General features: G+C 48.0%; 4 protein-coding genes and 1 pseudogene across 6 annotated transcripts; 2 read left to right on the top strand and 3 right to left on the bottom strand.

Annotated features, from left to right (window-relative positions):
* Positions 1–2342: 2342 nt before the first annotated feature.
* Positions 2343–3695, bottom strand: GRIFIN (galectin-related inter-fiber protein). The gene is made up of 3 exons (XM_055261572.2): positions 3222–3695; positions 2970–3129; positions 2343–2594 (listed from the first exon to the last, which is right to left on the bottom strand). Exons 1-3 carry the CDS (start codon positions 3332–3334, stop codon positions 2343–2345), a joined length of 525 nt encoding a protein of 174 aa, XP_055117547.2. The 5' UTR covers positions 3335–3695.
* Positions 3696–46840: 43145 nt separating this feature from the next.
* LFNG (LFNG O-fucosylpeptide 3-beta-N-acetylglucosaminyltransferase) lies at positions 46841–56744 on the top strand. Of its 2 annotated transcripts, none has more exons than XM_055262029.2 (8): positions 46841–46891; positions 53011–53059; positions 53542–53641; positions 53737–53890; positions 54009–54094; positions 54572–54737; positions 55164–55249; positions 55474–56744. In XM_055262029.2, the coding sequence occupies exons 1-8, from the start codon at positions 46847–46849 to the stop codon at positions 55538–55540; spliced, it is 753 nt and encodes a 250-aa protein (XP_055118004.1). In that variant the 5' UTR covers positions 46841–46846; the 3' UTR covers positions 55541–56744. The 2 variants fall into 2 exon arrangements, with proteins under 2 accessions (XP_055118004.1, XP_055118003.1); XM_055262028.2 differs by lacking the exon at positions 46841–46891 and adding an exon at positions 48062–48588.
* Positions 56745–63958: 7214 nt separating this feature from the next.
* TTYH3 (tweety family member 3) lies at positions 63959–95601 on the bottom strand. Of its 2 annotated transcripts, XM_055261492.2 has the most exons (15): positions 95252–95601; positions 80602–80771; positions 80363–80474; positions 79978–80198; positions 79501–79596; positions 77960–78032; positions 77610–77685; positions 75369–75424; positions 74607–74699; positions 72407–72499; positions 72057–72193; positions 70215–70388; positions 69673–69748; positions 68649–68749; positions 66977–67094 (listed from the first exon to the last, which is right to left on the bottom strand). In XM_055261492.2, exons 1-14 carry the CDS (start codon positions 95372–95374, stop codon positions 68669–68671), a joined length of 1581 nt encoding a protein of 526 aa, XP_055117467.1. In that variant the 5' UTR covers positions 95375–95601; the 3' UTR covers positions 66977–67094; positions 68649–68668. The 2 variants fall into 2 exon arrangements, with proteins under 2 accessions (XP_055117468.1, XP_055117467.1); XM_055261493.2 differs by lacking the exon at positions 68649–68749 and having other exon boundaries at positions 63959–67094; positions 95252–95600.
* Positions 95602–144448: 48847 nt separating this feature from the next.
* On the bottom strand, positions 144449–287338 carry LYPD6 (LY6/PLAUR domain containing 6). Its single transcript, XM_055262096.2, has 5 exons — positions 287173–287338; positions 180487–180675; positions 169180–169278; positions 149612–149742; positions 144449–147384 (listed from the first exon to the last, which is right to left on the bottom strand). Exons 2-5 carry the CDS (start codon positions 180602–180604, stop codon positions 147217–147219), a joined length of 516 nt encoding a protein of 171 aa, XP_055118071.1. The 5' UTR covers positions 180605–180675; positions 287173–287338; the 3' UTR covers positions 144449–147216.
* LOC129472776 (uncharacterized) lies at positions 252062–252188 on the top strand (annotated as a pseudogene).
* Positions 287339–288358: the final 1020 nt, after the last annotated feature.

Below are 288358 nucleotides of genomic sequence, written 5' to 3'. Positions count from 1 at the left end.
TGGGAGTTGGAGGTTGCAGTGAGCTGAGATTGTGCCACTGCACTCCAGCCTGGGAGACAGAGTGAGACTTCGAGTCAAAAAAAAAAACAAAAAAAACAAGTGCCAGCCATTGTCTAGGCATGCTGTCATCTGAATTAACTCATTGAGGCAGAAAGATATGCTGAAGGCACTCATTTTCCCATTTCACAGAGGTCCCCAGAGCTCAGGGCCTTGCCCAGGGTCACGCACAGAGAGTGGCAGAGCTGAGGCTCAAACCCAGTCAGCCGTTCCCAAGTCCAGCTTCCCGTCTCTGCTCTCTTGTCTGCCACTGCAGACCTAATACTTTATTCATCAATTCAGTCGCTCATTCATTCATTCGAGACAGGGGTCTCTCTGTTCAGGCTGGAGAGCAGTGGCACGATAATTGCTCCACCTCCTGGGCTCAAGCAGTCCTGCTGCCTCAGCCTCCTGAGTAGCTAGGACCACAGGTGTGAGCCACCATATCTGGCTAATTAAAAAAAAAAATTTTTTTTTTTTTTTGAGTTGGAGTTTCGCTTTTGTTGCCCAGGCTGGAGTGCAGTGGCGTGTCTCGGCTCACGGCAACCTCCGCCTCCCGGGTTTAAGCGATTCTCCTCTCTCGGCCTCCCGAGTAGCTGGGATTACAGGCGTGCACCACCACGCCCGGCTAATTTTGTATTTTTAGTAGAGATGGGATTTCTCCATGTTGGTCCGGCTGGTCTCGAATTCCCGACTTCAGGTGATCCACCCGCCTCGGGCCTCCCAAAATGCTGGGATTATAGGCATGAGCCACTACACCTGGCCAATTTTTGTAGAGATGGGGACTTGCTGTGTTCCCCAACCTGGTCTCCAACTCCTGGGATCTCAAGGGATCCCCTTGCCGTGGCCTCCCAAAGTGCTGGGATTACAGGCATGCACCTGGCCTAATACTTTCCTTTAAATAACTCATTTGTTAAGGTTAAATACCTGTTGAGTTTCATCCTAAGCTGTGACGTCACTAGTTTCCTGTAGATAAATAATAGATAGATTGGTAGGTGGATAGATAGATGAAGAGATATATAGGTGATAGATAGATGATAGATACATAGGTAGATAGATGATTGATGTTGATTACAATGATGATGGATATAGATGATATATACACGATAGATGATAGATATCGATGACAGGTAGAGATAGAGATGAGATGCCCGGTGTTGGTAATTGTAGTAGAATTAACATGAAATTATGAAAACTCACAGGAAATCTCATTGTGTGAGCCCCTGAAGTCACCCTCCCACCCCGGGGCTCTTGGGCTGGGTCATCGGAAGGCTGAGTCCTTCGCAGACACGAGGCAGAAGGTACAACTCCCATTGTATAGATGTGGAACCTGAGGCTGGTTGGGGAGATTTGTGGACGGTCACGCAGCCAGGAAGGGCCGGCCTGGGGGACTCTTCCCACAGTGCTCATGTCCCCGTATGAGGCCTCCGGGGGCTTCCTGCCCCCACCACACACCAGCCTGGCTCTCACCACCACACACACAGGAGGCTGCTGGGACAGGCGCACGTCTCCCTCCAGGTGGGATAGGAGAAACGGGAAAGGCCCCTGAAGGAAGTAGGGGGAGAAGGAAGCCTTGGGGCCTCTGAGGAGATAGCTTGGACCAGGCATGACATGAGTCTCCCAAGGCTGACCCTCCCCACCAGGGCTGAGCTGTGACAAGAGCCTGAGCCTGGTGGTCCTGGGTGGGGACCAGCCCACGCCATGCCTGCCCCTGCCTTTCAGTCCCCTGGGCCCTGCTGGGAACTTCTGGCCCATGGCAGGTGCCCTCCCCACATCGGATGCCATCCAACACCCCTCCCCAGTCCATCCCGGCCCTATGCCCCTATGCGAGAGCTTCAGCGTCCTGGGGACAAAGTGAGGGGGTTGGGTCGTCTCTGAGGTGTCGGTCTCAGGGTCCCCCAGCCCCCAGCTTCCAGGGCTGCATAGCGCCGGCCCCACCTGAGCCTCCCCCAGCCACCCCCTAGCAGCCGAACGCCTGCAGCCTTCTCAGAGTTTATTGAAGGTGGAGCTGCGGGGAGCACACAGGACCACAGATCCCCTCGCCCAGCTGCCCCAGGGTGGGGCTCCAGGTACCCTGGACATGGGACAAGCCGAGGCTGGCTCGTGGGGCTGCAGGTGCTGCTCAGTAGCCCTGGTCCCTGCAAACATCCAAGGCAGGCCCTTAGCTGCCCTGCCCATGCACAGACCAGGGTGGGAGGTAGACCATGGCCCTGCTCCCATGGCCGGATGTGCAGGGCTGGCAGTAAGAGGAGCAGGGTGGGACACCAGGCAGACAGCCCCTCCCCAGGCAGAGGAGGGTCCCCAGATCAGGGTGAGGAGCAAAGTCTCTGCTGGGATGGGCAGTGTGGGGCGGGAATGGGCAGGGGCCTGGGGTGGAGGCAGGGACCGTACCCCCAGCTCAGGCCCCTCTTGGCCAGCTCCACCTGGGCCAGGCGGTGGTCACTCAGCACGTGCACCCTGGTGATGGCGCCCAGCGGCCTCTGGCAGCCTGGGAACTGCAGCACCTTGGGCTCCGGGGCGTAGGCGTGGAAGTGCTCCGCGTCTGAGCTGACCTCTATCTGGGCAGGTCGGGGCCAGTGACCTCAGTGCCCGCCCCCAGGGCCTGGGGTCTGGTCCTGCTTCTAACAGGGATGTGCCTGCTGGCCGTCTCCAGGAAGCACAGCCTGGCAGGCACTGGGGGTCCCTTGGCTTGGAGCCCCAGCCCGAAGTCCCCTCCTTTCTCCCAAGATGGGGTGGCTGGTAGCCGGGGTGGCTGGTAGCCAGGGTGGTGGGTACCCACTGCACACATAGGGAAACAGGCCAGGGAGGCCCACCCAGACCCTGCCCTGGCCCACTGACCTGTAAGCGTCCACCGTGAACCCCCTGCCCACTGGCTCCCTCTTCCCCCACAGGCCTCCCCTGCTTAGCCCAGGCCCGACCCAGGCCCCTGTCACCTCAAAGGGCTCCCCCGGGGCCAGCGGAAAGATGCTAGACACCTCCTCCGGGCCCCAGCGGCCATCCTGGAAGGCATTGCCCACCATGGTGGCGCTGGAGAACTGGGGCTTGACGTGGAAGGCAATGTCCCCCGTCACCAACAAGAAGTTAGTCTCGAACCTGGGGTGGACGTGGTGCAGGTCACAAGCTGCAAACAGCAGGGGCCGGCCACCCAGCCCAAGGCCCAGGGAGGGGAGGGCGGTGCCGCTGACCTGTCCTCTCCAGAGTCAGCATGTCCCTGGACCAGCAGGTTCCAGCCAGGGGCCAGGCCCCCCCGCACAGAAGGCTTCAAACTGAGTGGAAGAGACAGGGGGACCAGCCTCATGGGGCTGCAGCCTCCTCCCTCCCACCCCCCACCCCCACTCCACGTGTTCCATCTGTCCAGGAAGGTCCCTGCCCACCCAGCCTGCCCCCAACCCAGTGCCAGACATAGGCTAAGGCTCTGTTCCTCTGGTGTCTTTGTGACAGGGCGACCAGAGCTGGGGTGGGAGGGACAGGCCTGCCCAGCAGGCCAGCTCTGGGGGGACCTTCACCCTGACGCCCTCTCAGCCCTGAGATCTGATGAGAGGCCAGAGCCCACACCCCATCTCTGTGGACAGAGAGCACGGGTGGCTCAGGGAGCCCCCAGCCCTGCCCCGTTCTCCTTCTCCAGGTCCAGGGTCTCACCCACCTGTACTGCCATCTGCTCCCAGCCACTGTGGGAGGGCGCGGGGAGCCTGGGGATATAGAAGGGGGACCAGGAGCAGGGAGCGCCAGGGGGGCTGGGGGTGGGGAGTGCTGGGCCCCACCCCTGGGTGGCTTGACAAGGTCTCTGGGCCCTTCCCAGCCCATATCTCCCTAACCCTCGGGCCTCTCCCTTCCAGCTGGTTCTCTGTGCAGGCACAAGAGAGACGGGGTCACCTGCCCCTGCTTCCCCAAGCCCTTTCCTACCTGACTGTCACCCACTTCACTCCTTCAGGATCCAGGAAAGCAGCCACTCCTTTCTCACAGGGACGGCAAGGTCCAGGCAGGGACCCCGGCCCAGCTCTTCCTCCGGGATCACGGGTCCCTCTAGGGACTCGAACCCTCCCATCCGGCCAAGGGCAGGCTTAGGAAGGGAGGCTTGGCTGCCGACCCCTGCCCTGGCTTCCGGGGTCCCGTCTGACTACCTGGTGCTGCAGGCCCTGTCCTCCAGCCCACCCTGGCCCCAGCTGCCTGCCGCCACTGGCTCAGCCACCCCATGGGGCATACAGCAAGGATTAGGCCGGCGCTGGTCAGCGCATTCCAGGCTCTGGCAGGCGAGGGGAGGGCTTTTCCCACACCCAGGATGCCTCCCCACCTCAGGCTGAGCATGGGAGGGACCAGCTGGGCCCTTAAGGAGGAAGGGAGGTGAGCAGAGAGAGTCTCAGGCTGTCGGGCAGCTTTGGGGCCTCCGAGGACGGGAGGACGGGAGCCGGCCCGAAGTGGACCTGGAGGGAGCACGGAGCCCTAGGGCTGCTGCAAGTGGGTATGTGTGCAGCTGTGTGCAGTGCGTGTGCAGCCGTGTGCAGTGCGTGTGCAGCCATGTGCAGCTGCATGCAGTGTGTATACAGTGTGTGTGCAGTGAGTGTGCAGCAAGTGTGCAGTGCATGTGCAGCCATGTGCAGTGCGTGTGCAGTGATCTCATGGGTGTGTATCCTGGCTGCAGGCTGGACAATTTTGTGAGCCCGTGAGTGTTCGAGGCATGGGGTGTGAGTTCCAGAGACTCTGGGTGACAGGGAGGTTTGCTGTGTCCCTGCCTGTGTGTCTGAAGAGGCCTGGCCCCCAGGATGCCCCCGCCAGGATTCTCCATTCTCATGTCTCCTCCCACCCTGTCCCTGTGTTCGAGTGGGCCCTCCACTCCCGCATCCGCCGGGGTCCCTTCCAGCCATTCTCTCCAAGCCCTGGCAGGGCTGACCTGGGTCCTGCCTGACCTCTCCATGGGTGCTGCCTCTGGGGCCTGTGCCCGGACGTCCTGGTAGGAGGGTGGGACTGCTGAGGCCGGGAGGGGCCTCAAGGTGGTCATGACTGTCCGCCAGCCCCCTGGGTGGTGCAGAGCAGTCTGGAGCCTGCGGCTGTGGAGCCCGTCTCTCCTGCCCGGCTCCTAGCAGGGCTGGCTGTGGCCCTGCAGGGGGCAGCCCTCAGCAGCAGAGGATGAGCCTGCCTGCCCGCCCCGGCCACATCCACGTCCCCATCCTGACTGGCTGTCCTGGGGCCCAGCAAGCTGCAGGTCCCTCCTACCTGCCTCCCCCAGAGGAGCACAGAGAGGGAAGCCCTCACCACAGCAGGAAGGGCAGCCAGTTCTGCCTCCCCCTCCCTGTCTTGCCCCCAGCCCCAGGGACAGCCCTGGTTTCAGCTGCGGAGTGAGGACACAGAGCAGGACTCTGGGTACAGGACCCAGGGCCAGGGCTGTGCAGAGCATGGAGTCAGGGTGCTGGAACAGGCTTCCCACCAGCTGACAACCTGGCGCTCGTGGCCTCTGAGCCTCAGTCTCCCCCACCATCCGCTGGGCACAGCAGTGCAGCTATGCCATCTGCTGTCCATGCCTGGGTCCTGGCAGGGGAGGGTGGCCCAGGCAGCCACAACCCTGGACACAGGAGCCCAGCCGTCGTCCCCTCGCTTTGGGGTCTGTAGGGGCACCGGTAGGGGGCCTGGGTCTCAGGAGCTGCCTAGAGTCCCAGACATCAGGGGCCCTGTGGGTGGGACTTGAGCCCCAGACTTGCCGGACAGAAGGCCTGTGTGCCGCTGCCTGGGATGAGGGGGGCCTGAGATCCCTGCTTCTGCCAGGCCCACCCCTCTCTGAGCCTCAACCTCGCCATCCGGGCAGTGGGCTTGTGTTACAGGAAGCTCAGCAGGCTTTGAGGCCAAAAGGGCTGTGTGAGCCCAGTCCAGGCACCCACAGTTCTCAGAAAGCTGCGTGCCTCCTAACACCCAGGGAGAAGCAGGCTGGCCCTCGTCCCCATGGTGACACGTGTACTTGGCCTGTGTGTCGACTTGTGACCTCACCCCGTTTACTGTGGCTTCAGAGCCTCTCCCACCTGGGGTGGGAGCCAGGAGCCGCCAAAGATCTCGGCAACCTGGACAACCAGGGGCCCAGAAGTCAGAACCGGGTGGGGGACAGAGAGAGACCCCAAGCTCTGCAGGCACAGCCCGTGCTCAACCCTGACTCCAGGGAGTGCGGGTCCAACCCCGGCCCACTCCCCGCTGGCCGGCCTCAGGGGTCGGGGTGGCACAGCGGGCAGTCCCTGCGCTGAGTTGCTGGCTGGGTACCAGCCACTGGGTGCTGTGGCTTGGGGCCCAGGAGCAAACAGACCTGTCCTCCTCCTGTCCCACACGCCCACCCGGATGCGCGGTTTGCCCCGGGCTATTGACCTTCACAGGCTCCCGTCTCCATCCGGCTGAGCGAGGAACTTCACCAGGAGGGGGCCTGGACTCCGAAGCCCGTTCTCAGTCCTGAGCCTCTATCGCGAGGCGGTGCCCAGCATGGAGCTGGCACTAAGGGATGTGGGGGAGAAATCCTGCCCATCCCATAACAACCAACTTCGTCTACTGAGAGTTCATGCCGTACCAGGTGGCAGGCTGAGTTGTTCACACGTGTTACGGGTGATTCTGTTTTTCCCCTTGAGAGAGGCTACAAGAGCACCGAGAAGTTAAGGGGCTTGCCCAAGGTCACAACGGCAAGGGAGTCACAAAGCCAGGATGTGAACCCAGCAGCCTGTCCCAGAGTCTGTGCACCTAAAAACCATGCTAGACTGTCCCCTGGAAACAGAGCCCCTCACCAGGCTGGGATATGGGGCTATCAGGGTTGGCTTCCTGGAGGAGGAGGCACCTGAAATGGATCTTGAAGAATGAGTGAGAGTTAGAAGGTGGTAAGGAAGGGTGCCCCAGGGAGCAGGAACAGCAGGAGCAAGAGCAGTATAGTGGGACCAGGAGTGAGAGGCCGGACTGTGCTGGAGGGGGACCAGCCACGCTGGGCACCAGGCAGGGTCTGACACGCCTCAGTGTCCCCAGAGCCTCCTGGCACAAGCTTCCCAGGGACCATTTAACAAGGATGGCCTCATCTTTCCGGGAGCCTGGCAGAGCTTCCGTGGAATTCCTGGAGTCAGGTGTCAATGTACCCATTTGAGTGATGAGGAAACTGAGGTTTGGATGAAGAAGTCACCCCGTGGCCCCACAGCGAGGAAGCAGCAGAGCCAGATGCAAATGCAGCCTCTGGACTCCCCGTTGGGTGCTGCCCTCGGCCTCTGCCCTCCTCCTCTCCTGTCCCACACTCCAGCCAGCACCGAGCACCCAGTCTGGGCCGAACGTGGGTGATTCCAGGGGCCCTGGCTCGAGGGAAGTCTCAGGCTAGGCTGGCTGTCTTCTCAGCCTCAGTACCCTCTGAAGCTTCCAGGACCTTCCCAGGAACCCCCTCCCCGCCCCCGGCCACATCTGGAACCGCTCGTCCAGATGGTGAGGTCAGCACGGAAATTCTCAGCCCCCGCTGGAGGAGGCGCGGGCAGCTCCTGCCAGACTGGAACAAGAGCCGACCCCAGGACGGATGGCCGCAGCCAGCTCTGCCTCAAGGAGGGCCAGCTCCTCGCCCTGTCAGGCCGCGGTGCAAGTACAACCTTGGGTCAGGAGGGAGGCAAGCCGCACATGGAGAGGGCCAGGGCAGCCGAAAAGCACCAAGTCCTCATTACGCGAATGGGGAAACTGAGGCCCGCCCAGGAGGTGAGGGGCTTGCTGGGAGCCAGCAATAGCAGGGTGGGCACCAGAGCTCTGGCCCCAGCACTTGCTCCGAGAACCCTGTGGAACTTGGCCATGGGTCCCGTTAAAGGCTGGGGTTGGCTGTGACTGGGGAGCGCTGATCCCAGGCTGACGAGGACCCCGGAGCTCTGCAGAGGGGTGGTGGGGTCCGTCACTCCCCGATACTCCCTCACCTGTCCCTTCTAAATTCTCTCACAGCTGTCCCCAGCCACCGCCTGTCCCATCAACTTGCCTGTCTCAAGTGCTTTCTCTCCACGGTCCATCTCGTAGAACCTTCCTGGGTCCCTCTCTGCCTCCCTCAGAACGGAGGGCACTTTCCATCCAAACCATTAATTGAGGCCCTGCAGTGCGCCCAGGGCTGCCTAGGACCCTGAGAGGCTGTAGGAGAGGAACAGGTCTGCACCTAACCCATGTGGGACCCCCGATCCTCCACCTCCCGCCCTCCTGCGTGGCACACAGTAGGTGCCTGGGCAGTGTCGTGATGCTGCCATCCCTGATTCAGGGCAGGTGAAGGCCCCCCAGGTGCCAGAAGGAAGCCAGGGAGCCCCAGCTCATCCCACCCATAGCTGAACCCCCGAGATGTGCTTCACTGGGTGCTTGGCTCTGGGAGGTGGGCCAGCTGCCTCACAGCCTTGATGGGGGAGAAAACCAGCTGGCCATTCTGTTATTCTGCAAATATTTGTTGAGCACTTGCTAGGTGGCAAGTCCTGTGTGGTAGTAAACAAGACGGAGAGATGGATACAGTCCTTGTCCTCACAGAGCTTCTGGTGTCTGGGGGAGGGGGCAGACACTAAATGGCAAAATCCAGCATGCCGTTATTTAATTACTATTAATACTATGATAAATGCTCTGAAAGGGAAAAGATGGGAAGTGAGAGTCTTGTATGCTGGGGGGACCTGGCCTTGATATGGGCAGTCAGGGAAGACTTCCTGGAGGAGGTGACATTGGCACTGAATCTGGAAGAGAGAAGGGAAGGGTCTTTCTGGCAAAGGGAATGTCCCGTGCAAAGGCCCTGGAGTGAGAAGAGTTGGGAAGAGTGAAGAACCAGGATGGGGATGGAGAAGACACGTCCCCACCCCAATCTCTGCTGCCTGGCTGGGGGCTGGCCCTTCCTGGCTCCCTGATTAACCCTCAGTGGTCCAGCATTGTTCCTGGACCAGTTGCCCACCTAGCGCCCGGCCATTGTCTGCGGCCGGTGTGTGCCAAACTTGAGTCTCTTATTACACAGATAATCTGCCCACTCGGGGGCATTTTGAGGGCTGATAAGATTTGGCTGGAGCCAGCACCAACCAGAGGCTGCCCGTTCTGATGCCACTCCCTTTCCCTGGCATGGGCAGGCGAGCATACGGCCCCAAGGACCTTGGATGTCACCTGGCTCCCTCTTGGCTTGGCCTCCCTCCTGCAGGGTCTTAGCCAGGCACACCTCCCTGGGACTTCCCTGCTTCCTCCGCACCTTTACCCCCACATCCCCCGAAAATCAAAGCAGGCCCAGCTGCCAACAGGCGAAGGGTTATTTTATTTTATATTTTATTTTATTTTATTTTATATTTTATTTTATTTTATTTTATTTTATTTTATTTGAGATGGAGTCTTGCTCTGTCGCCCAGGCTGGAGTGCAGTGGCACGATCTTGGCTCACCGCAACCTCCACCTCCTGAGTTCAAGTGATTCTCCTGCCTCATCCTCTCATGTAGCTGGGGCTACAGGCACATGGTACCATGCCTGGCTAATTTTTGTATTTTTGGTAGAGATAGGGTTTCACCATATTGTTCAGGCTGGTCTCCAACTCCTGACCTCAGGTGATCCGCCCGCCTTGGCCTCCCAAAGTGCTGGGATTACAGGTGTGAGCCACTGCGCCTGGCCAGGTGAGGGGTCTTGAGAGAGTCCTTGCCCCTCCCTGGGCCTCAGTTTCTCCAAGTGGGATAATGAACGTTGCTCTGTACTCAGTGCTCTAATGAAGGTTGTCTCCTGGGCTGGGGACAGAAGCAAGGCTGGCCTTGTCCCAAAGGAGGGACATGAAGGGTGAGAGCTACAGAACTCAGGGCTGCTGAGATGCCCACTGTGTGGGTGAGGGGCTGGGGCATTGTCCCTCCCTGTCTGGCCTGGAGCCTGGGACAGCACATGGAGGCTAATGCCCAGACAGGGGCTCCCTCAGGAAAGGACAAAGCCCACATTTACCAGACACCTGCACCAGGCTGGGACCTTCACCCAGAGTGCTCATGACCACCCTGGGAGGGGGCCATGGCACCCCCATTTTATTTTACTACCTATTTTATAGATGTGGCAACTGAGGCTCAAAGGGGCGCTCTGCCTGGCCCAGGTTCACGCAGCCAGTCACTGGCTGTGCTGGTGATCTTCACTGCTACCCTGCAGAGGAAGGGCCGGGATTTGCGAGGGCAGGAGGAGCCTCCTCTAGCTTGCCTCCCTCATTTTCTCAGCCTCCACAGCTGTGCTCAGCAGTCGTTAGCAATGGCCCCTCACTGTACAGTCCTCAAAGCAAGTTCACATCTATTCCCATCCCTGATAGATGAGGGCTTTTGTTCCCATTTTATTGATGGAGAAACTGAGGCCACTCTGCATGTTTCTAGGGTGAGTCATTGCTGTGAACAACCTCCAGGGGTCAGTAGGGAGCCAGATCAAAAGGATGTGCCTGAGAGACTCCAAAAACTCTTGTAAATTGTGGTGCTGCTTGGGGCGGGGGACTGGGCTGAGGGGAGGGCTCCCTAATGATTCTGAATGAGGGGAACAGGGAGTGGAGTAGTGAGGGTGAGATCTAGAACACATGGGGGCTGGGACCTTGCTGTGCTGCGAAAACTCCTTGGGCCTTGAGCCAGTACCAACAATGAGTGAATTCAACATGGCAGCCATCTTTGAGGAAGCTCAACTACCCCAGACAGGCCAATCAGAAAGGGCTGGCTGGACACTGGGACTATTGGCCAGGTGCCAATGGGGGCCAGGCAAGGTGGCTCACGCCTGTAATCCCAGAACTTTGGGAGGCCAAGGCAGGTGAATCACTTGAGGTCAGGAGTTTGAGACCAGCCTGGCCAACTTGGCGAAACCTGGTCTCTACTAAAGATACAAAAATTAGCCAGAAGTGATGGTGCATGCCTGTAATCCCAGCTACTCGGGATGCTGAGGCAGGAGAATTGCTTGAACCTGCGAGGCGGAGGTTGCAGTGAGCCGAGATCACACCACTGCACTCCAGCCTGGGCAACAGAGTGAAGCTCCATCTCTAAATAAATAAATAAATAAATAAATAAATAAATAAATAAAAGCCAATGGGAGCCAGCTGAGCAGGACGGGGTGGAGTGGGGTGGAGCAGCCCAGCTGACATCTGGCCTGGAGGGAGATCGTGATGATTTCTACAGATGGGTACTAGGCTCCAGGGATGCAGTCTGCACCAGGTTTATAAACAAACACAGCAGTGACCTGGAATTGAGGAAGGAAGAGCTGGGAATCCAATTAGATGAGAAATGGCTGGGGGATCCTGGAGATGGCCTGAGAGGGGGATGCTGGAGTCTGCAGGGCCGCAGGATCCCTCTCCCCCAGCACCAGCTTCAGACCTGGGGAGGCCAGAGGGGACACAGGTCAAGCAGGCATGGGTTCAAGCCTCCCTGTCTACAGACCTCCCCAGCTTGAACTGCGGCAGGCTGCTCTGTAACCTGTGGCCACAGAGTACTAGGTTTTTTTTGTACCAACTTTTGAAAACTTTTAGTACAAAAAAAAAAAAAATGAAATATCTCATTGATTTTTATATTGATTACATGTTAAAAGGATAAGGATTTTAACATATTGGGTTAAATAAAATATATCGTTAAAAGTAGTTACACCTGCTTAATTTTTTTTTTTCTTTCAGAGACAGGTTTTCCTTCTGTTGCCCAGGCTGGAATACGGTGGCATGATCACAGCTCAGTGCAGCTGCAGACTCCTGGGCTCATGCGAGCCTCCCACCTCAGCCTCCCAAGTACTTGGGACTGCAGGTGCACACTACTGTGCCTAGGTAATTCTCTATTTTATTTTATTTTTTTGTGTGGAGTCTATGTTGCTCCGGCTGGGGTCAAATTCCTGGCCTCAAGAGATCCTTCTGCCTCAGCCTCCTGAGTAGCTGAAAGGGTGGAACTGGGGTGAGGGGAGGAGAGCCGGACCCATGCAGCCCTTACTCCTCATCCATAGACATTTCCAGAGAGAGAGAGAGAGAGAGAGAGAGAGCCTACTGGGTGGCGTGTGGGTACCGGGATGCAGTGGTGAACCAGACAGCTCTCTGCATTCACAGAACTGATATTGCTGTGGGAGAGACAGATGATAAATACCTCAACCAATAAACAGGATATTCTGGATGGTGATAGGTGCCAGGAAAAAAGTACAACAGGACAACGGCATAGAGCTGTGCCGTCCTATCCAACAGCCACTGCCCGCACGTAGACATGAAGCACCTGGAACGTCTGAATTCAGACGTGAGCATCAAAACACCCTGAGGCCCAGCACCCGGGCGCAATGGCTCACGCCTGAAATCCTAGCACTTTGGGAGGCCGAGGCGGGATGACTGCTTGAGCCCAGGAGTTCGAGACCACCCTGGGCAACATAAGGAGACCTCGTCTCTATAAAAAAAAAATTAAAAACTTAGCCAGGCATGGGGATACGCACCTGCAGTCCCAGCTACTTGGGGGTGCTGAGGCAGGATTGCTTGAGCCCAGGAGTTTGAGACTGCAGTGAGCCATGATTGCACCACTGCACTCCAGCCCGGGCGACAGAGTGAGACCTTGCCTCAAACACACACACTCACACACACACACTCACACACATTCACACTCACACACACACACACTCACACACATTCACACTCTCACACACATGCTCTCACACACACACACACACACCACACTCACACACACATACACACACACACACACTCACACACTGGAATTTGAAAACAGTTCAAAAAATGTAAAATTTCTGGGTAATAAGTCTTATACTGGGGCCAGCGAGGTGGCTCATGCCTGTAATCCCAACACTTTTGGAGGCCAAGGTGGGCAGGCAGATCGCTTGAGCCCAGGAGTTTGAAACCAGCTTGGGCAACGTGACAAAACCTCATCTCTACAAACGATACAGAAAATTAGCCAGATTTGGTGGTGCATGCCTGTAGTCCCAGCTACTCAGGAGGCTGAGGCGGGAGGATCGCTTTAGCCCGGGAAGTTGAGGCTGCAGTGAGCTGTGATGGGGCCACTGCACTTCAGCCTGGGTGACAGGAGTGAGTTCCGATCTCAAAAAAAAAAATGATAATAGTAATTTTCGTATTGATTACGTGTTAAAAGAATAATAGTTTTGACATAATTGGGTTAAATATCTTTTTTCTTTCTTTTTTTTTTTTTTTTTGAGATGGAGTTTTCCTCTGTTGCCCAGGCTGGAGTGCAGTGGCATGATCTTGGCTCACTGCACCTCTGCCTCCTGGGTTCAAGCAATTCTCACCTCAGCCTCCCCGTAACTGGGATTACAGGCGCCCGCCACCATGCCCGGCTAATTTTTTTTTGTATTTTTAGTAGAGACGGGTTTCACTACCTTGGCCAGGCTGGTCTCAAACTCCTGACCTCGTGATCCACCCGCCTCGGCCTCCCAAAGTGCTGGGATTACAGGTGTGAGCCACCCCGCTCAGCCAAAATATCTTATTAAAAGTAATTACAGGGCCAGGCGTGGTGGTTCATGCCACACAGCACTTTGGGAGGCCAAGGTGGGTGGATTACCTGAGGTCAGGAGTTCGAGACCAGCCTGGCCAACATGGTGAAACCCCGTCTCTACTAAAAATACAAAAATTAGCCAGGTATGCCGGCGGGCACCTGTAATCCCAGCTACTTGGGAGGCTGAGGCAGGAGAATCACTTAAACCCAGGAGGCAGAGGTTGCAGTGAGCCGAGATCATGCCTCTGCATTCCAGCCTGGGCAACAAGAGCGAAATTCCGTCTCAAAAAAAAAATAATTATAACTGCTTTAATTTTAATTTTTCTTTTAGAGACAAGGTCTCACTGTGTCACCCAGGCTGGAGTGCAGTGGCATGATCATGGCTCACTGAAACCTCTACCTCCTGGACTCAGGTGATCCTCCTGCCTCAGCCTCCTGAGTAGCTGGGGCTACAGGCACATGCCACCATGCCTGGCTGAGTGACTGACTGATTGATTGTAGAGACGGAGATCTCACTATGTTGCCCAGGCTGGTCTCAAACTCCTGGCCTTAAGTAATCCTCACCCATGACCTCCTAAAGTGCTGGGATTATAGGCACGAGCCACCATGTCTGGCAAAAAAATAATGTCTTTTATGTGGCCACTTGAAAATCTAAAATGGCAACTGTGGCTTGTGTCATACTTTTTTTTTTTTTTTTGAGACAGAATCTTGCTCTGTCGTCCAGGCTGGATTGCAGTGGCACGATCTTGGCTCACTGCAACCTCCGCCTCCTGGGTTCCAGCAATTCTCCTGCCTCAGCTTCCCGAGTAGCTGGGATTACAGGCCCGTGCCACCATGTATTTTTAGTAGAGACAGGGTTTTGCCATGTTGGCCAGGCTGATCTCAAATTCCTGACCTCAAGTGATCCACCCGCCTCGGCCTCCCAAAGTGCTGGGATTACAGGCATGAGCCACCATGCCAGGCTGAGTCATATTTCTTTCTTTCTTTTCTTTCTTTTTCTTTCTTTCTCCTTCTTTCTTTCTTTCTTTCTTTCTTTCTTTCTTTCTTTCTTTCTTTCTTTCTTTCTTCTTTCTTCTCTTTCTTTCTTTCTTTCTTTCTTTCTTTCTTTCTTCTTCTTTCTTTCTTTCTTTCTTCTTTTTTTTTTTTGAGACAGAGTCGTGGTCTGTCATCCAGGCTGGAGTGCAATGACGAGATCTCGGCTCACTGCAACCTCCACCTCCCAGGTTCAAGCGATTTTTCTGCCTCAGCCTCTCGAGTAGCTGGGATTACAGGTGCCCGCCACCACAACTGGCTAATTTTTGTATTTTTAGTAGAGACAGCGTTTCATCATGTTGGCCAGGCTGGTCTCGAACTCCTGACCTCAGGTGATCCACCCGCCTCAGCCTCCCAAAGTGCTGGGGTTACAGGCGTAAGCCACCGTGCCTGACCTTGTGTCATGTTTCTATCAGACGGTGCAGGATGAAGATGATGGCGGGGGAGGGACGGAGGGAGAGCTGGGGCAGGATGTGGGGTGAGAGTGGGAGGCTCTTGGGCTCTTGAGGATGACCCAGGACAGGACCCTGGAGGAGGAATGCCGGCCCAGGGACAAAGCACGGTGGGGTGGGGGTGCTTAAGGAGCAGGAAGGAGATCCATATGGCTGGAGCAGGGGGTGCAGAGAGGATGGGGTGAGGGACATCGTGGGGTGGGTCCGAGGCCATGAGAGAGACAGGCTGCGGCTGGACTCTGTGGGGCCCTGCAGCATCCCCCGAAAGGCAGGACCCAGATGCCCAGGCCGGGGGAGTGTCGTGGGGAGGAGCCAGTTGGGGTCTGCTCCCACCCCTAATCCTCATGGGGCAGACCGTGGCCCACACAGCCGGAAACCCCTGCCCCACCTGGGACTGGGAAGTCAGGGCCCAGCTTCTCCACACCAGCTCCTGCAGAGACATATGCAGCTGGGCTGGCCTCGAACTCATGCTCCTGCCAAGCCTGTGGGGAAAAGACCCAGGGGAGCCGTCAGCTCCCAAAATAACTTCACACCAGCTCCAGGACAGCTGTGGAGGGTGGAGGAGCCCAGCCCAGAGCTGGGAGCACTGCCAAGCCCTGGGGAGGGTGGGCCTGGAAATGGACGGACAGAGGGGGGCACACAGAGAGGGCCAGAAGAAAACAAGGGATGTGGAGACAGGTCTCCTCACCTGGAGAAACAGAGTCTGGGGGAAGGAGGGGAGAGGGACACCCCAGTGAGTACAGGTTGCCAGTACTCCCTTCAGAGAGTGCCTCTGCCGGATGCTCTCCTTCCCCCCACCGCCAGCCAGGAGGCCCTGCAGAGAGAAAGCAGACAGTGTCCCCAAGCCGGGGTCAGAGGGATGAGCCGCGGCAGGGATGGGGCCCCCACAGTGTCCAGAATCCCAGGAGCCCTGTCTGACCAGGTTGGGCCCCACAGAGGGCCCATCTCCCAGTGCCCCTGTTTTCCCAGAGGAGACGCTGAGGCTCAGAGAGACGGGGGAGTTTGTCTGAGGAACCACAGCATGGCTGTCAGGCGAGGGCGCAGCCTGGCTAGGCACTCTTCCCCCGTGCCCTGCACACTTGGTCACCACTAATTCAGCTGGCCAGCAGGCTCTGATAGAATGTTCCACCCCCTCCTTGGGTCCCCAGGGCATTGGGAAATGTCCTCAGCATAGCATGGCTGGCCCTGGGCGGAGCTTGCGGAGTTTCCCCAGCCCGAGGTGGTCAGGGGGCAAGGGAGAGCCGGGAAGGCCGGCAATGCCAAAGCTGGGGAAGGTGAGGAAACTGAGGCGGAGAAGCAGCTCCCAGGGAGCCTGGCCAGGCCCAGGGGGAGCCTGGAAACTTGGGAGCTGGGGGTGTTCTTCTGAGATGAAAGCGTTTTTGATGCAAGACGCTTTATCCAGTTCTACACGAGGCAGTCATCTCCTCCGTGTATTCAAACAACATTTACGAATCGGTCACCGTGCCCTGGGAGTTGGGAGGCCACAGAGAACCATGACAATCTGGACCAAAAAAAACTAACAAGGACCAAAGCTCAGAGGGGATTGGGGCCAGCCTGAGCCCACTGGCTGTGAAGGGGGCTGTCTGGCAGGCAGGGAGGTGGGCAGCCGGATCAGGGGGCTGGAGCTGGGGGTCAGGGGCCAGAGGCTGGCCTGGAGTCTGCATGGGTCAGTGTCAGGGCGGGGTCTGCAGGGCCTCCTGTGCCCCCAGCTCACCCCTCCCAGGAAAGAGAGGCACTTCCTTCTGAAAACCTTCGGCATCTGCTAAATGACCCACGTTGATTGCTCCCCGGTGATAACTTTTTGCAACGTGTTTTTCAGGATAGAAAATGTAAGCAATGAAAAACCGTGTGTGTATAACTCAGGTAGTGGATGGAGGGCCTTCTATAAGATGGGATATGGACACTTGAGCGAGGGCCAAGTTCAAGAAGAAGAGAGAGTCTCAAAGGAGAGCCTCATGATCAAAGAAAAAAGAGAGAAGACAGTGTGAGCTTGAAGTATCCAAGGGCGCAGCTGACCAGGGAAGGGGCAGGCTGGGCCCAGGCAGGTGCCTGTGGTGCTAGAAGACACCTGCCCCATGAGCCAGAGGACACTGGGCCCAGGACAGAGCCCAGGGCCACCTTCAGGGGACAGGAGAGGGCCTGGAGGAGGGGTGGGAGAAAGGTGGGCTTGTGGCTGGGTGCAGTGGCTCACGCCTGCAATCCCAGCACTTTGGGAGGCTGAGGTGGGTGGATCACCTGAGGTCAGGAGTTCGAGACCAGCCTGGCCAACATGGTGAAACCCCGTCTCTACTAAAAACACAAAAATTAGCCGGGCGTGTTGGCGGGCACCTGTAATCCCAGCTACTTGGGAGGCTGAGGCAGGAGAATTGCTTGAACCCTGGAGGGGGAGGCTGCAGTGAGCCAAGATTGTGCCACTGCACTCCAAGCTGGGTGACAGACTGAGACTATCTCAAAAAGAAAAAAGAAAGAAAGAAAGGTGGGCTTCTGCGCCAGGCTGGGAGCCAGGCAGAGGGTTCTGGGTGCTGACTGCCCAAGGAAAATGGTGTGAGAGGTCCTGGCACAAGGCCTGGGAGGGGATTTAGCAACGAGAGGTCCTCAGAGGGCATGGAGCTAGTGGGCAGTGAGGAAACGGGGACCCTTCCTCCCCCTTTCACCCCCGTTTCCTGTTTCCCTCCGTCTCCACCCTCTCCACCCACCATCCCAGGACCCTGCGCTCTGGGGGCAGAGCAGACACAAAGAGGGGCTCAGGGGCTGGAGTCTGGCTGCCCACTCACCCTGGCCCCCAGGGCCACCAGGGGCCACCCCCACCCACCCGCTATCCCCGCTCCAACTGCTGCTCCCACTTCCCTGGGCCGGGACGGGACACAAGAGTCTTTCAGAAACACTTCCTTTGCAAAATAATCCTTCCAAAAATGTTTTTGGAAACGGACTCCTGATCTGAACAGGAAGACGTTAATTACGGTCCCTCCCCTGAGGGGCAGGGGGAGGAAGCCTGGTGGTCGAAACAGGAGCAGGGGCCAGGATGGCCCCAGCCCACACCCAGCCTCAGCCTCCTGCCCCCCACACCCCTGGGCCCAGCCCCTCCACCCACAATGGGGAGACAGAGACTTAGGGAGGGCCAGCGACATGGCCAAGGTCACAGGTCAGAAGCTGAGCAGGGTGGAGTCTCCTCTTTCTGCTGCCACGTGGCATCCGTGTGAGAGCGTGGCGAGGCGTGTGCATTCGTGTGTCTCTGTGCCTTTGTGTGCAGGAGTGAAGGTGGGGCGGGGGTAGGCAAGGAAGCTCCCAGGGTCCACAGCCTCCCCAGGCTTGACTTCCTCCCCCAGCAGGCCACTTTCCCCTGGTGCCCAGGTGTTGGCTGGACTCCGACTACAGCAAGGAGGAAGGAGACAGGGCTGAGGACCTCCCTTTCTGCTGCTGCTCTTAAGCGCCAACCACCCTCCAAACAAGTGCCATCTGGGATCCCCCTGGGCCTGGATGAGGTCCCACCATAGACGTTTTCTGAATGTACCTATGTCCATCTCAGTCAGCCCTGATGCTTATGTTCTGTGTCATGTAGTCTAACTGGTAGTAGGGATTGTAGTTAGCTTGGAAGTTTGGGGTATCTAAACCCGCACCTTTGCTTAGCCATCTAGCCAGAGGTCCCACCATCCAGCATATGGCACCAGGGTTCATCTGAGTATAAATTCAAGGAATGAGCTAGGAGCCATCCTTCCTCTCATCCATCCTTCTGACTATCCACCCACCCATCCCCCATCCATCCATCCATTCATCCATCCATCCATCCAACCATCCATTCACCTATCCACCCATCTATCCACTCATTCATCCATCCATCTACACACCCACCTACACATCCATCCATCCATCCATTCATCCATCCATCCATCCATCCATTCACCCATCCACCCATCTATCCACTTACTCATCTATCCATCTACCCACCCACCTACCCATCCATCCATCCATCCACCAACTCATCCATTCACACATCCATCCATCCATCCATCCATCCATCCATCCATCCATCCATCCGTCCATCCATTCTTCTACCCATCCCTATCCACCCATTCATCTGTCTATTCATTTATCCATCCATCCATCCATCCATCCATCCATCCATCCATCCATCCGTCTATCCACCCACCCCATCCACAAATCCACCCATCCATCTGTCCATTCATCCATCCATCCATCCTTCAATCCACCTACCCTTCTGACATCCATCCCCTCATCCACCCACCCATCTACCCTCTGATCATCCATCCATCCATCTTTCTGACCATCCATCCATCTATCCATCCACCTACCCATCCATCTATCCATTTATCCATGTTTTATCCATCTGCATTAGTTTCTGATCGCTGTTGTAATAAATTACCACAAACTTGATGACTTAAAACAACACAAATGTATTACCTTACAGTTCCGTGGGTCAGAAATGAATCTTACCTTAGAATCAAGGTGTCAGCAAGGCTGGTTCCTCCTGGAGATTTCCTTGCCTTTTCCACTTTCTCAAGGCCTCTTGCATTCCTTGGCTTGTGGCCTTTTTCTCCATCTTCAAAGCCAGCAATGGTATCGCCTCAACTTCTGCTTCCATCCTCACCTCTCTTTCTCTGCCTCTCTGCCTCCCTTTTTCACTTATAAAGACCTTTCTGATTATATTGGGTCCACCCTGATAATACAGGATAATCTCCTCATCCTAAGATTCTTAACTTAATCACATTTGCAGAGTTTTGTTTTGCTTTTTGAGCTGGAGTTTCACTCTTGTCACTCAGGCTGGAGTGCAATGTGATGATCTCAGCTCATTGCAACCTCTGCCTTCTGGGTTCAAGCGATTCTCCTGCCTCAGCCTCCTGAGTAGCTGGGATTACAGGCATGTGCCACCACGCCTGGCTAGTTTTGTATTTTTAGTAGATAGAGGGTTTCACCATGTTGGCCAAGCTGGTCTCGAACTCCTGACCTCAGGTGATCCACCTGCCTTGGCCTCCCAAAGTGCTAGGATAACAGGCGTGAACCACTGCACCCAGCCTGCAGTGTCCTTTTTGCTGTGTAAGGTAGCGTATTCACAGGACTAGGACGTGGGCATCTTGGGAAGGGCATTACTCTGCCTGCCATACCATCTTTCCATCTTTCCACATGTCTGTCCATCTGCTCATCCATCCACTCATTTCACCGACCATTCATTCATTCACCTACCATCCATTCATTTCACCATTTCATTTAATCCGTTCATTTCACCAACCATCCATTCAGTCACCTATACATTATTTATCCATCCATCCAGCCAGCCAGCCAGGCATTTATCCATCTTTCCATCTTTCCATCCACCTATGTATCCTTTTGTCTGTCTACCCACCCACCATCCACCTCTCCATCCAGCTGTCCCAACCTGCACTTTCCTCTTCATCCATCCACCCGTCCACTCACCCACCCATCAATCCTCTGTCCATCCATCCATCCATCCATCCATCCATTCATCCATCCATCTATCCATCCACCCACTCACCCATCAGTCCTCCATCCATCCATCCATCCATCTATCCATTCATCCATCCACCCACCCACTCACCCACCCATCAGTCCTCTGTCTGTCCATCCATCCATCCATCCATCCATCCATCCATCCATCCATCTATCCATCCATCTATCCATCCATCCATCCATCATCCACCCACACATCAGTCCTTCTGTCCATCCATCTATCCATCATCCATTCATCCATCCATCCACCCACCCACCATCCACCTCTCCATCCAGCTGTCCCAACCTGCACTTTCCTCTTCATCCATCCACTCAACCACCCACTCACCCACCCATCAATCCTCTGTCCATCCATTCATCCATCCATCCATCCACCCACTCACCCACTCACCCACCCACACATCAGTCCTTCTGTCCATCCATCCACCCACACATCAGTCCTTCTGTCCATCCATCTATCCATCATCCATTCATCCATCCATCCACCCACCGATCCACACATCAGTCCTTCTGTCCATCCATCCATCCATCCATCCATCCATCCATCCATCCATCCACCCACACATCAGTCCTTCTGTCCAGCCAGGCAGCCAGCCTGCCATCCATCCATCCATCCATCCATCCATCCACCCACTTACCCACCCACCCACCAGTCCTTCTGTCCATTCATCCTTCCATTTACCCCTCTGTCCATCTACCCATCCACTCACATGCCTAGCTGTCTGTCTGTCTGTCCATGTGGGACAGGATACTAAGGGGAGGAGGATCAGAGAGTTATGGGGACTGTGGAGGGGAGATATTGCAGGTTGGAGTCAGCGCCTCTGGTCAGTCTTCGTCTCCCCCATACTTCTTCCTGGAGGCCTCAGTTACTGCCCACCTCCCAATGGATAAACAGCTTCATCGGCTGCACCCACCATGCCCTAAGAGGGGCTCTTGGAGGACAGAGGCCATCACTGGCCCTTCCCTGTCTCTGGAGCTGGTAGATGTTTGCCGAGTGAACTCAGACCTGGTGTTGTCCAAGGCACAGCCCCAGCACAGAGAGGTGCAGCCCACAGGCGGCCATGGAAGGGACTCACTGCCTGAATGGACAGTGGGGGCATGAACCCACAGACTCGCTGATGCCCTTGAGCTCCCTGTTGCCCCGCTTGAGCTCGGCACAGCACGAGCTCTGGGTTCCAGGAGAGGCTATGGGAAAGGCCCCTTTCAGGCCCCTCAAAGGCCACAGGGCATCTTGTCGGGGAGAGTTTGTCACCCCAGGGCTTGGGGAGAGAGCCTTGGACCAAGCCCAGGATGATTTGATGGGGAAAAAATGCCCCCAAGAGGAGCATCATGTCCTGACTGCCAAGTCAGCCCGAGCTTATCGCAGTCTCGTCCTCAGCGTCCCCGCTGGGAGAGCAGGGGGGCTGCAGGCCTGGGGCAGAGCGGGGGGGGACTGTGGCCCCGAATCAGAGGGTGGGGCCTGGGTCACCCTTGTACTCCCTCTTCTCTATGCTTCCCTGTCTCTAGCTCTCCCTGTCTCTCTCCCAGTGTCTCTGTCCCTCCCTGTCTCTGTCCCCTGCTCTCTCTGTTTCTGTTCTATCTCAGCATTCTCTGTCTCTTCATCTCTGTGTCTCCCTCCCTCTCTCCTTCCTTGCTTTCCTCCAGGACATCCAGCCCCTCTCTGGGCCTCATCCTGCAGATGAGCCCTGCCCCCACCCCCACCCTGTCTTGGGCCCAGAACCTCCTCCCCTTCTTGGGGCCACTAGAGGTGACTGCAGTCCACACAGCCACCCCACGCTGGCCCGCACGACCTGCTTCCCCCGTCTACCCACCTAGAGTGCTGAGGTGGGGCCATTCTGGGATCCTGGAGCAGGACACAGGTGTGGTCAGGGCACAGGTGTGGTCAGGACACAGGTGTGGTCCGGGCTGTGCTCCAGCATTGCCCAGGGTCTGCAGCAGGCACTCAGGCTGGGACGAGACTGATGGGTGGTGAACAGAAGTCCCACCCCCGGTCTCAGTGGGGAAGGGGCAGTCACAGGTGCCCGAGCCCACCCTGCCCCACCCTGGGCCTCATCAGCGGCCCCCTCGAGGTCCTCCTATAACCTCCAGCGGTGCAGGCCACAAAGGCACAGGGACTCCTGGCACGTGCCCTCCAGGAACAGGCGTGCCTGTCTTGTGGGCCAGGACCCAAGGAAGCAGTGGGGGCAGGAAGGGAGCAGGCAGTGCCCCGGGTATCCCAGGGGTCAGCTGGGAGGTGGGTGGGTGGGGCAGGGGCAGCTAGGGAACCCCCCGTGGGCCCAGCTGGGTCTCTGCTGGCCCCGGCTCCCCGGCGTCCTGCTCCGGGAGACCCCTACTCTACGGCCGGCTCTGCGCACATCCAGAGGGGGAAGGAGTCAGGCCGAGGGATGTGCAAGAGGGGTGGGACCCGAATCGGACTTGGAGTCCTCCCGTCTGCGGGACCCTGGGCCCAAGGAGGACCCTCCGCGGTCTCTGTGGTGGGAGTAGAGCGCTGCCTCCCTTCCAGATGACCCCTGCCGCACATCTGCCCTCCCTGCCCTATGCTGGGTGGGGCCCTGGGCCTTTCACACGCTCCGGTGGCTGGAGCCTGGACTTGAGGAAGCCTGACTCCGGCACTGCCGGCCATCAGGGTCCCGGCTGTCCTTGCATTGTCACTTCCCTCTGGCTTTAGCTCAGATGCGAAGGTGCTGTCATCTGCAACCCCTCTAAGGGAGGCTCCCCAGGGGCCCCTGGGAGGCCCGAGGGGCAGTTTAATCAGGAAACGACGTGGCCAACACGTGTCTCCCAGGGGAGCAGTCAGGGCCTCCTGCTCTTGTCCCTGCCCCCGAGTCCCTCGTTTTCTCCATCCCCTCCACTGCACCTCTGAGGGGCCTCCAGGCTGGGTCACATCTGAGCATTTGCGGTCCAAGTGGCGTGGGGACTGGGGTGGAGAAAAGGAGAGGGGGGCCGGGCCCAGTGGTTCATGCCTATAATCCCAGCAATTTGGGAGGCTGAGGTGGGCGGATCACTTGAGGTCGAGAGTTCGAGACAGGCCAACATGGTAAAACTCTGTCTCTACTAAAAATACAAAAATTAGCCGGGCATGGTGGCGCATGCCTGTAGTCCCAGCAGCTACTCAGGAGGCTGAGGCAGGAGAATCACTTGAACCTGGGAGGCTGAGGTTGCAGTGAGCCGAGATCTTGCTACTGCACCTCAAGCCTGGGTGACAAAAGCGAAACTCTATCTCAAAAAAAAAAAAAAAAGAAAAGGAGAGAGGCTGGTGGCTGGAGGCAGGGGTGTAGCCAGGCGGTCGCCTGACCACTGCCTGCTCCTCCATCGGCCTCCCGTCATGCACACCCTGCACACGTGTGCACCACCGCTCGAACTGTAAATACGGGCAGGGCCGGGAGCAGCACGTGGGGGTGAACGCTGGGCATTGTGGCTCCTCATCCCCCGCCACCATGCACAGCCTCGCTGAGCCCCCAGGCCCAGCCCTGTGCCTGCCCGGCCCTCAGTCTTGCCATCTGGGCAGTGGGTGGGGCTCCCACATCTCCAGGGGTGGCCCCCCGAGCACCTACAGTCAGATGAGTCTGTTTTATGACCCGGGGCTCCCACCCCAATCCCAATTCTCCCAATTCTCTTTGGGTCAGGAGGGGAAACTGAGGCCCAGAGGGTCACTCTAGCCTCCTCTGGAGCATGGCCCCTCAGGCGCTGGCGGGGTGTGGGCTGGTCCTGTCTGTCTGTCCATTGTTCCACGGCCACCAGGGCCCCTGACCACCCCACCCCCACTGCAGAGAGGAGGCCCTGTGGGGAGGGAGTGGGGCAGGGTGCCGTGGAGGGGGCCTGGGGGGTGTGGGGAGGGCCAGACCTGTTAACAAGCTTCTTCCCAGCCTCACCCGCCCTCAACTCCCCAGCCCTTCCCAGGCGGAAAATTCAATTAGTCTCGAGCAACTGCTTTGCTGAAGAGCCAGAGAAAGGGGACCCGGGAGAAAGGGGACCCGCCTGGCGGCTGTTGTGTGTGTTGGGGGAGGGGGGATGAGGAGGATGCAGAGGCAGCCGGAGGGAGGGTTGGGAGGTAAACAGGCCGCTGGTGCATGCGTCCACCGGGTCCCTGTCTCTGCATCTCTAGAGGTGGGTCTTTGTATGTGACTGTGTGTCCTGGGCCCCTGTGTGCCCACGTCTGCTCCTGCACAAACACAGCCCTGGGAATCCTCCGTGTGTGCCACTCTGTCACCTTAGCCAAAGCCTCAAACTGGCTCATCTTAAGTCAAGCTCGGCTCTAGGTTCTCATGGCTGGGTGCCTGGGGCGGGGAGCACCCCCCTGCAAACTGCATCGTGCCATGCTATACTCACAGGGGTGTGGTGTGGCCCCAGGTCTCCCAGACGAGGTGCCCCTGCCCCCACCTTGGCTCCACGCTGGCCTCTTGTCCCGTCCTCCATCAGCGTCCTGGCCACAGGGCCTTTGCACATCCTGCCTCCCCCACCCCTGGTAAGCTTCCACTTACGAACCTTGCCTCCAGCAGGCCCAGGCCTCTCCTGTCTCCCATCACCACTGGGCCACACAGCCAGCTGCCAGAAGGTTCCTCTGTGGAGGGGTGGAGGGCAGTCTTGTGTGGATCACCCACCGTCCCTGTGCCCAGCACCGGGCCCAGCACACAGCAGGTGCTCAATACATTTTTTGTCTGTTTGTTTGTTTGTTTTGAGACAGAGTCGCTCTGTTGCCTGGGCTGGAGTGCAGTGGTGTGATCTCGGCTCACTGCAACCTCCACCTCCCAGGTTCAAGCGATTCTCCTGCCTCAGCCTCCCAAGTAGCTGGGATTACAGGTGCCCACCACCACGCCTGGCTAATTTTTTGTATTTTTAGTAGAGACAGGGTTTTGCCATGTTGACCAGGTTGGTCTCAAATTCCTGAGCTCAAGCAATCCACCCCTGCCTCAGCATCCCAAAGTGCCAGGATTACAGGCATGGGCCTCTGCACCCAGCCAAGTGCTCAATAAATGTTAAGTACATTGCCAAAGTGCCCAAGGGAGACTGGGCACAACTCTCAGGCCCACATAGGAGTTTAGAAAATGACAGTGAGTTCTGCACGCCCCTCTCTACCTGGCGGACTCCTATGCATCCTGCTATGGCCTGATTTTCAGTACCCCCTCCTCCAGGAGAGGCTCTGAGGATCAGTGAGAACAAGCATTGCAGCTTGGCCTCAGCCTGAGGTGTCTGTGCTTTCCTCTGGGACCCTCTCCCCTGGTCTCTGGCCCATGGTCTCCCAGGTCCCACCCAGGTACCCCTGATGGGATGAGGGGCAGACCTCCTTACTCTGCTGTGATTGCATCCCGGACCTGCAGGGAGAAGAGCCAGCCAGCCTGGCCTCTACCCAGAAGCTCTCTGTGCCGCCCGGAGTGCAGGACAGGGACAGAGCTGCCCATCTGACCAGGCCTGCCGCACTGCCCTCTTCCTCCCTCCACCTTCCCTGGCCCTAAAGCCCCCAATCCCTGCGTGAGGAGCGGAGGGTACCCAGTTGACTCAGACACTCGTGGGTGTCCAGGAGCTGGGGGCAGCCATGGACAGGGCATTCCTTCCCAGGTTGGGGAGGCCCTGCTCCCAGTATGCAGGTGGGGTCTGGGGCGACCAGGCACACAGGAAGCCTCGGGAAAGTTTGTCAAAGGGCTGAGGGGGTCACCCACAGGAGGAACAAGGGGTGACAGGCATGGACAGGGTCCCCAGACCCTGCCAGGGGAGGGCCCGGTGCCCATGTGACCCCTCAAAGCGCGTTTGGGGTGGGGAGGGGGCCCCAGGGTCTGCTGGGGAAGGCAGGAGGCTCGGGAAGGGCCAGATGTAGGGAGGGGCAGTGTGTGCAGGAATGCGGGCGGCCCCTCCTCTTCCCCAAGAGACAGGGGCAGATGGCAGGCCTGGGGGAGCTGAGGACGAGCGGGGAGGCCAGCCAGCCCTGGCTCTGATGGGTGCCTATGGCTCCTCCCCGGGAGTTGAGGGGGACACAACCTTCTCAAGTTCCCAGCCCCATAACCTCTGCCAGCTGCGTGCAGCTGGGGCCATGCCCGGAGGAAACTCAACACCATGGGGGGGTGGACCCCGGGCCTGGCTGCTTCCTCATCAGGACTGTTTGTGAGCTGCTGGGATGCTCATCCCAGGGGCTGCAGGCTGGTGCTACAAGAAGTGACAAGGGCGGCCCCCAAGCCCGGGTGTCACCACCCCAGTAAAGGCTGGAGGGTGCTGCGTAGATGCGGCTCCCTGCTTGGAGGACTGCCTAGCGCACCCTGTGATCACAGTAGCCCCTCACGAGCTCCAAGCTGCATACCACCTCCAGGAAGAACAGGATCCTGAGGCTGGGGAGGTCGAGGCCAGGTGAGGGTATGGGGTACCCAGGGTAGGGGAGGCAGGAGCAACAAGCTGCTCAGCCTCCACCCTTGAGCCTCAGTTTCCTCAGAAGGTCCCTGGCCCCCAGCAAAGGGCTGTGATCTCAGCTCCTAGCTGGCCAACCTCCCAAAGCTCCTTTCCACGTGCGGGCCTCATCTCGTCCCTTAGGGCACAGGGCAGAGCCCACCCGGAGGTCCCATGGAGAGCCTGCCTTTGCCCCCCTCCCTACCCTGGAGCTCTGCACTCCCTCAAGTGTACCCTACTCTTCAGGCAGGGAGACTGAGGCCCTGCACAGAGCTGCCCCGTCTCAGCTCCCTGGTTCCTGCTCAGAGCCCGGAGTGGGGGCTGTGCAGGGAGGGGCTGCCAGATGGCTGTAATCCCATGTCAACAGGGGCTTAGACACCTGCTCAGCTCCTCGCCACCCCCTCAGGCCTGCCCCGCATTCCGGCACATCTCGGCCTGCAAGGGGCTTTCCCCACTTGGCTGGAGTCTGGGCCTCCCACACTGGGGTGGGGGTGCTGTCTCCCCACCCCTGCCCCATCCGAAGCACAGACTTCACAGCCTGGTCTCAAAGGCCAGACTTGCCGCTGCCCCTACTCACTGGGTCCAGGCCTGGGAATGGGCTGGGCACTGTGGCGAATCACACGAGTGAATTTTCTGGACAATTGGGGCTGGAGATGTGGTGGTGTCTGAAGCAGCATCGTGGGGCTGGGTGGGGGAGGCTGAGGCCCCCGCTTGGTGCTGAGCCACAGATGAGGGATGGCAAGAGGTCTTGGGAAGGGGTCTACTGCTGGGGCAGAGGGTCCCAGGGCTGAACTCCGAGGTGGCCAAGTCAGGTGGGCAGGACCTGGTGGGTGGAGGCTGGGGGAATGGTGAATGGGGCAGACAGAGCTGGAGGCCAGGGTCCTGTGGAAGGAGCCAGGACCGGGGTCTGTGAGACAGGAGGGCCCAGTGCCCACGTGGCTGAGGCTAGCTCTGGGACAATCTCCTGATGTGGACATGGGTCACGTCTGGAGCCAAGCCCTTGGAGGAACTGGAGCTTCGAGTTGTAGCTGGAGCTGGGATCAGCTGGGAATGAGGGCAGGGGTCAGGCGAGCCTCGGGGTGCTAGCTTCTCCCCATGCTGGGATCCCTGCTCTGTCTGTCCAGGTGACCCTCCCCTGCCCTACACTGTGGCCCACAAGCCTGACTTGAGCCAGCTCATCCACTTAGGAAATGCAGCCCATGGCCAGAGCACGTCCACAACCAGCACTGCCCCCAGTGACGCCCCACCCTGGACCCCTGTTTAGTGGTAGCCAAGCCAGGTAACACTCAGCCCCTCTCAAGCCTGGGAGTCAGACCAGGTAACACCCAGGCCCTCCCACGCAGGGTCTGAGCCCACGCGGGTCCTGGACATTCCGTTCCAACCTGCAGGGGTGCCGAGAGGGTTGGGGAGGAAGGTGGAACCTGGTTCTTGTTCCGGCCCAGCACCTGGCCCCCTGCCCACCCCACCCACCCTGGAAGCCCCCCTCCTGGCTCCCTTCTTTCAGAGTGGGACAGGCCTTTCAGGGCTAGGAATGGAGGACCTGGATTTCCATGTCAATGGCCAGGCAGGCCCGCCTGGTAAGCTGGTTAACAAGCCCCCAGCCCCACTGGGGTGTTAACACAGGCCCCATTCTCCGGGCCCAGCCTCGCGGTTGCCATGGTGCCCTGCGTGGCCCTTTGGGCCGCAGCTAATCCCTTCTCTGGGCCTTTCATCCCGGCCGTCCCACCCCCAGGCTGGTCGCTGGTGACTTGGCCATGCCCAACAAGGCTGGTTGCTCTGCCGGGGTCAGGGGAGGTCATAAATCCAGCCCCCGTGGCCCCCAGCCCCTCGGCCCCGGCGCTTTGTCCCTGCCACTGTCCCCACATCCCCGGCCCTCCCGCTCTGGGAACTCCAGTGGTGGGAAGGGCATTTGCCAGGTGGTCAGCCCCTCTCCCTGAGGAGTGAAGAGTCCCCGGCCCTGCCCTGGCTCTGTCCTGCACCCTGGTCACTATCACCCCTTATTCTCCCTCCTTTCCACTCCAGCCCTTCCAGGAATGAGGCAGGCTCATCCCTCAAGAGCCTTCACTCCAGTCTCCTCATCCTTGGGGCGGGAGCGGTGAGCTCTTCCCCAGCCCGCCTCCCCGAAAGTCTCCCCTGGAATGACCCTTCCTTCCTCCGAAAGGCTGCAGGCCTGGCCCCCCAACTCCTGTGGCACTGTCCCTTTTAGCATTCCATGAGGATCATGTGCTGTCCACCCTAATCCAGAGGGCAGGCCTGCAGCACCCAGGACGTGGCTGGCCCGTGGCAGGCTCTGCCACTCTGCATGAAAGATAGCAGCTCTCGGCTGGGCGCAGTGGCTCACGCCTGTAATCCCAGCACTTTGGGAAGCCGAGGCAGGTGGATCACCTGAAGTCAGGAGTTTGAGACTAGCCTGGCCAACATGGTGAAACTCCATCTATACTAAAAATACAAAAAATTAACCGGGCGTAGTGGTGCTCACCTGCAGTCCCAGCTACTCGAGAGGGTGAGGCAGGAGAATCACTTGAACCTGGGAGAAGGAGGTTGCAGTGAGCCGAGATCGTGCCATCGAGCTCCAGCCTGGGCAACAAGAGTGAAACTCTGTCTCAAAAAAAAAAAAAAAAAAAAAAAAAAAGAGGGCCGGGCGCGGTGGCTCACGCCTGTAATCCCAGCACTTTGGGAGGCCGAGGCAGGCAGATCATGAGGTCAGGAGATCGAGACCACCCTGGCTAACACAGTGAAACCCCGTCTCTACTAAAAATACAAAAAATTAGCTGGGCGTGGTGGCAGGCGCCTGTGGCAGGAGCCTGTAGTCCCAGCTATTTGGGAGGCTGAGGCAGGAGAATGGCGTGAACCCGGAAGGCAGAGCTCGCAGTGAGCCGAGATCACGCCACTGCACTCCAGCCTGGGCAACAGAGCGAGACTCCATCTCAAAAAAAGAAAAGAAAAAAAAAGAAAGATAGCGGCTCTCAGCTGCAGAGGGGGTATGGCCTGAGGTCAACAGCAGTCAAAGTGTTGGTCGCCCCCGGGGTCCGGGCTGACCTGACTCCACCTTCGGGGTCTCACCTGAGCCAGCTCCTCCCTGGCCCCAGAATCTCACCTTGGAGACCACCTTCCCTCCTTCCAGCAGCATCTGTTCCCAGAAGACAGGATCCCGGGATCCTGGAATTCCAGGCCGAGGTGTGATCTAAGGTCCATCAATTAGCATGGACTCCAGCTTCATGCTTGCTCCCCGGCGCTCCTCCCCTGCTGGCTTCTGCTTACCTGCCTCCCAATAGGGAGCTCACCATCTGGGCGGTTCGGACAAGGAGAAAGTGTCTCCTTGGGTGTTTGCTTCCAGATCTGGGCTTGGGCTTGGATGGCCGGGAAGCATAGCTCAGTGGGCTTTGCCCCTGCTGGTGGCTCCCAGCCTTGGGGTGCAGTAGGTGACTGCTCGCTCTCAGCTCTCAGCTCCCTGGCTGGGCCGTGGGTGAGTGGCTGTTAGCCAGGGCCTAGGCCCTATATACCCAAGCATCCCCTGAAGGTGCAGTGCAGAGGGGCCCAGCCTGTCCCCTAGAAGTGAGGTGCAGAGGGAACCAGCCTGTCCCCTGAAGGTGGGGTGCAGAGGGAACCAGCCTGTCCCCTAGAAGTGAGGTGCAGAGGGAACCAGCCTGTCCCCTAGAAGTGAGGTGCAGAGGGAACCAGCCTGTCCCCTAGAAGTGAGGTGCAGAGGGAACCAGCCTGTCCCCTAGAAGTGAGGTGCAGAGGGAACCAGCCTGTCCCCTGAAGGTGGGGTGCAGAGGGACCCAGCCTGTCCCCTGAAGGTGGGGTGCAGAAGGGCCCAGCCTGTCCCCTAGAAGTGAGGTACAGAAGGGCCCAGCCTGTCCCCTGAAGGTGCGGTGCAGAGGGACCCAGCTTGTCCCCTGGAGGTGGGGTGTGGGGGACCCAGCCTGTCCCCTGGTGGTGGGGCATTGGGGTCCCAGCCTGTCCCCTGGAGGTGGCTGTGGGGGATCTAGCCTGTCCCTTGGCTGTGGGGAGTGGGAGTCCCAGCCTGTCCTTCTCCCCACAGTTGGGCACGTACAGAGGGTTGCCCACAGCCTTTATTGCCCTTCGGTGTCTCATGGAAATTTCGTGGGGTTGGAAGGACAAGAAATGGTCCCATTTGGCAGCTGAGTAAACTGAGTCTTAGGAGGAAGGGCTGAGGCCTCCTGGGGGAGGCAGAGGCTGACACTGACCCTGTGGGTCCTGCAGCTAGAGGGAAACAGCCCCAGCCCACTTCTCACTGACGCCCTCTCCCCTCGGGATGGCTCTCGGACTCCTGTGGCCCAGACATCCACACCCAGGCCCCCTCCCATGAGCCACCGCCAGGGCTCTTGGCTCCCTGAAGCCACCCCTGCCAGGGGCAGTCCCGAAGGTGGGGGCCATCGGGGGGGGTGTCGCTGAGCCATGCTGGGGTGAGGGGACAGGAGGTGCAAGATGTTGTGAGGGTGCTAGGACCCCGGGAGGTGGGCGGAACATGGAGGTCATCTGGGGTGGGGTGTGTGTGGTGGGGGGTGTGCTGGCTGGGCGGGACCCCGGGAGATAGGGGGAGCGAGGAGGCCATTTGGGGGTAGGGGAGGCATGAGGTGAGAGAGGCCAGCTGGGGGGAGGGTCATGGAGGCCTCTGGGCAGAGTCGGAGGAGGAAGCTCCTGTCAGCCTCAGTTTCCCCATCTGCCACAGGGGCTGAGGAGGGGTCCGGCACCTCTAGGGCTTCTCAGGAGGTCTGGCAGCAAGGCCCCCCATATACCCACATGAGGGAGGGATGATCAGGAGCTGGGACAGCAGGAAGAAGGGAGTGGGGGGAGGACAGGCGGGGGAGCTTCTCCCTGCAGTCCGTGCGTGGGCGAGAGCGAGATTCCAGAACTCTCCAGGGAGACTGTGGAAGATCCGCAGCCGCTGTGCTGTCTCAGCCTGTCGTTGCCCCGACCCTGCGCTTCCTGTCCGGCCCCCCTCCCAGAGACCCTCAGCTGACACATCGTGGGGGTCGGGCTCCTCTGCCGAATGGGAGACTTCACAGCCCAGAGAGGACAAGAGACTTGCCCAAGGCCACACAGCAAGAACCCAAGACTGCCTGCAGAATCAATGCACGAATGAATGAATGAATGAATGAGGGAATGAATGAACGTCCTGGTGGGCTGCTGTGTGAGCTGTCTGTGCCATGGGCTGACTTTTTGGAGGAGAGCCTTTCTGCTGCCCTCACGGCTGTACCTGGGGGTGGTCTCCTGTCCCCAGGTCCTGTCCTGGGGTGGAGGTGGGCCGAGACAGCAGACTTGCTCACAGCCACCCCTCTGGCTGTGGTGGCTGGCACAGGCTGCGCTAGGGGTGCACGGGTCTGCCGTTGTGTGGGCACCTGCAGCCATGCCAGGCAGCGAGTTGGAGCAGGCCCACCCACATGGGAATGGGCCCAGTTTCCTGCCTGCAGGGGCCCGAGGCCCAGCCCCCAGCCCTGCCTTCCTCCGTTCACCCCCGCCTTCCTCCATCCACCCCCAGCCGATCTTCCCACTCCTTGGCACCCACTAACCTCACATGGTCTTTCCTCAGGCCTGCCCTCTCTGAGGCTCAGTTTCCTGGCTGCGGCAAGGCAGATAAAAGCAACCCCGTAGGGCACAGCTATGAGACTCAGAGACCCCGTGAAGGGCACAGGCTTGGTGGAGGGGGTCTCACTGGGGAGTCCGGGGGGACAGGGCTCGGTCTCCAGAGAGGCAGACGTGCATTCAAGCTCCTGCTCCTAATTTAAAACCAGTCCCTGGTCTAAACCGTGAGCCCATGGCCAGGGCTCGGCAGTGAACAAGACAGGTGAGGCCCTGGCGCTTTGAAGTTCCCAGCACAGCTGGGCTGGTCAGACAATTATAATGGTCATGCTAAGAATAATAGCGGCCTGCACTGCACCCTCCCTGTGTACCATACCCGATGCCTTCTGTCATCTGCACAACACCCTTCAAAGTGGGCCTTCTAGTTATTCTCATTTTACAGCTGAAGAAACTGAGGCACAGAGAGGTTGTGCCACTTACCTAAGGCCACCCAGCTAATAACTAGCAGAGGCAAGATGGAAGTCCTGGGAGTGTGGATCCAAGAGGCAGATGAACTGGGCTGGCTGACGGCCTTGAGCAAAGCACTCAGCCCTTCTCAGCCTCAGTTTCCCCCTGAGGTTCCACTGCCAAACCCAGGGCAGGTCTGGGAAAGGGCAGACAGAGAGTCGGCTTGCAGAGCTGTCGGGTTGTGGGCCCCCAGCACCAGGAGTCTCCCTTTCAGGACCTGTGAAATGGGGTCATGGTCCTGACCCCTAAGGAGGACTGCATGGCTAAGGAGCCGCTTGGAAGCCCCTGGCCTGCAGCTCACCAGCCTCACCTGGGCTGACGCCCTCCACCAGCACGGGCCAGGGGCTGCAGAGAAAGCCTCAGGCATGAACATCATGGGGGGCGGGCACAGGGGTCGTGGGAAGGGGCTTCGGGGGAGGTCCCGGTGGACACACCTGAGCAGCCCGGCCTCCTGGGGGCTGCAGGAGAGGCAGCAGAGCCAGCCTGTTCAACAGCAGGGCCACAGCTGCCTGTGGCCCCTGGGGAGTGACCCCCCTCTGGTTCCACAGAGGCGAGGATGGGAAGAGGCGGAGGAACCGGCTGTGCGGGACACCTGAGCCCCGGACCAGGCCTCCCAGGGGGCGGCCGCCTTGGGGCTGAGAGGCAGAGAGGAGGTCAGTTCCCACCGCCTCCCCGCAGAGGCCCCGGGAGGAAGCGGGTCAGCAGGTGGTGGGCCAGCTGGGGCCTGAGCCTGCCCCAACCCGCATCTGCTGGGCAGGGGTGACCAGGCCAGTGCCTCCTGGCCTCAGTTTCTGGATCTGTCACTAGGGACACTGTCCCTCCCCTCTCTGGCCCCTGGGAGCAAGGCTGGTGTGCAGGGCCCTTATCCCATTTCGCGGACGGGGACACTGAGACCCTCGGCATCACGGGTGATGCAGGAGTGTTCCCAGCTCTGCCGCCACCCGGCCGCATGTTGAGGCCGAGGAAGGCGTCAGCAGGTGGACGCCCGGAGACCCGGCTTCAAATCTTGACCCTACCACCTCCGGGCTGGGGGAGCGCCGAGCCTGGTTTACCACGTGGTGTAAACGGCGCTTTGGAAGATCAACTGAGCCTGCGCTTGGCATGGATGATTATGGGGTGGAAAGAGCCTTCCGGCTGGTGGAGCAAGCACTGGAAGCCGGGACTCGCTGGCCCAGGGCCTGGTGGCCGCTGGCCCGGAGCTCATGCCCGGACCTGAGGGCTGGGGGAGAAACATCCTGCCCGTGAGTGGGCCTGGCATGAGGTCTATGGCAGGCCTGGGGCTAAGGGCCCATCTCTGTGTCTATGTGCGCCCCCTATCTCTTGTGCCAGGCAGGTGCCTGCAGTCCCTAGAGCTGGGCAGGGGGCACAGGGGCCAGGCGTTTTCTGTCCATTCTTTTCACACACGGGCGGGGACCACAGGCCGTGTTCCTGGTGGGCAGGCACGGTGCTGGCCTCTCCTTGAGTCTCCACTCTGCCTGCACCATCAGGCCTAAGCTCCCCAACTTATACTTCCCAGCCCTCCTCTCTGTCCCCCAACTTACACATGCCAAGGGGGGCCGCCATGGCTCCCAAGCCCACCTGGATGAAGTGCAGGGGACCTGGCTTAGCAGTGAAAGAAGGCCCAACTTCCCAGATTCCTGGTATTTTGGGGTGTTGTGGGTTGAATAGAGGCCCCCCCAAAAAGATGTGTCCAAGTTCTAACCCCCGGAACCCATGAAGGGGACGTTGTTTGGAGAAGGGCTCTTTGTTTTTGTTTTTTTGTTTTATTTTGAGATGGAGTCTCATTCTTGTCACCGAGGCTGGGGTGCAGTGGCTCAATCTCAGCTCACTGCAACCTCCGCCTCCTGGGTTCAAACAATTCTCCTGCCTCAGCCTCCCAAGTAGCTGGGACTACAGGCATGCGGCACCATGCTCAGCTAATTTTTGTAGTTTTAGTAGAGCCGGGGTTTCACCATGTTGGCCAGGCTGGTCTCGAACTCCTGACCTCAAGTGATCCACCCGCCTCAGCCTCCCAAAGTGCTGAGATTACAGGCATGAGCCACTACACCTGGCCTGGAGAAGGGCTCTTTGTAGAAGTAATTAGGTTAAAGGTCTTCAGTTGAGAGGGCACACAGGCTCAGAGGCAAGGCCATGTGAAGAAGGAGGCAGAGTTGGGGTGAGGCCTCCCTAAGCCGTCCAAGTCTTGCGGGCAGCCGCCAGACACTGCTGGGGACAGAGCGGACAGAGGAGACCCTTCCTGGCTTCGGGAGGAACCAGCCCTGCGGGCACCTTGATCTCAACTTCTGGCCTCCCAAACTGTAAGATAATGAATATATTTTGTTTCCAGCCAAGTCTGTGGCCGTTTGTTAAAGCAGTCCTGGACACTAACTCGGGGCGATGGCAGGAGGTTTCCAGAACCTGGGAGGGAGGGGCAAGGGCTTGGGAGAGAGGCCCAGTGGGGTGCCACGTGGGAAGCCCTCCCTCAGGGGCAACACCACGGATGGATCCCTGAACCCCGGCTCAGACTTCTGCTCATTGGTCGGGTGGGTTGTCGAGGCGGGCTCACAGCAAAGGCCTCCCAGACCCCTGTTCCCCAGGGGACCAGGTCTGGCTGGGAACTCCTGCAGCCTAGCAAGGGGATGCCTCCCAGCCCCCACAATCCCGTGCACTGGGCAGGGATGCCAGGGGGCCTTTTTCTCTCCCCTCAAATTCTATCTCTGTGAGGAAGGACATCCCCTCACTCTCTGCACTGCCCAGCCCTGGCCCCCATCCCCCTCAGACCTGGGAGCCTCCCGAGTTCTCTCTGAAGCTTGGCCCATGCACACGAGCACAGCCCTGGCTTCTGGGAGGTGCTGCTCAGATGCTCCCTGAGCGAGGGAGTGAGGGAGCCAGCAGCTCAGCCGGCCCCAGGGCCTTTGCACCTGCTGTTTCCTGCCCCAGGATGATGTCCCCAGGCACCCTCCGTGTCTCGGCCCATGCACATGCTTGTCCGTCCCTTCTCGGCTACGCAGGCTTGCCAGGTGTTCTGCACCCACTTCTCGCATGTTATCACGGGACCCCCTCGTGGAGTTGTTTGCTGGCCCTCTCTCTCTCTCTGCCGGCCGCCGGGATGCTGTGAGTTCCGGAGGGCAAAGCTGGGTCTGTGTGGTTCCTGTCCCATCTCTAGCATCCCACATCACAGCATCTCACATCACAATGATATTTCCAGCTGCAGGAAGGGGAGGGTTTGGTGGCTGCTCGGGGCTGGCCAGGGTGACCCTGAAGATTCTCCTGCCTGAATGGCCCATCCGTCTGCCCGATGCCTGCCTCCCTCTACCGAAGGCCTCAGCAGCAGCTGCCTCTCAGCCCCCAGCCTCTGCCCCATGCCTGGAGGAGTCACCAGGCCTGGCCCTTGGAGGACACACCCAGCCCAAAGGCCCTCTGCTCCTAAAGCAAAGCTCAGTGGGGACCAGAGTGGCCCCCCGGCAAGAAGCCCCAAAAGGATTTCAGGGCAGCCATAGTCACAAGTGCCCTGACCTGGAAGGGGCACTCCTTGGGGTCTAGCCCCATCCTTCCAGAGCTGGCTGCGTGCCCCTAAGCAGACCCTACCTGTCTCTGGGAATACGTCCGCTGGGTCCAGGGAGCAAGCAGATAGCCTCCTTGCTCCACCTGCTCTGGAGACAGAGGCCACTTCCAGAAGTCATGGAAGGCTGCCTGGAAGAAGAGGCAGTCACATGTTAGGATGAATGCAAACACTGGGGGAGCTGACCCAGCCTCGGAAGCCCCACTTCTTGAAGCAAAACCTTCCTGATGGGGCCCAACCTCCTGTCCAAGGTTGCCGCAACTACGCCGGGCAGGAAACATGTGTTAGGGCCATGCCCCAGCCCGAGTGAGGCCTGGCCTTGGCCTCCCCCCTTGGCCTGTTCGTCTTACCCCCATCAAGCAGGAGGCCAGCCTGACCCGCCTCCTCCTTCCGGAGTCTCCAGCTGTACAAGGGGAAGGAGCCGTCTCGGGGTGGCCGGGACGGGCTCTGGGTATGTGCACACAGGGACCCACGTGTCCCTGCACACGGCCAGCCCACATGTGCAGAGTGGCAGTGCGCCATGCTCCCCACGGGCTCACTCGTGCTTCTGCACACACGCGTGAAGCACGTAAGCACCGCGCGATCACAGGCCCCTCTCGCGCTCTGAGGCGTGTGCCGGCCAGCATGCATCCTGCCAGGGAATCTGCATCTCCGTCGGTGACATACTCTGTTTCCTGCCACAGCCCCGGTATGCCCCAGGAGTAATTACTAACAGAGCTCCCTCCCACCCTTGAAAGATGATACACCATGTGGTCACCTCTGTCTGGGCCACCAAGAGGATCCCAGCTGGGCTTTTGCTGAGCGGGGCACAAAAGCCATCAGGAGTCAGTCTTAGGGACTACAGCTGGGGGCCAGTGACCTTGATCAGGTCCAGGGAGGCTGAGAGGAGTCTTGCCCACGTTGCACCCACAGCCCCGCTCATTCCACACCTGAGTCTTCAGAGAAGGAAATGCAAGACCCTGCAGTTAGGACCTGGAATTGTCAGCCTGTCCCCATCCTGCCAGTGGGGATTGGCCTGTGGTTTTGTCAGCTGCCAGCCAGCGGCCGAGGACCAGCCCTGCAATCTGAGTGGGGGTCTGTGGGAGGATGCAGCCGAGGGGAGCGGTGAAGCTAAAGAAATGCTGGAGAAAGGTGGGAGGGGCCGGGGCAGTGCCAGGGCCACTGTGCACATCCATGCAGGTCGTGCACTGACCAGCAGCACACATCTGAGATCCAGCCCGTGCTCTGCTTATCGGTTCATGAAGAAGCAGTACCTCTTTCCAAGCAGTGGCCCAGGCAGTAGGCGGAGCATCTGGCAGGCGGGGTCCACGCTTCCCCAAGACCCTGTGCTGGCTGTGGCTGTATATGCACACTTCTACATGCCTTGCAGGGTGCCCAAAGGGCCTGGAGGAGGCCGGGACCCTGGCCCTCAGGTCAGGGCTCCCGTGGGCAGGGAGGCACATCACTCTCTGGCCCGGGAGGCTGTGGTTCCCAGGCCATCACAATGGCCACACAACAGGGGCCCCCAGGGACGGAACCTAATCTTGAGCTATTGAAGACCTGAAAGCCGTGGCCCCTGGCCCGAGCCAGCAGACGCGCCTGCCGGCCCCACCAGGGACACCTGATCCACCGGTTGCCCCACCACAAAGGGGGACACTGTCCCCCCAGGGCCGCCCGCCCCACCAACAGAGACAAGGAGGAAAACTGGGTCGCTGAGATAGAGTGACAGTCATGGCAGGTGGGGATGAGACAGGAGGGAGGGTCGGCCACCACTGGGCACAGCCCAGCCTCTGAGGATGCCCCAGGCCTGAAGATCTACCCGAGGGGGGCTCACAGCCCCGAGAAGGGCTCAAGTGACTGCTGGTTTGCAGGGGAAGGGGTGGAGGCTGGGATGGGGGGTGCAGCTGAGACCAGAAAGAAACAGCTAGGACCCCACCTGAGGCTGGAGACGCAGCCAGGACAGGGGACTCTCCACCCAGAGAGACGCCATAGGCCAGGTTGTTGGGGACAGGCCTGGACTGGTCCCCAGGCCCCACCCCGCTGAGGCAGGCCAGCCAGCTGCCCACTCCTTGGCTTGGGCATGTCCAGCTTTTGCTCAGTCTCCCAGCCAGGCAGGGCTTTCCGAGGGGTCGCAGGGAGAAGCAGGCCTGGCCAGAAGACCGCCATGCCTGAAGGTTCACCTTCACCCCCTGGCACCACCAAAGAACCCGGCCAGGGGAAGTCTTGGAGCCTCAGCCCCTCAGAACTTTGGGACTTCCCGGCATATGGGAGGCACCCGGAGGTGTGAGCCTGAGGGGTTCACTGTCAAGGGTGGCTGCAGACGCCTGCTGCTGGCCATGTGGGCCCGGGAGGCCTTCTGGGGCCTCCATCTTCCCATCTGTGAAATGGGACTTGGACCCAGATGCTCTTCAAGGTCCCTTCTTGCAAGGCTTCTAGCAAGGGCCAAGTCCAGGAAGCTCAGCTCCATTCCGTCGGCATCTGGACTGAGTACTCTGTGGGTGCCGGGCTGTGCTGAGGGCTGGAGGGGACCCAGGAACGGGCAACATGTGGAGTGGAGGAGGGAGCAGCGAGGAGACTTCCCACAGGGGTGGAGACGCTGAGCACTCCAGGCAGACACAGAGGGGCGGCTGGAGTGTGGGGAGCCTGGGCCTGGTAGGGCCTAGGGGGTTCGGCAGGCAGAGTGGGCCAGGGGGTGGCCTGAGGACGCCAGGGGCGGAGCCAGCCCTCCCGAGTGGGCAGCGGGGAGCCAAGGGGGGGTGGCAAAGCCGAGCCCCATCTCTAGGATTTGGAGGCAGCCCTCAGAGCCAGCTCCCACCCAGCTCCAGCTCAGGGTAAGCAGTGGGCATGGAACTGAGATCCAGGAAAGCCGAGGTCTGGAGACGCACGTGGGCTGCCCGAGGTGACCTGGGGGTGGGCAGCGCTCAGCCCTGCCCCGAGATCCCTGGTCCCACTGAGTCAGCCACCGGGGAGAACATAAGGGACCGCCAGACTCTTAAGGGGCCTGACGTTGCTGTTGGCTGAAGTGGCCGCCCAGAATGACCTCAGAGGCTGCCGGGGCCGCCTGGCATATCACCCTGCCCGTCTCTGCAGCTTCCTCTGGCAGTGGGTGGATGTATAATGTCTGCCCACGGCCAGAGGGTTCACGGCACCACAGCCCTGCTGAGCCCTGCTGAGCCGCAGCTGGGTCCGACCTCCTGGGTACCCCAGGGATGGGGAGGCCAGGCACGGGGGGTGCTGTGTGGGTTGGACAGTGGTGATGGTGGACAGAGCCACTCCCAAGAGTGTTAGAGACCTGGGGTGGGGGCACCCGGGCAGACCACCCTCACCCCACCCTGTGGGACCCAGACCAGCTCACTTCCCTCACTGGGCTCAGCTTCCTCATTTGCAAAATGAGGCCAAGAGTCACACCCGGCCTGGCCTGTGACCCTGGAGCCCCCTCCAGCCTCCTGCCTCACTCTGGCACCAGGCCTCCCTGCAGCTTGCAGAGCAAGCGGGGTACCGTCTCCCCAAGGTGCAGCCTGGGGGGCTGTGGGAGGTGATGGGAGCAGCTGTATTTGAGGACAGGGTCTGTGGGGGAGCCCCCCAGTGTGGGGACAGGAGGAGGGACCAGGGAGTGTAACCTGGCAGCCCGCAGCAGTTCCGGCTGCTGCTTCTGTCAATACGGCCTTCCTGTTTTGGAGATTAAACCCCGGCTGAGCAAACAGCTTTCCAGGCGGCCCCTCCCTCCACCCTAGCCCCGGCCTTGTCTTCAGGTCCTGAGGCTGGGACCACCTGGAGGCTGTGGGGGTGGCGGGGGATGGAGGGGACCAAGCTTTGCCACCCCTGCCCTCACCAAGGCCTGGACCACAGCCCAAGCAGCCTAGCCCCTGCCCCAGCCGCAGCCTCCTCCCAGCCCCCGCCATGGGCTCCCCCGGAACTCCCCCTGTGCAACTGTGCGATCCTTCCGACCCAGGGCAGCCTCACTGTCCTGGACGCCCGGCCGCTGCATCCTCTGCCCTTGTGTGACCTCTTCCAAGAAGGCGGGAGCACGCCGTTCCCGGGCCTCATGGCCAGGCACAAGCCCACCTTGTGAGGACCCCAGGCGAGGCAGGAGAGCCACTGCGAGAGCCCCACCAAGGCACGGCCAGGGGAGGGCCCGCCATCTCTTGGATGGCTTCTGCGCCGTGGCCACTGACATTGAGGGTGGCTCATTCTTGGTTATGGGGCTGTCCTGTGCATGGGGGGCTGTGGGGCAGCCTCCCTGGGCCCTATAGGCCATGCCCTACTGGCTGTTCAGCCCCAGCCCAGTGGCGACAAATGAAATTGTCTCCAAACATTCATTGTCAAGTGTCCCCAGAAACCAAGACCAGCCCTGGATAACACCCTCTGGGCAAGTCCCTAGCAGACAGCGTGCACAGAAACGGGCTGTAGAGAGAGGACGGTGCCTCCAATGCTTGGACTTTCCTCTGATGCCAGCCTCAGCCCAGCCTCTGCCGCCCTCAGAGAGACTCTGCGCCACCTCCCCACACCCGCCTCCACCATCCCCTCCTGCCAGGGTCCCACCCCTGAGCAACATGGCCCTGCCTTCCCTCTGCAAATCCTTCCCAGACTAAACTGCAACATTGGCAGAGCCTCCCAAGGAAGGGAGGAGGGAGGACAGAGGCCAAGGTGGCTCCCAGCCACCCTCCCAGCTTCCTCCCTCCCTGGCCACAAGCTCAGAGGGATGGATGGACAGACAGGAAGGCTCAGGCTGGACACGCATTGTATGAGGTAGGCCTCAGGGTTGCTTTTCCCCCTAGAATGCCACTCACAGCCGTCCCTCTTGCTTGCGAACCTGGAGCCCCCTATGTCTCCCCCAATACCCCTGCATTCTACACCTAGATCCTCAGGCTTCTCTTTATCTCCAGCCTCACCTCCATGAATGCTCCACACACCTGTGCCTGACCACACACCCTCCACCTCCACCTGCTCCCCACACCCCTGCCCAACCTCCACCTCTACCTGCTGCACACACCCCTGCCTGACTGCACAACGTCCACCTCCACCTGCCTAAGCCTTCAAGCCCCAGGGCAAATGTCACCATCTTTTCCTGGAAGCCTTTCCAGAAGTCCCCTGCCTCCCAGCCCCAGCCCACAGTGGGTTCTCCCTTGTCTGGGCCCTGGGCACCTTTAGGCTGGACCCATTTTTCTAACCCCTGTTGAATCCTTATCTCCTACATTCCCCCAGTGCCAAGCAGAGCTGGGCATGGAGCAAATGCTCAGGAAGGCTGTGGGATGAGCACGTGAAATAAGTGGAAGGATGGACGGACAGATGGATGGATGGACGGACAGATGGATGGATGGAGCCCAACACCAGCTCTCAGGTCCTACGGAGGTGGCCTCTCTCAGCACGTGTGATCGCCATTCCTGGGGACATAACCTCCCCTCCTTCTGCTTCCAGAGCAGCCTGGAATATCCTTTGATGCTGTATCATCTTCCCTGATCCTTTCAAGGGGGAAAGATGGCTCATGGTAGAGAGGGGGAGCCTGGGATCAGGGAGGTACACAAGCCCAGGATCCCATAGCATGCGGGGGTCCCCCGGGGCCAGGACTGACCCCTGCTCCCTCCACCCAGCCTGGAGCCCCTCCTCCCACTGCTCTGGCTCCCATCCCACTGACATGGGCACGGGGTCATGACTAGGGTGGGGGGTCATGCCTGGGGCCTGACAGGCACCAGCGTGGCCGCAGCCCACCCCCTGCCCGCTGTGGCTGCCACACAAGCCAGCCATTCTTGGCAAGACAAAGGCCGGCTGGGGCAGGGTGGCTCTGGTGCCTCCCTGGTGGGTGTCTGGACTCTGCAGGACGTCAGTAAGTGGATCCTGGTGGCTGTGCTCTGATACTGGGGGCCGCAAATCAGATTAGCCCCATCCAGCCCCATGGCCCAGCTGGCCTGGGACAGAAGCATCAGAAAGAGGCGCAGCTGCCAGGCCCAGGCCTGCCGTCCTCCTGGTGTGGACAAGCCCTGGCCCCCAGTCTGAGGCCCCTTGCTGTTCCTGCCGTGGGCTTCAGGGCGTGCCACCTCCCCTTTCTGGACCCCTGGACCAGTCTGTAAGACCAATAGTTAGAGTGTGACTCACTGAGGCCTTCTGGAGGTGGTGTTTGGAAATGCCCCCAGGGTGGGGCAGGCACATAGTGCCTAGGCACTGGGAATTCACCTTCAGCACAGCCCTCCCCCAGGCCCCAGGCCCTGTGCCAGCTCAGAGGCCAGCGGCAGCCCTGCCAGGTCTTCTCACCCTGAGACCTATGCTCCCCAGGGCTGGTCATTTGGGAGACAGAGTCAGAGAGGTGCCTTTGAGCCCTCTGTGTTTCTGCACATCCACCCATCCATCCTTCCATCCAACCTCTACCAACCAATGTTGATCAAGCACCTGATACACACAGGCACTGCTCTAGGCCCTGGGGCACAGCCAAGAATCACCTCACGGTCCTGCTGTCAAGTAGCTGACATCCAGCACCTTCCCAGCCACCTGCATGCCTCTGTGTGTATGTATCCGTCCATCCATCCATTAGACCATCTGTCAGTCCATCTGTCCATTCACCTGTCCATCCATCCATCCATCCATCCATCCATCCATCCATCCATCCATCCGTCCATCTGTCTGTCTGTCCGTCCATCCATCCATCCGTCCATCCATTCATCTGTCCATCCATCCATCCATCCATCCATCCATCCATCCATCCATCTATCCATCCATTCATCCATCCATCTGTCCATCCATCCATCCATCTATCCATCCATCCATCCATCTGTCCATCCATCCATCCATCTATCCATCCATCCATCCATCCATCCATCCATCCATCCATCCAACCATCCATTCATCCATCCATCTGTCCATCCATTCATCTGTCTATCCATCCATCCATTCATCCATACATCCATCCATCCATTCGTCTGCCTGTCTGTCCATTCACCTATCCATCCATCCATCCATCCGTCCGTCCATTCATCTGTCTATCCGTCCGTCCGTCCGTCCATCCATCCCTCTGTCTGTCTGTCCATCCATCCATCTATCCATTCATCCTTCCATCCATCCATCCACCCATCCATCTGTCTGTCTGCCCATCCATCTGCCCATCCATCTAACTGTTCATCCATCCACCTTTCCATCCATCCATTCGTCCATCCCTCCATCTGTCCGTCTATCTATCCATTCATTCATCTATCCAACTATCCATCCATCTGTCCATCAATCTATCTGTCCATCTGTCCATCCATCTGTATGTCCATTCCCCCCACCATCAGTTCAACCAGTGTTTACTGAGCACCTACTTTGTGCCAGGCCCTGACAAGCAGCAAGAGGCAGTCTCTTCCCCCAGGAACACAGATGTAAAGGAGCAGCTACAACCTCATGTGATCAGCACCAGCATGGGGGTAGCAGAGGGGATGGGGAGGATGTTCTAGGAGGGGTAGCCCTTGGTGGGCCCTGCAGGGTGCCACAGGCCAGGATGCCCCCCGAAGGCTTGCTCAGCCACTGAGGCCAAGTCGGCTGAACCCTAATGGGCCTGGCCTCTCTGTCCACGCCTGACCCCAGGGTGCAGGCGAAAGGGCAAGGCCACTGTTGGAAAGGCCGTGGCTTCACGGCTGCAGAGCACCAACCCCAAAGCAGCCTGGTGGGCAGGGCGGGCGAGGCACCAGCCATATCCCTATTACAGAGTCAAGTAACGTCCCAAGACCCACAGAAGGGCACTGGCCCAAGACCACACAGCGCGCGAGGGGGTCTGGGCATAGCAGGCAGGCAGGGTTGGGAATGGTGGGGGCGCTACTCACAGCTGGAGTCGGCTTGTCTCGGGGCAGTGCCCACCCCAGCTGCAGTAATGGGAATCAGCTGTGCCACCCTGTGGTACCCCTCCCCCGGCCTTGGGAGCTGGCTGTGCTGAGCCCAGCCAACCTTCCCATCACCCGCCTTCCTGCCAGCAAGGGCTGCTCACACAAGCTCCTGGGTCGGGACACTCACTAGGCCACGCCTGCCTTTAGGAAATCCATGGGCCACCTGGCATCTGGGGGCTTCATACACTGCCAGTTCTGATGCCTGGCCCCAGCCTGGGGGTTGGCATCCCTGCGTCTGTGTCAGGAGAGGACAGGGAGGCCCAGGGAGGTGCCAGGCTTGCCCGAGCCACAGCCACCACCATGCTGAGTCCTGTCCAGGAGTTTCCATCTCTGGGCACTGCTACTGGCCCAGAGGAAGCTGGTTCCCAAGACACTGAGTGGGGCCCCTCTCCATCAGCCGATGAGTGGACAGGAGCCTCCGATGGCTTCCTGCCGAGTTAATGGGTCACCCATTATGTCTCCACAGATCTTCCCAGGATCCTGCAGGAGGGCAGGCCGCAGCAGCCCCAAGGAAGAGCCCGGGGGAGGGAAGGCAGATGGCCGCCTCAAAGCCAGCCCCGGCACTTCCCCTCTAGGCCTGAGTGTCAAGAGCAGACTCAGCCCATGGCTTTGGGGTCCTGGTGGCACTGACTCCAGCAGGAGACCCCCCGAGCTGAGCCCTGGCAGCTAGAGGAGGCCTGGACTCAGATGGGGACAGAACACTGTCTCAGCCTGATGGTGGCTAGAGGAGGAGGGTAGGGCCCCTGGTCGTGTGGGTCCTGGCTCCGTGGGCCTGCTTTCCACCTGACCTCGGTAGGCAGGTCTCTCAGGCCATTCGCACACCCAGCTGCCTGGGAGCCCCAAACTGGGACCGGTGGAGGGGCCCTGCGGAGGGGAAGGCCAGGGCCCAAGAAGCCCATGAGGCCATGTGCCAGGGCCAGAGCTGGCCTGCCTGGTCTGGATGGTATGTCATCCTTGTGTTACAAGTGGGGAAACTGAGGCTCAGAGAGTAACATCACAGGTTCAAGGTCTTAAAGCTGAGAAGTGGCCCCTCTGGGTCCGGAAGGCAGGCTGGGCCCTGGGGCAGCCTCTACCCCCAGCCCGTCTTCCCCAGGACCATACGGCCCCAAGGGGCTTCACTGGCAACTCGGTCAGCCCTCTCTAGCCCCCTCCCCAGCTCCCCTTGTCCTGTCCAGGGCTGAGCATCCTCCCACAGCCCACTTCCCTACCAGGGCTGTGTGGCCCAGCGTGCCCCTAGGGGGAGACCTGGGGTCTGGATGGGGAGGGGAGTGTTTCAGGCTGAAGCTGAGCCTGGGGAAGCGGGTGGGGGTGGCTAGACAGGCCACCCCCTCAACAGTTTTCAGACCTCAAGAAGTCACCACGAAATTCCATTCTCCTGACAGCAAAGAAATTGATTCACTCTTGCCAAAGCCTGCGGCCCCCACAAGAATGCTGTAAAGCTTCCTCCCGCTGCTTCCAGACAGGCAGCAGCATCAGGTCCCCCACTCCTCCCATTCCTGGCTGCAGAGAGACACGGGAACCCCCCCTCTACCCAGTTAGTTCTATGCATGTGCCCCTGCCAGGCTGGGCCATCCACCTCTGTATAGTCACTCCCTTGGCACAATATCCCCCTTGCTTTCTCTACAATGGGCACATTGCTCCCACGACCTGCTGGGTCAAAGGCACCGCAGTCAAGGGTAGCTGGGGAGCAGGGGTGGTGGGGGGCTCAGGGCAGGAAGCCCCACCCCCTGGCCTGGGAACTGTGGAGAGACGGACTCACAGCATCTTGTCAGGTGGGGTGCAGGGTGGCATGGCACCCACCATCGGTGCCACTGATGTAAAGTCCAGGTACAGAGCACAACCCATGCAAATATTTGGGGGCTTGGCCATGCTTGGCTGCAGGGGAATGAGGAGGGATTGGGCCTCAAGAAAGGGGGCTGGGACTAAGTCACGAGGTGCGTGGACATCAGGCGGGACTTTAACTCAGCCAGTGGAGAGCTATGGAGGGTTTTGCTCTTCGTGTGGGTGTGTGAGCGGCTATGATCCTAGTTGTCCAGCTGCTGTGTGGAGAATGAGCAAAGCAGGTAGGATAGGAGTGGGTGGGATGGGGGTGGAGGCTGCCCAAGCGATCCAGGGAAGAGATGATGGGGGTGAATGAGGCTCCGTCTCTGAAACAATTCAGATACAGGAGAGGCTGAAGTCAGCGGTGTGACTGAAGCACGTGGGGGCATGGACACCCCTCAGTCCGGAGGCTGGGGCTGGGCTGGGGCTCAGCTGACTTTGCAGCCAACCCAGTCGCTGGGTCCTTTTCTCCCTCGCACACCCTCAAGCCTCTCCAGCTGCCTGGAGGCTCCAGGGCTAGGCTCTGGCTGATCGGGAGGGGTTTATGGCAGGAGGTGACGCCATGGGAGACTTGTCACTTGGGCCCAGCCAGCACCATCTGCTGGGGCATCTGCCTTTGGAGGTGGTGACTGCTAATTACCTGGGGCCAGGAAGAGGCCTGGGAACCCCCATCCCCCACACCGCCCAGCCGGTACAGGGGCTAAGTGTGGGGCCTCTGGGGCCCTAAGAGCAAATGGGCTACAGCATCCTTAAGGGGGGTCTGACAGTGGGGCCAGATATTTATCCAGTGAATTTTTTCAGAGCACCTCCTATGTCCCCAAACCTGTTCCAGGTCGGGATGACACGAGGTCGCTGCTGTCTTGCGGCTGACATTCAAGTAGAGGTAAGGAGAGGGGCGCCAAGGGGCACTTAAAGAATTTAAAATGCCATCTCAGGCGTGAACATAACTGTCAGCGTCCGAGGGGAGCAGTTTAGCCACGGTAGTGGCGGTGGTGGTCGTGGTGGTCGCAGAGACCCTGCTTAGGAGGGCATGGGAAGACAGCGCAGCCACGGGCAAAGCCGCCTCCGTCCACCCTTCCGGAGGACGTGACGGGCAGGGGGCTCACACCCTGCTCAGGGGACCCTTGGCCACTTCCGGACCCCTCGCCCCTCACCCTCGGCTGCCGGCGCGCATTCCTGCCGCCCCCGCTCGTGCGAGGGGCAGGCCCGGGCCCGTGGGAAGGGCCGGGGGTGGGGGCCGTGTGCCGGGGAGGCGGGGTGGGGAGGGCGCACAGCTGGGCCGCATCTGGCCCGAGCGCAAGGAGACCAAATGGGACAGAAGGCGGCCTTTCATCCGGCGAGGGAAGTGGCGGCCTCCGTTTCTCCTCGCCATGGGGCGCCTGAGGATTTCGGGGAGCCAACCTGCCCGACGGAGGGCCAGGATCGAGGAAATTAGCCCGGGGGGGAAGGAGTGGAATTTGGTTCTGGTGCTTTCTCGCTAGAACCTCGTGTCCCCACCTGCGGCACAGGTGGCCAAGCTCTTGCTCTGTACAAATAACGGCTCCCCTGAACCGAGCGCTCGGGAAGACCCACGCGCCACCCCAGTTTGCAGGGCCTGCTGCGTCCCAGGGGGAGGAAGCCGGGCTCAGGAGGGGAAGCGCACAGCGAGGAAGCAGGATGTCCCCCGCGGTGCGTCGGAGCCCAGAGCCCGGGTCCCAGCACCCTGTCCGCTGCGCCGAGGGCGCGCCCCTCCCGTGCCGGGACGCCCGGTGCATCCCCAGACGGCTGGCCAGGCTGGGTTTCCTCTTCAGGGACACCGGCGCGGGCCGGGCCCAGTCCCCAAGCCCCACGGCGGCCCGCAGGGGCTACCCGGGGGGGGCGGGGCGTGCACGTGCGCGCCGGGGGCGGGGCCGCTGCGCCTTCTGGGCAGTTCCCAGCCCCCAGCCGCGGCCCCACGTGGGTCTGAGGGCCTGGAGCGGCGACCGGCGCGAGGCCCCGCCCCCGAGCCCGGGAGCCAATGAGCGCGCGGGGGCGGGACCGGGGCGGGGAGGTTTAAGAGCGCTGGGCGCCGGTGCTGCGCTGCTGAACTGCGCCGCCGGAGCGAGGGGCCTCAGGGCGGTGCACTGCAGGCGCACGGGGAAGGGCGCGCCGGGCGGCCGCCACCCCACCATGCTCAAGCGCTGCGGCCGGCGCCTGCTGCTGGCGCTGGCGGGCGCGCTGCTCGCCTGCCTGCTGGTGCTCACCGCCGACCCGCCGCCGCCCCCGCTGCCCGCTGAGCGCGGCCGGCGCGCGCTGCGCAGCCTGGCGGGCCCCGCGGGGGCTGCCCCGGCGCCCGGGCTGGGGGCGGCGGCGGCGGCGCCCGGGGCGCTGGCCCGCGAGGTGCACAGTCTGTCCGAGTACTTCAGCCTGCTCACCCGCGTGCGCAGAGACGCGGGCCCGCCGCCCGGGGCTGCCCCCCGCCCCGCCGACGGCCACCCGCGCCCCCTGGCCGAGCCGCTCGCGCCCCGAGACGTCTTCATCGCTGTCAAGACCACCAAAAAGTTCCACCGCGCGCGCCTGGACCTGCTGCTGGAGACCTGGATCTCGCGCCACAAGGAGATGGTGAGCCCCCCGCGGCCTGGACTGGCGGGCGAGCGGGGCGGGGACCCACCGTCTGGTCCAGCTGGTGGCAGCGTCCCATGGGGGGGCAGGCTGCATCCCCATCCAGCCACTAGGGCCATCTGTGGGCGACGCCAGTGCACTCCGGTGCAGCCAGTTTGCCTGCTGGGGCCACTCTCCCGTTACAGTTGTTACTGTCCCCGGGGCCCCTACCCCTGTCCAGCTCGAGTCCTGGATGGTTGCAGGACCCTACACCAGTCTCCAGTGCTTGGGGTTGGTGCCGTGTGATACTTCTCACCCCCCAAACATTGGAGCGCATTCATAGGGCATTTTGTCCTCAAACTTCCCCAGGCAAATTCTGTTCGGACCCACCCTCAGCTCAGACCCTTTCCTGGGGAGAAAGGCTCTTCCTTTAGAGAAGTGAGGGCTTCTGACCTCTGGGCCCTTCCTCATCACAGTGTTAAGGTACCGGGAGGGAGGGAAGTCATTGCTGGTTGGTGGGTCCTGGGGAGTAGATCTCAAAGAACTCCGGGTTTTGAGGTCTGTGTGGGGACCCTCCCCGCACAGTGCAGGAGTCTCTGAGGGCTGCAACCTTGGGCACAGCCCACTTCAATTGGGCATCAGCTTCTTACACACACATAATTAAGACACACCCCACTTTGAACATTTCCCTCGAGGCCACAGCAGGACGGTTGGGCTGGGGCGGGATGGGGACAGTGTGTAGGCTTGCAGTCGGGGACTGGGGGGACAACATCTCTGGGCTGGGAGATGCAGAGGCATTTGCTGTGAGGGTGGGGGCTCAGGGAAGACCCTGCACGCCTTCCTCCCTGCTCAAACCCCGGAGACCCAGGGCCTTCTGGCCTGGCGCTGCCCTGTTTTGGGGCACTGTGGGTGGGTGGGAGCAGGGCTTGGTGAGGTCATGAGGGCGACGGGGAGGGGCAGGGTCCTCTCTGGTCCTGGCGTGGGGAAGGGGCCCTGAGAACCCCATGGCAGCCTCCTGGGAACACAGCGTCCCATTCCCAGGGGCTCAGCGGGCTGGCGGGAGGGGGCGGCGGGGGCCGTGGGTTTTGTTTGGCGGCCGGGCCGTTAGGATTCCCAGCGCCGGGCGGCTCTCACGCCGGCCCCTTGGGCAAGGTAACAAAGCCCCTTTCTCCAGCGAGAAAGGCGTCGGGCCCCTTGTGTGCAGCTACGCGCTCCGTGGGAACCGCTGCTGGCGTGCTGGCCACTCAGGTTGCCTGGCGATGAGGGGGCCGGCGGGCCCCCCCAGCATCTCTTACTGACAGTCCTTTTGGGGCACCATCCCTGAGCCTGCCCCCCGCCCCCCAGCACTCAAGCCTTCCTGCTATGTGACCTTGGGCATCCTTCAGCCCCACTCTGGGCTGCCACCAGCTCTGAGCACCTCTCATCTTGGAATTTGGGGCCTTTCTCCAGCAGAGGGGATGTGGTCAGAGGGTCTCAGTTAGGTCCCAGCTGGGCTGTGTGATCCTGCACAAGACCTGGGGACTCTCAGACCCTCACTCTCATCTCTGAAATGGGGGAACATGGTCCTTCCAGGAGCATGTTGTAAGAGACTGGCAAAGCCCGCAGGCATGGGGTGAACCGGGCGGACACTCAGGGTTGAGGTGGGGGGGGCCATCACTCCCTTCGGCCCTGAAGTCCCTATTGGAGGGTCACCCCACCAGGGGACAGGTTGAATCTGCCCTCAGCATCAGTTCACCAGCACACAGCAAGCAAAGCCCCCCTTGTGGTGGGTGATGGGCAGGGGTCCTGGAAACCCACAGAAGAGGGCCCCCCTCTCCCAGCCCTGCAGAGAATGACTCAGACGTGGTCTGATGGGGGAGACAGAAAGATGTCAGGGCTGTGCGGGGGGAAAACCCGGAGAGGCTGTGTGAGGCAACAGTGGGCATCTGACCCACATGCTGAGGGAAGGGAGGGAGGAGGGAAGACTTCCTGGAGGAGGCGCCATTTGAGCTAGACTAAGAGTAAAAAAGTGCCCAGAAAGGGCACTCCATCCGGGCATGGTGATGACCACAGCATGGGGGTTGTGCAGGAAACTTCTAGCAACTGGAGTGGTGGCTGGGGGGAGGGTCGGTTGGTCAGCAGGGGCCACGCTGAGATGGGCCTGGAGTCCAGGATGAAGAGCCTGGCCTTTGGCCCAGAGGTTCCCCGCCCCTCCCAGGAGCAGCCAGGCTACCGCGCTGCCACCGCAGCGGCCACAATTGCTGGGGAGAACTTGGCATCCTGTGTTTCTTTGAATCGCGGCTCCAGGAACAATGCTGCTTCCTGTGGGTGTCCCCCGGCCCCCGCCCCCGTCCACCCTCATCCACCCGGCTCTTCCTCCTGCAGCCCCGTCTTCATCTGGGAGGTTAGGTGGCACTGGGGGGTCTGCGTCCCTAGAGGGCAGGGACTGCGCTGGTCTAGCACCACCTCGGCCCCAGGGTATGACCTCAGGCTGGTGCCTGCACCTCTCTGGGCCTCAGTTTCCCCACTTGGGTCTCAGCTGGTAATGGCGCCCACCTCCCAGGGCTGTCAGGGAGTAGAAGGGAGAGAATCTGTCTCTGCACTTTGCTCTCTGCCCAAGGGAGCTCTGTTATGCCCATTTTACAGAAGAGGAGACTAAGGCTCTGAGCGGCGGGTGAGGCCTATAGCCCAGCAGCGCCTTTTTCCTCCCCTCCTGGTGGCTCAGGTGTGGGGAGACAGTTGGCCTGGCACCCCCACACCCCACAGCCCCGCCTTCTCAGATGCTGTTCTAGAGGCCTCCCTGCTCCCTGAGCTGAACAAAGGTGACTTTAATCTCTGTAGCCTTGGGCTGGGTTTTTAGGGCACCACCAAATCGCGGGAGAACAGGCCTCCCTTGATCTCATTAAGAAAGCATTTTCCTTTTAACCCAGCGGCTCAGCGGAGCGTCTGCAGGGGCTGGCCCTCCGCCTCCCACGGCATTCCTGGGCTAAGATTCTGGGGAGGCCAAGGGGCTGGGTGCGAGTCTGTGCGTGCGGCTGCCCTGGGGTGTCTATGGGTGCTGCAGGAGGGGTGCATGCATGGAGAGGCGGAGACCCAGCCTGCCACCCCCTTAGCTCTGGGCCTCACCCGAGTGAGCATGTGCCCAAGGCTGGGTCAGGCTGGATAAGGATCTGAGACCACCAAGGTGTTCAGGGCCTCTGCGGGACCTGTGTGTACAGGGAAGGAAACTGAGGCTGGGTGGGCATTGGGGGGTTGTCCCTTGGTCAGAGCATTGCCCGTACACCCGGGGTTTTGCACTCAGCCATGCCAGGGTGCGCCGGGCGGCACGCGCTGGGCGGGCCAGGCAGAGGAAGGAACATTCCTCCCCGTGTGCTGGCAGGCCCAGGCGGGCGCCGGCGACTCCTGGCCCCGCCCTGGCGGCCCTCTCCTCTTCCGCAGAGCGCTCCTGGCAGGGGGCGGCCGCGTGCTGGCACAGGTGGGCTGTGGCCTTGGGCAAGCCTGGGTTTCCTTGCCTGAGCAGTGGGAGGGGTGCTGGGCTGCGTGGGTACTGGGTGCCCCTAACCTGGGGGCTGGGGACACCTGAGGTTTCCTGCCACAACCCTGCTGACCGTTGGCAACTTCGCAGAACTTCGGGGCTGCTTTGGCTCAGAGTGGGTAACTTGTCCTGCAGGTCACCCAGGACAGGGGTGCTGGCCCAAAGGGCAGCTGTTGGGGGGGGGGGCTGCAGTGCTGGTGGCTGCACCCTACGCGCGGGACCTCGTGCCCAGCCTGGCCCGGTTAACCAGGCCAGCTGTATGGTAATGGGCGGCGCGGCCACTCTGCTTAACTCGGCCGAGTTAAGGCCGGCCCGGCGCCCCTCGCTCGCCAGCCCAGGACAAAGCTGGCGGACAATGCCTGGTGATTCATCCTCCCTCCGGGCCCTTTGTCCGCCAGGGCTTGGCAGCCGCCCAGCAAAGGCCTTTGTCCCCAACCCCGAGTGATTGAGACTTGGCTTCCCAAAGCCGACCTCCTCCTCCTGTCCCTCCCGCCACTCCGCCTGTCCCGCGCCTTTCCAGCAGCCTCCAAGTGGCAGGCCGGGTGCTGTGTCAATAAGGGTGTGTGCCCCGCCAGGTGCACGGGGCGGGACGGGAACCGGTTACCTGGCGGACGGGCGAGGCGCACCACCTGGCTCGTGCCTCACCGCGCCTGGACGACCTTGGGCGCAGCTGTCGAGGTTGGGGAGTGAGGCCCCCATCCCCCACCCCCAGGGCGAGTGAATGCGTGAGCCCTGGCCCAGATGGTACTAAGATGGGGCACTTGAGCCCTACTCTGCACGAGTGGGGAAACCAAGGCCCGGAGAAGGGTGGGTGTCAGTGTGACGGAGCTGCAACTGCAGCAACTCCAGGGTGCCCCGTCTGGCCCCCACAGATGGCCCTGGGATGGAGATGAAGGGCTGCCTGCTGAAGGCCGATTTTCTCCTTCCAGACGTTCATCTTCACTGACGGGGAAGATGAGGCCCTGGCCAGGCACACGGGTGAGCCCTGGACTTGGGGCGGGAGGGGGCCCAGACCTCCATCCAGAGCTGGAACGCTCCCCCTCCAATCTCCCCGCTTCTCTGGGCCGAGAGGTCACCAAGGGCAGGACAAGGAGAGCAGTTTACTCATGGGGTTTGCTCCATGCCCCGCCCCACCACTCGGGGCCCCCCAATTCTCATGCAAATGAAGCCCATTCAGCCCCCCGGGTCCCTTTGAGCCCAGGCAGCGGCAACAGGTGGCGGGTGCTGGGAAAAAGCTGCCTGAATGGGCGGGGGCGGGGCCGGGGCCGCCCTGGAGGGGGCTGGGCTGGGGGAGGGTCCACAGGCCCGAGCCCCGAGCTAGGGTGGGGGAGGCTACAGCCGGGCCCAGCTTGAACTAGGGGGCTTTTCTCGAGCCCCTGGGCCCTGCGGCGTCCCCCAGGCCAGGCCCCTCTCTGGGAGCCGGCTCAGACCTACTCACAGGCGCGCTCCCCTGTCCACAGGCAACGTGGTCATCACAAACTGCTCGGCAGCCCACAGCCGCCAGGCGCTGTCCTGCAAGATGGCCGTGGAGTATGACCGCTTCATCGAGTCCGGCAGGAAGTGAGTGTGGCCCCGGGGGACCCCCATCTCCCTGCCTGAGCCTGGCAGCGCCCGCCCCGGCATGCCCTCCCCCGATGGCCCTGCCTTGTCCTCAGGTGGTTCTGCCACGTGGACGATGACAACTACGTCAACCTGCGGGCCCTGCTGCGGCTGCTGGCCAGCTACCCGCACACGCGGGACGTCTACATCGGCAAGCCCAGCCTGGACAGGCCCATCCAGGCCACGGAGCGGGTCAGCGAGAACAAGGTGGTAAGTGCCTGCCCTCTCCCAGTCCCACACGCCCACGCGGAGCGCACACCCGGAATGGGGGTGGGACAGCGAGGGGCAGCGGCGCCTGGGTCTCAGGACACCTTCTCCCTTCTCCCAGCGTCCTGTCCACTTCTGGTTTGCCACGGGCGGTGCTGGCTTCTGCATCAGCCGTGGGCTGGCTCTGAAGATGAGCCCGTGGGCCAGGTGAGTGCCCTGCACAGGTTAGGCCAGCCCGGTCCCAGGCTCCTTGCCACTGTGGGGGCCTGGCTTGGTTCATCTTCCCAGCCGTGGGGTGTCCCCAGGCTCCTGTGTGGCACTGCCCACTTCCTTCCTATATTCCATTTCCCTCTGTGTTTCAGAGGGCAGCTGTGTTTACAGCGGCTGCCCCCAGGCGCGACCTGCTCAGAGCAGCCAGGGGGGCGATGAGCACCCCAGGCACCATCCGGCAGGACACCTTCCTGCACGCAGATTCCCTCCACAGAGAGCCACGGAGCAGAGGAGGAGCCATGCAGGGAGTGTGCCCTGGCTGTGACCAGGGGAGGTGGAGGGAGCTGCAGCCCAGAGCTCTCCTCAGGGCTCCTCTCCCCGAGGAGCACAGCGCCTTTGCCTGGTGGGGCCTCCCCAGCTCCCAGCAGATGGCTCCCGCCTCTGCTCACTGGTCTGGGCCCTTCCCTCCCGCAGCGGGGGTCACTTCATGAACACGGCCGAGCGGATCCGGCTGCCTGACGACTGCACCATCGGCTACATCGTGGAGGCCCTGCTGGGCGTGCCCCTCATCCGCAGCGGCCTCTTCCACTCCCACCTGGAGAACCTGCAGCAGGTGCCCACCTCGGAGCTCCATGAGCAGGTACACCATCCTCTGGGCCCCGCCAGGACTCGGAGAGCACAGGAAGGGACGTGTGGCTGCCAAGAGGGGCGCAGTGAGGTGGGGCACTGTTCTAAACAGGGAGGCCAGGCAGCACATCACTGTCAGCCAGGGGGGTCACTCCTGCCGTGAGCTCAAAGCTGTTTATGGCGGGTTGTTTTCCTGCCGTCTCTTCTCTTTGCTGTGATGCGCCTATTGTGCGTATTTTATCCACGGCTGGCGATGCAGCCAGCCCCAGCTAGTCCCCAGTTTGGGACCTTATTCCTGGGGTGTGCAGGGCAGGTGTCCTTCCAGGTCCAAGGGAGGCCAGGGCAGGGCCATTGCCTCACTCAGGGCTGTGTGGCCAGCCTGGGGCAGGGCCCAGGGATGTCAGGCTCCTCCCAGCATCACTCCGCCCCCTCCCCACAGGTGACGCTGAGCTACGGTATGTTTGAAAACAAGCGGAATGCCGTCCACGTGAAGGGGCCCTTCTCGGTGGAGGCCGACCCATCCAGGTAAGGAAACCCCCGCCCGGATGGGCTTGCGTAGGGTGGCCTAGGGGCGTCAGGGGGCCTCGAAGAGCTGCAGCAGGGTCTCTCTAGGCAGCGTGACTCTACATAGAGGTGCCCCCTGCAGTCCTGCTTGCTCGGGATGGGGCCGCCAGTGCTGTGGGACTGCAAATAGGAGTTCAGGCCCTGCCTGCCACCCACACAGACCAGCCCCTGCTCTGTTCCCACAGGTTCCGCTCCATCCACTGCCACCTGTACCCGGACACACCCTGGTGTCCCCGCACTGCCATCTTCTAGCGGCCATGGCTGAGACCCAATCCCTGGGCACCCCTGGTATCCAAAGGGCCCAGGGACCCTGTTGCGCTGCCCTGGCCTTGGCATTCGAGGCTCCCCCAGGGCTGTGCCTGTGCGTGTGCGTGTACATGTGCGAGTGTGTGTGTGTACTGCAGGCCCACCCGGGTAGCAGGCTGCTGGGCAGTTCTGCTCTGTGGAGTGGCAGGCACAAGCGCCACTTACATGCCTCTGCTGCCGAGAGGGGTGCAGGGCCTGCTTGGAGGAAGGATTTGTGTGTTGGAGGCCACTCTGAGGGCAATTCTGTTAGGATTTTTGGATCTTTCTACAGCTGCGGGGCTCCGGGCTACTTTGCAGGGATGCGTGCGTGCCTTTCTCTTCCTGCTGAGTACAAGCTCTGTGCTGGGGGTGCCTGTGCCCTGAAGTCCTGGCTCCTGTGTCATAGTCCCAAGTACAACTCACTGAGCCATGCTCATTGCAGGGGAGGCTGGGTCTGGGGGTGCATGACCCAATCCCCTTCCTCCTGGCCTGGATGCTGTGGCTTAGAGTAACAGCAGCCACCACCCAGTTCCAGTGGCCCCACACAGCCCCCAGTGGCTGGCTGTCCAGTGGGCAAACAGTGGCACACCTCCCAGCTCTTCTGAGTGGGGAGTCTTCCGGGGCCCCCCTCAGAGGTCTTCTCTTTGCGTCCCCAGGACAGGGTGAGTCAGAGCTCAGCATTTAATCTCCTCTCCAAAGTAGAGAGCAAGTCGCCCACAGTGGGCGTGTCTGTAAATATTGTGACAGTATTTTTTTACTGTGCTGTTTTTTTGAAAGGGGGTGGGTAAAAGTAGGGTGTTCTTGTTTTTTGCTTGGGAGGGTGGGGGTGGGGGAGGGTCTTATTTTATCTTTTCTGTGGATCAGAAAAAACAGAAGCCAAACTTGGGGTCATCTTTGTTTTTAAAGCTGAAGTGGGACTGTCTGGCACTCTGTGTATTTATGCGTTCCAGCATCTGGAACCTCCCATCCCTGCCCTCCTCCTGCGTAGCTGCCACCTCCCTGCTGGGCCCAGCATGGCTCGCCTGTCCCGTGGGCTGTGTTTCTTGTTGTTTTTCTCTTTGCAAAGACATAGCTAGGAAAGCGAATGATAAGGGAAAAGTTCTCAGGGAATTGAAGCGTTGTTGCTATGGTGACGTCCTTTTGCTGTGAATAAAGGTGCTCTTTGCAGCAATCCTGGGGGTCCTGGTCTCGGCTGGAGGTGGGGCCTAAGCCCCAGGGCAGCCAGGGTCAGGGGAGGCACACAGGTGAAGGGGAGGCTTGGCCTCAGGTGCACCGCGTGGAGCAGGTAGATAGGAAACCCTTAGAGACAACTGTTTTGGAATGAAACCTTGCATCACGATAGCTGCCTGCTAGTGATTACAGGTGCGGCCCGCCCGGGGTCAGGGCGGTGGCTGGAGCGTGGGCCTGTGCTTCTAGCAGGAGCGGGTCTAGGATGCTGCGGGCTCTAGGTCCCAGCCAAGAGCACAACACCAAGGCTCTGGCCTTGTCTGGCCACTGGGGAGCCCAGCCCCTGCAGGAGGGACAGTGACTCCTGTGACCGGGCCTGGGGCCTCCTTACCCAACTTCACTCCTGCCATGAGCTCGCAGAGTCCACATCATCGCCTCACTTTGCAGGTGGGGAAACCGAGGCACGGAGCAGCTGATACCCAAGGTCCAGCAGCCGTGCTGGTGGGCTGGGGAGGCACTCAGACTCCAAGCCAGGCAGGCCGTGGGTCCAGCCGCCACACAGCTGGTCATGCTGCACCTCCCTCTCCTGTGAGGTGACCCCAGGCCCCGAACCCGCTCAGGGGTGGTGGGAAGAGTCCTGGAGAGCAGGAACAGAGCCGGAGCCCCCACTGCAGCTGGTTCCAGCCCCTGCAGAGATCCAGACGCTTGTTTTTTAAATACAGCAGCTCTGCGGTGCTTTTCCTTCCTCAAATCCAGCCTTTGAGGGTGACTGAGTAGGGGAGGGGTGCCGAAGCCTCTGCGGGGATTCCCTCCTCTCACCCTCCTGGCAGCCCTGGGGTGGCTCACTTCCTCTTCACCATGAGCCCCCACCCCCTCCCTGGGGCTTGCACCCTTGGCCTGGCACTGCCCTGGCCGTGCCCCTTGCAAGTTCCTGCTCTGGCCTGACCCCGTTTCCCCCAACCCCAGGGCTCCAGGTCCCCCTCCTGCTGCCTCTGCGCCCCCCACTCTGCTCCAAGGAGACAACACACTGTGAAAAGTGCCTCTCTATGAGGGGGTGCCTTGCCATCCCCCATCGCTGCCCCCTCCAGACGAGTGCTGACGTGCTGAATGGGCCTGCAGAGACCCCTTACTCTAAGCCTGGCTGGGGGCTACCCTGGCCTTGGGGCGGCTGGCAGGGCTGTGACCCCACCTTGGCCTTGGACGGTCCTGAGTCAGCAGAGCAGCTGCCTGGGGGGTGTGGACAGTGATGGGGACAGCGGGAGGATGGACCGGCCCTCGCCATCACATGGCCTGACCCCCGTCTGGGCGGCTGTGGTCTTCCCTGAGCACCCACCACGTGCCCACCCACTTCTCATAGGACAGTGTAGGCCCGTCTTCTGAACGAGGAAGCTGAGACTCGGGTGGGGCAGGGGGGTCGTGACGGAACAGGCTGCGGGCAGAGGCTGCTGGCCTCCTTCCTGCCTGGCTGAGTCAGAGGCTTGGGGCCTTCTGCCCTGGCCCCGACGCTGCCCCCGCCTGCAGCTGGCATCGCCTCCCCACAGAGCTGGTGGGGCCCCGGGGGCGGAGGTGTGGCGGGACCCAGGGGTCAGACAGACCCATGGATACAGCTGTGGGGGCCCCGCCAGGGCTTGGGGAGTCCCCATTAATGTTCAAATGTCCGTGTGTGTGGAGCGGGGTGGGAGTGGGGGCTGAGTGGGCATCGGAGAGAGCAGAGGGGCAAGAAGTGGGGTGGGGAGGAAGCCCGGGGCCTCGACCTCTCCATCTGAGAAATGGGAACAAAGGTAAATGCAGTCCCTGGGTGCTGGAGGTCAGGGGGCGTCTTGGGAGGTGCACAGGCCAGCTCATCTGGGCCCCTTCCTCTTCCAAGCTGAGGGAGGGACGTTTCTCTGCCCTCAAAAGGGGAAGCAGGCCCAGCAGTGTCTTAGGGGAATGAGGCAGCCTGACCTCTTCCATCCACTGCCCCCCCACCCCCCAGAAGGTGATTCACCCAGCAGGGGAGGTGAACTCATTCCTCCCCCAGGTACATTCTGGGGACAGCTGTGTCCCACCCACCAGCGGTGCCATCACACCGGATTAGAGGTCTGGTCAGAAAGGGGCCTGGCTGGTCCCTGGGGCTCCATGTCCCCCCAGTCTACCCCAGCCAGGCCCCCTTTCCCAAACTACTGATCATTTATGGGGCTTTCAAAACAAGTAAAACTGCAACCACTGGGGCTGCGGGGCGCTCAGCGAGGGTGGCAGACCTCAGCCCCCACCTCTGCTTCCGTTCTGCCAGGCAAGTGCCTGGGGAGCCCCAAGGCTGCTTGGGGTCTGGGAGGGGCTGCTAGGGTGGGGCGCCTCCCCCGCTCAGTTGGAAGGAACTTCCCTTCCACTGGGGCCATCAGGGCCAACTTCCTGGAAGAGGTGCCTCTGAGCTGAAGCAGGAAGGCTTTGTCAAGATGGAGTAGGGAGAGAAGGGGCCTTCCAGGTCTCGGCACAGCCTGGGCAAAGGTGCAGAGGTGGGATCCGCTGGGAGGATTGGAAGCCTGGGAGGGAGGGCAGGCAATGCAGTTGGGTCTCTTGATCCCCCCTCCCCAATCACAGACAACTAGGGCTCTCCACAGGCTCAGAGGGGCCAGGGGCCAGGGGCCAGGCTGCTGTGTGACTTCAGGCAGTCTTGCCGGGTGGGCCTGGGGTCAGAGGGAAAGCAGGGGCCAGGGCCAGATCCATCTTCGAGTCTGTCAGAGCAATGGGCAAGTCTTGCTGCCTGCCGGGCCCATGTGCCCACCCAGCCTCAGCCTTCTCAAATATTCTGCAGGGTGACCCCCTGTTTCTGAGCCCAGCCCCACCTTCTGAGCCCAGAATTGGACACACAAGAAGGCACTTGGGGCCAGGTGTGGTGGCTCACACCTGTAATCCCAGCATTTTGGGAGGCCAAGGTAGAAGGATTGCTTGGGGCCAGGAGTTTGAGACCAGCCTGGGCAACATAGTGAGACCCCATCCCTACAAAAAAATTAAAAATTAGACAAACAGGTGGTGCACACCTGTAGTCTCAGCTCCTCAGGAACCTGAGTGGGGAGGATCGCTTGAGCCCAGGAGTTTGAGGCTTCAGTGAGCCATGATTGTACCACTGCATTCCAGCCTGGGTGACAGGGTGAGATCCTGTCTCTGAAATTTTTTTTTTTTTTTTTTTTTGAGACAGTGTCTTGCTTTGTTGCCCAGGCTAGAGTGCAGTGGCGCAATCTCAGCTCACTGCAAGCTCTGCCTCCCAGGTTCAAGAGATTCTCCCACTTCAGCCTTCCAAGTAGGTGGGATTAGAGGTGCACGCCACCACACCCAGCGAATTTTTGTGTTTTTTAGTAGAGACAGGGTTTCGCCATGTTGCCCAGGCTGGTCTTGAACTCCTGGCCTCAAGTAAGTGATCCTCCTGCCTTGGCCTCCCAAAGGGCTGGGAGTACAGGCATGAGCCACTGTAACTGGCTTCATAAAAATTTTTTAAAAACAGAAGGGCTGTGCTTGGTGGCTCATGTCTGTACTCCCAGCCCTTTGGGAGGCCAAGGCAGGAGGATCACTTGAGGCCAGGAGTTTGAGACCAGCCTAGGAAACAGCGAGACCTCATCTAATAATAAATAAAAATAAAATAGGGCTGGGCGTTGTGGCTTATGCCTGTAATCCCAGCACTTTGGGAGCCTGAGGTGGGTGGATCACTTGAGGTCAGGAGTTCGGGACCAGCCTGGCCAATATGTCTCTACTAATAATACAAAAATTAGCTGCGTGTGGTGGTGGGTGCCTGTAATCCCAGCTACTTGGGAGACTGAGGCAGGAGAATCGCTTGAACTCAGGAGGTGGGGGTTGCAGTGAGCTGAGATTGTGCCATTACACTCCAGCCTAGGCAACAGAGCAAGACTCTGTCTCAAAATAAATAAAATAAAAAGGCACTTGGACTTGGTGCATCCCAAGGAGCGACCCCAGGACAGGAGCTCCTCCTCTCGGCCCCTGGAGGCTGGAGGTTGCCCTGATGATGTCACTATGCTGAGTTTGGAGGCTCAGAGCTGTAACCGCCGCACCGCCTCCCCCCCCCCCCGCCACTACACCATGCACCCTCTGCCTCCCCCGTGCAGGCCTCTAGGACCCCACTTCCCTGCCTTGTACAACCCGAGCAGTCCCTGGGCACTGGCTGGTGGTGATGGCAGGCGGTTTCTCACCCCTTCCAAATCCCACCTTTCCCAGGCCCCCAACCCAGGCCCAGGGGTGCAGCCCCAAGGAGTGGGGAAGAAGGAGACCCCACAGCCCTATGCTTGCTCTTAAGAGTTCCTGGTGCAACTCACAGCACCATGACCGAAGCCTGGTTCATGCAGCCTGGGTCCTGTTGAGGGCACGCCTGACCCAGCTTCCTGTGGCTGCTGTCTGCCCCAGCTCTGGGGGATGGCATCGCAATCTCAGCTAAGCCATGGCTCCCTCTGCCCTCAGAGCCCCACCAGCAGCCTCCAGGCAAGGTGGGGAATGCAGATTCCCGGGCCTCACCCAGCACGGCGGGAACTGCAGGGAGGGGCCCGCCCGGTCTTTCCTCCTCTGAGCACCCGGCGCCGCCTGCTGGGCACTTACGGTCCACATAGTAGCTCTCACTGCCACCCCGGTCCCTTCTCATCCTCCTACCCTCCTCCTGAGCTCTCTGGCTTCTGGGACGGGAGCTGTCACCTGCTGCCCACCTGGCCTCCTGTGGGTATCCATGGGCTCCCTCTTTCCGAGGAGATTTCGGCTCACACTCCCAGACACTCTTCTTTCTTCTTTCTTCTTCTTTCTTCTTTCCTCCTTTTCCTTCTCGAGACAGACTCTCGCTCTGTCACCCAGGCTGGAGTGCAGTGGCATGATCTCGGCTCACTGCAACCTCTGCCTCCCGGGTTCAAGTGATTCTCCTGCCTCAGCCTCCCAAGTAGCTGGGACTACAGGCGCCTGCCACCACACCCAGCTAATTTTTGTATTTTTAGTAGAGACGGGGTTTCATCATATTGGTCAGGCTGGTCTTGAACTCCTGACCTCAGGTGATCCATCTGCTTCAGCCTCCCAAGGTGCTGGGATTAACAGGTGTGAGCCCTGCGCCCAGCTGCAGCGCCCCCTCTTCTGCACTGCTCAGGGGTCTGTTCTTGGTGACCTTGGCATCCCCTCCCTCCAAACACCCTCTCCCCCAGGCCCTCACTCACGGTCACTCTCCAGGCCTGGCCCTGCCCATGACCTTGCCCTCAGCCATCCCCACCTCCCGCTCTGCCTCCACCTGCCGGTCCTGATGATCCCTCAATGATCTTTCCACCCTCCCCGTCTCTGCCCTCCCACTCAAGCATACCCTCACCTGGATGCAATCTCAGGGCCGAGCTTCCTGGGCTTGATCTTGCCTTCATCATCATCTCCTGGCAGGACCTGTCACGTGGCTGCACCCAGCCCACTGCCTGCACCTGGGCAGCCGAACACGGCTGCAGAAAAGCCACTTCACCCTCTGTCGAGTCTCACCACGGACCCCAGGGGGCCTCAGGGATCCCACCGTTCCTCTCCTGGGTCTCACCCTTCCTCCTCTGTCCTCAGCTCCCACCCCCTCTTGCCCACCTGGCTGCCTTGCTATTTCATGAGACCCTCTGAGACCCACCCACATGTCCCCACGGGGCCACACCCCTGTCTGCAGCCAGCCTCCACTGTGCCCTGGGTCCAGCTGCCCTTGGCTACTCTAGCACATTGTTCCTCTTATGACAGTGCCTCTCTCCTCCCCTGCATGCATTTGCTGCCTACTGGATCAGTCCTATTAACCTTACAAACATGCCGTTATTTCCCCATCTGAAAACACACAAGTTGGCTGGGTGCAGTGGCTCACGCCTGTAATCCCAGCACTCTGGGAGGCCGAGGTGGGTGGATCACCTGAGGTCAGGAATTGGAGACCAGCCTGACCAACATGGTGAAACCCCGTCTCTACTAAAAATACAAAAATTAGTTGGGTGTGGTGGCTCGCGCCTGTAATCCCAGCTACTCGGGAGGCTGAGGCAGGAGAATTGCTTCAGAGAAGCCGTGTAAGTGTGCCTGTCCGTGTGTGGGCACGTGTGTGGATTTTGTTTTTAGATACAGAGTCTTGCTCTGTGGTCCAGGCCGGAGTGAAGTGGCACGGCACAGCTGGCTGCAACTTCCAACTCCTGGACTCAAGGGATCCTCCTGCCTCAGGCTCCCGAGTAGCTGCTACTACAGGTGTGCATCACTATGCCTGGCTAATTTTCATTATTTTATCTTTTTTTTTTTTTTTGAGACGGAGTCTCACTCTGTCGCCCAGGCTGGAGTGCAGTGGCGCAATCTCGGCTCACTGCAAGCTCCGCCTCCCGGGTTCAAGGAATTCTCCTGCCTCAGCCTCCCAAATAGCTAGGACCCCAGGCGCCTGCCACCACGTCTGGCTAATTTTGTTTTTTCGTATTTTTAGTAGAGACGGGGTTTCACCACGTTAGCCAGGTTGGTCTCGATCTCCTGACCTCATGATCCTCCCGCCTCGGCCTCCCAGAGTGCTGGGATTACGGGGCGAGCCACCGCAACCAGCCTATTTTATCTTTTATAAAGATGAGGTCTTGCTATGTTCAGGCTGGTTTTGAACTCCTGGGCTCATATGATCCTCCCAAAGTGCTGGGATTACAGGCACATGCTGGCCCCCCTAAAGTGCTGGGAGAGTGTTGGTGTGGTGGCTTATGCCTGTAATCCTAGCACTCTGGGAGACCAAGGTGGGTGGATCACTTGAGGTCAGGAGTTTGAGACCAGCCTGGCCAACATGGTGAGATCCCCCATCTCTACTAAAAATACAAAAGTTAGCCAGGCATGATGGTGGGCACCTGTAATCCCAGCTACTCGGGAGGCTGAGGCAGGAGAATCACTTGAACCCGGGAGGTGGAGGTTGCAGTGAGCCGAGATTGCACCATTGCACTCAAGCTGGGCAACAGAGCCAGGAAAAAAAAAAAAAAAAAAAAAAGATTTGCTGTTGTGCCTATTCCTCCTCTCCCATGCTGTCCTGGACCAGGAAGGCCCCAAAGGCCCCGAAGGCCCCGCCCACCCATCCCCGGGGCCCCGCCCGCAACCACAAGAGGCCTTGCCCAGCCGACCCCTCGGAGCTGACCTGGTCGGCCCCACCCTCAGTGTCCCCCTGTTCCCCCAATGCCCCTGCCTGGAGCCGTGGACTCCCTACCAGCGCCCAGCCAGGAGCCAAAGCAGCTCAGGAAGAGAGGCTTGTTTTTTTAAAATTTCTTTATTTTAAAACATGAAACCCAAGCTGAATAGAAACCACAGAAATTACATTGACGAGATTTTTAGTATTTGCCAAGAAAAATAAAGCCCCCAAAGAAATAAAAATCAGCCCCCAAACCCAGTTCTAAAAAAACAAAAAAACACAGCGACAGTACATACAGCCATGGCCCTACGGAGGCTGGAGGAGGGGGAAATGCAAAATGGTTCAGGCCTCAGTTCCTGGATGTTAAATCACACTGGGGTGGGGGAGGTCAGATGCCCGGGCCGGGGGAGGGGGTAAACCGGGAGGCTGAGTCTTAAGGAGATTATATATATATATATTATATATAACAAATAGGAAGTGGTTCAGTACACAGCCATTATGGTTAAACACAAAACAAAGATCCCACAGGAGAGGCCCTGGTCCCCTGCCTGCCCCCTTGTCTGGGGTTCTGGGGTCCAGGGGGCTGCCTCACCACTCCTCCCAGGGCTGGGCAGAGCTGGCCCCAGGGCAGGAGCAAATGGTGCTTGGAACTCGAATTGCATAGTGAGATGGGTGGGTGGGCACTGGGCCAGGGGCTGCTCCCAAGCAGGCCCGTTCACTACCAACCTTGCCATGACAGGGGTCCCCTGGGGTAGTGGGTGCCTGCTGAGGAGCCCCCTCAGTGAGGTAAACCCCTGGGCTCCTCCCTCTTGTCCCCAGGGCCACCCTGTCCTCCCAACGAGGCTGTGGGCCTGGGGGCTGAGACCCCCTGTGCGGGGTGAGAGTGGGGGCTGGCCACGGCAGCAGGCGCCAGCCAGATGTCCCCAGTAGGTGTGGCGAGGTCATGGGATGGAGTAGTTAGAACACGGCACCGAAAACTCAGAACAAAAATACAACCGACGGCAGGCGCTCCCCTCCACCTACTGAGGTGGGGTTTGAACCCCTTTTGATTTTCCCCATTTCCTTTCTTCAACCTCGGTGAGTAGAAAGTCACAGACGGGCACACACGCACACCATGATCAGGAGTCCCGAGACAGCACGAGGCTGGAAGCCCCGGCCTCGCCGCCTCTCGCGCTATGTCCATTCACCTGGCAGGCAGCCTTGAGGCCATGGACAACATTTGTGCTTCTGAGCGGTCGCAGGGCGCTTGGCGGGCACCCACGCCAGGGTGCCAGGGCCTCCCTCCCGGCCCTACGCCTGGAGAGCTCCCCTGGCGGGTCAAGCCCAGAGCAAAGACTGGGCAGGTTGGCTGTGGTGGGGCCTCCAAGGGGGCTCAGAATGTCAGCTAGGAGGGGCCTGAAGCAGAGGCCCCTCCACTGAGGTTTGGTCATGACTGGGGATCTCAGACGCCCCGGCTTGGGGCCCCAGGCCCACGGACTCCCCTCCCCACTTTGCCCTCCCATATCCCCCTTTTTGGTCCCAGACACCAGCACAAAGAAAGGAGGGGTTCACAGAGGAAGGGCAGGGCAAAGCCTGGCCCCAGGCAGGGGATGAGGACATTTCCGGTCCAGGTAGCTGCCGGCTGCTCTGGGAGGAAGAGCCACGCGTCTGTAAACTGCTGGGGCTGGCGGCCTGCCCCCCTGCGGGGCCCGGCCTTGACCCCTGCACGTGGCCGTCCAGCTGCCCTCTGGCTGCCCCTGGCCTTGGTGCAGGCATCGAGCCTTGAGGGCTGGGCTGGCTGGGCAGGGCTGGGGCCGGGAGGGGCAGCACGTCCCATCCTGATGTGCGGTAGCTCTGCCCTCCACGGTGGGAAGTACAGCAAACATCGTACACTAAAGCCAAAAGCACCGTAGGGGAGCTCGCTCCCACTTCATGGGGAGGGAGACCAAGGCCACAGGGCCCTCAGTCCAAAGCCCTCGGGAGGTTCATTCCCGAGGACAGTCCTCCTGGGGCAGCACCTGCCTGGGGCGGGGTGTCCAGGCGCTTGGGCTGCCTGTCGGTCTGTGGCACCCCCTGGAGCACCCCATGAAGAAACGCTACTGCAGCCTCAACTCCCAGCCAGCTGCTCTGGCCTCGGCTCCAGCCCGGACTTGGGCTCACACTGCCGGCTGTGGGCCAGCCAGGGGCACCCGTGGAGTTTGCGGGTGAGGTTAGTGGTTAGTCCCAAGGGGGGACAGCAGGGGCTGAGGGATGTTCACAGCCGGCTCGGGTCCAGCCCCTCAGGCTGGGCTCCTGGGACGCTGTACCTGTCATGGATGGAAACGGAACCAAGAAGGGAGGGAAGGGGATGCCAACGGTCCCCCTCAGCCAGCAGCCCCAGCCTGCCCTAGAGATGACAAATGTGGTTAGTGCAAAGAACGAACCAGACAAAGCTGCCCAGTCTCTGGGTGGGGGAAGGGGGTTTGGCACCAAGAAGGCGGCCAGCACTGGGTGGCGGGTGAGCGGCCCGGGCTCCACGTGGCCCCTGCTGTCCATGGAGGGCTGGGGCCTCCAGCAGGGCGGGTGCTGAGGGAGAGAGTGAAGCTGGGGCGACGGAGAGAGGCCTTGCTGGAGGGGTCCTCTGGCAGCAGGCAGGAGGGGTGAGCCTGTGGGTGGGCGGGCTGCAAGGGCGAGGAGGGCACTGCAGAGAGACGGGCATGTGGAGGGACCACGGGGTGACCTCAGGGCAGAGATGAGCAGGTGGCACGTGCCCCTGTCCCTCAGTGGCCAGCAGGCGCCAGCACAGAGCAGCCCCAGCCGTGCCTGTGAACTAAGAAGGGGTCCACAGAAGTGCCAGGCGGGAGGAAGGAGAGCTGCAGAGGGAAGGGCCGGGCGGCGACAGCACGGGTTGGGTGCGGCCAGGGCTTGTAGGTGTGGCGGCCATCTGCAGAGGGAGTGTGCCAGGATAGTGGGTGGCGTGCAGGGCTGGGGCATCGGCTGACGGCAGCATTCAGGTGTGACCCGAGTTGGCGGTGCGGGCGCAGAGCCCCTGCGTCTCCACTATGCCCCTGCGGGGAGGGGAGAGGAGGGCAAGCGGCCTGCAGACGCGTCCGGGGCAGGCCTGGCGTGGCGTTCGAGGGTCCGGCGGGTGGCCCAGGTGGAAGCGGCAGTGCTGGCACGGGGAGGGGAAGTTGGCACGTGGGGTGGGTGGCTGCCGGGCGCGGTCTAGTGGCTGCCGCTGGAGTCAGGGCGAGGCTGGCTCGTGGCGAGGTATTTGGCTCTCATGCTGGAGGTGTACTGGAGGGAGACAAGGGGGAGGCGTCAGCAGGGATCCTGCATGGCGCACACAGCCAGGGGCGTCTTCCACGTGGTCCTCACTTGGCTGAGCCAGAAGCCCTGGGGGCAGAATGGGACAGTACAGGGTGCCCTGACAGAGCCTACAGGGAGGGGCAGCCCCCGAACTCTCCAGGCTCAAGGCAGGGGATGTCTCCTCTGAGGAGAGGCGGACACACAGCCCCCCACGCCCACACCAGCGGCATTTGGGCATTGGGCCAGGCAGAGTTCTGCCACCCCCAGGAGCCACAGCTCCAAGGCCCTACCTGCACCTTACGCACCCAGGACCTGACGGACACAAACCAGCCACCCTCCAGGGCTGGGCCAAGGCCTCCTGTGGGCCCAGGGCTGGGTCCTCCTACAGCCAGGCCACAGCACGCAGGAGTACGGAGGCCCCAGCCTGAGGGCATCCCCCGGGCTACTCTGCCCCTTCACGCCATGGAAGGCGGGTCCCCTAAGCCACACAGGAGGCTGGAGCAATGCAGCACCCCCCTCCCGTGGGGGCCCCAACTGTGGGCTCCTGGGGGTCTTGGACTTAGGAACAGAGGCGGCTGCAGGGGGCGCTGCCGTGTGCCTGGCTCTGCAGCTGGCCTGCACCTCGTGGGCGCCCTCGTCCAGCCAGGAGTGTGAAGGTCTTGAGTGCACGTGTGTGTGCAAGAGAGTGCGTGTGTGTGCTCACAGAGAGACCCACATGCGTGAGGCATGTGCTGAGGCCAAAGGACCCACAGGCCTGGCACGCGTCAGGGGCCGGCGGCGGTGAGGAGACCTGGCAGGCCAGCTCCCATCCCAGGCGGGCTCCAGAACCCCAGGGCCCCAGGCCCATCCCCAGTCCCCAGACTCAGAGGCACAGAGCTCCCCGGGTCCCCAAGGGCCCTCCTGGGATACCAAGAAGGTTTCGAGCAGCCTGTGGGGATGCCATGGAGGGGGTGGGAGGGAGGAGCCACAGCCCGGAGCCTTGTCATTCCACGGACATGCAGCACAAGGGGAGGGGAGGGGACGGGGGCGGGACGGGACGGGGCTGATGCCCAGACCCCTGAAGGAGCCCAAGCAGGCACCCGCACCACCGTGGGGCCAGCGGGAGAAGCTCGCATACTCGCCAGCACACGCCTGTCCATGTGCATGCCCCCGACACACAGTTGGTGCCTACAGGGCAGGGCCTGCTGGCCACATGCCCAAGGGCCCGGGCACATACAGGGGTCTGGGTGCATGGATTCCTCACTGGGAGGTGACAGAAGGGGCTGGGGCCACTTGGAGCTGGTGGCAGAATCCCCAGAGGCCAAGCAGCTGGGCAGGGGGAGCCTGGAAGGGGACTTGCCAACCCCACTGTGAGGCTGGCGGGCCCAGAGCTGGCATTAGAAGTCTGGCTGAGCCATGGCGCTCAGAGTTGGCCCTGCCAACAGGAGCTGGACAGATGGAGCCCCAGCCCAGTGCCGACGGGAGGGCGGCAGTGAGTGCAGGGTGGAGGCAGGAGGCGCAGGCGGGTGGCCGTGCGGGATGGGGGACCCGGTGGGTCAGTACCTGTCGCTCTGAGGGCACAGCTACCACAGCGTTCGGGCACTGTCCATGGGCTTAAACTGCCAGCCCGCGTGGCTGCCAGAGTCCAGGGCAGCCAGATAGCGCTAGGAGGGCCCGGGGTGGGTGGGGTGCAGGAGAGAGAGAGAGAGAGAGTGCGGCCTCAACGCCAGGGTGTGGGGTCAGGAGTGGGCTGCGGGCCATGTGATGGCAAGGATGAGGGCAGCCGAGCGGGACTGGACCTGCACCTGGATGGCCTGAGCCTCACAGGCCCGGCCCCTCCCAGGCACCCCAGGCCCAGCTCTGTGCTACAGGGGACCACGACAGTGGCCCCGGGATGGGGATTTCTGAGCAAGGCAGCCTTCGGCCTCCCAAGCCCTGTCCTGGTAGCCCGGCCGCCCCCTCCCCGGTCCCCCAGCTTCGCCACAAGCTCCTTCTTTTCGGCACCCTGTCCCCTCCTGCCTGTGTCTTACTCGGGAAGTCAGAGGGGACACCAGGCCTGGGCTGGAACAGCCATGGGTGGACACTCAGGAAAGACTCAAGGAAGAAAAAGAAAAGGAGGCAGGGCCAGGGCCCCTGGGAACTGGAGCGGTGGCACCCCACAGATCCAGAAGGCACAGAGAATGGTGGGTAAGAGGCCAGGGAGGGACTGGTACAGGGCTGTGCCTACAAGCTGGGAGGGCCGCAGTGGGGCCACATCTGCCCCCCGACCCGCTCTCCTTCCCCGGGAAAGGGCCTGAGAGCCGACCCACTGGGCGGCCGGCCCCGAGGCTGCCCACTCTGGCCCCAGGGAACTCCAAGGCCAGCAGGGAGGAGCTGGCAGGCCCACCCAGCGCCGTCTACTCAGGCCAGGCGTCCTGCGGAGAGGTCCCAACTGGGAAGGGTCACCTGTGACCCCGGTGGTGGCAGCTCACAGCTGCCCCCAGAGCTTACACTAGCTGCACGTGCCACACCAGCCCACCGATGCAGTGGAACAGCAGACCCCCAAGGCTGAGCAGCCCCCCATCCACCCTCCTGCCCCAAGACTTACTGAGGGTGGCGGGGACTCGCGCCCAATGAGTGGAGTGTTCTCACAGCGGGGGTTCTGGAAATTAGCGTTCTGGCTCCTGAGGCATGAGGGGAGAGAGGCTGTGAGTGCCTGCTGGCCATGCAGTCCCAGCTGCAGGTCAGGGGGCCCATGGGTGGGCGGCTGTGCCCAGATGGGTACATCTGTTCTCACTGGGGGTCCCACGAACCCAGCACAGTAACAAAGGGCTCAGAGAGGGCCCACAGAGAGACCCCTGCCCACCTTGGCTCAGCCAGTGTCCACTCCCTCTGGGCTACCTGTCCACCATGTAGCTGGGCCCTGAGGTCCTTGTGCCCTGGACACGGAACCTCCACACGGAACCATGTGGCCTCCCCATGGCCCCTGGACCGTGTTCACCTGGGGCAGGAGGCACTCAAGACCAGGGCTGCCCAGCCCGGAGGCTGCCCCTTCTCCAGCCCCTTCCCTCGAGCTAGCCCCAGCCCAGATCCATGCTCTCAGCCACAGCTGATGTGTCCGCTGGCCCCACTAGGCCCCCCTCAACTCACATGTACTCAGTGACCGGGGCGTTGCTGACGGTGTGGGCCGCGGCCGGGATGCTGGTCTCACTGCCGTAGCTGCTGCCACAGCTGTACAGGCTGGGCATGTGGACGCGGTAGAGGCTGTCGTGCGCCTGCCGCGGCCCTGGAGCGGCCTCCTCCTCCCCGTCCTCATCAGGGCCTCTGTGAGGAGGGACACGCAGCACAGGCTCAGGCCCCAGCAGAAAGGAGCTGGCCACAGACCCACGGGGGTCAGTTCTGGTGCAGACAGACACTCCTGGTTCCAGTCCTGGCTCGGCCGTGTGCACACTACATATGGGACTGTGGGCAGGTCACCTGGCTCTGCATCCAGCCCTGCCCTTGCGAGGTGGGGTGCTAAGAGACCTGTGTGGTCACCCGAGTGCCAGGCCCTGTACTGCGGCCTGTGCATGGCATGGCTGGCTGGCTGCTTACCGAAAGAAGAGTGCAGGGCCCCTCCTGGGAGAGTGTGAGAGGCTAGGGTGCCTCTTGAGGGCACAGGAGGCTGGGGTGCCTCTTGGCTCTGCAGGATCCAACTGCACCCTTGGGTAGCCTGAGCCAGTGTTCCTAGCCCTGCTGCCCTCTGGCTTTCTGTCTTCCACTCCGCGCGAGCCTCTGGCACTCTGGAGCTCCTCCACGCCCCAGGAGGTCCGAGATGGGACACAGGGTGGGCTGCCTGGCAGCAAACACTTCAGAAACAGGACAGTGGTAGCTTTTGGCTGCGCAGGGGCCACCAGCCAAGCCCCTCACATGCAGTGGCTCAAGTGCCCACTCGACACTCCAGCTGTGTCCTCTTACAACTAGGGAAATTGAAGCCCAGAGTGGGTGGTTAAGTGACTTGCCCACATCATACAATAAGCAAGGATAGAGACAGAATCTGAATCTAGCCCTGTGGGTCCAGGACTGTGCTCTTATCTACTCCCCTATGTCTGCCATCTTTGTTACCACTGACACCATCACCAGTGCCATCACCATCACCACAACCACCATCACCATTACCATCATCACCAACATCACCACCACCACCATCATCACCATCACCACCTCCATGACCACCACCATCATTGGCAGCATCACCATCACCATCACAAAGGAAAATAATAGAAATCCAGACAAAAGGAAGAAATCTGAGCTGAGCTACCTGCCATCCATGTTGGGCCACCAAGCAGCAGCCACAGTCCAAGTGGGAGGGGAGGTGAAGGTCTCAAAGATAAGCCATAGGCGCCCCGGCAAGGGAAGGAGCCTATCACCCCCATACACCACTCACCCAGTACTGAATGGGGAGACTCAGGCAGGGGCTGCCAGGACCCCCACTTCAAAGGTAAGGACATAGTGGCTCCAGGGGAGCTGGCTTCTATCCTGGTCACTTTGCTGGAGGCCATAGCTACCTGGACTACCCCTGGCAGAACTAAGCCTGCACAGTGGACCACTGACCTTTCCCCCACAGCTCCGCGCACCTGCACCCCATGGCGGGGGACACCTGCCTGGGAGGCGGTACAGAGTAGACAGTCTGAGGCCAGCTCTCAGGGCGCAGGGCACAGAGCCAGTCTGGTGAGGCAAGAGACCCCAGTTCTCCCCCCTGCCTGCTCCGGACTCCCCCAACCCAGGCCAGGAGCTCCTCTAGGCTGTTTTCCTCCTGTGAAATGAGGATGCTCGCCTGGGAACCAGCAGCCTCAGAGACACTGGAGAGGCCTAAGGAGGGTCACGAGGTGAGGAGGTGTCTGTCCCTCACCTCTGGGACTGGCACACGGCTGTCCATAAAGGCATGCCCCTGAAGCGTCCTGCATGCTACGTGGCCTGGGGCAAGCTCCCGTGACCCCCGGGGCCCCTCACCTCTTCTGCTGCCAGGTGTGTGGGATGCTGCAGACGATGGAGCTGAACATGAGGGCTGTGACAAAGGAGAAGAGGGCCAGGTAGATGAGGCCCTCCACGCCATCATAGCAGAAGCCAGTCAGCGCTTGCACGTAGTCCTGAGGCCGCGGGACGAGACGACAGGATCCAGAGACAGGGAGGGTGGAGGGGGCAGCGTGAGGCCTTCAGCCCAGCCACGGCGGCCTAGACCGCCCCCCAGAGGCAGGGCTGAGGACCCACTGTCTGCTGAGGGTCTCCATCGTCCCGAGCAGCCGCTCCCCTGTTCCCACCCTATAAGCTGCCATGGCCCCGTCCCAGGCCCTGCCTCTCACCAGATGCAGGCTGCGGCAGTCCACCAGGGCGGTGAGGTGCTGCAGGCTCACCTCCGTGCCATTCAGCACCTCCTGGACGCGGAGGAGGGGGTCCTGGGGGGCACGCACCACAGATGGTCAGCACTTCATTTGAGCCAGCCTTGCCCCATTTTGGAAGCCCCCAGGTCTCCCTTCACCCCATAATCTGCAACTGAGGTACCCCCCTACCCTGGGGTCTCAGGGCAGGTCCTGAGGACAAGGACTCTGGGCCTTGAGAATGGCGACCCCAGGCCCCTCCCCAGACCCATGGGGTCCAAGGACATGAGGACCCGGAAGCGCCTGTCCAGTGTGGTTGCCACCACATGAAGACAGACCTCCCTTTATTGTAACGGGAGAAACAGCGAACCCCCACGTGTCTACTGACACGGACCTGCTCTGCTTTTAAAAGTATTATTTCAAGGAACAGTTAAAGACGAGGGAAAAGTCTCACGTTGACTGACAAAACTCTCCATGCAGAGTGAGCGCAGTCCTGTAATGTGTCCGTGTGCTCACTGGTGCTCACGTGTGTGCATGCGTGTGCACCTGTGCACGGACACCACCAGCTCTGTCTCATGCCTGGAGGAACGGCTGCACAGAAACACTGCCAGGCTGACAGCAACTCCACAGGAGCAGTGACTGGGCCCATTGCTGCCTTTTACGGCACGTTTTCTAAGGACCCACTACAATCCTGAAATGGATTTTGGGGCCGGGAGCGGTGGCTCACACCTGTAATCCCAGCGCTCTGGGAGGCCAAGGCGGGTGGATCACTTGAGACCACAAAGATAAAAGCAAACAAATGTGTATACACACAAAGGGCCGGGCACAGCACTCATGCCTGTCATCTCAGCACTTTGGGGGGCTGAGGCAAGGGGCTCACTTGAGCCCACGAGTTCAAGACCATCCTGGGCAACATAGCAAGACCCCATTCTACAAAAAAAAACTAGCTAGGCGTGGTGAAGCACACCTGTAATTATACACACACACACACCTGTAATCCCAGCTACACGGGAGGCTGAGGCAGGAGGATGGCTTGAGCTCAGGAGTTCAAAGCTGTAGTGAGCTGTGATGGCACCAGGTCACCCCAGCCTGGGCAACAGAGCAAGACCCTGTCTCTGTCTGTCTCTCTCTATGTATGTGTATATATATATGTAACATATATACACACACACTCCAAACAGAGTCTGAGACCCACACTTGTGCCCGCAGACGCCCACAGTGCTGGGGCGGTGTGTGCAGGGACAAGGATCCCCATGGATGGGCCAAACACATCCAAAGAGATTTGGGCTTTATCAAGAGTATAGCAACATATTTATTTTTTATTTTTATTTTATTCTTTGAGACGGAGTCTCGCTCTGTCGCCCAGGCTGGAGTGCAGTGGCGTGATCTCTGCTCACTGCAATCTCTGCCTCCCAGGTTCAAGTGATTCTCCTGCCTCAGCCTCCGGAGTAGCTGGGATTACAGGCATGTAGCACCACGCCCAGCTAATTTATGTATTTTTAGTAGAGATGGGGTTTCACCATGTTGGCCAGGCTGGTATTGAATTCCTGGGCTCAAGTGATTCACCCATCTCGGCCTCCCAAAGTGCTGGGATTACACGCATGAGCCACCATGCCGGGCCTTTATTTTATTTTATTTTTTAACATATTGTAATGTAGAAATGCCCGGGCCCAGAACACTGCAGGGAAAAACAAGAATCCTCTCAAATTTCCACAGTGCCTCCAGGGCACTCACCCCCAGAATGGATCTGATTCTGTTGCTCTCTTCCCTCATCTCTTTCCATTTTCTTCAATGTTTTTTAAATATAAAGAGCTTGTATTACTTTTTACATAAAGTTATTTTTTAAAAGTTGGGTGTGGTGGCTCACGTCATCCTAGCCCTGAAACCCACCTGGGCAACACAGCAAGACCCTGTCTCAAAAGAAATGATTTTTAAAACCTACCAAAAATTCCCAATGGAAAGGAATGAAGGAGGGAGGAAGGGGAGGAAAAAAGAGGCCTAACGCAGAAAGGGCTGGGAGAGGAAAGAGGAACACCTCCCAAGCCACCGCCAACACCAGGTCCCCACTCGGCCAGCCTGATGCCTTCTCCAAATTTGCCCTGAGCTGTGTTTGCACCACAAATTCCTTTCATGCTGAGAAAAGAGGACCCCTGCCTGCCCCAGTGCCCACCCCGCAGCCCCTCACCTTAGTGGCCGGCTGCTCCCAGGGGACGGTCCTCAGAAGCTCAGCCACGACATCCTGCATCTCCACCAGCGCCTTGTGGCTGCCCGACAGCTTCTGCTCCAGAGAGGAGACCAAGTCCATGAGTGCCGCTGGGTCCGCCCGCTTCTCCCTCCCCAGGACCCTCCAATGCGGGGCCACCAGCAAGACGTCCAGCCTGGGAGGCCGTCAAGGCTCCGCCCTGCAGGCCAACAGGGCACTCCCTACCCTTGCTTCCCCCGGGACACACCCAGAGACCACAGAGCCCTGAGGTGGTAACAGCCAACCACGCACCCACACCAGCAAGCAAAGCACAGTCACACGGCCCTCAGGATTCAAAGGGTCACGTGCTACCAGTGAAATGACAGGCAGTGTGTACAGGGCTTGACCAGCTGGTGCGGCCGACCTCTTCAAGCTCCCCCACCAGGACGCCTGAACACGGTTACCCTACAGAGGCATCCATCCCTGGGGCTCCTCCTTCCCCCACCAAGGCCAACCCAAGGAGCAAAAGCAGTCCCAGCGATGCGAGTGCATTGAGCAGGTCCCCCCGAAAGGCTCTCAGCCAGCTCACCAGCGTGGTAACCCCAGGGGCCGTTAGTGACATCCACACAGCCTTTGTCCAGCTCCCTCCCCCAGTTCCCCAGTCCTGCAGGCTGAGGAGCCAGGCGCCAGGCCTGCTGCCCCTCCACACACAGCAACATGCTTCAGACTCTCCTGAAGCCCAGTCCTGGCCTCCCAGGCTCTCACCTGCTGGAAGGGGTTGGCGGCACGGGGTGAGCAGGCCAGGTAGTACTGCAGGATGTCTGCGGAGAGATGTCAGGGCAGGCTGAGCTGCGACGGCTGTCCCTGTCAGACTGCGTGCACGTGTGCCTGTGTCTGCACGCATGTCTTCAGGGCATGTCTGCGTGCATGTTTACATGTGTGCATGTGTGTGCACTTGTTTACACATGTGCATGTGTCCATGTTTACTTACACATGCACATGTGTGTGCACGTTTATGTGTGCATATGTACCTGTGTGCATGTGTCTGTTTATATGTGTGCATGTCTGTGTGTGCATGTGTCTTCGCATGTGTGTCTGCATGCATTTACACACATGCATATGTCCGTGTGTGTGGCAGTGGGGTCTGGGCTCCCATCAAGCCAGGGTCCCCACACACTGCCCCTTGCCTGGGTTCCACCTTCTGAACTCTACAAGTTCAGTTCTTCCAATTATAAAAGAACATTAAAAAAAAAACATTTTAAAAGTTGAAAAAATGATGAAAGTATTTAGCAACATAGGAGAGCACCAGGCATCACTGTGGCCGCCTATGCAGTGAAGCCAGTGTGGCTGGCCTTGCTGCCTTCTGGGAGGGGCTGTCTGGCCCACAGGCTGGAGCTCACACTTACATGTGTACATGTACACATGTAGGGGGTGCTGCTCATACTTGATGAGACCCCCAAAAGCCGCCGGCAGTAGGGACCTGGAGGGACCAGGATGGGTAGGACAGTGGTAGGTAGCACTGAGCGGTCACCAGCCCTCCCCACCCCCAGCAGAGCGGGCCCACCCCTCCACCCTCGCCCCCGAGGACAAGGTGAGTGGGCGGCAGATGACTTTTCCTCCGGGAGGTTTTTCAGGATTTGGTGGAAATGGTTCCTTCAACACAGGCAGGTAAAAAACCAGCCCACAAGCCAATCCTGTGGCCTCCGGGGACAAAGGGTGGCAGGACGGTCACCTTCAAGGTCATTCAGTAACCCCTACCCCCACAGGGGCAGGCCTTCTATTTTCGATTTGGGAACACACAATAATTCCACAATGGGGGCCCGAGAAGCTTAACACACTGATGGCACCCTGATCTCCAGACTCCCACATCCACCTGCCTCTGTGACGTCCAGCACACATCGCAAACCTCCCGAGGGGGCTGAAACTCCCGATGCCCCAGCTCCCTGCCCCCCACCTCCATACCTGCTCCCCCACCCGCAGTACAGCTCATGGCCTCGCAGCACAGAGCTGCTGAGACCAGGGACGCCAACTCCTGCTCCGTCCCTCTCGCTCCCTACATCCAACTGACCGGGAAGTCCTGCCAGCTCCACCCTCAAAGCCCATCCCTGTCCACCTTTTGCCCCATTTATTCAAGCCCCCTGCTGTCTCCTGCTTGAGGCCTCCTCCTCACCCACTCTTGTAACCCCTGAGGACTAGGAAGCTTTGAAAGGGACCCTCAATCATGGGTCAAATCTCTCCCCTGCCCCCCTCCCTCCCATGGCCTTCCCCTGGAATAAAGCAAAGCTTGCCACAGTGACCCCGCCCCACTGGCCTCCCACCCTCCGTTCTCCCCTCGGATCTGCCTCCTGCCTCAGGGCCCTTACAAGAGATGCGGCGTCCTTCTGGCTCTACTTTTTTTTTTTTTTTTTTTTTTTTTGAGATGGAGTTTCACTCTTCTTGCCCAGGCTGGAGTGCAGCAGTGCAATTTTGGCTCACTGCAACCTCCACCTCCTGGGTTCAAGCAATTCTTGTGCCTCAATCTCCGGAGAAGCTGAGATTACAGGCACCTGCCACCACACCCAGCTCATTTGTGTATTTTTAGTAGAGACAGAGTTTTGCTATGTTGGCCAGACTGCTCTTGAACTCCTGACCTCAGGTGATCCACCCGCCTCGGCCTCCCAAAATGCTAGGATTACAGGTGTGAGCCACTGCGCCCAGCCCTCTGGCTGTACTTGAATGCCACCCGTTTGGCCTCCCCTGGGCACCTACTCGAAGCAGCCCTGGGTCACCTACCGCTCCCCCTGCCCCGTGGGCACCCGCCACCCCACATTGTTCCTGTCATTCTTTGCAGAGCCTCCCACTCGGGACAGGTGGTCCTGTTTGCTCACTAGCGTCCTGGCCTGGGACCTGTCTCCCTGAGACCACAGGCCCACAGGGCAGGGGTGCCTCGGCCTCAGCCACCTCACTCTCTTGGCTCAGCCCAACCCTGGGGAACACGCTCGGACATGGCTGTGGACACAGACTCACCCCTACTCAGCACCGAGTACTCCTCCACCATCTTGGTCACGTAGGTGTCAGGGTCCACACAGAAGTCGCTGGAGCCCTGAGGTGGGCACAGGCAAGCAAGAGGGGGTGACCAAGCTGGGCCTAAAGGGAAGCTCTTGGGAGTAGAACCCGGCCCCTGGAGTCTGCTTTCAACTCAGGAGGGTGGACTGTGAATCTGGGGTTACAGGCGGACTGTGCCCATGGTGGATCCCCACCGCTCTCGGGACCCAGTGCCCGGGGAAGATGGGAGGGGAGAGGAGTGTGGCTTCCCCTCGTCCCTCCCCCAGTGCCCAGGTCCAGCAGCCGGGGACATCACCCCCTCTGCCACTCACCACGGACACAGCCAGCTCCAAGCCCAGTGCGCCCCAGCTGATGACCAGGGCCAGGACTCCCAGCAGGCAGACCCTGGGGCAGAGACAGCCAGTCAGCAGCCCCCAGGCCAGGGTGGGGGCCGGGCCACCTGCTGGGCTGCAGGCCAGAAGGCAGGTCCCAGTGCACATCAGGGGTCTGCCCACACATGGGCTGGGGCTCTTCCTATGGCCTGGCCTCAGCCAGAGCTGCCCACAGCCCAGGGCCCAGATGGATCCCTCTCCTGGGTGGGGTGGGGCTCAGAAATCCGAGCTGGAAGCAGGACTGGAGGGCCAGGTGGCTCTCGGGGCCCTGCCCCTCCTGTCCCCCAGGTCCCTCTCCTGAACAGGCAACAGTGTCCACTTTCACGTGGGTCTCCGCATCCCACTGCCCACGTAGCAGCCCAAGGGGCCTGATAACCTCAGCTAGATCAAGCCCTCCTCTGCTGAACCCTCGCTCAGCAACTGGGGACTCAGAGCTCTTGCTACGGCACTGGACTCTCCCTCATCTGAGGCCTCACCTCACCCACATCTGGCTCCTTTTGATCCAGACACACAGGCCTCCTGTGCATACCCCACTGCAGGTGCCCCCACGAGTCTCCCATATCCCAGTTCAGGCCCCCAAAACACACCCCAGTACAGGCCCCACACCCCACTGCAGGCCCCACACCCGACTGAGGGCCCCACACCCCACTGCACACGTCATCCTTCCTGTCTGTCCAGGTGTTCCTTACTCCCTTGGGTCCCCGCTCAATCCCTCCTCGCTCAGGTCTCCTTGGGCACGGTGTGAAGCTGCACCCCCCCCGCCACCCACCCTACTGCAGGCCTGCACACCACCCCGGCTTTTCCTCTCCAGGGTGCTATCACCTCTGGCCCATGCCACGTTTCCCTCATTCTGCTCCTCTGTGGCCTGTGAGTGCCATGTGGGGGGAGGCTGTGTGTTCTCCCATCTCTCCCAGGCCTGGCCCAGGGAGGCACCAGCCATGGCCGTGCAGCTCTGCAGTGAAGGGCAGTGACAACACCTCACCTCCCACAGAGGAGCTGCCGCTCTCTTTGCCTTCCAAACGAGGAGACCAAGGCCCAGCACCAATGAGCCACCTGCCCAAGGTCACCCTCCTAGTGAGCCAGAGCTGGGGATGGAACCCAGGCTGCCCCAGGGCCAAGGATGGAAGGGGTGGAGGAAGGAGCCCCAGCCTGGTCTCTGGGTGGCCCCAGGCACTTGGAGACCTGGGCAGGTTGCTTCAGGTCCTGGGCTACAAGTGCCCCACATGCAGACTCTTGCACGAAATCAAGGGCTGGGGGCAAGTGTGCTGGGATGCTGGCCACAGGGGCACAGGCCACAGGGGGACAGGCCACAGGCACGGAAGGGGCATCTCAGAGCAGGCCCAGTGCAGGGGGGTCCTGCTCTGCCCCCACCGCAGAGCTTGTGGCTAGGATCTGCAGATGAGGTGGGAGAAGGGGTGCTATGGTGCCTTGCCCTGCCCCTCCGCTTCGGGCCCACAGGGGGCCGACACCCCCAGACTCACCCCACCAGGATGCCCTTGGAGCTGCGGATGAGGCCAACCAGCACCAGGAGGCAGATGATGACGTCCAGCAGCAGCAGGCCCAGGTAGCCCAGCCACCTGCGGGCACACCTGGGAGTGGGCCAGGGCACAGGGACGCAGGGCCAGGGAGTGGGGCGCCAGGGTCCCTTGAGGGGGAGCTGGGGCCAGGGAGTGGGGCGCCAGGGTCCCTTGAGGGGGAGCTGAGGCCAGCAGCCTGGCACCCCGGAGGGCATTCAGAGTGTCTTGCTCATGGGGGCTGGTGTCAGTTATTGAGAAATGCTCTCATTAGGAGAACTCCAGCCACTGCCTGTGACCTCCAGTGGCCCTGGGCCACCCCCCGCCCATCAGGTCTCATGTACTAGGTGCTGAGAGCAAAACTGGCCCAAGGAGGGTGATACTGGCCCAAGGAGGGTGATGCTTGCCCAGGTGGGGCGGGCAGGGAAGAGGGCCTGGCCGCACCTGTACCAGTCGTAGAGATCCACCTGCTCCGCCAGCACCTCCAGCGACACCGCCGTGTTCCTCCAAAAGGGGATGGCGGCCGTGTAGCCCAGCAGCGTCTCCAGCAGGCCCTGCAGCCTCTGTATGGCTCGCAGGGGCTCGGGCTGCCCGGCCAGCTGCCGCTCCAGGGTCTGCAGGCTGGGGTCCGCCGTGTGGTTCAGCCCCACCGCCGTGTCCCACACCTGCGCCGGACCCGCGGGCGTGAGGCTAAGAGCGCGCCCCCCTCGCCCCAGAGGCTGGGCCCCTCCTGCACAGCCCCAGTCCCGGCTGCCCCGCCCGTCCTCGCGCAGACGTGGGGCTCCGGAGCAGCAAGAGTGCTCCTGGCCCCAACTCCGCGGCCACTCACGCGGTCCTGGACCCCGGCCACCGTGCGGTTGGCGTGGCGGAGCGAGTAGGTGGCCCTATGGATGCCATCACTGGTCTCCCCGTTGCCGTAGAATCCCACTGCGATGCCGGCGCTGGAGAGGGCGGGGGCATGTGGGCGGGGCCTAGAGATGTAGCCCCGCCCACCCACAACACTCCGGCCCCGCCCCCTCGGGCCGCCCTCTCTGGCCCCGCCCTCCGGCCCCGCCCCACCGCGCTCACCTGCACACCAGCGTGGCGATGATGACACACCAGGCCGTGCAGCAGCAGTCGGCGTCCAGGTGCTCCTCGCTCTTGCGCCGCCGGCAGCACAGCCAGAAGGAGTAGAAGAGCAGGAAGAGGAGGTCCAGGGCGAGGCAGGCCAGAGCAGCGGCCCCCAGCAGCAGCAGCGCCTGAGGGCAGGCAGGTAGCGGCGCTGGAGGGGTGGACTCCCAGCCCAGAGTCCCACGCCCCGCCCCAGCAGGAGACCTGGCGCAGACTCCCATTTGATCCTGCCCCCAGCCCTGGGAGGTGGACCCCATCCCCGACTTTTAGGTGAGGCATGGAGGCTCTCACCACCTCAGTGATGCACCTGGGGTCACCCAAGGCCTGGATCCTATACCTGGGACCCCGGTCTCGCCATCCTCAAGGCTGCACAGCATCAAGACTCCATAGCCACTAGGAGGGGCCGGGTGAACCGACTCCAGGCCTCCGTGGCTCCAGCAAGGGCACGTGTCCCCTCCCCACCGGGTCCCCAGAGTCCAGGGCAGGTGCGCAGGACGTCTGCCCCACCAGGCCCCAAGGAAAGGCGCTGGATGGAGGTAGCCAGAGAATGTGGGTGACAAATGAGGACCCAGCAGGCTGGTAAGCCAGCATTCTTGCAGCCACAGCCCCACTAGGGAGGTCCCTCCACCTCTCCCAGCCTGGTTTATCTTCCGTAGAAAGAAGTGCTGCTGAGCTGGGCGGGGTGGCTCACGCCTGTAATCCCAGCACTTTGGGAGGCCGAGGCGGGCGGATAACCTGAGGTCAGGAGTTTGAGACCAGCCTGGCCAACATGGTGAAGCCCCGTTTCTACTAAAAGTACAAAAATTAGCCGGGCGTGGTGGTGGGTGCCTGTAATCCCAGCTACTCAGGAGGCTGAGGCAGGAGGATCGCTTGAACCTGGGTGGCAGAGGTTGCAGTGAGCTGAGATTGCACCACTGCACTCCAGCCTGGGCAACAAGAGGGAGACTCTGTCTAAAAAAAAAAAAAAGTGCTGCTGCCCCCCACTGAAGAAGCGAAGCCCTGGGGAGGGGGCTGCCGGCATCAGCTACTGTCCTCACCCTCAGCCCGACACAGCCCCAGGACCCCAGAGCCCATCCCCATCTCAGGGCCACAACTCTCCTACCTGAGTCCTGGCAGGATCCCCCACCCCAGCTGTAGTCCTGAGGTTTTCAGGTCTGGGAGGGAAATGGGGAGCCTGTGGGGGACTGAAGCCCCTCTTGCTGACCATGAAAGTGTTTCTGAGGGGTGAACATGGAAGAGGCCCCATCAGGAGTCTGATCCTGTCTGGAGTCTGTGCACCAGGAGGCTGCACTCAGGGGTGGGCCCTGTACATACATCTCACCCCACGCTGGATGAGATGGTGGGGCTAGCCCCACACTGCTACAGGCTGCATACGGGCGCCCCATTGGACACACAGCCCTGTCTGGCTCCAAGCATGGCCTTCCGGTGTGGCTCTCCCCAGGTCTCTGAACACAAAAGACAGACCACAGAACAGACACCAGAGCTCCCCTGTCCCAAGGCCAGGCGACCCCCACAGGAAGTGGCTAATTTGATGCAACAGTGACATTTCCTGAGCACCCGCTGCGGGGAGGGAGGGTAACGTGGCCCCAGAGCTGTCCCTTCTCCTGGCACTGCACTCAATCTGCCTGGCCGAGTGCTCTCACCCCATTTCATCCACAGGGAAACTGGGCTTCAGAGAAGCTACAGAGAAAGCACACAGGCCCTGCAACCCCAGGTCCCTGGATTCGGCATAGCCCTGCCCCTGGCTCAGCCCTCCAGAACCTCCAAACACTTCCTGTGCCAGGGGGAGGGATGGGGAGCTGACACAGGGCTGCGCCTCATCATGGGGCCAGGGAGCACCTAGAGGCTAACTTGGGGGTGCCCATGGGGGGGTGTCAGCAGCTGGGGCCCTCAGTGTTGTGGGGTGGCCACCAGGCACACCTGCACTGCCCTCATTGGCACTACTACAGAGAAACGCCTCCCTCCCCACATCTCAATGCTTCAGCACTGTGGCCCTCTGGGGCCCCAGCCTTGGGAGCTGCTGGGGCAGATCGTCCCCTGCCTGGCCCCCCTTGGGATGAGAGGCTCAGCCACAGTGGGCACTGGGATTGCTGCTGGATCTCCCAGGAGACGGTTGCCAGGCAGTGGGAGGATGGCGTGTCCTGCCCTCCAGGAAGCCGGCTGACGCCCACACCCGAAGGCGGCCTTTCCACCTCCACCCAGCCAGGGAGGTGCTGACCAGCCCGGCACACACACCCAGAAATGAGCCGCCATGGTCCAAAGCCACACCAGTGTGTCCACGGCTGCCCAGCAGCCAGCAATCTGGGCACTGCGGAGCGTCAGGGGCGGGCACCCTCCCACTCCTTCAGCCATGCACAAGTGCCTACCGCCCCTGCAATGGCAGGAGGATTGCTGGGCCCTGCACCCCCACCCTCCGGGGGCAGGCCCCAGGGCTGGCACCAGAGCCACTGAAACTGAATCAGCTCAGGGCGGTCTCATGGTCCCAGGGAGCTCATGTCACAGAAGGGTCCCCAGGGCCCAGTAGGGCTTACCTGAGATCACACAGGGAGGCGGAGGCAGTCCAGTCACTTGGGGGGGCCTCATATTAACAGTCCCAGCACGGTGCCCATGCTCTGCACTCAGTGGGTTGTCTATAAACGTTAGGGAGCTTGGAAAAGCCACGCTCTGGGGGTCCCTGGGTCTGCCCTTGCCTATGTGGGGCTGGGCATGGAGTGGAGGTGCTGACCCCATCAGCTGTGACTGCAGGCCCTGCCAGTAACCTCCTTATAGCTCAGAGGCCAAGGGCAGAACAGACCTGTAGGGGCAGCCAAGCATGGTCCCCGGGACCAGAGCTCCACAGGACCCATGCCCACGTCCGCACTTCCATCCACAGGACCCATGCCCACGTCTGCACTTCCATCCACAGGACCCATGCCCACATCTGCACTTCCATCCACAGGACCCATGCCCACGTCTGCACTTCCATCCACAGGACCCATGCCCACGTCTGCACTTCCATCCACAGGACCCATGCCCATGTCTGCACTTCCATCCACAGGACCCATGCCCACGTCTGCACTTCCATCCACAGGGCCTCCCCTGGGCTCCCATGGCCTGGGAGCCATGTCAACCAGCCGCATCTTGGCCCTGGGCTGGTCAGACTCCTCCAGCGAGCCCTCCCTCTGCTCTCCACTTGCAGAGGCCTCCCCAGTCCCTGGCTGGGGTCACCCTCGCTCCCCTAACCCTGTGCTCACGTGGGACATGACTCTAGGAGGGCCTGTCTGTACTGCACCCCACATCCGGGACTCACAGCCTCACAGGGAAACTCCTCCTGGGGTGAGAAGCTGGGGACTGGAAGAGCAGGTCAATCCCAGACACGCATTACGCAGAGCCTAAAGAGGTAACCCACTGTGACCTCCGCAGCCACCAGCCTGGCATGTCCACCCAGAGCTCGGGGCATCAGCGTACATCAAAGGGCTTCCAGGTCCAGATCACTTCCTCGGCGGCGCCAGAGCCACCCACTCCCACTTGCCAGATGAGAAATGGAGGCAGAGTGAGATAAGCCCTGGCCAAATAGGATCTGGGTGAGGCAAGCCCGTCCCTCAGATGGCACTGCCCTGGTGCGGAGGGCTGATGCTCAGGGGCGGTGGGCAGGGGACACCCATGCCCAGTGGGGAGAGGCTGCTAAGGATCAGGCACCCTTGCCCTTGGGGCCGCCTGCAGGGTGGTGAGGCAACACAGGCACTCAGCATCATCATAAGTGAACTGTGAAGCCTGCTGGATGGTGAGAGACGCTGAGAAAAACAGAAAAGGCAGCATAGGACCTGGAGTACCGGGGAGTCTATGATTTTTTTTTTTTTTTTTTTTTGAGACAGAGTCTCGCTCTGTCGCCCAGGCTGGAGTGCAGTGGCGCGATCTCAGCTCACTGCAAGATCTGCCTCCCGGGTTCACGCCATTCTCCTGCCTCAGCCTCCGGAGTAGCTGGGACTACAGGCGCCCGCCACCACGCCCGGCTAATTTTTTGTATTTTTAATAGAGACGGGGTTTCACTGTGTTAGCCAGGATGGTCTCGATCTCCTGACCTCATGATCTGCCCGCCTCGGCCTCCCAAAGTGCTGGGATTACAGACGTGAGCCACCGCACCCGGCCCAAGTCTACGATTTAAAAAAAAAAAAAAAAAAATTTTTAGAGACAGGGTCTTGCTCTGTGGCCCAGGCTGGAGTGCAGTGGCATGATCACAGCTCACTGCAGCCTCAACCTCCTGGGCTTAAGTGATCCTCCTGCCTCAGCCTCTCAAGTAGCTTGGACCACAGGCACATATCACCACGACAGCTAATTTTCTTTTTCTTTTTTTTTTGAGACAGAGTCTCTGTCACCCAGGCTGGAGTGCAGTGGCATGATCTCAGCTCACTGCAACCTCCATCTCTCAGGTTCAAGCGATTCTCCTACCTTAGCCTCCTGAGTAGCTGGGACTACAGGCATGCACCAACACATCTGGCTAATTTTTGTATTTTTAGTAGAGATGGGGAGTTCACCACGTTGGCCAGCCTGGTCTTGAACTCCTGACCTCAGATGATCTGCCATCTCGGTCCCACAAAGTGCTGGGATTACAGGCGTGAGTCACTGTGCTTGGCCTCTGCCCTAATTTTTTAAAAAATTTTTTGTAAAGACAGGGTCTGGCTATGTTTCCCAGGCTGGTCTTGAACTTCTGGGCTCAAACAATCCACCTGCCTCAGGCTCCCAAAGTGCTGGATTACAGGTGTGGGCACTGCGATTGGCTGAGGCAGCTTTCTCTTGTTCTTGCCTGGATGTGGCCAGCTGCAAACGAAGCCTCACTCCTCAGCCCCTGGGGGCCAGAGGCCAGGCTTCGGGACCCCCGCCAGGACAGCCTCACTTGGCTTCCCCCAACTGAGGAAGGAGATGGCGCCTCCCTCAAAGGGAGACCACTTGGGCTGCCCGGGTCCCAGCCCACCACTGCGAGCACGCAGAGCCTGTCCTTGTCTGCTGTGCAGAGCCCAGGTGTCAGGGTGCTCAGCAAATCGAGCAGTGGCTTTATCCCACGTCGGAGCCCCAGCACCCAACGCGCCAGGCTTGAGCCCAGCTGTCTGCAGGGAGCGTGCCGTGGCCAGCCTGACCTCTGCACCCACTTCCCGAAGCCAGATTCCCAGCAGACAGTCTCCTTCGGGGCACTGGGCCAGCGGCATTCCTATGGTGGCCCAGCCACCTCTCTCCACCGGGCTGGCGGCCCCTCCGCCCCTCCCTGGCCCATTCAGAGAAAGAATGGGAACTGTCTGATCAGCAGCTGGGCTCTGACCAAATGGAATTTTCCATCTACGGTGGAAGTGATGTAAGGGCTCGGTCAGGCGAGGCGAAAGCTGCACGCTGCGTTCCGCGGAGCACACAGGGAGGATTCAACTGCTATGCACGCGCCAAGGGGGCTGGGGGCGATCCCCTCCTGCAGCCTCAGTCCCCCTGCCCCCACCCTAGGGCTCCTGGTTTTGGCCCTGGGCCACCCCCTCCTTCTCCAGGCCCCTGCAGCCCCACAGCCACGACGGCATCCACGGGGGATGCCCCTCCCACCGTGAGCCCAGACTCTCCCCACTGCCCTGCAGTCCCCAAAACCCCACCAACTCTGGAAACACCCAGCCAGCCAGCCAGCCGGGGCCTGAAGCCTTACTCTGTCCCAGATCAGGCTGCTACTGATAGGATCCCAGTACACCCCGGGCCACAGCAAGACCTCCCTGGCCTGGCAGGGACGCCTGGGGCAGTGGCTGGCAAGGAGTGGGCAGGGCTGGGGTGTGGCTCGGGGCATATGCTGTCCCTGGGCCTGGAGCCTTCCACTTCAGGGAACCCCCACTGTCCCCAGACACAGGACATCTCCTCCAGGATGTCCCCAGGATATTAGAGACCCAGGCCCAAACCCGGTGCTGCAGCCTCTGCTCTGTGTGAACCTTGGCTCTGCACTTGTAAGGCGAGAGCCCCAACCTGACCTGGCTGGCTGCCTGCACAGGTGGCTGGCCCCAACCCAGCCCTGCTTGGAGAAGAGAGGGCCCAGCGAGCCACAAGGCCTCAGGACGGCCCACGGGGCAGGAGACTTGGGGAGATGATGTGCACTAGCAGCTGCGAGGCCTGTGCCCCACGCCTGCCACAGCCTCCTGGCCATGCCCACTCTGCCTCCAGGCCCTGTCTGGACGTGACTCCCATCAGCCACACGGACACAAGCACCCCCCCAACGCAATGCCAGGCTCAGCACCAGCACAGGCCACACCACACCAGGCTGCCGAGGCGGGAGGGCCATGCATGACGGCAGGGCAGGGCACACTGCTGCCACCTGCACAGGTGGATCCTGGTGGTTCCTGGAGCACTTGGTGGCAGGACCTGTGCCTGGCAGCATGTGAGGAAGCATGCCACTCAGGGGAGGGTGCACAGCAAGTCAGGGCCAGCCTGTGGAACACACACCCCCCCCACACACATAGGTGGCCACTCTACATGCGCACCTGTGGGAGCAGCTGCCCACCCCACTACCCCGGACCATGGACCCACACGCCGCTCTGTCCCATCAATCTGTGGGTTACTGTGGCGTGTGGCTGGGCTGAGGAGGCCCTGGCCCACTGGGAGGTGCTCACAGGGACTCCGATAAGAAGTTTGGCCCGATGCAGTCCCCAACCCCTGCCACAGGCAGTGGCCACGATCCCACCACCCTGCCTTTCCAGCCATAGCTGCTTGCTCCTTGGCTGGCCACTGCTGCGGGTCCGCCCTGAGCAGGGAGGGAAGCGAAGACATAGGGCCCGCATCCTGGAGCCACGCTGCTAGGCACAGGGAATTCCAGAGTCCACAGTCACACAGCGGGGGCGGGTGAGCCTGGCCGGCCAGGCAGCGTGACCACAGCTGAGGACGATGGTTGCCTGTGGCACTGGGAGGGACCAGCGAGCCCCAGGGGTGCAGCCGCGGGGAACGGTGAGCAGGGGTGGCAGGAGAAGCAGCCCCCCAGTGGCCAGAGAAGGGGTGGGCAGAAGGTGGGTTCCAGCCCACCTCAGCCCTGCCCTGCCCCTCGTGCCAGCTCCGTGTGGAAGTGACACAGCCTGGAGGAGGGAAAGGGACAGGGTCCACAGAGGCCAAGCACGAAGTCCACTGAGGGGCCAGAACCCCACCAGAGGCACCGGCATGTGACAGACACACAATATGGTAACGGCCACACAGCCTGACTGCAGCGGGGACAGAGTCATCCCCAGCTTCCTGGATGGGGACAGTCCCCACACTGACTGCCATGGTCCTGGCTGGGCTCCGGGCTAATTGATTGGGAGCATCAGCTTCCAGGGCATCTTAGCTGTAGCCTGCGCTGGGTGCTGGGGCCCAGGCTTGGACAGACAACTCAGCCCCGCTACGTGGGGGGCTCCCCTGTGCCTACAGTGCCAGCCCTGTGAGCTCGGAGGCTGTGGGAGGCAGGAAGAGGAACGAGGCGGTCACTGAAACTCCCGCTGTGGGGAGCATCGTGGGCACCGCAACAGGTGGGGAGGACACTCTTGGCCCGGGGACAGTGTCAGCCAAGGCCTGGCACAGGGTCCAGGCGGCAAACGTCTCCTGCATGCCGAAGATCCACTGGCAGCAGGGACCAGCGAGGCCCTGGCCTGAGCCTGTGCGTGTGGCAGCAGCACGGGGCTCCGGGAGGACGTGGCAGGCGAGAGGTGGGAGTGGGAGGGGAGTGACCCCTACCTGCCTCCACGGATGCCGAATTCCAGCCCTGGAACTGCCAAGGCCCCTCCTCCAGAGGAAGCGACAAGGTTTGGGGATGTCTGAGAGGCTGGCTGGGGTCCCACACCCCAATGCAGCCTCAGGGGTTCTGGCCCCCAGCACTGTGAGAACCCCCAGGTGTCCTGGGCCAGGGTCAGGAAAGGGGCAGGATCCCTAGGGCCAAGACTTGTTTGGGGAGGCCAGGGTGGGCTTGGCGTGTGCGAGCCACTACCACCGCCCCTATGTCAGGGGCCCCCCACTGGGAAGTGGGTCCCCTCGCACAAGTGGGGGGACCAGGGTCACAGCCTTTGGCTAGGCCTCAGCCCCCCATGCGGCAAAGCTGGACACGTGGCCCCAGCCCCCACCCATAGCACACTCGGCCCAGGCTCCCAGCGACGCTGGCCCAAAATTAAAAACAGATTTTCCACCGGGCTGGGCTTGGGTTTCACGCATTCCATGACGGTGAGCTCCTGGCCGTGCCTGGAGGACGTGCAGCCAGCAGCGGCCACGTGGGAGCCGGGGTCGGGGCCAACTTTGTGTCCCTGTCCCCAACTCCTGAGGTCCGAGGTCCAGGCCGCCAGGCTGCACATGGCCTCACACCCACTGCCCCACGCCCCCTGGGGCTCCCTCCAGGCTGGCCCTCACCCTCCAGGAATGGCCTGGAAGGAGGCCAGAGAGGCAGCCCTTGGGCTGAGGCCCAGAGCCGGTCCTGCCTGTCTCCCCAAAGGCCAGGCCCCTTCCCTGCACCCTGTAGCCAGGGGACCCCAGCTCTCCCGCTGCCCACGCCGCCCTCCCCCTCGTGCAGGGAACAGACACCAAAGAGCTGCAGCAAGCGTGTCTATTTTGGTCCCCGTGCTCCGACACATCTCCCAGCGTGACACCCGGAAAATCCCCTGCTCTCCCCACTTGTCTGCAGGCCTCTGCACCAGTCGCCTGGGGACCCGGGCCCCAGGCCTCAGATCCAGCCAGGAGCCGCCAGACTGGAGCCCTGTCTCTGGGCTCAGCTCCCTACCAGGGAGAGGCAGCCCAGGGGGCACGGCCCAACCCCAGATGCAGAGCTGCAGGGCTCAGAGCTGGGTGCACCCCAGAACTTCCGGAGTGCTCCTCCACGATGGCCAGGAACCCAGCCAGCGTGCACAGGCCTGAGGGGGCAGAACGGCTAGGGGCACGGTGGCTGGCGCCCTCCTCAGAGGCCGAAGGCACTGGCACTTTGTGGGTGGCCTGGCTTCTTCCCACACCCTCAGCCAACATGGGCCTGGCCCAGCCACAGTGGGTGCTGCCCCACGGGACTCAGGTCTCAGGCAGCCTCCCAAGACTGTGAGAAGCCCCCTCGGATGGTGTGAGGCCCAGCACAGGGCCTGGGTGGGCTCCCTGCAGAACCCAGCAGCGGGCCCGGGTACAGGAGGCCCTCCTGTGACCCTTCCACACCCACCATCCGCCCGCTGTCACATGCTGATTCCCCGGTGGCCACGTCAGGCACTTCCCATGTCCTTGACCCCAGGCCCCTGGCTGCAGACTCGGTTCCTCTTCTCTAGCCGAGGCCTCAGCAGAACTGACGGTGGGGCAGATGGGGGAAGTGTAGATGCCCCTGAGCCCCCTAAACCTGCACCCCTGGGCTCATGAACTGCGCTGACACCGTGTCCACTGGGAGGGACGGAGCTGGGCTGCAGCTGGAGCCCGCGCCCAGTCTTCCGGCCCCCCATGCTGGCCGGCCCCCGGTTTCTGCTTATGTCAGGGACACAGTGTCCACCTCCCAGGACCACTGGGTGGCTCTCCAAGAGAAGTGCTTTAGAAACGAGCAGCACAAGCATCCGGGGAGAGCCGCTGTGGCCTGGGGAACCAAGCTGCAGGGCTCCCCGCTACCCCAGAGCCTGACCAAGAGCCCCTGGCCGGGGGTCAGAGCGGCTGACACTGCAAATCCCTTAGACGGGGCTGGCCGGCAGGCCCCTGCCCAGGGGTCAGGGGAGGAAGAAGGGTCACCATGGAGATGCCCAGAAGAGGGGCCCTAAGAGCTGGCCCTCGAGTCTCAGGCAAGTGGGGGGCAGGCGGGGGTTCCGCACACACAGACTGGCGTGGCCCCTGGTGATGCTGGAACCGGGGAGCCGGGGGAGCCGGGGGAGCCAGCACCCTGAGCAAGAATTACCACCCCAACATCCACACCTACGAAAAGCCGTGAAGACCTCGGGGACTTCTAGAGGGTCCAGGCTGCACTCCAAGGAAGGGACTTGAGAACCCCAGAGTCTCCTGGGGACAGAGGTGGCCAGAGCACCCTCAGAACCACAAAAACCAGGAGCCCAAATACAGGAACCCTTGATGCGGGCAGCGGCCAAGCCAAGGGTGGCCTGACACCCACCCCCCAGCAGGTCCAGGGCCCACAGCTTCACACCCCCTGGCCAAAAGGCAAGCTTGGCCAATCAGAGTCTCCCCAGGAATGCAGACGCCGGCCAAGATGGAAATCCTGAGTGGACTGGGACCAGCCATCAGGGGCTTCCTGCCCACCTCCACCCCCCAATGCAGGGTCCCGTTCGCCGCACCCCCCCCCCCCCAGCCTAGTTCATCAGCTCCTGTCCACTCAGGGATTGCTCCTGAAGCTTCCGCTCAGCTCCCCGGGGGCCTCCGTGTCTGGCCTGCTTCTGTCACCTGTAACTACAGAATCCTGCCTGGCACCATGGGATGCTGGACAAGCATCTGGAACACAGTCCAAAGTATGGGACATGTCAAAAGCAATAGGATTCCAGTTCTCAGGGACACCCACCCTACAGCTCTATGTGCTTGGACTGAACCCAGCTGGAGGGACGCTTCTGTCTCACGCTCTTCCCTTTTGCCCAAATGTTCCATGAACGTGTACTGCTTTCGCAAACGACAAGACAGGCGACAGGCAACCGACACTGCTGTTTTAACCAGAGCTCATTTCCTTCTGATGAGTGGGGAGGATGATAACAGGCCAGCCCTGCACCAGGGAACTGCCCCCCAGGCTGCAACTGGACACAAGGCTGATCTCGCCTCGTGGCAGCACAGACAGAGGTGCTGTGCTCTTAGGAGCTGGGCTCCCAACTCTGCTAGGAGAACACTGGCCCTACTCCCAGAGCTCAGATCCCCTCTGAGTGGCCATCCAGCCTGGGCTGGCACAGCGCCTGGCACAGAGGGCTCACCACTTCCTGAGGCAGCACATTCCCTGTGCGCAGTCAGACCAGAGCGACCCTCCGGCATGTGGGGCTGAGGCCTCTCCCCGAGGCTCAAGCTTCTCTCTGCCTCAGGGCCTTTGCACCTGCCGTTCCCCCAGCCTGGAAGCTCTTCCCCATGCTCTCTGTATGGTGACCTCAGTCTTATCATTAAGGTCTCGACAGAAACATCTGGGCATTCCAGGCTCTAGTGAAAAACAGGCCCCCCATGCTAGGCAAACTGCGGCAGAGCCTACTATCTGCCCTAGAAGGCAGGTGTCCCAGTGCAACCATCACCTGCCAGGGCCGGCACGGCCCGTGGAGGAGTCAGAAAGGGGCAGGCGAATCCTAACCCTCTGATTGTCGGCAGCTGGGCTTGCAACCTCCATGGCGGGCCAGTTAACACCACCTCAGGAAGCCTTCCCTGACCGACCACCGGGCTCCCACCGCCTGGGTTCGGAACCCACCACAGTCCATAGCTGTTCTGCTGCATCTGGCCTGCCCTGAGCTGGAGGAGACAGTGAGCCTGAGAGACAGGCTGAGGTCAGCGGGCATGAACTTGATCCCTGCCTGAGGACACGGGGTCACAAAGGGCTGGTGGGAGCTGAGCAGGCCGGCCTCCCCCGAACAAAGCCCAGGACAGCGGCTGGACCACCCAAGGTCACGCAGGAAGAAGCGACAGAGCAAGGGTGCAGGCCTGCGACGCTCTAGCTTAAGAGAAGGCTCTGCTGCCCTCAAGGGCCCCTGCCCGGGGCCAGGGCAGCCAGACCCACTGGACATTCAGGACTCACTATGCAGCACTGACTGGCCCCAGGCCACGCCAGGGGCCTCAGGCCCAGCCCTGCCAGCTCAGCTGTGGGGCCACCAGGGAGTCATACTCAGGCCTCCTGTGGACCTCCAAATTCCCCCTTGTGAACAACAGCCCCCCATTCACTCAGATGCCCAGGCAGCAAGGGAGCCCCTCTCGACAGTCACTGGCTGGGGAGCTGCATAGAGCCGACCCCAGACGCCCCTCCACCCCCTGCCCTCCCACAGATCCCTCAGCCCCCATCAGCTCCTAATCCCACAGTCACACCCTCAGTGGCAAGGCAGCCGTGGGGGAATCCGGGGAGCCTGCGACTCCAGGCTGACCGGGGCTCCTCGGGGGGCCAGACGAGCGACCTGCAGCAGGGCTGTGGCTCCACCACTTACTCACTATGTGATTCGGAGCCTCAGTTTGCTAATCTGTACAATGGACAACTCTCCCCACCTCCTGGGGCTGTGGGAAAAGTGACTAGTGACAGGCAGTCCCACGCAGGGCCTTGAAACAGGACCTGGCCCTTGTCCCTCCGGGGGTTTCACCAGGGTTCCCAACAGCAGACCACGAGGGCTGGAAATAGCAAAGGACAAAGACCAGTCCCCTGTGCCACACCCCCAACTCCCAACACCAGGCCCCACCTCCCCTCCATCCCCCCATCCCCATAACCACGGGGCAGATGCCCACTCCCCAGCAGGGCACAGCCCAGGTTGGGGCAGCACAGAGACAGCTAAGAGGGAGCCCTCAGTCAGGATGGGTGAGGGGTCCACCCCCCACCACAGCCAGCAACTCCTCACCAGGGGAGGCAGGAAGGGGCGCCTGCCACAGCCCAGGCCCACCCACTGCCCATCCTCCCAGGAAGGGGGCGCCTGGTCCTTGTCTCCCAGGGGTGACCCTACACAGGAGGCACGGCCAGCCCGGATTCAGGATGAGGCAATGAAGGCTCAGAGATGCCAAGCAGTTGCCCAAAAGCACCAGTACTGGAAGGGCAGGGGCAGGACGCACGCCAGGACCAGCTCACGCCATAGCCCCTCGCCAAGAGCTGGGAGTGGAGGCGGCGGGGGATGGAGGCAGGCCGGTTTCCACATCGTGAATTATTCAGCGGCTAATTCTGCTCCGTGGAGATGAGGCAGGAGAGAGAGTGAGTCAGAGCCCTCCCACAGCAGAGCAGAGCGCAGGGCAGGGGAGGAAAGGGGGCAGAAGCCAGGGCCTCCCAGGGCCACAGCACCCTGCTGGAGGCCGGGCAGGTCAGGCTGAGCGGAGGAGCCTCGCTACTGCCCGGAGGCTCTTGTGGGCTGCAGACATCATCGCCCCTCACTCCCTCTCACTGCCTGTCTCGAATGTGGGAATGCAGGCACCCTGGAGGGCTGGAAGGAAGTCCAACTGTGGCTGGCAGCTCGGGCAGGTGGCAGCCCAAGGGGCAGCAGGAAACAGCCACCCCCCACGCCCCAGGGCTGCCCCGGAGCTTCAGAACTGACAAATGGGCCAAACCCTCAGGGCAGAGAACTTTCCAAAGTGAAGCACACCCTCCTTGCAGTTTCAAGAGAGTCCTCCAGAGACAAGTGACAAAGCCATCAGCATGGAAGAAGTTCCAGAAGTTCCTGAATGTGCATTGCCCCCACACTGAACGGTCCCCCAGGGCTGGGCTTCTAGAACGCAGGCGTGAGATTTTATACCAATCCTTCCGCCTCCCTCCTCCCTGCTGTGTCTGGGCGTGCCTGGGCCGATCCCTCGCCCCCTTCCTCATCTGTTAGGAAACGTCATCGGCTCGGCTGGGGGGCCTGGGTGCAAGTGAGCGCGAGGCTGGGAGCAGTGGGCTCCCAGGTGCCCTGCTCCTCCACTTCCGCCTCCCTCCTCTGGATGCGGGAGGCCACAGACAACGCAGTTCTGAAGAGTCCAGGTGCTAGGTTGCCCGCGGAATACCGGATTCCCAAGCCGTTTTGATAAGCAAAGCCATCCCCACCCCACCATGGGGCTCTGCCGTGATCCGTCCAGAGAGAAACTCCGGGTGACCAGGGACCCTGGTCACGGGGCTTCTGGAATCCGGATCTCTAGGCAGGAAGGAAATGCCCACAGCTTGGTCCCCTGCCCCGCACTCAAATGACAGTAGCTTGGCAATGGGGGTGGTGCTGGGGCCTGGCATGATGCCAGGCTAAGGGCTCCCCTGGGAGAGGGCTGCAAAGGGCCCCCTGCCGCCCCCCAGCTCTGCCTGGGTTCAGCCGCTTCCAGCCTCCCTGCCTGAGGCCCACGGTGCTTCCTGGCCGCCAGCCTCCCTCCCCCGGGGGCCACAGGCAGCCTGGTCTCCCACGGCCACACGCGGCACCCTGTGTACATCCCACAGCCTGACCGCCAAGCAGGGGGTCATTACCGGCCACAGAGGGCTGGCGGCGGCCCAGGCCATTCACCCACTGGAAGCCTGGCAATGGGATTCCCCAGTCGGGGGTGAGTGGGCGAGGAGTCTCTGTCCGCCTGCACCCAACGTGCTCAGGCACCCGCTCTGATCTCAGAGCCTGGGGGTCATCTGGGGAGGGGTCTCTGCTGGGACACAGCACCAAGCCGCCAACAGTGATGGTGGAGAGGCCCTCCACTGGCCAAGGGGGCTCACAGAGTGGGGAGAGGCAGCTCCATGAGACCCCAGGGGCCTTAGTGACACCAGAAGGGAAGGGCAGAATCGGGAGGGGGGCCGTGGACCCTCAATGGGGGTTGGAGAATATTTAGACCTTTGAGGAGGAGGCCACGACCCTGGAGGAAGGGGTCCTAGGACTTAGAAGGGACCCTCGAGAAGGAAGGAGGCCGGTACCTGAGAGGAGGAGGTGGCCGTGACCCTGGATGGGGGGATGAAGGGTCCTTAGGCCCTCGGGGTTGGGGGCCGTGACCCTGGGAGGGGAGGGGGCCGTGACCTGGGGGCCCTGAACCCGCGACCCCGAGGGACGCGTGTCACCTGCTGGTAGTCGGCGTCCTCGGGCCGGAACTGGCTGCTGGTGGCCTCCCAGCTCAGGTCGAAGTGGGGCAGCCGGTGCAGGAGGCTCACCCACCAGGGCGCCGCGTAGCTGACCCCGGCCATGGCGGGGCCCGGCCGCCTCCGGATGCGCGCGGCCTGCGCGGGGCTCCCTTGCTGGCCCGGGGCGCGGGCTTCAGGGACCCGCCGACCCCAACCTGGCCGCCCGCATCATCAGGGCGCTCCTGGGCCCGGCCCGGCCCGGCCCGGCCCGGCTCGGCCCGGCTCGGCTGCGCTCGGCTCCGCTCGGCCGCCCGCGCCCGCCGCCTCTTTGTTCGCCGCCGCCGCCGCCGCCCCCTCCGCGCCCCCGCCCGTCCGCCCGCCGGCCCCGCCCCCGAGCCTCCATTGGCCTGCCTCCCGCCAGCCCCGCCCCCCCGCCCCGCCGCCCCCCTCCCGCGCCCCGCCGCCCCCCCCCGCCCCGCCTCTTACCCACCATTGGCCTATCTCCCGCCGATCCTGCCCCACATTGTGCCCCGCCCACTCGCTCCTGCGCCTCTATTGGTCCTTTTACCTGATGGTTTGCCTACCCCCCACTCGCATGCCCTTCCATTACCCAATGGCCCCGCCCCTCCACGTGTCCCCGCCCTTCGGCCCCGCCTCTGTACCGTCATTGGTCCGCCGGCAGAGGCTCCGCCTACTTCCTCGCCTTCTTGGAGGGACGCCTGGCCCCTAAGGCGCTGGAAGACCGACCCTCAGCGCTGTAAGACCAGGGCAAGCCAGTGTTTCCACGTGGCCGTGGGGGCTGGAACCCTGGCTGCAGCTGCGCTTCATTCCATGAATTCGCTCTTCGTTTCGATCTTTCACGTTTCTTATTTGACTCGAGGGTCCGGCCTGGTGGGCTGAGCTGGTCTTGGCCTCCCCATTGCACACACAACGGCCCACAGCCCGCAGCGCCCAGCAAGGCACCGAGTGGCCTCTCTGTACAATGTTCATGATCTGGATTCAGGGCCTGGCTGGGTCACCTAGAGCTGTGTGATCTGGGGCAAGTTACTTAACCACTCTGTGCATCGGTGTCCTTGTCTGTAAAAGGGGATGATAAAGGTACGAGTGTTGGCCGGGCGCGGTGGTGGTTCATGCCTGTAATCCCAGCACTTTGGGAGGCCGAGGCAGGTGGATCACCTGAGGTCAGGAATTCGAGACCAGCCTGGCCAAAATGGTGAAACCCCGTCTCTACTAAAAGTATAAAAATTAGTCGGGCGTGGTGGCAGGTGCCTGTAATTCCAGCTACTCGGGAAGGTGAGGCAGGAGAATTGCTTGAACCTGCAAGGTGGAGGTTGCAGTGAGTGGAGATCACGCCACTGCACTCCAGCCTGGGCAACAGAGGAGCCTCTGTCTCAAAAATAAAGTTTTTTTTTTTTTTTTTTTTAAAAAGGTAGGAGTGTTAAGTGGATCCGCAGGTAGATTCAGTCCCCATCTGGCCCTCTCTCTGGAGAAGGTCGTCTTTTGTGAAGACCTAAGATGAAGACGGTGCCCTGTTCTGGTGTCCTGGGGCCTAAAAATTCAGGCACCTGCCAGGGAGGGCCCATCATGGGCTTTGGAGCCACACGGCCAAATTTCCTAACGGCCTCCTCATGCCTGTGTCTCCTCCTCTGCTAAAGGGGAGATGGGAGCTGCCAGAGCCAGGAGGATGGACACAGTGCGTACTTGGGCCCAGGTGCACGCCTCCCTCCCCACTCCAGGGCAGCGGGTGCATCCTGGCTCTGCTTCACCACCTAGGGCCTTATTCCTGGACCTCCTGTGTACTGAGAAACAGGTTTCCACACCCGGGCTCCACCATCTGCTGTGCCCGACTTGGCCAGCTCTGTGGGCAGGCAGGCCTTTCCTGGCAGGAAGGGCTCTTTGCAGGCAGGGATGGTTCTGGGTACTGGCTTCCCAGGAGGCCTGGACTTCGGCTCATTGACTGCCCTGACTCGCCTGTTTTCCTGTGATAGGGCACCGGGCAAGAGGGCCTAGCTGTGCTGCGGTTTCCACCCGCTGGATAACTTAGAGACACCACCCAGTTGGGAAATAACAGCCGGGCAGAAGGGGGGAGGTCGCATTCTCCATCCCTAAAGGCCGAAGAGCCAGGAATTCGGGGTGGGGTGGGGATACTAGCTCAGGTTCCTCTCTTTCCAATGCCAAGGATGCTGGGAGCTCCGGGCAGAATGAAGCCTCCCCTAACCCCCTAAGACCAAGGCTTCCTCCCTGGGGTGGGTTGGTACCAAGGCTTCCTCCCTGGGGCGGGTTGGTACCAAGGCTTCCTCCCTGGAGCAGGTTGGTACCTGGCCAGGTGAGTCCTCTTTTCTGGCACCAGCTAACTGCTCACTGTGAACAGGTGGCGTAGGCAGGACGCCCACTCCTAGCCTGACACTGCTCCAGCATCCAGCCTGTGACCTCATCTCCACAGCCAGGGGATCACCTGCACTGCCCGCGCCCCGGGCTGACTCTGACCTCAGGGTTCTGTGTCGCATAACTCCAGGGATGAACAGGGCGGTCCCTGGCCAGCTGCAGAAATTGTCCTCATGGCCTGGGATGGTTTCTGGTTCCTGCTATTGGCAGCAGCTCCCATGGCCACAAACAGACCTCCTGCTTTCCCCCGACTCCAGTGCCCTCCACACCAGCCAGGGTACACACATGCAAGCAGTGGGTACATGAGTTCCTTCCCCTGTTTCCAGAAGCCTCGCAAAATTGTGCAGGGGGAGGAGGAGGAGCAGGGGGAGGAGGAGGAGGAGCAAGGGGGGAGGAGGAGGAGCAGGGGGGGAGGAGGAGGAGCAGGGGGAGAAAGGAGGAGCGGGGGGAGGAGGAGGAGCGGGGGGAGGAGGAGGAGCAGAGGGAGGAGGAGGAGCAGAGGGAGGAGGAGGAGCAGAGGGAGGAGGAGCAGGGGAGGGAGGAGGAGCAGGGGGAGGAGGAGGAGCAGGGGGAGGAGGAGGAGCAGGGGGAGGAGGAGGAGCAGAGGAGGAGGAGGAGCAGAGGGAGGAGGAGCAGGGGAGGGAGGAGGAGCAGGGGGAGGAGGAGGAGCAGGGGGAGGAGGAGTGGGAGGAGGAGTGGGAGGAGGATGGGGAGGGGGAGGAGCAGGGGGAGGGGGAGGAGGAGCAGGGGGAGGGGGAGGAGGGGGAGGAGCAGGGGTAACAGGGGGAGGAGGAGGAGCAGGGGAGGAGTAGGAAGGGGAGGAGGAGGAGGGGGAGGAGGGGGAGGAGGAGGAGGAAGAGGAGGGGGAGGGGGAGGAGGGGGAGGAGGGGAAGGAGGGGGAGGAGGAGGAGGAGCAGGGGGAGGAGGAGGAGGACGACAACGACGATCTGGGGGCAGAAGGAGCTGTCCGGGATGTGGCTCCATTCCAGGAGGAGGGGTAGGTGGAATGTTCTCCCCCCTGCTCCCCCCTGCTCCCTCCTGCTCCCCCTCCCCCCGCTCCCCCGCGCTCCCCCGCGATCCCCCGCGCTCCCCCGCCTGGCCAGGCCTCCTTCCCCTCTGCATCTCTTGGCCAACAGCCAGGCTGTCCCCTTTTGGGGGCCCTGGGCTCTCTCCTCCATGGGGTCAGCACGCACGTGGTTCCTCATCAGCCCATGAGGTCCCCTCCTGCTCCCAACCTCCCCTTCTCAAATGCAAATCCAATCCTGTTCCCACAGCTCTCAGGGCAAGGTCCCCCCAGCCCAGCCTTTGTGTCTCTCCTGAGCCCTGTCGCCCCTGCCACACCTGACCCACTGTGTCTGGCCACCTTGGGGCCCTTCCCATCCTGGAGGTGGGGGCCCTTCCCATCCTGGAGGTGGGGGCCCTGCTCCCTTTTCCTCTGGAAGGAGGCTGATAGTTCCCTGGGCCTGGAAGGTACTCGCCTCCCTACCTGTTCAGCTGCAGCCCCGACTCCCTTTTCTGGGGATACCAGAACTTCTCCCCAACACTGGGTCTAAACCACCTGGGTCCCCACCACCCTGGAGGGGAGCCCTTGGCTGTGGTCTGCCCCACTTGGGTTCTCCGCACCTAAGCCAGTGGAAATTTGGTGAGTAAATGAATTTTAGGATGGGTGAAGTGGCTCATGCCTGTCATCCCAGCACTTTGGGAAGTCGAGGCGGAAGGATCGCTTGAGGCCAGGAGTTTGATACCAGCCTGGGCAACATGGCAAAAAAAAAAAAAAAATTTAAAACTTAGCCAGGTGCGGGAGCACATACCTGTAGTCAGCTGTAGTTACTTGGGAGGCTGTACAAGCACACACCTGTAGTCAGCTTGTAGTTACTGTACACAGCTGTAGTTACTTGGGAGGCTGAGGTGGGAGGATCGCTTGAGCCCAGGGGTTCAAGGTTGTAGTGAGCTATGATTGCACCACTGCACTCCAGCCTGGGCAACAGAGCGAGACCTTGCCAAAAAAAAATTATTTCCTGGCCCCAAAGATCCAGTCCTCACAGAGCTTAGTCTAGTTGCAAACAGACAAAATAAACCCCAATATAGCGTGTACAAAGTGCCCTCAGGTGCAGTAAATACTAAAACACACACACGGGCTGGATGCTGTGAGATTACAGGGAAGAGGAGCTGATCATGGAAAGCTGCTCAGCAGAGGGTCACCCGGGCCGGCTCCACGGGAAGGACATTCTTGGCAGCAGAGATGGCACAGGCGAGAGGCCAGCTGGAGGTGGGGGAGGGCCCGGCGTTTTCCACAAAGGCCTGCGGTCAGGGGTGTGTGGCTGGAGGGGAGGCCAGATGAGGGCAGGTGTGGGGTGCCGCGTGGAGGTGCTGATGGGATCCAGGGTGCCACGTGGGACCTGATCACCTCTGTGGAGCAAGGGGCTGAGGAACGGCTCACCTTAGTTCTGGACTGAGTCCCATAGTAGCAGTGGGGAGAAGAGACAAAAGCCCGGGACCCCAGAATCAGTGGGGCCAGAGGGAGATGAGGCTACTCTATGCTTTTCTGTTTTTCTTTTTATAATGTGTTAGATATCCTTTTTTTTTCTTTGAGACAGAGTCTTGCTCTGTCGCCCAGGCTGGAGTGCAGTGCGTCTCCAGCCTCCCAGGTTCAAGCAATTCTCGGCCTCAGCCTCCCGAGTAACTGGGATTACAGACACCCGCCACCAGGATTACAGACACCTGCCACCACGCCCAGCTAATTTTTGTATTTTTAGTAGAGATGGGGTTTCATCATCTTGGCCAGGCTGGTCTTGAACTCCCGATCTCATGATCCACCTGCCCTGGCCTCCCAAAGTGCTGGGATTATAGGCGTGAGCCACCACGCCTGGCCAGATACCTTTTTTAAGAAACAAAATGTTGGCTGGACATGGTGGCTCACGCCTGTAATCCCAGCACTTTGGGAGGCTGAGGCGGGCAGATCATGAGGTCAGGATATCGAGACCATCCTGGCTAACACAATGAAACCCCGTCTCTACTAAAAATACAAAAAAATTAGCCGGGCGTGGTGGCGGGTGCCTGTAGTCCCAGCTACTCGGGAGGCTGAGGAAGGAGAATGGCGTGAACCCGGGAGGCGGAGCTTGCAGTGAGCCAAGATCGCGCCACTGCTCTCCAGCCTGGGCGACAGAGTGAGATTCCGTCTCAAAAAAAAAAAAAAAAAAAAAAAAAAAAAATGTGACTGTAAAATAGAAATGGCCCCTGGGAAAGAGCCAGGTGAGTATGTGAGGGGAGGCACTGGAGTGGGAGCATCCCTCGGGGTCAAAAAGGGAGGAGCATCAGGCTTAGGAGGTGAGAGGATGAGGCAGGGGCTGAGATTGGGAGGCCGCTAAACTTGGCATTGGAAGGGGGTTCTGCAGGCGGAGGCTGAGGGGTGAAGAAGGCCCTGGTTTCATTCTGGGACAGTTCAAATAGAAGTGGGGGATTCCCCTTCCCCCCCAAAAAATTATCCTTCATGGCCTGGTGGCTCACATCTGTCATCTTAGCACTTTAGGAGGCTGCAGTGGGAGGATTGCTTGAGCCCAGGAGGTTGAGGCTGCAGTAAGCTATGATTGCACCACTGCACTCCAGCCTGGGTGACAGAGCAAGACCCTGTCTCTACAAAAATAAAAATGAAGCCTGGCGTGGTGACTCACACCTGTAATCGCAGCACTTTGGGAGACTGAGACAGGTGGATCACTTGAGGCCAGAAGTTCTAGACCAGCCTGGCCAACATGGCAAAACCCTGTCTCTACTAAAAATACAAAAACTAGTTGGGCGTGGTGGTGTGGGCCTGTAGTCTCAACTACTCAGATGGCTGAGGCACGAGAATCGCTTGAGCCCAGGAGGCGGAGGTGGCAGTGAGCCGAGATCGCGCCATTGCACTCCAGCCTGGGCGACAGAGCGTGACTCTGTCTCAAAACGAAAAGAAAAAAAAATGAAAACATTACGAGGTATGGTAGCACACACCTGTAGTCCAAGCTACTTGGGAGGCTGAGGCTGGAGGATTGCTTGAGCCCAAGAGGTCAAGGCTGCAGTGAGCTGTGATTGTGCCACTGCACTCCAGCCTGGGGTGCAAGATCTTGTCTGTAAAATAAATAAATCAAATTTAAAAAGTATCCTTCGCAAAAGAGGGAGCTGCCTTCTTAAGTCCTTAGAAAGTATCTCATAGCATGAGGCTCTCAATTAGTTTATTTTGACAGCCACACACTGTTTGGGAACCGACGGAGGAGTCTGAAAGCTGGGAGCAATGTGTATGGAGGTCGCCTGGCAGAATCCACTAAAAAGATGTCAGAAATAAATTTAACTCAGATTAGTCATTTTTCCAGGAGCAGAACCGCACATTTGCAAGCATTGGCTGTCTTTGTGAATCAGCCTTTAAAACGTTTAAAAATACAGCCAGCGGTTCCACTGTGGAAACGTGATCATAAAGTCACTACCACCTGGACCACCATCCTCAGGTCCAGCACACCGGCACTCGTGGCTTGGGGAGAAATGCTCCAATCATGGCACACCCTATTCAGATTTTTTGTTTGTTTTGAGACAGAGTCTTGCTCTGTCGCCCAGGCTGGAGTACAATGACGCGATCTCAACTTACTGCAGCCTCCACTTTCTCCGGTTCATGCAATCATCCCACCTCAGCCTCCCAAGGGGCTGGGACCACAGGTGCCATGCCACCATGCCCAGCTCATTTTTGTATTTTTGTAGTGAGGGGTTTCACTATGTTATCCAGGCTGGTCTCAGACTCCTGGATTCAAGCCATCTACCCGCCTCGGCCTCCCAAAGTGCTGGGATTACAGGCATGAGCCGCTGCGCCCGGCAGGAGCAGATTTCTCATCCGTCACGTGGATTGCAAACGGCTTAGATGGAAGTGGAGAAGTCGTGCACAGGAAACTGTGTTAGAGGATCCAAAACACGGGGACGAAGCTGCCGGTGTGGCCAAGTCCTGGGAGCACCACCAGAGGCATGCTCCTAGATCAGTGTCTTCTTTTAGCTATGACTTTAAATATGCATGATGTGTGACCAAATTAACATATTAATTATTCACAAGTTGGCATCTGACACTTTCGTCCACACCTATAAAAAGCTCATACTTTCAAGTTGGCTGGATGGGTTTTCTTCTTTGCAGTCTCCTCTGGAAAAGTGGAGCCTCACATAGCTCAGGCTGGCTTCAGCTTCAAGTGCACGCGCGTGTGTGTGTGCATGTTTGTGTGCATGTGTGTTTTGTGTGTATGTTGTCATGTGTGTGTGTGCACCTGTGTGTATGTGTGTGGGATGCAAATTTGTGTATGTTTCTGTCCTTGCAGGTGTGTTTGCTTGCATGTTTGTATGTTTGCATGTGTGTTTGTATTTGTACGTGTGTGTGCATGTCTGTGCGAAGTGTGTTGTGTGTGTGTATCTGAGAGTGCATGCATTGGTGTGTGCATGTTAGTTTTGTGTGTGTTTTCAAGTTTGCCTTGTTTTATGTGTGTGCATGTGTTTGTGGGCATATGTCTGCTCATGTGCAGGTGTTTGCACGTATGTTGCACCGTGGTGTTTTGTGTGTGCACATGTTTTTGTGTGTGTGGACATGCAGCAGTCTGGCATGTTCAGGAGTTCAATTTTGTCTTGGAGCCCGTGGGAACTGTCTGGTGGGGTCACTTGGCCTCACTGCGGATGTGGCAGCAGAGTTGAGGGCTGCTGAGGGGGTAGCCCCTATGGGGCCTGGTGAGAATGGGGAGGGAGACAGGGATGATATCTGGGTTTCTGGCAGGGATAACCATGTGACTTGTGATATCGTTTACTGAACAGGGAGCAAGGTCACGAGGGAAGATAAATTGAGGCCGAGCCAAGCTGAATTGGAGGCATCTGAGACATGAATGTGCAGACATCCAGTGGACGATCCCGGCAGGTTGGGGTGTTGGGGACGGAGCCGTGGGGACACCCATACTCAAGAGGCGGAGGCTAGGACTGGGTACCAGAGCAGAAATGAAATCCCGAAAGCAGGGAGGAGTGATGAGGCGGGAAGGGTGCACTCCCGGGCGAGGGTAGCGGGAGTGGTGAGCGGTGAGCGTAGTGGAGCCAGCAGCCCACAGGGTGCTGGCGGGGGAAGTGGGTGTGAGAAGGGAATGGGGCGGGCGAGGCTGCAATGAGCGGGAACCAGCTCCCTTTGTATATTTTATGCGAGCTGCACCCCGGCCCACCCACTCACACCCTTCCCTGCTTTCATTCCTTTGCAAGCCGGGCCTGGGAAGGAAGGGCTGGTGGGGAGGAAGCTCTCAGACAGGGCTGCCATGAATGGCAGCCGCGGGAGCCCTGGCAGCGCTGGACTGTCTCCTTTGAATCCCAGGCTGCTCTGGGGCTTCATTAACGAATAGCTCAGGGGCACCCCCTCCTCTTATTCAGAAAGGGACACAGCACCATGGAAACGTCCCCAGGTTCCTGAGGCAGGCCCCATCTAATGGGGCTGGCCCTCAGGGCTGTCGCCAGGCCCTGCTCCCAGGATCCAGTGGGGAGGTGCTGGCCAAAGGCCATTAGCTGGCACCCACGCAGAGACACGCCACCCTGTTCTGCAGCCCATCATTCATATTCCAAGCCCGACAGCAGTGCTGAAAGGAGCGAGGGATTCAGAGGCTTACTTCTTTTTTTTCCTATGTCCCCCAGGGACCTTGGAGGAATTTCATATTTAACACTGTCTTGGCAAGAGCTTGTGGTGACTCTCACTCAGTCTTTGAGGAGGCCCTCATGCACTCAGCACACGTCTGGGAGCACCAAAAACCAGCGGGCCGGATGGGGAAGAGGAAGAGGGTTCTCCCCGTGTGCCTGTGCCTGTGTGCATGGATGTCCACGCTCACATACTTCCATGTCTATCCATACCCTGGCCCACGGCAGGTGGAGGCCTGAGGTTGGACCTTCTCTCTCCTCCTCTCACCAGCTCTAGCTGAGAAGCCCCCACAGGCTGCCTCCTCTCTGCTCCTGGGTCTGAACCCCTTGGGGAGATCACAGCTGGCGGCTGCAATGGCAGCGAGCTTGCGGCGGGCGAGTGCCTGGTGCACCGTGCTCTCCAATGCCACAGGCTCCTTCGGGCCCTACCAGCGCCTCTGCAAAGTGCAAGTCTGCAAATGAACTGCTTGCCAGGACAGCACACAGGCCATTGGAGTGTAAAGATGGGTTCGGGGCAGGCCACAGTGGCTCACACCTGTAATTCCAGCACTTTGGGAGGCCAAGGTGGGAGGATCGCTTGAGGCCAGGCATTGGACACCAGCCTGGGCAACATAGCAAGGCCCTATCTCTACCAAAAAAAAATTTTATTTATTTATTGAGACGGAATTTTGCTCTTCTTGCCCAGGCTGGAGTGCAATGGTTCACTGCAACCTCCACCAAAATAACCTTTTATTTATTTAGATGGAGTTTTGCTCTTGTCGCCTAGGCTGGAGTGCAATGGCTCGCTGCAACCTCCACCTCCTGGGTTCAAGTGATTCTTCTGCCTCAGCCTCCTGAGTAGCTGGGATTACAGGCATGTGCCACCACGCCTGGCTACTTTTTGTATTTTTAGTAGAGACAGGGTTTCTCCATGTTGGCCAGGCTGGCCTCAAACTCCTGACCTCAGGTGATTCACTGCCTCAGCCTCCTAAAGTGCTGGGATTACAGACGTGAACCACTGTGCCCCACCCCTCAAATTTTTTATATAAGCCAGGTGCATACCCGTAGTTTCAGCCACTTGGGAGGCTAAGGTGGGAGGATCACCTGGGCCCAGTAGTTCAACTAGCCTGGGCAACTTAGCAAGTCCCCATCTCTACAGAATTTTTTTTTTTTTTGAGACAGAGTCACTCTGTTGCCCAGGCTGGAGTGCAGTGTCACCATCTCAGCTCACTGCAACCTCTGCCTCCCAAGTTCAAGCAATTCTTCTGCCCCAGCCTCCCGAGTAGCTGGGACTACAGGCACACACCACCATGCCCGGCTAGTTTTTGTATTTTTAGTAGAGATGGGGGTGTCACCATATTGGCCAGGCTGGTCTTGAACTCCTGACCTCGTGATCCACCTGCCTTAGCCTCCCAAAGGGCTGGGATTACAGGCGTGAGCCACTGCACCTGGCCAGAAATTTTTTAAAAAGTGGTTGGGCGTGGTGGTGCACACCTATAGTCCCAGCTACTTGGGAAGCTGAGGCAAGATGATCGCTTAAGCCCAAGATTTTGAGGCTGCAGCGAGCTATGATTGCACCACTGCACTCCAGCCAGGGCAAGACAGCAAGACCCTATCTCAATTTAAAAATGTACATATATTTTCACACACACACACACACACACACACACACACACACACACACACACACACACATATATGAGATCGATAGAGAGAAAATAGGCTTGGGCAAATGCTGGATTCAACCACAGTAACTGTGGAGGCTTCAGACAAACTCCACCCAGGATTTAGGGCCCCAGGGCAGGCAGCCACAAGCACAAAAAGCCACAGATGCACCTTGTTCTATGCAACAAAATATTGGAAAACAAAACCCAGATATCAGCTCCTTTTGGTCGTTTCCATCTGTGTTTGATTCCTCAGGAAATTATTCTTTCCCTGCTCCTGAAACAAAAATGAAATCAAATTTGGAGAAATAACTCCCTCAGGCATGCACATTTTTGTGTCCTCATATCTAAGGAATAGATATTCGATGGGGGACCGGGGTGTCAACAGATGTATCCAAGTTCGTGCGTGGCAGGGAGCTGGCGGCGGGACCCGTCCCTCCAGCTGGCTCTCCAACCCCAAGCCTGCACTATGACCACGGCAAAATGCCAGAAGCCCAGAGAAGTGGGGCTTCTGAAGCGGATCGTTTGTACAGCCCGAGTACGTGGAGCAGGAACACACCTGGAGCTAATTAAAAGGAAGTTTTCACGGGGCAATCAAGGCACCCTGCAAAACAACTTTTTATTTAAAAGGCCAATAATGAGAATAATGAGTTGCACAAGAATGAAAACCTTATCCCTTCCAAAAGATCGGCCTATACATTATGTATAAAGTTAGAATAATTCTAAATACAAAATGCCAAAAACCAGTGGGTCCGCTCCTTCCTCTCCTAAGCCATCTTGACAGTTTCACATTTCAGCTTCCAGACGTCATTTCTGTTGCTTTTAAGGGTGCTTACCCAGCCGTGGTCTGTACCAGACAGGGTAGTTGGCACAGCGTAGGCACTGCCAGCAGGCCCTTGGGAGCTTGGCGAGGTGGGAGCCTTGAGAAATAGCTGGCTCGGACCCATGGCGGGGTTTATGTGTCAACTCCCTGGTCCTCAGAGAATCCGTGAGCCACGTGAGAGCAAACACTGCTTCCAAAACCAAAGGAGGAATTTTGCAATCGTTTAGATGGGCTAAAATAGAATCTCATTCAGATCTTGAAGGTTATCGGTGCTTTCTGCAGGTTTTTATTCCTCAAAAATGCAGCCAAGCTTTGCTGTGCTTATCTTGGTGGATCTGAGCTAGGTTGGCTATCTTTTCCTAATTCAACTGGCTTTTTTTGCAAGGAAGGGGGTTTCTGGTCCATCGGAGGGATCAAGGGCATGGTCCTCACGTCTCTTGTCAGGAGACAAAAATAGACATTCAGCAGACAGACCACAGCCAGCGCGTGCGACCAGAGTCGTTTGGCTATTTTAGTCTCTTCTTAATACACAGACAAACGAGCAAAGAAAGAGCTACTTTGTCCAGCTACTCAGGAGGCTGAGGCAGGAGAATCGCTCTGTTGCCCAGGAGATGGAGGTTGTGGTGAGCCAAGATCACGCCAGCCTGGGCAACAGAGCGAGACTCGGTCTCAAAAAAAAAAAAAAAAAAAAAATATACATATATATATATACTGATGTGCATTTTGAATCCCCCTGAGATAGTAATATTATACCTTCTCCTCTTTCCTCAAACTCCCACACCTCTCCCTTAACCCTTCCTCTCAACTGTCACTCACACCTCACATTTCACGAGCAACACAGAAGCCATTCAATGCAATTTCACTCATCGTCTCACCAATAAACCTACTGTATTGCTGTCAAAATTTATATCACAGCCCATGTTTAGGGAAAGGGTGACTTTTTTTCTTTATGTCTAATTGACCCCATCTTTCTCTGGAGTTCTCATTTCCACACACACACAAAAATGATAACAAGTTTACTAAGAGTAACTTGGTTTCTTTCCATTTAAAAGGAGCCGTTGGTTAAATAGTCTCTGTGGTGTGAAATACTCAATTTTTCTAAGTGTTTGCCATTTCCTGTTGTCTTTCTCTTCTCCTTAGGTAGCATCTGGACATAGTGGAATCCTGTGTGAGTTCACAGCAGTGGGAGAGAGGCCTCTGTTCCACCTCCTCCCCTTTAAGCCCCCAATCCCGCTAAGGGATAAGTCATTCTAGTGGGCTTCTGGGCATCCGGCAGCCTCCACAGATGATACCCTGGTCTCTCACCACATCACAGACTCCCATCTCAACCTCAGTCTTATTCTGAGCCTTGGCTCCTCTCAGCACTTCCGCCACCACTGGGGGCTGGAACCAGCTGCTTTCTCAAACCTGTGGGAGCGGCTTTGTGTTGATGGAAATGTTTGTTGAAGCATCTCTCAAGCATCTCTTTCAGCCTTGATTTCTCTCCCATTCCTTTGCCTTCTTGGAGATGATGCCACCTCAAATGTAGGGCTCATTTGAGAGGATTTCAACCACCCCAGGCTGTGTCTCAGGAAAGTAAGTGCTAACCATATAAATTTTGTTTTCTACAAATCTATCTAGAACTTTCCAATATAACATACTCTCAAGTTAGACCTGAAGAGCATTTGTGTGGCTGCTTCATTCTTTTGCACGTCTCTCTGGCCTCTCCTCCCTTTGTGCTGCCCTTGCCTCCCTGGCAGGACGTCCCCTCACATCGTTTTCTTCTCCTCTTCTATTCTTCGTGCTTTACTCAAGACAGTATCCTCCACTTCTTCCTTGGGGCAATAATATGTGTAATTTAACCTTATAGTAGAAGGTCAGCAAGAGAGAGAAGCCCAGATAACAAAGAAAAAAAAAGTCAGGTTATGGTTTTTAGATGTCTGTTCTTCTACATGACAAATGTATTTGTTAATCCATAGTGTCTTTATCTTTTTCCATCACCACGGAGACCATTCATATAAAAGGTTAATCCTCCACTTTGTCAACAACCACAAGTACCCTCCAGGATTTCCCTTTTAGGTTATCTCCCCTCAGTCTGCCTCATCAGTCTCCTCCTCTGAGATCATCACCCTCCACACATGAACAGATTCCAAAATCACCCACCATTTGACTCATTCTTGACTCTAAACGCTCCTCCAGGATGGCACCATTTCTCCTGTCATTCAGAGCAAACTTCTCAAAACAGTTGTCTCATACCACATTTCCATTTTCTTTTATCTCTCTATTTAATCCACTATACTCTGATTTCTTCCTGCACCATCCCACTGAATTTAATATTGTCAAGATCACCAATGACTTTTGTATTAGTCAGCTCCAGCTACCATAACAAAATATCATAGACTGAGTGGGTTAAACAACAAAACTTTAATTCTTCACAGTTCTAGAGGCTGGAAAATCCAAGATCAAGGTGCCAACAGGATTTGGTTTCTTGTGAGGGCGCTCCTTCCGGCTTGCAGATGGCCACCTTCACACTGTGTCTTCACATGACCTTTTCTTGGTTTATTTGTATGTATGCGTGGTTGAGGGGTAGCGGGGAGAGTAAGAGAGAGAGAAGAGATCTTCCTCTTTTTATAAAGCCACCAATTCTATGTATTAGGATTACACCATTATGACCTCATTCAACCTTAATTAGCTTCTAAAAGCCCTGTCTCCAAATAAAATCACATTGGAAGCTGGGGCTTCAACAGATGAATTTTGTAGGGTTGGGGTGGTGTGGAGGAGAACACGGCTTTGTCCATAGCAACTTGCTTATTGCTAAAGCCAATGAAGATTTGGACTCTCATGCTTGTCTTCTTAATAATATTTGAAATAAGAAATTATGACTGTCTTCTTGAAACACGTTTCTCTCTTAGTTCTCTGTTATCACTTTTGTTTTTCTGTGCTTTTTCCTCTGCCACTAGCCTGTCCTTTTCAAGCTTGCTTGCTAGGTCTGGCATTTGATTTTGGGGGCTGCTGAGGGTCAGTCTTGAATGCTCTCCCTCTCTCTGCCCTTTCTTCATGTTCATGACTCTCAAATTTATGTTGCCAACCCAGACTTCTGGTTTGAGTTTGCTGCCATATAGCCATGTGCCTACTTAACATCTTTTGAATGTTTCACACGTGTCTTCAGCTCAACAGATTTGAAAAATAATTATTGATTTTTCTTAACACACTGCACCCCAACCCCAATTTCTTCCTATCTTATTAAATAGCATCATTTTCTTTTTCTTTCTTTCTTTCTTTTTTTTTTTTTTTTTTTTGTGGGGCAGGGGAGGACTGTGGGGAGGTAGGGAAGGGGATAGAGTTTTGCTCCTGTTGCCCAGGGTGGAGTGCAATGGAGCAATCTTGGCTCACTGCAACCCCTGCCTCCCCGGTTCAAGCAGTTCTCCTGCCTCAGCCCACCAAGTAGCTGGGATTACAGTGCCGGCCACCACACCTGGCTAATTTTTTTGTATTTTTAGTAGAGACGAGGTTTCACCATGTTGGCCAGGCTGGTCTCGAACTCCTGATCTCAGGTGATCCACCCACCTTGGCCTCCCAAAATGCTGGGATTACAGGCATGAGCTACTGTGCCTGGCCCAAGAGCATCATTTTCTAACAGTTGTTCAAGCTATAAATCTAGGAATTTTCCTTAATTTCTACCTTTCCCTTACCTTCTGCATGTAATCCAAGAAGAAGTGCTTTCAACTCTCCAAATACGTATTTTTCTCTCCTCTGCCTGCCCCTTACATCATACCACAATTACGCCACAATCACCTCTCACCAGACCTTGCACATTAGCCCCTTAACCAGTTTCCCTGCTTCAGTTCCTGTCTTCTCCAATTCACGCTCCATATAAATGTAAGGGATGTTGGTTTAAAATATACCATAGCTCTTCTTCCTTCTCCTCCTCTTTCTTTTTCCTTTGTTTCTTTACCCTTCCTCAACAATTCAGCCCCTAAGCCATTCATTGGTGTTAAACAACATAGGCATTCATGTTGTGGGGGATTGGCCACGATGACCAGAAACGGGGGTCAGAACCCAGGGAAAGCTCAGGAGGGCATCCATGTGGGGAGAGAGCTTGGTGGGTATTGCCTAAGCCTGGATGAATGAGAAGGATATCCACATAGGAGGGCAAAGAGATGGCAACAGCCCGGCACGGCCGTTGGAGCCTGAGTGGGTGAGATTGTCAATGCGGAGAGGTGCAGAGGGTCAGCAGCAGAAATGGGAGACTGATTATATGCAGGGATGCTGATCAAATAAGTTAAATAGATTAAGGGTAATGGAAGCCATATTTCTCACTGTGGGAGAAAAGGGCTACAAATATGGAAAGGTATAAAAAATAGGATTTACCCTGTGGTGTTGCATTGGAATTGGAGATAGCAGTATGAATTCATGATCTCCAATATATACCAATGGATATAAAAATCAACAGAGGTAAATATGTGTAAATACACACACATACATACACATATAGCTCCCTAACTCTGTCCACGGAGAAAGCCCGGGAGCAGTGACACCCAAGTAACAATAAGCACAAATATAAATGTCTAAATACCATTTTCTACTAAAAAGAACCAGGGCTCCTAATTGGAATGGATCATCCCAAGCCTGGGGCAAGGGAAGTACTAGATGACCGTGGAAAATGTTTTGTGTGAGAAATTGAGAAAAGTGTTCATAAAATGATGGAAACATATTAAAAGAACACAGAAGCCACCTTGAAGGGGTTCCCACTGGTCACATCTGGAACTATTTTAGCACCAAAAAAATAGTGATCATACTAAATAATTATTCATTAAATAAAATAATAAATTTTAAAGGTAACTTTTCAGTGGAGAGGCCTGGTTCGCACCTGACCATAATCAGGTGATCAAAGTTAAAATCACTGGCTTAAATAGGTTGCTCAAAACCACGTACCACTTTATAGGATGTAATGCATCATTCTGATGATATTCCTGCCAAGTGTACATAACCTGAATTTAATCATAAAGTGACATCAGAAACACCGCAATTGAGAGATGTCTACAAAGTAGCCTTCAGTCTTGCAAAGTGTCAAGATCATGGCCATCAAAGAAAGGTGGTGCACTATAGCAGATTGAGGAAAACTAGAGATATGCTACTTAAAAGCAAAGCATGATTTTGAATGGAATCCTTTTGCTATAAAGGACATTATTGTGACAATTGGAAAAACTTGAATAGGGTCCAAGGATTAGTTAATAGTAATGTATTGACTGTAATCCCAGCACTTTGGGAGACCCAGGTGGGTGGACCATTTGAGGTCAGGAGTTCAAGACTAGCCTGGCCAACATGGTGAAACCCCATCTTTACTAAAAATACAAAAATTAGCTGAGTGTGTTGGTGTGCACCTGTAATCTCAGCTACTCAGGAGGCAGGAGGATCGCTTGAAGCCAGGAGGCGGGGGTTTTAGTGAGCCGAGAGCCTGGGTGACAGAGCAAGACTGTCTTAAAAAAAAAAAAAAAGTAATGTATTGATTTAATTTCCTGATTTGTGGGATCGTATTTTGAGTAGTAGGAGAATGTCCTTCTTATGAAGTGGTTGGGTTGATGGGTCACATGGTAGGCAGCCTTTAAGATGTCTCCATGATGCTTTCCTCTTGATATTCATGCTCTCATATAATCCCCACCCATTGAGTTACATCCATGCCTAGTGACTCACTTCCAAATAATAGAACACAGCAAAAATGATGGCATATCACTTATGAGATTAGCCTTTTTGGTTACAAAAAGATTGTGGCTGTCATCTTGGGTACTCTTTCTCCTTTTCTTGCTCACTCACACTGAGAACTCAGCTTCCATGCTGTGAGCTTCCCCATAATGGGAAGTACATGGCAAGGAACTGAGGGAGGCTTCCAGCCACATGCCAGTGAGGAACTGAATCCTCAGAAAGCAACTGAAGGCCTTAGTTCAGAAGCCTAAAAGGGGCTAAATCCTGCCAATGACCACTTGAAAGACCTTGGAAGTGAATCTTCCTACAGTTGAGTATTTGAATGAGACTGCAGCCCTAGCCAACACCTTGTTCAAAGACTTCTGAGAGTCTCTGAGGCAGATGACCCAGCCAAACCACACCTGGATTTTGACCCACAGAAACTCTGAGATAATAAATGTTGTTCAGTATTTACATTTCTTTCTGGATTTTCTTGGATTTTAATGAAAAGTTGGGACACAAGGCATCAGTCTTCAAACTACATTCTGCTGTCTGTGGGCAAATAGAATTTCCTTTCTCCCTTTATGTTAGAATTAAATACATTCTAAATACATAATCTCATTCCTAAAGCTGCTAAGCTTTAGGATAATTTGTTAGACAACAATAGATAACTAATATAGGGCATCATATTGCAACTTACTCTCAAATGGTTCTGGGGAAAAGACTGTACTTTAAGTTTGATATTGTTTTTTGTTTTATAAAGTGTGTGCCTGTGTGTGCATAATGGATTATGTCACTTTCCAACTTAAATGTCTTTACTGGCTTCCCATCACATGTAGAACAAAATCCAAACTCCTTGCCATGGCCTCCATATTGCCCTTGCCCATTTCTTCAGCGCCTTTTCCCCCTTACCCCTCCTAACTTCTGCCACACTGGTTTTCTGTCAGTTCCTTGGACAGATCCTGCCCTCTCCTATCACAGGGCCATTGAATTCACTGCTACCCCTTCCTGGGATGCTCTTTCCCAATTCCTCATGTGAATATTCTAATCTTATCTTTGGAATCTCATTATAAATATTAGCTTAAGTCCCTTACCCCTCCTTCATATTCTCTTGTTCAACCCCTCATTCATTTCTTTCATATACTTTATCAGATGTTGTAATTCTCCTATTTGTGTACTTGTTTTGATCAGTCTCAGCCTTTGGTAAAGACAAACCCCATGGGAGACATCCTCCTCTTCTACACCATTATATTCCCAGTACCTAACAAATAGTAAATACTCTTTAAATACTTGTTGAGTGAATTGATTAATATAATGCTTGATCATCTGGGTAGAATTTTTCAAAGTAAAATTTGATTAATACTCATTCCCGAAAAGAAATTTTAAGGCTACATAGAGAGAGTTCAATTGTACCGATACAGGCTGATCATACCGATCAAGACTCATCATAATAGATTATTTATCTTTCAACATCAAAATTAAGAGTGTCCTTTTTCTATATTATGTTCTGGTTATCTTGGTTACCACACTACCTGTCTCTATAAGTGGGTTTCTTTTTCTTTTTTTTTTTCATTCTTTCAATCCCTGTTTTGCAGATATCACAACAGAGTTGTATTCTATGTACAGTAAAATCCCACATTCAGACAACAGCACATTCTTCCAAGAGCTCCAGGAATAGCCTCCATGTGGATTTAATAGGCCAAGGAGCATGGGTTTCAGGAAGGCAATGATGGTGGGGCTGGGGACCCTCTTCTGACAGCTACATGGCCCCATTCCTCTTCAACAGTTCAGCACCATCAGTGAGGAAAGAAAAAGGCAGAGAGAGAGACAGAAAGAAGAGAGCATGCCTGAAATCTCCCAGCTTGTTTCTGTCAGAACACATCAGTTCCAGGTCATGTTTCTGCAGCAAGCATGTCATGGAGCAAGCACGAGCTGTCAATATGGAGAACAGAGAAGCTCCTTTGACAGATCCCACATCTACATTCCAAGCCCATTATGTCAAGATAACTTGTTGTTCCCCATGAATGAGCTGCCTTTCCCTCTGCCGGGTCCCCAGCTGTGGAAATCCTCAGTGTCGAGCCCTGAAAGATGCCATGTCTCTGCTTGTCATACATATTTACAGGCCAGAACTGCTATAGTCATAGTTGGGGGTAGGGGGTGAGGAGGGACAAACAGGCAGGAACATGGCCCGTCTTCCAGAAGTGCCACCTGCCACTCCACATTCTCACCATGGGGGGTGTGTTCAGTTCAAACCTAGAATCATTAAAGTCAGCATCAGAGTTAACTTCTTTTAGTGGGAACCTCACACTTCTGAAAGTAGCTTTCAAGAAATGGGTAAACAAATCCTTTAATGAAAATTATACACTCTGCCTAATTCCTCATTACCTTTGGCTCCTAGTATCTGGGTATGAGGGGGTTGGGAAGGAAGACAAATGTGTTTATTTGTTGACTGGGGCTGTATATTGTGAAATACAGGGAGAAAGGTAGTTCTGTTTCACAGCAGACTGTAGTGTGAAGACTGACGCCGTGTGTCCCAATTTTTTATTAAAATCCAAGAAAATCCAGAATGAAACTAAGTATTTACACTGGCCAGAGCTAGTACTGACAGTCAAGCTATTGCCCAACTCTAGGAGGAATTTTTATAAACTACAAGACTGGGTAGATTGAAAAACATATTTGTGACCTTCTAATTTTTTACCTCCAGAAGGGGAGCAATCTGACAGCCATGTTCCCTGTCCCTGCTGGTTGTCACTGGCCCAGCAGATAAGGTGTGAACCAGCCAGAGAAACGAGGAATTGTCTGTATTACAAAGGTGGAGAGGGTAAGTGGCACTGCTGTTGACTAATAATGAAGAAGGACAGGGTAGGAATGAATGACAGTGGGAAAATCTGGGAGTGGCAATGTCACATGCATTCCAGAGGTTCTGAGTGTCAGAGCACCTTGCCACAGTCCAGCAGAGTCATGGCATGGAAACACGTGGGGTGAGAGGAACTGGCCATGGGATTGTGTTTAAAATCCTTCCTTCTTTCTGAGGTAAAGTTATTCATTCACTCAGCAAATATTTATTTAGTGGCTACTATATGCTAGACACTCTTCCTGGCAATGGGGTAAACTACTTGCCTTCAAGCAGCTTACCTTCACATAGGAAATAAAGAACAAATGTTGCTTTTTAACATGAAGTGCTGTGAAGAAAATTAATCTAGTGATCTGGCAAGATGGCCGAATAGGAACAGCTCCAGTCTGCAGCTCCCAGGGAGACCGACGAAGAAGGTGGGCGATTTCTGCATTTCCAACTGAGGTACCCAATTCATCTCATTGGGACTAGTTAGATAGTGGGTGCAGCCCAGGGAGGGAGAGCAGGGTGGGGCATTGCCTCACCTGGGAAGTACAAGGGGCCGGGGAACTCCCACCCCAAGCCGAGGGAAGCTGTGAGGGACTGTGCCATGAGAGATGGTGCTATCTGGCCCAGATCCTATGCTTTTCCCATGATTTTTGCAACCCACAGACCAGTAGATTCCCTCGGGTGCCTACACCACCTGGGCCCTGAGTTTCAAGCACAAACTGAGTGGCTGTTTGGGCAGACACCGAGCTAGCTGTGGTTTTTTTTTTTTTTCATACCCTAGTGGCGCCCGGAACCCCAGTGAGACAAAACCATTCAGTCCCCTGGAAAGGGGGCTGAAGCCACGGAGCCAAGTGGTCTTGCTCAGCGGGTCCCACCCCCACAGAGTCCAGCAAGCTAAGATCCACTGGCTTGAAATTCTCACTGCTAGCACAGAAGTCTGAAGTCAACCTGGGACACGAGCTTGGTGGGGGGAGGGGGATCCACCATTACTAAGGCTTGAGTAAGCAGTTTTCCCTTCACAGTATAAATGAAGATGCCAGGAAGTTCAGACTGGGTGGAACCGACCACAGTGCGGCAAAGCCACTGTAGCCAGACTGCCTCTCTAGATTCCTCCTCACTGAGCAGGGCATCTCTGAAAGAAAGACCGTAGCCCCAGTCAGGGGCTTATAGATAAAACTCCCATCTCTCTGGGACAGAGCACCTGGGGGAAGGGGCAGCTGTGAGCACAGCTTCAGCAGACAAACATTCCTGCCTGCCAGCTCTGAAGAGAGTAGCAGATCTCCCAGCACAGCACTTGAGCTCTGCTAAGGGACAGACTGCCTCCTCAAGTGGGTTCCTGACCCCTGTGCTTCCTGACTGGGAGACACCTCCCAGCAGGGGCCAACAGATACCTCACACAGGAGAGCTCTGGCTGGCATCTGGTGGGTGCCCCTCTGGGATGAAGCTTCCAGAAGGAGGAGCAGGCAGCAATTTTTTGCTGTTCTGCAGCCTCTGCTGGTGATACGCAGGCAAACAGGGCCTGGAGTCAATCTCCAGCAAACTCCAGCAGACCTGCAGAAGAGGGGCCTGTTAGAAGGAAAACTGACAAACAGAAAGCAATAACATCAACATCAACAAAAAGGATGACCATGCACAAACCCCATCCAAAGGTCATCAGCATCAAAGATCAAAGGTAGATAAATCCACAAAGATGACCAAAAAAAGCACAAAAATGCTGAAAATTTCAAAAACCAGAATGCCTCTTCTCCTCCAAAGGATCACAACTCATCACCAGCAAGGGAACAAAACTAGATGGAGAATAAGTTTGATGAATTGACAGAAGTAGGCTTCAGAAGGTGGGTAATAACAAACTCCTCTGAGCTAAAGCAGCATGTTCTAACTCAATGCAAGGAAGCTAAGAACCTTGAGAAAGGTTAGAGGAATTGCGAACTAGAATAACCAGTTTAGAGAAGAACATAAATGACCTAATGGAGCTGAAAAACACAGCATGAGAACTTTGTGAAGCATACACAAGTATCAATAGCTGAATTGATCAAGCAGAAGAAAGGATATCAGAGATCAAAGATCAACTTAATGAAATAAAGTGTGAAGACAAGATAAGAGAAAAAAGAATGAAAAGAAACGAACAAAGCCTCCAAGAAATATGGGACTATGTGAAAAGACCAAACCTACATTTGACAGGTGTACCTGAAAGTGAGCAGGAAAATGGAACCAAGTTGGAAAACACACTTCAGGAGAATTTCCCCAACCTAGCAATACAGGCCAACATTCAAATTCAGGAACTACAGAGAACACCACAAAGATACTCCTCGAGAAGAGCAACCCCAAGACATATAATCATCAGATTCACCAAGGTTGAAATGAAGGAAGAAATGTTAACAGCAGCCAGAAAGAAACATCAGGTTACCTACAAAGGGAAGCCCATCAGACTAACAGCGGATCTCTAGGCAGAAACTCTACAAGCCAGAAGAGAGTGGGGGCCAATATTCAACATTCTTAAAGAAAAGAATTTTCAACCCAGAATTTCATATCCAGACAAACTAAGCTTCATAAGTGAAGGAGAAATAAAACCCTTAACAGGCAAGCAAATGCTGAAGAATTTTGTCACCATCCGTCCTGCCTTATAAGAACTCCTTAAGGAAGCACTAAATATGGAAAGGAAAAACTGGTACCAGCCACTGCAAAAACACACCAAAATATAAAGACCAATGGCGTTATGAATAAACTGCATCAATTAATGTGCAAAATAACCAGCTAGCATAATGGTGACAGGATCAAATTCACACATACCAATATTAACCTTAAATGTAAATGGCCTAAATGCCTCAATTAAAAGACACAGACTGGCAAATTGGATAAAGAGTCAAGACTCATTGGTGTGCTATATTCAGGAGACCCATCTCACATGCAAAGACACACATAGGCTCAAAATAAAGAGACGTAGAAAGATTTACCAAGCAAATGGAAAGCAAAAAAAAAAAAAAAAAAAAAAAAAAAAAAAGCAGGGGTTGCAATCCTAGTCTATAATAAAACAGACTTTAAACCAACAAAGATCAAAGAAGACAAAGAAGGGCATTAAATAGTGGTAATGGGATCAATGCAACAAGAAGAGCTAACTACCCTAAATATATATGCACCCAATAGTGGATCACCCAGATTCATAATGCAAGTTCTCAGAGACCTACAAAGAGACTTAGACTCCCACACAATAATAGTGGGAGACTTTAACACCCCATTGTCAACATTAGATCAATGAGACAGAAAATTAACAAGATTATTCAGGACTTGAACTCAGCTCTGGAACAAGTGGACCTAATAGACAGAAGTCTCCACCCCATATCTGCAGAATATACATTCTTCTCAGCACCACTTAGCATTTATTCTAAAATTGACCACATAATTGGAAATAAAACACTCCTCAGCAAATGCAAAAGAACAGAAATCGTAACAGTCTCTCAGACCACAGTACAATCAAATTAGAACTCAGGATTAAGAATCTCACTCAAAACCACATAACTGCATGGAAACTGAACAACCTGCTCCTGAATGACTACTGGGTAAATAACAAAGTTAAGACAGAAACAAATAAGTTATTTGAAACCAATGAGAACAAAGACACAACATACCAGAATCTCTGGGACACAGCTAAAGCAGTGTTTAGAAGGAAATGTATAGCACTAAATGCCCACATCAGAGAGCAAGAAAGATCTAAAATTGACACCCTAACATCAAATTAAAGGAACTAGAGAAGCAAGAGCAAACACATTCAAAAGCCAGCAGAAGGCAAGAAATAACTAAGAGCAGAGCAGAAGTGAAGGAGATAGAGACACAAAAAAACCCTTCAAAAAATCAATGAATCCAGGAGCCAGTCTTTTGAAAAGATTAACAAAATAGGTAGACCACTAGCCAGACTAATAAAGAAGAAAAGAGAGAAGAATCAAATAGACACAATAAAAAATGATAAAGCGATACCACCACGAATCCCACAGAAATACAAATTACCATCAAAGAATATATAAGCACCTCTATGCAAATAAACTAGAAAATCTAGAAGAAGCTGATAAATTCCTGGACACATACAGCCTCCCAAGTCTAAACCAGGAAGAAGCCAAATCCCTGAATAGACCAATAACAAGTTCTGAAATTGAGGCAGTAATTAATAGCCTACCAACCAAAAAAAGCCCAGGACCAGACAAATTCGCAGCTGAATTCTACCAGAGGTACAAAGAGGAGCTGGTACCATTCCTTCTGAAACTATTCCAAACAAAAGAAAAAGAAGAACTCCTCCCTAATTCATTTTATGAGGCCAACATCATCCTGATACCAAAATCTGGCAGAAACACAACAAAAAAAAGAAATTTTAGGCTAATATCCCTGATGAACATTGATGTGAAAATCCTCAATAAAATACTGGCAAACTGAAACCAGCAGCACATTAAAAAGCTTATCCACCACGATCAAGTCAGCTTCATCCCTGTGATGCAAGGCTGGTTCAACGTATGCAAATAAATAAACGTAATCCATCACATAAACAGAACCAATGACAAAAACCACATGATTATCTCTATAGATGCAGAAAAGGCCTTCAGTAAAATTCAACACCCCTTCATGCTAAAAACATTCAATAAACTAGGTATTGATGGAACATATCTCACAATAATAAGAGCTATTTATAACAAACCCATAGCCAATATCATACTGAATGGGCAAAACTGGAAGCATTCCCTTTGAAAACTGGCACAAGACAAAGATGCCCTCTCTCACCACTCCTATTCAACATAGTATTGGAAGTTCAGGCCAGGGCAATCAGGCAAGAGAAAGAAATAAAGCATATTCAAATAGGAAGAGAGGAAGTCAAATTGTCTCTGTTTGCGGATGACATGATTGTATATTTAGCAAACCCCATCGTCTCAGCCCCAAAACTCCTTAAGCTAAGCAACTTCCGCAGTCTCAGGATACAAAATCAATGTGCAAAAATCAGAAGCTTTCCTATACCCAAAAATAGACAAACAGAGAGCCAAATCATGAGTGAACTCCCATTTACAATTGCTACAAAGAGAATAAAATACCTAGGAATACAACTTACAAGGGACGTGAAGGACCTCTTCAAGGAGAACTACAAACCTCAAGGAAATAAGAGAGGACACAAACAAATGAAAAAACATTCCATGTTCATTGATAGGAAGAATCAATAATGTGCAGATGGCTATACTGCCCAGAGTAATTTATAGATTCCATGCTATTCCCATCAAGCTACCACTGACTTTCTTTAGATAATTAGAAAAAAACTACTTTAAATTTCATATGGAACCAAAAAAGAGCCCACATAGCCAAGACAATCCTAAGCAAAAAGAACAAAGCTGGAGGCATCATGCTACCTGACTTCAAACTATACTACAAGTCTACCGTAACCAAAACAGTGTGGTACTGATACCAAAACAGATATATAGACCAATGAAACAGAACAGAGGCCTCAGAAATAATGCCATACATCTACAACCATCTGATCTTTGACAAACCTGACAAAAACAAGCAATAGGGAAAGGATTCCATATTAAATAAATGGTGTTGGGAAAACTGGCTAGCCATACGCAGAAAACTGAAATTGCACCCCTTCCTTACACCTTCTACAAAAATTAACTCAAGATAGATTAAGACTTAAACGTAAAACCTAAAACCATATAAACCCTAGAAGAAAACCTAGGTAATACCATTCAGGACACAGGCATGGTCAAAGACTTCATGACTAAAACACCAAAAGCAGTGGCAACAAAAGTTAAAATTGACAAATGGTATCTAATTAAATTAAAGAGCTTCTGCACAGCAAAAGAAACTATCATCAGAGTGAACAGGCAATCTACAGAATGAGAGAAAATTTGTGCAATCTATTCATCTGACAAAGATCTCATATCCAGAATCTACAAGGAACTTGAACAAATTTACAAGAAAAAAAAAAACCCATGTAAAAGTGGGCAAAGGATGTGAACAGACACGTCTCAAAAGAAGATGTTTATGTGGCCAACAAACATATGAAAAAAAGCTCATCATCATTGATCATTAGAGAAATGCAAATCAAAACCACGATGAGATACCATCTCATGGCAGTTAGAACGGCCATCATTAAAAAGTCAGGAAAAAACAGATGCTGGAGAGGATGTGGAAAAATAGAAATACTTTTACACTGTTAGTGGGAGTGTAAATTTGTTCAACCATTGTGGAAGACAGTCTGTCAATTCCTCAAGGATCTAGAACTAGAAATGCCATTTTACCCAGCAATCCCATTACTGGGTATATACCCAAAGGATTATAAATCATTCTACTGTAAAGACACATGCACACGTATGTTTATTGCAGCACTGTTCACAATAGCAAGGACTTGGAACCAACCCAAATGCCCATCAATGATAGACTGGATAAAGCAAATGTGGCACATATACATCATGGAATAGTATGTAGCTATAAAAAGGATGAGTTCATGTCCTTTGCAGGGACATGGATGAAGCTGGAAACCATCATTCTCAGCAAACTAACACAGGAACAGAAAACCAAACACCACATTTTCTCACTCATAAATGAGAGTGGAACAATGAGAACACATGGACACAGGCAGGGGAACATCACACACTGGGGCCTGTCAGGCGGTGCGGCGCAAGGAGAGGGATAGCATTAGGACAAATACCTAATGCATGTGTGTAGGGACCAGCCCCACAGGGTCGGTGGGTCTCTCCCTGTGTGCGGCGACGAGAGAGTGTGGAAATAAAGACACAAGACAAAGAGATAAAAGAAAAGGCAGCTGGGCCCGGGGGTCCACTACCACCAATGCGCGGAGACCGGTAGTGGCCCCGAATGTCTGGCTGCGCTGTTATTTATTGTATACAAAGCAAAAGGGGCAGGGTAAAGAATGTGAGTCTTCTCCAATGATAGGTAAGGTCACGTGGGTCACGTGTCCACTGGACAGGGGGCCCTTCCCTGCCTGGCATCCGAGGCAGAGAGAGAGAGAAGACAAAGAGAAAGACAGCGTACGCCATTGTTTCTACATATCAGAGACTATTAGTACTTTCACCAATTTACTACTGCTATCTAGAAGGCAGGGCCAGGTGTACAGGATGGAACATGAAGGTGGACTAAGAGCGTGACCACTGAAGCACAGCATCACAGAGAGACGGTTAGGCCTCCGGATAACTGCGGGAAAGCCCGACTGGTGTCAGGCCCTCTACAAGAGGTGGAGGAGCAGAGTCTTCTCTAAACTGCGCCGGGGAAAAGGTGACTCCCTTTCCCGGTCTGCCAAGTAGTGGGTGTTGTTGCATGACACCTTTATGCTACCGCTAGACCACAGTCCGCCTGGCGACGGGCATCTTCCCAGATGCTGGCGTCACCGCTAGACCAAGGGGCCCTCTGGTGGCCCTGTCCACGCATAACAGAAGGCTCGCACTCAGATGCTGGCGTCACCGCTAGACCAAGGAGCCCTCTGGTGGCCCTGTCCAGGCATAACAGAAGGCTTGCACTCCTGTCTTCTGGTCACACCTCACTATGTCGCCTCAGCTCCTATCTCTGTATGGCCTGGTTTTTCCTAGGTTATGATTATAGAGCAGGGATTATTATAATATTGGGATAACGAGTAATTACTACCAACTAATGATTAATAATATTCATATATAATCATATCTAAGATCTATATCTGGAATGACTATTCTTGTTTCATATTTTATTATACTGGAACGGCTCGTGTTCTTGGTCTCTTGCCTCGGCGCCTGGGTGGCTTGCCGTCCACACATGTGGGGCTTAAAACCTAGACAACGGGTTGTGCAGCAAACCACCATGGCACATGTATACCTACGTAACAAACCCGCACATTCTGCACATGTATCCCAGAACTTAGAGTATAATTTAAAAAAAGAAAATTAACCTAAATAAGGAAATGGAGATGGGGGTCTAAAAAGGCCTGAGGAGGTGACATCTGCAGAAAGACCAGGAAGAAATAATGAGGCCAGTGTGAAGGTCATGATGAGCATTACAGAGACAAAGAAAATTAAAGAAGTGGAGGCAGAAATGAATGCAGAGCCTGGGTCGGGGAAGCAGCACAATCAACAGAGAGGTTATGGGAGAAAAGAAAACACAAGTGACCAGGGGGCAGGTAATGGAGGGTTTGGGTTTTATTCCAAAGGGGAATGACATGGTCAGGTTTACATCATTTAAAGATAATTGCAGTTGTGCTGAGAATTTATGGAATGTGAACAAAGGTGGAAGAGGCACACGGGGTAGGAGGCTGCTGCACCAGTCCAGCCTGGAGGTGGATGTGCCATGGATTAGGGTAATAGCTATGCACATGATTAGAAGTGGTCATATTCAGGATATAATTTGAAGGCAGAGATGATAAAGTCTTCTGATGAATTAGATGTAGTATGTGAGAGAAAGAGTATTAAAGATGACTCCTTGGTCCTGCATCAGCACTACTGGATGAGTGATGGTGCCGTTGTGATGGAAAAATCTGGGGAAGAATACAGTTGAGAAGGTAGAAATTGAGGTTCTGTTTTGCCTTTTTTTTTTTTTTTTCTGAGACAGAGTCCCACTCTGTCACCCAGGCTGCAGGCAGTGGCATGATCTCAGCTCACTGAAACCTCCGCCTCCCGGGTTCAAGCAATTCTCCTGCCTCAGCCTCCTGAATTGCTGGGACTACAGGTGCACGCCACCAAGCCTTGTTACATTTTTTTTGTATTTTTAGTAGAGACAGGGCTTCACCATATTGGTCAGGCTGGTCTTGAATTCCTGACCTCAGGTGATCTACCCTCCTCGACCTCCCAAAGTGCTGGGATTACAGGCATGAGCCACCGTGCCCAGCCTTGAATATGTTTAATAGAGCTAACTTTTAGGCATCCAAGCTAAGAGGTGTGTGTAGCTCAGGGGAGCGATTTGGACAGGAGACATGAATTTGAGGGTCATCTGTAAAGAACTGTAATTTAAAGCTATGAGACTACACAGGATCTGGGGAATGGGGGTAGATCCAGAAGAGGAAACAGCCAGGATCTGAGCCTGGGGCACTCCTGCATTTAGTCAGAGAGAGAAGGCAAGAAGGTATGAGAGGAACCCAGAAAAGGAAGACAATGGAAGACAGAGTTCATACGCTGCGAAGAGATGAAGATGAGGACTGGGAATTGGCCTCGGGAGTTGGCAAGATGGGGGCTGCTGACTTTGGGAAAAATATTTCATATAAGGGTCAATCAAACACAGATAGGAGCGGGTTCAAGAGAGAAAGGGAGGAGAGGAAGTGGGATATGAAGGACAGACCAACATTTTAGGAAGTTTATTGTAGAGGGGAGTAGAGAAGTGGGGCAGTGGTAGAGGGAGGTGGGGATCTAAGTCAATATTTTTTCCTTTCCTTTCTTTTTGCATCAGAAGTAGAGGGAGGATCAGTTCTCCTCACTCCTATCACAATGCACTTTCCATCTGACCACATGGATTCTCACTTCATTTGAACTGAGATGAGAAATTATGATGAACTTTACAGTTGGAAGAGTATTTGTTAAAATGGGTGGTATTGCAGCACACTTATACACTGATGGGAAAAAAACCCTAGTAGAGCTGGAGAAATTATAGGTGACATAGCACAGGAGTTGACAAACAATTGTTGCAAGACAAATCCAGACTTCTGCCTACTTTTAAAAGTAAAATTTTATAGAAACATAGTGACAGATATCATGAGACTTACAAATCCTAAAATATGTATTATCTAGTCTTTTACAGAAAAAGCGTGCTGACCCCTGATATAGGAGGTCAGGCGAAATTGGAGGAACTGTGGACTTGAAGAGATTAAGAGAGATGAGATTCAGGGTACACGTGGAAGCACTGGCCTCAACTACAAGCAAGGACACCTCCCCTATGTATGTATACCATACCTGGAAAAGGCAGGTATGGTATACAAATCGCACACGAGTGAATCTGGAGGTGCTTCTTCAGGTTGTTTTCTTCACATTATTTATATTTTTTCCATTAAATAAGAAGTGAAGTCATTTATTGAGAGTGTGGAGGGAAGAGAGTGTTGGATCTGAAAATATGAGAAATGCTTTTAATAGCACCAAGGCAAGGGAAGGTGTTGAGAAGAAACATATCCAATCACGCAACAAAGAGTACATCTGCATAGATCTTCCCTCACTGGAGAAATTGCAAATTAAAATAAATTAACCTGGGACCTCACACAATCACTAAAGATCAAGAGGAAAGAAATATTCTCACCAAGATTTCAAGAAGAAAACAAATGGAAACTAATAATTTGAGATATTAACATCTAGCAAAACTTAAAATGTGTGTTCTCAAGGACTGAGTAATCACATTTTCAGATAATACTCCTTAAATGTGTAAGCATAAGTAAATAGATAAATAGCCTCATTCAAACACTTTTACTGCAGTCCTCCTAGAAAGAAAACAAACTTGATAACAACCCATATTTTCATAGCAGTGGTACAGCCAAATTAATCTTGGTATATTTATATAATGGAGCTCAGTATATATGTAGATCTTGAAAACATCATGTTGAGAAACATTCAATTTGCAAAATATTATGTACAGTAAATCATTTATGTAAAATTTACTTACATAAAACAATGTTGTTTATTAATATATATTTAGTAAACATATAAAACTAGACTCACAAAATTCATGATAGCATTTCACTCTGAGGAGAGAAGAATAAAAAGAAATAGAACCAGGGAAAGGCTGATAGAGAACTCAACTTTATTGGTAATAGTTTATTTCTTTAAAAGTCAAATGAAATATGACATATTAATATTTGCTAATTCTGGATGGGAAGTACATGGGTATTTATCTCATCCTTTTTTAAAACTTTTTTATCTTTAGTTATTCAAAATAAAAAATAAATTATAACAGTTTATAAAATTTTGAAAAAACACAAAAACAGGAGCTGAGATAGGTTAACAGGATGAGAATCACCATTATAAAAAGCTCACCAGCCTGGACAACATGGCAAAACTCCATCTCTATGAAAAAGTACACACACACACACACACACACACACAAACCCAACCAGCCATGGTGGCATGCACCTGTAATACCAGGTGCATCTACTCGGGATGCTGAGGTGTGAGGATTGCTTGAGCCCAGGAGGTCAAGGCTGCAGTGAGCCGAGATCGCACCTCTGCACTCCAGCCTGGGTGACAGTGTAAGACCCTGTCTCCAAATAATAATAATAACAATCATCATCATCGTCATCCCATTATCTTAGTGGTCAGGGATGCTGCTTTGAGTAAACTACAAAGCCCTTCACCCTTTGCTTCCTACTTAGGGGAGTGCAGCCTGAGTCCCAGAATGGATTTCCTCTCCTCCCTATCACCTGGCTGGCTCTACCTCATCCTTCATTCCTCAGTTTATAAATCATCCTCTCTAGGAAGCCTTTCCTATTTTGTAAAAGTGAGTTATAGTTCCCTCCTTTGTGCTTGAAAAGTTCTCTTTGTACCTCAACCTTGCAGCATTCATCACTCTAGTATAATTTCTTGTTTACTTGTTTGTCTCCCCTCTGAGGTTGCTGGCTTCTGAGGGGAGGGGCTGTGTGGAATCCAGCGTTTAAGCTCCAGCTGGCATAGTTCCCAGCCCTGACTACACGTGTCCTACATTTTTGCTGAATTTTGTAGTTTCCTGACCCAGAGCACTGCAGAGGGCAGCATGAGGGTACTGAATGCCTGAAGATCCCAGCGGGAAAAAAGGCAAGACAAACCATCCACTGAAAACCCTTTGCTGGAGCTGGACTTGCATTTCAGAATCAACATCTAAAACTGATTTTCATGAGAAAAAAAAAAGTAGACTCATTTCATTTTTAAAAAGCAGCTGATCTTCAGTCTTGCTTTTTTTCCTTGTTTTATCTAAACACACAAGTAGGGAAAATTGGCTCAGAAATGATTCAAAATTGGATTTTTCTTTTACAACCACCACTCAAAATCACCCACTTAAACCATTTTTCCTCATAAAAAAAAAAAATCCAAGGATCAGCCATATGGAAAACATTCTAATAGACATTTTTCTGTTGTTGCCATCTTGTCCAATTTTGGAAAACGTAGAAACCACATGAAAAGCACCTATTTCAGTAAGGAGGAAAAGACGAGGGTGGGATGGTGGGTAATGCGGGTTGCACAGAGTGAAACCACACCTCCCATGAACTTTGACCTTAACCCATCCCTACTTTTAGAATCATGACTTAATATTGATGCCCCTTGGCTTCAGAGCTACTGGTCAGAACACGTCAAAGGCAGGAGCCCCATCCCCTCTGATTTTTGAGGAGCGCAACGTTTCTGGGACTTAGCCTGCATGGTAGGTAGCACAGGTGCTCCTGAGTGTTCACTGCCCCTTCCCCCACTCGGCTTGCCCCTGCCACGTGACCTGCAGAGTCCCCAGTCGGAGGAGAGGAGGAGCGTGCTGCTCTGTGCTGCCCTGTTGACAGCAGCTTGGCTAAGGGACCTGCTCTGGCCTATGAAATGAGACCGGAAGCGAACGTGTGTGTTCCTAGCAGAAGGCGTGAAGGGGCATTGTGGCTTCCCCACAGCGATCTTGCTCTCTTTGCCCTCTATCAAGAGAATGACATGCTCCAGAAAGAGGCTGCGCTTGTAGCCTGAATTCCAGAATGAAGGAGACCAATGGTGCCAACTTGCAGCTGATAGTGTGAGCAAGGAGGGAAAACAACAACAAAACCCTTTCTTTCTGAAGCCACTAAGCTTTTAGTGTTGTTGGCTACCGTGGCATAACCTACTGAAAGAGGACAGACGGTGAGTTTAATAATAATAATAAACTAAAACTGTGCCCCACACAGAAAGCACCAGGGTGCGGCTCAGCGGCTTCTGTGGAAGGTGGGAGGCAACTGTGCCCGGAGTTGGTCTCTTTTCTTCTGCAAGCCCACGTGTAGTGAATGTTCTGTTTCTGGTACACAAGCCGACAAAAAGCCTTTTGATTTTTTTTTTTTTCATCACAAAGACCCAGAATTTTCTGAGTCTAAGACAAGCTGCCGTGTTCCACTGAACTTCCCAGGGAGAACTTTGCTGTTTGGGCAGAGCACATTGTTTCCTATCTTTCCAGTATCATTGGCTGGAAGTGCTAGAATTTCCCAAATTAAAGTGTTTTTCCCCCTATTGATTTTCCCATTAGCGACAACAGCAGCTTCTCCAGGAAGTTAGAAAACTTTTCATAAAATATTTCTAGAATGTGGGTGTAGCCTAGAGCCTGCCTGTGGTTATCTTATTTCAGAGGAGCAAGACAAGAGTTTCATAGTTGCAGAGAAAAAAACAACAGCGTTTCGTGGAAACATGGTGCTCAGCAGGGGTGTTGCTCTGAAGGAAAGAAATTCGACTAGAGAAGGTGATTAAAATGCTCTATTAACACTGGAAATGTAGAATAAACTGGATATTGCATCCATTTGGTTTTAGCGCATTCAATACATGACATTATTCAGCTCACATAGGAGCATTCTGTACATAAAAATAATTCCCTTTCAATACCAAATGTACACGCTGTTGAGAATTCAACATGCCGTTCTTATCTGCTATTATCATAGGTGACGACAGTGCCTCTAACTTACTGTGTGACCTGGGATAAGTCACATCTCCTCTTTGTGTACCCATGTTCTCATCTATCAAAGGAACTGAGGATGTTTGGTTTAACTATTTCTAAGGTCCATTGTCACATTTTAACAATAGGAATCTTGCTGCTTCTATGTACATTTGGTCATTTGAATCTGCTAGTTTTGAATCATCTGCTAGTTTTCATTTGAATCTGCTAGTTTCCTTGAGCCAGTTTTACTACTTCTTTATTATTACTATTTATTGACATGTGGGCTTTGAAAGTAGGTCTTTTCTCTTATTTAACAGTTGCTGTTATATTGAAACCTAATATTGGTTGTCCCTAAAATGATATTTCTAATTTGTAGATTTTCTTAAAAAAAAATTCAGAATACAGAGTTGCAGAGTCTAAAAGGGATGGGGTGCAGTGGGGGAGGGGATGAGGATTTTCTTCTGCCTGAAGATGGCAAGTGAGTTAATCCATGTTTCCAAAGAAAACAATCATAAAGCTACTCCTAAGAGAATTTCAGCATCTGTCCTGCATCATAAGGCAAGAGTGTTGATTTCCAATGTGCTACCAGGGTCTATTCTTCATAAGCCAGGACCTAAACAACCGAAGATGGTGGTGTGATAGCGACCTCTCTGTTGGTGAATAAAGGGAAGGAAGTAAAATCAGTCACATCAGCATCAACATAGCTGCATGTGGCAGGGCTGAGAAAGGCTCTCTAGGCTTGTAGGTCATTTGATTCATGATCTGTCACACAGTAGATGCCTCAAGCCTTCAGAAAAAGTGTGTGCTGCACATATAGTCAATAGCCAGGGTCGAATCTCTCCTGGAAGGTAAAATGACTTGTCCCATGAGCAGCTTTCCTCCCAGATAATTCCAGAATGGGCAAGGGCATTAACCCCTCTTATCCAAATGTCTCCTACTTTTCTCCACTGAGTTAACATAAACATTCTTGTTAATATTTCCAAATGAGAAAAAAAGAGATCTCAAAGATAAAATATTGATGGGATACCAAGTTTAGAGAGGCTTTGCAGATATAGACATTCTCATACACTGTTGGTATCAGCCTAAATTGGTACATCTTTCAGGAGGGTAACTTGGTAACATAGATCATAACTATAAACGCATAAAATAATTCCATTTCTATTAGTTATCCCACAGTTATCTCTAGAGGGTGCACAGATGTTTATGGCATAATTGTTTATGATAGGAAAATCTAGACATAACTTTTAGAACACACTGAATTTGAATAAGTAGGGGATGAGTTAAATAAATTATGGCCCATCTATACAATGGAATACATACAGCCACTTAGAAAACAAAATGAATCTACATGTGCTAGCAACAAAAGATATTTCAAATGTACTAATTTTAAAAGGCATATTGCAGTTCTTGCTTTCTACATGTATATATGAATTCATTCACATGATTATATAAATATATGCAAAATTGTATATGCATTAGAAAATATTTAAAAGTATACTCAAGAAATTATTAATAGTAGTTATTGCTGAAGAATGGGAAGAGATGGAGTAGAAAGGGAGAATGGTTTTACTTTTCTACAGAACAATTTCAAATTTCAATGCTCATGCATTACTTTTATATAAAAAGATTTTCAAAGTAAAAAACTAGAAACACCTAAAAAATAAGAAGGAGGAAATGATGAAATAAATTATGGTGCAATCATAGAATGTAATACTAACCAACCATTAAAACTTATTTCCTACAGTTCTACTTACTGACAGAAAAATGTTTGTGATGTATTGGTAAATTTTCAAGGCAGTTTACAAAACAAAAAGAGAAAGAGGGTGAGCCTGATAAGCACTGGAGCCCCTTAGGGGTGCATTCCAGGTCATGGTCTTTGTCACACCAGTGCCAGCACAGTACCCAGCACACCCACCAAGAAAGGACGGCTTATCTGATGCTCGCACATGCCCGCACCTGCACATGCCCGCACCTGCACATGCCCGCACCTGCACATGCCCGCACCTGCACATGCCTGCACCTGCACATGCTGTGGGCTTCCATCGCTAATGGCTGACCCTCACAACAAGCTCATTTATCCCATTTTATAAGCAGAAGATTGAAGAAGATTAGGGAGAATGTTTTAACTAGCGAAGCTTGAATCCAAACCTAGATTTGTCTTTTCAAACAAGAAGATTTGTGAGACAATTAATCAACACATCAAAAAACATTCAAATGAACTGCAGAAAGATTACAGGACTACACTTGAGTTAGTACAAGAGTGAATGTGGAACTCATAATTCAGGAAGAGATCATTACCTTATCGAAACACCCGAGCAGTGAGGGGGCATGGTCTTTAGACCAGGTATTGAGTGCCTGATTTCTTGACTTCAGGTATATAACTGGAAATAAATATTGGAAGCGTTATTAATAATCATATAGTTCACTGTTTTTCAAACTGTAAGTTTTAACCCATTAGTGGAGTCATGAAATCAATATTGGTGTGTTGAAATTAAGACTTTAAAAAAATAGGAAACTGGAACAGAATGGAATAGAGACAATATTCAAGTGTAATATAATAATGAATACCTTACTGTGAAGGTCCATATCTTTTTGTGAAATGTATTTCAGTTGCATTTTTATATACATAGAAATATGTGCATTGAGTCACACTACAAACTATTAGGATGAATGGCAGCCAGAAATGTTTTAAAACCCCTGATTCAATGTCTACTCCTTCACCAGTGGGTGACCCTGAGGTCTGGAGGGATTAGGTGGTTCCTTTAGGCCACAGTGTCTTTGCCTACAGAACCTGGCTCCATATTGTGCTTCCCATGTACATTTTGTGTTTTAATGTTCCCATCTTTCGAATGGGACTAATTTTGAGCTCACCTTTCTGACAGGGCCATTAGGGGAATGAAAGTATCTTAAAGTGCTTTGAAAAGATAAAACCTACAAATACGGAAACTCTGCTCCCTAAGATTGCCGTGCAATTAATACAGGACGAGCTGCCGGGCTCTGGCAGGATCCAAAACCACTGGCTCCAGCATCAGACAAACAGAGCAGGTTTCATGACCTGGAGAGTGAGAATTCCAGGTCCACACATGCTGACAGCTTAGAAAAAATGTTTCCAATCCCTAAATGGCTCACAGGTAGAGAGGAAAGCATGTGGCACAGCACCAGCAATGAAACATGGCAATGAGTACTTACGGAGCATTCCACAGCACTGTCCTCCAAACGCCTGAAAGCAATTCCCTTTCAACTCCAATCCTTGCTCTACCTGCAACCTTTTAGCCTCAACAGGTGTATTAAATTGATAAGAAAGTTGTAATCGTGATTCAACTTAATGCTTTTTCCAATGCCTTACCCTACTCAGTTTCATGCTGAGTAAAAATTTGCTTTTCTTTAGTCTACCAATGTACCATTTTATTACAGAAGTACAAAATTTTCTCCCCTCAGGAGCATAACGAATGCCCTCCCCTTCTCCATCTCAAGATGTAAACACTTCATTCCTCCCTGGTCCTTAACTATGATCACTTGTGCTATGAATCCTTTTGGCTTGTGCTGAGGGGCCCATGATGACCCAATTAACAGGACTCTTTAAGGGAGGTTTAATATCAGGCACTCCACATGCATAGTCAAGACACCGTGGCTGGATATCAGATATCCCAAGACAGGAAACAGAACAAGGCTAAGAAGTGGATATTGCTAGATTGCTAAGTTTCCAACTTTTGTTGGGTTTTGCCACCTTTGTTTGGTGTGGTCTGGGCATGGGCAGTACTAAAGACATCCTTAGAGGGATACAGGGAAAAAATAACACCAAAAATGCAGTACCTTTTTGCAGTTTTTGATCCCTTTTTTCTTTTAACCTAAATTACTCATTTGCTCATTACAACTGGTTTGATTTAGGTGTGCTTCTTTTTATCTTACCTTGTTTTGGTCCCACTAGGATTGGCCTGAGCTGGAATGTTCGTTTCTTGACTTGGAATTCCATTTCTAATCCTTGCTTATCCATTTGCTCAAAGAACAACCCAAACCCCTTGACACACTAATTTCTAAGGAAAGCTTTGCCTGCATCCACCAGGTTGTGAAGGATTGGTGTGCATGGACTATGGGGGTAGCTATGGACCTGTGAAGGTCTGTGTTTGTATCTGAATTTTCTCTGCCATTTATGGTCTTTCCATAAGATCCAAGCTTTCTCCTCTCTATTCCCACGGAAGGCATTTTAAATCTATACTTAGTGTTTAGTCAGAAAATGGATCTTCCATTGGACAGTAACCCTGGAACCATGACAATTCCTGTGTAAAATTAAACATACCCCACCCATAACTGCAAGCTGCAGTCCTCTGGCATTGACACTAGATCACTTATTTTTCAATAAGGTACAGGTTAGGGATAATCAGTCCACACTAAAAGAGTCACGTTCAGTCCCTTGCTATTCTAATCCATTTCTCTATGATCTGAAATGTCAAACAGTTTGGTAAACTTCAACCTAAATCAGACGACAGTACTATAGATTTATGCAATTCAAGTCAGTGGAAACTTAATAAGCAGTTGAAAGACAGCAACCCATACACAAATCTAGTAACATTTGTTGTGAGCTCACTGTGTGCCCAGAGTTGAGAGCTTTCCATGATCTCTTTTGAGCCTCAACACAATGTGAAGAAATTTAACCGAGGTCACTTCGCTTTTTTTTTTTTTTTTTTTTTTGAGACGGAGTCTCGCTCTGTCACCCAGGCTGGAGTGCAGTGGCGCGATCTTGGCTCACTGCAAGCTCCGCCTCCCGGGTTCACGCCATTCTCCTGCCTCAGCCTCTCCGAGTAGCTGGGACTACAGGCGCCCGCCACCACGCCCGGCTAATTTTTTGTATTTTTAGTAGAGACGGGGTTTCACCGTGGTCTCGATCTCCTGACCTCGTGATCTGCCCGCCTCGGCCTCCCAAAGTGCTGGGATTACAAGCGTGAGCCACCGCGCCCGGCCGTCACTTCGCTTTTTGGTGGCTGAGCCATGACTTGAGACCTAACCTGCTGATCCCAAGCTAATGCTCATTCCATTTCACAGTTCTCTCTTGTCACTACGATATACACTACATTTTCTGGATTTATCTATTCTGGCACTGATTGTAAAATGTGCCATTAGGTTCAATAGCATTTCAGAAAAAAGTATACTTCAAAAGTTTCTAAATTTAATTCTATTTTTAATTGACAAATAATAATTGTACAATTTATGGGCTGCAATATAATGCTTTGATAGATGCTTACATTGTGAATGATTAAATCAAGCTGCTTACCATATCCATCACTTAACAGACATCAATTTTTTGCAGTGAGAACATTTAAAATCTATTTTTTTAACCAACTGCAAATAGCATATATTCACCTCCTCAATTGCATTTATTTATAGTCAGAATTTGAGTCTAAGCCTTCTTTCCATTTAGAATCTTCTAAATAATTCTTGACCAGTGAGTCAGAAACTTCTGAAAGAAGGAAGAGGTCAAGAGAAAGAGAGCGGAAGGAGAGACCTTCTCATGCTTTAGTATTCAATGGGAGCATTAAAACCTCCCTTCCGGCCGGGCGCGGTGGCTCACGCTTGTAATCCCAGCACTTTGGGAGGCCGCGGCGGGCGGATCACGAGGTCAGGAGATCGAGACCACGGTGAAACCCCGTCTCTACTAAAAAAAATACAAAAAATTAGCCGGGCGCGGTGGCGGGCGCCTGTAGTCCCAGCTACTCGGAGGCTGAGGCAGGAGAATGGCGTGAACCCGGGAGGCGGAGCTTGCAGTGAGCCGAGATTGCGCCACTGCACTCCAGCCCGGGCAACAGAGCGAGACTCTGTCTCAAAAAAAAAAAAAAAAAAAAAAAAAAAAACCTCCCTTCCTTCTTAGCACAATCCCACATACGCAATCAACATAGATTAGACAGTGAGAAGCAGAGGCAGAAAATGTGTTTTTCAGCATCTTTTTTCGTCCAGGGAAATATGCAGCCCACAACTCCTGGCGTTGAGCAGACTTGCCCAGACAGAAGTTCCCTGGTCAAAGGTTTTCTTATCGTGGAGCAGGCAAAAGCCCTGCACTTGAATGCCGGAATGATGGAGTGCCAGACAAAAGCAGGCTCTTGACATCCTGCCTGGAGGCTGGTGGGTCCCCCGGGCCCACAGACAACTGGTTTCCCTCCACTAAGATCTGAAGGGGTGTCCATGACAGATGCAATCTTGACAAACCTCCACCGGGCTCGCATCCAGGGGACTCTCCAGACACAGGGAACTGAAGTAGTCACCTTTGGAGTCCCGTGTCTGCAGGAGGTCCCTGGCCATGGCTTCCTCTGGTCTTGGGATCAGCAGCTTTTAGCAATGCTTTCTGTTCACTCAGAGCCTCAGCCTTCCAGGATTTTTCTTAAGTCAGGACTTGATCCTTGGAGCCTCGGTCAGGTGTGGTCAGATCTCCTGTGGACAGGAATGATACTTGTCTTCCACCAGTTTCTGTATCCTGAAGCATTTTGTGTCCTAAAAAGGGGAGGCGGTATGTCCTAGAACAGCCCAATAAGCTTAAAGACATGAAGAACTCAAGTATTCTAGGAACAGTCCCAGCTCAACTACTCTAAACCAGCAGAGTTCTTTGGTGGCAAGCAACAGAAACTGACCCTAGCTAACATAAAACTTTATTGGAATAAAAGAGGACTGGCTAGAATGATATATGGGAGCTCACAGAATGGAAGGAGTCTGAAGAAACATGAGAAAGGACAGGTCTGACTCCTGGTATAAGGGCCGATTCCTGCTGCTTTGTGGCTGATGGTCTGTGTAGCCAGAGTAACAATTAGAAGAAAGCCAGTTCCTCCGTAATAGCTACCGTCTTTGTCAAATGCTTGTCCTAGAATTAGAATATGGATAATAAGCTGCTGTGTCTATGTTAAATTTCTTGATTTTTATAACTGCATTCTGGTTATGATAGAGACTATCTTTGTTCTCACGAAATGCTGAGGTATTAAGGGGTAAGGAGGCAATGGTGTTTGTAACCTTCCTTCAAATGGTTCAGAAGACAAACTGTAATATTCTATTATCAGAGACAAAGAGAACGACAAATCAGCAAAATTTAAAAACTAATGTGCTTGAAATTTTTCTATACATTTGGAATTTTTTTTAAAGTAAGTAGTTTTAAAAGAAATATTTTTTTACAGTCATTTTCTCCAGATGATCTCATCCAAGATCAGTACAATTTGCATCCCTGGGGGTAGGATTCCAACACTGGTAGATTTTTAAAGCTCCCCAGGGACTGCACTGGGCAGCCACAGCTGGGAACCAGGCTCCCAGGGTCTGAGCCCTGATTTGGGTTAAAAGCAACCTTCTGAGGAACCCCTAAAGAACATATATAGTCTTAACCATTTATTATATTTGTGGTTTTCATTATAGAAGTAATATAACTACATTGCATAAAATTGGAAAATTTTTTTAAAAGGAAAAAGTTATTACCATAACATAAACAATGAGAGGATTCTGGTTTATTTTCTCCAAGCATTTTTTAATGTACATATTTGCTTCCTACATAGTATGACACATTGAACATATGGCTTTAGCACTATTTTCATTTGACTTGAAAATGTCTTTAGAGCAATCATTTTTATTGATAATATATCAAGTGGATGTGCTGTTACTGACTTAACTATTCCCTTTCGTGTATTTAGGTGGTCACGATTTGTTTTTTGTTTTGTTCTGTTTTGTTTTGTTTTTGGAATTACAAATAATGCTTCAAGGAACAAATTTGTTCATAAGAGTGTTTCTAATATTTCTAATATTTCATAATCCTACCACTTTACAGAGGTGGGATTATGGGGTCAGAACAGGTCTATTTTCATAGCACTCAACACATAATGCCAAATTGCTTTGTGAAAGGGTTTTAATAATTTATGTTGCAACCAGCAAGAGATACTAGTTTTACAGCATTTGACATTATACATTTTTTAGTGCAAACTTAACTATATGAAGATGTGTCAGAAGTAGGCCAGGACTAGCAGAAGCACAACCTCAGTTTTAACTCTTGTTGTGTCACTTACTAGCTGTGATGCTTTGCCCCTTACTCTTTCTTCCTCATTTTATGGGTTTACTCCACACGTTTACCAAACACCTATTACGTTCCAGGCACTATTATCCGTGCTGGGAATATGTATTGCTATAGGTCAGGACTCTTGAGAAGGAGGCTCTGAGATGGAGATTAGTGTGCAAGAGACTGATTAGGGACTGTTCTTGGCATCAACACTTGTGGAAGGGAGGGGACAGATGCAGGTTTGAACAGAGAGGGGAGCTGGCCTGCAATGAAGTCTCAGTGAAGCCACAGCCAACCCCACGTGAGTTCTGAAGATGGGATATGCCTTCAAAGGTGTCCGAGGTAGGTGATGGGGGCTGGGCCTTTACATTCTTACTTTGCTCCATGACTGCATGTAGGGGCTGCTTAGGGAAGGGGGCATGGCCTTGGGTGAGGCAACTCTCTTTAGCCCCATCACTTCACGAGGAGGACTACTATCAGAGGGCTGCTGGGGCAATGCTCCCCAACAACAAGGAAACAGTCATTCCTGAAGGGAAATCTGGGTGGTGCACGGCAATACCCCTGCAAGTGATGAGCAAAGCAGACAATGGTCCTGGCCCCATGGAACTGAGAGCTAGAAGGAGAGCCAGGCACTGATATTACAGACACAAACACCCCCCCGTCCCCCCCCCCACACACACAGGAAGACAAACTGAAAAGCACTGTGAAAGGAAAGTTCAGGGTCCCATGACAGTGGGCAACGAGGGGACTTGATCTAATTTGGGGGTGTCAGGGAAGATGTTCTTGAGGAAGTGATAATGAGCTGAGATATGGAGGGTATAAAGGGGGTCACCAGGTCAATGGAGAGAGGGTGAAGAGTACACCTGGCAGAGGAAAGAACACTGTGCAAAGAGCTGAGGCTGGAGGGAGCACAGTGTTCAAAGAAATGCAAAGCAGACGCCAGGCATGGTGGCTCACGCCTGTAATCACAGCACTTTGGGAAGCCGAGGCAGGCTGATCACCTGAGGTCAGGAGTTCGAGACCAGCCTGACTAACATGCTGAACCCCTGTCTCTACTAATAAGACAAAAGTTAGCCGGATGTGGTGGTGCATGCCTGTAATCCCAGCTACTTGGGAGAAGGCAGAAGAATCGCTTGAACTTGGGAGACGGAGGTTGCAGTGAGCCATTGCACTCCAGCCTGGACGACAAGGGTGAAACTCTGTCTCAAAAAAAAGGAAGAAAGAAAAGAAAAAAAGAAAAAAGAAAAGCAGCGTGGCAGGTACCTTTCAAGTCAAAGGACATGTAACAGGCATGAGGCCATGGAGGAAGGCTGTGTGGCCAGTGTGGGCGGGCTTGCTGGCCCATAGAGAGGGAATTGTTTTCCACCCCATGAACAATGTGAAATTCTTGAATTGTATTAAGCAGATGGGTGACTTAATCAGGTTTGCATTTTAAAATCTACTTCTGGCTATGAAAAATGGATTGAAATAGGGCAAGAAAGGATGGGTGAGATCAATAAGGATGCTGGGAAAGGTGTGATCATAGCTGGGACCAGAGGAGTGGAAGTGGACACGGAAAAGAGTGGATAGACTTGAAAGAGAAAAAATTGACAGGATTTGACAGTAGATTAGACCTGGGAGGTGAAGTAGAGGGAAGTGTGAAGGAGAAACCCAGGTTTCCGGTCCACACAACCAGATGATGTCACTGCTGTTCACTGAGATGGGGACACTGGACGAGGTGAGCCTGGCAGTGGATGACACATTTGGTTTTGGTCACTCTTGCGTTGGAGGTGCTTGAGTTTGAGGAGTCACACAAATGAAATGTTGAGTAGATAATTTGGGGAGAGCAATCTAGAATTCACAGAAGGCGTCTGAGGGGGAGAGATTATTTGTCAGCCACTGACAAATGGCTGGAAACTTAAATAACAGGCATGGAAGAATCACCTAGGAAAGATTGTAGAATGGGGAGGAACCTCAGCACCAAATTTTGAGAAACTCTGACATTTAAATTTGTATAGAAAGAAAGCAGGTTTTCTAAGTAGGAAAGCTCCTAGGGGGTGGGTGGTTCATGGAAGCCCGTGGAAGTATTTCAAGTAGGAGGGACTAGACGAAGTGTTGAATGAAGCTGAGAAGTTGGGTAAGGAGAGGACTGAGAAGTGACCGTTGGGCTGAGCATCTTGTCCTTCATTAGTGAATTCAGTGAACTCACTGTGAGGCCCGAGGACAAACGGGAGTGGTATAAAGAGTGAGTGGATTGTGAGGAAATGGGGTCAGTGAGCACAAAAGTCTTTCAAGAGGTTTGGCTGTAGAGAGTACTAAAGAGAGGGGGTAGCTGGATGGAGAATTAGGGTTTAGGTCAATTTTCCTTTGTTTTGCTTTTATGATGTGTGAATGTGGGTGGGACAGATCCAGTTCTTTCAACTTTATCATTCCCTTCATATAAGTACCAGGGGTGAAGTGCCCCAGGTAGCAGGTGGAAAAATAAAAGTAAAAGTATCCAGAGTTGTGCTCAAAAGAGGCATTTCCTAGACTGAACCAAATGTTCATTTCTAGAGCCAAGTGCAGTGCCTCACTCCTGGAATCCCAGCACATTGGGAGGCTGAGGCTGACAGATCACTTGAGGCCAGGAGTTTTTGACCAGTCTGGGCAATATAGCAAGACCCCATCTCTACAAAAAAGTAAAAAGTTAGCCAGGTGTGGTGGCCCACACGTGTAGTCGTAGCTACTTAGGAGGCTGAGGCAGGTGGATCATTTGAGCCCAGGAATCGGAGGCTGCAGTGAGCCATGGTTGTGCCACTGTACTCTAACCTGGGCAACAGAATGAGACCCTGTCTCTAAAAAAAAAAAAACCACACACACACACACACACACACACACACACACAACACCTCTATATACCAAAGGGTGAATTCCCTGTCTTCTGAGAATTTGGGGCAGTATTTGTCTACCCTATTTGTTCAGTGGACAGAACCACTGAACAGGGGGCTCTGAGGACTCTAGTGAAAATCGTATTCCTAGTAGGCTGCCTTGGTACTCCAGAATTCTTGAGGTGAGTACGAAGTGAAGCCCTTGCTGTCCCACTATCTTTAAAATTAAGGTGGTTATGAGCCCAGCTAATCAAGTTGGTCTGGAGTGCTCTAAAACATCAGGTAGTTTTTGAAAGCTCCCCTACCCCGGGTGATTCTAACAGGCAGATACTAGCTAACAGACTGGAAGGGCTACAACCATCAAAGATGAACAATAATAAGCACAGAAGCAGCCTTAGTGAAGACCAACCTATAAAAATTAATCATGGATGGGTCTATTGGCAAGTTACATTTACCTACAGCTAATCACCAATTTCTCTCAAGACTGATCTCACAGCTTTCCCAAAATTCCACATCCGTGACCTTTTGATGCCTGTCTGAGCAGGGGACTCTTTTCACTAGGCTGACACCTTCTCATTTTCCAAGTATTGGATTAAATATTATTTTCCCTGGGGAGTCTTCTCTCACCTCTAATCAGAAGCCAGACTTATCCTCTGGTTGTTTTTAAGATCCTCAGATATAGCCTGGCTGAAACATACCACTATGCTTTTTTCCTAAATACTCCAAATAGGCCTTTCAGGGTTGTTGTTTCTTCCTTTTTTTTTTTCTTTTGAGACAGAGTCTTGCTCTGTCACCCAGGCTGGAGTGCAGTGGCACAATCTCAGCTCACTGCAACCTCTGCCTCCCCGGTTCAAGCGATTCTCCTGCCTCAGCCACCCAAGTAGCTGGGATTACAGGTGTGTGCCACCATGTCTGGCTAATTTTTGTTCTTTTAGTAGAGACAGTGTTTCACCATGTTGGCCAGGCTGGTCTCGAACTCCTGACCTCAGGTGATCTGCCCTCCTTGGCCTCCCAAAGTGCTGGGATTGTAGGCGTGAGCCACCACGCCTGGCTGACCTTTCAGTTTTTTCAAGATGATCTGACTTAAAAGAAAGGGCATTCATGGGAGGTCTGATGGTACATCTCACGCGGTCTCAGGCTGTCTCGCATCAAGGAGAATGTGTCTCTACACAGCACACTTGGTATTTAGGGCGGTGGCAAAACATGCACAAGGTTATTAAGTAATTAAACATATTAAAGTCAAGGATGGGCCCAACGCTTTGAGTGTTTAAAGCCTTTAAAGGTAGGGATAAACCCAGTGCTGACATGTGCCAGGACTGAGCCAGGCTGAGTCATGAGTGAGTCCAGAAGTGTTCTCTCCCACCATTGACATCTACTCAGCCCCTTTCCACCCAAAGCACCTCAGTGCCAAGCTTCTCAAGTGTGATCCCTCTCCCCAAACAACTGGTCTTCACATGCCACTGTGTGATGTGGGTTGCTCGTTGTTCATAGAACTTCTTTATGGCTGGGAGAAGCTAGGGTCAGGGGAAAGCTTAGCCAGCAGGTAGCTATGAAGTTGGACCAGTAGCCATCGCCAGGTGCACACCAGTGAGGAGGCAGATGGCATGTGCTCAGACTCTGGGTGCGAACTCCATGGGACCCAAACAGTCACGCTTCTCTGTAGATGGAAGAAGAGCAAGACACTAAGTCTATTCTGAATTCTTCTCAAAGATGAATGGATTTATTGAGAGCATGGCTTATTTTTAGCCCTTCTCTTTGCATCATGGCTACATCCTGGTGGCATTTTGTTCATTTTGCCTAAATCCAACACAGTTGCTTTTCAGATACACTTTCCCCACTCTGACAACACAAGCCCTGTCACCTCCCCAGGAGGACATCAATGGAGGCCTGAACTCTGAGCATAGAGACAACACACGGTTTTGGGAGGCCAGTTTCTGACATGGGACATGCCATAAACCCCGAGAAAACTACTTCTGAATAACTGATACGGTCTAATTTGGACACATCATTCTACCTTTTTAGGCCATGATTCTGAAAATGATTATTTTCCCAGAATATTTTTCTTCTCATATTAGAATGAAAAATCTGTTTCCATTAGGCTAGCTTGCTGTGCTGCAAAAGCTTGCCGTCCTGCAAAAGCTTGCCCTTTTATTCTCTACCGTTCACTACCATGATGGTCCTCGTGAGACTGCCAATCCCACAGTAAAGGGAGAGGAGGCCTCTAAATTGTTTTCTATCAGCCATGTCTTAATTACTCTGAGCATCAAAGAAGGGACATTTTGATGAGTTGTAACAAAAGCAATGTGGCATTCTCAGAGACAAATGATCTGAGTTCTCCAGGGTTCTTTTCTCTCCTGTATAAATCTAAGCAGGTAGAACAGATGTTTTCTAAGGTTCTACTCACTCTAACTTTGTGACCTGAGAAATGGCTTTCTAGTAAAAGTGCCAGAGAAGGATGAGGCCATTATGCATGTCACCCTGGTGACATGTGTGTGGAACAAAGAGTCCCGGATCAGGGATCAAAATCCTCCTAGTATAAACTACCAGTGGGGCCTCCCAAAACCACTCCAAAGCTTTAGCAATGAAAGCTATAAATGGGGTCATGCTGATCAACTGAAGCAAGGTATATAAAACTGCTTTGCAAATAAAGTCATATACAAAAATCATTCTATTGGGGTAATAGAAAAGAGGACCCCAGATAAATTTCTTAGGCTCTAGATTTTAGGTCTCTACCCAGTTTAAAATACAGCTATGTAGAGGTCCCCCAATCCAATTCCAGCAATTGCAATGGAATTTCTAATTTGTCAAAGATAATAAACAGCAAAACAATAGTAATTGCTAATGAGAGAGGCCATAATTTTTAAAAATAGCTAGAGAGTAACTGCTGAAAGTGAAGGCTTCATTTGAAAGACATTTTGGAAATTTGCATTGGTTTTGTAACACCAAATTATGTCAGAAATGTTTACATTTTTTTAAAAAAAATCATACGCCCGTTTTTAGTAGACTCCAGTGAAGAGTGCCCCAAGGTAAAGTCATGATGCTTCATGTCCATGCCTTAGTCCTGCCCCAAGTTCCTGTGCAATCTTAGAAAAATATCTGAATCTTTAGGTTCAAGTGCCCCTGGTTACAATGAGAATTCATAACGGATTCTCAGTGTTTTCATGTACTTCACTCCTAGTAGGTAAGTTAAAGGAAAGTTATAAAAACATTTGTAAGTGCTCTAAGTATTTCAGATAAAAGATACAGCCAAGGCACCACTTCTAACTTTTACAGAGCTGGTATGCCCTAAATTTTGTTTGTAAATAAAATCTCAAAAATGTGTTAGGAAAGGGATATGAAATACATTTATAAAGTGAAGAATTTCTTTTAAAACCCCTTTGGGAGGCCGAGGCGGGCGGATCATGAGGTCAGGGGATTGAAACCAGCCTGGCCAACATGGTGAAACCCCGTCTCTACTAAAAACACAAAAATTAGCTGGGCGTGGTGGTGGACGCCTGTAATCCCAGCTACTTGGGAGGCTGAGGCAGGAGAATTGCTTGCACCCAGGAAGCAGAAGTTGCAGTAAGTGTGAGATTGTGCCATTGCACTCCAGCCTGGCGACAAGAGTGAGACTCTGTCTCAAACAAACAAACAAACAAAAAACCCACATTAAGTTAATATGAAAGTCTATATCTTCAAAATCAAATTTTCTAAAAGCACAGTCCACCTGCAGTACCATTTACATTAAAGACAGAACTATTCACGGAGATTAGCAATAAGGAGCTATCTTCATGTAAGTACCACACTTTAAGGAGCATCAGTGACCAACTGTGTCACTGATTCAGACCAAGAGAAAACATACAACTTTGTGGAAAAGATTTCCCTGGAAATTTCAAAACATAGGTAGTTAAATAACCAGAGGTTGGGTGCAGTGGCTCACACCTATAATCCCAGAACTTTGGGAGGCTGAGGTAGGAGGATTGCTTGAGCCTCAGAGTTTGAGGCCAGGCTGGGCAACATAGTTGGATCCTGTCTCTGCAAGACATTTCATTAAAACCTAGCCAGGTGTGGTGGCACACGCCTATACTGTAGTCCCAGCTACTCAGGAGGCTGAGGCAGGAGGATATCACTTGAGCCCAGGAGTTTGAGGCTGCAGTGAGCCACGATGGTGACACTGCATTCCAGCCTGGGCAACAGAGCAAGACCCTGCTGTCTCAAAAAAACAAAACAAAAAAACGAGGAGGAGAAGAATAATCAGGAATCACCAACAAGCTGACATTTTTCAAGCTTGCTTTCAATGTCTATCACTTTACTAAGAAAAATATAATAAATTCATTGTATAGATAAAAATGACATGTACACTATTCCAATATTTGTTTCCTGTTGAAGAAACCATCAAGAGAAAATCTTTTCTGGTGTATCATCATTAACACAACCCCCAAAATAGAATAAGATTTAAAAATAGTTAATAGGGTGGTATATATATACATACACACACACACATAATTTTTATATTTCCTGTTTAACAAAGACACGCTCTTGGGAAGCTGTAGACCTCATTGAAAAGTCTGGTAGTCTTTCCTTCTTTTATTTTCTGCAGTACTTAAAAAACAGCCTGTATGAATCATTTGGCATGGGTGAATTGTCTTGTATCTTCTCATGCATGTATTCTTGTCTATACAACTAGAAAGCGAGCCTCTGGAAGGAAGTTCCCTGTGGTACTAAGCCCAGTGCCTTGTACATAACCTGGGTGCATTAATCATTGATTGACATGTGCATTTGCAGGGAGGAGCCTGGTAAGATACACTCAAAACCTTTATTCATTGATTTACAAAATGTACAATATTTACAAAGTTTAGGCATTAATCCCATATTGACATGAATGCTGTGGAGAGTCTAAAAATAAATATGTGGCACATAGCTTAATATACACATCATGGCTCTTTACACTTAAGCCATTACCAATGGTGAGATTTAATGGAGAATTTAATGTGGTAGGAAAGTCAGATGGCTGACCAGTCCTGGACCTTCCATGTGAATGACTCCTCCTTGGCTCCTTGAGGCTGGGGATAGTGAGCAAATCACTTTCTTTCAAGAGAATTAAACACAGCCATTCTGACAGGCACATGGGATGCATGCAGCAACATCTGTGCAGAGTCTGCAAGCACTCCCTGGGTGGTGGCTGAATCTGCACCACTGTGGACCTGATCCCTGTACACCAGCCAGGGAGGCTTTGGTGTCGTCACTTTCTTGTTTCTTATTCAGTCACATGCAGTACTTGGAAGATGTCAGTGGAGTGTAGTCATGCACAAAAATGGTACTTGTAGGTATGCACAACATCAAATTTTCATTGTCTTATAGCATCTTTAGATGCAACATCAACTATCTCCTCTTTTAGCAAGAGGGATGAATGAGGAAGCCAAACCCCTACTCCCCAAAGAAAAAACTAATCTGGGGACACATGCAAATGGCATCCTGCAACAGCAGGGTGAGATAAACTCTACATGGTAAGATGGATGAATTCCCATGAAGTCAGGCCTGAAAGTCTTCCTAGGGGGATAATTCCACCTCTCTTTCCTCTTCAATCCCATCTCATCCCACATAACCTAAATCTGAAGGAAACGGCTTCACAACATTGCGTTTGAGTTTTGGTACCTTCATTTCGAGAGTGTAAATACTAGTAACATTTCTTATAGGATTCTTGCGGGGATTAATCCTAACTTATGTAAAGTGCTTAGCATAGTGCCTGGCACATACGAGGTGCTTAATAAATGTCTTGCTTTCTCTCCCTCTACTTTCCCACCCCAATTAAAAGCAACATATTGATAAGCCTAACAAACTCTGAATTAAGGCCATTTGATGCAATTTAGATTATTTTGTATCAGAGTTACTGCTGTCAGTTCATATTTAGTCCCTGAGGGAGTCTCATTTTATAAGCCAGAGACATTTTTCTATGGAGGGCAGATGGACCCTGACAACACTGTCCTCTTTGTTAGCCATGGTTCTACCAAGTTTCACAAAAACACACCCCAAAACCCTGCACAGAAACTCAGACCAGTGATGGTCACCACCTGAATAATTCCGGGACACCATCACTAAGGAAACCATGAGAAAAATCCTTGAGACAAACATACTGCTCTTGCTCACATGTTAACTTTTTTCAACACTGGTGCAAGTATTATAGATAACTTTCAATAAACATATATTAAAAGCTCTACCACTGTTGAAAATATGTATTATAATTTGATCACTTTGTTCAGAATAATGAATTTTTTAGAATATATTTTAGTTTCTAGTTATGCCTTACAAAAATAAATACTGTTTAAATTATTTACAAGGAAGAAGAAAAATTGTAACTTGGGGTACAAAAAATACAGGAAGGGTGACAAAAATTTTACCATCTACTTCAAAAGCAATATCTAAAAGAAATAGAAACTTCCCATTGAGTCTTGTTAGTCTTGCAATCACCTCACTGGTCTACTTTCTCCTCATCGTCGCATATTATGCCTTGCTTCCCTATCATTCTAAAGACAATTTAACGCAGAATCTTCTCCATAAAGTCGCTGGGGATTTGGAAGTGGGAGCTCTTTGGCAGTATGAACTGCAGATGGAGTAAGAAGCTGGCTGAGCCACTTAGTCGGCCCTCAGTATGAACTAGGACTAATCTCCACACATTTTTCCTTTCATTCTGAAATCCTCTGCCTAGATTATCTATGGCTGAATAGAACCCCATATCTGGGGAAAACAACTCCATCTTGGTTTGGGACTGTGGACACAATTGACTCAGATGGAATCTAGGATCTCATGAAGCATAATTAGGTGCCAAGTCAAGGAGAAGGCCGATCTCACCAATTATATGAAGGGATAACACAGCCACTTTATGGACATTGGCTCCTGTAAGTTGAGGAAAATCCTCCTCCAGGCACCCCCACAAATATAACGAACTTTTATGATAGCCTTTTTGTCTTCTGCACAGAACAGAGGGAATGTGATTCCCAGCATTGGGAGAAGAATGTTGGGAAAATTAATTGAACAAATGGCTGGAATTGTTGGAATTACTATTCTTCCAGGGACTCAGTCAGAATTTCCAAGGAAATAGTCCATTCAGTTTGGAGTCAATGTTTTAAAATTCTAAAGCTACAAATGAACTCATGATTATATTTAAACCAATGGTTACTTTTCTCCTGAAAAGCCCACATCTATACATGCCCCTATAACATACTCCTAATATCTTAGAGTCTCAGGACCTACTGCATCTCATGCATGTATTCTTCCAAATTAAGAACCCCAGATCTCGATAAATGCAGAACTACTTCTTGGAATGAGAACAAAGGTTTATGGTATGGAACTTGGGCTGTACTGACAGAAGGCTTTGATGAGTCTCGGTTAGACTCAAAATGGCTACAATGAAGCAACACTTATTCCTCATGGTAAGTGCAATGCTTGGCTGTGATGACCTCCAAGAGTGTTGTATCTCACGTGTAATTACCGTCAGGCCAATGACTCATGCAGGACTGTGGACCATCAAGATCCCCATGGATTGCTATTAACACATGGAGCCATTGAGCCGCTATAACATGAGCCCTAACCACAACCACAAGCAGGACACTATCACTGACATACAGCGTGGGTGCCCATTTGTCTGATTTATAGGAGACGTCGTGGCAAATGTGGCATCAGTTTCATTTCGGGGCAGTGGCAAGTTACAGATATTTCCTTCACAACAAGAAGTGCAGACCTGAAAGAAAGGAAGAAAAAAAGATAATGAGAAGCCAGCATGTCTGGGAAGGAGGCGGGGTTTTTGAAGGCACTGTCGCCCACATGGCAAGATGCAAGTAAAAATTACCTCATCTATAAAGGAGATGCCAACTCTGTGTTCAGGAAGGCTGGGGATAATATTTCTTCTAGAAGCAACCTGGTCAACATGAAAACTCCCCAGGCCAAACTTCAAGAGATCTAGGTTTTGTTTTTGACACCCTCCACCCATATGACTCCTAGAAAGGTGTGTAGCCTTCCTGGGCCTCAGTTATTTCACCCTTAAAATGGGAATAATGAAACTCGTCCTTCTTTTTCCATGAGGCTCTTTCTGACTACTTGAGGAAGAGAGGGTAAGCTTTCATTCGCCAAGTTTTCAAGTGAGAGTCAAGTGGCAACAACCCGGGTAATTTAAACTTGAGTATTGACTTTCATAGAACTGTTAGCGTAAGTGTCTCCATTCTCATTGGGTGAGTTAATGTTGAAGGGTCTTCATTCATGCAGTTACTCCTGCTTTACACCACCTTACTCGTGGATCATTAGAAAGAAATAAACCCACAGAGCTAGTGACAAAAATTGTCTTGGGGCATATGGCTACACAACGCACAGACCAGCGGCTCCAGCATCAGCTGGGAGTTTGTTACAAGTGCAGAATCTCAAACTTTGCCCCAGACAAAGAATTAGAACTACATTTTTTTTTTTTTTTCTTTTTGAGACAGAGTCTTGCTGTCGCCCAGGCTGGAGTGCAGTGGCGCGATCTCGGCTCACTGCAGGCTCCACCCCCCGGGGTTCATGCCATTCTCCTGCCTCAGCCTCCCAAGTAGCTGGGACTACAGGCGCCCACCACCACGCCCGGCTAATTTTTTGTATTTTTAGTAGAGACGGGGTTTCACTGTGTTAGCCAGGATGGTCTCCATCTCCTGACCTCGTGATCCACCCGCCTCGGCCTCCCAAAGTGCTGGGATTACAGGCGTGAGCCACCGCGCCCAGCCTAGAACTACATTTTAACAAGATTCCCAGATGATTCCTACTCATAGGATGGTTATTAATAATATTCTATACAGTCATTTTCCTGCAGGGATTTGAGTCTTTAGTCACAGTGACACGTGCCAGGAAGACAGTATAATGTTGCGGAGGTAGACTCCAAACCAGAGGTGAGTTGGAATTCTGTGCCTGTCACTTACCAGCTGTGTGACCGAGCATATGACCCAACTTCTCTAATCCTTAACTTTCTCCTTAGTAAAGAGGCCACAGTAACTCCTCAGAATCGAGTCCAATTTGCTGGAGAGGTCAGGGGAAGCCTTTGGTTTTACTCATTTTGAACCAGGAGCAGAATAGGCAGATTATATTTAAAATTTTAATAATTAGTGTATTCAAGAGGTTGCTTGAAAATTAGGTGTCTGCCTTCTTAAGAAAAATAAGCCCTTACTGACAGTGTTGTTCCCAGGTATTGAGAGTGGACATTGCCCAAACCACCAGGAAGGCCACCTGCAGGAGAAGTGTTCAGCTGCTAAATAAAGGCCAAAGCCTGATATGTTTAGGTCACACGTATAGACAGCATATAGACATGTATAGAGGGCAAGGCTGCCTTTCTGTGATTCTTTATATGCCCCTTCAAGGCTGCCTCCCAAGCTTATTTTACACTGAGTGCTTCTGTATACAGGCACCACGTGTTTCCATATACAGGCTTCTACAGGTGCCAGGTGAAGCTTAAACAAACACACAAGATGGGTCTCTCATCACCTATCAAATGACTCAAGAGCCAATGGAGACCCTCCCCAAACTGACAGCCCAGTCACAACATGAGCCCTACTTTACAGAAAGTTATCAAAGCTGAATTGCCTCGGTCCTCCTGTGATGAATGAACTGGGTATATCTGCAAAGCTTCACTGTGATGGACATAACTGGTCCCTTGCTCCTCTTTCTTCTGTTAGCTTTATTACTTTCCTCTGAGTGAAGAAAGGGTTTAAAATAACACTGAATACCCTCTTGATGTGTGTTTACACAATTTGTATCAGTTGTCCTATGCTCTGGTATAAATGTGTATTCTTTTAGAGCAAACAGGAAAGGAAGCGTCTTTTCACAGAGCAGAAAGACAGTCAAAAGACAGCCTTCATGGGGGAGTAAGAATCTGCTCATGAGTACTGGCAGATGTCTGAAGAGAAGGCAGCTGGCTATGTAGTACTGGTCACTTGCTCTGTTGCCCAGACCTTGTGGCCTTCATGCTCGGAGTCTCTGCAGCCAGTGGATAAGCACTCTTCCAGTGGGACACAGCGTTTGGTGACTGAGATACTGTTTCCTGTGACTTCCATTGTGTGCTGAGTGTAGCAGTATCTGGTCTCTGTCAACAGAGAAAATATATTTGACATGGGAAATGTTGGCCCAACCTGCCTAAAAGGAAAATAACTGGAGTGTCAGCATTATCATTCCAGAAAAGGCCTAATAGCACGTAAGATGTGCACTGCTTTGAGCTTATGTCCAACCCCAAAGACCTTGGAGAGCTCCACTTTGCCACGGTAGGAGGACAGCCTTCAAAGAATATTGATTTCTCTGCCCAGCATTATTCCCATAAACCAAGACACGCTGGTTTCTCCTTGCCTTTCAACATATTTTGCCACTGGACTGATTTTTATTTTTAGGGGATGAGTGTTTTGGGGGGGATGATTTAGGAGATATAAGTCATAGCAATTTTAAGGAAGATGAAAGGACAAAGAGGTTCAAAGAACTCAGGGTTAAAGTGAGTTAGGCAGGTGACAGTAGTCCTCAAGGAGATAAAACACTACAGCAGTGGCTGGTGTGTGTGTGTGTGTGTGTGTGTGTGTGTGTATGTTGGGGGGAAGCAGCTATTCACAAGAGCAGAACAATTTAAAACCTTGTGCCGATGAGCATAGCTGGGTCCGGGGTGCATTATAGACGAAGACTGAAACAATAATGAACATTTTTCCAAAATTGAGGAGCTTCATTTCTCCCTAGCGTGATTTCAGTGTCTTCCTGGGACAACAGATGAAGACCATGATGGCAGTTTCCAGAGGTCCCTCTGTATCTAATGAATCGGAAAGCTTGAGATCTCTTCCAAAATTCTTTGGGGAACTTTTTATGTGTAATTTAAAAACTAAAGAAAAATGGCTTTGTCAATGTAATTCTTTAAGGCCTCCAGGCAATGTTCAGCTCTCTAAGCCTGGGATTTAGGAGAATGTTCTTGCTTTACTTTCACATTAAAAAAGAAAATGAATAATTCTTAAGAAATGTCACCGAGCTGTTTTTCATCCACATCTTGGACCCAACTTTGCATGCTTTATACATTTCAGATATTTAGTGGCTAATATGGAATTATGACCTCCTATGAGATTATCAGGCAATAAAAATTCCTCCCCCACACCAGATTCTGTCATGATTTTGGCAGCTTTTAACTGAAGAACTAATATCCAAAGAAGAAAGCATAAGAAAATTTTAGGTCTTGAGAATGAGCTAATACAGACCCATCCACACATCCTGAAAGTCATCAAAACTCAAGGTTTTAACAGTCTTCTTAGAGACCCTCACCTGACAGGAATCCAAAATGGTCTCCAATTAAATTGTACTAAGAGCTGCCACTTTCCCAGGGGTGATGCTATTGGTGGGTGTGCCTGGGCAGAGTCTGTGTCAACACCCTCCCCTAAATGCTGTCCCACACTGCATCCCGGCTGGAATTGTTAGTTGGATTGGGCTGAAGCTTGCTCCAAGGTTGCCCAGGGTCCTATGGAGCTCTTTGGGAGTAGGGTAAGGTCATCTGGGGAGCTCACAATAAGAATAGTTGAAAGTTTTCTACCTGGCAATAATTCTCCCAAAGCCCTAAACTATCTTAACATTGGTGTGATTGCTTTTCTGTTGAAGAAGAGGCAGCAGCTCTCCTCTTTTTTAAGCCTTAACAGGTTTTGACAAATGGATGCCAGTGGCCTGGGAGATTTACTGCGTCTTCTAAGAGGACTGGTTTACTTCTTTGGTATCAGACTCGATGGACGTTTATGGTCACAATAGGTTCATCTTTCCCACCCTCACCCCAACTTCAAATGTTCTAGAAAGCAATAAAATCAGGAATGTTCTTATCTCCTGTCTCCTCTTCAAGCAGACAGCTAGGAGCAGCTGCCAGAGGTTTTACTGCTCCAAATGTAAATCCGAACAGATAAGATCATAGGCTTATGGAATAAGTAAATCACTACATAGCTGCAGTTTTGGAAATTAGCCTTTTCCCCCAAGTAGTGAATTATCCTGTTTTATAAGTAAGCCTTAAAATAACAGTTGGTGAACTTGATATGACTACTTCTTTGTTCATACTTTTCTATCTTTAACAAAATATCTTATACATAATGGAGAGCATATTCCACTGAATGAAAGTAGATGCAACAACTGATAAAAATAATTTTTCAGGAAAACATGCAAAACCTTAGTACTTAATAAGCTGATTTTTTGCCATTCTGGGGGTAGAAGGGAGATCAGTGCAGTAAGAATTTTTTCTTGTACTTCACCCAGTCCAATCCATGAAACAAAAATATATGGAGAACACTGCCATCACTTCCAGCAGTACAGACCTCAGTGCTGAAGCATCAATCCTTCAAAAGCATTTATTCCACTTCTTATCTTACAAAAACCCTAGGTGAGTTATGAAATGTTAATGTGGAAAAAGGTCCCGTGGTTTAAGAAGTTTTGAAAATGCTCAAATAAAGTTGAACAGGTTCTTCAGTGCACAATTTATGAGAACCTTCTATATGTGTTGTGATCTCGTGATCTCCAAAGGTATAATGGGGTAAGCAGGCAGAATTTCCCAAGTAGAACGAGGTGGGCCACATTTGGCTTATCACTGGACTGGAGTAGTGATAAAAACCTAGTTTCAGCCACAGAGCATTGTTCTCCATGCATTTTGAAAACTCCTTGGGTTAATAATGAGGTAATATAAGAATCAAGCCTGCTGATAACTTCACACTAAAAGGATTTCAAAGGCTTTTATCTAAAAGATAAAAGATGAATTTGAATTTCCACCAGGTTAGTTTCAGTCTCTAAAATCTCATATTCTGCAACTACATGGTATTCCCAGAGGCTGTGAAACAAAAGTCTTTTACTATTAGATTCACAGGCATTCAACTAAAATCAGAAATGGGAAAGCGAACTTCATCAACAATTGGAAAATATAATTTTTATGAAATTCACACCCATGTGCACGCATGCACACAGAGTTCATAATCTAGTTCTGAAAGTTAAAAGCAATCCAAAGCTAAATTGCAAACTTTCATTTGCCCACCAATATTGTTTTTAATAACAGAAACTATATTTAAACAAAACATACATAACATGATTTGAATTGAGACATTCCAAATGTCCAACTTCCTTATAAAAGGCTTTCTTGCCACTCAATTATTCTTCATGGTTCTGCTTGTTTTAGTTTCTTCACAAACATACAGGTTGATAAAAATGACACTAGAGAATAATTGTCCAGGTGCAAGAAAATTAATGGGAGGAAAATACTTTAATAGTAATATTACGAATTATATTGAAAAATGAGAGGCCAGTCGCAGCTGCCTGCTCTCTCCCTGCCCCCATTCCTTACTGTTCACACAGCTCTTCCCATCTGCCACACTACTCCCCTACAACGACTGTTCCCTGCACATCAAATTCCATGCCCTTTTCCCATGTCTGACCCTGTAGGATCTCTTTCTGACTCTGGGACTCTACTATGGATAATCTCATCTGTGGGACTCTCCATCCTAGACTTCAGAGTTCTGTCTTCCAGATGTTCTCCTAATCTCTGTTCTCTCCACTTTCAACACTTTCCCTAATATGAAAGTCGATATTCTCCCGTGTTCAGTCCTTGAACCTCTTCTCACTCAAGTGGCCTCATCAAACTTCTCATGCCATGTGTTCAGTTTGACTCTTTCTCCTGAACTGTAGAACCAAATTACCAACTATTTTCTGGACACTTCAGCATCACCTCACACCTAATGTGTCTCAACCCAACGCATTATCTCCCTCCCCCTTGCATCTTTTTATCTTCACATGTGTCTATCTCAGGAAGGGACCTCCTGGGATATTGTACCTCCATCTTCTCCAGTAACTTGAACTAGAAATCTGGAATCAGCTCAGACTTCTCTCCCTAATCTGGGAGTCTCCAAGTCTTCTGAAATGTCTCCATTATCCATCTGGTCTTTTCCATTCCATTTTCCATTTCCTCAATTCCGGACCTCATTGTTTCTTGTTTTCTTCGTCTCTGACATGCAACTCACCACGCACAAAAGCATGAATGCCACCTAATTGTGAAGGAATCCTGATTGCTGAATTACTAGGCTTATTTGGTCTGCCTGAGTGGCTTGGGAATAGGCCACTGCTCTCTCTGCTCCTGAAGCTGTGTGTCAAATGCATTGGAGTAACTGCACTTCCCTGATAGAATCATCAATTAATTTAATTTCTAACTCAGAGCTTGGCATTTGAAACTCAGCCCTCATTACTCACAGTTCTCCTTGATGAAGGCTCCAAGCTATCTCCTCATTGCCTCGTATATACCTTGAGACACAGTACCACAACTTTTGACCATGTATGATGAAAACTGTGTATCCTTAGCATGGTCTGCATATTTTTTCCTATCTTCTACTCCTGGACACCTGATATTCTTCAAGGCTCAATCCAAATGTGATAAATTCTGTAAATCTTCCTGATCTTCCTCCCGACCAGGTCAATGTTAATCTTCTCTCTTCTCTATGCTGCCTCGGTCCTTCTTAACTTTCTGATTTGAGATATTTGGCTTTTCTTCTAGATCACGGTTCCTGATCAAAACAATTGACTTTTTGTTTTTTAATTTTTTTTAAATTTAACCTATTATTTTGAGATAACTGTAGATTCCCATGCATTTGTAAGTATTAATAATAGGAGATCCTCTACACCTTTTACCTAGTTTCCCCAAATGGTAACAACCGCAAAACTATGGTATAATATCACAACTGTGATATTGACATTAACCCAATCAAGATACAGAACTTCTCCACAGCCATAAGGATCCCTCATGTTGAACTTTTATAGTCACACCCTCTTCCCTCCTGCCCCCACCCTTCCCTAACTCTTGGCAACCACTAAACGGTACTGCATTTCTATAATTTTGTCATTTTGAGAATGTTATATAAATGAGTCACACAACATGTAATATTTTGGAACTGGGCATTTTCACTCAGTCTCATTCACTGGGTTTGTTAATTTTGAAGAGTTTGTTAACTTTTATTGCTGAGTAGTATTCCACAGTATAGATGTACTAAAGTTGGTTTAACCATTCAGCCACTGAAAGGACATCCAGGTTTGTTTCCAGTTTAGAGATATTATTACTAAAGCTACCATGAACATTTGTGTAGAGGTTTCTGTGTGAATATAAGTTTTTACTTCTCTGTATGAGTGACCAGAAGTGAAACTGCTGGGTTATATGGTAGTTGCATGTTTAGTTGTTTAAGAAACTGTCAAGCTGCTTTCCAGAGTGGCTGTACCATTTTATATTCCTACCAACAATGTATTGAATGATCTAGTTTCTCCTCCTTTTTACTAGCATGTGGCATTTTTCCTATTCTTTATTTTAGGTATTCTGATAGAAGTATCGTAATATCTCATGTTTGAAATTTGCATTTCTCTTACGGCTAATGATGTTAAATGTTTTCATGTGTTTATTTGCCATCTGGTTATCTTCTTTCGTGAAATGTCTGTCCATATTTTTCCTATTTTCTAATTATGTATTTTGTTTACTGGTGTGTTCTGAAAATTATTCATATATTCTAGATAGCAGTTCTTTGTCAAGATATGTGATTTGCAAATATTTTTCCCATTTCATAGCTTGCATTTTCATTCTCTTAACAGGGTCTTGTGCAGGGCAAAAAAGTTTTAAATTTTGATGGAGTCTAATTTATTATTTTTTTTATGAGTCATGATTTTGGTATTAAGTCTAAGAACCTCACCTAGCCCTAGATTTATGAAGATTTTCTTTTATTTTTTCCTAAATACTGTGTGTTTTTATATTTCATATTTAAGTCTATGATTCACTTTAACTTTTGTAAAAGGTGTGAGACTTAGGCTGAGATTCATTTTATGCCTGTGAATGTCCAGTTCCTCCAGTACCGTTTGTTAAAAAGGCTATCTTTCCTCCACTGAATCGCTTTTACACCTTTGTTAAAAATTAGATGGGCATATTTTTAAGGGTCTATTTATTCTGTTTAATTGATCTATGTCTATTTCTCTGTCAATACCGTAGTCTTGATTACTACAGCTGTATGTTAAATCCTGAAATAGGGTAGTTTGATTCCTTCCACTTTAGTCTTCTTTTTCAAAATCGTTTTAGTTATACCAGTTTCTTACCTTTCCATATAAACTGTGGAACACTTTTGTCTATATCTAAAAAAAAAAAATCTTCCTGGGATTTTGACAGGAATTGTGTTAAACCTATATAACAATCTGTAGAGAATTGACATTTTACTATGCTGTCTTTCAATCTATGAACATGGTCTTTCCATTTATTTAAATTTTTTTCATTGATGTTTTGTAATTTTCAGCTTACAAGTCCTATACATGTTTTGCTTAGATTTACCTATAAGTATTTAATTCTTCTGAGCAATATAATGCTGTATTTTAAATGGTATATTTTCAAATGGTATATATAAATGGTATATTTTCAATTTCAGTGTCCACATGTTAATTGACAGCATAAACACAATTGAGTTCTCAATTTATCTTATATCCTATGACCTTGCTGAACTCATTTATTAGTTCCAGGAATTCTCTTTAGATTTGTTGGAATTTTCTACATAGAAATCACGTTATCTGTGAAAAAGGACAGTCGTATTTTCCTTTCCAATCTGTATGTCTTTTATTTACTTTTCTTGTCTTATTGCACTCGCTAGAACCTACAGGATTGCACTAAATAAAAGTAGTGAAAGCGGACATAATTGCCTAGTTCTCTGTGTTAGCAGGAATGCATGCGGTCTTTTACCATTAAGCATAATGTTAGCAGTAGGTTTTTTATCGATGTTATCAAGTTGAAGAAGTTTCTCTCTATTCCTGTTTTTCTGAGAGGTTTTAATCATAAATGGTGTTTAATTTTGCCAATTTTTTTTAACATTGGTTGATATGAACATGTGATTTTTCATCTTTAGCCTATTAATACTGTGGATTATATTGGTTGATTTTCAGAGATTAAACCAGCCTTGCATCCGTGGACTAAGCCCCACTTTTTCATGGTGCATAATTCTTTTCATATATTGCTATATTCTATTTGCCAATATTCTGTTAAGAACTTCAGTGTCTATATTCATAAAAAATAATAGATTGGAATTTTGTATTTTTTTTTGTTTGTTTGGTGCTGTGTTGGTCTGGTTTTGGTATCAGGTTAACTCCAGCTTGATAAAATGAGTTGAGAAGTATTCCCCCTTGTCTTCCATTTTCTGGAAGATTTTATGTAGAATTGGTGTTAATTCCTCTATTGAAACTTGGTAAAATTCTCCAGTGAAATTATTTGGGCCTGAAGAGTTCTTTTATGGGTGTTTTTAAGTTATAAAAAAAATTTCTTAGGAGTTATAGGACTATTTATATAATTTTTAGTGAATTGTGGTACTTTGTTTTTTGAGTTATGGTCCATTTCATCTAACTTGTTAAACTTATGTTTTTGAGTTGTTCATACTATTCCCTTATTTTCCTTTTCTTAGTACCTTAATGTTTTTCTCCATTGATTTTAACTGAAAAAAATTGTATATGTTTATGGTGTACAATGAAATGTTTTAGTATATGTATTCTCATTGAATTTTATTCTTATCATTATTATTTCCTGATTTTTGCTTAGTCTTGTTTTGTTTTACTTTTGGTTTGTTTTTCTCTTCCTTTTTCATCTTCTTGATGTGTGAGCTTAGAGAATTGATTTCCCTCTTTTTAAATATGTGCATATAGTGCTATAAATTTCTGTCTCAGCACTGTTTTTGCTGTGTCCTACAAATTTTCATACGTGTTAATTTCATTCAGTTCACTGTCTTTTAAATTTCCCTTAAGACTTTATCTTTGATCTGTGGATTATTTAGTTGTGCACTGTTTAGTTTCCAAGTGTTTGATGATCTCCCTTTTATCTTTCTGTCATTGGTCTCTAGTTTAATTCTACTGTGTCAGAAAACACTCTGTATGATTTCAATTTTTAAAAGTTTGTTGAGGTTTACTTTATGGCCCAGGATATAGTTTATTTTGGTATGTGTTCCATGGTCACTAGAAAACCATGTATATTCTGGTGTTGCTGGATGAAGTGTTCTGTAAATGTCAATTAGATTCTGTTGGTTAATGGTGCTGTTGAATTCTTCTATATCTTTGCTGATTTTCTTTCTGTAGTTCTATCAGTTTTTGAAAGAGTGGTGTTGAAGTCTCCAACTATAATTGTAGATTTATCTATTCCTCCTTTCCATTATTCTGTTGCACATACTTTTCAGCTCTGTTATATGATGCTTATATACTTAAGATTGCTATACCTTCTTAGTGGATTGGCTTTTTTTAATCATGCTATAATGTTCCTCTCTGCCTCTGGTAATTTTGTTTGCACTGAAGTCTTTTGATTAATGTTTCCATATTATCTTTTTCCATTCTTTTAATTTGCTTATATAATTATTTTGAAGTAAATTTATTACAGATGACATCTATTTGGGTCATGGTTTAACATATTCTGTCAATACTTCATTTATTTTGTATATTTATGCCATTTACATTTAAGGTAGTTATTGATATGGTAAGACAAATTTTGTTGTTTGCTGTCTTTTTTTGTTTTCTTTTTCTTACGTTCCTATGGGTTACATGTACGTTTTTTAGAATTCCATTGTGATTTATCTACAGTGCTTTTGAGTATATCTTTTAAAAATTGTTGTGCTAGGTATTAAATTATATGCAAAACTTATCACATCCTGCTGGCATCATAATTTTACCAATTAAAGTGAAGTGTAGAAAACTTACCTCTTTTTATGCCCTAATACCTTCACTTGTTTGTAATAATTTTTTTTTTTTTTTGAGACGAAGTCTTGCTCTGTCGCCCAGGCTAGAGTGCAGTGGTGTGATCTTGGCTCACTGTAACCTCCGCCTCCCAGATTCAAGTGATTCTCCTGCCTCAGCCTCCCAAGTAGCTGGGGCTACAGGTGCCTGCCACCAAGCCTGGCTAATTTTTGTATTTTTAGTAGAGATGGGGTTTCATCAACCTGACCAGGCTGGTCTTGAACTCATGACCTCAGGTGATCCACCTGCCTTGGTCTCCCAAAGTGCTGGGATTACAGGCATAAGCCACTGTGCCTTGCCATAATATAATTGTATTAAATAATCCTCTACAATATATTTAGAACCACATCAGACAGCATTATAATTTTTGCCTCAACTGTCAAACATAATTCAGAAAACTCAAGAGAAGAAGGACATTCTGTTGTACTGCATTGTAGTATAAAGTACGTTTACTAAGTTTTTTCTTCCTTTCTGATGTTTCAAGTTCCCTTCTTTTATCATTTCCTTTCTGCATATAGAGCTTCCTTCAGCCATTCTTTTAAGGTAGGTCTGCTAGTGACAAATTCTCTCAGTTTTCCTTCCCCTGAAAATGTCTTAATTTCTTCACATTCCTGAAGGATATTTTCTCTGAATATAAGATTCAGCATTGATAGCTTTTATTAACAGTTGGAAAATATTGTACTGTTGACTTCTGGCCTCCATAGTTTCTGATGAAAACGTTTCATTCAACTAATGTTTCTCATATCAGATGTTCTTTTTCTCTTGCTATTTCAAGACGTTTTGTTTTTAGAAGTTTGACTATTATGTGTTTTTGTGTGGATTGCTTTAGTTTTGTCCTCTTTGGGGTTTGCTCAGCTTCTTAGAAAAACTTTTAGCTGCTAATTATTTGAGTACTTTTTTCAGCTTCACCCTCTTTCTATTGTTCTCTTGAAACGCTGATGATGTAGTGTTAAAACATTTGTTATAGCTCCATAGATCTCTGAGGCTCTGTAAAGGTTTCTTTCCCCTCAGCCTATTTTCTATCTGTTGTTCAGATTGGATAATTTTTATGGCTCTATTTTCCAAATTCATTAATTCTTCCCTTTGTTCCTTCCATTCTGCTGTTGAGCCCATCTATTGAGATTTTTATTTTAGGTACATTATGTTACAATTCTACAATTTCCATTTGGTTCTCCTTTATATTTTCTATTTCTTTGATGAGATTTTTAAAATTTGTTTCAAGTGTGTTTATTATTACTTACTGAAACATTTCTATTATGGCTGCTTTAAAATCCCTGCCAGATAATTCTAACATCTCTATTTATCTTGGTGTTGGTATCTATTGATTGCTATTTTTCATTCAGTTTGAGATCTTCCTGGTATGACAAGTGGTTTTTTTTACTGAAGCCTGGATATATTGTTATTATGTTAGGACACTCTTGATCTTATACTCCCTGTTTGAGAGTGGTAAGAGTGCCTCATTAATGCTTCCCATGTAGCCTCTACTGATGCCATGGGATAAGAGATGTGTTGTAGCCTCAATACCAATGCGTGGCGGTGAAGGGTGAAGTCTTGACTCTCCATTAAGCCTCCTTTGACACAACCTTGGTCAGGGGAAAGTAGAGGCATCTCATTGTTGCTGGTGGAGGTGAAAGTCTAGGCTCCCTAACACGGTCTCCACTGACACTGTGGAAGAGACCTTGTTACTGCCTGGTGGGGAGGGACAAAAGTCACCTTTACTTGTCCTTCTCTGATACAATCCCAAGCAGAAAGGTTGGGACATCTCATTACAGCCTACTGAGGATGAAGTCAAGGCTTTCCATTCAGCCTCTGCTGGTATGGGATTGGGGCTACAATTTTTTCCATAGTGTTTTGCTGCAGTAGAGCAGCTATTGTCTAAAAATTATCTTTCTAGGCTTCCTCCTTCCTGGTCCTTTTGCTAGAGAGCAAACTTTTGTTGGGGGGTTATTTTGCCAGTGCCTATGGCATTTTCAGGATGTTGACTTCTTTAGCTTCAAGTCTAGAATATGTGAGACTGAAAGAAAACCTAGTGAACTCAGCGCTGTGTTGTTCCTTGAGTCTTGAAGTCCCTAGTCTGTCATTTTCTTTACACCTTTCAGAGTCTTTTCATGTTTTTGGTTTGCTTTTTAATAAATAATGTTCAGAATTTTTTGTTGTACTTAGCAGCAGGAATAGAAAAGTACATCCACTCCATCTTTCCAGAAACGGGAGCTTTCAGCTGCTGACATTTTTGGCTAGATAATTTTGTTTTGGGCAGACTGCTCTGTGAATTGCAGGACATTTAACAGCATCCAACAGCCTCTTCTCACTAGATGCCAATGTCACTGCCAACAGTAACAACTAAGAATGTCTCCAGACATTGACAAATATACTTCGGGCAGGGAAGAGGGAATTGCTTCTGGTTGAGATCTACTGTTGTATTATACATTATAATCTGGAGAATCAGGCCCATTCTTGTTGGTGTCTGCATTCCCTCCAACATGTAACACAGGGCATTGCACACAATAGCAGGCATTTAATCTCTAATAAACTCTGTATTACCAGCAGAGATGGATGGGTAGGAAGAATATATCTAGCTGAGCTCTTCCATTCAAAGGTGAACCAAATTAAAACATTTTAATTTAGTTCTGTGATGTCTATAACATATCTTCCATTGAATTCGAATAGTCTCATCAAATTTAAAAGAGAAATAATACTACACTTCTACCACTAGTGCAATTTTCATATACTCCACGACTTCTCAAAATTATTTGCCAGGACTACTAAAAGTAAACCTATGCGTATTCTATGAAGCTAAAATTCTGTTCCTCAACATACATCCAACAGGAATGATAAGTCCTAGAATGCGCATAGAAGAACTATTCATACAAACACGCTGTAAAAATGTCAATTAGCGACAGAATGAATAAATTATAGTATCTGTTCACATAACAATGAGAATGAATGGATTACAACTAAATCTAACAAAATGGATGAATCTCACATAATATTGAGTGAAAGAAGTCAGACACAAAAGAGTTATACTGTATGATTCCACTTCTACAAAGAACCCAGTAAGACAAAATTAACCTACACTACTGGAAATTAGGAGGGTAACTATATCAGTTTCCAGGGTTGCCATAAAAAAACCACCAAATGAATGCTTAAACAAAGGTTTTCTCACAGTCCTGGAGGCTAGAAATTGAAAATCAAGGCGTTGGCCAAGGCTGGTTTCTTCTGAGGCCTCTCTTTTCCTTGTGTCTTCACATCCGCTTCCCTCGGTTCCTGTCTGTGTTCCAATCTCTTCTTATAAGGACGCTTGTCAGACTGGATCAGGGGCCACCTGAATGACCTCACTTAATTACCTCTTTAAAGACTATTTCCAAATACGATCTCATTCTGAGGTATTAGAGGTTAGGACTTCAACATAAGAATTAGAGAGCAGGTAGGGGGAAAAATGGGGAGCACACAAGTCAGTCTATAACATCGAGCCTTGGTGGTAGGAAAAGTGGCTGAAAACAGGCATGCGAGGGGCTTCTAAGATGCTGGTCATTTCTTAATCAGGGTGCTGCTTACATGGAGTATTCAATTTGTGAAAGCCCATCGCGCTATTTACTATTCGGTATGTATATTATACTTCAAAGTTCAGTAAAATTGAAAGTGAAAGATAAAAAGAGCCCAAGATGAAAGAAAATAGACTCAAGAAAAGGATGAACTACAAATTGAGTCGCAGATAAACTGAATTATTTAAAACTTATCCTAATTAGTAATTACTACAGTCTCTGCTTTCAGGCACCAGATTATTGTTTTGGCTTTTCTGCTCTTAACAATTATTCTCTATAGATCTTTTAAAAAGATGTGTTTTCTCCTCTTGTCCCAAGTAAAAAATTCCTCAAGGCAGAAGTTAAAAACAAATAAATGCTCATCAAACTGACTGAATCATAACTGGTTGGTCTCCCCTACCCTGAAGTCAGCACCTTTTGAGGAAGCTGCCAAATGGAGACTTCCCTATTTTCTTTTAAAAAATATTCATCCACATTTCTTAATCAACCTCTCACTGGAGGAACTTCTTTTAAAACTAATCACTGAAATTCAGGAGGCAATGTACTTACTACCAAGGCCAACTCCAAAAAGGCAGTTGGGAAGGTATGCAAAGGTAGTGAGGATAGACAGGACTTTATGGTGAACAGTGGTCAGGATAAAAGTGATAAGGCAGACCATCAAATGGAAGCGTCCCAGCTGAGGCAACTGGATTTGTAAAATATATTTGGACAAAACATTGTGAATTGGAGAAGGTTAGATGCTCTCAGTGTACGAAAAAAAGTCTTGTATAGGCTGATAGAACTTTAGGTTAAAAACTTGCTGGAGGCCAGGCGTGGTGGCTCACACCTATAATCCCAGCACTTTGGGAGGCTGAGGCGGGTGGATCACGAAGTCAGGAGATCGAGACCATCCTGGCTAACACGGTGAAACCCCATCTCTACAAAAAATACACAAAATTAGTTGGGCATGGTGGCGGGCGCCTGTAGTCCCAGCTACTCAGGAGGCTGAGGCAGAAGAGTGGCATGAACCCAGGAGGCGGAGCTTGCAGTGAGCTGAGATCGTGCCACTGCACTCTAGCCTGGGCAATACAGCAAGGCTCAGTCTCAAAAAAAAAAAAAAAAAAAAAAAAAAAAACTTGCTAGAAAAGTTCTAAGACTGATTCCGAGAATTATAATGCCAGCTGAAATGGGATGGCTTACATTGTCTTACCAAGAAACAGAATAAAATTAAAATAGCCAATTAAAATGTAAACCACAAAAATCTGTGTGAAAGCACAGGACTGCTATTGTAGACTGGATTTAAAGAGCAAGGTACCAGAGAAAAGACAAGCCCCCTGAGTGGTGCCTGACATTCTATACCTGTTCTCCCCTCGAGGCATTTGCTGATTCAAAAATTGCACAGGTGGAGAGGCTGAGAAACCAAGCAGAAAGCTCTGCTAAGGGGCAGAGAAGTAGGGCAGCACCTTCATCGGTCTCAAGGGGACTAGGAGTACAAACAGGAGATCAGAGCTAGCAGGGCAGCCGCAGGAGAAATGAGGTTCAGAGAAGCGAGACTGATGGTCCCCACATAGAATTCCAGGACGCCAGTTATTTACTTTCAGCACTTTAAAAATGTCACCTGGTTAACTTCTACCTTCTATTGTTTCTGTCAATACGAAGTGCTGGCAAGATTGTGCAGCAACTAGCACTTGCATGCACTGCTGGTGAGATTATAAGTGGTACCGTCATTTTGCAAACGGTCAGGCAGTATCTAGTAAAGCCAACGCTTACATGCCCCATGCCTAGCAATCCCACTTCTGGGAAAGACCTAGAAGAAACGCATATGAACACGTACCACAAGACATGCAGAAGAATGTTCATAGTGTTAAGAAACTGGAAACAATCCAAATGTCCTTCAATAGTGGAATGGATGAATTTTGGTATATTCATATAATGATCTACTATACATCCCTGAGAAAACATGACTTTGTTGCTCAAAAAGACATGGAGGAATTTCACAGTGTTTGAAAGCAAGGAGTACATTCTATACAACTCCACCTATATGATGCTCAATGATAACTGTCTCAACACTGTTACCTTTGAGGATGGAGTATAATGACTGGGGCACCCTAGCAGCCTCTGGGGTTCTATTGCTTCATGTGGGTGGAAACACAGCATGTTCACTTTGTAAAAATTCACAAATTGTGCACTTATGATCTCTTCACTTTGCGGTATGCATATTCAACTTTACTTTAAAATTACTTTTAAAAAGGAGGATATCTAAGACTTTCACTTAGCAATATGACAATAATATGATGAGAGATCATCTGAAAAACATCTTATTACATAGCAGCCAGAAGTGTTGGATAAAATGTAACCAGCACTTTTTGTAAATTACAAATGAATTCTCCAGAAAGGTAAGTGTCAAGGGCCAACACTGGATAAGGTACTGATTTCTCTATCCTAAGGAAAGAACAATGTTAAAAGATAAGCCATAATAAATTGCAAGGCGTTGGGTCCCCATGAGATTCAGAGAGACAATAGAGACTCCTGTATAAATGAAAAAAAATTGGAGGGCTATATTCTAACTGTAAAATTGCCTAAAAGGAAGAAAATTCCACCCTTAGATTAAGTCAAACACAAAGGTTGTCTGTTTCAGCCTGGGCTATGTCTGAAAAAAAGTCAACAATAAAGAAATCATTCCTGAAAATTTGTAACTATGGTCTTGTCTTCAGTTGAGCTGAGGATCAAATTTACATTTCCTGCTTGTAGCAAGAACCATTAGGCAACCGATCTGGAAAAAGCCATCAAGGGATATGTCCAGCTTTTTCTTTAATTTTACAAAAAAACAGTGAACAGCATAGAAGCTGGAGCCAAAAGAATATGTGTCCTCTAACTCAAGAATTTTCTTTTTCTGATTATATATCAGCAATATTTTCAAACGGAGATTTTGCCTTAGAGGGAGGCATCTGTACTTCATAATTAAGAAGGAACATAATGTCTTTGGCTTAGCTATCCTCCACAAAACAGGCCTTTTTAAAAACTGTAATGTCTTTGACTTCACATTTAATTCCACAGACTTTTAATAACCATTTTTACAGTCGCTCTCTCTAGGATCTTTTCATCTTGCAGCACAGAGAAAAGTCATGGGCAAACGTAGATCCAAGCACATGACATTCAACTCTTGTTTTAGATCATCAGTTCCTTCAACTGGCTCCTCACATAATGTGATTTCAAGATCCTTTTCCATTCTGGTTCACAAAATCAAGAAAATTGAACAGATTTATAATGAGTAGCTGATGAAATTAAAGTTATTGCAAAGGAAGTGCTCAGAGACCAAAGATGAAATGGAGGCCAAGCAAGTAAAGCAACCAGAGTTGGTTTTGGAGAGCATCTTAAGCTCCCATTTCTAGGAAGGGAGTACGGTACTATGAATCTGGAAGCACCAGAGGCACAAATAATGTAATGGAGGAGAACGCCCTTCTATCACACACCTTCTGAAAAGAAGAGAGACAGGGAACCTGAGTTAGGCTAGAGGTGTGTCCAGCTGATGCCGCCACTGCCAAAAGAGTGATTCTAGTCAGGAGAAAGCTTTCCTGACACTTACTTGGCCAAACGATAACTCAAAACAAGTCTGAATCCCTGAATGTCAGTCGCTAAGATACACTATGTCTCTATGCACATGCATGTGACTGAGGTTAGGTTTAGAAAATTCTTGACATTCAGTCAATCCCCTAAGCAATTTGGGGTGTGCACTTATTCTGCGTATATAAGATTGAATACTTAGATGAGGTGATTTGTTTCACTTTCAACAAATTATTCTCACATCAGGTGACAATTTAAACCTAGTTAACTATGTCACAAAGCAAACCAAAAAAACCCAGGAATGTCTTAGAATTTCCATAGCAGTGTCTCAGTTGCCCTTCCTAAGCCCATGGTAGTCCTAGAGCTGCTTCAGACTACTAACAAACAGAAAAATCTAGAGTTAGCTAGTAGTGAAATACATTTTCTATTTTAATTTATTAATGAAATGGCATTATTTTCATTGTTAGAAAAATCTGAAGAAAACCTGGAGGAAAGAGCAGAAGACTCATGGGAAATAGGGCTGGCCAAACAGGAAGCTGAGTGTGGCCTCACCCCTTCTCAAGTTACAGCTTTAAGTTCTCACTCCTTACCTGATGCTCAAGGCCCCACAAAAATCACCTGGCTCCACTATTTTGGGTCCCTAATTCTCTCATACAAACTAGTTGCTACTCCCAGGTCAGCTCTCTCCCCATCCACTGAGCACACCTGGGGAGCCTTGTCTCTATGCCTTTGCTCTGGGTGAGTTCCTGGAAGACGTGTTCTCTTCGATGCTGGACCTCCAGTTCCAAGTCGTAGAGCTACTGCAATCTTCTCAGCACGTGATGCTTTCGCTGGCTACCTCAGTCCCCAATAGCTCTTCTTCCTGTAAACTCCCACAGTGCTTAATGCCAGGTTCCACTTGGCACTTACCTTTGTCCTGCTAATTTTGACATCTGATATGTTCAGATCCTATCGGCCCAACTAAACTGCCTGCTCCCTGAAAGAAGAAACCAGATTCCTATCTTTCACTTTGTAATTCCCCAAGGGGCACAGCATGGTTGTTTTGTGTTCTGAACCTCAGTGTATGACTTTCTATTTATCCCTTTAAATTGAAGGACAAAAAGATAAAAGTAGAGGGGAAAAAAGAGAAAAGGATAAATTGTGTAGAGACCACTCTGCAATACCTTTAGGTAACTGGACTTTGAAATGATAGATTATGACCTCAAAAGAAAGCATCAAGATGGAACTTCCTCTTTTCTCTGAGAGGCATTCAAGCAGTGTTTCTGGTCCCTTGCTTTTTCTTTCTGACAGGGATGTACTTGTATACCATCAAATGTGGTCCAGAGCCTACAGAGAATGCCAGTTCACATTCCTTTTTCCTCTGCATTATCTCCACGAAGGTTACCTCAAAGCTCAGTCAGTACCAGGAGAAGCACAGTCACATTTTGCTATGGTCCGAATGTGTCCCCAAAGTTCATATGCAACTTAATCACCAATGTGAGGATATTAAGAGGTGGGGTGATTAAGTCATGAGTGTGGAGCCCTCATGAATGGGATTAGGACCCTTATAAAACGGTTTGAGGGAGTGGGTCTGTTCCCTTCCCCCCCTTTTGTCTTCTGCCACGTGAGGGCACAGTGTGCCTCCCCTCCAGAGGATGCAGCAGCAAGGTGTCACCTAGAAAGCAGAGAGTCTATGCCCTTCTAGAACCTGCTGGCACCTTGATCTGGGACTTCCCAGCCTCAAGAACTGCGAGAAATAAACTTCTATTGTTTATATATTACCCAGTGTGAGGTATTTTATGACAGCATCACAAGTGGACTAAAACACGCTTCCTATACACTAGCTCTGACCAATGGGGCAACAGCTTCAAAAGCGTATCAGCCAGCTTTATCACCACAGGAACCAGCCCAAAGATGACTAGATATACAAAGCAAATCATCTTGGTTTTGCCTGAAGTCACTGTTCGTGATGGTTCTCAAATTTGGTTGATATTAGAACCATCTGGAGGGCTTTTAAAAATCCTTATGCCTAGCTGGACCATTTAATATGAATCGCTGGGAATAAATCTAGGTGTTAGTGTTTTCGAAAGTTTACCAGGTAATTTCAATAGACAGCCAAGTTTGAGAAGCAGTGGTTTAACCAGATCCATTAGCGAAGTTCATTCCACAGTGGTAATGTTAGAAAATACTGGCCCATTTGGAAATGAGCAGTGACTACAGACGGCAATAAAGCTTATTTTTGATTACTCAGACGGCCGGATATCTAGTTTTCAGTTAAGACAATCTTCAGTGCTTCCATGTTTTTCTCTGCCCTATAGATCCCATTATCATCTCTACCTAAAAGTCAACAAGAAGAGTCTAGAAATAACAACACTACATTTCTCTTTCTTGTGTAGAGGAGCTCCCTGTGGTTCTTGCCCCTGACTTTTCATTAGAATCAACTGCAATATTTAAAGTACCAATGCAGGGCCCTAATCTCGGAAATGCTGGTTCAATTTGTGTAGAGCTGTGATTCTTAACTCATCACCTGCCAACCCTTTAGAAATGCAAGTTCTCAGGCCCTCAGACCCACTGAATCAGAAATGTGGGTGAAGAAGTGGGTGGGAGCAGAAATCTATGTTTTAATAAGCTCTCTGGACAATGATGCTGCTGCTGAAGCTTGAAAACCACTGGTCTAGGCAGGGCAAAGCTTTCAGTGATTTCTTTGAAAAATTCCACAGTTGTTTCTACAGCACACACTAGGTGGAGTGGAGGCTCCTGGGTTAGAGTACTAGCTTGGATAGTTGACAGGTTTCCTTTCATTTTGGTTTCCATGCTCTCCCAATTTCTAATCCTCCATGAGAGGCAGAATACCATTCACTGGGTTAAGTATGAGAACTCTTATATAATACTTGTGTTACGTTGAAAAATAATGGATTTGGTGGTGTTGTGTCCAAGCCATTTTAACAATTGAATTAGATCAGCAGTGAAACCCGTCTAACTACTCACTCGAACATTTGTCAATAAAATTCCCTGTCCTCATTATCTCTGCCCCCACCAAATAAATAGACTTTCCTCCAAAGTAAAATAGACAGTTAACAGTGACTCTGTAGCCAAATATAACCATCTATTTTTTTTTGATAGGATAAAAGAGACATGAATATAACAGGTATTTATTTTGAAATGGGCCTTTGGGTCAAAATTCCATGCTTCAGTTCAGCGTTCATCTCACCCTTCAAAAAAAACTTAATAGTTAAAAAATCTCAGGGATTTTATTTGTGCAATGATGACATTCAGAATTCTAAATTCTAGAGACTGCATGAAAGTCTCTGGCAAGATATGTAATCAATGGAATCTTTATATGAACATCAATTCAGACATTACATAAAAGAGGTTACTATGCACTGACTAATGCCTCAAAGAGTGGCAGACAGACTGGCTGTTCTCTTGTCCTATGTTTGACTGGGCCTGGGGGTACAGGCGAAGGTGTCACCTCCTGTGGAGTGCCAAAAATACTTCGTAAGAAAGGGAACAATCCTATGGCTCAGTTTATGTCTCCGAGAATCTCTGATAAGTTACTGGTGTGGTACAAAAGACCTAATAGCCTCAGACAAGAGGAGCAGCTGAGATTGCAAGCATGCCTCTCTTTATACATCACCAAAGTCAAAAGGGCTGTTCACTCATGGACAGCCCAGGGGACCCCAAACAGTCTACTGAGAGTTTACCTCGAGGGCAGTAGATGTCTGGAGCCCATCGGTTGCACTCATAATTGTCTGCTGCCTTTTCACAGGTGAAACATTTAAATCCACCAGGATATGGTGTGGCTAAAAAAAAAGGATTAAGAGAAAAGATTAATTTTTAGACAAGGCACAGAATCCTGTGAAGTTAAGACATTTTCATTATTTTAAAGAAAGGATTCTCAAGACAACTCAGCAGTTTCTTAAACCTTCAACTACCATATGACCCAGCAACTTTACTCTTGGGAATCTATCCCTGAGAAATGAACATTTCTATTCATGCAAAAATCCGTACACAAATGTCAATGGCAACTTTATTTGTAATAGCCCAAAAACTGGAAATATCCTCGATGTCCTTCAGTGAGTGGTTAAACTGTTGGACATCCATACTCTGGAACATTAGTCAGCAATAGAAAGGAATGAACTATTACCACTTTCAACAACTTGGGTGAGTTTCCAGGAAATTATTTGGAGTGAATAAAGCCCATCCCAAAAGGTTATATATTGCATGGTTCCATTTACATGACATTTTTAAAATGATTAGTGGTTGTCAGGGGTTAGGGATGGCAGAGGTGGGGGTAGGGGTGGAGAGGTGGGGAGAGAGGTGGGTTTGAGGCCAGTAGGAGGAACCCTTGTGTTACTGAAACTCTTCAGTGCCTCGACTGTGGTGCAGGATACACAAACTCTACACACGATAAAATTAGGTAGAACTAAATGTACACACACAGAGTAAAATTAGGGAAATCAGAATGACATTGGTAGACTGATTGTATTGATATTAATATACTGGTTGTGGTATTATGTTATAGTCTTTCTTTTCTTTCTTTCTTTTCTTTTTTTCTGAGTTTCACTCTCGTTGCCCAGGCTGGAGTGCAGTGGCACAATCTCAGCTCACGGCAACCTCCATCTCCCGGTTTCAAGTGATTCTCCTACCTCAGCCTCCCAAGTAGCTGGGATTACAGGCATGTGCCACCATACCCGGCTAACTTTGTATTTTTAGTAGAGATGGAGTTTTACCATGTTGGCCAGGCTGGTCTTGAACTCCTGACCTCAGATGATCCACCAGCCTTGGCCTCCCGAAGTGCTGGGATTACAGGTATGAGCCACCACACCCAGCCTATGCTATAGTTTTTCAAAATGTCACCACTGGGACAAACTGGATAATGGGTACATGGGATCTCACTGTATTATTTCTCGAACTCCTGGCCTCAAGGGATTTTCCAGCCTCGGCCTCCCAAACTGCTGGGATTATAGGCATGAACTACCACACTTAGCATCATGTACTATGTCCTGAAATTGCATATGACTTTAAAATTATGTTTTTAATTAAAAAGGCATTATCTGGATTTCTAATAACTTACTCATGTCAACTTATACACAGATGTCAACATGCAAATAAAAATATTGGGTTGAATCATCACAAAATTTCCTGATGTTTGACCATTTCAATCTACAAAAGTGGCAATTTCTCTGGTACACTGTAAAATTTTTATCTGTTCAGACCTGATGTCATTATGAATCCCTGGAGATGGTAAGCCTTAGCTAAGAGAAGAGTCTTCATTGCTAAAATATATGCTGCCCATGCAGAGGTGATCCTCTTCAGGTGCCTGTCGGACCCATGTCCATAGAAGCTAGATGCTGAGGGGACGTGGGGGATGAGTGAGGCACCAGAGGCTACCAGTTCTAGCCTGAGGACTAGGCCATTCCAGGAAGCCCCACTTATCTCTTCCTACTGCTCCCACTGGTGAGTTGCCTCTTCCTGCCTTCAGAAGGAACTGTCCTCCAAGTGCTTCTATTCTTCACCTATAAGCTCAGGTGAGGAGGGGTCACAGGAGATTTGAGTCTGGAGATTGTCGGGGGCACCCAAGGCCTTCTCTCCACAAAAAGATGAGGATCACCGAGGAATGTCAGGCCCAGCAGTTCTTTGTCCTTACCACTGATGTGCCTTTAATTGCTTCTTAGCTCTAATCATTTGCTTGCTTCACTACTTAGAGTTTTGCCTTTCATAAACAAAACTTGTGTTGTTTAATTTGTAAAATTACCTGGCCTATTTGAAAGCTGCAAACACTCAAACACTTCATCTGCAGGAGCCAACTGTTCTCCCTCGCAGATGGCTGAGCCTGCATATCCCACTGGTGGAAATAATCATCTCAGGGTAAATTGCTCTGCCCACATGGAACCAATTAGATATGTTATCAAAAATAAATGAAGGAGAAGGCAGCAGCTTAAGGCTAGAATGATGGACCAGATATCACTTTGATTTTCACCTTGCTGAGAATAGCTGCCCATCCATGTACATGCTTGCATTACTTCACAGACCTGACTATGACAGTATCGAATAATGTATCATGATCAAAAGTCATAAACAGTCTAAAAAAGACAAGTAATCGGAACTTTTTATGGGCCCATTTGCGTGCTCTAAGTCTCTCACATAGTAACTCAAATTCATAAACAGAATGATAGAAAAAGTGCATAGATCATTTTACAAAATGATGGAAAGCAGCTTAGACACAGCCATCCAACCACTCCATTTTCATGAGGAAATTTTAATGGGGGAAAATGTCATATAATTGTGATAAAGAGAAGTATTTTGTAAACTATAAACAAATACTTTTTATACCTTCACATTACCCACCTATAGAAAAATGGGTTACATTTGAATTGAAAGGTTCTATTTAGGTAAGGGCAGGTATACCTTGTTGTATCACAATCCATTTTAGCATACTTTGCAGATACTGTATTTTTACAAATTGAAGTTTTTTGGCAACCCTGCACTGAGCAAGTCTATTGGTGTCATTTTCCAATTGCACGTGCTCACTTCATGTCTGTGTCACATTTTGGGAATGCTTGCAATATGTCAAACTTTTTCATCACTTCTGTATCTGTATGGTGACTTGTGATCAGTAATCTCTGAAATACTTTTATAATTGGGGGCACCACAAACTGCACTCACATAAAATGGTGAACTGAATAAATGTGTATGTTTTGACTGCTCCATCAACCTGCTATTCTTCCATCTCTCTCTCTCTCCCTTTCCCTGCCCCAGACCTCCATATTTCCTGAGATACAACAATACTGAAATTAGGCCAACTAGTATCCCTACAAATGCCTCTAAGTGTTCAGGTGAAAGGAAGAGTAACACAATTTTCACTTTAAATCAAAACCTAGAAATGACTCAGACTGGTGAGGAAGGCATGTTGAAAGCTGAGACAGGCTGAAAGCTAGGCCTCTTGTGCCAGTTAGCCAAGTTATAAATACAAAGGAAAGGGTCTTGAAGGAAGTTAAAAGTGCTACTTTAATGAATACACGAATGTTAAGAATGTAGAACAGCCTTTTTGCTGATACAGAGAAAGTTTGAGTGGTCTGGATAGAAGATCAAACCAGCCACAGCATTCTCTTAAACCAAAGCCGAATCCAAGTCAAGGTCCTAACTCTCATTAGTTCCATAAAGGCTGAGAGACATGAAGAAGCTGCAGAAGAAACGTCTGCAGCTAGCAGAGAATGGTTCATAAGGTTTAAGGAAAAAATCAATTTCCATAACATGAAATCATAAGGTAAAATGGAAAGTGCTAATGAAGAAGTTGCAGCAAGTTATCCAGAAAATCTAGTTAAGATCACTGAAGATCATGACACTAAACAGATTTTCAGTGTAGACAAAACAGCCTTATATTGGAAGAAGATGACATCTAGGACTTTCATAGCTAGAGAGAAAAGTCAATGCCTGGCTTCAAAGGACAGGCTGATTCTTTTGTGAGGTGCTAATACAGCTGGTGACTTTTAAATTGAAACCAATGCTAATTTATCATTCTTAAAATCCTTAAGACTTTAAAAATTAAGTTAAATCTACTCTGTGCTCTATAAATGGAACAACAAAGCCTGGATGACAGCACATTTATTTACAGAATTGTCTACTGAATATCGTAAGCCCCCTGTTGAGATCTACTGCTCAGAAAAAAAAATATTTCTTTCAAAATACTACTGCTCATTGGCAATACACCTGGCCATTCGAGCTCTGACAGACATCTACAAGGAAATTAATGTTGTTTTCATGCCTGTGAACCCAATATCCCTTCTGTAGTCGATGGATCAAGAAGCCATTTTGAGTTTCAAGTTTTATTATTTAAGAAATATATTTGTAAGCCTATAGCTGCCATAGATCTTGATTCCGCTGATGAATCTGAGCACAGTAAATTAAAAACCCTTCTAGAAAGGATTAATCATCTAGGTGCCATTAAGAACATTTGTGATTCACAGGTGGTCAAAATGTCCACATTAACAGCAGTTTGGAAATATGTGATTCCAACCATCACGGATGACTTTGATTTCAGCAGAGAAAGTAACTGCAGATGTGGTGGACACAGCAAGAGAACTAGAATTAGAAGCGGAGCCTGAAAAGATGACTGAACTGCTGTCATCTCATGATAGAAGTTAAATGAATGAGGAGTTGGCTTCTTATGAACGAGCAAAAAAAAGCAGTTTCTTGAGATGGAATCTACTCCTAGTGAAGATGCTGTGAACACTGTTGAAATGACAAAAAAGGATTTAGAACATCATAGAACTGTTGATAAAGCAGTGGCAGGGTTTTGAGAAGATTAATTCCAATTTTGAAAGAAGTGCTGCTGTGAGTAGAATGCCGCCAAACAGCGTCACATGCTACTGAGAAATCTTTTGTGAAGGGCAGAATCAGCTGATATGGTAAACTTCATTGTTGTCTTATTTTTAAAAATTGCCACAGCTACCCCAGCCTTCAGCAACCATCACCCTGATCATTCAACAGCCACCAATATCAAGGCAAAACCCTCCACCAGAAAAAAGATTCTAACTCACTAAAGGCTCAGATTCTCTTAGCATTTTTAGCAACAAAGTCTTTTTAAATTAAGATACATACATTGTTGGTGGAACATGGTGGCCAACGATATCATCTCAGCACTTTGGGAGGCCGAGTCAGGTGGATAGCCTGAGCTCACAAGTTCGAGACCAGCCTTAGCAACATGAAGAAATCCTGTCTCTACTAAAAATACAAAAATTAGCCAGGCATGGTGGCGCACACCTGCGGTCCCAGCTAGCTACTCAGGAGGCTGAGGTGGGAGGATCGCTTGAGCCCAGGTGGCGGTGGCTGCAGTAAACCGAGATTGCACCACTGCACTCCAGCCTGGGCCACAGAGCCAAGCCCTGCCTCAAAAAAAAAAAAAAAAAAAAAGATATGCACATTGTTTTTTAGACATAATGCTATTCCACACTTAACAGACTATGGTATAATATAAACATAACTTTTATACGCACAAGGAGACCAAGAAATTTGCATAACTTGCTTTATTGTGATAATTGCTTTGTTGTGGTGGTCTGGAACTCATCCTGCAATAATCTAAGGTATTCCTGTACATGTCTGAAGAATTAAAAAAAACAAAAACAAAACAGGTTCTCAAACGCCAAAGCCATGCAATACTCTTGCAGATATTTTAATTAATCATATAAAATATTTTAGGAAATTGTCCTGGTTGGATACATTAAAAAATAGTTTCCCTATCAAGTTTAAAATACTTAATATATAAACAACTTTCAAAGATTGGACTTTAAAATAGCTTGTAAAATTTGAAGTGGAATGATCAAAGTAGACATTTTGGAAAAAAAAAGATATAAAGCATTTGTCAAAGAACTGCATTTCTCAAAAAAATGACCATCATGTCCACCAAGGTTTATGGCTGCGACCTACCCGTACCACTTCAGCTTGCATGATTAATTCACTGGGGCATCCAATTTTATCTGTCACTGCAGCCAGTAAAATTTTTGGATGGAATACTGAATTAGTTATTCCTGGAAACTTTCCCATCAAAGAGATAAATTAAGAATTCTGAATGAAGACTGACGATCCAGCTACTCCAAGAACAAACTTATTGAGACCCTAACGCTAGTAAGTCGTAGTGTTCACAAATTTGAATTACTCAACAGACTTTTCAAAACGATCTTTTGTGAGACAAGTGACATACTATAAACACTTATTGCTTACATAAGAGGCCTGGATTCTGAAAATGAACCCAAAGTGTATTGAAATTTAAACACGAGTGGGAACTAAAATACTATGGCAGCAAAATGAAGCTTGCTTAAATTCTTTTATCTCTGAGTTTATCAGCACGTATCATTGATAACCAAATTATCTCATTTTCGGTGAGTTTTCTTTTAGAATCTACAGCTCCATATCTGTGCACATTCTCAACGGCTAGAGTTTAATATTTGCTTGTAGGAACTTTTATTGACATCTTGGCAGGTAATACCAATTAGTGAATAATCACACCCTGATTAATGACAAATCTCTGCAAACATACTGCATTCAGTGGATAATTAAGGTATAATACCAGGTAAATGGTTAAATTCTTCCCTCTTGAGATATTTTGCCAGAAATGAGGTCTACAGATGAACAACTATCTCCAGTAACTTGCTAATTGATACTGCATCTGATAAAGAGGTTTTTTTTTTTTTTAAAGGGCGGAAAGAGGTTCCTAAGAGATGTGCTATTTGCTTCTTTGTTACTTCAAAGCATTGTAGAGCAAGCAGAGTTTCAAATTGTTGTGGCCCCAGCTGTGAATGAATCTAATTTGGCTCTTGATCACAGAGTTAATAAGCTCAGTACTCTGTATTTCAGGGCATAAGTCCTTGGTCCCTTAAGAGAAGGTGATTGTAAAGAAAAAAAGAAACGCCAAAGTGCCCAGTTACTTCCTGTAAAATAATCTGTCCATTAACTCTCATGGTCAGCCATAGTTCAACTGACCATAATTCATTTGTACGGTATCAGAAAAGATTAGTCTTTGTTTCCATCTCTTGGAACTTTTGCCTAGACAAAGGCCTTCAGTTACCAGAACCGTGGTGAGAACAGACTTTTGTTTTGAAAGGTACGCTGATGTGTAATGCATCCAAACATTTTTCTATTCTTACCAAATTGACTTCCATTGTTTCTGAAAACTGGATGCAAATATAAAAATTCTAGAAATCTAATAAATGTATCTTTTTTCTCAGTCCACTTGGCAACAAAATGTTGTAAGTATAATTTTAACATGAACATATTTCTGACAGAAATAAATACATTATCTAGTACCTTCCTAGAAAGTCCCTTTACTCTCTAAGGCTTACATAGTATAGTCTGAACAAACTTATTTGGCTCTCTACGTGGGCACAAACAAGCCCCCACAGGAATACAGATCTTTGGTGCACACGGAGTTAAGGAAAGATTCAAAATATGCAACCAGAGGAAAACTGGATATTCTTAGGAAAGGTTTCTTTCTATTCTAAGGAAAGAAATGGAGGCCAAGAATAGGTCGCAGCCACTTAGTATATTAAACTCTGCTATCTCTTACAATGTCTGACTACCAAATAAGCAGCTCCATTTCTCTTAATAGTAACTCTTGTTTTGGAAGTTTTTATTTGATTTGGTATTTTAATCATAGGCTGGGAAGAAATTCATTTTTCACATAAAAACAAGCAAAGAGAAACTCAACAACAACTAATGACACAAGGATTATAGAAAAGAATGTTATTGATGACAGTGCTTCAGATTTGAAAGCCATGAAGTTTCTTTCTTTTAAATGTTCAGAAACTTCAAAGATTAGGAAACCAGGGAGCAAAAAAGATTAGTCATGGGAGGCTGAATTTTCCCAGCCTCTCTCCCCGTTATTATCAGTGATGGCTGTTCTGGGCATCGGAATGAGGAGAAAATAGCTTCTGTTTGGTACAGAAAATGTGTGTGTCTTCTCATATCTCCAGCATCACCATATTTCTCCTTCAGCAGGTTCCGAGCTTCAGGTTACACATTGTAACGTTAATGAAATGTGGCTCACTCACAAAAGAACGCTGCTTGTGCCTTCATCTACAAAGTGAGGTGACTATATAAATAGTTCAAAATCAAACTAATCCCATACTTCCCTCATGTATTTTTTACGGTCTGTGTTCAACAGATACCTGCTTATTTGTAGAGACTACACCTTAATATGGTCTAGTGCTCAAGGACATAGAACCATGCCATTTAAAAAATCAAAGTGTGAAAACACACACCACAAACTTCTAAAATAGTTCAAAGAAATTAGAAGTTAATACTGATTTAAAAGTGGACAGAATAGGCCAGGCACGGTGGCTCACGCCTGTAATCCCAGCACTTTGGGAGGCCGAGGCAGGCAGATCACAAGGTCAGGAGATGGAGACCATCCTGGCTGACACGGTGAAAACCGTCTCTACTAAAAATACAAAAAAAAAAAAAAAAAAAAAAAAAAAAAAAAAAAATTAGGCCTGGTGGCGGGCGCCTGTAGTCCCAGCTTCTCCGGAGGCTGAGGCAGGAGAATGGCGTGAACCTGGGAGGCGGAGCTTGCAGTGCACCAAGATCACACCACTGCACTCCAGCCTGGGCGACACAGCAAGACTCTGTCTCAAACAACAACAACAACAAAGTGGACAGAATAATGGCTCCACTTGGAACGGCTCCAAGTAGGAGCCATTCCTAGTAACTTCACTCTAACGAGAATTTATACAGTATTCCCATCATAAGTTATGGAGGGAGACTCTAAAGAGAACTTGGACCCTGATCTGCTGGTGAATCACCTACTTATAATCTCACTTAGAAACAACTTCTATCCTTCTCCATATCTCAAAATCGTATCAGAAAACCTCACCAATTCTTTTTTCTTTTACTTTTATTTGCATTTGTTTTATGCTGCATTTATTCCCATGTCATGCGTTTTTGTTTCTTCAGTTTCTTCTGGAAGATCTTTTTCTTCTCTGCAACCCCCTCTTCTGGTTTAGGAACAATTTGATTCTTTTCAGTAAGGGTCACCTCGATTTGACAGGGGGAGCTCGTGTATGGCTCTTTAAGTAAGTTCAGCCGTGCATCGTATGGCTCTTTAAGTAAGTTCAGCTGTGCATCTTGGATCCCTTGTTCACCTGGATAGGCTCAACGACCAGGGAATCTACATCTAAACCCTTAAGCACAGCATGACTCTCTGCGTTTTAAAGCATGTGCAGCAAAAAATCAGCACTCTTTTCAGGCCACTGATCCTGTGTTCAGCCTCACTGTTTGGTCTGGGCACGCCTACCGACTCCGCCATTTTAATGTTAGAATGGTAGACATTATTTTTGTAAAGTGACATCTTTCAGACAACTTAGTGGCTTTTTGTACATGCATACACTTGACGGCCTGGGCAGTTTCACAGGTGTTCTTAAAGTGAACATGAAGATTTGAACCCTGATTTGCATGATTTGGTTTTCCAGGTCAAGTGAATAGTGAACCCTTTTTACAGATCACCTCAGGCCAGTGAGGGGAAGTGGAAGCCCTACTAATTCTTTACATATGGCGAGTTTCTTCTAATTAGGCCATGGCTTTATTTAATTAACATTGGTCATATGAGCAGAACTTTTTCATCAACTTTTCAAGAGCAGAAGTGATTTCCCTCTGTTGGCAAGGCTCAGCCTTTAAGACCTCCTTCTGAAATTGAACTTCCAAATAGAGACCCAACACACAGGGCACTGACCCACCACACTACTGAGGCAGAAGCGGTGTGTATGTTGTTAAATCCGATCACCTTAATTCTCCTTCCCACTCTGTGTGTACAATTACAGCCTCCGTGTAGCCCAGTTACTACTGAGTCTGTCACTGAAGTTGAGAAGGAAGCATACAGAAGCCAAAAACTCTGACAATCAACCGTAAGAGACAGAAACCTAGGTTTTTGATTCACCAAGTGTAATAAAGTAGCATGCCTGTTTGGAGAAAACAGCAAAATGCAATCTAGAAAACAGAACAAATATTAAAGCACCTTCTCTTCATGCATATTATTAAAATAAAAAGCCCCAAGAAACAAGCAGCCAGATAAGTCTTCCATACGATTAACCAGTGGGCACCAGACTATACTGATAAGAGGGTACAGAGACAATAGAAATCTAAAGAAATTAGTTGCTGCCTATTAAAAGTATATTGGAGTTATCCAACACTGGAGCAGTGCATTCTCAGCACCCCCAGTTTACTAAGCCAATGATAATAAAAACAACGCCTGGTGTGGTAGAGGCCTAGTGTCTTACAGATATTATTTCTGCTCCATAAAATAATGCTACCGAGTATGTATTATATGACTTTACCACTTTAGAAAAGACAAAATTAACACAAAGAATTCTCCTAACATTGATTGAGCATTTCCTATGTCTCACAGTCAGTGCTAAGTGCTTCATACACATTTTTAATTTAATCTTCACAATGATAGGGAATTTATTTTAAGTCAAAAGGCCACAAGGCAGCTGAGCTAGTTGCTGACCCTAGGTCAGGTGGACTCCACGCCCCAGGGCATTCTGCATACCACCTCTCAGCTAACCCAGAACAAGCAGACATTAAATATTCCAACCACGTGGATTGAAGGAGTCCACATGGCTGCCTTCACTTTGTAGACTATGTGATCCTCAAAAGCAAGGACTGTGTTTGATTTGCCTTTATGCTTTCAAGCCTATCACAATCCTTGACACACAGTGGACACTCAAACTATATTTGTTAAGCAGAGCATTTCAAAAGAGTAATGCACCTTGGGGCAAAAGCCGAAGGTCAGAATATACACAATACAACCAGCTCTCACCTCAACAGGGGCAATACAGAAGAGGATTCATACAAAGAGACAATAAATACAAAAATAGAGACCAAAAGAGGAAGTCAAACTGCTGTGTTTCCTAAAGTGTGATCCTTAGAATATCTGCAGCAGAAGTACTTGAAGTTCTTGCTGAAAGCAAAAATCCACAGGTACAGCCTGAGATACATGCAAATCAGAAACTCTAGGGCAGGGATCTGGGCATCTATGTTATTATGCATTCCCTAGATAATTCTTAAATATAGGAAACCAAAAGGAGGCACAGAGCATTGGAAGTTGTGGGAGGAAATTATGCTGAAATTGAGAATTAGATGCACAGAGAGGAAGACCAGCTATTATCTTACGTATAAAGGATTGATCTTTTACAAACAACCCTCCTTCTGGGATATGGTGGTTCACTTTAACAGCTGACTTAGGACTGGCATGAGTACCGGGGAAGAGTGTTCAGAATCAGAGTGATCGTGTAGGGAACAGAGAAAACAAGCCCAATAATTTGCCTTAACACCACCAAAAATCTTCTTGTGAAAAGGTGAGGGTAAAGCATAAAACATCTTTTGTAAATTACCGCACCACCCCAATTAAATCACGAGAGGTTTTCACTATACTGAAGGATGCCTTTTCCTGGCCAGTTTTTGAACCACTTCTTATTTGAAATAAAGTGATATTTCTGCAGCAAGGAGAACAGTCTTACTTGAAGGGTGGAGGTAGATAATGTCTTTCACTGTGAAGTCTCGGGACTGAGCAGCTTTCAGACAATCCGCCAGCAGGCTCAGGAGGAGGAGCCAGGCCAGAGCAGGGCCAGGTTCCATGGCAGACCGAAGCGTCACTCATACAGAGGGCCTGGGAGCGGGCACTCAGGGCAACAGGAGAGAACTTGCACCTGAAAAATGAAGAAAGAATCATCTCAGTGATGGACTGGAGGAAGCCCGGGAGGCTTGGCTGAGCTCCCACGCTGGTAAGATGGGATGGAGAGCAACAGGGCACAAGGAAGTGGGTAGACATGGAGAGAAACTTTATCAACAGTAATTTTGGAGCACTGAGAACATTCCAGCCCAGATCTAGTCTTAATCAGATTGCTAAGGCTCCACTGGGAGCCATCCCCTCTCATATCCAGCAGAGATGGTATCAAGAGAGACTGAATTTTAACAAAATCCAGCTACTTTTTGCCAGGAGGCCAGGATGGCTTGCCAGAGTATGATAAAGAAGGCAGGAGCGAAAGCCCAGAAGCATTTCCCTGAGAATGGTGCAGGTCAGACAGGGAGTTCAGCCATACTGGGCCACGGTGTCCATGCAAACCTACAGGGCAGACTTTCAGATTTAGGAAAACAAACAAATACAGGAAAGCTGACCTCCCCAAAATTAAAAAGTGCCTCCGTAACACAAAATCTCCTTAATGTAACTAATATCTGTTGGCCAGGTACTACTGAAGTCCTTTATGTATATCCATTTATTCTCCCAGCAACCCTATGAGGTAGGCATAATTATTAACCCATTTTGGGTAAACTGGGGTTCAGCAAGTAAGTAGCAGATCTGACTCCAACCCAGGCAATGTGGCTTTGGAGTCTGCATATTTAAACACTAGGCAATTCTGTGTTCTTAAGATTGACTTAAGGTGTATTTAAAAATCGGATTGGATGGGCGCGGTGGCTCATGCCTGTAATCCCAGCACTTTGGGAGGCCGAGGCAGGTGGATCGCCTGAGGTTGGGAGTTCAAGACCAGCCTGGCCAATATAGTGAAACCCTGTCTCTACTAAAAATACAAAAAATTAGTTGGATGTGGTGGCAGGCACCTGTAATCTCAACTACTCTCGGGAGGGTGAGGCAGGAGAATCGCTTAAACCTGGGAGGCAGAGGTTGCAGTGAGCTGACTTTGTGCCATTGCGCTCCAGCCTGGGCAACAAGAGTGAAACTCTGTCTCAAAAAAACAAACAAAAAAACCCCCAAAAAACTGATAAGATCGTGTTGTCGCTATAGCACTAAGTGATTATTATCTACTGTGTCCTTTATTCTGATTGTCCTTTTCACTCAAAATTAAGGAAATGACAAATCTGTAATAAGCCTGAATTGCTCTGCTTACGGGGAATGCAGAGATCTGTCTTAATTTTTATATAGGTGCTATTCTCTTGCTATCTTCTTGGTTTCCTATAAAGCTTATTCCTCATGTTCTACTACTTTTCAAAGTACCATTATCTCTATGGCTCTGCAAGGAGTCAAGGTTATTCATTTTATTTTAAGCTAGCTGAAAACCAACAGTTTTGATATCTGTTTAATATAAATGTTCAACAAGATTTTTTAAATAGCATAATTACTTTGTAAAAATACATAGGCAAGGAAATATATTATGAAACAGAAACTCAGTAGAGAAAATCAATACGACCCCATCAGATCTAGAATATACTACAAAGCAAAATTAATCAAAACACAATGATAGAAAGTGTAAAAATGAACTTAGAAAGTAGAACACTCTAAGGAGCCCAGAAATAGACCCAATTGTTTATAGGGTGCAAGCGATTGTTCAAAATTACAGAATGGGACCACATTAAGTGAACAGTATTATAACGTTTTAAAATATTTTTTTAAATAGCTGAAACCATAAAATGCATAACATGCTAAATTACTTCCAGATGTGCTGATTATTCTTTTTTAATTGGCAAATTGTTAGACAACAGAGTAGAGCTCTCTTATCACTTGTAACAGCTTGATAATGCCAACCTTGCTAATTTCATGCTCACTACGTCATCTTCTGTTTACAATTCCCCAAGCAAACCTGGCATTCAGGAAGAGAATGGGCCACTCAATCACTTAATAAATGTGACTGCCAGGCACTAGGCTGGACACTTGGTTGAACAATATGATGAAAAAACAAGTATCCACCAGTATCTTTCCCTTGCAAGTCAGCAGCAGAGACAAACATCACTTCATCTTGAATGAATGCAACAGTGCTTCTTTCCACATCCATCTGGCTTTCTCTGCCAGCATGGTGAGGTTGGTAAGGTGAGGCTGCACCTCTGGGACAGGTCTGCACAGCACCCCGTGGATACCTGGCAGCACCATGGCCAACACCCCCATCTCCTCCCAATCTGTATGTAGCAGGGCTCAGTTTGAGAGTCAGAGATCAAAATGGCATGAACATTTTGTGTGTAACTATAAACATAAATGTGAACAAACACACAGACAAAAGACCAGAGGGGAAAATACAAAATTAAGATAGTAAAGCCATGGTGTATGAGTTAGCCCAGGCTGCCGTAACAAAATACCATAGACTGGGGGGCTTATCCAACAGAGATTTCTCACAGTTCTGGAAGCTAGGAAGTCCAAGATCAAGGTGTTGGCAAGGCTGCTATCTCCTAAGGCCTCTCCTCTTGGCTTGCTGATGGCTTTGCCCTATATGCACAGTCCTGGTGTCACTTCCCCTATTCATAAGAACCCAGTCAGATTGGATTGGGGTCTTAGCTCTATGGCCTCGGTTAGCCTTAATTACCTCCTTTTAAAGGCTCAATCTCCACATATAGTCACATTCCAAGGTACCAGGCGTTAGGCTTCAACATATGAATTTTGGGGGCACACATTTCAGCCCACTGCATGTTTTATGTTGTTGTTGTTTTGTTTTTTTAGGTAACATTTCCTCCCACATGATATGTCCCAGTGATGATGATGTTTCATCATTTTAAAAGAGTATAATTGATCTGCGGTGACACAGAGTTCTGTAAACTCCTTCCCAGGTTATAGGACCATGAGCTCATCAGGACAGGAACTTGCCGTGATTATCCTCACTTTCCCTGCCTCGGAACCCTGGCCACAGAGAGGGCTCTGACAGCCCCTGTGGGAGTGGATGGGAACATTTATGTCAGACTATTTTAATACCTCAGGGTTGGCCTCCTGCCCTCCACTCCCTTTCTTCGTCAACTCATCCTTTGTTTTGCCATAAGAGATGAGTAATAAAAACATCATCACATGTGCTAAAAACAAAAATCCAGATCCATGCTACAGAAAAAGACTTAATTTGAATTCATGGATACTATATCTTTTATGACCAGAAATATGAGCAGATGGGAGTGAGAAATGTCTTGAAGGGATAGTTAAAAATTCACAGTATCAAGAATATGAAAAATTAGATTCATAGTAAAGTAAATAGTAAAGCAAACTCATGGCAAAGTCTAAATTGATGAGGATTAAGCATAGCAGAACTTTTGTTCTGGTTACTTTTTGGAAAAAAGTAACGACTTACAAAACTATGTGGCATCACTTCGATTTTTAACTTACTCTTCCATGTAATCTTATGCAGCATTTTCCATTTTTGTTTTGTTGCCTTTAATAGTGTATTTAAATTGTCAAACATGCTTCCCCCCTCCCTCCACCATACCACTTATTTATCATCTAATTGGTTTGCAAATGTCTATGTGCAGAACTAAGAGTGATCATGGTACCTCCATGGTGCCTAACGTAGATAACGGGCTGATAGGTGCAGCAAACCACCATGGCACATGTATACCTATGTAACAAATCTGCAAGTTCTACCCATGTATCCCAGAATTTAAAGTATAATAATAATAAAAAAAAATGGTGGGAGATGTCTTCACAATATATCATGATTCCACATTCTTTCTGATAAAATTATACACTAATGCTAATGATATATTAAAGGACAATACCAAAAAACCAAGGTTCAGGTCAAAAAGGAGCTGGATATTTTTACAGACCAGACACAGAGTACATATACAATGTGGGGAAAATGCCATAGGGCTGCTGGGAAATGGGCCCAGTAGCAGCGATGTGGCAGCAGGAACTTGGCCTCTGTGGCGAATAGTCTTACGTGTTCTCATGTGAGATAGGGAAATAAAACCAGGCTCACAGCATAAAACTAGGGACTGGGGTACAGCACTCTGCTCACAGAAGCTAAAAAACCCAAATGGCGAAAAACCCCAAATGGCTACAATTGCTGCTTGAAGCTATGCCTCATAACAAGCAGGGTGCCTCATGAGAAAACAATCAAAGTTCCTGCTTTGCAGCCAGGAACGAAACCAAGTCCCCCACAGCTTTCCTGACTGTATGGCAGTATCTCCATATCAAAAAAAAAAAATGTTTACTTGTATAAAAGATGCTGATGGAGGTCAGGAGCACATTGCCTTGTATCACCTTCCAAGGCCATGTCCTGTGTGTGCACAGGATGGATCAGCGCGGATGAAATTAAAGCAACTATTTCATTCATTACAAGAGATCCACCTCTACTCATCATAGGAAAGGGCAAGTTGAATTCATTAGGCTGATTTGTTTAGCACAAGTTTTCAAATTTGGGGGATTCAAATAATTTTTTAACCATGAATTTCCTGTGTTTAATGCTGAATTTCCGAATTCTTAAAGTAGTTGAATTTTAATTCTCCCAATATATTTTACTTGTGAAATCATTTCTTCTTTGGAAAAAAAAAGGGTATGTCTTTTCTAGGTTTATGTGTAATTAGAAAAAGGACTGAAAGTATAGACACCAAAATAATGTAGGATTTAGGGAGTGCTTTAATATTCATTTACATATTCAAAACATCTTAATGAGCATGTATTATTTTATAGAGAAAAAACTTTTGATAACATTTTTCAAAGAATGAGTTTGACAGACTTACTTTTTATGCACAAGTCAGTCAGCTTTTCACCTAAAACCAATGAACATAACCTCAAAATAGTCATATGTCTTCTAAAATAATAGATTAAATATGAAACAGAATGTTCTCTCTTCTCATCTCTTACTGTGCCCTTCCTTGGTGTCCTAACATTATTTGGAAGATGCAAGCCTAAGACAATGAGGGGAAGGGGGAAAAGAGAGATGGAAATAAATCTAGAAAACAGGAGGCAATGTGCTCATAGGGTACTATGCTGCTCACCACCTCAAATGATGCCACAACAGTAGAAGATTAAGGGGAAGGCCTGCACCTTGGTGTAGCCCGTGGAAGGAGAAAGAGAGAAGTCATCTACCTGGTTCCTTCCTGCTTGATCACCATTGATCAGGCTTCACTCCACAAGGAATTCCCTCCCTCCCCTACACTTCAGCAGCCAGAATGGAGGGCCATAACCCAGTGTGGACGGACCCCTGATCAGGAAACAGAAAGAAAGCACCTGGCACAGAAATCTGGGTTTCTTTTATTGTATGAACATACTATGTTTATCCATTATCAGATGATAGACATTGGGTGATTTTCACTTTTTGGCTATTGTGAATACTGCTGCTAACATTCACGTACATGTTTGTGTGTGGACATATGTATTCTGTTTTTCTTGGGTATATATGCAGGAGTGGAACTGCTGGGTCTTGTGGTCTTATGTTTTACTTTTGGAGGAACTGCCAGTTTTGCACTGAAGCTGCACCATTTTATATTCTCATCAGCAATATATCTGTTCCAGTTTCCCCACATCCTCACCAACACTTTTCTTTTTTAAAAAAATTATTGCCATCCTAGTGGCTGTGAAGTATATCTCACACTGGTTTTGACTGGTATTTCTCAAGCAACCAGTGATGTTGAACATCTTTTCATGTGCTTATTGGCCATCTGTGTATCTTCTTTGGAGTGATGTCTATTCAAATCCTTTGCCCAATATTTTGCCTGAATATTATCTAATTATTTTTGAGTTGTAAGAGTTCTATGTTCTGGATTCTAGATCCTTTTCAGATAAATGTTTGCGAATATCCTCTCCCATTCTGTGTTGTCTTTTACTTTCTTGATGGAGTGCTTTGATCTACAGAAGTTTTTAATTTTGATAGAGCCCACACATTATTTTTTATAAACATAGATTTTGTTGCCTTATAAAAGTCACGACCAACACAGGACTAAAAAAAATGCATACAATGCAGAGTAAAAGAACTTGTCTACTTTATAGTAGACAAGGCTGTATTTTCCACCTTTCTTTTCCATGAGAAAAACAGGATGGGCAGGACTGTTTATTCATATCACCGACTGTTTACATTCCTGCAGTAAATCATGAAGCACCACTCACTCTATTAGTATTTTCTAGGAACTGAAAAATGAAAGATGAGTGGCATGCATTCACAATTAACCTAACAGCTACTGAAATACAAGCACTGCTAAGGGGATGTATCTTTTCCTCACAGATTCTCAGTAGTTGATGGAGCTTTAATCCACAAACCTCACAAATGTGATGCTGGACATGTTCAGATGATATGAAGTCTTTCCTGGGACTTTGATGCTTTTCCACAGAATCTGCAGTGCCTTTGTACTGTATTAGACATTTAGAAAAGACATTGTGTTTCCATTTTATGATGCTGCTATTTGAATATGCACTGCGGATCCTGTCCCTGAATACAGTTCTCTTTATGAAGAAGTACACTCTCATTTTCACAGCTCTGTGACCTTTCATTTGTTATTTATGAGCTTTTGCAAATCTAATACCGCTCTGACAGGTTTAATTTGTGCTCTAAATTACCTTTGCATGAGTCACTCCACTGCTGGGTTTATTCCAATGGATTACTTGCTACATCCCAAAACAGAAAAAAAAAAATTAGTTCAAGATCTATTGGACTTTCTCCACTTGGGAGAAAGTTGAGAAGAGTTGCATTCTGAACCTTCACTCTGTGGATGGTACTAGACAATATAAAGGAGGATTTCTACATCAGTCAGAGGCAAAGTGCTAGGACCATAAGCCAGGTCAAGTTTTACAAGTCTACACCCTAATTACTATTTCATGTATGGTCTATAAAATGAGATACTTCCACTTAAACTGGTCACTAGATGAAAATTAAGCACTTTGGAAGCTATCTTAAGAACCAAGTACTAAATTACAAAATCTCAGGACTAAGTCAGTATATAAGCAATTATAAAGTGGCAAACAAATACAAATCTAAATATTTCAATGCTATTCAAATGGAAATTTAAAATAAATGCCTAATACAAGAACAGAATGGAATTCTGAAGCCTCAAAGATCACAATCAATCTTGATTTAATTTTTAATATGGTGGTACCTTAGTTGCCTGAAAAAGTTAATACAGTTTCCAAAAGTATAAACTAAAGGTAGGTCTTTCGAAAGCTAAGTCTCCTTAAATATATCACTCTGACCACAGGCACCTTTCTTGCAATTTGGGAATTGCTCAAGATATGCCCTGCTTTAAAAACTTGTCTGGGGGCTAGGTGTGGCAGCTCACGCCTGTAATCCCAGCACTCTGGGAGGCTGAGGCAGGAGGATCAGCTGAGGTCAGGAGTTTTGAGACCAGTCTGGCCAACATGGTAAAACCCCATCTCTACTAAAAATACAAAAATTAGCTGGGCATGGTGGCGGGCACCTGTAATCCCAGCTACTCCAGAGGCTGAGGCAGGAGAATTGCTTGAACCCGGGAGGTGGAGGTTACAGTGAGCCGAGATCATGCCAATGCACTCCAGCTTGGGTGACAGAGTGAGACTTCATCTCAAATAAATAAATAAATAAATAAGTACATAAATAAATACAATTGCAAATTCTTTCACATGTCTCCATTGAGATGTGAGGTCTACATCTTGTCATTTTGAATCTGGGCCAACTTTACTAATTAGCTGACCAGAGTGTGGTATAAATGATGCTATGTGATTTCCAAAGCTAAGTCAGACAGCGCGATGCAACTTACACCTGGTATTCTGGAATAATTATGCTGAAGCTCTGAGACACCATGTAAGCAGCCTAAGTGCCTTGAGGCTGCCATGCTATGAGGAAGCCCAAGTAGTCCACAAGGAGCTACTGAGACTTCACAAAAAGGAGAGCTGCCCAGCCAACCCCCGGGGGCTCCAATCCCAGCTCCTCCCTTCTATTCCATAGCCACAGTTACCTTGCAACAGCATAGAAACTTCCAGAAAAGCCTAGCTTAGCCCTTCTTACATTCCTGACCCACAGAAATCATGAGAGAAAATAAAATGATTGTTACTGCCTTCTAGCCACGAAGGTCTGTGGTGACTTGCAAAGCAGCTACAGATACCTAAACACAAGGAAGTGGAGCTAAAGAGCTAACTAGAAATTACAGTTCAGCTCACGAAGATAACTGCATTTTTAAGAACACATTGGTTGTAAGGTACAGAAATCCCAATCAAATAGGCTGTAACTAAAACTGCAACTGGGAAGGAAGGGGAAGCATTTTACTGTCTCACCTAACCATCCAGTTTAGACACGGCTGGACTTTCCACCTTGTTTTCAGGAATTTTCATCCCTCAACTTTGCTCTGCCCCCTCTTTTACTTTTATTCTCATCAGGTCCTCCCAAACTACAGCCACCAGCAGTTCCAAAGGCATTCTCCAGAAGTCTTTTTTCAAAATGTTTCAAGAAAAGCTCTAAGAAAGGAGGGAGGTCCATCTTTGGACCAAGAATTGGCCAGAGGAATGTGCCATTCCACTTGCCGAGGGCTGCATCGCTAGCATGTAGCTGAAACAAGAGCAAAAGTGTCATTTTTATTGAAATCACAAGGTATGAGAGTGCGGGAGGTATTGGTTTCCCACAGGAAAACCTAGGTGTTTCAAGCTGAAGCAGAAGGACTGACTAGATGCTGGGAGAGCAAAACCACAGATGACCACTACAACAACAACAACACAGTTTGAATAACCTCACTAGCCTAAGCATGCAAAATGAAGCTAAAGGTTGCTCTGGTGAATATTTCCGCAAATACCAGAAGACAGCAGTGTTCCTTATTGACATGTTACCTATTGACAAGTAGGAACGTTACCTATTTTCTTCTCTAAAAATTGAATACCACTCCATTACAACTTTTCAAATCAAAATATAAGGTTGAAACAATAAAACCAAAGTTCTAGGGGGCATTTGCAATGCATTCTGCTCTATACTTCCCCCTTCTTATGGGAATGGGTCTTCTGCTAACACCAATCATGTGTTACTATTGAAGAGTTTCACATTCTTACATGGCCCAGCCTACTGGCTACTGTTATTTGGGTCAGTGTTGGACATTTTCACCAAGTCTGGCCAATTAGAAGTCTTCCTGAATATTTTTCAAGTGAGAATGGAAAAATAAACCAGTCTTCTCTGGTACAGGAGCCCCCAAGGTGTGACACGCAGGAACACGTGTATGCCATGTTCCTCCCATCATGGAGGAGGAAGAAGAGAATGAAACTTGCTGGCTAAGAGAAACGGTGATGAGAGAGAGTCAAAAGAGCCCCAACTGTGTTCAACCCTTGCATTTTTGGCCAATTTTTAACTCTTCCCTTAATTATTACAGAAGCCTTAACATCCATCCAATAAATCTCCCTTTGCCCAAGCTAGTTTGAGCTGGCATTCTGTCCCTTGCTGCCAGGAACTCTGGCTCCAAAAGAGTCCTCCAAAAGGATCCAGCCACTAGCTTAAGTTTAGTTTTGTAAACAAATATGCTTTTTACATTAATATTTCTTTAAGCCTTATCAACTAAAGGTTAAAGGTGGTTTTAAAAATGTCAATAATAGAGAACTAGCCAGAGATGATCTCTCTTGGACTTCATAGACACTGATACTTTATTCTACACCTAGACGGAGAAAGTTATTCACACATACCCAATCTTAACTGCGAACCTATTTGCATAAAAACAATGTTTTTTAAAAAAGTTCATTTCTCTTTCTGGAGCCCCTTGGCAAGGCTAGAGTTATGGGTAAAAGCTGTCTTGCCCCAATTTGATTTAAAGTTCAATTGCATCAAAATACTTCAATTCCTGAAAGGCAAATGATGTCTTGTTGTGTATGTCTAGTAATATACAATCATACATCATTTAACAACAAGGATACGCTCTGAGAAATACACTGTTAGGTGATTTTGGTGTTGTGTGAACATCATAGAGTGTACTTATACAAGCCTAGATGGTATAGCCTACTATACACCTAGGCTATTGAGTATAGCCATTATAATCTTATGGGATTACTGCTGGATATGCAGTCCATTGTTGACCAAAATGTCATTATGCGGTGCATGACTGTATTCACAATTCTAAAGGGTGTATTTATTCTAGGAGCTATTCAGCTTGTTGGCTGTAATCTTGTTTGCTTTCTCCATCAATCTAAAGGTTCTTGAGAACGGACAAGAAGGCATTTTCAAGTGCAAACAGCCAGAAGGGAAAGGAGTCAAGGAACTCCCAGGCAGGAATGGAACACTAGGTACATTTCAGTTACAGCTTGTCATTTTTTATTTATTGGGAGGGGGTGGTGGTCTGAAGAAATTTTTGCCTTTAGTGTCTTTTATTAAACTTTTCTTATGTTTCAGAATGCCATTTTTCATTTTATTTTTTCCAGGAATTTTTACCCTAGAGATATTCCAAAAATGCAGAAGTATAAAATGTACTCAGAAACAATATAATAGTTCTAAGTGAACTAAATTGCGGCCAGGTCTGTTCTTACATTCAAAATAACCTGGTTCCAAATCTAACATCAGCTTATTAGGCATATGCTTTATATCCTTTTTTTTTTTTTTTTTTTTTTTTTTGAGATGGAGTCTCGCTCTGTCACCCAGGCTGGAGTGCAGTGGCGCAATCTCGGCTCACTACAAGTTCCGCCTCCCGGGTTCACGCCATTCTCCTGCCTCAGCCTCTCCGAGTAGCTGGGACTACAGGCGCCCGCCACCACGCCCGGCTAATTTTTTGTATTTTTTAGTAGAGACGGGGTTTCACCGTGGTCTCGATCTCCTGACCTCGTGATCCGCCCGCCTCAGCCTCCCAAAGTGCTGGGATTACAAGCGTGAGCCACCGCGCCCGGCTTATATCCTTTAATCAATAAAAGAGTTATCTTGGCACTATACAGAGGTAGTCGTTTCTGTATTTGGAGTGATGCATTTACCTTTCTTTTATTCATGTTTCCAAATCTTCAGAAACAAGAAGTACTAGTAATCAGTTATAAAGCAGATGCTGCCTGCCATGCACCCGTGGAGATATTCTGCACTATTTGAACTGAGTTTCATTGGCAGTGCCCATGAAAGGTGTTTTGGGCCACTCTGTCATCATTTTAGAGGGCTGGCATGAAGATTCTGTTTGAGGCTTTGAGATCAGTTCATTCTCCCACCCCGCCCAATGTCTTTGGCACTGCCCTGCTCACCCACATTCTTAAGGGTTTTCCGCCCTTCCTGACACCCCTCACCACATTGTCTGAAAGCCAAATGTAAACAAACCACTCTGAAATCTTTAACCTCTTCATGAAATGTTTCTTCCATTGCTTTGTGTTGACAGAAGCCCAGCTCACAGCAAAAAACTGCTGCTTCCTTTTGAGCTATTTCCAGTAGAGAGTACTCACTCTTCCAAGTCCCATGGATTCTGGGGACAGGAGGAAGCCAGAATTCTCCCTCCCACCATAATTTACAAATCATGCCCTTTCTTTCTACACAAATTCTCCTCCTTACCACAAAGCCTAAACCATCTGCCCTTGTAGCTAGCTGTCAAGAAGGGGTTAGAGAACGTGAAGAATATGGCTCACCTTCAACCATTAACAAGCACTTAGCCTCATCTTGATTCCCACTCAAGATTGGGAATAACCAACTCATGCTGAATCTATGTCCTACTTGGCATGGAGTAGGGTTTTTCCCATGGTTCCAAGAATCCTGACCAAATGTTTGTCAAAAATCCTTGAGAGTTGTTTCCATTTGGCCTTTGAAATAATTTAAGTTCAAGAAAGAGCTGTAATTACTAATCTGGTAGGTGTGGAGAGTCCTTCCAGAATTTCTACAGCAGAGAAGAGCCAGCCTGTGCTCTCTTTTCTTGTAGGAAAAAGAAAAAAAAAATCAAACAGCCAACAACAAAACAATGGCTTAGGTAAAAACCCTATGGCTAAACCACTATTTGCAAACCACTGGGTTCATTAGCAGCCAACTTCTAAATCTTAACCAATATTTCTCACTTGATAATGAATATGTTTTAAAAACAAATCTATGTGTGTACATATCCTCCAAATCTGTGACCAATGCCTTCAGCTACACACAGTATGTCTCCTGACAGCTCAAAGACCATCACAGTTTTATTTTTGTGAAAGGGTATAAGATTGGCTAAATCAACCTAAACTATAATTTGACTTTTCAAACACATTTAACTAATTAGCACACTTATTTAGAGGAAAGAAGGATTTCCTCATCCTGCATTTGAAGGCAAAAAAATGTATCAAATAAGCTCCCAACTCTGTATCACTGAGGCAGGAATTCTTCCTTTTAATGCACCATCTTCATTTATAAGTCTCTATAAATAATGATAATTAAAGAAGTGTATTATTGTAGCAAAGCAGAATATAATAAGATTTTACATAGCATTCATTCAGGCAGAAAAGGATAGAGGGGTTATTAATAAAAGAAGGTTGTCCTTGATAATAGAACATTTTTGTTTTTGCATCTAAATTAATTTCTTTCTTAGAGAAAAAAGTAATGAGTAGCCTCCTATGGATAAGAAAATTGTCCTCCTTGTTTTCTATTTTACATGTTCACTCATTCACTCACTCATCATGCTCTACAAGGCAGGCATAGATAACATTATCTACTATATACATTATTGTTAATAGTTCTAGCATAATACTCAAATTCTTGAGCTCTCTTAGTAAAATCATTAATGTTATTAAAATCAAAGTCCCCACAAAGGCTGCTAAGAGCATGTGAGGAAATGCTGGCTTCAGTCACTTAGTGGAGTGAGCATGGTGTGATGTTGATGTGCCATCCTTAGAACCAAGGCCACATACATGTGAGACGCAGGAAGAGGAGCCAGGTGACATGACTGCATCAACCCTACACAGGCATTATCCATGAAAACCAATAAGACATCCATAATCCTTCCTTCCAACTAGGGCAGCTTATCTGGAAGAAAAAAGGAAGGAAAAAATGGAGAGAGACAGGGATGACATACAACCTGAGGGGCAGGTGCGAGCTGTGGAATGCCCTGGACTCCCTGATCCAAGGTGCTCCCATTGAAGCTTTCCAGTCTCCAACCAGACTGGCAACTAGGGCCCAATTCTGTCTTCAAAACAACCCTAAGACAAACCTTTGGGGAGGAAGTAAAGTGGCAGCTCCAGCAGCAATGAGAAGCATCGGTTCTGGGTAGAAGGGGAAGTCTACAAGCCTTCCCATGATCTGGTGCCTGCCTACCACTTGCCCCTTGACATTTCAGCTCAACTGACAGCGCCACTATGAATAGGGGTCTAGTGCACCACTCTGCTTCTCATTCAGTGCCTTGGGTCCTGCTGTCATCCTTGGTTTCCTTCAATTCACTACTGAAGGCTCAGTTCACTTCCTTTAGAAAGCCTCCCATCCCCTCTCCTCACACCAGATCAATTAGGAACCACCTTCTCTGCTCCTGTTTTGGCCTCTACCTATCTAAGGTGGTTACAGGCCTTATTTCGTAAGGACAATGGGCTTTGTATTTTGACAGACTTGGGCTCAAGTCCCAGCTTTGCCACTTATTAGGACTATGACTTTGGACAGGTTACTTTTTCTTTCCTCATCTCTAAAATGAGACTGATAGCTTCTACGCTGTAGGGACATGATATGAATTAATATACCACGTATAGCTTTCATTAGTTATTATGATTGCCAACATGTAGTAGAACTGTTAAGATGACCTAGTTTTTACTAAATTTTGAGCTCCTTAAGGGCATAAATTTTATGGACATCATCTGATTTATCCTTAGGTCCCCAAACCCTATAACATAGGAGGTCTCTGATAGCAGATTTGTTGATTTGTTGATTTGATATAGAAGTAATCATAATAACTGCTTTTATAACAGAGGGATGTGTGTGTATGTTGTGTGCATACTGACATGTGTACACATGCTACAGGAATTTGGAGGAAGAAAAGAATTTGGGGTGTTTCTGGTGAGGAGGGTGAGAAGATAAAGCCATCTTGAGACGATGGCATCTTTCGGGGAAATCCTCAAGTCTTTGAGTAATACTTTATCAGGGCTGGACTGGACCAGCAAAGGGTTCTGTCCCACATCTCCCAAATCAAGCTTACTCAGAGGTGTCCATGGGAAATACTGTGCATTAAGAGTGAGAATACACATGAGCATATTAAAGGCTCTGAAATGTGTTGCAGTGAAGAAATCTCTTTGGTTTTGCTTAAGTCAGCATTTTCCCCACACTTATTTGAACAGTGACAGCCCCCACCCCCCACCCTGGCAGAGAGCTTATTTTTTCATGAACATCTATTAATAAGTCTAGTTTTCTGAGGAGTAGCTTGGGGAACCAATGTCCTATTCAAAGTGTGTTATTTTATACATGAAGGAATTGAGGCACAGAGTATTTCAGGTATCTATCCACAGAAAAAAGCTGGCAAACAATTAGAGCTTCAAGGGCAGCCTCGTTTTCCTGCCACCCTGGCTAGGACACTTTTCAGCCCAGCGTGCCATGTCACAGTCAGCAGAAACATGGCAACTCTAAACCTTGCTTAACTTCAACAGAGAAAGGAGGCAATCGTCTCATTTTGCAATGTACAGGGTAGTTAAAATCTACCCCAAATCTGCATCCCACCTATCAAAATTTCCCCCCTTCATCATGCAGCCTGATATCATCACAAACTGGAAATGTATTTAAGGTTCACAAATGTTTTCTTTTAAAATTCAAATAACCCAGATGCTTACTTTAAGAGAACCTTCCTTTATTGAATGCTTTGGGCCAATCTAATTCCTTGACCTCCACATCCCACCTGAGATACAGCTGTCCCCACGGTGCTGATGAGAGAGGAAGGCAGAGGCTGGGAGGTGGGCAGGGCGGTCCAGCTGATCCTCCAGCTACATATGAGGTCACCCTGGACCTCTTGCCCTGCGGGGGCAGGTGGTTATCTGTCTTGGTGTTGCCTCCAACTGCCAACCCAGCTCAGGAGCCATTACATTTTATAAAGATCAGATAAACCTCTATGTTCATTCTGATAATCAAATAAGTATACCAGTGGTATACTTAATAATATATAAATAATACTACATAAATAAATAAGTATACCAGTGGTATACTTATTTGATTACTGGGCACTGGAAATAAAAGGGCTTAAAGAAAACGATGTTAAAATTCAATTGCAGCAACATGGATGAACCTAGAGGACATTATGCTAAGTGAAATAAGCCAGGCACAGAAGGACAAACACTGTATTCTATGATCTCACTATATGTAGGATCTAAAAAAGTTGAACCCACAGAGGAAGAGTAGAATGGTGGTTGCCAGGAGCTGATGGGGGAAGACGGGTAGATGGGAGATGTTGGTCAAAGGGTAGAAAATGTCAGTGACACAGGAAGAATAAGTTCTGGGGATCTGATGTACAGTATGGTGACTACAGTTACTAACAGTGTACCATATACTTGAAAATTGCTAAGAGAATAGTTCTTAAATGCTCTCATCACTAAAAAATCTTAAGTATGTGAAGTGATTGATAAGTTAATTAGCCTGATTTAATCATGTCACAATGTACACATATTTCAAAACATCACGTTGTATACCATAAATATATATAATTTAAAAAATACTAATCCCAGCTACTCAGGAGGCTGAGGCAAGAGCACCTGTTCAGCCCACGAGCTCAAGGATGCAATGAACTATGAGGGAGCCATTGCACTCTAGCCGGGGAAACAGAGTGACATCCCTAAAAAATAAAATAAAATAAAAATAAATAGATACTACATAAATAAATAAAAGGAGAAACTTCACAAGCACCATTGCTAGAGGTGGATGTATTGTGGAGTTTAGTGAAGTCTAAGCTTCAGGGTACCTGATTGTATGAACCCCTGACAAGACCCTGCTCCTCATTTTATGGTTGCAATTGTGCATTCTTTTCCTTAAGGAGGGCCCTACTCTCTAAAAACCTGGATCCATCACCCCTGACCACAATAATGCAATAACAATTTTTATGATTAATAATAATATCCTTTTCTCTGAGAAAGGATTAATAAGTAAGAATACATGCTGTCATTCTACTTTCATGGAAAGAAACAAAGAGGGAAAGATGCCACACTAACAAAGGCAGGCCTTCTCAAAATTGGGGAAGTAGAGTTACAGCTGGAGAAAACTATTAGCCTACTGAATAACCCCATTGTCTCTGAGCCTCCTCCAGCACTGCCCTGGAACACCCAAAGGGGAGAGGGTGTTGGGGGCCCCAACGTAAGTATAGTCAAGAGAAGGCTCCGGAAGCAGACACCGTGTTTTTTAGCTATTCTACGAAGGCTCCAAGAAACCATTTCATCTCGTCACCCTAAGTGGGGCAGAGTCCTGGCTCAGGCTGACCAGGAACCACTACAGCAAGGACATGAGGTGCTGGGCTCCAGAGCAGACAGACCCCAGGCCCCATTACTCACTTGCTAGGCTTACTGTGAGGGAGAATAGGTAACGCATCAAAAGCAGCGTGGTGCAGTCCAGGAGCACAGGCTCTGGAGGGGCCAGCTCAGCCTGGCATGCTGACTGCTACTGGGAAGGTTGCTTAACCTCTCTGTACCTTAGTTTCCTCAACTGCAAAACAGGGAAATTAAAACCTCTAGTTTACAGGGCTCTTAGGAGGTTTAAAGGAGATAGTACACTTTGCACAACGCTAGCACATGCTTACTAGCTAATATAGTCCTCCAAATCGGCTCACAGTAGGCAAAGAAGGCACCCGGTTACTCATCTGGGTCAAGACACTGCCCAGGAACATTTGCTTTCCATTCAGAAAGGACCTTTGAAAGGTCTTCCAAAAGGAGCCATGGCATGCCAAGCTCTATTATAAGAAGTCAATAGCCTGGGTCACCTGTCAGACTTTCTAGCTGATCCCAAGCTAAGATCAGCATCTTGTGGTGAGGATAAAAACACAGGCAGAAGTAAGGCAAATTAGTTAGGGAAGGTCTGGGGCAGACTTTCTCAAATTTGAAAAGTGTTTTCTCCTATAAAAGGAGAAAACAGTTTCACAGACAGAACCTCTCCCACTCCGTTAACTAATGAATGTTAATAATGATACTACTTACGAATACAGACAGAACACTGAGATTAAGCTTTAAAGCCCATATGTGGCTTTAAAACTAAATAAAAATTGCCAAATATAAATATTATATTCAAATAAAATATATTGGTTATGTGGAAAATAACAGCAACAATTAACATTTATTGAGCACTTACTATAGGACTGATTAGTATAAGATTGCCACTATTCCATCGTTTTCGACCTACAAAAAGAGCAACTTCATATGGCTCAACCTAGTATGTGCAAGGTGCTTCCATAAGTGCTTTCTGTAATCCCCACAACACTCAGTGTAGTAGGGGTAATTGTTATTACTCCATTTTACAGATACAGAAACTGGGACATCAAGAAATAAAAATGCATTTTTTTTTTTTTTTTTTGAGATGGAGTCTCGCTCTGTCACCCAGGCTGGAGTGCAGTGGTATGATCTCAGCTCACTGCAACCTCTGCCTCCCAAGTTCAAGTAATTCTCTTGCCTCAGCCTCCCAAGTAGCTGGGATTATAGGCATGCACCACCATGCCGGGCTAATGTTTTGTATTTTTAGTAGAGATGGGGTTGTTGGCCAGGCTGGTCTCAAACTCCTGACTTCAAGTGATCTGCCCGCCTTGGCCTCCCAAAGTGCTGGGATTACAGGCATGAGCCACCACATCCAACCCCAAAACACACATTTTTAAATCTAAAAAGCTGGCAGGTGCCTGAGACCTGAGAGCAATAAAGCATCCTGGGGATGAGGTGATGGAGAAATAGACCCAGATAAAAGTCTGGGGCAGTCTGTGTGAACTAGGACACGAAGACCCTGAACAATGTCTTCTGCAGGAGGGATGGGACCACTGAAGACAACCTTGCCTTGGTTTCCTTTTGGTTTTGCTTATTTTCCTGTTGTTTCAGGGTGGGGCAGAAAGAGGGCTTCCCTGGTACATCCCAGGAAGACAAGTGCTGGCCCATAGTAGCGAACAACGGTTGTGGGAAAACCTGCAAAGGGGAAGAAGAAGGGGAAAGGATGATGAAAGGAGAGAGGGAGATGAAAGAAAGAGGGTATCAAAAAGGGCCAAGATTTCCAAATTTGCTGCACATCGGAATCCCCTGGGGATCCTGAAAAACTCTTGACGATGGCTCTCACCCATTACCATTTCACTGCTATGGGATGTGACCTTGACACTGGGATTTTAAGAATCCTCCAGGTGATTCTAATTTGCAACACAGTTTGGGAAACCTTATAGTGCTTCTGCAAAGTTGCCAGCGGGAAGAAACAGCCCAAAATGTGTTCTATTACTCCACAGGCTGCAGCAAACAGCACTGAGAAGTTCTCCACACGGCTCAGTCAAGGGGCTCTTAGCAGTCCTGCATAATCAGAGTACGATGTATTCCACCAGGTCTCCTCTCGCTATCCTGCCTGTGGGTCTTCCGAGTCTTTGCGGAAAGGAAGTAGGCAGGCCCTGACCTATGAAACTACCATGGCATCTTTCCTGGTTTCTACAATGCTCAGCCCTAAACCTGACGGGATTCTCTTCACTTCTTTGGCAGTAACTTCCCTAAAGTGTTTTTCACCCTCTTGATGGAAGTGGTTGTCTGGTGTTACCCTTGAAATACTCCAGGTGAAGTACACTCTACCTTTCCAGCCAAGCACACTCGATTTTTATGACAACAAAACAGAAAATGTCTTGAGGCCTCTCCAGGGACAAACATACACTCACACCCATTACTCTAAAGGTAGCCAGCGGGACGGGTCAGATTTTGAGCAATGAAACACCCACAGACAGGAACATTTTCAGAGGCAGCATGGAGCGACCAGAAAAGAACAGCTTTTGCAGACTGCAGACTTGAACTTTGACTCCTGCTCTGCTACAAAGAGCAGGGTGAACTTGACCAAGAAAACTTCCCTGCAGTTCAATGTCCTCGTTTGCAGTGGCACACTGAGATGCCTTCAGCTCACTGGGACCCCCTCCCTGACATCTGGACTGTGAGTAACTATGCTTGTGAGAACTAAGCCTTGATTACGTGACCCCTCTCTAAAGGTGGCATACTTTCTGTCTTTTCTTTCTAGTCACTTGTTCTGATGTTATTCATAGCGGAAAAGCAGGCAGGCCTGGGATTAAGGCAAAAGGGAATAAATACAAGTAATGTAGTCAGGAATCAACAGGAAATGTAATGATACTTTCTGATTTCACTCTGTAACGTAGAATAACATAGTTCCAATATCAAAACCATACAATTTCTGTAGTTACACTGTACCCTGCAAGGTCTTTTTCCTTTTGAGCAGAAAGAAACACACACACACACACACACACACACACACACACACCCTGAGCACATGTTGTAGAGAATTATTCTACAAGAGGCAAAGGAATTTGATCAAAAGTCTTTGAAGGATTGGCATTTGATATGAGGTAACTGGTTGTTCTAAGTCCTGTTTTTATGCTTATAGGGATCTGAAGCTTTCTGCCAGCTTGTCTGTGCACGAGAGCACACAGGTAGTGAGGATAAATGCTACAATGATTCTCTGTAACAAGGGCAGCAAAAGAAAGGGTCTAAGTCAGCTGTCTAATAAGCCTTTCTGTAATGACAGAAATGTTCTATGTCAGTGCTGTCCAATTTGGCAGCCACTAGCCACAACTGAAATGTGTGACTGAGGAACTGAATTTAATTGTCTTTAATTGAAATTTAAGGTAAATAGTCACATGTGGCCAGTGGCTACAGTACTGGACAGTAGAGTTCTTAATTAACGATAAATGAATAAAATCCAGTCACTTAAAGCTGTGACCTCAGAACCAATTAGGACTAGGGTGAAGAAGAATGAGTATTACCCAGTGAAATACCAACACATCAACGTTAATTAAATAAGAAAATATAACACAGCTGCTTCTATGGGAGATACTCCGGGCCTGATCATTAGAGCCCGGTAAAAGGGGATCAAAAGGAAATGAAATAGACCAGGCATCATACCTGCAGAAGTACTACAAAGAAACACTCCACCCTCACCTTTCTTTTGTAGTTGATGGCTGAAAATGACAGATTATTTGAAAAGAATCCTTCCATGCTTTACATTTGACTCCATCAATTACCCTCTGAGGTAGGTTATTATCTTAATCCCAGTTTTTACAGATGAGTAAGCTAAGGAAGATCAATTGTCACCTGTAATTGTATTACAGAAAGTAGCAGACTCAAAATTTGAATTGAAGCAGCCTGGTTTCATATGCCAGGTTTTAAAAGTCTTCAGCCAGTTAGAAGATAAGGTGAACAAAAGAACTGCCTTTGAGAGGAGGCTGGCTTGCTCAATGTATCCTGGACATGCTAAGAATGTGTCACTGTAGGGAAAAGTGGTCATTTCGGTTTTAAGAAGTATAAAGCAAGGATGTGAAAGCTGGGTGCTGAAGAAGGGTGAAGACAAAGAAGCAAACATTGAAACCTGGGGCTCTGGGGTACTCGCACTTTGCCAACTGGCCAAATGCTCTAGGCCTTCCCTGAATCTGCTAGCTTCTCCTCAAGCTATTAAAGTCAATGGGAAAATTGTGGACAGGTATCTGAGAAATAGCACAAGTCTTGAGAGAATTAGAGGAAAGAAGTGTTTCTATATGTTAGAAGTTGGTTTCTCTTTAACTCAGTTTGCTTTAACTATAAAATCTTATCAATACAGATTAAAATGTAGGTTATTTTAAAGGGCCATGTCCCCCATTTCAATCTCTTATTATTACTCATTTCAGAGAGTTCCAAATTTTTATGTTCTAGATAATGCGTGAGCAACATCTTGCTGCTACATTATATGGTCTATGCCCCATTATTTTCTTAGAATAAATTCCTAGACATGAGAAAAAAAAGGAAATGATCGAATCCCAGCTTGCACTGGTTGGACAAGTAAGAATGTGGTGGTTTCCCTTCCCCTACAATTGTGTCACAAAGGAATTTCCATATTGTCTGGAAATCTTTGTTCCCTTTGGCTTATAATCAACAGGAGAAAAAAGAGGATCTCTCTCGGTCCCTTCCTGCTGTGAAGATTTGATGAGGCCATAGAGATCGAGCCCAATCAGAAAACATCCAAATTGTCTGCAATTTAATACAACCAGTCCCACTTACCACAAGACGAGTGAACAAAGCATTTCTCCTCCAATATTTATTACACTGCAAGTTCAGCATCTCCCAGTAGTAACTCAATGCTGATGGCAAAAATGAATCACAAATTTCGGATTATTGGTTTAGTTGGGAAAATTCATTCATTTAATAAATATTTACTGTGCCTAATATGTATTAGGTACTACTCTAGGTTCTGGTGTTACAAAGAGAACAAAACAGATGAAAACAATATTGATATTCTGGTTCATTATATTTCTGGTTTATCCCAGCTCAGTATTTTTTGGAAGAAAAAAATTAATTCAATATCAATTAATATTGGGATTCACTTAAAAATCCAGCTGATCAAATATAGCTCAACACAGGTCAAGTTTCTTTCAGTGGTATAATCCTTGGAAACTCTTTACTCTAAAATGCAGCATCAAAAATTTAACACATGAAATCCTTTCTGGTTACTTTGCAGATCCCCAAACCCCAGAATGGTTCTACACAGTTTTTCCCTCCCAACATGCAGTTTCCCCATTTTACTGATCCTACTTTCTAAATACTCTTCAAATCACTTCCCCTTTCTTCATCATGCCTATGGCCTAAATTTTAGTTCAGATCCTTAAATTTTGCTGGTCTGACTGTTTCTTTTCTTTCCAAACATTCTGTATTACAGTTTTCTAAAAGATCTAATAATACAGCTCCAGAGTTAGAAACTGTCAGTGGTTCCCCACTGCTCACAGGATAAAGTCTAAATGCTTTATCAGTTTATACAAGGCAGTATAGAGCTGATGGCGAGCCCCAGTGGGAGAATCATAAAATAGGCCCCGGGATTCTGGAGCAAGTCCATGTCATCTGCAGTAGAAGAATAAAGCCCTTTTAAGAAACTGCCCTTGGCATGTTACTGATTTCTGTTAACAATGGAGTGTTGCCCGTGTGATAATGAGTGATCCTGAATCTGGAACTACCCATCATGAGCTGGGTTCTATGGGGCATGCCTAGTCACAAAGGCACTCACACCCAGCAGAGCCCCAGCCAGCATTGCTACCTGGGGGCTTGTGGACTGCCTGGTCCATAGGCACGAGATCCTGCACAGCATAACATCTTCCCATGCTGTCACAGAAAAGAGATGCAAGATTGGGCCCAAGACCATGGAATCCAGTGTTGTATCACATACCGCACCACTCATAAGCAGCAGGCCTCACAGAACACTAGAAGTGCCTTCTAAATGTGCAGCTGAAGCACCAGCTAGGAGGCGATCTTCTGAAAGGATGTGGTGCTGTCCTTCAGGATGCAGCATACGCACTGCATCAGAGTCCTCCACAGGGTGCTATGTCTCGAATAGGAAGATGGCATGGGCCCCAAAACCAAGAACAGGAGTAGCCCCACTTATCAGCACTCCTGATAACTCACCAGGGGATTCTAGGCTTCTCCTTCACAAAACCCTGGGCTTTGTAAGGTGGGAGGTCCTGGGCTCCTTACCCTCTTGCCAAAGAACTTAGCAAGGGTCCCACTGAACTACAGTTATAGCTGCCACGAGGGCACCCTGGATTCTTTGTGTCCAGGGACCAACTGGCAGAGATAACTCACCCTAATTGGCAGGAAGAGGCAGGGCTGTTTTTACCCAGGTAAGGCAGAGAGGAATACATACGAAACCGAGGCAACCCATGTGGGTGCCTCCTGATACTCCCTTACCCCACTGTAACTGAACAGACACATGCAGCAATCCCAGCCTCTGAAGGGCATGACTACAAAGGTTTCATTCCCCCAGGAAAGAGGATTTGGGTCACATCATTAAGTAAGCCAGCAAGACCCACCAAGGTGATAATTAGGGATATGGAGAACTCAGAGTGGGTAGCTCAGGAGGGAGAAGATGAGTACCCACTGCAGACCCCAAATTAACTGTCGTGAGGAAGGGATATAGTTTGTCATGCTAACCTTCCTCTTCTGAGTTCTCTCTCAGGAAAAGCAGCCCATGGAAATCATGGAGGCACTGCTCTTCAAACTTGAGTGGAGAAAGAGGTCTGTAAGGCCCAACTGTGGCAACTGACTCGAGATTGTTAGCTTTGTCAAACTTTCTTAGAATTACAGGTTAGGCTAGGCATGGTGACTCATGCCTATAATCCTAGCACTTTGAGAGACCAAGGTGGGCAGATGGCTTGAGCCCAGGAGTTCAACACCAGCCTGGGCAACATGAAAAGAAACCCCATCTCTACAAAAAATACAAAAAAATATTACAAAAATTAGCCTGGCACAGTGGTGTGCGCCTGCAGTCCCAGCTTCTCAGGAGGCTGGGGTGGGAGGATCACTTGAGTCCAGGAGGTTGACGCTGCAGTGAGCTGTGATCATGCCACTGCACCCCAGCCTGGGGGACAATGTGAAACCCCGTCTCCAAGAAAAAAAGAATTACAGTTTAGTGTAAGGCCCTTCTACCCAGCCTTTCCTTCTTTCTTTCCTTCCTTCCTTCCTCCCTCCCTTCCCTCTCTCCTTCGTAAGGGTGAGACCTGCATTGCAGTCTGATAGCTCTCCAAGCCTTCCCCAGCTCCAGCACCACTTCCCTTAGAGATATTTCTCCCGGTCAGTTGCTCTCAGCATCTGCTTCCGTCCTTCCTAATCCGCCTGTACCATCTCTAGGCTTAGCCCCCTTCTTTGCCCCTAGCAAGCCCCCTGCCTTCTGCCATGTGCATCACAGACTCCACACTAAACAGCCATCCTCCTTTCTCAGCCAGGCAGAGGGGGATCTATGCTACTCCCTCTGCTCTCTCTCCAGGAACCGAGGTTTGGCAGCCAGTCTAAGGACAAGAGTTGATTCTGGCCCTGCTTTCCCTATTTGTTTTTGCATGGCCCGTTCAAAAGGATCTGCCTGACTGTGGAGCACAGATTCCTCCACATCCTACACCAAGTTGTAGGGTTCCACATATTTATACTACACAGCGTGCATCCCAAAGAATGTCTCTTTCCCATTGGACAGTGATAAAATCTAGAGTGTGTGTCCATCTATAAGGAACACCCACTACCAGCTCTGGCTGAATGTTGCCACAAGGGCTAGTGAGGTTAGCTCTGCTGAGTTTTTCAGAAGTCTCAGAAGTCTGTACTTTTATTGTAAGATCACTGCATCTTTAATGTTGTAAACTGGTTCAAAATTTAACAGGAGGACAAATGCACCCCATGACTGTTTTGGTTCCTGTCAGCTGGTGTCCACCATTCTAAATGCTCCAACAGCCTCAACATGACCTCCACAGAATGCCTGTTAAGAAGCTAAACTGTCACCATTTTAAGAAACTAAGTCATTATATTTTGGATTTTGTCCTTTCAGTTCATGGGGTATTTCATAACCCCAGGGTACTACAGAATATATTAACTTCACCAAAGAGGCAATTAATTTATTGTCTTATTCAACAAGTATGTTCTGAGAATTCAATATGGGTCAAGCCCTGTGCTAGTTATGAAGGTTCAGATTGGTGTAAGAGTTGATCTTTATCCTCCAGAAAATCATAATTTAATAGGAAAGACAGAAATGTTAAAAGTATAATTTTATATTATTTGAGGTGATTTTAATATCTATGTTCTCTACTAAAGGCCAATGTTTTGATTTTTCAAAGAATAGCACCATCTTTCAAACAAACAAAAATATATTGCAAATTTAAAAATACTATTTTTTTAGAAACACTTTTAAACCATAAGCTATTTCCAAAGAAAGATTTTAATGAATGAGAAATCTTATCATTACAAAACTGTAGAACATGAGAATTTGAGAAATATTAACAGTGAATATTAAAAATATATTAGGGAACATTTAGTAAATGTTTTAACAAATGCTTTAATAAAATCACTTTAAAATTATATCTTATTCTAATACTCTGAAATTTCTCTGAATAGTGGCATAAAACACAAATTAATCAGAGGGAAGTAAAAAGGTATAAGTTTTTTAACATCTATTCTATCAAAGTTCCATTGCTTATCAAGTCCTATTTCTAATTATGTAAATTTGTAAAAATATACAAACACAACACCAACTAGTTCTAGGGAAAAGTGGCCATAGATTCTGGGATTGCTAAAGAACCACCTACACATTTTAAAGATGCAAGTGGCCACCCTTTGGCCAGTATCCCTAACTTATGCGCATTTTCAATAACCTGTAAAGGTTATAAGATATGTTCTTATTGATTGTGCTGTATGGTGCAGAATGCGGATGGACCCCAGAATTAGAGTAGACTTGGTAATTGTTCTCAATACCTCTTCCCTTCTTCTTCCCCAAAACCCACAATCACATAGCACATCAATTGCCAGGTACTGTCCTGGTGCCACAGAGTAGATATGTGAACTTCGCTTTTCTAATGACCCTGGCCAACACTTTAAAACACAAAAATTGAAACTGCTCCATGTCAGTGAGTATTGGGAGAATTTTAACAACCAGATTAAAAGGCCAATCAATAGGTAAGTCCCCAGGGGAAGTGCTGATGCCAGGGAACAGATAAACTGTTAACTGATTTCAAGAATAAATGGAAAGTGCAAATCTCACAGAAATGAGGTGGAAAGGAGAATAAAACAAGTGGGAGATGAACAACTAAAAGAATTTTGGGCCAGGTAAACTGTAGTGTGGTAAGTCTGTAACATAGTAGAAAGATGAAATTCTTCTTTTTTCTAATCTCCCTCTCCCTCTATCTCATCATTCATTTTTCTTTACACATGAGAAAATTTGGGCTGGTTTATTTATCCACGTTTCTGTATCATGTCGCAGTAAATCAGAAGGTAGAAAATGTACCCAGTAACTCACAAACTCAACCTCCTCTTTCCCCCATCTTAGTCTCTCCTGGGCAAGGAAAGGCTGCCTGGCAGGATGTTGGCGCCATAATTACTGAGTAACAGAGGGTGTCTGGAGGACCCAGTTGGGGACACCCAAATATCCTCAATTTGCCTTGGGTGAGGAAAAGGCCAACTGCAGATGGTACTTAAAGGTGTGTTAATCCTTAAAGTCAAGAAGAGGGGAAAACACAAGCCCTGGGAGAGTTTTGGAGATGAGTGTAACATTCTCAGAAACAATAGAAATTCGGAAAAAAATATAAATATCAGAAACCTAGCAAAATACAGTTGCTATGATTTGTCTTAAAATTCAGCTCTGGGCTTCTAGGCTCAATAGGTAGTATGGAGAGCATGATGAGTTAATGATTATGAAAGGAAAACACTGAACTAGCACATCATTCACAAATGGGAATTCTCCTAGAAATAATTATTCTCTATATTCCATTTTCATTTCTGCCATAAAAGGCAGTTTGGATCCTAATATGATATTACTTTTTACATATACTTTTTTTGCTTAAAAAAAGTTGACACAGTATTTTGGCTTCCAATGATAATATTGCTCACAATGCAATATTGAAAACTGACTTCTAGTCAATTGGATATAGACAGCAGAGACACTGCTGGTGTGAGAAAGTTCCCTTAGATGCTATGTTTATGCTGCTCTTGGACCACAGCCTACACCTGACTGATTGGCAACAGAATCTGTAAAAGCAGGCTATTAGAGTTGAGAAACAGACTCGAGAACTCTAGAGTAGAATCAGAAAATCTGTATTAAAAAAAAAATAAACAAAAATAGCTTCTCTGCTGGATTCTAAGGATTTCCAGGTATGGGAACTTGAAGATTAGATCATGAAAAACATAGATAAGTGTCATCTCTAAACACCAGTCCACAGAAAAAAAAAAAGAAATAAAATTAGCTAATAAATCTTTTTTAAATGCTCAACCTTATCAGAGTTAAAGAAATGTGAATCAAAACAATTAGATCCGATTTGTACACCCATAAAATTGGTAAAAAGGTTTTCATTTGATAATATCCTATGAGAAAAGAGAGTCTCATTTGAAAAGCAAATTAATTTGTATCTTCTGGAAAGTTACTAGGCAGTACCTATTCATTTTCTAAATGTATATACTCTTTAATCCCCAAATTTCATTTCCAACAATTTTCCTAGCTGATAAATTTCAAAAGTGTGTCAAGATAATATAGGTGAGAATGCACTTAATCTAAATACGTGATAATAGGAGGTAGGTTTATAAAGTACAATCATACAAAAGAATATCTTACAGACTTTAATAAGAAGACCATATGCTATATTATGAGAAAAAAAGATGCAAACAAGAATGTACACTAGGTCCCTTCTGTGATTTTTAAAAGGCAAATGCATAAATACATATACATATATATGTGGCCTCTATGTCTAACCTTTATTTTCTAAACTGTGTTAATGATTATCTTTGGGGAAAGAGCCATCACTAAGGGAGTGAGGGAGGTTTTAAACTTTTCATTTTATATTTCTCTATACTGTTTGCATTTTCTTACCATGTGTAAGTATTCAAGGGCATACATGGTATTTTCTGCAAAATATGCTTAATTCCATGCTAGCTTCCCCTACTATCATTTCTTTGTCAAATACTTCCACCGTCAATCATATCACGTGAGTGAGTCAATTTGTTTCTAATTATATCCCACCCCACACTGCCAACCCACTTACTAGCAAAATGGATTTGAGAAGGCCTATAATAAAAGATTCATAGAAAGGCTGTTACATAAAACAAGCAAATAAAATTCATGGAAAGGAAGAGGAAATAAAAAGCCCAGGCAAATGGAATAAATGGAATGCCTACGATTAAGCAGTAAGTACAGCTCCAAGTTTCCTGAAGGAAAAGGCAGAAATGGAAACACGATGAGTGATGGCACTCTTGTTGTCTGGAAAAAGACTTCATACCTGTTTATAAAACACACACACACACACACACACACACACACGTTTTTACCAGACGCTGAATTCTGAGATGTTATGCAAGACACTTTGAAAACATCTTGAGTTGATGGCTTAGCCAGTAGTTCCCAAACTTGACCCTGTGTCAGAGGGCTTGTTAAAACAGATTGCTGGACCCCACTCTCATTTGAGTCATGAGGTCTGTGGAATGGAGCTTGAGACTACATTTCTTACAGTTTCCTGGGTGATGCTGATGTTGCTGACCTGGGACCACATTTTGAGACACTGGGACCTTAGACCAACCATTCCACTGTACTAATCCTAATGGTCGATGACTTCATCAGTAGTTCTGCTGAAGATCTGGAGATAACTCTTCACATAAGCATTTCAGTAAAACAATGAAATCTAACATGGTGAAAGCATTTACAAACCTAATGAGGCCACATAACTTTCCTATGATCTAAACAGAAAACACAGATGGAACTTGAGTACACCCATACATTCAAATGTATTGTACTTGCCTGGGCCCTTCATAATGCAAATGTATTACACATCACCTGCCCCTGATAGGGCTTAGACAAGAGCTCATAATACAGATTTATTGAATACTGACTCGCATGAACAATAGCCTTGTTTTATCCACAAAGAAGGCTGGTCTCCTGCCAACATCCAAAATACATTATAATTCAATTCAAAATCAGGAATCAATGACCTTTAGACAATCTGCACTCTTTTTTTTTTTCTATTGACATGGGGAATAGAGGATTAACTGTACCAGAAATTAGCATAGGACTTTTCACTGGAGAAGCAAGAGTTACTTTTCAGGTAAACAACCTCATTTGTTTTCCAACATCCCTGAGGGGTAAACTGCACCTTAGTCACAGCACTAGAATCCTGTGTCTGAGGCCACCATTTCCAACTCCTACTTGGTTCACACTTGTCAAAAGTACTTGATGCCATAGGAAATAGCTCATGTATTTAACAACTGCACCTAGAAACAAATCACAAACACATACAAATATTCACATATACTGGCACAAACCACCAGCATGTTTTACAAGATTAAAAACAACTAAAAATGTATCCAACAGATACACTTATAAACGTACGCATTATACTCAAAAAACAGAAAAATAAAAAAAGAATTTTTACAAAAACTAGAAGTACTCTGAGACCCCTAAATTTCAGTAAGTTTTGCTAGTTTTTGACAGTTCAAGTCAACAAACTTCAACTGAGCACCTACTGTATGCCAAATGTTGAGTTAAGAGCTGGGAACTGGGGATTAAGATGGCAGATAGAAGGCAGGACTAGCTTGCAGCTCCTGCTCAGAGGGACAGAGCAGAGTGTGGAGATGCACATCATGTGACCTTTTACTCCAAGAACTACTGCAGGAACACACCAGGAAAGCTGAGAGAATCCACAGGCCCTTTGAAGGAACTAAATCACTGCCGCAGGCCCCCTGAGATGCCGAAAAACTCTGATTCTGCTGCTTCCTTTCTCAATGGCTCATGGTCTGGGGCAAGTTCTCAGCCCTGGTAGTGAGCTCTCCTACTCACGGTAGGAGTGAGACCAGCCTTTAGGACTGCCAGCTGTGTGGAAGCAGGGCAAAGCCAGTGACTGCCAGTTTTCTCCCACTTCCCTGGCAACCTGTATGACTCAAAAGAGGCAGCCATAATCCCCCTGGGAATATAACTCCATTGGACTGGAAACCATACTCCCATCCCCCACAGCAGCTGCAACAAGCCCCACCCAAGGAGATGCTGAGCTCAGACATGCCTATCCCTGCCCTAACCTGGTGGTCTTTCCCCACCTGCCCTGGTAAGCAAAGACAAAGGCCATAATCTCTTGGGAGTTCTATGGCCCTGCTCACCACCTGAGAAACCTGAATACTTAACCAGGTGTCCCTAGGGCAAGTGTGCATCCTCCCTACAGGACTGCAGCTGATGCGCTCTTGAAAGCTCCACCTCCTGACTGGAGGCTAACCAACACAAAACCAGTGCTCTAAACAAAAACACAACCAAGGACCCTCAGAGTCCACATCACTCCCCTGCTACCTCCAACAGAGCAGGTGCTGGTATCCACGGCTGCAAGACCTGAAGATGAGATTCATCACAGGACTCTTTGCAGACACTACACAGTACCAGCCCGGAGCCTGGTAGCTCTGCTAGGTGGCTAGACCAAGAAGAGAAAAAACATTTACTACAGTTTGGTTCTCAGGAAGCCCCATTCCTAGGGGAAAGGAGAGAGCACCACATCAAGGGAGCACCCCGTGGGCCAAAAGAATCTGAACAGCAGCCCTTGAATCCCACATCTTCTTTATGACATCATCTACTCAAATGAGAAAGAACCAGAAAAACAATTCTGGTAATATGACAAAGCAAGGTTAACACCCCCAGAAGATCATACCAGCTCACCAGCAATTCATCCAAACCAAGAAAAAATCTCTGAATTGCCAGAAAAAGAATTCAGAAAGTCGACTATTAAGCTAATCAAAGAGGCATCAGAGAAAGGCAAAGTCCCACTTAAATAAATCAAAAACATGGTATGGGATACAAAAGGAAAATTCTTCAGTGAAATTGAAGAGCATAAATAAAAAACTATCACAACTTCTGTAAATCAAGGACACACTTAGAGAAAAGCAAAATGCACTGGGAAGTCTTCACAACAGTATCAAACGAGCAGAAGAAAGAACTTCAGAGCTTGAAGACAAGGCTTTCAAATTAACCCAATCTGTCACAGACAAAGAAAAAATTTTAAAAAATGAAAAAAGCCTCCAAGAAGTTTGGGACTCTGTTAAACGTCCAAATCTAAGAGTAATAGGTGTTCCCAAGGAAGAAGAGAAATCTAAAAGTTTGGAAAATATATTTGAGGAAATAATCAAGGAAAACTTCCCTAGCCTTGCTAGAGATCTAGATATCCAAATACAAGAAGCTCAAAGAACACCAGGGAAATTCAGTGCAAAAAGATCATTGCCTAAGCACGTAGTCTTCAGCTTACCTAAAGTCAAGACGAAGGAAAGAATCTTAAGAGCTGTGAGGCAAAAGTATCAGGTAACCTATAAAGAAAAACATATCAGATTAACAGCAGATTTTTCAGCAGAAACCCTAAAAGCTAGAAGGGATTGGGGTCCTATTTTTAGCCTCCTTAAACAAAACAATTATAAGCCAAGAATTTTGTATCCGGTGAAACCAAGCTTCATAAATGAAGGAATGATAGCATTTTCCAGACAAACAAATGCTAAGAGAATTCACCACTACCAAGCCAGCACTAAAAGAACTGCTAAAATGAGCTCTAAATCTTGAAATGAATCCTTGAAATACACCAAAATAGAATCTCCTTAAAGCATAACTCTCATAGGACTTACAATACAATAACACAATGAAAATAAAAAAACAAGGTATTCAGGCAACAAACAGCACAATTGATAGAATAGTACTTCACATCTCAATATTAACATTAAATGTAAATGGCCTAAATGCTCCACTTAAAAGATACAGAATGGCAGAATGGATAAGAATTCATCAACCAAGTTCCTGCTATCTTCAGGAGACTCACCCAACATATAAGGACTCACATAAACTTAAGGAAAAGGGGTAGAAAAAGATATTCCATGCAAATAGATACCAAAAGTGAGCAGGAATAGCTATTCTTATATCAGCCAAAACAAACTTTAAAGCAACAGCAGTTAAAAAAGAAAAAAAAGGATATTATATAATGATAAAAAGAACTAGTCCAACAGGAAAATATCACAATTGTAAATACATATGCACCTAACACTGGAGCTCCCAAATTTATAAAATGATTACAATTAGACCTAGTAAATGAGATAGATGGCAACACAATAATAGTGGGGCACTTTAACACTCCACTGACAGCATTAGACAGGACATCAAGACAGAAAGTTAACAAAGAAACAATAGATTTAAACTATATCCTACAACAAATGGACTTAACAGATATTTACAGAACATTCTACCCAACAACTGCAGAATATACCTTCTATTCATCAGCACATGTAACAGTCTCCAAGACAGATCATGTGATAGGCCACAAAACAAGTCTCAGTAAATTTAAGAAAATCAAAGTTATATCAAGTACTCTCTCAGACCACAGTGGAATAAAACTGGAAATCAACTACAAAAGAAACCCTCAAAACCATGCAAATACAGGAAAATTAAATAAACTGCTCCTGAATGATCATCGGGTCAACAGTGAAATCAAGATGGAAATTTAAAAATTCTTTGAACTGAATGATAATAGTGACACAACCCATCAAAACCTCTGGGATACAGCAAAAACAGTGCTAAGAGGAAAATTCATAGCATTAAATGCCTGCATCAAAAAGTCTGAAAGGGCACAAATAGACAATCTAAGGTTACACCTCATGGAACTGGAGAAACAATAACAATCCAAACCCAAACCCAGCAGAAGCAGAGGAATAACAAAGATCAGAGCAGAACTAAGTGAAACTGAAACAACAACAACAACAAAATATGAAAGATAAATCAAGCAAAAAGCTGGTTCTTTGAAAAGATAAATAAAATTGATAGACCATTGGTGAGATTAACCAGGAAAAGAAGAGAGAAAATCCAAATAAGCTCAATTAGAAATGAAACAGGAGATATTACAACTGATACCACAGAAATACAAATGATTATTCAAGGCTACTATGAACACCTTTATGGACATAAACTAGAAAACCAAAAGGAGATGGATAAATTCCTGGAAGTATACAACTCTCCTAGATTAAACCAGGAAGATATCTCTGAACAGACTAATAACAAGCAGTGAGATTGAAATGGTAATAAAAAAAAACTGCCAACAAAAAAAGAGTCCAGGACCAGACATATTCACAGCTGAATTCTATCAGACACTCAAAGAATTGGTACCAATCCTGTTGACACTATTCCAAAAGATAAGGAGGGAATCCTCCCTAAATCATTCTAAGAAGCCAGTATCAGCCTAATACCAAAACCAGGGAAGGACATAACAAAAAGAGAAAACTACAGACCAATATCCCTGATGAAGATAGATGCAAAAATCATCAACAAAATACTAGTGAACCAAATCCAACAGTATATCAAAAAGATAATTCACCATGATCAAGTGGGCTTCATACCAGGAATGCAGGAATGTTTTAACATACACAAGTCAATAAATGTGATACACCACAAAAACAGATTTAAAAACAAAAATCACATGATCATTTCAATAGATGCAGAAGAAGCATTTGACAAAATCCAGCATTCCTTTATGATTAAAACCCTCAGCAAAATTGGCATAGAAGGAAATACCTTAAGGTAATAAAAGCCATCTACGACAAACCCACAGCCAACATTATAGTGAACGGGGAAAAGCTGAAGCCTTCCCTCTCAAAAAGCTGAGGACTGGAACAAGACAGGATTGTCCACTTTCACCCCTTCTATTCAACATAGTACTGGAAGTCCTAGCAAGAGCAATCACACAAGAAAAAGAAAAGGCATCCAAACGCAGTAAGTCAAACCGTTGCTGCTTGCTGATGACATGATCATATACCTAGAAAACCCTAAAGACTTATCCAAAAAACTCCTAGAACTGGTAATGAATTCAGCAAAGTTTCAGGATACAAAACAAATGTACACAAATCAGTAGCTCTGCCATACACCAACAGCGACCAAGCTGAGAATCAAATCAAGAATTCAACCCCTTCCACAATAGCAAAAAAAAACAAAAAACAAAAAACAAAAAAAAAAACCCTTAGGAATATACCTAACCAAGGACGTAAAAGACCTCTACAAAGAAAACTACAAAACACTGCTGAAAGAAATCATAAACGACACAAATGTAAACACATCCCATGCTCACAGATGGGTAGAATCAATGTTGTCAGCACCATACTGAAAAAAGCAATCTACAAATTCAATGTAATTCCCATCAAAATACCACCACCATTCTTCACAGAACTAGAAAAAGCAATCCTAAAATTCATATGGAACCAAAAAAGAGCTCGCATAGCAAAAGCAAGACTAAGCAAAAAGAACAAATTTGGAGGCATCACATTACCTGACTTCAAACTATAAGGCCACAGTCACCAAAACAGCATGGTACCAGTACAAAAATAGGTGCTCATAGACCAATGGAATGGAATAGAGAATCCAGAAATAAAGCCAAATACTTACAGCCAACTGATCTTCGACAAAGCAAACAAAAGCATAAAGTGGGGAAAGGACACCCTATTCAACAAATGGTGCTGGGATAACTGGCAAGCCACATGTAGGAGAATGAAGCTGGATCCTCGTCTCTCACCTTATACAAAAATCAACCCAAGATGGATCAAAGACTTAAATCTAAGACCTGAAACCATAAAAATTCTAGAAGATAACTTGGAAAAAACCCTTCTAAATACTGGCTTACATAAAGACTTCATGACCAAGAACCCAAAAGCAAATACAACAGAAACAAAGATAAATAGATGAGACTTAATTAAACTAAAAAGCTTCTGCACAGCAAAAGAAATAATCAGCAGAGTTAACAGACAACCTGCAGTATGGAATAAAATCTTCACAATCTATACATCCAACAAAAGACTAATATCCAGAATCTACAAAGAACTCAAACAAAACAGCAAGAACAAAAACAAACAATCCCATCAAAAAGTGGGCTAAGGACATGAGTAGACAATTCTCAAAAGAAGATACACAAATGGCCAACAAGTATATGGAAAAATGCTCAGCATCACTAGTCATCAGGGAAATGCAAATCAAAACCACAATATAATACCAACTCACTCCTGCAAGAATGGTCATAATCAAAAATAATAGATGTTGGCGTGGATGCCAAGGTGAAAGAGGAAAACGTCTGCACTGTTAGTGGGAATGTAAACTAGTGCAGCCACTATGGAAAACAGTGTGGAGATACCTAAGAGAACTAAAAATAGATCTACCATTTGATCCAGCAATCCCACTGCTAGGTATCTACCCAGAGGAAAATAAGTCATTATATGAAAAAGATATTTGCACACGCATGTTTACAGGAGCACAATTTGTACTTGTAAAAATATGGAACCAGCCCAAATGCCCATCAGTTAACATGTGGATAAAGAAAATGTAATAGACACACACACACACGCACACACACACACCATGGAATACTATTCGGCCATAAAAAGGAATGAAATAATGGCATTTGCAGCAACCTGGATGGAACTGGAGACTATTATTCTTTTTTTTTAAGTTCTGGGATACATGTGCAGAACGTGCAGGTTTGTTACATAGGTATACATGTGCCATGGTGGTTTGCTGCACCTGTCAACCCGTCATCTAGGTTTTAAGCCTCTCATGAATTAGGTATCTGGAGACTATTATTCTAAGTGAAGTAACTCAGAAGTGGAAAACCAAACATCATATGTTCTCACTCATATGTTGGAGCTAAGCTATAAGGATGCAAAGGCATAAGAATGATACATTGAACTTTGGGGACTCGGGGGAAGGGGTGGGGGGTGGCGAGGGATAAAAGACTCTGCAGTGGGTACAGGGTACACTACTCGGGTGATGGGTGCACCAAAATCTCAGAAATCACCACTGAAGAACTTATTCATGTAACCAAACACCACCTGTTCCCCCAAAAACCTATTGAGATTAAAAAATTTTAAATTAAAATCATACTAAAAATAAAAGAGCTGGGAATAAACATTGGACACAAATCCTACTCTCAAGGCACTTACAAGTATAATGAGGTAATACTCCTAAAGTAGAGATTTCCACCAGGTACAGAAAATGTATATGTGGAAAAAGATAGGGAATATGAGATGCGTGGATACAGAGTACCATCAATACTCGAAGAATGGACACTTAACCCCACCTGGGGCTCACAGACGGCTTCCTGGAGGAGATGACACAGACAGAGGCCTTCCAGATTAGCAGAAATCAGCTGAAACAAAGACAGAGGGGAATGGTGAGGGCTCCTGTGCCTGGCACTTCTGCTTACATATCCCAAATCCAATCACTCCTTCTTCATCATGAATAGAAAAATTTTGTTCAAGGTGGCAACCAGCCTGACCCAAAATACACTTCCCAGAATTCCATATAGGTGGTCATGTGGTGCATTCCTGACCAATGAGATGTAAGTGGAAGCCACTAGATGGATCCATACAGATGGTCATGTGGTGCATTCCTGACCAATGAGATGTAAGTGGAAGCCACTAGATGGAGCCATACAGATGGTCATGTGGTGCATTCCTGACCAATGAGATGTAAGTGGAAGCCACTAGCAGGCCTTCCAAGAAAGCTTTGCACTGGACTTTTGCTTTTCCTTCTTTGTCCTTCAGCCTTCTAGCTGCCTGAAATACAGATAAGAAGCCCAAAGGCATGGCTGTCATTTGGGGGAGCATGAGGTATGGAAAGATGAAATGAGAATAGTATCCCAAAGCTTTCATACCTGCTTTCGGCTACCCACTACCAGTCTTCATATTACTGAGAAAAGTAAATCCCAATTTAGTTAAGCCCCTGGAGTGAGGATCCATCTAGATTTACACAAACAAAAACCCACCTCATACACACAGTGCATTTAAGCATTACTATTTGTTTGCATATGCTGGAGAAGGCCCCAAGTTTTAGAAAACTGAGAGCAAACTTTCTGAATCTTTCACTCTTATCAAAACATAAATTAAGGATGCCCTGACACTTTTGTAAAATGCTGTTATAATTAAGTAGCAAACGTTATTAAAATTGTGTTACCAGGAAGTTTATATGTGACATTTAGTCAAGAACTAACACAATTACAATGGCTAGCAACATTTGCAGTTTCCTCCAAAAAAGTTCACATGACTATATAATCCCGGGGTTTAAACAGCATTCGTTTAAACAATACTTGTTCCTCTCTCATGCTCCAGAATGACACTGAACTGTAAACACACCAACGCCGCATTCACTCACACACACACCCTGACCCCATCCTTTTATCGTTTTCTCACAGTCACCAGTCTCAAGAACTGATGTTGCTTTCCGTTTGCTACATAAACAGCCATGTGCGACCATCGATCAGCAGGAAACAATCCAAGCGTTCTCAAATCCATGTCTTCATTACCCCCTGTAAGAATGGTAAGAGCTGGGTAACCCAGGAGGGTGGAGTAAGCGGCAAGAAGTGCTCAGACAGTGGACATACTACTGCTGCTACTGCCCGCACAGGGCACACATCACTCACTAGCTGTTCTCACAGGTGGAAAAGCACCAGGCCATTGTGCTGAAACTTCCCCCTTCCAGGACACCCTCTCCAGCTGCAGCGTGCTGGGAAGGACCCAGCTGCTCCCCTCTGACAGTCACACAGGCTTTTCCACCCTGCACCTGTGGGTTGTCAGCTGGAGGGTTTCGTGCCAGTAAAGGTGTGGTCCAACAAAGCTTTGCCAATGCTGTGTTTTTCTTAAAATGAGCATCCAAATAAAGCAACAACAAAGGACAAAAGCCTTATTAGACATAATGTTCCCAACCACTACCCTTTATTGGGAAGATTTATCCTTTTGTTACGAAGGATTCTGTTCTTCCCATTTCGGGTGTGTTAGACTGTCCTCCAAGTCTCTTTATGTCCCTCTAATGATTTTATTTATTTTATTTATGTACTTATTTTTATTTATCCATATACTTATAATTTATATTTTATTTTATAATTTATCATTTCTATTTTGTTTTTTTCCACTTTTTATATTTTTATATGTTTTTGCTCTTCCACTTGATCTTCTGGGCCAACAGTTTACTGCAATGGTCCCTATATCCCACAGGTTTCTTGACCTTTTTGAGGGCATGATCCCTTTGGCAGCCTAATGAAAGCTAGGGACCCTATCCCACATATAATATGTTTAAATGTATAAAGTGAAATCCATAGGATTACTAAGGAAACCAATCCTATTTAAGTATCAAAATACTAAAATACACAAACTCAATGACATGTGCTTTTATTATGACATTAAATACCAAGCTCTAGTGGTGGTACTATGAACAATTATAACTTTAAGCTCTGATGAACATAAATGATATTCAAGATGTCTGCAACAACTGTAATATATGAAAATATTTTTGATTTCTATTGCTGACAAAGTTACAGGTACTAATAATACTGTTGCAGTTTCATTAGAAGAAAATGAAAAAAAAGATGTATTTTTTAAATTCCAAATTAAATGTTGTATTCTACTATAATTCATAAACAGGAAATTTCCACCCTGGCTTAACATCACTGCTTGATTTCTTTTTAACACCTTCCTCTTCATTCTCCATTCAACTATAACTGCATATATACATGAAATATCATTTTGGCATAGTGGCAAATGTCAATGAATAAAGCAAGTCATCTTCTCACCTTGGTCCCCAGCCATCCCTTTGCCTCCTCTCTGGAGGTAATCTCTTAGCAATTTCTTGGGTATCTTTTCCATATATTGAATGTCTCATTTTTAAACTACTTGTTTAAATTCTAGAAAACTTTATTTTTTGCAATGGAATTATTTTATACCTTTCTGTTAGGATTAAACCTTCTCCTCTATCCATTCTGTTTGACTTGCACCACTTACCTTCTGCTTATTATTTTCTGGTGGCTGCGTCCCCTTATGTTGGTTTCCAGGCTTCTCATTGTTCTGTTCACCCTCAGAGTTCAATTCAGGTCGAGCTATTTGGGAACTGTGAACAGCAACAACCCCATGATAGGGCTAGGGCTGGAGCAGGTCTAGCTGCCTGTCCTTTGTGGAGGTCTCCAGGAAAGCTTCTCTGCTACCCCCATCCCCTCCTCACTCTAGCCTCCTCAGTAACAGGAAAGTAAGGAAAGCAGCATTCTTCTGAAAATCTGCTGGAAACACTTTCAGGACAGCCAGGAGACAAAAACAACAAAACGAGTGTGCATGTACACATACACACACACACACACACACAAAGCCATCTTTGCTATTCCCATCATAGAAAGGATAATCTTCTACAATAGGAAAAACAGAACTTTATAACAAAAGAACAAATCTTCCCATGAAAAGGCAATTGTCATATCACAGCCAAGCAAATAATAGAGAAAAAGGAGTATACGGAAGAGAGACAGTAACTGAAGAAATAGAAGAGAAAAAAATCCCTGCTTTTTTAAAAGACTTTAGTTGGCATAAGAAGTCTCATCCAACTGAACTGAAAGAGCTTGTCCAGTACCAGGTTAAGAATACACTATAAAAGACTTCTATCAATCCAAACTATGGTACTTGCTAGAATAGAAAAAAAAAGCTATTGTGTTTACATGTTTCTCTTGTAATGTCTCATCTTACCGTGTTCCCTCTTTAATTCTAATTAGTTGTTTTTTTCTTAATGGAGTTTCCTGGGCTTGCTAAAAATAATCATCAGCACAGAGAGGGTATTTTATTTTTTTCAACATCTACTTCTTCCTTTTCTTGTCTTATATTTTCTAGAACCTCCAACGGTCTGTTAATAAGTGGTGATAACTATCTTATTTCTGCTTTTACTGAAAAATCCTGAAAGCTCCTAGATAAAAATAACAACTTGCCTACAAAGGAAAAGTCATCAGACTGGCATCACACTTCATCTGCACATTACTTACAGAAAAGAACCGCAGTCCTAGACTTCTATATTCATACAAGACATCATTCAGCTCTCAGAGTAAAAGCAAATTCTGAAGGTAATTGAACAACTGCAGTAATATCACTGAGTTAATAATTCTATAGCACTTATTCAGTGCCAGATTCTAGTCTAAGCACTTCACTTATTGTGGTAGTTTGTCTATAAATGTGGCTATCATTAATTCCTTCCCTCCCTCTCTACTTGTGCCACTCCTCCAACTCAAGGTAGAGTCTATTCTTCCACCTCATAGAATGTGGTTGAAGCACTGCTACACCAGTTCTGGGCCAAGACATTATGAAGGCCAGCAGTTTTCTGTCTCTGGGAGCCCTGAGTTAGCAGGTAAGAAATCCAGGCTACTCCGATGGAGACAGAGGCCTCATGGAGGAACACTGAGACAATAAATAAAAAAGCCATGGGGAACTCCCAGCCCAGCTGAACCTTCAGATGACTCCAGCCACTGCTGCTATCTGACTCCAACCGTGACAGCCCCCAAGCAAGAACTGCCCAGCTAAACCCAGCCAACTCATAGACCCATGAGAGATAATAATACATTGTTGTTACACTGCTGTTTTAAGGTAGTTCATCATATACTGCTGGCCCTCCATATCCACAGGTTCGACACCGATGAAGTCAACCAACCACGGATAGAATATATTTTTTAAAACATAAAAAATACAGTATAACAACTTTTTGCATAGCATTTACATTGTATTAGGTATTATAGGAGAGCTGCAAAGGTTATATGCAACTACTAAGCCATTTTATATAAGGGACTTGAGCACTTGTGGATTTTGGTATGGGAGGGCAGAGGGTGTCCTGGAACCAGTCCCCCACAGCTACTGAGGGACAGTGTAGCAATAGATAACCAGAATGCATGTATTAACTCATTTCATCGTCATGAAGTTCCTGTAAGGTATCTGTTCTTAGAATTCCCATTTTACAGTTAAGGAGACTGAGACCCAGATAAGTTAAATAACATTCTCAAGATTATACAGTTAGAAAGAAAATCTTTGGAATAATACAGTTTCAATAGTAAATCAACCCCATGCTTCATCTGAGGAAAACATTAAGAAAGACTCTAATGCAACAAAAATAAATCAGAGCAGAGATCTCCAGGGAGAGGGGAGGGGAAAGGAGAAAAGAGTGGTGAGAAGGGTGTCTTGCAAATACATTATGAAATCCAAATGGATAATGATACCATGACTGAGAACATGTAAATAAATATTAAAGATTTCTGAAATAAGAGGCAAACTTCAAGGGTATAGTAATACTCAGGAACAAAAGAAAACATAGGCATTAGGAAGAAGCAGGGCTGCAGGCCGAAGGGGGAGAATGAAGAGCATTCTGAAGTTCTTGGTGTGACTTTCCACAAAATATAAAGGAACAAAACTGACTCAGGTAGAAAATTGAATAGACCAGTTAGCACAGGAGAAATAGGAGAAGTGATTTTCTATCACTAAGAGGAAAAAAAAAAAGCAGAGAGCAAAAACAGTTGATTTCACAGAGAGTTCTATATAACTTAAAGGACAGAAATGTTATTTAAATTATTCAAGACAACAGAAACAGGGAAAATCACCTAAGTTCATATTATGAAACTGGTTTGGCCTTAAAACCAAAACTAGTAAAGGCACTACAATAAAAGAAAACTACAGAGCAATCTCACTTGTAAATATTTGTTAAAATTCTAAATAAAACATTATGAAGTAAAACCCAAAACTATATCAAATGAATATTGTCAATGATCAAACAAGGACAACTCCAGAAAGGCAGTTTTCACATCAGCAAATCCATTACCATCATTCATGAGAGCAACAAATGCATGGACTAAAAGTGGTTGGTTACATCAATAGGTTCTAAAAAAGCATTTGGTGAAATTCAACAGCCATTTCTAATAAAACTTCAAGTAAAATAGGAATAAAAGAAACCTCTTGAATATGGATTCATCAAAAATCAATTGCAAACATCATTCCAAACAATCAAATGCCAGGAATAAGATGGGATACCCGCTGTTATCATTATAATTCAAATTGAGGGGAAAAATAGTTACTATAAACAGAGTAAATGAGAAGACAAAATTTTCCCTTCTTGCTAATAATATATTCATACTCCTAGGAACACCAACTCCAAAAATAAAAAGTACTCGAATCAATGAAGGAATTTAATCAGGTGGCTGGAAAAGTTTAGGGTTTTTAAAAATATCTGTAATGCAAATTGAAAAAAATTACAATAGCATTATACTGTCATTAAAAAGGAAAAGAAAAATTAAAGCATATAAATTCAAAAGTCACATATACACTTAATTAGAATCCCAAAATTTTTAATGTGGATATAATACATTTTTAGGTAATACCAAATATCCAAAAATTGGCAGAAAACTTTTGAAAAAGAATAATGAGGGGAGTATCATACCAGAATTAAATCCATTAAAATGAAAACATGGCATGGGAATAAACAACAGAACTGACTGATGAACTCAGAAATCAATTCCAGTATAAACAGAAGCTTCTATGTGACAAGGTGAGTCTTGTGATCCATGGTGGAGAGAACAGCTTATTGATAAATGGCACATGCACAACTGACTACTCAAATGGAAAAAAAAAAAAAAATGGTTGTTCTCCCACCTCACATCCTATTCCAAGGCCATTACAGAGTGAGCCAGCCCTAAACCATCAGCAAGGGCAGTCCATGAGGTATTGTTGAGTGGGAAAAGTAACATGCAGAGAATATATGTTTCAATAATCTTGTTTTTTGGAATATCTTGTCCACCATTTGAATTGTGAATAATGGATCCTGGGCACATGACAAATACTGCTTTGGAGGGTGACTTTTTGTAGAAAACAAAACATAAATATATACATAAACATGGACAGAAATGTGGACATCTACAAACTAGGCTGTTCAACACTGGTTGATGGTGGTGAGCGGAGAGTGAGTATCAAGGGAAGGAAAGGAACAAAACACAACTTTTAAAAGCTATGTACAGTAAGTACAAAATGTATAATATAATTTGTGACAATCTATTTATACCCATGCCACACACCAGTGCATGTGTAGAGAGAGACAGAAAGAGAGACATATGAAAGAATGAGCACCAAAATGCTATTGTGGTCATTACAGACAGATGAAATGTCAAATAGTTTTTACTTTATATGATCAAAAAACAAATTTTATTATCAAAAATACTAAAATTATAAAATATAAATGTATAGGTGTAAATTTAATTTTAAAATATATCCAAAATGGATGCCAAGTTGGTGGGCTTTCCTATTATATTTTGAGGAGTTAAATACGGTGGAGAGTAAAAGCTCATGGCACAGTGCCTGACACATAGAATAATGACTGCTACTTTTACTACTGTTTTCAGAGGTCCGTGATCACCTGTTGACAACTCTGTCTACTTGTACCAAAAGAATCCCCTCAGGGACCCAGAGGGGAGGGAAGCTTCTAGAAGCACTAATGGCTCTAAAATCACCTCCATCCAGAGGAAAACAAGAATATGGACTGATTTTCTCCACAGGACTGTGCAACAACAGGAGATGACATCATTGTGAGTGAAGAGTTGAAGCAAAAACATTAGTTTCTGACTTTCCAAACAGAAGGTCTTAAGTCCTCTTGTCATTCAGCTAGAAACGTGACAGTATAAGCTAATGACCACATTTTATATTTGAGACTGTCAAGCTGCCCGATTTGTCAGCAGGCTTTGTGTAATATCTCCCTACCTCTATTGGAAGGTCTGGAGAGCCCTTCCATTCTCATCTGGCACCTTGGGATTCAAACCTCACCACAAAGGAGAACAAATCGCCCTGTCACTGCCCTATCTTTTTGGCAGTCAGTGTTTCAAAGCTAATAGATGGTAATGGATTCCAGGAGAACTTAGAAAACCCTCTGGTTAAAATGCTTTTTAAAATGTCTCCAGTCTCTCCAGCTGGGGAAAGCTAATCTCATCTTCTCTCACAGTACAGAGCAACCCAGATCCCTTAATCTTCCTCGGATTTGTGCATAATACTTACCCTCCGATGTTTACGTAATGCAGTCCAAAAAGGTAGCTCCTTAGTGCACCACAGAGTCAGTAGCCTGCTGGCTGCCCGCACGGGGCCAGGAGGACCACACTTGGCTCAAGCGCCATCTTGGTGAGGCTGCCCTGTCCACTCTGATTTTACGCCCCCTAACACAGTGGGCCTTAATTCTTGATAAATTGTCTCTTTAGTACCTGAAAGAACAACTATGAGGCTATTTACTTTCAAAATGTATGCTTCTGTAATTGTGAGCAGAAAATACCCTGTTATCATCACACAGAGAAGATCTTTTAATTCACACACTCACCCGAAGCCATTTATGAGCACACTGACCTCAGTTGCCTGGCTGCCGAAAATGATGGGAACACAAGAATAGGTTTTAAATGGACCCTCTTCGAGCTAAATCAGCCCTCAAAATACTTCTGATGACATCTGTTTACATGTAAAACTGAGAAGCTATAGATGCATAAATGTATTCAGATGTCTGATTATAATTACCATAAAAAAAGGCTTTTATAGCTGTCACTGAGTCATTGTAACTTCGGAAGCAAGGGAAGACTTGTGTGAGATTCTGCTCAATCAGGTGAGTATGTCAAAAGAACACAAGAAAATACACTTCACCATGTACCTGGGCCAAAGTACAAGGATTGGTCTTTCTTTGTGAGATGGAGTCTCTCACTCTGTCATCCAGGCTGGAGCACAGTGGCACAATCTTGACTCACTGCATCCTCTGCTTCCGGGGTTCAAGTGATTCTCCTGCCTCAGCCTCCCAAGTAGCTGGAACTATAGGCACTCACGACCAGGCCCAGCTAAATTTTTTTGTATTTTTAGAAGAGACGGAGTTTCACCATATTGGTCAGGCTGGTCTTGAACTCCTGACCTTGTGATTCGGCCGCCTCAGCCTCCCAAAGTGCTGGGATTACAGGCATGAGCCACCATGCCCAGGCAAGGATTAGTCTTTCTAGTGGGGTTATAGATAAAGCAGTATCCTCTCAAGTGACAGAAAACTTTCCCAGGGGGTCAAATTTGGACCTAATGTATTTCAAAAGAACAGATATTCGTATAGCCTCAAAAATAAGTAAATAACACGTCTGCATTCTGCTTATGGCGATGGGGACAACAATCTCTCCCATGCCATCACAGCTTCCCTGGTCCTCAGGGGGACTGGTTACCCTGTGAGTTTCCAAGAGTTGAGAGAAGAGCTGAGTTATGCCAAGCATTCACAAGTCCCACTTTCCTCTTACTTGCAGTCCAAACAGACCACTGGGAGATTGTTTTCTATAACCTTGTTGATTGTGCCTTTTATGCCCACACTTAAACACCCACACACTTGCCCTGACCATCCTGGAGTGCGATCTTCCTCCACCTGTTTTAACCTCTCCACCATTATGCTATGTACTGAATGGTATCCCCACAAAATTCATGGTGAAGCCCTAACCTCCAGTGTGCCGGTATTTGGAGATAGGCCTTTGGGAGGTGATTAGGGTTAGATGAGTTCAGGAGAGTAGGACTCTCATGGTGAGATTAGTGCCCTATAGGAAGGGGCACCATGGAACTTGGTCTGCCCTAACCACCCCATCCCCATGGGAGGACGCAACTAGAAGGCAAAGGTCTGTAAGCCAGGAGGTGGGCCCTCACCAAGACCCAAATTGGCTGGCACTTTGATCTTGGCCTTCCTGGCCTCCAGAACTATGGGAAAATAAATGTCTGTTGTACGAGCCACCCAGTCTGTGGTATTTCGTTATGGCAGCCCTAGCTGATTTAGGCACTGACTTCTATGGCTTCCCCCTGCTTTGTTTCTGGGCCCCAGTTGGCCAAACGATTTGTCCTGGTGAGGTACATCAATTAGTTTCTATTTCCCCACCAATAGGGATGCACATAGCCACATTTCCTTCTAATATACCTTCTATTCTTCCAGAAAGCTTCTGCCAGCAACACCTCTTCCTCTTATTGAAAGGGAGGCATGTCACAGGCAGGGAGAACTCAGGGTCATGTCCAGCGCATCACATACCCTTGAGTGGCCCCTAAGTGTACCACTGTGAAACAAGGATCAAATATTTGCCCTTCTAGGAGCAAATCAAATAATGTATATGGAAGGCATTTTATAGATCATGAGGGGCCCTATAGATGTGAAACATAATTATACAATCTTAGCTCCTTTTGTGGAATTTGACCTCAAAGCAAAGATCACACAGCTCCAGTAACAAAGTAAGTTTAAAGACAACAAACCCCACAAGCATATGAAGATCCACAATAGTCTATGCCATCCCTTAAGGTGCGTTTCTTTCAGGCAAGAAGTTTTCTCCATTATCGGGGGGAAAAAATGGAGTTGGAATAAGAAAAAGCTCAAAGGTAGTAGTTTCATGACCTTTCTACATCAGACCAAAAAATCAGTGACATTAAACAAGTGGTTCCCCCACTCAACTATAAAATGTTTGAGGTAAGAGCCGAGTCTTACTTACCTTTAAAACTCGAGACCATGTCAGTGTCTGGCAGATAACAAAAAAGGAGCAATCAGTTGATAAGCAAATATGGTGAACATTCAAGAGAACGCTAGTGTCTTCTCCTGCCAAGAGTAGGTCACTAATCATCACCACTAGGATTCTTCTTTGTGAATATATAGCCAGATAGCCTAATGGAAAACTGACTGTGAAGTCAGATATACTGGCATAATAACACTGATTCCACCTCAGGCAAGCATCTCATGTCCTTCCTCTATAAAATGGGGATACCGATGCTCACCATACAGGTTGAAAGTGTTAGAGGAAATACTTAGAGCATTATGCAATCCAGCATACGTTCTCAATAAATAAAAGTTGTTTTTATTATTGATGCATCTCTCCAAGGAAGAACCCAATTATATCTACACGATGGCATAATCTGTTCATCATCTATAAAGTACATCTAGTAATATTTCCATTGAATTAACTGTCTACACTATTCTGTGTGTTAATGGATTGCAATATTTTCTGCTGGACATCAAGAAGCCATAATACTAAGATAGAATTGGCTATCATAAGAATTGAGGTACTGAGATTTAAAATGTAAGCTAGGATAAGCAGTACAGACAGGGCCTACATGACTGAGGAGTGGGCAATGCTGCAACAAATCCCAAGGAATTTTCCAGAAAGCCAACAAAGTTAGCTGTCTCTAAGTAGGACAGAGGGCCACTAAGCAAGGTTGAAATGACCAACATACCAACGTACAATTAAATGGAACCACAGGAAGAACTGCATGAGTGGAAGATAGGGATCCAGGACAAGCCAGGCCTCCCCAAATCCCCTAAACCAGTAAGAACCAGTGAGCATTCAGCTTCACAGCTACAGCATGTAGGAGGGTCTCCCCTGAGGGACAAGGGCCACTGTCCTTCCCAAAGGATGGACAAGAGATCATTCAAAGTAGAGATGAAGTAATAAGATGCTTCAGGTAAGAGGCCAGAAAGCCAAACTAAATGGTGGGGCTGAAGGACTAACCACTGCATGGCTAAAGATTTTCAAAACTGACCAAGACTTCTTTCAAGGTCAATATATGGCACTGTGAAAATTAATCAAGATCCAAAATACGAATGAACTACCTGTACAGAGTATCTACCAACAAGGAACTGAATGCAAGATAATTATAGTCAACCACATCTGATTAGCAAACAGCATACAATGCTGTTCAATGTGCTTACACATATATTATTCCATTTGGGAAAATGCCAAGAGGCTGTATGCTAAAAGGTCAAGAGCCAGGGATAGGGAGGCGGTCTGCTAATATAATCTCAAGAGAGCCGGCCACCGTGCTAACCATACAAATGACAGTTCAGTACTAAAGTGGATCCCTGCACTGCAGCTCAAAGAGAGAGAGGGCTTAGGGATCCTGAACTAACAGGACATCCATCAGTAGTCAGGAGCAGGGGGAGTGTCTGACTAATTAGAAACATGAAGCCAGTCCACCTCCACTCGAGGCCTGGCTCAGGGAGAGATCAACTTTGCCTTGAACAAAAGAGCTTACAGACCAAAAATAAAGATACCAAACCTAAACCCCATTGCGGTGACAGGTCAAAACTCTTAATCCTGGTGACCTTCCATGCTATTCAAATGCAGGCATTGTGATGAAAACGTCCCTCGATTCAGTTTGTAAGCTAAGACGCAGACAACCACAGATGTTCCCTCAGGCCATTCATTAATGCATGGGGTCATTTTGGCTTCTCTAATTTTCATGTATCTGTAATGTGGTTCTCATCCTCTAAATGCCTAACTTGGTCATTCTCCCTGAAGCCAGTTCCATGCCTAGCTGTGACTGTTTTTGTGCCACAAAATTTTAATCTCTTCAGGTGTCTTGATTTCAGTAAATTCAAGGAAGCAGTATCAAATCAACTCAGAGAGACAGGAGTAGCTCCCCAAACTCTCCCCCACCCTGTATAACTGGCCCCACCTCTCTCGGGCATCTACAGGACAGTATTTTTGCCATGAAAGAGCTTCCTAGGAAAAGGTTAGGGAGATTGTTATCAGAATGGAAATTAAGAAAAGTGATTCATCAAATGTCACAAAGGGAATACAATTTCGTAAGTCTTTAAAAGCCAAAACTTAGGGTTTTTTTTTTTTTAACCTTCTAGCCACTCTCTCTTCCCCCTAAACTCATGGCATAATTGACCTTTAAATCCTATGCTGTAACCGGATCTGACAATGCCCACAGTAAAGCTGAACAAAGTGTGCAGTACAGTACTAACCTATTTTGTTGGGCAACTACTTTCCAGAATTTTCCCAGTCCATCCAGGAAAGGAGAGCTAATGTGCCCAGCATTAGGAAGGGTTAAGTATACCAAGCTGTTGATAACTTTTAATCTTTCTTTTAATCTAAGGCATAGTACTATTAACTTAAATGTTATTGAAAACAGATTGAGTTGATCTGCTCATAAAATACCAACACAGAGAAGAGGAAAAGATATTCCAACTCCAGCAAAATTAAGAATGTGTAAAGAATAGGTTTTTAAATGTAGCTAATCATCCTGTAAAAAAGAAGCCCGGCCTTGAAACAAGAATTACATGACTCTCCCTCCCACCACACCCCCGACTTTCCCAGCTCCTCATCCCCCTCGTGGAGTTGTGAGAGTTCCACGAGCATTAACTAACACCCAGACATGTTCTCCTGACACACCATCTCTGCATAAGGACCTTCTTGTGCTTGGCTTTGCTCAACAACAGAGCCCAGTGCTTCTCAGTCTTCTTGACAACCCCACTGCAGAGCAGAGCAGGCACCCACCCAAGAGGGCTTGAGATTCAGCCCAAAGTAGAAACTTCCTTCATGCCTCATGTTTGTTTTTAAAACATGCCAATTGCATTCTACTCCATAATATATACATTTTTTTCACTTAATAGCAATGTTTCTGAATTCATGTGAATGAATCATCCCAGGTTAACCCTGTGCCCTCGTATATCCATGGCACACCGACAGTATCAAAGTACACTTCCTCTGCTTCTAAAGAAATCCACTCAACTCTTTCAGACACTGTAGACCAACTTAGACCAAAAAAAGAGAGAGAGAGAGAGAGAGAGAGAAAGGTAGTTACACATATTTAATTATCTAAATGAAATTTAGGTTACTATTTAGAAGACATAGAATATTTCAACTTTACTCAAAATTTCCTTTAGGCATAATAAGGTGATTTAAGTAAGGCTCAGTCATTTAGAACTGAGGGTCACAATATTTTCCAAAATGAAAATATGGACATGTAAGTCCCAGTTGCAAATCCTTCAGTGTTCCCTACCAAATACTTAGAAGAAGTCAAAACTGCTTAGTATAACACCAAGGTCATATTTCATGTAGACCCACCTTCCACAGGCCAAGAGCGACCGATGGACGAGCCTTGGTTTTGTGCACTACATGCAAAGACAATTGAGAAGATGCTCCAACTCTTGATAAAAGTACACGTTCCCATTTTCTCCATTTATTTCATCATTTACCTCATGCTCCCTCTATATTCTCTTACTCACCCACATTTGTCTGACCTATTCCCCTTGCTGGGAGCGCCTTGTGCTCACTGTCTGCCCTATCTCAGCTCAAGCAGATTCCCCCTCTAGAACTCCACCCCAATCCTTTCCCGCTGAGTTGCTAAATTCTTTGATGCTTCCTTAATTCCACCCAAAGGAGTCACTCCTGGCTGCAACCTGTCTTTTTAATCTTTGCATCACTAGCATCTAACACAGCGCTTCTCATGAAGTAAATCTTAGGTACATATTTATTAAATGAAAAATGAACCAGTGAAATTAACATACCAGTCAGTGCTACCTCAAAAAAGGGCAAGATGAGAAAGAGAATGGAACTGAATGCCAGTTTGCTTCTTTCCACGTGGAACTTAGCCAAGGCCATCTTGTTACTCAAAGTGGTTTGGCCTAAGAGAAAAGTATCAAGAAGACTAAATGGAACTGGAAGTACTAAAACATTTTCTTTCTCATTCTGCTATCCACACTCAATACAATATCTCCCCTTGGCTCTATTCATTTGGAAATAACTTTTTGTTCAGATGTTCACATTGAAATGAGAGTTAATATTATACAAAAATAGAGGATCTCAAACTAAGGAAGAGGCTGGCTTTCCTAAACAGCACACTTTGATACTGCCAGAGAGAAGTGGCCTGCTGGGTGCACTGAGATTTTTTTTCCACTTGGTCTCAATGGCCACTGCAGTCCCCAGCCTTTCCAGGAGACACAGATTCCTGCGGGTCATGTTGGGGGTGGGGACAGAGTCCTCTGTTTTCATAACTGGGAAGCAAGATAGCTGGTGTGTGAGCCATGATTGTGCACTACATGCAAGGGTGATTTAAAGATCTTCCAAGTCTTGATAAAACTCTTTCCATGTTCTCAATTTTTTTCATTGTATATGCTCAAGAGGTAGTGAAGGTAAGGCCCACTGTCAGCCATCTGGCTTGGCTGCAGGCTGCCACACAGAAACGGTACATTCATTTTGGTCTACCAGAACTTCCCAGTGTTGATTACAGTATACTTTATATCCATTCTCTCCTATTTCGGAAATTCTATTAGCATTCAGATTTGTTCTAAAATGTCTATTTTCTGAATAGTCTTTGTTAAATGAGAAGACGTGGTTCTTTGCCACCAGCACCATCCCGTGCCCACCACCTCCTTGTTTCCAGCAATTGGGAATATGTCTACATGGACGGCTCTCATGGTTTCCATCTGGAAAGCAGGTCACAGGTCCCCACTCTGAGCCTGATATTCAAGAACCCATTTCCACCCTCACTGCTGAAGTCTTTAGGATGCAAACAGGCTTACTGTGGAGAGAACAGTTTCTAGCAGCTGAGGTAAGAGGATGAGACTGGTAAGAAGCAGAAAATCAGGACCTTCCATGTCCATAACGTTATGAAAATTTAAAGCACGTGGTGAATGAGAAATCTAAAAATCATCTTACACAGAGGAAGAAATGTTCAGGCAGCTATAATGGCAACCAAAATCCTCTAAATCTAGGTACAACAGGATATAAAACCTAGTACCCTGCCACTGCTTTTCTAAAGATTCTCCTTTCCTTATAATTATAGCTGAGTTCAGGTTAATCGTCATTCTTCAAGAAGGGGTAACTTCCCCCACATGCTATTTATCTCTTTACAAAAGATTTAAAAGGTTAAAATATGTGGATTAAGTTTTAAGGAAATTTTCATTTTGGAAAACATAGGCAATTGTAATGGTTAATTACAGGTCTGGGGGGAAATTCTGAATCTTTTGCCAAGATGTATCTATTTAACCATACCTGGGGAACAGTAGCAGTGTTCCAGACCCATTTGCTGCCTTAATCTTCCAGCCCCTGGAAAGGGAGTCCCAACCCCACTCCACTCTCTAAAGCAGGTAATTTCTGTTCTCTGCCTCACTCCTTCTCTGCCCCTCTTGTTCTCTTTTTCTCTCTCTTTCTGTATACACAAAGACAAATGTGCATTTTGATTTCCAGTGCCAGAGAAAAGTCAATCCCTTTCCCCTCCCCCTTTGCCATAACTGTTCTGTTCCAGAATGAGCACAAACAAACAAGGCTTAATTACTCTGTTTGTTAATCATGGGAAAGGAAAATTTTAGTATCTATACAAAGTCAGTCTAATTGCTTTCACTGAATCCACTGGTCATTTCAGTCCCAGAAAATAAATCACTCCAACTGCCTGGCTGAGGAGACCAGCTAAGTCCCTGAATTTTAGCAAAAAAGTCACCAAGGTAGCCCTATGCAGACATGACTGACATTAGGACTCTGTTGGTTGTTTTCCAAATTGCCAATGTCTTTGGCACATCATGGCTGGTCTCAGGCTAATACCATTAAACTCAGATAAATCCACCATGTCCTTGCTGGGTTTGTCCTCTTGGAGGTTTAGTGGAAGAAATGTGCCTTTCAGACGCTTCTGCTCTGAATGCCACATGTTAAATAGAGGATCTCAGGCAAAGGTGGTCTCTGAGATGGGTAGGCTGGGTTTACACGCAGTGAATACATCAGGCGCTAATGAACACCCCATCTTTACCCATTTGCACTCTGCAACCTAGAGCTTCATAACTTTCCTTCAGGGAAAAGGAGGAATCAGAAGGGAAACAAAGGGAAGAGAGATGAAATGAAAGGAGAGGAAATGAAAGGATGGTCCCACGAAGATACTGAAGGTAGAGAAATGCTGTCTACATCCATAAGCAGAGCCTGGAGAGGAGTAAGGGGAGTCCCACTGTCTAGTCACAGAGATGCATGGTGACACCTTGGGTCAGGCTATTCCCTCTGTGCTATTACCTCTGTGGTACTGTTAACAGCTATAGTGCCAACACGAGCACACCACTGTGGTAGGCGGCACGTCAAATGGAATGTTCCCCCAACCAGTGCCCATGACTGGGGCCAGTGCTGAGCCTTTGCCCAGGAACAAAGCAGATGATGGAGATTTCACAGTCTAGCATAGGCAACTTGGAGGAGACACATCCCCCTGTAGTGCCTTCTCAAACCCCACAACCAACAAACACAGACATCCAGGTATTTCCATTGCAGATGTCATTTGAGTATTCTACAGGCACTGACAAATGCCCAGGAGTTTGTGATAAGAATACTTTGCCTTCAGCTTATGTCACAAATGGAAATGTCTGCTGCCTCAATGCATACGACTGAACCCTATATATATTTTGCTAATTGCCTTAGTAAATAAAAGATGAACATCTTATAACTGAGATGCTGTTAAAAAATGAAGACTCCAGTATGGATGCTTACATTGATCAGTTCATCCATTCAAATAGCGAGTCAACAAATATTTAATGGGATTCTACTATAGGACATGAACTATACTGAGAATATAAGCAGGAATAAGAGACAGCCTCTACTCTTGAGCAGCTTACAGTATAGAAAAAACAAGAATTTAATGTGATGTTTGCTATAATATGTATTTCTTGTAGCATATTATTACACCAAAGGAAGACTGATTGAACTGTCTATGGGAGTTGAGGAAGACTTCACAAAACAAAGTATTTAATTTAGATCCTTAGGGACGAATATGTGTTTTATAGGTGAAGAAAGAGGTGTAGGTTATAATAAACACACCAACACACCATATGTAGGGAAACTCAGTTTTATTACTTACTAGTACATATCATCAGTTACCAGGAAATCATCCCCACTATTATCCAAAAGCAAATGGACCAATGCTTTAAATTGAAAAGTTATAAATGTGCTCAATGTATGATCACGTCATTGGAATTTACTAAACTGGTTCTTTCTATGGTTTTTACACAGTACCTGGAAGGCTTTGACCCATAATGACTCAGTAAGATGAATGTTTCTCTCACTCCAATTTCCATGTACTGTTTCCTTTAGTCATCTGTTTTTGGAGTCTCTTTAAACTGAACTGACTTTCATCTTTGGACTGTACATGTGGCAATGCACATGATCATCAAATCTCTTTGATGTTAAACAGATGTTGAGTTTAATTTTGTGATACTCTGATAAAAAGGATTAAAAGAAGCCTCACAAAAGCAATCCCCCTACCCCCTCAAAAAACTGAATTTTCACAATAATCAATGAGCCAAAAGATGCGGTTAAGTTTATCCTAGTAAGAAACAAAAATATGACAAAATGAACACTCAGTTTTTGACCCAAAACATTTTTACTGACCTATTAAAACTCAAGGCATTATTCAGGGTTAGTCAACTGTCATAGAAAAGTTTTAATATTTTTCTGTAATTTCAAAAGCACTTATTAAGTTTGGGTAATGAAAAGGTTTTGGAAATAGTGTTGATAGTTGCAAAACACTGAATTAATTAATGCCACTGAATTACACACTTTAGTTAAAATTCTAAATTTTATGCAATATATATTTCACCACAATAAAAATACCCTATTGAAATATTTTATTTAAAAAGCACTTATTAGAATTTTTTATAGACCCAGATATTGACATTTGAAGTTTTTATTCTGACCATTTTCCTTGGAAAGTATTGTAAGAGATCAAAGATTCTAGATATATTGCCTTTTATCCAGGCAAAACCATATGTGAAGTACTATAAGAAAACTTAATCTATCTTAAAGAATTCTAGAAAAGAGTCCACAATATTTTCGTAAATTTCTGTTACATTAATGAACTAACAAAATTATAATAGGCTATCAATTTGATAGCAAACAGGCTATCAAATCTACTACTTTTCTACAGATGTTCTAAAATGATCTCAATTCTTATAGTTTTTGTTTGACCAGAATTTGTGCACAGTTGAATTGTTCTGACACTAACTAAATCTTATGTAAGATTTGAATCAAGCTAATGAGAGATTTAGAAACTCCAATGATTTATGGTATAGACAGTAATACTGAACTGCAATGCTGACTGATGTCAACATGAGGTTCACAAACGTGATATAGGGCCACAGAATCAAGTCTGAAAAAAGGTGGAAAGAAATGAGCAAATATTCAGATGGTAGAGTATGTCAAAGAGTTCATTTTAAGAGTAGGTATTCTGAGGAGAAGATGTATGAATTAAAATTGATTAAACGACTTCTAATACAATAGGAAAATAATTCCACCTAAAAATTCTAATCATCTCTAAGGGAACATGAGAGACATTTTAACCCAATATTACTTATGCATATGGCACAATTAGCATTATATGAGATGTAACTGCAAGGTAAGAAGAGCAATTCCACATACTTCAACCTTATTTATAATAATACTTTGCACTTAAGGAAATTATAACTTCTCATGTTAATTAATATATTTCTAAAAATGTATTTTTGGGCTGGAAAGCAACCAAAACTTCCATTAACAAGGTTATGTTTTTCCTATTAAGAAGGTTTCATTTTTAAGCTCTGCAAGGACTTTCTCCCCATTAAAACTTGCTATACACTGGACTATAACTGAAAAATGGTGAAACTCAACATTTAATAGTAATGAACAAAAAATATTTAATCTGATGTTTTCTGTCTAGGACTATTCAGAGCAATAAAACACATAAGGGGAAAAAAGAGATCCTATGAGTACATTCAGACCTGGAAATCATCACGAATTAACAGTCATTTAAAAAGAGAATATTAACAGAAGGAAAGAATTCTATACTGCAATTCAGATGACCTGGATTTGAGACCCATACTTTGACTTCAAGCTGTGTGATTTTAGAACACCCAACTCTCTGCCAACTTCACAGGGTTGTTGGGGCAACCAACATATGAGAAAGCACTTGGTAAATGGAAAAGCATTGACAAATGTAGGTTAATAAAAATCTACCGTTACCACTAAAATTTAGTCTGCAGTATTAGACATTAATCCACTCATGCTCTCACTTTCTTTGATGACAATGTTCTATCTTCCTTCTCTATCTTCAAATTTCTATCATTTTCTACCCAATCATCACTTTATGTTGGTGACCTGTTTTCTGCCTTCACTAAAAAATCTGAAGAAATCAGAAAATAACTTGCACATGGTCTCACCACCACCTCTATCTACCTGTGAAAATCTTGCCCATACACTCTGCCTACCTCCTGTTACAGAGGATGAACTATATTCCTACAACAGGGCCACCTCGTCAACAGACCCCATCTCCTCCTTCCTACTTGGCAACCCAATAGCAAGTCTCCCCTCCATATCATTAACTTTTTGCTCTCTACTAGATCAGTACCAGCAATAAACCTTCATACTGTTGTTTTGCCCCTCTAAAAGCAAAAACCAAACCAAACAACAAAACAGAATCCTCCTGACTGAAGTTCTCCTATAAGGTACCAGACTATTCTTCTCTTCCTTTTGCAGCAAAACTCTTCAAGAGTCTTTACACTTGTCTCCAGTTCCTCTTTTTCCATTTTGTTTCCAACTCCCTCCAAAAAGCATCTGCCCCACCACACCAACCAAACAATTCTCCTCAAGGCCACCGATGACATCCACGGTGCTGAATATACTGCTCAGTTCTCAGTTGTCATCTTATTTACAGCATTTGACACAGTAGATCACATCTTCTTCATATCCTCTTCTTCAGTTGGCTTCTGGGACTTTTCTCTGGGCTGGCTTTCCTTCTTTTTTAATGGTTGCTTTTTCTCACCTTCCTTTGCTATTTCCTTGTGTCCCAGACTCAAAATTGAGTACCCCAAAGGTCGGTCAGTCCTTAAACCCTTCATTCAATACCTTCTTTCTCACTCATACCTTGGTGTGCTCATCCAGGCTGATGGCTTTAAGTACCATCTGTACGCTCATGTCTCTCAACTATATATTTTTATCCCAGATGTCTTCATTGAGTTGCATACTTCTGTATCCAACTGTCTACCCAACATTTCCTCCTGGAGGTCTCATGCCCTTATAAAACTTGCAATGTCCAAAACAGAATAACTGGTCAGTCTCCAAACATCTGCTATGGTCACAGAATACCCCGCCTGAGTTAATGGCCACTCCCGTATTTCTAGCTGTTCAGGCCAAAATGCTTCGACTATCCTTGACTCTACACTTTGTCCCACACTCACAACTTACCATATGCAAATCTTTCAAATGGATCGCCCCTTTACCACCTGCATCAATTCTTGTCTGGAATATTGCATCAGCCTGGGCTCCCTGCTTCGCCTCTATAGCCTCTTCTTAGCATGTCATGTAGAGTGATTCTTTTAAAAGATAAGTTATGTTATATCTTTGCTCTGCTTAGAACCCCCCTGTGGCTTTCTTCCTCACTCAGTAAAATCCAGAGGTATAACAAAGGCCTTCAAGACACTATATAATCAAGAGCCACCCCCTCTCCCCGTTTCTGACCTTATCTCCTATTCAGGATCATTCCACTGCTTGCTATTTCTCACACTTGCCAACAAGCTCCTGCCTCAGGGCATCTGCATGTGCTCTTTCCTCTGTCAGGAAGATTCCCCAGAGACCCGTGGCATTTGCCTCCTTACCTCCATCCAGTTTTTATTCAAGGTCACCTTCTCAAGGAAGCCTTCCTTATTGAAAACTGCAAATCCTTCCCATTCCTCTGCTGTGTTTCGAGGGAGTTCTCTACAGTACTTCCTTCTCACCTTCCGATATCTACTGTTGTTTACTGATTTATCTTGCTCACTGTCTGTCTCACCCATGCTGCAGACTGAAGCTTCTCAAGGGTAGGAATTCTGTTTGTTCACCGCTGTAAACTAGCACTTAGGAAGATGCCTGGCACTTAGTAGGTGATGCTTGATAAACATTTGTTGAATTAATGAACTAAATGATGGAATTACAGCTATTAGCTGTGAATGATTTCAGATGTCAAGTCCTTGCGCCTTATTCTGTGGTTCTGAAGGAGCATGGCTGACATGAGACACAGCTGAGCTCAGGGCTCTTTCCAGCCCACAGCCCTTCCTGACACAAAGACACAGAACTGAAGCACCCACCCAAAATAAGTTCAATCACGATCATGAGAATAAATTCTTCCACTGCTATTTTTCATTAAATCTAATATGAACTAATCCAGAATTTTTTCCAAATATCAATTGTAAAATGAAGGTCTATTTTACTTCAGGCAATGAGCACCCTTTGGTAAACTTTTAAAATTTTTTTCTCAAAATTTAAGCATTAAACATTTAAGGTAAGTGGTTTGTAAACCTCAGGCTTCCAAAGGTTTAGCAGTTATGTCCATAAAGACCTGAGGCAGGTGTTGATGCACAGGTCCTAGTGGTTTCTGAGCCATCTCTGCTTCAACTACCTTCCTCTTGGACTCAAGTCTTCCAGTTCTCCTGACTCCCAATTTAAAGCTGCTCATCTGATACCAAAACCAGCTGCAGCACAAATGCTGTTTTTTTCTAGCCTCTAGTTGAGGGGGCTCCCATACCACAGATGCACAGCCCTCCTGCCTGCTTGAACCAACACAAACTTTGGTTTATATAGTGCCGAAGAATTATTCAGAGGGCAGGTTTCAGTCAATTTGGTGAATTCATAACTTCTTCAAATAGCCTGAGATGATCAGAAAAAAATGTTTGCTAATTCTTGGCATCCGCAAATATAATCTCTCTGTCAAATGTCAGTTACTTTGACATTTGACAACCGGTACTTTTTGTGATCTATATTCCGGTCAAAGACCTTGGCTAAACACTGTATAGAAAACAAGGCTATAGGCACAAGTTTCCAAGATGGGGCAGTAAGGAGTACATTGCAAGATCATGCCCCAGAAGTGGAGGAAAAGAGTACTTGAGAGATACTGACCCTGTGGGTTTCATGAGAGTTTTCATGTGGCAATTGTAGGGTGAGCTAAAGGGCTATGTCATAGGAGGGGAAGACACAAGGTGGCCGACTCATTAAATACAGGGCAAATTGCTGAATGCAAGACTCCTCTTTCATCTATTGCAAATGTTCATTTAAAAGATCTGTACAAATGAAAATAACCACTCATCAAAAACATGAACCACATCGCGCCTTACAGATAAGAGACATCCAAAAGTATTTGTTAATAAATTAATGAGTATTAGAATAAGTTAAAATATTGCTGCTAAACTGACTTCTTAAAAACAGGAGAATTAACATGAAATGATGGGACAAGTCCTCTTAAAAAGTTTAATCTGGCCAAGCACAATGTCTCATGCCTGTAATCCTAGCACTTTGGGAGGCTGGGGCAGGTGGACAGCTTGAGCCAAGGAGTTCGAGACCAGCCTGGACAACATGGCGAAACCCTGTCTCTATAAAAAATACAAAAATTAGCTAGGCGTGGTGGCAGGCACCTGTAATCCTAGCTACTCAGGAGGCTCAGGGGGGAGGATCACCTAAGCCAGGGAAGGTTGAGGCTGCAAAGAGCTGTGATCATGCTACTACATTCCAGCCTGGGTGACAGAGTGAAATCCTGTCTCAAAATATATGTATTATTAATCATAGATACTCCCTTGATTCTTACTATGAGTTACACATGGCTAGGAAAGTCTTTCCAAGAATAGGTAAAACGGCATCTCCAGCTTTAGGGGGTACATAGAAAAAGGAAGAGACAATATATAGATAGGAACTATGTCTCATTACTGGATCCTCAGGGCCTGACCTCATGCCTGGCACATTGGAGATGGTATATTTGCGATGAATACACATGAGGCCTGCAGAAGGCTCTAGGATAAGAGTAATGATAAAGTCAGCAAACACAGATACAGACACTGGAAGGATCAGAGGCACCCTAACAGTTTCCCTTGCTTTTTTGGGGGAGTGGGGTGGGTGGTGGGGGGGTGGGGACGAAGTCTCGCTTTGTTGTCCAGGCTGGAGTGCAGTGGCGTGATCTCGGCTCACTGCAACCTCCGCCTCCCAGATTCAAGCAATTCTCCTGCCTTAGCCTCCCGAGTAGCTGGAACTACAGGCATGCACCATCACACCCGGCTAACTTTTGTATTTGTAGTAGAGACGGGGTTTCACCATGTTGCCCAGGCTGGTCTCGAACTCCTGACCTCAGGTGATTCACCCACCTTGGCCTCCCAAACGCTGGAATTACAGCTATGAGCCACCGCGCCCAGCCGCTTTGCTTTTTTATGCTCACATTATTACCGGGCCTGTGAGAGCCACTGTCCCTTCCAGGTTAGAGCCTACATCTGGGAGAAGTGCTCTTGCCTCTCGCAGCATCCCTTTAAGTCTGATAAAGCAGCTCCTGGGACTTGCTCGGCAATCGTGCGTGTTTTTTTTTTTCCAGTGATTAAGCCAAGCAGGCAGATTCCTGCATAGTCTCCTTGCAACAAAACCTGCCAGCAGACCTGAGAGACAACAGCACTCAGCGTGTTTCCAAGAAAAAAAAAAAAAGGAAAAAAGAAAGTAAAGAGTCATCTACTTCACCACAAAAAACCACTTGCCTATTCAAAGTCGTTTGTTGTTAGACAAAGTTCTAAACCAGGGGTCATCAATTTTCTTAGCAGCAATAGTCCAGACCTGGTTAAGACAGTGGAGCCCTATAGTGAGATGGCTCATATATGTATAACCATATACAGCACAAGTGATTTTATGCTATCTCCTGGTCCCAGTGACTAAGGAGATGCAAAGGTTTGGTGACTGCATTGTGGACAGTTTATATGAAACCAGGAGAAAAGAACATGGGAGCTTTGGATTGCTCCATATTTAATTAAATGAATTTAGTCAGTACTGTACCTACAAAATGCCAGATTCCAAATTAGGGAACAGTAGCAATGGTTACATGTGAGCTTTACCAGCAGTTCTGAGGATTTCAAATCTTTCTACACTTTATAAGCTTTACGTGCGCCCCTGGATTAAGTTGCTTATCCCAAATAAGAAATTGCATATAAAGACAGTGAAACAGTGGGTAAGACACGATGAGTACACAGTAATATATTTTTATTAGATCTTCTACACATGTATGGCATCTAATGATAATGAATTTTATATTAAATTGCAATATTATTAATTGCATTTAATTCTCACAACAACCCTATGAAGTAGTTATTATTAGTAGCATTTTACAGATGGGAGATTAGGTTTATCTGACTTTGTTCTTTATCCCCTCCTCTAGAACACCCAAGCGTGGTTTTTCCAAACTAGGAAGACCCCCGTACTGAGCAGAGTTCAGAAGGCAATGGAAAAAAAAATGTTCTGGGCTCGGAATGGGGTGGGTGAGGGACTTCTAACTCCATTTATTTTAATAGTATTCAGATGAAATGCAGGGCATACAAATAGATATGCACAGTGCAAGTTAACCACCAGAAAGCTCTTCAATCTTGCCAAGTTAGACAGAGCTGTTTCTTTTGTACCAGTTTTAGACCGCAAATCTGGAGAATTTATCTGTAGGGCTGTTTTCCCAAGGCCTCCAAAACAGACCCAGGGCAAACCACACATCCCGGGCTGACACTGTTCAACTTCAGCTTCTGTTGTTTCAGCTCTGAGGCGGTTTCCATGCCAGCATGCAGCCCTTTTGTGTTTTTGCAGCTTCATCCCAGGCCACATTTGTTTAGGTACGTTCACTATCTCCAGTTCAGCTGCCTCCTCTCAGGCTAAAATAACACTTGGCTTATGCACTAAGAAAACGCTGCTATTGTAATTTTGCAGTGGTGGCATTTTTGGAACCAGACTCACAATTCTGTACGCTTTGCATATTGATGGCATTGTTCTCGTTAGTCACATCCTGTCTAACTCTCTCAGTATCGCCGTCCTCGGCTTCCCATCATCCCAGACGTACTCTTGTTGGAATTCCCCCTTCCACCTGTCAAACCCAGTTCCTTGCCTCCCTGCAATCACAGCAATAATAAAAATAACACAAAACAGCAATAATAACAACACTGTCTCTTTATAGCACTTGGGAATTTCAAATGTCATGGTAACAGTTATAGCAATGGGCCCACAAAAAAGCATGGTAGAATAAACAGAGAAACAAGAATATACAAAGAGAAAATGTTGGGAGAACCCCAAACATTTTTCTGATTCTCTTTAGGAAAGGTAGTTTCTAAATCTATTTTTAGACCATTGGGATTTCAGGGTCAAAGAACACACAAGAACTTGCCGAGCTTTATTTTCATCATGCCAAGACAGAGGGCAGGACCACATCTGTGCCCATTCAATAAACGGTAGGCATCATTATCATCATCCTCATTCCTTCAGAGGAAAAGAAACCTCTCACTCAAGTGTTCCCCACTCACACCCCATCTACCTCCCACAGTCCATGACTTCATCTCGCCAAGACCCATTACAATTAGTTTGATACCAACTGTATATCAAAAATCACGGTGCCACCCATGGGCACTTACTTGTTGGGTTCATTTACGCTGATGAAAAATACTAAACCAGGGGTCATCAATTTTCTTAGCAGCAATAGTCCAGACCTGGTTAAGACAGGGGAGCCCTATAGTGAGATGGCTCATGTATGTATAACCATATACAGCACAAGTGATTTTATGCTATCTCCTGGTCCCAGTGACTAAGGAGATGCAAAGGTAAATCCTGGTTTGTCTACCTTCAAAATAAATCTACTCATACCTTCACCTCCATCTAAGAAAAATTTACGAAGGCACCGTGATTCTAACCCTTAACGAACCCTGAGGTCTGTGAAATAGCTCTTCTGATGAATCATGGACAACCCCCAAGTCTCTCTAGATTCTTGAAGACTGAAGATCACCTGGACCAAACTGAACATCCCATCTCCTCTGAAACCCTGACTTCCTGCCAGAACCAAACGAGCTCCATAAATAGTGGGAGTGAAGTTGTTTCCTTCAGTGCTTTCTTTCTTGGTCATCCCAGCACATTTCCTTGCATGCAAAACAAAACAAAACCGCTATTTTTTCCTCACAATTGTACTATAATATCATATTGCATAAATATGACCATGCTGTAAAATCAAATTTCATCCTGAAAATATTAACCATGTATAGTAAAAGCCTAACATGTGCTACCTTCCTGTGAAGCAGGATGTTAACCCTCCCTGTTGACACCAGCATAGGGAAACTTACTATAGACTGGACTTTCTTTTTTTTTTTTTTTGAGATGGAGTCTCGCTCTGTCGCCCAGGCTGGAGTGCAGTGGCGCAATCTCGGCTCGCTGCAAGCTCCGCCTCCCGGGTTCACGCCATTCTCCTGCCTCAGCCTGTCCGAGTAGCTGGGACTACAGGTGCCCGCCACCACGCCCGGCTAATTTTTTGTATTTTTAGTAGAGACGGGGTTTCACCGTGGTCTCGATCTCCTGACCTCGTGATCCGCCCGCCTCGGCCTCCCAAAGTGCCGGGATTACAAGCGTGAGCCACCACGCCCAGCCTAGACTGGACTTTCTAATTCTCAGGAGAACCTCCTAAATGCAAGAATAAGGAGCAAATTAATACAGATCATTTCTCTTAAGAGCCTAAGACTCAGCAAACAAGAGAAGGGAGATTGTCAGGGACAGACTTCCCTTCAGTGTAACTTTATTCAACACAATATTATTCGGGCACCTACTACTTGCTGGGCTCTATCTAGATAATACTCAAATTGTTGCCTTTGTTCCCAATATCATGGAGCACCAGGATCCAGGGCTAGATGTCACTGTCTTGCAGGAAGTAGGAAAGTCACACATCTACTTTTCAACCTTGACAAAATATTGAGTTGACAACAAATACAAAGCCATAAGATGCATCATATTCACAAAACACTTGCTCAACTCAAGACCTGAACATAATTGAGACTTTTTTCCTTTGTTTTTCTTTTTTCTCAGTCTATGTATTTTAGTCAACAAAACCATATGCTCGAATTCTGAAATAAAGTGAGGTGAGCCTTCCCTGCCCTGCTTTCTTCCCCTTATTGGGATTTCCATAAGTTTAAGAAAAGACGCTGGCCATTTAGCCTCCAGGGATACTTAGCCTCAGGATCAGCTAGACAAAATCTAAATTTCCCAAGAAGTTCCCTCAATACTTTGCCCTTTAAAGCAATATGAATCAAGTATCATGCAGTTCATTCCTGCATGGGGGCAGGAATGGACCATGAAATGACCTCTTTAAAAATCCAAATGAGTAAATACAAAGCCACAAAAATAGTTTCCCACAGCAATTTTCTATCGTCAATGTCTTTCACTAAAACAGCTAAAGAAACTGGATTCCAATTAATCCCTTTACATTACATAATAGAATTAAGCTTATATAATTAAATGTTACAGGAAGGATTGATATTTTGAATATATGACTAAAGCAACAAATAACCTGCAAGAAAAAAACATACAGCTTTGTTTCACTACCGTGTAGCTTCTACCAGCACACCTCCAAATAAGCCATTCTTGCTGAGATGACCAATGGCCTCCATGCTATGAAATCCAACTGAGGATTTCAGTCCTCCACTTACTTGACTCCTCAACGGCATTCACCACGGTTGACCACTCTCCACTTCTTGTAACATTCTTCCCTTGGACACCAGGACAGCTAGGTCTTCTTGCTGTTCTTGTACTCCCCTTTCATTCCTTTTCAGCCTCCTATTCTGACTCCTCCCCTACCTGACCTCTAAATATGGCAATTTCTCAGGACACAGTCCTGGAACCCCTTTCCTTCCTACTCTATGCTCTCTCCCAAAGTGATTTCATGCATTCTCATTGCTTTAAATACCATGCCAGCAACTCCCAAATTTATAACTTCAGCTCAGACTGATTTTCTGACTCCAGACTCATCTACTTAATTACCTACTTGTCATCTTCAACAGTGGCTCACTGGCATTAGAAACTAAACATGCCTGCAGCTGAATTCTTGATCTCCAGGCACTGGCCCTTCCCTCCACACAACTGCTCCTGTAGGACTCCTGGGAGTCACCCTCCACACCTCCTCCTGCACCCCACAAAGCCCCTTGCCTGCCCTCTAATCAAGGGCCTGCTCTCTCTTGCTGACCACAGCATCAGCCTCCCAGCCATGGCCACTGCTCTCACTTAGTCCCCTCCAACCCTTTCTCTAGCAACAACCAGAGAGAGCTCCTCAAAGCACAAATCTGATCCTGTAACTCCCCATAGGATCTTAAAACCCCACAAAGGTTTACACTGAGGACCTAAAATGAAGCCTGCAATCTTAGGGAATGATGGGATCAACCCCTAGATGAAAATTTTTGTGTTCTTTTTCACTGCTGTAAATAAAGCTCTATGAATTTTTACATTTGTATGCTCCTATGAAACTCAACACCTGAAACAAGTTATAAACACTTCCAGCATTCTAGAAAGCTTATGCCCCTGTCCCATCCCCACCCTCGTCAGAGGAAACAACTATTCTAGCCTTTATTACAATGAATTAATATTGTCTTTTCTTGACCATTATATGCATTGGCTCACAGAGATCAATAATTTTTTAAACTAAACCAAATTCTTTGAATGCTCTGCAAGTTGATTAGACCAGCTTTAGGACAGTGAAATCCTGGAGTCATCTAATGTCAAATGTCTCAATTCCCAAAATAGTTTGTTAATTTAAAAGTGAGAATGAAATGCACCCAACACCCCAGATGAAGGTGTCCTTGTGAATTGTCCCTCAGTATTTAAGACAACAGTATTTAAGAACTACTGCCTCTACTCACGGGCTTTGAACCAATCTGGATATTCTGCTAGGGAAATTTAGTCAAAGAGACCACTCTTTAAATTCAAACGGGACTTCAAAGTGACAAAAGTACAATAGCATGAGCAAAGTATATGGCTATAGTCTTAAGAGAGGAACGGGACTTTATCAGGCGTAAGGTCTTACTGATAGAGTTGTATTGCAATTTAGGAATTAATGAGGATGGGCTGTGGTGGGGCAGCTTGAAGTCTGATAAAGCCTCACCTGCACCCACTGAACATTCTATTCACCCAGGAAGAAGGCTGACAAATCTCTATTTTCAAGGCACAGTCCTTAATTTTGTCTTCTGTCCAGAATAAGGACCTATTCAAATAAATATCCCAGGGAAGCAAATCCCTGGAATGCCTCAGCTCTCCTATAAGTTATTCTGCCACCTGAAGGTCAAAGAGCCATCTCCCCTGGGTTTGGAATTTCGGAAGCCTCTGTGGAGGGGCAGGTGGAAGGGCTCCCTCAATGATCCAATACCCCTCCCTCAGATCAAGTAGAGAATTTCTAGGCCTAAAATCAGGAGTAAATAGGAGTACTATGGACACTCCAGCAAAGTCTGGCAGATTTGATGAAGCTACTCTCATGGCTCAGCCCTGGTACTAGAAAGTCTGCCCTCTGCATCCTCTGGTAGCACAAACGCTAGTTAAGTGCATCGGCAGACCTGTGCCTCCTGACACTTGCTAAGTGCCAGGCACAGGTTCTGACGACACGATTCCAGACACATGTGAGGCACTCAAAAAATGCTGGTGACTATTACCATGAACGAATTCCCACAAATCATGGTTTCTGCTTCCTAAATATACACACACAAAAAAAACCTGCTTGCTTCTTCCATTTGAAAAATAAATTAACTTGGGTAAAATCACATCATCCCATCCTCTTTTTGGTAAACTAAACCAGAAGATTTCTTAGAGGAAAAAATATTGCTTTAGAATATTTAATGATATATAAGTCCAGTTTCTCTTTTTTACTAAACCTAAGTTTCTCTTGAATCCCATGCTAGTAATTCTCACTTAGCCTGGCTAAAGATGCATGGAAGAAAACCTTCCAGGTCTTCTGGTAAATGGAGTAGTGGGTGGGAGGATGAGTCCACTTAGGGCCAGACATCCTCAGATACGTGCTTTGCCAATGACAGCTGACAAATTTGGGAGCAAGGCCATCTTGCACAGGATCCAAGCCCTATACTGCTCATGAAACCAAGAATCACCTAAGACTGAGAGGTCACGGCTGCAGTGAGCCATGATCTTGCCCCCTGCTCTCTAGCCTGGGCAACAGAGCGGGATCCTCTCACTTATAAAAAGAGTCAGCCTCAGTGAGGAGAGGAAAGCCATGGCGAGAAGACAGGAGAAAGACAAACTCGAAGTTTTCTAATTCTTGTACAGTTGTCATTAGCTACCTTCATTATTTTTAAGAGACAGGGTCTTACTCTGTTGTCTAGACGAGAGTACAGTGGAGCAACCACAGCTCACTTAGGTAACTTCGAAGTCCTAGGCTCAAGCAATTCTCCTGCTTCAGCCTCCTGAGTAGCTGGGACTACAGGTGCACACCACCATGCCCAGCTAACTCTTTTTTATTTTTTGTAGGGACAAGGTCTCACTGTTGCCCAGGCTGGAGTGATACATTCATATTTTTATGTTTGTTTCTCACTGGATGTTCTTGAACTTCCTTAGGAATTGTCCGAGTCTGTTTGTTCTGCTGTAACAATATACCACAGACCGGGTAATTTATTTATAAGCAACAGAAGTGTACTACTTACAGTTCTAGATGGTGGGAATTCCAAGATTAGGGCACCAGCAGATTCCGTGTCTCGTGAGGGCTGTTCTCTGCTTCCAAGATAGTGCCTTGTTGCTGCACCCTCACGAGGTAAAAGAGATGGGAGGGGAACAGGGATGAACAGCACCCTCACGCCTCTTATATAAGGTCATTGATCCCACTCTTGAGGGCTCCACCCTCATGACTAAATCACCTCCTAAAGGCTCCACCTCTTAATACTATCACACTGGAAATTAAGTTTCAACATATGGATTCTGGGGAAACACAGACCACGGCTGGAACACAGGAGCATTTTCTCAGACAGGGACACTGGGCCCAACTGGGAGCCCCTGTAAGGAGTCCTGGCCTGGCGTAAGCTCTCTGTGTCAATCCCCCAGCATGTGGAATACCAGATTCTTTAGTTGTCAAAGACCTTTAAATTGCTCTTCTCAGCATTTATTCAATACATTTAAGGAGCAAGACAAGAACTTAGAGTTTTGTAAAGAGTAAATAATTCCTGTCACCAGAATGTGGACTTAATTTCTTAGCAGCCCACACTCCAAATTATCTACACCTGCACCCCAATTTCCTGCCTGCCTTGGTGAGAGCTGTGGCCTGTTCCCGTCTGCTGCTAATCCCTCCATCTGTGTTCCCTCTTGCTTCCTCGGGAATCTCATCCATCAGTTATGCCCTCCTTCATCTGTATTGTCTGCCCTCCCAATTTAATGCCTGTTCCTCCTCTTCCCCCCCACCCCCAGAGAAGCATACTTATGCCTTACCCGTCTAAATGAAAACCAACAATTTCCCACTTATTTTCTCAAACTTAGCTACTCAAAGTTGTGGACTCACAGTCCTCTTCTTCCTGAATTCAATCCTTCTGTAGGGTCAGCGGCATCTAGCACAGTGGACCACTTCCTCCCTCCTCTTTGAATCTCTCCCTTGGTTTGGCTTTTTTGACCCCTCTTCCTGCCACTGTCTTCCTACCATTTCAGCTGCCCAAGGTAGATATGATTCTAACTACATCCTTCCTTCTCTAAGGGCTGACTACAGCCAGGGTGGGCCCTCATTAGCCACATTTGTACTGCATGACACCATGGGCACCTTTCCAAGATGAAACACTAGACTAACTCTCCCAGAAAACTAGAGTTGAGGTCGAAAGACAGTCAACTGGATGCGTGACTTCGTTATTTGGGGAGGCTTCAACTCAGGAGCTGTGGGTTTGTCAACCGCACAGAGCAGTGAAGGAAGATGGTATTTAGACAGAAAAAGGAAACAGCTTTGCTGCGATATGAGGAACTTAGTGTGACAGAGTGCCTGCTGTGCTCCTGGAGACTTTTTGGGTCCTAGTTCCACAACCTTTAGTGCCTTTGATATCCTAAATTCTAAAAAGTGTGTTTTTGCTTGAGCTAGCTTGTGTTGGCTCCTGTGGCCTGTAACCCCAGGAACCTTGATTATCATACCACTCATTTCTCCTCCTCTCTTACAGTGTCCTCTTCCCCCTAACTGCAGATGTCACAGGCACTCACCCTTCACCCTATTTCTCCTCTGGGTCCGCATTCTCTCCCCGGTGATCTCCTCCACACTCACCTGAGCTCCAGATCTGGACACCCTGAAACACTGCTCATCTCTGCTCAGATTCCTGCAAAGTCCTATAATTAATAATTCCAAAACAACTCAAATGTATCACTTTCCCAATATTTTGTAGACTGATGAGTCACCCCACCATCTATCCAGTCACTGAAGACAGAAATCTAAGTCAAGCTTCCCTTCCTCCTCTGTTTCCCCCTCCACAACCAGTGCCATCACCCTGTCTTGATGATTCTGCATCCTTAGGATCTCAAATGCACTGTCTCCTCTCCCTCTGACTTCACGTATTTTAGAGCCCCTCTCCCTTCACCTACATACTATTTGGTCTTCTTGTCTCCTAACACCCCTCCAATCCTTCTCTACTTCTAAATCACAATCTGATTGGATTATCCCGATTCCTTTAAGGTAAAGTCCAAAATCCTTGGAACAACATCCAAGAACACTGATGATCATTTTATTCCTGCCTACCCTGCCAGCCTCATCTTTTTATTTGTAGAGACAGGGTCTCACTCTGTCACCCAGGCTGGAGGGCAGTGGTGCAATCATAGATCGCCGAAGGCTCTGACTCCCGGGCTCAAGTGATCCTCCTGCCTCAGCCTCCTGAATAGCTGGGATTTCAGGCATCACCACACCCAGCTCCAGCCTCAATTTTTACCACTTTCCAAAAAGGCCCCTAAACTCCATCCATACTGAACAACTTGCAGTTTTGTGAAGTCCCAAATGCTCTCCTGCTTCTAAACCTTTATACCTAATACTCCAATGCCTCCCAGCAAAGCCTGCCTTCATTTCTTCAAAGGTTAAGTCCAGTTAATTCAACTCTGTGTCACCTCTTCCAGGAAGCCTTCCTTGAGTGATGTCTAATACTCACCCACCTGCAACTTAGGATTAGGTTTACAGCCTCTGTGCTCACACAGTAGCTTTTGCATAACTTTTTCTCAGGCTTTTTGATGATATTTGGTAATTGTCCACCTCCATCTGTGTCTCTTCCATAAGACTGTAAGTTCCTTAAAGGAAGAGATGGTGTCTTTCTTCTATTTATATTCACAGTACCTGCGATTCAAAAAAGGCTTTTTGGATATCTTGTCCTGGGCACCCAGCTGGGAATTAATGAGATAAAAAGAAAACTGAAAATCTCCAGAACCAGAATATATTCCTTTCCCTCTAACACAGCTTTGAAAATGAGAAGGAAAAGATAAGGGTATGTTTTCTGCCATTGTTTTGGTGGAGCTCTAAGGCCTCTTCTTTCTCTTGCTTGAGATTGCTCAAGGTGGTTCCCCATGTGCATTTAGAGTGGCTGGTCTTTCATGCCCTGCACAGTCTAGCCCAGGGCTCCACAAGCCAGTTCAGCACAAAGTGCTAGCTACCACCTCACAAAGGTTTTGTAAATATTTTAACTAAGAAAAAAAAGGTCTCTTCTCTCAAAGAATCTAAGATCCTAAAGGCTTGTTGGGATGGAGTCACATACCTCCTCGGCCTAGGATCCTAAAGTGCCCCTCGATCTGGTGTTAATACGCTTGTTTAATCTCCTGCCCTTTAGTGTGGGCTGGACTAGTGACTCTCTAACCAACAGAATATGGCAAAGATGGTGGATGTCTTTCCAGCAGACTGTATCTCTTGCTGGCTTTGAGGAGGCAAGTTCCAATGTTGAGAAGGCCCATGTAACCAGGAACTGAGGGTGGCCTCCAAAGCAGCTAGAAACTGAGGCCCTCAGTCCAAAAGCCCTGAACAAACTGGATGATGCAACAACCATGGGAGCATGGAAGTGGATCTTTCCTGGCTGAGCCTTCAGATGAGATCCCTGTCCTGGCTAACAACCGATTGCAGCCTTGTAAGAGACCCTGAAGCACAGGACCCACCTAAGCCATACAAAATTTGAGATAATAAATACTTGTTGTTTTACTTGTGGCAGTTTGTTATGCAACAACAGATAATTCATACAATCTCCTTTATCCTGATTGAAAGTCTAGCACCTGAAAAAGAGAAAAAAAAAACAACAACTTTGTTTTTCAGCAGGTTACCTAGGAAGCCATCATCATGTACATGTTTAACTAAAAATGAAATATCCTCTAAAAACAGGCTCGTAAATCATTTCAGTATTCTACAAGCTAAGGCTAAAAGAATCACACAAGACAGTGTGTCAAATGAGTTGGGGGAAAAGGAAACAAAGTTAAAACTTGTAAAGGGGCCCTGGAGAAAATCTGCAGGCTCCATTGGTTTATTTAACTTTCAAATCTTATTAAATTTGCTAGATGCCTGTTAGCATTCATGGTTCATTTACTTTTATTCTGACTTCTATAAATAGGTACTCTATGAGCCCTGATAAATGACTTAAAATCTTGCTTGACTTCAATAAAAAAATTAGCAAGTTAATCTTAAAAATTCTACACATAGAAATGAATGAAAACCTTCCTCTGGGCCAACCTCCACTCCCCGCAAGTGCACCTCCCCCAGTCCCTGGGCTCTTCTTGCCATCCTTGTTCTTTTCTCTGGCTCTGTGTTTATAATATCTGGCACTCTCCCAACTCACCTGGCTCTGGCTCTCTTGTAAAAACAAACAGAAGCTACCTGGGGCTCTTTATTCTCGCTCATTTACATTCTTTCCCTGCCAAGGGGTCGGGGATGTCAGAGTTGATGGCAACCAGTCAAGCCCAGCATGGAATGGCCCTTATCTACCAATGCAGTGTTTTCCTGCCCGTGAACATGCCGGCATTTATTTATCTAAAATTGTAAGTAAAAATGTAGGTAACTGCCACAAATCAGAGACTAATGAATCTAAAAGTTCAGCCCAGAGCTGTGATCAAAGTAGACAAAAGCCTTATACAAAGCTCATATTTAATAAAAAAGGCAGGCAGTGGGTGAAAGGTGGACATATAATCTATATGACCCATAAAATATATGGAAAACAAAAGCAAATGTGAAATTCCATGTGGTTTAATCATACAGAATGCATGTTTGAATAATTAGCCACCCACACTGAAGCACAGCTTCCTTGTAAGTCATTAGTTGATGTGAGCTGAGAGTAACGTCCGTGTCATGTGTTCCACTAGTTGCACACATATGGTTATATGATCCATCAGTATGTTCAACAGCTCTCCTCTCTGCCCTGATAGCCAGGGTTAGTCATCTAAATTGGTGTGTCCAGTAACAGCATTTTTGAACTCCCAAGAAGATTAAAATTGGTTGTTGAGGAACAAAAATATCAGACATCATAGTTTGTGGTCCTCCAAGACTCAACCCTACCTGTCAAAATTTTATTCCTTAATATTTAATTTCTCTTCACTTCTCAGCCTTTTGGATAAGATCAAGTGTAGTAGCTGTTCTTACCAGTTTAATACTTAATTTTTCTCATTAGGAAGAATGTAAATTAAATTAAATTTTTCTCCTAGGGAAGGAGTAGCAATAAGAAAAATAAAAGTTGAGAAACACAGCTGTAAATATGTAGAATTCTAAATGAGCGTACAGAGAAGAAAATAAGCATAAGAAGTGCAGACACTAAAAAAAAAAAAACCTTAATAACAATCCAATAACCAGATCAATTTGTGTATTAAAAAAGCAGCAGAACTAGAGAAAGCCAAAGACAGGTACTGACACAGGATTGGAAACTCTGAACTTGAAATCAGAAGACCTACACTGAGTCAGTTCCTAACATGTGATTATAAGTTGCACAACCTTAGAGAAAAGCTACTTATTTGGGTTCCTTTTCCTTTCTCTGTAAAAGTAGAATGAAAATGTCTAATTCCGAGGTCCCTGCAATAGTTAAATAAGATTGTATTCGTGAAGTGCTTTGCCAACAAGATGATGTGGTTCGGTTGAAAGGTAACATCATCCAGCAGAATTATCTGAACATTGGAGAACTTTGCATGGGCAAAAGATTATATTAATAAGCCTAGAGGTGACATTACTGTGAATTAGTGGTTCAAGAGAGTGTTAGACTGATGAAGGGGCTGCCCATTAGCAACAGTATGTCCTGTAGAGCAAAACACACCAATGACCTAATGTGACTGATCTATTTTAAGGGGATACTGAGAGAGATTCAGACCACTAAGAGATAGTGAGAGAATGCTTTTCTCCTATTAACTAAACCAGTGGTTTCAGCTTCAAATCACCTGGGGTGATTTTGAAAACTTCTGAAACACGTCTGAACCTCAAGATTGTGAGTACTCCAGAAATGCTACAGAGTAAGTGAACACTGACAAAGTTGCCGTGAGATATGCATTCTCATACACCACTGGTGGGAGTGTTAATTAGTACAGCCTTTAGGGAATATAATCTATTAATATGTATCTTTTTTTTGTTTGGTTTGATTTTAATGTTTTAAGTTGGTACCCTTCCTGGAGTAATTCTATGTCTAAGAATTCATCCCAGGGAAACAATGAGAGAGGAACAAAAATGTATCCATAAGGATGCCCCTCAAAGTATCATTTTATGTCTGTATGTTGCACCAATCAGGATAGCTTGACTTAACTTTAAACATGCAAAAAAAAATTTGTACTCTGTAAATCCATGTTGTGGTCGGGAATATCTGACAAGTAAACAAAAGAAACAATAAATCAAAACAAGATGCTGCAAAAAGTCAGGTGTCATCTCAGCCAAAACTCATTAATTTTTCAAAAAGTTGAGAATTTGCCAATGAATTCAGGTCGGGTCAGGTCAGGCCTTCCATCATCCTGGTGATCTCAACTAACTTCAAAATCAAACAGCAGACAATTAGCAATTAAAGCATCTTAAAGGAATAAGTAACATTGCAGGCTAGGGCAGGACAGGGAGAAAGAAAATCAAATGTATTTCACTGGCTTTCTTTTTAAATTCCCTATCTTCTTGAGTCAGGCCTCCCCAGGATTTGCAACTCAACACTGGCCTAAGATTCTCCACCACAAATGACTTTGCATTCTCAAGAGATTAACTGTTCACTCAAAGCCCTTCTGAAAAGCTGCTGAAATCACTGCAAATCTTCTGTAAGTCCTACCTTCCTATGGGCTACAAGATAAAAATATTAGCTCAAGAGTGAGATAAGAAAGGCCCATTTTTTAAAAGTAGGAAAGAAAATAAAGTTCTATGAAGGAGACTAAATTCTGAGCTTTCAGATTTTTAGTGTCAACAACCCAAAATATGAGAATGAGAACTAAGAGGGCAAAAGAGCATTTTTATCAAATGCATTTACCAAATATTATTAAGCCCCTACCCACCCAATGAGTCAGACCAGCCAGGTAATCCTGCTATGAGGAAATCTGCAGAAGATCTACATCAACCAAATATATACTTATAAATAGCATATGTGTAGTGCCTGCTGTTTCTCAAAGCACTTTACCATGTGATTTATCATTCAGTCTTCATATTAACCCCATAAGGTAAGCAGAAAATGAACGATTTAACAAAGACAGGCACACAGATCTAGGTTAGCTGACTTGCCCACATTTACAGAGTCAACTGATTACTGAAGGCATCAATATTCAAATCTAGCTCTTCCAATTTTCTTCACGACATATCACACTAGGACAGCACACATAAATTGCACATATGTGACATGAGAACATGACTAAGCAGGATAGAGCGCTGTGGACACAGACCTGGGAGCCAGACTGCTCACTTTCATGTCCCAGGGCCATCGCCTATTGGGTAGTGTGATTGGGGGAAAATTATTAAAACACTTTGTGCATCAGTTTTCTCATCTGCCAAATAGGCATAATAATGGTGCCATATGGTGATGATGAAGATCAAGTATAAATGTTGACCACAGTGACTGGCACACAGCAAAAGGTTCAATAAATGTTAGCTTTGATCATCATGGGCATCGAGAACAATTCTCTGATTAGTCAAGGTCAGATGCAAATACACTGAGCCCAACTGCATGTTACATGTGTGTAAGTGCTGTTGATGGGGCTCAGAACATATTAACACAAAATATGGCACCTTGGCATAGTGAAACTTTAAGGCTAAAGGAATGTGAGAAAAATTCCTTCAGTAGCAGGAAGGCCTCTCTGACCTGCCCCCATACTTCTCCCCTGAAGCTGGTCAAAAAACCTAAGAAGGACTTTCTGACTTTCCCTTGAAGCCGATCATTGACCCTTATCTAAGAGGTGCTTCCCTATACCAGGAGAAAAGGAACATCCTTGTCTCTGAAGATGAAGCGTCACTGTTTTGAGTTGAATGTGTCCCCCAAATTGCATGTGTTGAAAACTTAATCTCCCATGCAACAGTGTTGAGAGGTGGGATCTTTAAGAGGTGACTCGGAATGGATTAATGTCATTATTTTGGGAGTGGGTTATTTATCATAAGAGTACGTTCCTAAGAATATAATGAGTTCTAGCCCCCTTCACTTCTCACTCTCTCACATGCACTCTCCTTCCCTTATACCTTCCGCCACAGGATGATGCAGCAGAAAGGCCCCCAGCAGATGCCACATCCTTGATATTTAACTTCTCAGACTCTGGAACCATGAAACAAGTAAACTTATATTGTTTATCAGTTGCCCAGTCTCAGCCATTCTGTTGTAGCAGCAAAAAATGGATTAAGACAGTTATGGAGCAGAATCTGAACAAATAGACCTTTCTAAGTTCCCCTCAATGTATTCCCATTACATTATACCCTTTTTATCCTATCATATTTCTCCACAACTATCCACTCACTATCAAACCCAGCCTAAAAATACTCAGGTTTACCCATTTCTGTGGGTCTCAATTTCCTTATGATGGCTCCCATGTCACATAAAAATTTATTAAATAAATTTGTATGCTTTTCTCTTGTTAATCTGTTTTTTGTCATAGAGGCCTCATCCATAAACCTACAATGGGTAGAGAAAAAAATATTTTTCCTCTCCTCCACTGTATTAGTTTCCTATTGGTGCTGTAACAAATTATCACAAAATTAGTAGCTCGAAACTTACACAAATGTGTTATCTCAAAGTTCTGAAGGTCAGAAGTCCAATATGGGTCTTACTGGGCTAAAATCAAGCATCTGCACAGTTTCATTCCTTATGGAGGCTCTAAGGGAGAATGAGCTTCCTTGCCTTTTCTAACTTCCAGGGGCTACATTCACTCCTTGGCTCATGGTGCCTTCCTTTATCTTCAAAGCACATCATTGCAACCTCTGCTTCTTCTGACTATCCCCTCTCTACCCCTGCTTCTCTCATCACATCACCTTCTCTGCCCCAACCCTCCTGCCTTTTTCCACCATGATAATAAGATAATAGCCCCATCTCAGGATCCTTCACTTAACCACATCTAAGAAATCCCTTTTACCATGTAAAGTAACATACTGACAGGTTCCAGGGATTAGAATATGAAAATCTATAAGGGACCATTATTCAATTTACCACAGGTACCAAGGATATAAAAATGAATTTGATACAACTGCTGAGCTCAAGGACTTCACAAACTATTGAATAAAACAGACATATTCAAAAAGAAAATTAATTCTCATGCACATCAGACTACAGTACTCAGTATGGTTAGAGAAGAAACGAAGTGCTCTGTGGGTAACAGAGGATCCATCTGTTTATCTCGACCAAGAAAGGAAAGGAGGACTCAAAGAAAGTGATGTGTGTTTAAGAGACCAGAATATGCCATCCCAAAGTATGCCTCTTTGGCATAAAGATTATTTCAAGCTGATTATTTTGAACACTGAAAATACAGGAGAAGCTATAAAAGCAGAGTAGAAGTTACCCTTTTGTAGGAAAATTTACATCTATAAAGGAAATCTCTATTTGTAACTGTGTCACCCTCTCTGCATCAGGAAAGACGACTCTAAATCACTAGAGACTTGTATTAATGGAGAAGGCACTGACTTAAATCTATATAAGGAATCTTACCCTTGTGTCTCATGCTTTTCCTGGTTACCTCCCATAACTGTATCCCCCAACAGCTTTCTTTGTTCCAGCTGAAGATGGTATTTAAGCCTGAATTCAAATCTACCCTTTTGAGATTTACTCATTTATCTGGGTATCTCCCATGTATATTTCAAATATACATGTTAATAAACTTGTTTTTCTCATCTTAATCTGTCTTTTGTTACAGGGGTCCACCCCAACTAAGAACTATAAAGAACAGAGGAAAACAACTTTTCTTCTCCTACACATGCCTAGAATTGAGCACTGATATGTGCTCAAACTGAGGTGATGGTGTCCCAGGAAAGTACATTGAAAAATTAGCAACATTGAATGGGCTGGTGTGATCAGAGTCTGGCAGATAAAGGGAGTAGAAAATGATCAGAAGAAAATGTTGAAAAGGGACATCAAAGCTATATTGTGAAAGGCTACAGCTAGAGAAAGGGACTTTTCAATAGAATGAAAGGCCACTGAAGGCTACTGAACCCATCATTCAGATTTATGTTTCAAAAAGAAAACTCCAGAGGCAGTGGAGACAGTGGATTGCCGAAGGCAGAACCCAATTTAAAAGCTACTTCAATACTCCAGAGGGAAAAAAAAAACAAAACGAGTAAAGACTAAATTAAGGAAGTAATATAGGAAATAAAAGCAAAGATAGATGTGAGAGACATTTCCAAAGTGATATCAACAGGACTCAATGACTAGCTGAATACTGTATGAGATGGAGACAAAATTGATGCTGAAATGACTAGCTCAAGTGCATGGTAGATGTTGATGCCACTGAGGTCTCAGAGGCATTTGAACCACAGCAACTCCATCTTGAATAGGGGCTGGGTAAAATAAGGCTGAGACCTACTGAGCTGCATTCCCAGGAGGTTAAGGCATTCTAAGTCACAGGATGAGATGGGAGGCTGGTACAAAATACAGGTCACAAAGCCCCTGCTGATAAACAAGTTGTGGTAAAGAAGCCAGCCAAAACCCACCAAAGCCAAGATGGTGACAAAAGTGACCTCCAGTCGTCCTCACTGCTCATTATACACTAATTATCATGTATTAGCATGCTAAAAGACACTTCCAACAGCACTATGACAGTTTACAAATGCCACAGCAACGTCAGGAAGTTACTTTATATGGTCTAAAACAGGGAGGAACTCTCCGTTCCAGGAATTGCCTACCTCTTTCCCAGAAAACTCATGAATAATCCACCTCTTGTTTAGCATATAATCAAGAAGTAACTGTAAGTATACTCAGGTGAGCAGCCCATGCCGCTGCTCTGCCTATGGAACAGCCATTCTTTTGTTTCTTTTCTTTCTTAATAAACATACTTTGACTTTACAATATGAACTTGCCACAAATTCTTTCCTGCACAAGGTCCAGGAACCCTCTCTTGGGGTCTGGATTGGGATCCCTTTCTAGTAATTGAGGGATACAAAAAGCAGAGAAAGAGGAAGAAGTACATGAAGGGCTATGTTTTAGATGTGCTGATTAGAACCTTTCATGGAGTTAACTCTAAGAAAAAGAAAAAACAGGAAGAAATGCCATCTGCTGTCTGAGAGACATGAAGGAGTTAAAGGACCTGGCTTCTAGCTCTTTTCTGTCATTTAATAGCCTTGTGATGTCAAGTCACTCAACTTCTCAGGGCCTTGGTTTCACCATCTGTGAAGCAGAAGGTTGGGATACGAGATAATCATTAAATTCCCTTCTAATGTTTATATGTGTCTAATATCTGAGACATTATTTTCTCCTCGGTTTCAAACATTTTTTTCAGCCACTCTTGACATCAGCCACTAACAGAAAATCCAGTGGCTCCTAATTTTCAACTAAAGAGATAAAGTTTAAAAGGAGAAGCTAAAGACACTAGCCATCATTGTGTGCCTACTGTGTGCCAGGCACTCAGCCTGCCATACTCTCCTCCAGCTGCTTCTCCCACTAGCCTGGACACCCCCATAGGAATCTCAGAAAAGCTCTGGGTCATGAAAATCAAAGACGTGCATGGAAATCAAAGACAGACATATAGAATGTTAATATTTTTTCCATTTCTGTTTTATGTTCCATTCCCAAACACTCCTTTAAAATATGCTTGTGCCAACAGCACAACAAATGAGTTTTTTTTTAATTTGATACTGAAAAATTACATAGAGGATCATTGGAGCATAGAGATGGAGGAGGTAAGTATATTTTTCAATTGTTTTATTTAAAGAATAATAAATTGAGATAGTACTTTAATGAGGTCACTGATATTAAGGACTCCACTTAAAACTCAGTGGTTTCCACTGCCCATTGCAATAATTCTCAATGGAGAGAAAGCAAGGACTTATCACAATCACCTTGTGGGTTTTTAAAATTATTAATGTGCCCCGTCCTCCACCCAACAAGATTCTGGTACTTCCCCAAGTTGACAATCACAGGAATATTCATCCTCCTCTTAAATTTAATACTGTAAACCAAAAACGTTGGAAAACTACTAATATCTAGAATAAAATTCAAATTCTAGTCAAATATATATATATTTAGAAAATATACATATTTGCATATTCATCTCTGATTAGGCTCTATCCCACCTTTTTTGTGTCCCACTTCTAGATACTCACTCTCTTACACATTTGACTCTAAATTTAAACAAACAACTTCCCCCAATTGCCCATGCTGCTTTATGCTCTAGGACTTGATTCATATTCTTTTGGCCTTCTTTCTGGCCCTCTCTGGGCACACCCAGTTAGCATAAGTGGCTTACTTCAAGTGTTATCTTCTAGTTATCTTCTGAATGGAACCGGCCAGTCCCTATCTTTGTGTCCCCATTGTACTTTATGTCATGATTTCTCTAACTCCTTATTAAAGACTTGTTACTTGTCTATATGTCCCTAGGATGTTTTAGGTTCCCGGAGGTAGAATAATCGATGTTTGCTGATTGAGTGAATGAATATGATAATAGGAGGAAACAGCAAGTATATCATTTGGTCCCTTTAAGGCAAGGATATCTTCAAAATCCATGTATAGGTCCAGAAAACATTACTTTGTTTATTCACTATTAACAAAGGTAAGAACTTCTAAAGGTAGTACTATTTTTGAAATATAATGTATTTCAGCCGGGTGCAGTGGCTCATGCCTGTAATGCCAGCACTTTGGGAGGCCGAAGCGGGTGGATCACCTGAGGTCAGGAGTTCAAGACCAGCCTGGACAACATGGTAAAACCCTATCTCTACTAAAAATCCAAAAATTAGCCAGGCATGGTGGCACACGCTTGTAATCCCAGCTACTCAGGAGGCTGAGGCAGGAGAATCACTTGAACCCGGAAGGCGGAGGTTGCAATGAGCTGAGATCGTGCCACTGCACTCCAGCCTGGGCGACAGAGTGAGACTCTGTATTAAAAAAAAAAAAAAAAAAGAGAAAAAGAAAAGAAAGAAAGAAATGTATTTCATGATTTAGAGAGCACAGAATGAACCAGGCACACAAAATGGTCACTGAAAATTAACTGAATAAAATGTTTTTAAATTGTATTTATTATACCATCATGTCAAAAACAAAGAGTAGAAATTGAACTATCACCACCTTAAAGTTCATGCTGTAGTGAGATTATAATTTGTAATACTAAAACAGTGGGACATTTATTGTTGTTTCATCTGTGCTGAAACAGGTACAGTTTTGGCCTTTGGGGATATATTTATGGCCATATCAGTCAACAGGCCCAGAGAAACAGCTCTCAGGGAATATGATCATTACTGATGGCAAAAATAAAGTAACCATGTTAACATGTGCCAGGTGAGATTGTTACTGATGTGCACAACTATTAAATGGAACCCTGGAAAAAAGTGTCAGGAGACTATGTGTCCAAATCCTCCCTCGATCCTAAAAGACAATGCCTTTTCCTGCAAAACGTGCTTACTCAGTGTCAATCATAATGCAAACAAATCACACTGTGACACAGACACTTGAAGTTAAAGCTCATAAAGCTCTCTTCAGTAGAAGAAAAATCTAATTCAATGGTTAAATGCCAATCAGGGTAGATAACTAAGTAGGAGCCAAAAATACAAGGCTTAAAATTCTACTGCAACTGCTTTGGAAATGCATTACTACTGAATGGCTGTCAGAATTAGAACATTAAGTGAGTTAGCACCATTAACTTGGGGAAAAAAGACAGAATGGCTCCTATTTAAGCAAACACAAAGAATCCCAGTAAATTTTTGAAGAGTTGCATGTTAAAATGGTTTGGAAAACTTTCTCAGCCTAAAAGTACATACAAGTGAATTTGGATAATGAAAACAATCAGTAAACAAAGAAAAATCAAAATTGCTTTATCTACAACTATTACACATATGTTATACATACATAAAGAATCAAATATCTCCTACAGTAGTCAAGAATATTTGGACTCCACTGATCCACTCATCCTGAAAAAACATTTAGCCTTTAAGGAAAGGGCATTATTTCCTTGGCCAAGGAGACTGTGAGCTTCACCATTTAACCTTTCCATCTGCCTTCTCCTGAGTTGCCACTTCCTCCTGCATGACAAAAAGTAAATGAGGGGTACTGGGCTCAGGGGAAGGGATCAGAAGAGATCTGCTCTAAATCAACAACCCAGAAATTCTCCTCCTGTCTACAATATGTCTTGCCCCAAGTTCTTTACCAAATCACGAAAAGAAATGGCACTCAGGCTAGAGGTAATGGGGAAAAAGAAGACATCCAGAAGAGGCCAGTAGTCATACTTGGAAGACTGAGGTGATGTGTCCACGAAGGGAAGGAAAACATCTCGTGTGTTTGAAGCTTCTCCAGCCCACAGTGATTTTTCTTTTACTAATACATAGAAAAGAGGTCACCAATGATAAGTTTGTACAATGTGGTCCTACCTCCAACCACAACTTATTGGTCCGTGTTGATATCTGTCCCAAGATAGGCCAATGAGCTTTCTTCCCTAGGATTGTTGAGTCTAGTACTGGAGAAAGCATGAGTCAGTCCTAAATGGTGGCATAAACTAAGAGATGTGTATATTTCAGCAGCATCTGAGGACATCACTCCCACCTTGTTTGAATACTTGTTTTGCATTAAGAAAGAACGACACCAGTAAGGTAACAGAAAAAAAAAAAGGTGGGGAAAGAGTATTAAATGCTCTCAAGTCCCTGCTACTGCCCTGTTCTTCCAGCATTTTGACTATTTAACTCTTCTTTCAATTTATTTTACACTTAATAACATAACAGAGGGGTGGCACAGTTCATCACCATAAACATTTATTGTTAGGCAAGCACACAGACCCAGAGTGCAAAGGCCAATCCCCACAGAGTCCACAGAGAGTAAGTCAAGTGAAAGAGAAAGATACATTCTGGCCCATACATGAGATTAATGCTCCTAAGTTAATTTGAGCCAGGTAGCCAGGTATTTGCTGCTTACAAACAAGATTCTACATACGTGGTAAGAAAAATAAAAAGATTTTATTCCTGGGTACCTTTGAACATAATAGGAGAGTTAAGGGGATGACTAGTTTGAGAAGTAAAGACCTCCATGACATTTGGTCATCTGAGTATACGCAAGTCCCTTGTCTTGCTGACCGCTAGGTTCCTTGGGAACTGATTACTCATATATGTGGATATATGTGCATATGTATGTATGTAGGTTTATGACTATCGGGTCTGAAAGCCAACATCTCCTCTCTGATTCAATGCAATCTCAAGATAACATAAGATTATTTTGGAATGGTAACAAAAACAATTTTGAAGTCCTCAAAGAAGTTCTGAAAGTTTCTAATTTTCTAAAACTGTATGCAAGACATTGACAAAGTATATAAAATGCTAATGTTTATGAGATAAGATGAATTGAAGACCATGTCTCATGCAGCTGATTAGAATTGGCAACTGAGGCTGATTTAATTCCTATCATATCAATGTAAACTATGCATTTTAGCAAAAGGTGATGTTACCAAAAAGATGTATTCTTCTACTGACACTAGCAAGTTTTGATATTTAGAAATATAATGCTGAGACTGATGGTAGTTTTCTTGGGCACATCTTGATACACAACTCTATGAGCCTGCAATATTAAAAACACTCCAGATTAACATTTAATGTAACTTTGAAAAGATTAAGCCATTTACCAGGAACAGTTTTATCCCATAGGAAAAAATATAATTAATTAAACAACTTTTAATTAAATAAATTCTAGTTTTCTTCATTTGAGTTTCTACTGGCTACTTCATAACACCACAAGTGCTCTACGCTCATAAGTCTATGGTTCCTCAAACTCTTAAATGCCCCAATTCTCAGGGCTCACGAGCTTTCAAGGCAAACAAATCTGCACATTGTGAGTGAGTACAGGAGGCACAATTTTTGACTAGCCCTACCATTATGTAAGCCAATATCGCCAAGGTTAGCTGCTTCTTCAAATTTTGCAGGTCATTAATATTCTTGAACTTCTATTCAAGCTTGAAGCATGTCGGCTTTTTCACAATGTATAAGGTTAATTGCATTCCAAGCCCTCTTATGCTGTACAGTGAAAAGGTGAGCAGGTGGTTGACGGACTCGTCTCATGGGGTTCCAACAACACAGGTGCATTCCTTAATACAAATTAAATAATGGGGCCATAGAAAGCTGCTGTAGCTTGGTCTAATCTCTTATTCCTTCACGTGTTGATGCTCTGCACCTCTGTTTTGAATGGTTTGCCTTTTAAAATGCTATAGGAGGCCAGGTGCGGTGGTTCATGCCTGTAATGCCAGCACTTTGGGAGGCTGAGGTGGGCAGATCACAAGGTCAGGAGTTTGAGACCAGCCTGGCCAACATGGTAAAACCCCGTCTCTACTAAAAATACAAAAATTAGCCAGGTGTGGTGGCATGCACTTGTAATCCCAGCTACTCGGGAGGCTGAGGCAGGAGAATTGCTTGAACCCAGGAGGCGGAAGTTGCGGTGAGCTGAGATCATGCCACTGCACTCCAGCCTGGGTGACAGAGCAAGACTCCATCTTGGGGGAAAAAACTGGCTATAGGAAAGAAGCCACCAAAATGGCCTGAACTAACAGGGGCAGCCCCTACAGCCACCATCATTGCTGCTCCCACCTCTCATGCCTTATCCACCAGTACAATCCAATGTGAGGGGAAGGATGGGTGAATCTGGGAGGAGACAAACACAGGATCTTCTGTTTGTATCTTTCTGACACCAGACCCTATCACTAGTTATATGTTCTCATGCCAGACTTCACGCACCGCTAAATTCACACTCAGTTTTCTGAGTGAAGTTTCAGCCCCTGAATGGAAAGCAGAACCACCCTTTTGTGGCTCCTCATTAACAAGTGAGCTTTGTTACAGGCCCACTGTTTCCACCGTCATCTCTCTGGTGCCAGAAAGATTTGATTTAATTTACAAGCTGGAGAGTCAGAGAAAAGAGCCTTAAAAAGGTTTCAAGGTGGAATTTTTTTTTTTAATGAGCACATTTATGTTGTTATGAGCCAAGTTCAAAATTCAAATCACATATGAACAAATTTTATAGGGGGAGGAGTAACCTGATGTTCAAATTCATTTGCCTCCCATTTTGAAGTAACTCATCTTTAAAATTTCTGTGAAAATTCTAGAGTTGCCCAGAAAATGGCACCAACCATCTGTAAGTAAAAACGAAAGCTCTCCATAGTATATATCACAGGTTCAAAGCACTTTGGCATCGGCAGATTGAACAAGTTATTAAAGGAATTTAACTGCAAGAAGAGCTACCATAATTACATAGCAGCTGGTCTAATGTTGACAAAACAACTTTTAAAGGCTTGCAGAAGCCTTAAAGGCTAATCAATTAAAAAGGCACGAATAGTAATATGCATCATCCTATCCTTATCACTCCGAGTTGCATCTCCTGCAAATACAGTGAGGTTTTCGTTTTGGAACCATCATTTCTTACATCCTACAATTAAGCAGAATATATAAATAAATTCTAAGTTGTGTCTAGGTGAGACAATTATACTTAAAATAAAATAACTCTGTAAAACTCAATGATAAACATTGAACTTTATGAGCATTTTCATTCTGGCAAAGTTAGTATCAAAATGCCAACAGCTCATGCCAGAATTTGTGCTTACTTTACCAAGAGCAGGCAAAGAAGTGTTTTTAGATGACTACATTGGCCTGCAATATGCTGGAGTCACAATGCATGAATGAATGCATGGATGCTGGAATGAGTCTGTACACTGCATTCAAGGACCAGAGATGCAGTCCTCTTGAGATCTGCCCAAGGGTTCCATGAGGACAGGCCTCCTCTGCCAGGCCCAGCAAGTGCTTTCTTTTAAGGCCCAACTGAAAGTTCCCATCTTGCGAGAAACCTTCTTCAGACTTCCCACAAGGCTTTTGTCTTCTTTTCTGAATCCTTTACAACCAGAAAATTAAAAAGGATTTTACATATCTCTAAATCCAATCCTATGTAGGACCCAGCAAACTTTTTCTATAAAGGGCCAGATAACAAATATTTTAGGCTTTGTGGAACAAACGATCTCTGTCCCAATTACACACTTAACCATCGTAGTGCAAAACCAACCATGCAGGATACGTACACAAATGGGCAATGGCTGAGTTCTAATAAAACTCTATTCACAAAAGGAGGTAGCCAGCCAGATTTTACTGACCCCTGCTCTACCAGTACGAATCCCCTTTCCCAGCCAGTAGGCAAGGTCTCTTTGTGAACACCTCCGAAGAAGGGAGATAACCTCCTCATAGCAAGCAGCCTGTTGTGTTTTCTGAAGCTCTCCCTTCTATTCACCGGAATGAACTTCCCTGTAATTTGCAGCCACTGTCACATCTTCATATCCTGCACATGCTGTCCTCTCCTAAATCATTCTCTCTCCCCAGAGTACTCTACATAAATAGGCCTTCAAACATCATTTTTTTAATTAAAGAGAAATACCACCAGTTTTGCCTTCCGGAGCCCCAGAGAATAAGTCTAACACCTCTTCCACCTGCCAGCCCTTTATGCATTTGAAGACACCTATCAGATATGGCAGTTACTGTCTGCACCACTCATTGGGGATCTATCTTGTAGCATTTTTTATCGTTAGTGTTCTTCTTCCATGTACACATTTTTTTCCTCCTCATTTAGATGGCAAATGAAGCATGGTCCCTGGCACATAAGCTCCATTTAGTTTTACGAGTGAGAGTGGCAGAATGTCCACAGAAATATCAACCAACAAATCTTTTTCAACACCTTTCTCAGCAAATTCAACTGCGACAGCTTCTGATACTGGGGCAGGGCGGGGGCAGCTCACCACAGCAGCAGTAAGACCGTGGCCAACTTCTTTGGTGTAGACCAGCCAGAGACAAAAAACCTCCTATTGGCCGGGCACGGTGGCTCACGCCTGTAATCCCAGCACTTTGGGAGGCCGAGGCGGGCGGATCACGAGGTCAGGAGATCGAGACCACGGTGAAACCCCGTCTCTACTAAAAATACAAAAAATTAGCCGGGCGTGGTGGCGGGCGCCTGTAGTGGCTGAGGCAGGCGAGGCTGAGGCAGGAGAATGGCGTGAACCCGGGAGGCGGAGCTTGCAGTGAGCCGAGATTGCACCACTGCGCTCCAGCCTGGGCGACAGAGCGAGACTCCGTCTCAAAAAAAAAAAAAAAAACCTCCTATATCCTGCACCACCTACCGTGCTCCTGAAGTGTGATTTTAATCGGCACTTCGATAACAGCAACTGCTTTCTGGAGAATCCTGGGGCAGGGCCCATTGCCTGTCCTTGTCACATACTCAGCCCTTCCTTAGCTTACAGTGACCCAATCTTCATCATTTTTCTGTCCTGTGCTATCTATGCCTTTCTTTAATAACCCACTTCCTGGAACAATACATGCACATTTTGTATTTATGTGACGGTGCATGGTAGACCTTCAATAATCCACTTTAAAATTTTTAAAATAATAATCTAGAGAATATTCCTTATGAACATGCAATCTTCCTCCAGGTATGAAATTTGGTTCTTCACAGAATTCTCACTTTCAAGACACCAGTAAGATGAGTATGCACTAATGTTGCCTCTAATATCTACGGCCTAGGATAATTCTCAGTCAGTAATAAAATATTCAAATAGGCTTGTTTTTTTTTTTTTTTTGGATGGAGTCTCACTCTGCCACCCAGGATGGAGTGCAGTGGCATGATCTCAGCTCAATGCAACCTCTGCCTCCCAGGTTCAAGGGATTCTCATGCCTCAGCCTCCCAAGTAGCTGGGATTACAGGTGTGCACCACTACACCCATTTAATTTTTGTATTTTTATTAGACGCAGGGTTTCACCATGTTGGCCAAGTTGGTCTCAAACTCCTGGCTTCAAGTGATCCACCCGTACAGTCTCCCAAAGTGCTGGGATTAAGGGCGTGAGCCACCATACTCAGCCTAGGCTATTTTTTAAAATATCTCTGTGAGAAAAAGTCTTTAAGACCATAACAATGACTTCATCTCATCCAATGTCATTCCGCCTTTCCTTATTCATTCTCCCCACTTCTGGGAAGGACAAGAGGGAGGCATTTCAAAAAGTCCTGTATACTGCCCAGTTCCTGGAAATTCAGCGCTGCCATGTCCCTGTGTGAAAGATCTGCCTGTGGACACTCAGCAGGATGGCAGGAAGGCCCCGGCAAGGGTAGTGTGGGCACCTGTCCACTCCGTGCTCCAGAAAGCCCAAGATGAGCTGTCAGCTTTGGCTGTGCAGTCACTATTTTATTTACAGAATAAAAACAAGTGCACAGGAGACACTAACTGCATGTGGCTACTTGCATTTAAATTAATTAAAACAAAATCAACTCAAAATTCAGTTCCTCAACTGTACTAACCACACTTCAAGTACTCAGTAGCCAATATAGGTAGCATCTACCATATTGGAAAGTACATACGTAGAATATTCCTGTCACCAAGAATAGGATAGAAAATTCTACTGGACAGCAATAGAGGGTCCACAGGGTTTCTTTATAAACCCCTTTGCCACTAACTGCTTGCTACTCTCCAGCCAACACCTGCAGGATTCAAGGGACACAGATAAACTGTCAAGTCCTGCAGGAGTTGTACTCTGCACCTCCTTGAAACCCAAAGAACAAATGGGGATATGGAATGTCACACCTGGTTATGCCAAACAATTAACACCACGTTATTTTAAAGGCATTCTTTAAGGAAAATGAACAACAAAATGCATAATTTGCTCTTACTTCAGGGAGTTCTGCCAAAGTCCTTAGCTTTTGCAACTCCATGAAAAACTTTGACCCAGAATAAAAACAACACTTCATTCTCATATAGATTCTAGGGAAAAGTGGGGAGAGGGGACAAGAGGCAAAATGTCTCTAACCATTTGTTCTGAAGCTGGCATCCTTTGTATTCTTTCATGAGGTTCATTTTTGCTTTGTTACTTTGTATCAAAAAGGACTGCAGGGTTGCTGATTTTTTTCCTTTTTAAAAATATAACTCCAAAGTTGCTGGGAAAGCATTAAAATACTCATGCACCTTAGATTTATCACCAGACAAGTAAAGCTATTCAATAATCTGCCTCTAGGTAACATAGCATATATATATTTTTTTCAGGTTTAATGAAATTGCCATCTCTCTAAAATCTAAGGACAAGAGAAAGTTGCTAATAAATTTTGAATTTCTCATATAGTTACTTTGGAGCATGAAATTCTAAGAGGAACTAAATTTAAATTCCAGGCTGCTTTTTGAAAGACAAGATGACCTCCTCATAGTCTATAAAGTCTGTGAAACATCTGTTTTGATAACATATGTACTTAAAATTCCCCACATGTCAGTTTCAAGTTACCACAAAATATAAGGCAGCACCAGCCGCAAGGGTAAGGAGGAAAAGCTGTTAGCGAAGTATTGGAAAATGTTAAAAAATTTAATGGGACCCAAGTCTCTTCACCATTTGCGTATCATGATCCTTGGAAACAGACTGAACAAAATCTTCAAGTATTACCCCTTCCACACATGAGAAAATCCCATCATGACTTTGGTGTGTTTTCCCTTACTACCTCATATTGCACTTGTTTAATTCTGGTAACTTTTAACCAAAATGCCCTCTCCCCATTTTCTCTACCCCTCCAAATCCTAACCATCTGCAAGGACCAGTCCAAGTCCCACACTTCTCACGAAAGTTGCTTCAGTTCTTCTAGCTCACAAATTGCTACTTCTCTCCGTACCTACAGCAAATAATAATGGAGCACGCAACTCCAACTTCATTGTCTTCACTCTGTCTCTGACAGACTGATCTCACCTCCTCGCTCTCATGGATTTGCTCCCCTTTTATGGCTTTTACTGAGATCATGATGCTCCCAACATTATTATCTTCAGCACAGACGTCTCCCCTGAATTCATACTCATATTCCCAACCTCCTACTCCATTTCTCCATTTAGAAGCCTAACAGGTGTCTCAAATTTAAGGCGTGCACACCTGATCTGATCCTCTTCCAAATCTGTTCCTCTTCAGTCTTTGCATTTCAGTAAATGACAGCCCCATCCTTCCAGTTATCAGGCCCCAAACCTTAGAAGCATGCTTGACACTGCTTTCTCACTTATACTCCACATCCTATCCTTCAGAGATCTCTCCTCCACTCTTTCCAAATAGACCATGCTCTTTTTCAGCATCTCCACTGCAACCACCCAGATCTAAGCCAACATCTGGACTGCTACAACAGCCTCTTATTTAGTCTCCCTCTTTCCAACCTTGCCCTCCTATATTTATTCTCACGGTAACCAGTGATCTTTAAAATCATTTAATCAGGTCATTCCTCAGTGCAGAATCTTCTAATGGCTCCCCAACTCACAAAGGAAGGAAGGAAGAGAGTGGGGGAAGAGTCAACATAGTGTGATAACCTCCAAGGCTTTTGCATGTTGGACAGCCTGCCCTTCACATCTTTGACTTTTTACTACACTCTTCCTGGCTTGCTTACCCGCCTTCTGGGAGGGCAAGCCAGGTATGAGGCCACCACAGCACTTTTGCATTTCTGCCTGGAGGGCTCCTCCCACAGAGGTCCTCAGGGCTCTCTCCCTTACCTGGTCCAGGTGCTCATGTGATACCTTCACAGTGGAGTCATCCATGACAACAACAGTTAAAGGTACCAGCTGCCTCTCACCCACCCCTGCACTTCCTCTCCCCTTCCTCGCTTTGGTTTCTCCATAGCACTTACCACCGCCTAACATACTGCACATTTCTTATTTATTTCCTTATTGTCTGCCTCTATTCCTCTAGAATGTAAGCTCTACCAGGACAGGAATTTTTTGTGGTTTTTGTTCACTGCTTTATCCCTAGAGACTTTTATCCATTTCATTTATTATTGTATTTCCACCTAGAACTATGATTGGCACAAGTTGGCCCTTGGGTATTTAAAGAGAGAGACAGGGAGAGAAGCCAAGTTCCATGAGAACAGTTGCTGTGTCTTCCACTCTTTTTTTTCTCTTTTTTGTATTTTTAGTAGAGCCAGGGTTTTGCAATGTTGGCCAGACTGGTCTTGAACTCCTGACCTCAGGTGATCCACCTGCCTCGGCCTCCCAAAATGCTGGGATTACAGGCTTGAGCCACCACACCCAGCTCCACTCTATTTTTTTATATCCCTGGGTAGGGCCCAGAAAAAGAGTACTTGTTGCCTCATTGTTGCTATGTTTGCATTGGCAAATATAAAATATTAGGTCATTTAAATAGTTGGACATGTTAAATATAGCCAGTGTTGATGCAATTAAAAGATGTAACTATTTTTTAAAGATTTCAAAGCTATTTAAACTTAAGCTCATAATCTCTGTTCAAGTATGAACAATTCTCAAAATCACCAATAAGAGATAGTTTCTTAAGTGCTGCCAAAAAAATGACACAAATACCCACTCAAAAAATATGAAAAAGGAATCTGTCATTTTGGGGATAAAATTACAGCAAATAAAATTTCAATGCCAGACCCCCAAACAAGTAACTTGAATTCTTCTTCCTTTAGGTTGATTCTTAAAATGAACAAGTGCTTAAACAAATCAATTCCATTTTGTCAAGTGATGATGGTGGTCATGGCTTTGGTCAAATTGTTAGGGAATTGGGGAAATAGGGGGAATGCCACAGAGAGACGAGGAGCCTCTTCCCTGCCCATCCTAAAAAAGAATGATACGTACTATAAACTGAATGTTTGTGTCCCCCAAAATTCATACACCGAAACCCTAAATCCCAATGTGATGCGATAGTATTTGGAGATGGGACCTTTGGGAGGTCATGATGGTGGGCTCTCTTGAATAGCGTTAGTGCGCTTAATGAGACATAGAAGAGCTTGCTTCTCTCTCTTCTCTCTTCTTCCTCTTCCTCCTCCTCTTTCTCCTCTTCTTCTCTCTCTCGCCCTCTCTTCTTTCTTTCACCTTCCCCTCCAACCCCACCCCATGTAAGAATACAGTAAGAAGGCAGCCATCTGCAAGTCACCAGACACCAGACGTGCCAGCACCTTGACCTCTGACTGCCAAGCTTCCAGAACTGTGAGAAAAACAAGTAGTTTTTAGGCAGCGCACAGTGGCTCACGCCTGTAATCCCAGCACTTTGGGAGGCCAAGGCGGGCGGATCATAAGGTCAAGCGACCAAGACCATCCTGGCCAACATGGTGAAACCCCATCTCTACTAAAAATACAAAAATTAGCTGGGCGTGGTGGCATGTAGCTATAGTCCCAGCTACTCGGGAGGCTGAGGCAGGAGAATCGCTAGAACTCGGGAGGCAGAGGTTGCAGTGAGCTGAGATCGCACCACTGTACTCCAGCCTGGGTGACAGAGCAAGACTCCGTCACCAAAAACAAAAAAACAAAACCAGTTTTTTAATAACAGAGACTTATTAGTCAGTAAGTCTGAGAAGTGGCTGGAAAGCCTCAATCTTTCTACACATCCAGAGTGTTACCTATCAAACATCAACAATTATCTGCAGAACAAATGCAAACTAAGTTCTTTTCACACAAGATGACTTGAAGGTTATGTAGAAGACTTTATGGAAATCCTCCATCCATAAAACGTTTGAGCATTCCCGAGGGGAAATGCTGTAACATGCCAAAACAAACCCTACCAAGTGGTTTTATGGCACTTATGTTCAGTCCCATAAAGAGCAACTCAGTCCTACGTGAGAGGACTCAGGTCTCTTCCAAGTTCATTGAGCTGCTGCAGTACAGAACCAACTGCACAGACACGTGTTCAGCTTTGTGAAATCTGTATAAAAACTTTTATGTACAATAATTTTAACTTTATGCATTTTTTAAATAGAAAAACAAACATTAAATACTAATTAACATCAAGTTTGTGAGTTACAAAAAAATTTTTTAACTGTTTTTAAAAAATAGTGTTAGATGCCAGGCAGTGGCTACATTACTGGAATGATAAGCACTTATCATTAACAATTTATTCATTTATTCAAGAAACACTGATCAAGTAGGGAGAGTCTTTTCATCAAATATCTACTGGGCATCTATTCTCTGCCAGGGCTTGAGACTAGTAAACTAAGGCATCGTTTATATGTTTAGGAGAATAGTAAAGGTGGCATCTATAAATGGAAGAGTTGAATTCAAAAACTGGAGTGCAGTGCAGTTTGGAAGCCTCTCTAAGGCAACTCAAGGAGGCTGCGGACCTACGAGACCTCAGAGCAAAGCTAATATTATTAATATATCTTTTATCACTTGAGAAAAATATAGTTACCAGTTGTCTGCCAAATTTCAAAATGCAATTTGGAGTTTTAAAATATATATAATCAAATGTACACAACAAATTCCAATTTTTTAAACAAGACAAGGAAAACTAAATAGAAATATTAATGTTTCATCAGAGGCAAGCTTGAATTCAAATAACAGAAAAGTTGACAAATACTCTTAAAAATCTAAATTAAGGCCAGGCATGGTGGCTCACACCTGTAATCCCAGCACTTTGGGAAGCCAAGGCGGGTGGATCACGAGGTCAGGAGATCGAGACTGTCCCGGCTAACACGGTGAAACCCTGTCTCTACTAAAAAATACACACACACAAAAAAAAATTAGCCAGGCATGGTGGTGGGCGCCTGTAGTCCCAGCTACTCGGGAGGCTGAAGCCAGGGAATGGTGTGAACCTGGGAGGCGGAGCTTGCAATGAGCCGATCGCGCCACTGCACTCCAGCCTGGGCGACAAAGCGAGACTCCATCTCAAAAAAAAAAAAAAAAAAAATTTAAGGGTGGACGACAGACAATCAAACCAAACACATAGCCTACAGTAAGATGTCTGCTGTAGGTTACCTGTAAGTTACCTGTAGATATTCAGATTGCTCTAGTTTCAGAGAATTCACAACATGCAACAATAAGTATATGAAAAATAGTCAGGGTGAATCCTTACTCTTCATTCTTTTTTCAGAGATGGGGTCGGGGGGTGTCTCAGTGAGAATCCTTACTCTCTTTTTATTTTTTTTTAAAGATGGAGTCTCACTGTGTTGCTCAGGCTAGAATGCAGTCACTATTTACAGGTGCAATCACAGCACACTACAGCCCCAAACTCCTGGACTCAATCCTTACTCCTGCCTCAGCCTGCCAAGTAGGTGGACTATAGGCACGAGACACTATGTCTGCCTCTTTCTCTTTCCGACTCAAGAGATTACAGATGACCACCCTGTATTCCCTCACTTTAAAAAACCTCTGGAAGAGGAGCTATTTTTGTAGGAGGAGGTCTAATTCAGACACAGCCATCCCACATCCTGGATGTCTTTACCTTCCTCCACTCCCGCACCCACTCCCACAAAGCACTTCAGCTTTTACCTGCTCCTCATCAAGTCAAGGGTGAATCTGGTGCAGAAGCCAAATAAAAAATTCAAGATTGGTGTTTGTAAGGCAAGGGGTGATAAACATATTTTGTAATTCTAAAGATGAAGGGAAGAATAGCGCACATTTTCTATATATTCAGTACTCATCTTTTCATCTTTATTTTACAGCTCTATGATTAATTGCCCTGCTTTGCTTAGAAATGCCTCTGTCAGAATAAAATCTGAGTCTTTTATAAACTGTTCTTTTCTGAAATATTATCCCCTCTATTAGTATAAATGTTTCAATATTTTTATTAGGATATTGGGGAGGTATAGCACTTGGGGAATTCATTGTTTGCTTTTTGACTGCCTTTGACTTAATGTAGTCTAAAATATAAAAATAAAAGGGAAAAGTGCATAGCTTGCAGATTTGCACTATCTCAAAGTGCACTTCTCTTAAAGTAGATGCAGAGATTTTCTAACAGAGTACATTTTTGATCAAATGGTTTACACGCAACACAAAAACAGTTCTAGGTAAGAGGTAAGGGGACTGACTAGGAAAGAAATAGAAAGAGAGACAAACTGATTGTACATTCACAGAATTTAAAACACAGAAGGACGTCAGACACCAGATAGTCCAATATTTTGTGTTGCAGAAAACACTGACCCTCAAGATGAACCCTCAAAATGAGTATCACTGTCAAATAGGTCTGGGAGTCACTGAATATTACATATTACACCTTCTTTCAGATATATAGAGTGAACATTCAGTTACTAAATGTTCTAAAAGTCCTGCAACTCAAAAAAAAAAAAAACATTTTTAATCCAGTTTTTTCTTCCTGCAATATCCCGCAGAACCAGTTTTTTTTTCCTTACAGGCCCTCCTTTGGAAGTGCTGATCTTATGCAATCATTTTGAGGAAACTGAGGTTCAAAGAAGTTAACTGGCTTGGCCTAAAACCTACCACTAATTGGTGGTTGATAATTCAGCAAACAGCATGATGAGAGTTTAGATGAAAGTGGGAAACAAGTAAAGATCTCAACATCTTTCCTTTCCACCCACACCTTACAAGGAAAAAGTTACCTCCTCTATTTCCCCATCTCAATCCCCTTGCTTGGACTCATATTCCCCCAGCTTTCACTTGCCTACTGGAAGAGGATGTTACCTAGCTCAGATTCATTCATTAAGGAGCATGACTTCTTCCCCTCACGGAAGCCTTTTAACAGTGATCTTCCAAGGCTGAATCAAAGACTTGCCAAAGGAGTGGCTTTGAAGCTGGGAGTGGCAGAAATTTGGAAGATAATTTAAGGCAGATGGATGTTTTTCATTCTCCTCAAATTTGTTCATTTTAGGGATTTCTCTGATAGGACAGGAATCAGATAGGATCGAAAAGTTTTTTTTTAATCTATTATAAAGTAGATGATACTTTATTAAAAGTCCTTTAGCTCCTTCTTCTCTGCCCACTCTTCCTTTCCATTTTCCACGTTCGATCTTATTCAGTACACTGCTTCTCCAGAAGAGATCTTAAACCCACATGCAATGCCAGAACCGCCCAGAAGCTATACGAAATGAGTTTGCTCGCTATGGCACTGGACCTTTCTTGAATTTGCATGTCCTAGCTGAAAACTGTCTCCTCTAGCACAGATCTCTCCTAGACAGTTCCCAACTGAGAAGAAAGTACCATTATAGACAGCACATGTCTTTAAAATGCTATTCTATCTCTGAAATGCAGAAAGTTGAGTCATTTAGAAAGTTGAGTCACCAAATAGCTTTGGTGAGAAACATTTTTTTGTACCATGTTGATTTTTGCTTGCCTGGTTCACCTTACCAAAGAATAACAACATTGGCAACAGGAGGAGTTAAACCCTGAGTCATTTATCAGGACTGTGGGGAGCTGATGCTGGTCTGGCCACCTTTCACCTGGTGCTCCTTAAAACAACATTTTAAGCCAGTTGGCTGTGATTCTAATCTATGGGAATGAACAGAAAGAACATTGGCCATTAGAGATTAAACAGATCTAGCCTTGTCTATTTCTTTGTTTAAAAAATACCAGCCCTAACTATGCACATTATTCCCTTCCACAAATAGGAGGCCATATGGGAGACCATTGATGAAAGAGTTTTTCAGTAGCATAGAAGAACAGTGTACATCTTTATACATAGTAAATTTGCTATATTGGACTCTGGTTTACTCTAGTAAGATAAGGATCAAATACATTCAACATATGCTGTATCCGTAACTGGGTAGCCACCATGTGACACGGAGAAAAAGAATATCATTAAAATAATAAAGAAATCAAACATGAATAATTAAATCTGTGTGATAAAATGGGGAATGATTATTTTCTTCCTTAAACTTTTGTGTTTTTTAAAAATAGAAATTACCTACTGATAGGGTTTGGGTGTTGTATCCCATCCAAATCTCATGTTGAAATGTGATCCCAAGTGTTGAAGGTGGGGCCTAGTATTTGGGTCATGGGGACATATCCTTCATGAATGGTTTGGTGCCTTCCCCAGGGTAAGGGTAAAAATATCATAACTAACTTTCCAAAGTCCTAGGTCATGGGCAACTCAGGGCTTAGAGTCTGTTTTGTGAATACCCTCAATACCTAAAAGGTATTCATTATAAGGACACAGTGGCAGAGTAGAGTCTCTAAGAAGAATGTGTATAGCTTGTGGTATTCATTTGTTCTTCCTGGACATCCAGGGACCAAAATTAGGAGACAGTTTGTCATATAATGCAAAACCTATCCCTTCCATCTAAACCAATCTGCTATGGCTTCCCTGTGATCCCTCCAAATTTCAGATGTGGTCAATGTGGTAGTATTAAGAGATGGGACTTTCAAGAGGTGATTACACATGAGGGCTCCGCCCTTGCAAATGGGATTAGGGCCTTATAGAAGAGGCTTCTTCACATGGCCTTAACTCACTTGCTCTTCTGTCTTTCCCTGTGTGAGGACACAGCAACAAGGTGTCATCTTAGAAGCAGAGAGACTGTGCTCTCACCAGCCAGTGCTTTGATCTTGGACTTCTCAGCCTCAGATATCTGAGAAATAAATTGTTTGATATAAATTTCCCAGTCTCAGGTATTCTGTTATAGTAGCACAACGAGTCTAAGATGCAATCCTTTGTGACTCCCCCCAGATCTTTACAGCTTTTCTCTGTGAAAGGCATTATTCTATTCAGCATATTGACTGAGGGCTTACTTTAATAAATAATAATAATAAATGCAAAGCATTATGTTCATGCTGGCATCTGTGAGAAATAAGACTAAAAATACAGGTAACAAAGAAGAGAATGTATAGAATGTAACAAAGAATATGTTAGTACAAAATACAGGTATACGTAAAAGAGCAAAATTTACACTGATGAGGGAATTAGGAGAAAAGGCGTCTTTGGGGAGGCTGCATTGAACTAGGCTTTGAAGGATGAGAAGCATTGTCAATTGTGGAATAATGGATGGAAGGACACCCCGACCAAGGACACACCTGACTGAGAACAAATCACAACTGCTGCAAAACTTTTTGTGAATTCACTCAGGTAGTTCTTTTAATTCAGATTGGGAATCTGAATTAAAAGAACTCAATAAAAGAAAATTCTCCTATGAAGTTATACATAAAAGAAAAACCATGTACTTCTAATACCATTCCTTTGATCTTCCATGAAAAGCCACTATATAAACACAGGCTATTACTTCTTTAAAGTCAGTATTTTTAAGTGGCAATATTTTTAGAACACTTGAAAGTGAACTTTTTTCTCCAAGATTGAAAATTTTCTAAGAAATTAAATGTATTCCACATGGCGAGTCAAAGAACAGTGAAGATCTATATAGCAAGAAAATATATTCTGGGGGGATGTGCTACACCTTTTAAATTATTTATTAGAGGCCTCATGTTCTTAGAAGACAAGAATTCTTGAATGTTTAATTATTTTAGTCTATATACCAATATTATGCCACACTTTCAGTTAATCAAAGCAATTTTATTAGATCAGCATTAATGGGCAGTTTTAAGTGTCAAAAAACATATGTTGGTTCCTACTCATCTGGGAATTGAGTGAAGCCTTTTGATTTGTACAGTTGAAGCAAATGATGCCCAGTGGGTGACCTACTGGCTAAAGTCAGCCAGCTAGTTAATGGTGTAGCCGCTAAAACTGGAGGAAACTAAATAACTTGCCCAAGGTCACACAGGTAGCAACTGGTGGAGGCAGAATTACACCACAGGAGAGCCCAGACCTCCAACCTTCCCTCTACATTGCCTCTCTGCCAATGGAAAATTAACATAATCTCTCACAAGCAGGTAGAGTCCTGTGGATGAAAAATCATGCAAGTAAAAGTAGAGAGTAATAAATGCTGTTATTATAAGTGCAGGTAAAGGATTATATTATCTAAAGTTCTGTAGCAGCATAAAAGAACTAATATTTCTAGATATCTTCATAGAAATTTAAGTAATGTGTACATCTGGGCTAATATGTTACACTACAAGGTACTAAAAATTGTGTTTAAAATAACCTTTATTTCTCCTGCTTTTTTAGGTCATAAAAATATTAAATATTTTTTGAAAATGTTTACCCAAAATCCTACTCCAAAAACACACTAACTGCATTGTTATTTAATCACCTGGAATGCTTAAATGTACTTTGTTGGTAGTTCAAGTAGCAATAATGATTTCCCAAAAAAGGCAGAAATAGTAGGACAATCCTGGGTTTACGAATTCCTACATCTATGGCTGAGAACAAGTCACAACTGCTGCAAAAGTTGTTGTGAATGCATTCGGTTAGGTGATCAGGAATCGGAATTACAAGAATTAAATAAAAATTCTAGCAAAAGATGAAGATTTTACACCCAATACTTTCATTTTGCCTAACAATCCATTATGTGGTAATTACTCACGCATACATCTAAACACTTTTGAACCTATTTTTAATTTTACTTTGCATCCTCTTGTCCAGAGAATAAGGATGAGCAGGTGGGAATGCAGGACAGGAGGTAGGGGTATTACATAGTCTGACCTTATTGCTTTCTGTCTAAAATCCCTTATTTTCAGATATCAACAGATGTATTCTAGTTCTAGTTTTTAATTTGTGAAAAATAATGCAAATTCACTCTACTTGTAACTGTGCATGAGAATTTGACTTCGGGTATCTGTCTAGCTGTTTTATTGTAGCAACCCGATAAAAACGTCACAGTAACAAGTTACAGCTATGACTGTAATTGGTAGCCTGGTTGAAAACTAAAATTACCTGATGGGACATCATGCTTAGGGCTTCCCTGAGGTCCATGATTCTGGAAACTGGGCACATCCCCTATAAGACCCTGGAAGCTTTGTCTATGGAGTTACAGGAGATATCAACTCCTAGGGGAATGAGGCTTCTAAGCCAGGATGGCTCCAGCACCTGTCCAATATGGATCTCATCTCTTCACACCTGAGCCGTGGACCATTTCAAAAACTCCCTCAAAGAGAAGCACCTGATGGCAAGCCGGAGTTCTTGCCCTATGGCCTTCTGGTTATACGTAGTCTTTGGGTTGGTCTATGTTAGTCTTGGAGTCAGATTAGTTAAAGAAGACTCTCTAGTAGGCGGTGGCCTTCATAATGTATACACAAGGTCCTATCCCTTGAGCCTTTATCTTCCAAGCCAGAGTTCTCTTTACATTCTGTCATCAGAAAATAGCTACTTTCCCTAAGTCCTCACTCAAAATCCTGGGCACTGGCTTGACCACGTTATTGCTCTTATCCAATTCCTCCCTATCTGTCTTTCTTGAAAATGACAATAAGGGTTGCATGTTATAACAATATATACCAGATTTTATGTAAAAACAACATAAAATTTTCTGTTCTTCTGCCAAGACTCCTTCTGACAATACCAGGGATATTACTGAATAATTTGACTACAGTGCCTTATTAAGCTAATATTGGAGAACAATCTACAATGACTCCTAGTTCCCTTCTGGGGATCAGGTGTTAATATTTGTCTTAGTTCACCAGGCTGCTATAATAAAATGCCTTAGCCTGGGTAATTTACAAATAACAGAATTTTATTGCTCACAGTTCTGAAGGCTGAGAAATCCAAGATGACAATACCAGCAGATGTGGTGTCTGGTGAGGGCTCATTCTCTGCCTCATGGATGGCACCTTGTTGCTGTGTCCTCACATGGCAGAAGAGACAAGGGAGCCCCTTTTAACCTCTTTTATAAAGGCACTAATCCCACTCATGAGGGCTCTGTCCAACAGGCCCCACCTCTATGATACTATTACATTGGGGATTATGTTCCAACACATAATTTTGGAGGTATGCCAATATTCAGACCACAGTAATATTCAATTGTTAATATTTAATAGTTTGTGGTATAAACCACTCTTTAAAAATTCTAGCTTATCAAGAAGCATCAGCCAAAAAATAAAAGAAGCTGACATGGTTGCAGAGAAAAGGGAACTTTTCTACACTGCTGGTGGGATTGTAAATTAGATCAGCCACTGTGGAAAGCAGTTTGGCAATTTCTCAAAGAACTTAAAACAGAATTACCACTTGACCCAGCAATCCCATTATTGGGTATATACCCAAAGGAATACAAATTGTTCTACATAAAGACACATGACTGTGTATGTTCACTGCAACACTATCCATAATAGCAAATACATGGAATCAACCTAAATGCTCATCAGCAGTAAACTGGATTTAAAAAATGTGGTACATATACACCATGGAATACTATGCAGCCATAAAAATGAGATCACGTACTTTGCAGCAACATGGATGAAGCTGGAGGCCATTATCCTAAGTGAACTAACCCAAGAACAGAAAACCTAATACCACATGCTCTTCTAAGTGGGAGCTAAACATTGAGAACACATGGACACAAAGAAGAGAACAACAAACACTGGGGTCTACTTGAGGGTAAAGGGTGAGAAGAGAGTGAGGAATGAAAAATTACCTATTGAGAACTATGCTTATTTCCTGGGTGAGGAAATAATCTGTACACCAAATCCCTGTGACATGCGATTTACCTATATAACAAACCTGTGTATGTACCCCGAACCTAAAATACAAGTTTTTTTTTTTAAAGGGGGCCAGAGCTAACTGGGATTATATACACTGGTGTCCGCAGTGGGAGAAAAAGATGATGAACCCAAGCCAAAGGCTGAAAGAGAGATAAAATCCAGAGCCATGGAAAAAAACAAAACACCAGCCCCAAAGCACAAAACAAACTGAAATGAGAGATGGATGCAAGTGGCAGGAGCCGGATCAAAACTTGAGAATAAGCCAGAGGATCCCAGATGACCAGCACAAACCACTTTTGTGGCCCAGGGGTCATATAATACAAAGACTACCAGGATAACTTACAGAGAAACAAACTAAAACGTGAGTGAATCATACGACCTCAGAGGATACAACGGGCCCTAGAAACTGTTCTTATTTCAAATTTCTACACGCCTATCAGAGTTTTTAATCCTTTCATTCAATTCAAAACATTCCAACGTATTTACTGGGAGAGTCTTCTGCTAGACGCCAAGGCAAGCACTACACAGTCAGAAAGGAAAGAAAAGAAACAGATTCAGTGCCTGTTCTCATAGCACTTACAGTCTAGAAAGAAATCAGCATTGCTTCTATAACTTTGTTCTTCGAATTCTAAGAGATACGGCAAAAATGAAATCTTTTTACATTTTCTAGTTCTATATTAAAAAGCACAGGTGTTCATCTTCAACCACATTTTTTCCTAACACCAAACACACACACACACACACAAAAAGTTATTTCAACATGCTGCCCTTTTTACATGGGGAATTCAGAGGGGAGAAAAAGGCAAAATTTTCAACTACAGATTTTCAGAAGACATAGAAATAATAATCAAATGAGCTTTCTTTCTATTAAGACTACATGAAACCTGAGGTCATAATACTAAATCTTATTTTCATAATGTTTTGTCTTCTGAGAATATGTGTTGAATGTAGAAAATTTGGAGAACACAGGTAAAAGAAGATAATAAAAGTCACTTCCAATCCCATATTATTTAGAGAAAGTCACTGTTAATATTTTGATGTATTTCTTTCCACACAGATGAACAAATAGAGAGGATTTATTTATATAAACTTATTCAGCCATATATATTTTTAAAATAGCATCACATTAATACAGAGTTTTACATCCTACACTTTTTCTAACATTGACTTTAACTTGGTGGACACATGTTTTTTTAGAGAGCTGAGAGACTACTAGCCAGCTATGTTGTCTGCTGATGGGAACAGAATTTAAAACTATCTCCTATAAATGTTCTTGGGATTGCTTTTTCCAAGTACACTTATCTTCAATCTTCCATTTTGACTTTAATCTTCTATTATTTTTCTTCTTATTTAGATTGTCTTTTAAGTTATTTCTATAGTTCAACTTTAGCAGCTTGGTTTTTACTTACCATAAGAACTACATATCACCCATAAGCATTTATAAAAGTGTTAAATTAGACCATCCCCAAACTACTTCCTGGAAGAGGCTATTTGTCCACTCAGAGATATACCTATTGATCTCCATTTTTTGTTTCTTGTTTCCTTAGCCAATTTCCCATTCATAAGAAAAGGTCATGAATGAGGAGGGAACTGGAATCGGAAACCTGGTTAGGCTTTCTGAAACATTAAAATATATTTCCTGCAACACTTAGCAACAAACATATAGTCATGTATCACTGAACAATGGAGATATGTTCTGAGAGAGCCATCATTAGGTGATTTTGTCACTGTGTGAACATCACAGAGTATATTTACACAAGCCTAGATGTATAGCCTACTACACACCTAAGTTATATGGTATAGCCTTTTGTTCCTAGGCTACAAACCTGTGCAGTATGTTATTGCACTAAATACTACAGGCAACTGTAACACAATAGTAAGTATGCGTGTATCTAAACATAGAAAAGGTACCATAAAAATACGGTATAAAAGAAAAAAGATACACCCATATACACTTACCATGAATGGAGCTTGCAGGACTGTAAGTTGCTCTGGGTGAGTGAGTGAGTGGCAGGTGAGTGTGTGGGTAGTGGAAGTGAAGGCTGAGGACATTACTGTAGACTACTATAGGTTTTATAAATATTACACTTAGACTACCCTAAATTTATTTTAACATTTTTTCTTTCTTCAATGATAAATTAACCTTAGTTTACTGTAATTTTTTTATTTTACAAACTTTTATGTTTTAACTTTTTGATTCCTTTGTAATAACACTTAGCTTAAAACACAAACACATGGTACAAACATATTTTCTTCAAATCCTTATTCTGTAAGCTTTTTTTCTATTAAATGAAAACATGTTTTAAACTTTTTTGTTAAAAACTAGGACATAAACACACACATTAGCCTAAGCCTACGCAGGGTCAGGATCATCAATATCACTGTCTTCCACCTCCACCTCTTGTCCCAGGGGCAGTAATATGCATGGAGCTGACATCTCCTATGATAACAACGCTTTCTTCTGGAATACCTCCTGAAGGACCTGCCTGAGGCTGTTTACAGTTCACCTTTTTAAAAAAAATTTGTAAGTAGGAGTACTCTCTAAGATAATGATAAATCACATTAACAGTAAATACATAAATCAGTAACATAGGTGTTTAATATCATTCTCAAGTATTACGTACCGCACATAATTGTACGTGCTATACTCTTCTAAGACTGGTAACACAGTAAGTGTGTTTACACAAGCATTAGCACAGGTGAGTAATGTGTTGTGCCACGACATCACCACGGCTCAGATGTCAGTAGGTGATAGGAATTTTTCAGCTCCACTATACTCGTATGGGACCACCATCAATATAACCAGTGCATTCTTGACCCAAACATTGTTATGAGGTACGTGACTGTATTTTCCTTCTTTAACTCTAATATGTCAATCCGCCTTCTTCAGAAAAAAAAAAAAAAAAAAATAGTTACTTGCTGTAATCTGTGTTTACTTTGAATATCCATTTCCCAATCATCCACAGGGACACAGGTCTGGTTTCTTGGCCTCCAGTCTTTCTGGAAACCCTCCCCCTGACTGGAGCCCCCAAGGACACCAGTCAATCCCCCAGATTGCTGTCACGTACACACCAGGCTTCTTCAATATACTTAGGTGAAGGCCATCTAGTCTTGGTGATTTATCTGTAATTAGTCTGCTGATTAGGTCTGGAATATCCTCAGCACTTGCCCCTTCTTGATCTATTACCTCCAATGTGTTTATTGCTTGAGAAAGCCTGGGTGGAGGAATATTACTCAGCAAAAACAGAAGCAAAGAATTCATTTACACTCTGTTTTATCTCTTTTTATCTCCCAGTACATGTTTGGGATGATGAAAGATGAGTAGTTCCACAATCCTCATTTCATAGTATTTAAGGGACTTTCATTATTGTTTTGGAAATCCATTGCAAGGATTTTTTTTTTTAACAAATTCACTTTTGATTACCCCATTTCTAGTATGCCTGAGATCTGTTGCCCTTCATAAGGTCAACTTAATAAACTGACCCTTCAAATTTTCCTTTTTCATTACATGTATCCAGGTAAGCTTTCTTTTTCTTTACTTTCCCTATGTGTTTTCCCTATGAGTTTAGTGTTTTACAGAGCTTGGGTACAAGACTTGTTTTTCTCATCACTTTTGGGTTCCTATAAGGTAATTCATATGCTTCCCACTTTCTTATGGGTAAATTAAGTATTTCTTTTCATTTCTTCCTTAACATATCAGCATTGAATTCCCTTTTAGAGACTGATTATACTCTTGATGTCCTTCTTTGGAGTCCCCTCTTCCATTAGAAGACTTAATTGAATTGAAACACATATCATTCATCATTACATGCTGCAATCTGTGTTACATCTGGTAGGCACTCTAAACATTTCCTGAAAGAATGTATGATACCAACAGCTAAAAATAACGGGGCATTTGGTAGGTGTCAGGTCCCATCCCAAGCATTTTAAATGCATTGTGTCATTAGATTTCAGGCACCAGACGGTAAACTTCATTGGCAAGGAGTTTGCACATGTATCCCTAGCATCTAGAGCAGAGCTGGTACATAATAGGCAATCACTAAATATTTGCTGCATGAATAAATTTTAAAAACTGCATGAGGTGGGTGCATTACTCATGATTTACACATAAGAAAACTAAAGCACAGAGAAGTTCAATCATTTTTTGAAGTCCCACAGTATATGTGAAGACAAGACTTGAATCCAAAGCCCACATACTTAACCAAGACTTATTACTAGTAAGCTCAACACTTAACCACATTATTGCAAATGAAATTAATCTCATTTATAAACAATATGCAGTGACACAAGTAAATATTGTAAGCAATCATTTTCCAAGAAAAGATTCGCAAATGATGAGCCCTTAAAAAATAATCAGATAGGCAGATATCTGTACACTTCTTATTGCTAGCTTTGAAAGTAAAAATATGATTTCTCTTTAACCAATGTCTTCTGCTACATTTGCACACTAGTCAGTGAGGATTTCAGGACTTCTGATAAGTGGGTGCTTTCTGTGTTTCCAGAGTAGTTCTGATTTTATTTAAGTCATCTATTTTGTCAATTCTTTTTAAAATAAGAATCGCACTAATGAGATATTCATTTATTGTTTCTATTGTTAATCGTCTTCAGAGCTTATAAGGAGTGTGTTTGTAAAATAGGAGACTTACATATTTCTCACACATCTCTCCTACTGTTACTTGGTTTTTCTGAAACATTTACCATTAGGACATCGTCCTTCAAGGTTTTGATTATATGTACCTTTAACAACTCATTAGCAAAAATAACCTATCTCTTTGAAAAGGGTAGCTCTTTAAAACTATTCCTAGTTTTCACCTTAAATCTTTATCAGCCCTCACCTTAGTGGGAGCTAAATGATATTTAGCAGACAGCAAAGCCTTTTGGGGATGATTCATAACAGTCCCTCAAGCTATGGGTTAAACAGTAAAAAGAGATGCAGAAATCAGAAGTAGGTAAACAACAAAGAAGTAGGTAAACACCAAAAAGGAAGGAAGGAAGGGAAGGAGTGAGGGAGGAAAGAATTTGAAAAACACTTGACTTTGAACTCTGCTATTGATCTTGGAAAAGTCCATCTTTGAAAGCCTCAGTTGTTTCATCTGTGAAATGGGGATGATAAAGATACGATTTCCTCAGACACTTTAATAGTAGATTTCAATGTGCCATATAAACTATCCAGTATGATACAACACATGGTATGGTTTTTTACTTGATATTATTTGCCTAGAATCAGCCCCATTTATGCATTATGTACTATAAACATTCACCTTACAAAGACTGTCAACAGCTTCAGAGTGTAGCTTCATCAATTGTCTGTCTTAATTGGTCTGGAAGCATTTCCATTATTTTTAACCCAAGGAACCAATTCACAATTTTTAACAAGCTTTTTGTGCCTACAAGCTCAGAAAGCTTACTGTGTGCTCTCAGGACTCGAGTTCTATAAACCTCTATTTAAACAAGGAAGACTCTTTTAAGTCCTGTTTCAGTCTGGTGCCTTTGGTCGAGGTGAAAACTAAAATTGAAAACAGATGTTTTACATTTAAATGGGTTTAACATAAATGTGCATTAAGCCATTTCATGGGCGATTGCACAAATACCTTTTGCAAACTTGGTACACGTGAGCGCATATACAGTAACCATTAATGTCTTCTAGAGAAATAAGGTGCAGATCCAAAATTTTAAACAGCTAGCTCGAGTTCCTCTCACTCGAAAGAAAATGTAATGGCTTTAAGGGAATTGCTCTAATAATATCATGGCATCTGCAATGGCTGGCCAGAGCAGAGCAGAACAGAGTGTATGTCACCGCAAGTCAATTTAACAAGAAATAAGCTTCCCCCTGGAGAATCTAAACTCCCTTGCCTCCCAGAAAGAAAATTGAATTTTGGAGGTCACACCTTGGGTAGGTTACCACAGAAAGAAGCTTAACATTCTTTTTGTCTTATGCTGTGGGAGGTCAACGCTGTTCTTCCAACAAGTGACTACCAAAGACCCTCTTCCATCCCCCCCCATTCTCTCCCCCCATCCCATTATAACAAGTCTTTGGAGTCCTCTAGGAAACGGGATGTGATTGTGACACTTGAAAATGCCAAGGACCACACCGAAGGCAATCATGATCAAACACCAAGTTTTGAGCCCCGCAATGAGGAGCAGGGCAGATACTGGAGCGGGAGAGGGGACTGGAGGAGGGCGACGGCAGAGATAGTGAGGATATGGTGGGGGTCAGAGCGAGTCAGACCGTCAGCGAGCTTTAGGTTGTAACTGAACGCTTAGCCAAATGTGAATCAACCGAACTGCTGTTACCAGAGAGAAAAACAGGTCGCCAAGTCAAGCCCAGGCCAAATCCCAACTCTGTGGGTGGATGGCTGAATGGCCTAGCGTGGTCTTGCAGCGGCGGGGAGGTACCCCCAGCACACTGCACCTCCCTCAGAGGCTCCGGGTGGGCGCAGCCCGGCCACAGCCACCGCCCCCCGCCCCGCAGCAACATGTGGGGTGCTGCCAGTCCGCCACCCGGGAACTCCCTCCGGCTGGAGTTCCTGGTGGACGCATGCTGGGCAGTGAGAAGATGCTGAATTACTCCTGGGAAAGGTTCCTCCAGCCTTGAACTCGGCAGCTCCTGACCTTTCCATCCCACCCCCCGCGCGCCAGCCCAACACACACGAGTACACACGCCCCCCTGGACCCGTCCAGGCTGCGCGCGGGACTCTCTGCCCACTTGGGGCAAAAAAACGCCGGAGGCCGGGACCCCAGTTCCTCTGGCCCCAGGGGGTTGCCCTAGCATCGGGTAGTTCCAGCGACTCAGCGCACTCCCTGGCTTCGCCAGGCCCCGCCTCAGCCGGGGCCGCTGGCACCAACCCGCTGTTCTTTTGTGCTCTCCCGGGAAGCCCGCCTCTACTCACCCGGGCTGCGCGCGGATTCCGGCCGCCAGCTGCAGCTCGCTGCCCCATCCCACGAACACTGCGGCGCCCCCAGAGTGTGCAATGCGGAGCCCCGCCAGCGCGCTGCCGGAGCCCGGGAGCTCAGGGAGGGAGCGCGGAGGAGGGAGCGAGGGAGCGCAGCGGGAAGAGGCGGGGGGCGGCTGGGGGCGCGCGAGCCACTCCCACTCGCGCCGGGCACTGGCCGCCGCCCGCAGTCGCGGCCGGCCCGGCCTCGAGGGCCGCGGAACCAATCAGCACGCGCGGGGGGAGCGGAGCCCTCCCCGGGGCGCGCTCATTGGCCCGGTGCGCGCGACCCAACTCCGGGAGAATCTGCCTGAGCGCTAAGTCTGCAAACTCCGGCCAGCGAGAGCCGATCGCCCCGCGCAGGTGGGGCACCCGGGCGCCGTGCTCCAGGGCGCCGCCCTCCCACCCGCAGGGTGAGCGGAACTGGAGAGATTTGGGACCTTCCCGGGAAGCCTGTTCCCCGTGAGCGTTGGAAGCGGGCAGTGTTTGCTCAGGGTGCACCGATGCCTTCCTGTGCGCGACCCCCTGCGCCTCTCCCTCGCCGCCAGCCTCAGCCGGGCCAGCAGCTGCGTGCGTGGCTGGGGGCCCGGCAGTGTGAAATGACCCTGGCCAATTCTCACTCCCCGCCATCCCCTGGGCCCCAAGAAATCCGCCGGACCGCAGAGCTCAAGAGCGAGTGAAGCTCCGAACCCAGGGCAGGCGGAGACCACTTGACGTTTGCAGTAAAAGACCCAGGCTGCGGGGCGGAGCATGGAGGCGGTGGGAAGAGCCAGGAAGGCAGGTCTTAGGAAGTGGGAATCCGGTTATGGGTTTTGATGCAAAAAAGTCCAGGGCATAATACTGCCACCCTCTGTCCAACCCTTTCTCCAGGTAAAGCCCCTGCAGCCCTCTTGGGACGTATTGGTTTTTCTCTTCCTTGTTGTAAATCGTGTTTGACCCCCCCCGGACGGTTCGATCTAGAGCCTTAGAGTGGAAGTGGGTCATAGTCCTACTCTCCTCTGGGCAGCGCGGGGGGCCGGCGGGGAGCCGGGGTGACCAGGGAAGGTCCCCGGGAAGGCCTGGAGGAAGGACTCCACTGGTATGCCTGGAAACTCGGAACCAGCCTCCCCACCTCCGCCCTGAACTTGGCCTGCAAGGCTACCTT

The sequence above is a fragment of the Symphalangus syndactylus genome, chromosome 22 (genome assembly GCF_028878055.3).
Source record: "Symphalangus syndactylus isolate Jambi chromosome 22, NHGRI_mSymSyn1-v2.1_pri, whole genome shotgun sequence".
Classification (NCBI taxonomy): domain Eukaryota; kingdom Metazoa; phylum Chordata; class Mammalia; order Primates; family Hylobatidae; genus Symphalangus; species Symphalangus syndactylus.
The sequence above is the reverse complement of the archived record's forward strand: the minus strand, read 5'-3'. Positions and strand labels throughout refer to the sequence as shown.

What these genes read in the sequence shown, in the direction of transcription:
- LYPD6 (XM_055262096.2), bottom strand. Translation starts at nt 180,604, where the DNA reads ATGGAACCTGGCCCTGCTCTGGCCTGGCTCCTCCTCCTGAGCCTGCTG. An exon ending in TATCTACCTCCACCCTTCAA is followed by an intron (nt 169,279 to 180,486) that starts GTAAGACTGTTC and finishes CTTTTTTTTTAG; the next exon opens with CCACACCATATCCTGGTGGA. An exon ending in CCGAGCATGAAGGCCACAAG is followed by an intron (nt 147,385 to 149,611) that starts GTCTGGGCAACA and finishes CCTTTCTTTCAG; the next exon opens with GTCTGCACTTCTTGTTGTGA.
- GRIFIN (XM_055261572.2), bottom strand. Translation starts at nt 3,334, where the DNA reads ATGAGGCTGGTCCCCCTGTCTCTTCCACTCAGTTTGAAGCCTTCTGTG. An exon ending in GCTGACTCTGGAGAGGACAG is followed by an intron (nt 3,130 to 3,221) that starts GTCAGCGGCACC and finishes CGTCCACCCCAG; the next exon opens with GTTCGAGACTAACTTCTTGT. An exon ending in CCCCGGGGGAGCCCTTTGAG is followed by an intron (nt 2,595 to 2,969) that starts GTGACAGGGGCC and finishes CGACCTGCCCAG; the next exon opens with ATAGAGGTCAGCTCAGACGC.
- LFNG (XM_055262028.2), top strand. Translation starts at nt 48,157, where the DNA reads ATGCTCAAGCGCTGCGGCCGGCGCCTGCTGCTGGCGCTGGCGGGCGCG. An exon ending in GGCCCTGGCCAGGCACACGG is followed by an intron (nt 53,060 to 53,541) that starts GTGAGCCCTGGA and finishes CCCTGTCCACAG; the next exon opens with GCAACGTGGTCATCACAAAC. An exon ending in CCTCGGAGCTCCATGAGCAG is followed by an intron (nt 54,738 to 55,163) that starts GTACACCATCCT and finishes CCCTCCCCACAG; the next exon opens with GTGACGCTGAGCTACGGTAT.
- TTYH3 (XM_055261492.2), bottom strand. Translation starts at nt 95,374, where the DNA reads ATGGCCGGGGTCAGCTACGCGGCGCCCTGGTGGGTGAGCCTCCTGCAC. An exon ending in TGGCCGGGGTCCAGGACCGC is followed by an intron (nt 80,199 to 80,362) that starts GTGAGTGGCCGC and finishes GGTCCGGCGCAG; the next exon opens with GTGTGGGACACGGCGGTGGG. An exon ending in GATCTCTACGACTGGTACAG is followed by an intron (nt 79,597 to 79,977) that starts GTGCGGCCAGGC and finishes GTGTGCCCGCAG; the next exon opens with GTGGCTGGGCTACCTGGGCC.